The sequence below is a fragment of the Oncorhynchus keta genome, chromosome 23 (assembly GCF_023373465.1).
Source record: "Oncorhynchus keta strain PuntledgeMale-10-30-2019 chromosome 23, Oket_V2, whole genome shotgun sequence".
NCBI lineage: Eukaryota > Metazoa > Chordata > Actinopteri > Salmoniformes > Salmonidae > Oncorhynchus > Oncorhynchus keta.
The window spans coordinates 34,694,630-34,933,743 of NC_068443.1; the positions used below are offsets into that span (position 1 = coordinate 34,694,630).

The 239,114-nt window shown below is 41.9% G+C and overlaps 4 protein-coding genes and 1 pseudogene across 6 annotated transcripts; 4 read left to right on the forward strand and 1 right to left on the reverse strand.

The window, feature by feature from the left end:
* Positions 1-26,145: 26,145 nt before the first annotated feature.
* On the forward strand, positions 26,146-37,074 carry penka (proenkephalin a). Its single transcript, XM_035799280.2, is given in 4 exon segments — positions 26,146-26,556; positions 26,774-26,914; positions 34,803-34,996; positions 34,998-37,074. Coding segments are annotated over 3 exon segments (687 nt in total). The 5' UTR covers positions 26,146-26,556; positions 26,774-26,776; the 3' UTR covers positions 35,353-37,074.
* Positions 37,075-37,712: 638 nt separating this feature from the next.
* Positions 37,713-52,125, forward strand: LOC118401702 (epidermal retinol dehydrogenase 2-like; annotated as a pseudogene).
* A 19,367-nt stretch (positions 52,126-71,492) lies between these two features.
* On the forward strand, positions 71,493-80,652 carry LOC118402215 (epidermal retinol dehydrogenase 2-like). The gene is made up of 7 exons (XM_035800236.2): positions 71,493-71,764; positions 72,173-72,504; positions 73,061-73,192; positions 73,489-73,588; positions 74,221-74,365; positions 74,740-74,865; positions 79,509-80,652. The coding sequence occupies exons 1-7, from the start codon at positions 71,752-71,754 to the stop codon at positions 79,603-79,605; spliced, it is 945 nt and encodes a 314-aa protein (XP_035656129.1). The 5' UTR covers positions 71,493-71,751; the 3' UTR covers positions 79,606-80,652.
* A 22,690-nt stretch (positions 80,653-103,342) lies between these two features.
* Positions 103,343-213,035, forward strand: slc44a5a (solute carrier family 44 member 5a). Of its 2 annotated transcripts, none has more exons than XM_035800237.2 (22): positions 103,343-103,497; positions 177,195-177,243; positions 188,269-188,342; positions 196,389-196,473; positions 199,120-199,204; positions 199,764-199,892; positions 202,905-202,965; positions 203,044-203,167; positions 203,292-203,375; positions 203,514-203,626; positions 204,988-205,119; positions 206,538-206,637; positions 206,758-206,850; positions 207,081-207,168; positions 207,273-207,535; positions 207,687-207,781; positions 207,859-207,962; positions 208,604-208,677; positions 208,778-208,848; positions 209,375-209,463; positions 209,558-209,642; positions 212,834-213,035. In XM_035800237.2, exons 1-22 carry the CDS (start codon positions 103,461-103,463, stop codon positions 212,971-212,973), a joined length of 2,175 nt encoding a protein of 724 aa, XP_035656130.1. In that variant the 5' UTR covers positions 103,343-103,460; the 3' UTR covers positions 212,974-213,035. The 2 variants fall into 2 exon arrangements, with proteins under 2 accessions (XP_035656130.1, XP_035656131.1); XM_035800238.2 differs by lacking the exon at positions 212,834-213,035 and adding an exon at positions 209,946-212,674.
* A 196-nt stretch (positions 213,036-213,231) lies between these two features.
* Positions 213,232-217,341, reverse strand: LOC118402217 (LIM/homeobox protein Lhx8-like). 2 transcript variants are annotated; one of them, XM_035800239.2, is made up of 8 exons: positions 216,817-217,341; positions 215,837-215,989; positions 215,407-215,528; positions 214,810-215,030; positions 214,519-214,622; positions 214,117-214,212; positions 213,799-214,027; positions 213,232-213,626 (listed from the first exon to the last, which is right to left on the reverse strand). In XM_035800239.2, exons 1-8 carry the CDS (start codon positions 216,898-216,900, stop codon positions 213,550-213,552), a joined length of 1,086 nt encoding a protein of 361 aa, XP_035656132.1. In that variant the 5' UTR covers positions 216,901-217,341; the 3' UTR covers positions 213,232-213,549. The 2 variants fall into 2 exon arrangements, with proteins under 2 accessions (XP_035656132.1, XP_035656133.1); XM_035800240.2 differs by having other exon boundaries at positions 213,234-213,626; positions 213,829-214,027; positions 216,817-217,339.
* Between the last annotated feature and the right edge of the window lie 21,773 nt (positions 217,342-239,114).

Genomic DNA, 239,114 nt, shown 5'->3' on the forward strand with positions numbered 1-239,114 from the left:
TAATTGAAAGGAAAAAACTAACACCCGCAGAAACTCGGCCCTCCGTGGAATGAGTTAGACAGCCCTGATCTACAGCAATCCCGTTGGTCTCCCATCCAGGGTTTTAACTAAGCCCTGCTTAGCTTTGATACAGTATATGCCACTGTCTGACTATTACCAATGTGCTATCGTGCAAAGGATTTGAGAGATCTCCACTTAAAAACAAAATAGATTAATTGATGTCATTTGAAAGGGTAGGTTAAACTTTGGTTGATTTCAAATGGAATCTACAAGTTAATAATTAGTTGGATTCACATATTCATCTCAACCAAAAATCGAAGATACAGAATAGGCCTTGAATCAAACTTTATATCAAGTGCATTTAAAGTTAGGTCTGATTCAATTTAGTCCTATTCTTTAACTTTCCTTTTTGATTGAGATCAAGATGTAAATCCAACATATCAATTATTCATTTGTAGCTAAACTGGAATTAAACCCAGAATAATTCATTTGTACAGATGGGACTATCCAAGGAGAAGATAATCTCCTTTAAATGTTGATATTTGGTTGCTTTGTCAACCAAATACAATTCGATATTGCTTTTTTTAGTAGGGGGGAGTGGGGTATGTTGAGAATTGTTTTTACATTCAGCATCACTACGTCATGGGAAATATAGTATTCTTTAACCAAGATATCTGCATATATTTCAGGATGTTGTGTATCCCTAGAAATAGAACAATTATGCTGTTAGAGTGGGCAAAATAAACAATGGTGTGGCCTGCTGAACATGATGAGATTAGTTTCCCCTTTATTATGCTGCGTTCGTAACCATGTTGAAGGTGCTATTTACCATATACGACTGGGAAAAGCAGAATAAAAAATATATAAATATAATGTTAAACTCTCAGCAGAGCCCCAAGTCCAACGCACTCTAAAATGTTTGGTGTTCAACAAGGGTTCTTCTAAGATCCTCAAAGTACTTTGAAGAACCTTAGGGTTCTTGGCACTGAAAATGGCCCCCAAAAGGGTCTTCTAAGCACCTCAATAGAGAACCTCCTTAGTTGGCGGGGGTTCTTGCAGGAACCTAACTAACTGCCCACCTGAAACACTTTTGAATCTGGCGTGTTGATGTTAATGTGTTGATGTTCTCCGTATCCACAGCCAGAATGATTTTGCAGGAAATGGTGATCGAATAGGTTTCCTGTTATATTCATCAGAAGTGTAGGAAGGGTGAAGTCTGTGAATCCCACCAAATAGTAATTATACAGATGATTAACAAAATATGCACACGACAGTATTTATACCCTGGTTTTTGTGGTAAATGAATAAAACTGTTTTGATAATGGTTTTCATACACATACCTTGTCGATAATGTAGAGGCCTATGGGATATTCATTGAAGAGGAAAGGGAGGAGGATGGTAAATCTGATCTGCATTACATAGCCATACCTTTGTATGCCTCCTCGTCTGTATACCTGCAGACACAGACACACAAAATTGAACAGTTCTGTCATCTGCAACATGTTCTTACAGCCTACATAGCCTTACCTCTTTGTTGATTGATATTCATTGAATTGTGTCCATTTTCTGTTGTAAAGATAGATGGTATCATCATAAAACAATACCAATTTAGATCATACAAGGGAGAAACCTTACCTTAAATTGAGGAGATCTTTGCATTTTTCAGTTAAGTGCCTGCACCTGCTGTCCTTTCACATGCAAATCCAAATGTTTCAGTTGGGCAGTTAGGTTCCTGCAAGAACCCCCACCAACTAAGAAGGTTCGTCGATGAACCCCACCTCCTATGGGATTCTTGGAAGAACCTTTTGGGGGCCATTTTCAGTGCCGAGAACCCTAAGGTTCTTCGAAGAACTTTGAGGATCTTAGAAGAACCCTTGTTGAACCCCTCATTTTTAGAGTGTAACATGCTTACCACATTTCCATGTGGTTTCTTCCTTCACACACTCCATTAATTATAATCTCTTCCAAAATATTTGGTCATATGATACATTTTCTGTATGGTTTCCTAGAAACAAACCTTTGGCTCAACTTACCCCACTCTCCCCTACAGTAAGTAGCCTGAAGTTAAGGAATGTAACCATATTTTTTCAACCTTAAAGTGAGCAACACATCCATGGCCACAATTTGAGGTTACTGTTACTAGCATACCACCCTGCATACCACTGCTGGCTTGCTTCTGAAGCTAAGCAGGGTTGGTCCTGGTCAGTCCCTGGATGGCAGACCGGATGCTGCTGGAAGTGGTGTTGGAGGGCCAGTAGGAGGCACTCTTTCCTCTGGTCTAAAAAAAAACATCCCAATGCCCCAGGGCAGTGATTGGGGACACTGCCCTGTGTAGGGTGCTGTCTTTCGGATGAGACGTTAAACGGGTGTCCTGACTCTCTGAGGTCATTAAAGATCCCATGGCACTTATCGTAAGAGTAGGGGTGTTAAACACCGGTGTCCTGGTTAAATTCCCAATCTGGCCCTCAAACCATCACGGTCACCTAATAATCCCCAGTTTACGATTGGCTCATTCATCCCCCTCCTCTCCCCTGTAACTATTCCTTAGGTCGTTGCTGTAAATGAGAACGTGTTCTCAGTCAACTTACCTGGTAAGATAACGGATAAATAAAAATAAATAAATGTCTTATGTAATCATAGAAAGAGTGCATGTTCAAGATAGCATGCTACGGTTGTAGGTCTGTAGAGACTATTGCAAAAATAATCTGTGCAGAATCTCAAACAGCATTGATCACTTGCACCATGTGTATACTTTTAATGTCATCTCAACAGCAATCCAGGTCATTTGGTTCTGCTGTTAGATGAAGCACAGTGATAACACATTGTTGTTGTAAAAAAAAAAAAACGAAATAACTGACATTGTATTCCCATTTTAACTTTTTGTGCCTTTAAATGGTTGAAAGCGCAGTGATAACACATTTCAAATCAAATGTATTTATATAGCCCTTCGTACATCAGCTGATATCTCAAAGTGCTGTACAGAAACCCAGCCTAAAACCCCAAACAGCAAGCAATGCAGGTGTAGAAGCACGGTGGCTAGGAAAAACTCCCTTGAAAGGCCAAAACCTAGGAAGAAACCTAGAGAGGAACCAGGCTATGTGGGGTGGCCAGTCCTCTTCTGGCTGTGCTGGGTGGAGATTATAACAGAACATGGCCAAGATGTTAAAATGTTCATAAATGACCAGCATGGTCGAATAATAATAAGGCAGAACAGTTGAAACTGGAGCAGCAGCACGGCCAGGTGGACTGGGGACAGCAAGGAGTCATCATGTCAGGTAGTCCTGGGGCATGGTCCTAGGGCTCAGGTCCTCCGAGAGAGAGAAAGAAAGAGAGAAGGAGAGAATTAGAGAACGCACACTTAGATTCACACAGGACACCGAATAGGACAGGAGAAGTACTCCAGATATAACAAACTGACCCTAGCCCCCCGACACATAAACTACTGCAGCATAAATACTGGAGGCTGAGACAGGAGGGGTCAGGAGACACTGTGGCCCCATCCGAGGACACCCCCGGACAGGGCCAAACAGGAAGGATATAACCCCATCCACTTTGCCAAAGCACAGCCCCCACACCACTAGAGGGATATCTTCAACCACCAACTTACCATCCTGAGACAAGGCTGAGTATAGCCCACAAAGATCTCCGCCATGGCACAACCCAAGGGGGGGCGCCAACCCAGACAGGATGGCCACATTTAAGTGACAACTACACCAAAATTCAGACATCGTTTTTCCATTGGAATTTGGTTGTGTTTTTAGATGTTTGAAAGCATTGTGAAAACACATTGTGAATTCAAAAACCATTTGCCTGGGTGACTATAGGCTGTAATCTCATTGATCTCAACGTCTCAACCAAATATTACCCAACTGTCCACGTTGAAATGACGTGATGTGCCCAGTGTGTAACATTTTTCAATACTGTATTCTCTCATTTCAATTTACACATCAAACCCCAACCCACGCCCTCTTTAACCGGGCTCACTTTTAAGTGCAATTATTCTCTGCTTCCTCAATGGCTCTGGAATGAAAAAAGTGAATTAGTAACCGCTGTGATGACAGATTTTCCTATTAAAAATGAGCCCAAAAGTATGAATAGAGCAGATTTGCTTGGAATGAATTGACTGTGAATGTCAAAAGCATGGTGGTTTTCTTCCTGCTGTGTCTGAAGTTGAGCGAGAGTACTTCCTTTTAAGTGAATTAATTCCTTGAATTAAATTGCCTGGTCTTTCGGACCCTCTTTGCCCTGAAAGAGCAGCTTAGCTACTGTGACTTTGTTCACATTGTGAACAACAACAAAAAGTGCATCAAACTTTCATCCCCAGAAACTTTCCTGTGGCGGTAAAAGTCTTCTTTCTATGTTGGTCTGTGTCTGTCTTTCTCTCTGTCCATCTGTCTCTCTCGTCTTCTCTGTCGCTGCCTCTCTATCTCTCTCCCATTCGCTCTCTCTCTGTCCATCTCTGTCTCTCTCGTCTTCTCTGTCGCTGCCTCTCTATCTCTCTCCCGTTCGCTCTCTCTCTGTCCATCTCTGTCTCTCTCGTCTTCTCTGTCGCTGCCTCTCTATCTCTCTCCCGTTCGCTCTCTCTCTGTCCATCTCTGTCTCTCTCGTCTTCTCTGTCGCTGCCTCTATCTCTCTCCCGTTCGCTCTCTCTCTGTCCATCTCTGTCTCTCTCGTCTTCTCTGTCGCTGCCTCTATCTCTCTCCCGTTCGCTGTCTCTCTGTCCATCTCTGTCTCTCTCGTCTTCTCTGTCGCTGCCTCTATCTCTCTCCCGTTCGCTGTCTCTCTGTCCATCTCTGTCTCTCTCGTCTTCTCTGTCGCTGCCTCTATCTCTCTCCCGTTCGCTGTCTCTCTGTCCATCTCTGTCTCTCTCGTCTTCTCTGTCGCTGCCTCTCTATCTCTCTCCCGTTCGCTCTCTCTCGTCTTCTCTGTCGCTGCCTCTCTATCTCTCTCCCGTTCGCTCTCTCTCTGTCCATCTCTGTCTCTCTCGTCTTCTCTGTCGCTGCCTCTCGATCTCTTTCCCGTTCGGTCTCTCTCTGTCCATCTCTGTCTCTCTCGTCTTCTCTGTCGCTGCCTCTCTATCTCTCTCCCGTTCGCTCTCTCTCACCTTGTATCCTATGCTCTTTAATTCAAATGTTCAGGGTTTCAACCCTGACCATATTTTTATAACGCATTGGCGAGAGACCCCCACCGAACACTGGTCTGGTCTGGCTGGGCCATCGACTGGTCTCAGAGAGTGAATATCTGTTGCCTGGCAACAAAACACAGGTCACCTTGTCAGCTAATGCTTAAATCTATCCAATTTAGTACCGAGAGAGCTCCTATAGATGTTTCAGTCATTGAACATGCACTGTTCTATCGCTGACATTTTGTTGTTGTCATTGATGTCAGCACACAGATTGTATGTGTTCAGATATATTTTTATGGCTACTGAAATCATCCCTGACCACAAATTACTTTAGATTCTGGGAGTTTTTGTTGCGATTGCAGTCCATTTCGTTATCATTTCCCTCAATGAAATGGCTACATACTGCGGAAATATGTATCAAGACTATATATCTCAGCCACCTGTCCAGAGGTACTTTAGTGTAAAAAAAATACCACAATTTATGTAAGATTATATACATTAGTGATGAGTAACTCCTAGCGCTTCTGTCTCTCAGTAACAATAACAGTTCAAATGAATGTACATACAATCTAAACTGATCTCACATTGGGAGGTAATGTTTTTGATTTCTGTGATTAAAAAATCAAGTCTCAATTTTGCCCCAAGTGTGCATGGTGTTGTGATGGCGTTGGATTTGATTTATTCATCGTATCTATAGTATTTACAGTGTTGGGGAGTAGTGAACTACATGTAGTTTAACTAGTAATTCAACTACATTTTGCAGTATTTTGGTGATAGTTGAATGAAATTTAAATCTTGGTGTGTTCAGTAGTTAATTACTTGTTAGCCATGTAGCGGTCTAGCTAACTACTGGAACTACAGAGTACTTATTTTTGCAAAAAGATCATTCAATATGCGTGAAATATGCAATTATTTCATTTTTCGGCATCAGACCTGCCTTATTCTCACTTGAAACATAGTTTTGTGTTCAATAGCGTAAATTACACAGTCTGCTAACACCTGATGTCACGCCCTGGCCATAGAGAGGCTTTTATTCTCTATTTTTGTTAGGCCAGGGTGTGACTAGGGTGGGCATTCTAGTTTCTTTATTTCTATGTTTTCTATTTCTTTGTTTTTGGCCAAGTGTGATTCCCAGGCAGCTGTCTATCGTTGTCTCTGAGTGGGAATCATACTTAGGCAGCCTTTTCCCCACCTGAGTTTTGTGGGTAGTTGTTTTCTGTAGAGTTTATTTGCCTTACAGAACTGTTTGTTTTTCTCTTTGTTATTTTGTTCAAGTGTTTTTTGAGTAATAAAGAATCATGAACACTTACCACGCTGCGCTTTGGTCCGATCCTCATTCCGACAAGAGCCGTAAACACCTGACTCCAGAGTGATATGTTCTTGCAATTTACAGTCTATGAAATTTGAGATTTATATATGATAATTTATCACAAAGTAGCTTGGGTTAAGTAAACTATATATTTCTTAAGGGTAGCTTTAGTGTAGCTTAACTGCTTCTAGTGTGAAGTAATTGGTAATTTGGTGAACTACCAATTATCTTGAGTATATCAGAGTATCTTCCCCAACACTGCTTATTTATTCTGCATTCATAAGTGGCTACATGTGCTTTCATTGAGCACTACTTCTCCTTAGGGGGCCTTTTCCAAGGAAGAAGAACATTCAGATGTTCAAGTATGAAACACCCTCAAGTGTTTATCTGAAGAGGGAGTGCAATCAAAGAGTGAGTTCTTCTTGAGATGGAGAATCCGATGGATGTGGAGGGTGAAGGAGCTTTCAAATCAAATTTTGTTGGTCACATACACATGGTTAGCAGATGTTAATGCGAGTGTAGCGAAATGCTTGTGCTTCTAGTTCCGACAATGCAGTAATAACCCACGAGTAATCTAACCTAACTATTGCACAACTACCTTGTACACACAAGTGTAAAGGGATGAAGAATATGTACATAAAGATATATGAATGAGTGATGGTACAGAACGGCATAGGCAAGATGCAGTAGATGGTATCGAGTACACATATGTAAACATATAAAAGTGCCATTGTTTAAAGTGGCTAGTGATACATGTATTACATAAAGATGGCAAGATGCAGTAGATGGTATAGAGTACAGTATATACATATGAGATGAGTAATGTAGGGTATGTAATCATATTAAGTGGCATTTTTTAAAGTGGCTAGTGGTACATTTTTTGCATCAATTTCCATTATTAAAGAGGCTGGAGTTGAGTCAGTGTGTTGGCAGCAGCCACTCAATGTTAGTGGTGGCTGTTTAACAGTCTGATGGCCTTGAGGTAGAAGCTGTTTTTCAGTCTCTCGGTCCCTGCTTTGATGCACCTGTACTGACCTCGCCTTCTGGATGATAGCGGGGTGAACAGGCAGTGGCTCGGGTGGGTGTTGTCCTTGATGATCTTTATGGCCTTCCTGTGACATTGGGTGGTGTAAGTGTCCTGGATGGCAGGTAGTTTGCCCCCGGTGATGCGTTGTGCAGACCTCACTACCCTCTGGAGAGCCTTACGGATGTAGGTAGAGCATTTGCCGTACCAGGCGGTGATACAGCCTGACAGGATGCTCTCGATTGTGCATCTGTAAAAGTTTGTGAGTGCATTTGGTGACAAGCCAAATTTCTTCAGCCTCCTGAGGTTGAAGAGGGGCTGCTGCGCCTTCTTCACCACACTGTCTGTGTGGGTTGACCAATTCAGTTTGTCCGTGATGTGTACGCCGAGGAACTTAACTTTACTACCCTCTCCACTACTGTCCCGTCGATGTGGATAGGGGGTGCTCCCTCTGCTGTTTCCTGAAGTCTACGATCATCTCCTTTGTTTTGTTGATGTTGAGTGTGAGGTTATTTTCCTGATACCACACTACGAGGGCCCTCACCTCTTCCCTGTAGGCCGTCTCGTCGTTGTTGGTAATCAAGCCTACCACTGTAGTGTCGTCTACAAACTTGATGATTGAGTTGGAGGCGTGCATGGCCACGCAGTCGTGGGTGAACAGGGAGTACAGGAGAGGGCTCAGAACGCACCCTTGTGGGGCCCCAGTGTTGAGGATCAGCGGGGTGGAGATGTTGTTACCTACCCTCACCACCTGGGGAAGTCCAGTACCCAGTTGTACAGGGCGGGGTCGAGACCCAGGGTCTCGAGCTTGATGGCGAGTTTGGAGGGTACTATGGTGTTAAATGCTGAGCTGTAGTCAATGAACAGCATTCTCACATAGGTATTCTTCTTGTCCAGATGGGTTAGGGCAGTGTGCAGTGTGGTTGCGATTGCGCCGTCTGTGGACCTAATGGGGTGGGAAGCAAATTGGAGTGGGTCTAGGGTGTCAGGTAAGGTGGAGGTGATATGGTCCTTGACTAGTCTCTCAAAGCACTTCATGATGACGGAAGTGAGTGCTACGGGGCGGTAGTCGTTTAGCTTTGTTATCTTAGCTTTCTTGGGAACAGGAACAATGGTGGCCCTCTTGAAGCATGTGGCAACAGCAGACTGGGATATGGATTGATTGAATATGTCCGTAAACACACCAGCCAGCTGGTCTGCGCATGCTCTGAGGACGCGGCTGGGGATGTCGTCTGGGCCTGCTGCCTTGCGAGGGTTAACGCGTGTAAATGTTTTACTCACGTCGGCTGCAGTGAAGGAGAGTCCGCAGGTTTTGGTAGCGGGCCATGTCAGTGGCACTGTATTGTCCTCAAAGTGAGCAAAGAAGTTGTTTAGTCTGTATGGGAGCAAGACATCCACGACGGGGCTGGTTTTCCTTTTGTAATCTGCGATTGACTGTAGAGCCTGCCACATACCTCTTGTGTCTGAGCCCTTGAATTGCGACTCTGCTTTGTCTCTATACTGACGTTTAGCTTGTTTGATTGCCTTGCAGAGGGAATAGCTACACTGTTTGTATTCGGTCATGTTTCCGGTCAACAACAATGTTGTTGTTTGACGCAATGCGGAACATATCCCAATCCACGTGATCGAAGCAATCTTGAAGCGTGGAATCAGATTGGTCGGACCAGCGTTGAACAGACCTGAGCGCGAGAGCATCCTGTTTTAGTCTCTCCCTAGGGGGAGAGGGGCAACAGAGAGCCTCCACTCTGCTACCCTGGCCCTGCTACTGGTTCTCTAAGGGCCAAGAGTCACCCTTCATTCCTCCATCAAGACCTTGTTGATTTGTTCATGCAAAGCTGGGGTGAAAAAAAGCACACACCAAGAGGGCCTACTGTATGTGTTAACCTTTATGAACCTGTGTAACCTGTTTCTTATCTTTGTTTCAGGGTATGGATGTGTTCTGTTTGAAATGCGGGGATCCACATAAACAACCTGATCAGTTATCCTCTCCAGTCAAAGTACAGTCAGGTCTATTTTTCAGTTCTTTGGTTGAATCCAACATTAGTCCTATCTGAGCAACAGATTTGCAGAGCTTTGGGTGGGTGACTGTATTTGAAAGTGGAAATATCTTACTTAAGGGCTCTATTCAAAGTTCAGCTTTACAGCGGGATTGAAATGTAAAAGCAACGTCTTTAGCGGAGACTGCATTCACAGCAAATGCTGCAGATGGAGACTGCATTCCAAGTAAATGCTGCAGATGGAGCCCGCATTCCCAGTAAATGCTGCAGATGGAGCCTGCATTCCCAGTAAATGCTGCAGATGGAGCCTGCATTCCCAGTAAATGCTGCAGATGGAGACTGCATTCCCAGTAAATGCTGCAGATGGAGCCTGCATTCCCAGTAAATGCTGCAGATGGAGCCTGCATTCCCAGTAAATGCTGCAGATAGAGCCTGCATTCCCAGTAAATGCTGCAGATGGAGCCTGCATTCCCAGTAAATGCTGCAGATGGAGACTGCATTCCCAGCAAATGCTGCAGATGGAGACTGCATTCCCAGTAAATGCTGCAGATGGATCCTGCATTCCCAGTAAATGCTGCAGATGGAGCCTGCATTCCCAGTAAATGTTGCAGATGGAGCCTGCATTCCCAGTAAATGCTGCAGATGGAGCCTGCATTCCCAGTAAATGCTGCAGATGGAGCCTGCATTCCCAGTAAATGCTGCAGATGGAGCCTGCATTCCCAGTAAATGCTGCAGATGGAGCCTGCATTCCCAGTAAATGCTGCAGATGTCGGCTCAATCGGAGTAACCTGTACATTTCTAACGCGGAATATGTAACGCTTCATCTTTACAGACTGAATAGAGCCCCTACAGTATTGCCTATTATCATACAATACAGTTCATTACAATACCGTCCCCATTCCAGGGCCTTGCGCAGTGAGGAGTGACACTGTCCTATCTGCCTGGTGATGTGACTTTTAATACTACAGTACGGCAGCTTTTAATTGCTGATATAATATCTGTGCTAAATTAAATTCTGCCCTGACCCAATAGTTGATGTCACCCTACATTTCCACATTATCACAGGTGGAGAACACCTGGATCGTGTCAAAACACACATTTTAATTTGCCTGGCTACACATTTGGAGATGATAATCATACAGGTTACATAGCCGGTCCGTCTCTTTATTGGCCACTGACTCCAACTGGTAATTAACTTCCTCCTGTGCTGCTGTTTGTTCTTCATAGGGAGGAACCATAAAGAGATATTAGCAATGGGGGACAGGTCAACTCTTTGTTTTTCCATGGAGATGTGAAGAGGAAACACCTGGAAATGTACACCATGCCCCTTCCTGGTCCTACTACCTACTAACATACACCACCCTGCTCCAGAGGCCACAGCCAGAAAACCTTGCACCTCTTGTCTCCTGGGCATATTTCTGTCTGTAATAAAGCATTTTTGTGGGGAAAAAAACTCATTCTGATTGGCTGGGCCTGGTTCCCCAGTGGGTGGACATATGCCCACCCATGGCTGCGCCCCTGCCCTGTCATGAAATCCATAAATTAGGGCCTAATACATTTAGTTCAATTGACGTGATTTCCTTACCTGAACTGTAACTCAGCAAAATCTTTGAAAATGTTGCCTGTTGCGTTTGTATTTTTTGTTCAGTATAGTTTTATATTGTGTGGATCTAGTTTTTTTGTTATTGTGTATATGAGAGAGAGAGAAATACACAGGAAACAAGAAAGACAGGAAGAAAGATGTTGGTGTAGAATATATGCGTCAGTGTACTCCTCAGGCATATAGTGTAGTAATTATCTAAACCATCTGCATGTGCTGTGAAGCAGATGGGGAGACCCAACACAACCCTGAGTTTATGCCTGAAAGGAATAAAACAAAAGGATTCCTGGAGAAGTTGAGTGAACTCATGTTTTTCACGAAACTGAAGTGAGAGAACTCACAAGGTCAGGGACAGGGTTTCCAACAGGATTCCAATGTGCATTATGGTCAAAGCCATACTAGTGATATGCTACATAACATCAATAGCAATTGTATTATGGTATACAGAATGTCTAGTCTGGTTTGAATATACCCAGTGTTCAGTCTTGAATGTTTGAAATGTTGCTGTTAGCATTGAAATATTGCTATAGTCCAAAAACGAACATCGTCTGTAGCTCAGTTGGTAGAGCATGGTGCTTGTAACTCCAGGATAGTGGGTTTGATTCCTGGGACAACTCGTACATAAAATGTATAAATGCGTGACTGTAAGTCGCTTCGGATAAAAGAGTCTGCTAAATGGCATATATTATTTATATTATGTTTCAATATTTTCACACATACAGTGGGGCAAAAAAGTATTTAGTCAGCCACCAATTGTGCAAGTTCTCCCACTTAAAAAGATGAGAGAGGCCTGTAATTTTCATCATAGGTACACTTCAACTATGACAGACAAAATGAGAAAAAATAATCCAGAAAATCACATTGTAGGATTTGTAATGAATTTATTTGCAAATTATGGTGGAAAATAAGTTGCCATAGAGTTAAATCACATTATATCTACAGTAGCATTGATTGGACTGATTATGTCAACATCATACTTTCAAAATCTTAGTTAGCTGTCATCATCATGAATCAAGTCGACAATCTACTGGCAAATCATTTTTAATCCTTTTCATATGAAGAGAAATTATAGATAAAACGTATCAGCGTTCATTGGTCATTAGACATAAACATTACACAACAAGTTGGAAATCGCAAATTCAACAATGAGTGGTTCGGAAGGAATAAGTGGCTAACTGCAAGCATTGCAAATTAATCATTAGCCTGCTATTCAGTGGCGTGTCTGTGTGGTCCCAAGTCTATAATTAAGGGACTCTTTTCCTAGTTTAAAATTATTGGCCAAAACATTGGCCATGCTGTCAATGAAACATGATTTGTGCCGCTCTCAAAACAACTGTTAATTCAGAACTGCAAAATATGACTTTAGTGAGTTCAAGACAACTGGGAACTCGGGGAAAACGAGCTACGACTGGGAAAATACGTTTACAATTTTCTTCCAACTCGGAATTGTAAATCGGAAACTCAGGCCTCTTTCTAGAGCTACGACCTGAAGATCACTTGACGTCATCATGATTTAATTTTTTTTTTCAAGTTCCCAGTTGTCTTGACAGCACCATAAATCCAGAGAATACCAGACTTTGAAGACACATTTTGCCCACGAAGGACCGCCACACCACCTTCCTTTTCAAGTGAGCACAGCACAACAAGGTGAGTCCAAAAATGTATTGCTGCTGCAAAAATTATGTAATATGCCAGAGAGATATGTATACTGTAGCTAAGAAAGTAATACTAAGTGTATGCTGTGTAGTAAGCTATTAGTAGCCCATGTGCCTAATAATTTGGTATATTTTCACCTCTTAATTCCACCTACTGTTCTGACTTGGTGGTGCACATGTAGCCGCTAACCAGTTTTTGAGAAATGTAATCATTGAATATTGTAAGAGCTTTCATTGTCTGCTTATATGCCCCCTTTATTTATCCTATGGTTCTGACTTGGTGTACAGGGAGAACACTGTAAGATGGCCCATGTTCTGAATTCTGTCGCTGTACATTTCAAAAGTGTTGAATAAATAATTATAATGACTACATTCGTCCTAGCTCGCTCATTAATGTCCCCTTATGCCATAGTTTGTACATCTCAATTGTCAGTAGAAACCACATTTGTTTAAGCAAGTCAGCCATATCAGCTATGTTTTTTTTAAAGGCAGCAAATGAGGCTGAACGAACTGTTTCGCTGCCAGACAAGGCTCTGCTGATAGCCAGTTGGAGCAGTGATAAGGTGGTGGGACTGCTGTTGGTGTAACAGTTTAGCTTCCGTTCCTCTCCTCAACCCTACCTAGGCTCGAACCAGGGACCCTCTGCACACATCAACAACAGCCACCCTCGAAGTATCGTTACCCATCGCTCCACTAAAGCTGCGGCCCTTGCAGAGCAAGGGGAACAACTACTCAGAGCGAGTGATATCACCGATTGAAACGCTATTAGCGCGCACCCCGCTAACTAGCTAGCCATTTCACATCAGTTAGACTCACCCCCCTTTTGACCTCCTCCTTTTCCGCAGCAACCAGTGATCCGGGTCCAATGCACCAATGTAACAAGTTTAGCTTCTGTCCCTCTCCTCGCACCTATCTGGGATCAGAACCAGGGACCCTCTGCACACATCGACAACAGCCACCCTCGAAGCATTGTTACCCATCGCTCCACAAAAGCTGTGGGGGGAACAACTACTTCAAGGTCTCAGAGCGAGTGACGTCACCAATTGAAACGGTATTAGCTCGCACCCCGCTAACTAGCTAGCCATTTCACATCAGTTACATTGGGACAGCTTTTTGTAGGCCCTAACAGCTTGTGGGTACCGTTTGTCACCGTTATAGTGCAATTAATGTATTGTTTAGTGTTGTGTAGTGGCTTTGCTGGCATCCATCCCACTTTCTTTTTTTTCTTTTTTTGCCCCACCAAGATTTACTTGCTAAAATCGCCACTGGTAATGATCATGCTGTTTAATCAGTTTCTTGATATGCCACACCTGTCAGATGTCTGGATTATCTTGGCAAAGGATTATTTTTTATATTTTTTCTTTTATTTCACTAGGGTAGTCAGTTAAGAACACATTCTTATTTACAATGATGACCTACTAACAGGGATATAAACAAATGTGTCCACAAAATTGGAGAGAAATAAGCTTTTTGTGCCTCTGGAATATTTCTGGGGTATTTTTTATTTCAGCTCATGAAACATGGGACCAACACTTTACATGTTGCACTTATACACTGCTCATGAAAATAAATGGAACACTTAAACAACACAATGTAACTCCAAGTCAATCACACTTCTGTGAAATCAAACTGTCCACTTTGGAAGCAACACTGATTGACAATAAATTTCACATGCTGTTGTGCAAATGGAATAGACAACAGGTGGAAATAATAGGCAATTAGCAAGACACCCCCAATAAAGGAGTGGTTCTGCAGGTGGTGACCACAGACCACTTCCCAGTTCCTATGCTTCCTGGCTGATGTTTTGGTCACTTTTGAATGCTGGCGGTGCTTTCACTCTAGTGGTAGCATGAAACGGAGTCTACAACCCACACAAGTGGCTCAGGTAGTGCAGCTCATCCAGGATGGAACATCAATGCGAGCTGTGGCAAGAAGGTTTGCTGTGTCTGTCAGCGTAGTGTCCAGAGCATGGAGGCGCTACCAGAAGACAGGCCAGTACATCAGGAGACGTGGAGGAGGCCGTAGGATGGCAACAACCCAAAAGGAAGACCGCTACCTCTGCCTTTGTGCAAGGAGGAGCAGGAGGAGCACTGCCAGAGCCCTGCAAAATGACCTCCAGCAGGCCACAAATGTGCATGTGTCTGCTCAAACGGTCAGAAACAGACTCCATGAGGGTGGTATGAGGGCCCGACGTCCACAGGTGGGGGTTGTGCTTACAGCCCAACACTGCCACTGGCGCCCTGTGCTCTTCACAGATGAAAGCAGGTTCACACTGAGCACATGACAGACGTGACAGAGTCTGGAGACGCCGTGGAGAATGTTCTGCTGCCTGCAACATCCTCCAACATGACCGATTTGGTGGTGGGTCAGTCATGGTGTGGGGTGGCATTTCTTTGGGGGGGCCACACAGCCCTCCATGTGCTCGCCAGTGGTAGCCTGACTGCCATTAGTTACCGAGATGAGATCCTCAGACCCCCAACCGCACCATATGCTGGTGCGGTTGGCCCTGGGTTCCTCCTAATGCAAGACAATGCTAGACTTCATGTGGCTGGAGTGTGTCAGCAGTTCCTGAAAGAGGAAGGCATTGATGCTATGGACTGGCCCGCCCGTTCCCCAGACCTGAATCCAATTGAGCACATCTGGGACATCATATCTCGCTCCATCCACCAACGCCACATTGCACCACAGACTGTCCAGGAGTTGGCGGATGCTTTAGTCCAGGTCTGGGAGGAGATCCCTCAGGAGACCATCCGCCACCTCATCAGGAGCATGCCCAGGCGTTGTAGGGAGGTCATACAGGCACGTGGAGGCCACCCACACTACTGAGCCTCATTTTGACTTGTTTTAAGGACATTACATCAAAGTTGGATCAGCCTGTAGTGTGGTTTTCAACTTTAATTTTGAGTGTGACTCCAAATCCAGACCTCCATGGGTTGATAAATTTGATTTCCATTGATAATTTTTGTGTGATTTTGTTGTCAGCACATTCAACTATGTAAAGAAAAAATATTTAATAAGAATATTTCATTCATTCAGATCTAGGATGTGTTATTTTAGTGTTCCCTTTATTTTTTTGAGCAGTGTAGTTTTGTTCAGTGTAGATATACTATAACTTCCTTCAACTGAACAGCAGCAAAAGTGAGGCCATACTTGTTGGCACCTCCCACCATGTCCAGCACTCACCATTACAGGACAGAACATCCCTCTCTCCCCCTCAGTTTCCTTTCTGGGTGTAAAGCTAGATTCCTACCTGACCTTTGACAAACCCATCAAACAACTGTGTAAAGTGTCAATTTACCACATCAAGAACATTGCCAAACTTCGTCCCACCGTCAATCAGTCTGATGCAGAGAAGCTTGTCCATGCCTTTATCTCCTCAAGGCTACTGCAACTCGCTCTTCATCAGGATCTCTGGCAGGAGACTCCAGAAGCACCAATACATCCAGAACAGTGCTGCCAGGATCCTGATGAGAGCGTGGAAACACCATCACATCACCCCGATCCTGGCATCTCTGCACTGGCTCCCCGTCTCATTATGGATTGAATTCAAAACCCTCCTGCTGGCTTTCCAGTGTATTCATGGTAATGCGCCTCCTTATCTCAAAGAACAGCTCTCCCTCCGTTACCCCACCCGCACCCTCAGTTCAAGCGATAGCCTGCTCCTCCACTCCCCCAGGACCACGCTACGCTTCAGCTCGACTGCCCCCATCCTCTGGATTGGCCTCCCGGACCACCTGAAGGCACCGCAGACTCTGGGTTCCTTTAAAATGGGCCTAAAGACCTTTCTCTTTAGGAAGGCATTCGGTTGATAGCTGTATTCCTTGGTGTTCTTGTCCCTTGTAGTGTCAGCTGCGATCCTTGTGTCACTGTCTAGTTGTCATCATTTATTTCTATTTGGTTTTTATTTTATGGAACTATGAGATTATTCTGTATAATGAAAAGCTCTTTACACATGTAATACATTATTATTATTAGATATAACCTTGTACCCTCCACCTCTTGAATTTGTTATGTCATTGTTAAATGTTGTTTGTGTTCGATCAAAAGGTGTTAACAATATGCAAAATAATGTTCTCAGCCCGGTACGTTCTATTTAAGAAAAATAAGAAATCAGACTCGAGCCATAATCTCTGCTCTTTAAATACGATTTTCTTTTTTTTGTGTGTTGAATTGAATGTGGTATGAATTTCCAAGAACTCTTCAGTCTTAGTACATGCGTAAATTGTCTTTGTAGATGTGTGAATGTAGAAGTAAATGGATGGTGGCTGTCCTTCAGCCATCACTTGTCTCCTCGGTAATTGTACCTATTTGATAGACAGAAAACAGTGAAAGGTTTTCCTCCTCATACATATTCAAGAAGTGGATGAAAAGACAGAGGAAAGATAAAGAAACGTAGTCATCTGAGGCTGCAGAGAGAGAACCCGGCAATTACATGTCCTTAAATGAATAGATAAATGTTCCGGGAAGATTTTTTTTGCCCAATCACTCTTGATAGAAGAATTATGCAAATCTACAGTTCCATTTGACTTTCCCCTATTATCATAGTTTCCACTGAGACAGGTCTCATTCCGAGCTGAGGATGACTGTCAATACTCTTAACAGATCATTTCGGTATGATCATGTCTTCAGAAATTATTCACACCCCTTGACTTTTTCCGCATTTTAAAATTGATTAAATTGAGATTTTGTGTCACTGGCCGACACATAATACTCCATAATGTCAAAGTGAAATTATGTTTAGGGATATTTGATGAATTCATTACAAATGAAAAGCTGAAATGTCTTGAATCAATAAGTTGTTAGGGAAAGCTGTGATAGGAGAAAACTGAGGATGGATCTACAACATTGTAGTTACTCTACAACAGTAGCCTACATATAACAAAGTGAAAATAAGGAAGCCTGTACAGAATACAAGTATTCCAAAACATGGGTCCTGTTTGCAATAAGGCACTAAAGTAAAATGTGGCAAAGAAATGTACTTTATGTCCTGAATAAAGAGTGTTATGTTTGGTACAAATCCAACACAACACATCACTGAGTACCACTCTTCATATTTTCAAGCTTGGTGGTGGCTGCGTCATGTTATGGGTATGATTGTCATCGGCAAAGACTAGTTTTTTTTTTGTGTGGATAAAATGAAACTAAATAGAGCTAAGCACAGGCAAAATCCAGTCTGTTTTCCAGCAGACACTGGGAGACAAATTCACCTTTCAGCAGGACAATTACCAAAAACACAAGAGTACCTGAAACACAAGGCCAAATATAAACTGGAGTTGCTTACCAAAATTACATTGAGTGTTCCTGAGTGGCTTAGTTACAGTTTTGACTTAAAATGGCTTGAAAATCTCTGATATGACTTGAAAATGGCTGTCTCGCAACGATCAACAAGCAACTTGACAGAGCTTGAATATTTTTTTTTTAAAGTACAATGTGCAAATATTGTACATTCCAGGAGTGCAAAGCTCTTAGAGACTTACCAATAAAGGCTCACAGCTGTAATCACTGCCAAAGGTGATTCTAACATTTATTGACTCAGGGATGTGAATAGTTATGTAAATGAGATATTTCTGTATTTCATTTTCAATAAATTAGCAAAAAGTTCTAAAAACATGTTTTCACTTTATCATTATCGGGTATTGTGTGTAGATGTTTGAGAGAATAAATCGACATAATCCATTTTGTATTCCGGCTGTAACACAACAGAATGTGGAATAAGTAAAGGGGTATGAATACTTTCTGAAGGTACTGTACCTGTTTCCCTCAGCCGGTTGATCTGTAGCTCTCAAGCAAATACACTTATGCAACTTTGGGAAAACTATTTTATTATTGGATCCCTGGTTGAATCAACGTTGTTTCCATGTCATTTCAATAAAATTATGTTGAACCAACGTGGAATAGATGTTGAATTGAAGTCTGTGCAAAGTGGGTGTTGATTTTGTTCATTTAATTGAATCTAATTGCTCATTATGCAGTGTGGTAATTATCCGGCAGCCATAGCTCAGTGGACAGTCCCGGATTCAGACTGACAGGTAACCTTACTAAATGTCAAAGTGGCTAATATAGAGGGTTTTCATTTATCGAAAGGTTGTAGCACTTTGCTATTCCAATTCATCTCATAAAGGTCATCCTGGTTTTGATTTGCCTTGACAGAAGTTTACTTTTGTTTCCAGGAATCTGATGCTAATTTGTTGTTGCATGTACATGTAGAATCAAACACATGTTAGTGGTCAAAACCCTTTGTTCCAATGTTTTAGACATGTTTTGTTAAACATGTACTGACACTTGCGCCTTAGATGCATTAAAAAGAATTATGAAACAAGATAAGGCAAAGAACTCACCTCATTTCTCAGGTCTAAAGCAACCACTTATACAAAGGCAAGAGCTGAAAGCAGCGCATATTGTGGCCCCCGGGGAACCTTTATCTGTAGGGGATAATCTGTTAAACTGGGCTTTCTACTCTCAAGTTCACAACTCTCAATCCATTTTTCTATATTTCTACCAACTAATGCCAACATTCATCTCTACATTTAGGGTCATTCACAAACATGAGATGCAGGTGGAAACCTGTCAGAATAAAGTTAGTATACTCTATAGATGTTATGTGCATCAATTTGTTTACTAATTGAAAAATATATATTTTTTAATGGTTTGTCCTTAAAAAATAATATTGAGTGGGATTGCATTTAATGTCCCAATATTGAATAATGCATAAGTGAGCTGTGTGGCCGAAAAAAACGTCAGCAAAGCCACAAACGTCTTGTAAGTGTCGCTGACACCAAATGGATTTTCAGGATTCTAACAAAATATGTTTTTCAGGTTCTGCCTCTTACTCAAATGGCATCTTGTTTTCACATTCTATTAGACTGGGGGAGTTGAATCACTCTGTGTCATTGTGACATTTCTCTTTATTCCTGGGTGGGTTTGCTGAATATATCTGGTCCAGCGAGGACAAAGCCCCCGGAGTCCAGACTCTAAATCAAGGTTTTCCACCTTAGTCTGAATTCCAACAGGCAGTTGAATGAAAAGACAAACATTAAATCGTGTTGACTCCTTTTTAGTATCCCCTGTACCATGTTCTTTCTGTTAATGAAATGTTTCACTTTCCCTTTTCATAGACACTCTTCTCCTGTGACCCAAATGCAAATGTGGCAATAGGGCCTTACACATTTGTGTCCTGCACGCATACAGATTTGTTATTATTGCATCTTTTATGTAAATGTTGAACTTTGAATTAATACATTAAGGCAACAGACAGACGCATTTCTAAATACGGTTCCAATTAAGACTGCAATTGAGGTTACTACAATTATACAAATCAGACGCCTTCGGTAGAAATGGATTGTGTTGAGGACATTTAAGATACCATTAGAGTGATCCGAGAGGATCCTCTATTAAAACCTGGGCAGTGGAACAGTGTAAAGTGGTTGGTTAGATAGAGCAGACCCTTTGATGGCTAACCATATGACGCATCTATAGTACAAAACATATTCGGGGAAAACAGTTGAGCTTGAGCGAAGCTCTTTGCTGATGATAATGGTGAATACATCAACTGTGTTTAAGTTCCTTTTGATCCATTTCTTTGCGATATGAGGTCCAACTTTCCCTATTTAACATACAAAGCACACTCCGATGATAATAAGGGATGGATTCAATCTGTATCGCAGAATTATCACGGAAGATCTGCGTTGTAGCTCGACTGAAATGTAAAGGCAATGTTCCCCGCGTTCGCTGAAAACGCTGCGTATGTCAGCTCAATCGGAAATGTATGTACAGTGGGGCAAAAAAGTATTTAGTCAGCCACCAATTGTGCAAGTTCTCCCACTTAAAAAGATGAGAGAGGCCTGTAATTTTCATCATAGGTACACTTCAACTATGACAGACAAAATGAGAAAAAATAATCCAGAAAATCACATTGTAGGATTTGTAAAGAATTTACTTGCAAATTATGGTGGAAAATAAGTATTTGGTCACCTACAAACAAGCAAGATTTCTGGCTCTCACAGACCAGTAACTTCTTCTTTAAGAGGCTCCTCTGTCCTCCACTCATTACCTGTATTAATGGCACCTGTTTGAACTTGTTGTCAGTATAAAAGACACCTGTCCACAACCTCAAACAGTCACACTCCAAACTCCACTATGTCCAAGACCAAAGAGCTGTCAAAGGACACCAGAAACAAAATTGTAGACCTGCACCAGTCTGGGAAGACTGAATCTGCAATAGGTAAGCAGCTTGGTTTGAAGAAATCAACTGTGGGAGCAATTATTAGGAAATGGAAGACATACAAGACCACTGATAATCTCCCTCGATCTGGGGCTCCACGCAAGATCTCACCCCGTGGGGTCAAAATGATCACAAGAACGGTGAGCAAAAATCCCAGAACCACATGGGGGGACCTAGTGAATGACCTGCAGAGAGCTGGGACCAAAGTAATAAAGCCTACCATCAGTAACACACTACGCAGCCAGGGACTAAAATCCTGCAGTGCCAGACGTGTACCCCTGCTTAAGCTAGTACATGTCCAGGCCCACCTGAAGTTTGCTAGAGAGCATTTGGATGATCCAGAAGAAGATTGGGAGAATGTCATATGGTCAGATGAAACCAAAATATAACTTTTTGGTAAAAACTCAACTCGTCGTGTTTGGAGGACAAAGAATGCTGAGTTGCATCCAAAGAACACCATACCTACTGTGAAGCATGGGGGGTGGAAACATCATGCTTTGGGGCTGTTTTTCTGCAAAGGGACCAGGACGACTGATCCGTGTAAAGGAAAGAATGAATGGGGTCATGTATCGTGAGATTTTGAGTGAAAACCTCATTGAAGATGAAACGTGGCTGGGTCTTTCAGTATGACATGGATCCCAAACACACTGCCCGGGCAATGAAGGAGTGGCTTCGTAAGAAGCATTTCAAGCATTTCAAGGTGGCTGATGTTTTGGTCACTTTTGAATGCTGGCGGTGCTTTCACTCTAGTGGTAGCATGAGACGGAGTCTACAATCCACACAAGTGGCTCAGGTAGTGCAGCTCATCCAGGATGGGACATCAATGCGAGCTGTGGCAAGAAGGTTTGCTGTGTCTGTCATTGTTAAAACACTTTGTTTGTGTTTCCTTCATTTTGGCAGTTACCTGTACACACGGTACAGTAGACGTAAATGTTACAGTGCACTAGATCCTACATGCGCCCCGTGGTTTCTTCAGTGTAGGGACGTGAGAGTAAGATTACACCTGACACTTCTGTCTTATCTGTGAACAATGAGTCTCTGTGTGTGTGTTTTTGCGTGCATTCGCCTCTGCATGCGTGCATGTGTGCATGCATTTTTGTACGGGAGTGCGTGTATGCGTGTGCGTGCGCGAGAGAGAGCGAGACAGGGTTCTACAGTAATTAACTATCCTGTCATCTTTCCATGCTCCAGTGTGACTGACACATCCATTACCAGGCTGATATACCCTGCTCTTCCCACACAGCAGGAAATGGGAGATGATTACAAGCATACTTGCTCAGGCCACCACTGGCCATGTTCTGTTATAATCTCCACCCGGCACAGCCAGAAGAGGACTGGCCACCCCTCATAGCCTGGTTCCTCTCTAGGTTTCTTCCTAGGTTTTGGCCTTTCTAGGGAGTTTTTCCTAGCCACTGTGCTTCTACACCTGCATTGCTCGCTGTTTGAGGTTTTAGGCTGGGTTTCTGTACAGCACTTTGAGATATCAGCTGATGTAAGAATGGCTATGTAAATACATTTGATTTGATCACTGCACTTTATTTGAACCTGACTATTGTCTGACAGTTCGATTGCAAGAGACGCTGTTTTTCTTCTTCTTGTAGTGTCACGCCCTGACCTTAGAGAGACGTTTTATTTCTCTATTTGGTTAGGTCAGGGTGTGATGTGGAGTGGGCATTCTATGTCTCGTTTTCTATGTTTCTTTATTTCTATGTTTTGGCCGTGTATGGTTCTCAATCAGGGACAGCTGTCTATCGTTGTCTCTGATTGGGAATCATACTTAGGTAGCCCTTTTTCCCTCCTTTCAGTGTGGGCAGTTAACTTTGTTAGAGGCATCATATCCCTGTTAAGCGTCACGGTTGTTTTGTATTGTTGTTGTTGGCGACATTCTACTAAATAAAAGGAATCTGTACCCTCACCACGCTGCACCTGTCACGCCCTGACCTTAGTTATATTTGTTTTCTTTATTATTTTGTTTAGGTCAGGGCGTGACAAGGGTGGTTGGTTTAGTTTTGTATTGTCTAGGTGTTTTGTCCTGTCTCGGGTTTTTGTATATCTATGGGGTTTTAATGTCTGGGTATATGTAGGTCTATGGTGGCCTGAATTGGTTCCCAATCAGAGACAGCTGTTTATCGTTGTCTCTGATTGGGGATCCTATTTAGGTTGCCATTTTCCATTTTGGTTTTGTGGGTTATTGTCTATGTGTAGTTGCATGTCAGCACTCGTGTTTATAGCTTCACATTCGTTTTGTTAGTTTGTTTAGTGTTCTTCGTTTAATAAAGAAGAATGTATTCATATCACGCTGTGCCTTGGTCTCCTCGTTATGACGAACGTGACAGCACCTTGGTCCACTTCTTACAACGCCCGTGACATGTGAATACTTTATAATCAAGCTACTGAGAGAATGAGAGAGGGGTGACAGAGACAGAGAAAATAATGAAAGAAAATAATAATCTGGAACTGACCTCATGAACTTCAACACAAATCCTTCACTCACATGAATGCCGTATATGATCTTTCTGAGAAACAGTTTAATTTCGTGGTGGATGATGCATCTTTGTATTGTTTTGATAACAATGTAGCATTCTACTATAGCAATTTGGAGAGAGAGAAAGAGATGAGAATAATGAAAATGACGACGAGACAAAAGAAGCTGACATTTATGTGTTAGGCATATAACAGGATCTATCATTTCCATAGAAGTGGGAAACCATCATTTGGTGTTTTGGTGATGGAGAAAGCTGTCTCGGGCGCCGCTTCAGAATCTTCCATACGTGTTTAATTGGGTTGAGATTTGGTGACTGAGAGAGAGAGAGACACACACACACACACACTTTAAACTCCCTTGAGACCTCTCTTTTAAAGTCACGGATATCTCTTCTTCTAGACATGGTAGTCAATAAAGCTCATTGTTATAATTGCTCAGCATCCAGGATATGCAGTAAAAAAAAGGATAACTGATCTTGTTTAGCATGGTGTCATTCTGTATGTGTCCCCCATGGCACCCTATTCCCTATATAGTTCACTACGTCTGACAAGAGGGCCCTGGTCAAAGGTAGGGCACTAATATAGGGAATATGGTGCCATTTGGGATACTTTCAGAGTATTTACTTCCAATAACTAATAGACTCCGCATATTGAGTAGGTTCCGACAAGCTGTTTTGACAGGAGAATAATTTCCTGTGATGCTGTGAACACACGTTGCAGAGATAAACGGGGATGTGTTTGAATATCATCATCAGGGATGGTTTGTTTGTATAGTCGACATATTTGTGAAAGGCTTAACAATGATTTCCTACGCTACTAATGTTCAGGTGCACACACATCACACTGGGTTGAGCTACACTGTATTTAGTTTAGAAATCAGATATCACTGGATTGGAGTGGACTGTCATACATGACAAAATGACACTCAAAAACTGCAAACATAACGGAATAACCATTTCAGTTGAGTTTAAATATCAAGGTTGAAGTTCATAGTTGAAAGAAAAAAATCGTATTAAAAAAAACAGTGTAGGTCACAAGGTAATAGTTCGATTTAAACGGTTTTCTCTTGGTTCATACCATTATTTCCACCCAACCACATAGATTTCCATTAGGGTTCTAGAATATAATGACATTAGGAACCAGGGGGCCTCAGAAGCCATATTGTAGCACAGTAGTATTTCATCTACCCAGCTTGTTGGCCCACTGGCTTCTCATGCTCCAGGAGAAATAACTAATTTAGATGAAATAACAACTATTGCGGGGTATCATCCGACATGCCGATCTCATCAGGAGAGCTTAGTGCAGTAATATGGGTGTAATAGCACCATGGGGTTACATAAACTGCTGCTCAACAGGACTCGTCTTCATCATAGGGCACAATTGGACCAGCGTCGTTCAGTGTTAGGGTTTGGCCTGGGTATGCCGTCATAAATAAGAATTTGTTCTTAACTGACTTGCCTAGTTAAATCATGGTTAAATAAAATATATATATAAATAAATAGTCATCTTCACCATTATCATCATTATCACATCCTCATCATTATCACCATCATCATCAACATTATTGTCTGCATGATCATTGGCATTGTTTATCTCACACAATGGCATGCACATTCATATCACCTCAATAGGATTTGAAGAGAGAACCAAACGGACTACTTTTTAGACCGCAGTTGTAAACTATTGTATTCAGGTCCAATAGTCTAGACAGAGGCAGAATCAGCTTTAATCAGAGGTGAACATAATTACCAAGTTCCCTCCCAACCTCTCACCTCCCTTTATCTGACTAGGTGTGTTTTTTTGTTTCCTCACTCTGATAAGGACAAGACAGCTGTAGACCATAATTATGGTAACTGACTGCTCTCAACTTCTTATTACTGTCTGTAGCTCCTCTTTCCTGACAAACAAGCCTGTTAACAGTGTAAGGCCAGTTTTAATTAAAAGCCTAGGTCCAATACAAAATGATCTGTCCTTGCCTGACTTGGACTTTTCTACAGAATTCAGCAAGTAAAGTTTTTCTAAGGAATCAATTTGACATATTTCATTGGACGCTTTTGTACAAAAAATCCCTGTGTAAAACATACACGGATTATACCAAACATTAGGAACACCTTCCTAATAACACTGATGAAGTGGATTTAACAAGTGACATCAATAACGGATCACAGCTTTCACCTGGATTCACACGATCAGTCTATGTCATAGAAAGAGCAGGTGTCCTCAATGCTTTATACACTCAGTGTATATTGACGAAAGAGATTGCTGATCATGATGATTCATATTGCCTTTTATTATTTTTTATACAGGTGCATATATCTTAAAATAGGTGCCAACTCTTGGCCCTATGTGACCTAATCTCCCAGAGCAAGGTGAGTGTGTCTCTGAATATCGTAGCTGTAAAGTCTGGCACCATAATCCTATGGCACAGAACACAATCCACTCTATGGAGTGTTCCTTCAACAGAAAGGTGTGTGTGCTATCATCAGCATTATCATCTCATAGTTTACGACTTGACAAAGAAGTCATTTTTATTGATCTCTGTTACCTCATGACATATGTGATGTATTGTGGCAGTGTGACACAAATAACTGGTCCACCATGTTTCAAAATTAACTGAAAATTGTCATTATGTTAAAACAAATAAGTGTGGACCCCATTATTAAATGCAAACACAAAGCTTCTTATAAGGAGTGACTCACATACCACACCTGTAGTCAAAGTATGACTGAATAGCCTACATTTTCCAAACATCCTATTATAGCCTGCAAGGTCAAATAAATCTAAGGCATATGAATTGCGTCAGTCTATGCGTCAAATTCCCCTCTGACGACTGGAAACATAATGATTACGTTTTCTGAGGACTACTTATACCTATCAAGATACTGAACTTGCATTATGAACTCAGCTCACATAAGCATCCATTTTGAGCATCCTCCTGAGTATTTAGCTTCGTGAACGACGAGCTCTTCCATCCGTGAGACTTTAGAGAAAGCTGATAGGCTCAATCGCAACAGTTCTAAATGTGTTTTTTTCCAGCGACTTGGTAAGCACCGGGGGAAATACTATATTTGGTATAAAACCTCACAATCAACAGTTCCTACTGCAACACCACAGGGATTGAACTAAGCATAAAAAACAGAGGCAAGTATTGGCTTTTGATGGTTTGTTTTTTCTTGGCAACTTTGGAATGAGGATAACTGAGTTGAATTTAGAGTCCAATTAAGGATATAAAATAGCTTTTTTCGTATAGTCCACGATTTAGCACTTCGTGAGAAATTAACAGTAAGTAAAGCTCTAAATAACAAACGTTTTCTAATCAAGTCTTGGTGGATTCTCTCCCAAAACACATGTTCTCCAGTCTATGGCTGTCCCGGGGAACTCACTGTGGAGGCTGCTTCTCTGTGCGTATTTTGCGCTCACGGTCGGAGCGGACTGCGAGAAGGACTGTGCGCTCTGCCTCAACCGCATACTGGGACAACAGACGGCAATTAACACTCTGGTAGGTCCACAATTGGTACATTTTGGACATGTTTTAATTCAAATGTTTTTAAAGTAAAGTAACTGGGTGCTACTTTTTCCGCGTCACTTTTTCGTGGGAAAGATTGCGCAGTAGGCAACCCACCTGTTTATTTTTGTGATTTCAATGTTAGTCAATGCTGTGTGAGGTGCATGTATCCTTGGAACACGACTTTATTAAGCTCTTTTTCATTTATTTTGATGCAGGCAGACAATTAATGAAATACCAATTAAATTAGGAAACCCATCATTTTAACTGCATCAATATGAAATGTCCTAATAGTTTCGGTTGGATGTTTAATGTAGGCAACAACTTGTGTTGTTGGTCTAACTGGTGACAACATGTAACCTCGAGACATTTCTATGCACCCATCATTCAGTTTTTAAAATTACATGAGTAGGGTAGTAGGGGGTAACTGTGTAATTCACATAAAGACCACAAGATGTCATCAAATTATTTCTCCAACACTTTCCCCGGCTGGCACTGTTCTTGTTGAAATTTTTTTTTTATTTCAACAAAAAGATATTTGAGGTAAGTTGATCAATTTTTTTGTAGTTGTAGATATATTCCAATGAAAATAGATCTATATATATGTACAAGTAGGAAAGCCTTAAATAATCAACTTGTTTAGAGAGAAAAATGTAGATATTATTTTAATAAAGTAGTAATATGTTGGATGAGCGTGTTTGGGGCAACTCACCCCCCTTATGGTTATGAATGTGTTTCTACCTGACATTTAGACAATGACTAGCCCAGTTAGCGCTAGTTTATGCTAACTTGCTTGCTAGCAACTTCTCTAGCAGTAAATGCTAGCCAGCTAACTAGTTAGCATAAGATGCTAGGAGTACTAGCTAGCAACCTTACTACCAGATCGTCTGAGGTAAAACACATAAAAAGATAACGTAACTTAATTTCAGTGGTAAATGTTTCCACTAGTTACTGATAGCTTTACAGTTAATGCAACTTTATAGAATTTTAGCTCTTTTATACAGCATTTTATGTCATATAAATTGATAGCTTTTCAAATTATATCTCTCCCATTGTTTTCAGTCACAGGTGGGGACTGGATTAGGTGTGAGCAGTGCAGGAGGTGGGCTCATGAGTTGTGCTCCAATTTTATTGGGGATAGCTTTACATGTGACCTACAGGTACAAATTAGAATCGTGCAATAGCAGAGCATAAGAGAATTGCCACATCAATGTTACACTGAGTTATTGTTATTACATTTTATATTCCAATGTTATTTAATGTTATTATTTATATTCCATTCCAATATTATACTACAAAAAAAAAATATGAATTAAAAACAACTATTAAAAACCTTTTGCTCCTGAATGTAATTTTAAAGACGGCTGGGATTTAAAATCTTGCATTATTAAAATCATATTTAAGTGCAAAATTGTACATGATGGATTGTATGGAAAAGGAACAACAAAGAAAGAACATAAAAAATGAATGTGCAGGTGAGTTAAAAAGAGGGACGTTACATCAAATCTCCTCGTAGTGAGGATATTAATGGTGACATGTATTTTTTTAAATTCATTTTATTAGGATCGCCATGAGCTGTTGCAAAAGCAGCAACTACTCTTCCTGAGGTCCACACAACACATGAAACATGACATAATACAGAATATTAATAGGCAGGAACAGCTCCAGAACAGAACTATATAAAAACAAAATAAAGGCACACATAGCCTATATATCAATGCATACACACACAAACTATCTAGGTCAAATAGGGGTGAGGGGTTGCTTTATCTGTTTTTTTTTTACCAGGATTGCTGTTTATTTGAGCAATATGAGACGGAATGGAGTTCCATGCAATCAGGGTTGGGTAGGTTACTTTCTAAATGTAACCCATTACAGCTACTAGTTACCTGTCCAAAATTGTAATCAGTAATGTAACTTTTTGATTACCCAAACTCAGTAACATAATCTGATTACATCCAGTTACTTTTAGATTACTTTCCCCTTAAGAGGCATTAGAAGAAGACAAAAATGTATGTTACCAATTGAACCACATCTATTGCAGGATAAATCAATGTTAAAGTTCACCTGGCCTGCCATCTATGGATGTAACATTTTACTTTATGGGTTGGTTATGTAGGCTTCTTCTAACCCATCGCTTTCTACTACACATAATATTTTGATTCAATTATATCTTAATATTAAAAACCAAAGTCTATCAGAATTCCAGTCATTCCAATAAATGTTATACCCCTTGATCTTCAACAATAGGACTTAGAAAAAAAATATGGAAGTATAGATTAGCCAAATTGTTTTACCTGAGCATGACCCCAAAACTAAGGACTTATTAGCCAGCCCTACTCCGTTGTTTATGATTTTGTTGTCAGGGAGGACTGATTGGGCTCATTGATTCGATTTGAAAAATAAATGCTGCGCTCATAGAATAGCCTGCTTTGAGCACCACTGAACAGTGCTATTTACATGTGAAAAATGAATGCCATATTCTGCATTTGTTATAGGCCTATTGTTGACCTTTTTTGTTGGTGACACTTTGATATCTTGATAATATGCAGCTGTTTAAAGTGTAAAAACCACAGATGAAACAATAACAAAATCCCACCTCATCTCTGTTTTGGTAAAAGGCTGAGGGATGGGCCTGGAGAAATGTAACCACTCTCAGATTAATAGACAGAGCTATGGATGCAAGGACTGACCATCCATGATATCAAAATTATTTATGAACCATGTTATGAGGATATACAGTATTTGTTTACATTTACAATGTTTACAAACATTGAAGAAAAACAAGCTTATATTTTGGGTTCTTATGTAGTGTGACAGTGAAGTCCAAAAGTGGATGTAGCACCTACACATTGCCCCTTTAGGTCTATAAAAAGTGTACGAGTTTGAACATGTGTTCATTAGGCCTATGGATGACATTTTTTATCAGCATGAATTAGATTGAGCAATAAAAGCTCATAGTCTGGGATCCACACTGTGCAGCTGTTGCAAGAGCACATTTTTCATTGCCTGTCCACTGGTTTCAAAAACAGTGATTGATAGGCATTTTATACTTCTTGAACTCAACCATTATTGGGTTCAAATACACATTTCGATTTGTGAACAGCCATCCACAACAACCACAATCCGTAGGGTGCAAATAGCTAAATGAGAGAGCAGCAGTGTGATTCACATCAATGCGCTATGTAGATATCAATAATAAGCGATATCCATATCACCTCAGACTACACCACTGCTGTCATCCTTACCTCCAAGGATTTATTCAAATAGGATCATCTTTGAATGCAGACAGCAGTCGTACCAGTAAGACATAACTTGGACTGTAGCCTACAAAAGCCTATTCCTGCTCTTTTCCTAAAATCGATCAAAGCCACTTGGTATGTATGTCATCATAGTGGTCTCTGACTTGTGGTCAGACTCGCTCAGGTGGAACAAACTTACACTTACGCCTTTTTTTCAATTAGGATTTGAATGTCATTGAGAAAACAGAGGTGTCACTTTTTTTTTTTTGCAAACCTCCTTTCTGAATTTAAAAGTAATCCTCAAAGTAATCACCTAGTTTTTCAGTATCTATAATCTGATTACAATATTTTTGCTGGTAAAGTAACGGATTACAATGACCGTTTTTTAAATAATCCGTTACATGTAATCCGTTACTCCCCAACCCTGCATGCAATAATAGCTCTATATAATACTGTATGCTTTCTTGAATTTGTTCCAGATTTGGGGATTGTGAACCCCATTTCCCCCATATTTGATTTAAATCATTAAAATAAAATAACTAGACTTAGCTTTTAAGTATTACTTACTAAAGAATTTCTAAATCAAAGTGATAAAATGGATTTTAACTCACTTGTGTGAAACCCTATGCCTTTTCTAAAAACAAAATTTCATGAAACAACTACAAAGGTGTAAACTGTAGCCATTTATTTCCCTTTATAGTTAATTCGCCTAAGCATGACCTTCATCCACATACCAATTTTTTCCAAACGTTGCTTTTTTTGTGTCAGCAATTAGAGATTGTTCTTAGGGGGGGGGCTAGTTACCCCCTAGTACCCTATTTGGTTTAATTGAGACATTTACAACAATATAGCTTGTACTAAAACCAAGACTGTTGCGCATTATCAATTTCCAGGGACATTTTCACTTCGTTTAAAGTTTAAAGGCAGGTTTCGGAGTGTCTGAATCAGATTAGACAATTAGTAGTACTAGTTTATCCCAAATGGTCAACATCGAACAACAAATTACAAAAATGTACCACGATGAAAGGTAAGAGGGCTCAGAGTTGCGCAGCGGTCTAAGGCACTGCATCTCAGTGCTAGACGCGTCACTACAGACCCTGGTTCGATCCCAGGCTGTATCACAACCAGCTGTGATTGGGAGTCCCGTAGGGCGGCGCATAATTTGCCCAGCGTGGTCCGGGTTAAGGAAAGGTTTGGCTGGGGTAGGCCGTCATTGTAAAATAAGAATTTGTTCATAACTGACTTACCTAAATAAATAAAAAAGAGTTCAGTCTCCAGAAAACCTGTCTTTATTTGTGACCTTAGTGTGTTTTAGCCTCACCAGGGGGCGGCAGCATGTTAGTAGTTATGAGCTTCAATACAGCCTCAATTAAATGTTACTCTTCATTAATTCAAGCATTTTCTCAGGGTTTGATTGACATATTTCAGAGAGAGTTTATTTACGCAAAAACCCCTGTGGTGCCGTATTGCTATTATAAACTGGTTACCAACATAATTAGAGCAGTTAAAATAAATGTTTTGTCTTACCATAAGGTCTGTTATAAACTTGGTGGGTGGAGCCCTGAATGCAGATTGGCTGACAGCCATGGTATATCAGACCATATACCACGGGTATGACAAAACATTTATTTTACTGCTGTAATTACGTTGGTAACCAGTTTATAATAGCAATAAAGCACCTCGGGGTTTTGTGATATATGGCCAATATTCCACAGCTAATGACTGTCCAGGCACTCCTTGCGTCCTGCACAAGAACAGCCCTTAGTCGTGGTATGTTGGCCATATACAACATTCAAAAGGCACTGGCACATCTGAGCAATCTTATTTGCAGGTGCATGGCAACAATTGAACAAGATGAAGGAAAAAGGAAACCGCACACTGCTCTTGATAGTATCACTGATCTTTAATAAGCTCTATGTATCTACCTCACGGCCTTTGTCAGGGCTTTAGTCTATTTTTAAAAATGTGCACCTTATGTAGACCTAGCCCCACCCACATCCGTTCCACACACATCGAAGGGGGTTGGAGGCAAAGGAAAAACAAATAAATGCTACCAAATATAACGATATGCATTTGATAAATATTACAAAAGTGTATAAATAAGACGTATGAAACACGTCTGTAAAACCACAATGTGGACATAGCAAGTTTTCATTAGTCATTGGGTACATCGTACGAAAAACAGAGTAATCTTAAATAGGCACATAATTCATGTTCAAATTCACAACATAACATACATAGGCATTTAATCATTAAGTCCTTTAGGAAATAATGTCTGGAGGGTGAACATCTATTATTATTAATATCACCTGTCTGATATATTAACTTTCTCTATGCCACAAAATCTAAAGGTAGAAATGTCATGCTGCAGGTCATTGAAATGTACTGTGACTGGATAATCCCTGTCGTTTCTCCTGATTGAACTTTATGTTCACTAATTCTCTGTTTGAGAACGATAAGTTTTACCGACATAGCAGAGCCCACATGGACATTTAATAATGTTATTTATTTATTTTATTTCACATTTATTTAACCAGGTAGGCTAGTTGAGAACAAGTTCTCATTTGCAACTGCGACCTGGCCAAGATAAAGCGTAGCAATTCGACACATACAACAACACAGAGTTACACATGTAATAATGTCATTTATTTGGAACCGTTTTCCTGTGTGTGGGTGGCAGAAATATTCACACTTCATATTGTTGCACTGTGCGCATCCTCTGCATTAATAGCTACCATTTGGTAGAGGGCGTAAAAGAGCCTGTCTGATTTTCTTTTGTGGCTGGCAGTTGGCATGAACCAATTTATCGCGTAAATTGCGACCTCTCCTATACACAATCAGTGGTGTATTTTTTTTAAATCAGCCAGCAAAGCTGGGTCCGATGATAAAATATGCCAGTGTTTTTTGACCACACCTCACACTTTTCGCGAGTTCAAAGTATATGTAGTTGTGGACACAGAGTGTTCTTTAGCTTTAGCGGGTCTTTTTTGTAACAGTTCATCTCCTGTTTCTCCCAATGCCAAATTAAGAGCTTCATCCACACATTGTGGCGAATAGCCTCTTCTTAGTAACCGAATGCGCATCTCTGCTGCTTTTTCTAGGTAATCTTCTGTGGAGTGGCATATAAATCGCAGTCTGAAGAAGTGGCTTTTTGGAAGTCCCCTTTTTAATGGCTCAGGATGGAAGCTGTCCACCTGCAATAGAGTATTCTGTCCGTTTCTTTTCTATACAGAGTTGTAAAACAGGGTTCCATTTGATTTCTCAATCCACATATCAAGGTAATGAACACGTTGAGTGTCACGTTCAATAGTGAATTTGAGATTGGGGTCAATGTCATTGAGTAGTGCCATAAAATCTGACAGCTCTTTTTCAATTCCTTCCCATATGCAAAAAATGTTGGCAATATATCGATACCACTTCAGAACTTTATTCAAAAATTGATTTTCGTTTTCATTATTAACAAAACGTTCTTCAAAAAGACCCACATAAAGGCGAATGTGGAGTCCATCAATGCTCCATTCGTTTGGAGGTAGTATTCATCATCAAACCTAAAATAGTTATACGTTATGTACCCAATGACTAATGAAAACTTGCTATGTCCTCATTGTGGTTTTACAGACGTGTTTCATACCTCTTATTTATACACTTTTGTAATATTTATGAAATACATATTGTTATATTTGGTAGCACTTGTTTGTTTTTCCCCTTCTATGTGTGGAACGGATGTGGGTGGGGCTAGGTCTACATAAGGGTGCAAATTTCAGAATATTCACAAAAACTCTGCCATAAAAGTAAAGCTTATTATTATTAAAGATCAGTGATACTATAAAGAGCAGTGTGCGGTTTCCTTTTTCCCTATTCCTTCATGTTGGCCATATACCACACCCCCTCGTGCATTATTGCTTAAATTTACCATGGCTGTCAGCCAATCAGAATTCAGGGCTCCAACAACCCAGTTTATAATTGTTCTTAGAGATCATTTTTTCATATTATTCAAATACCTCCAATAAAATAAAGTAAAATAAAAATGAATCTGAGACGTTTATTTTCCACGAGATAATGTATTCAGAATTATCTGTAGGCTATACAAAAGCCCTCTTCTCTGCTGCTTTGATGTGCTCAGAAATAAAAAAGACAAGTGCTATGAGGCATTAGATGTAGGGTAGTAACAGGCTTTGAGGAACGTCTCATTAACTGTGTTTGCCAGAAGCTGTTTAATGAACCAGATAAAAGTGTCCCTCCATCTGTTTCCCATCTTACTTATTTAATTATTCTTAAAACTAATAGAGAAGTATCATAACATATTGGTATAGGCAAATATAATCCATTTGTTTGTACATCCAACTGTGTCTCTCTGGCATTGGAGAATAGCGGCCGCACCCAGTTATTTCACGCACCAGAATTGAACTTGTTTCTGCTCCTGTTAAATATTGTCTAATTAAACACTACTCTATATGTACAATTTGCCTTTATATGGCAAAACATATATCACTATATCACTCCAGACAATATATTATTTCTTCACGGCTGTGTAGAGACAAGTCTCAAATTAAAACTAGATTTACAGAAAGGAAATGGGTTTGTGAGCCTCTGCTACACTTCTGTGTTTTGAGGTTCCCCTTCCCTTCATATCTTTGCAGACATGCTCAATAGAATGTGAGGGCAGCCTGGACACCACGAAGCTCCGCCTCTGCCGAGACGTCCTATTGGAGGAGGAGCCTGTCGCTGTTGACGAAATCAAACAGGAAGAGGTGGAAGGCGAGCAGCACCAGTTGGCCAAGAAGTATGGCGGCTTCATGAAGCGATACGGGGGGTTCATGATCAGGAGGAGCCCACCCCGTACAGGATGGAGGAGTGCAGGGAGGACAGAACAGCCCAGTGGCTGAGGAAGAGGACATCCGTCTGGAAATCCTGAAGATCCTGAATTCAGAGGCCGAGGCGCAGAGAGACGGAGAGTTGGCCAAACGCTACGGGGGGTTCATGAGGAGAGGGGGGGACTTCGGGGCTCTGGATGTGGCGGGCAGGCCATTGAAGAAGCGTTATGGGGGCTTCATGAGGAGGGTAGGGAGGCCTGAGTGGCTGGAGGATCAGAAGAACAAGGGGGGGCTCCTGAAACGCTCCTGGGAGGGGCAGGGGGTTGACTCCCCCCTGTCTGAGATACAGAAGAAATATGGCGGATTCATGGACTAGGGGCGGCCCCTTCTCCAACCCCTCCTGATGAGTCTGGACTCTCAATATTGATCAGATGATCCATTCTTATTCTGTTGTTGTGCTTGTACTGTGCTGCTTTTTGTTTGTTTGGGTTTACTGTGACAAAAAAAAATACACTTAGCCTATCAGGTGATGATAACTACATTTATGACAACCAGTACTGTATGTTTTATGGGTTTGGTTATTTATAAATTAACCTGTGTTCATTGTGGTGTGCGCGGGCTGGGGCATGTGTGGAAAACCAATCATGGCATGACCTGTTTACTCTCTCTCTCTCTTTGACTTGCCACTGTTTTTAAATCGATAGTTAACTTTTTTGAAGTGTTAGTTGATTTTAGACTTACCTAGGGTATTGTTGTGTCATCCAAACCATTTTTAATGGTTGGTTATTTAGTATTGCCCAGAATCTCTTGGCAAGGCAAGATGAAAATATGTCGGTGGCTAGACCTACTTTCCACCGTGCTCACATCTCAGTATGCTGATGTCGAGACATGTTGCCTTCAGTTGAAAATGTCCTCGTTTTGTGTTCTTTCTATAGAGAACAGAACAGCATTTGAGACCAATTAGTTGTACAAAACCTAATAAACCCATGAATCCTGCAGAAATAATTGGACTCCGCTCTGTCTTGTTCTGGCTGTTTGATGTGTTTGTCAGCTTGGGAAGTGGAGCTAATGCTACTGTCTCACTCTGCCAAGCCCACCTGATAATAACTATGGTGTTAGTGGTGAGGATTGGATTCATTTGACAGATTCACTCAGCTTGGGGGAGCAAATGTAGGTGCTTTGTGGCCTGTCTATATTTTTGTACACATTGCTCACGTGAACACAAAATATTAACGGCAATTGCCTTTAGATGTTGTCTCTTAGCTCCCCCAACTTCACGCAGTACCAGAACTTCACAGCTTGGCTAGATATTTTGCTTAACTTAATCCCCCTAGAGGTCTATATGAAGAAGGCTCTTCATAACAATAAGGCAGTATTTGAAATATGATTCACAAGTTAGATTTCTACAGTTCATCTCCTGTTTCTCCCAACGCCCCGCTCCATTCTGCCACATTCATTAATATCTTCAATTTCTCTAGTTTCAGTGTTCAGAGGCACCGAGTGTAGAGAACATTAAGTAAACCTTCCTAATATTGAGTTGAAGAGATCCTTCTTTAACATCCCTTCTCCCCTTCATCTACACTGATTGAAGTGGATTTGACAAGTGACATCAATAAGGGATCATAGCTTTCACCTGGATTCACCTGGTCAGTCTATGTTTTGGAAAGAGCAGGTGTTCATAGTTTTTTGTATACTCAGTGTATATCCACAGATTTTCACTTCCAAAATGTTGGCAGATGGAGACATCATATAGATAAGTCCTTTATCAAATGTATAGATTGATATCTATCATATCTATCAAATCTCTATATATGGTTATGTCAAATAGGAAGATGTCAAAATATTAATGGTATTCATTAATCAATGCATATTAATTGAATGTCTTGTCAGCCCTCATTAGGCATATGCTTAAATAAAATGTTAATTGTTACTTATGTAGCATGTGATTATGTATGTATCTAGTTGGTCATTTATTTTCTGTATGGACCAAAATCTGTTTTTATTTTTACATGCAAAAATATAAATCATCTAAAGAATGTTTAAAAATGTAGCCTGCAGGACCTTTTGAATGACAAACATACATACCTAAATTCCATAATTCCTTACTCGAGTTTTGATTGGGTGTCATGTGACCTTTACATAGAGGCTCCAGATCAAATCTAGGGTATGCTCGGCTGCTCGGTTCAGGCACTTGAAGACGGGAAAAGCAACGAAGAAACCGCGCAGAAGTTAGTTATATGTCAACAAGAAGTAAGTAGACAAATTCCTGTTTTAGTGAGTATCTTTTGCTTTAATTACCGTGCGCTTCGCCGCGGAGTGCAAAGGTCGATTAAAGACCCGAATGTCCAGTGTTGAAAGGAGGCGATACAAAATATCCAAGGTTGAGCTGATTGTCTATTGAGGTAAATTTGCATTGGTTCCATTTTAATACATTTTCAAATACGGAAATGATGTTGACCTAATTTGCTACTTTTTATTCGCTCTATCCTATCATTCAGTGCACCAAATATTTGTCTACATCACTGAATTGAAGTTGTGCTTGGCGTGTGGATTCATGAGTACATTTCATGACTCATGAATATATTATCAGTTGAACGTTGACCTTTTTAGAACAAATCATGCTAATCTGCAATCTATTCATCGGGTTTCTTGCTTATTAGGATCTCCAACGAGCACAAATTTGCCAGCAACAGTTAAACCAAAACAAACAGAACTGTCTTTCCAGGGGTCAGCAATATGAATGTCCTCTTGGAAATCTTTGTTCATTGTAATGTCCATCTATTACAACATGGAGGCATTTGTCAGACCGTTCATCTGACTTGCCCCCCGGGCGTCTCTGGTTCTTTGGGATGTCAACCAGGAGGGCATGAAGGAGACTGCAAGACTAGTGAAGGAGAAAGGGGCAACTAGGCAACTAGGGTCCACTACTACCTGTGTGACTGCAGTGACAAGGCGAAGGTCTACAGAGTGGCTGACCAGGTAATCAATTGATGACTCATCTTCCATAAGGACTTTGATTACTTGATTATGGTGTATCTGGGACCAGGGGACCTGCACCGACCCTCAGTGATGAAGATTTTTCACCTGTTAGCAAGCATGCGTTCACCTATAAATGCAAACTGGGCAATTCCACAAACCAGAAATTATGCTTAAACTCAGATTATTAACTTTAAAATGTATACCAAACAAAAAACATTGATTTCAAAGTTTTAACAAACCATACAACTCTATGCACAATGACTACATTGAACAATTGACAGTAAATAAAATAAAAATGTTCCACTGGAAAACTGCAGAGCCAATGTTTGGTAACCAAAATTTGTATCTGCACAGTTCTTCCTGTAAATGTGTTTTTCAGCGTAAATGTTAAAAGTAGCCCTTGTGCATAGAGTTCTATGGATTGTTCAACTTTGAAATCAATGGTTTTTGTTCGGTTTACATTTTTAAAGGGAAAAATCTGAGTCTCAGCGTAATTCCGTTACACTGAACTTGCCCGGCTTTATCTTATGCTGCTGGTGACTTGTTCATTATTACTACAGTCATCATGGAGGTTGACCAACCCCCCCCTTCTTTCCATTGTGTGTAGTAAACTGTCTGTCAAAGCAAACTGATGTTTGGAAAATCTATTGTGCTGGAGGCACGTTGAATGAATGGGAAACGAGGGAGTAGCTGGTTACCAAATGTCCAGTGTTTCTGAGAACGTAAGTAAAGCCACATGACAGATGGTGATTCCTTGCAAAACTAGAACAAAAAAATACCATGGTCTTTTGGATTTTCACAATGTAATCCATAGTATGCTCCTTTGGAGCAAAAAAGTTGTAATATGAAGCTTTACCCCTTGCCCTGTAATATGAGTAGTATTTAAATTAAATATTTAAAAAAAATAAATGTACCTTTTCAATAACTTTTTCCAAGTTTACACCTATTTTATACAGAGGAATTGGCATAGTAGGCAATGCAACAAATCACAGCACCTCCTTTTACTTGCACATATCATTGCACATCCTGAAAATCAGTAACAGGGTGACCATTTTGAATCCATTTTCACATTCACTCTGTTGGTCATGTTCACAGATTGGATTCTAACTCTAAAAGTAGCAGAGATCCCACTCTGGAACATTGATATGGACATAGTGTGTTTAATAATACATAGAACAATTTGCTCAATCTAAAAATGTAAATTTTCTACATTAATGTTTAGACTTTTCAATATTCATAAATTAATGTAAGAATTGTTATTTAAATCAAAATACTACTCATATTACAGAGCAAGCTTTGTAACACTTCCAGATGATCATTATGGAGTCTTAAAGGACGCCTGGGTAAGGACAAAATGTCACATTTGTACTTTAATTATTTCTCAGTTATGCTTTAAGATACAAATGTCGCATATACAGGTAACTGCCAAAATACAGTAAACATTTGAGTACATGAGGCATACAAAGTATATTGAAAGCAGGTGCTTCCACAGCGGTGTAGTTCATGAGTTAACATCCCATCATGCTTAGGGTCATGTATAAAAATGCCCAGTGTTACTGAATATCCCGGTATGGCACAAGGTCGGTATGACAATCTGGATACCGCCCAAACCTACAAAACACCAAATGATGGAACAATGGTGTCACATCAAATGTAAAAGTCTGTTTTAAACTCCAGGCAATCTTTTAAAACCCCTTCAACCTGTTACCCATGTCCATAAGTACGTAGCAACAGTGTTAAATATTCCTTACCATAACTGGGTTGCCAGGATGTAAGAGACAAAGATGTCATGTGTGTTTTTAAATGTTAAATCCTTACGTCTATTGACGCACCCATGTGTCAATCTACTGTAAGTGACATAATTTTAAAAATACCCATTCAAATCTATCAGTCTAAAATGGATATCTATGGGCTTGGTCTCATTCCACCGCATCCGCCTGTGTCTGCCTTCCACATCCGTGGAGGAAGGTGGCTGAGCTAAAGCGGTGCTTGTCAGATCATGAGACATCCCGAAAATCGGTCTTCTTACAACATTTTTAGGCCTACAAACTAATACGACCACTATGGAACGATGGTGTTCTCCATTTTGCTCGACGACTCACCCACAAGCCCCACGGGACTCATTTGAAGTCTGTAAAGGGGATGCGTTAACTTCTGTCTGAGGGGTTCTAACCGTATGACCTACACACTACACTCATAATTTAACAATTTTATTTGTATTTACAGATGGCATACAAGTTTTTAATTAAGGCACATATAAGTTCAAATGTTCCAGAAGGAATTTCTGCCCCCCAATTTTTTTTCTAATTTTGCCTCTCCTGTGAAGAAGTGATGTGCGACATACGCCTAGTTTCCTGAAACGAGTCACAGAGGTTCTTTAAGATAGGAGACGATGCCAGACGCATGACGGAACCAACCCTATGAACTATGCCTATGTAACATGTCTAATCAGTATATAAAGAAACTAAACGGGACTGCCCTGTGGGAGCTCCTGACAGACAATCACTATGGTGCATCAAGTTTGTTGGAACCTCTCCAGCATGCCGACAAAGAATGATTCATTTAAGATTGACTTTGAGTGTCCCTGTGTAAGAATTCTGACAATTTGGTGTCAACGAACAGAATGATTGAATCTGCCTGCGGAGCTTTCCAGTGGGGATCTGCGAGAAACCGGTGGGTGGCGCATTTTATGAAGCATTAGGGAAATTCCCGTCTGTGAGCTGTCCAGGAGGAGACGCATCAACCACAAACAAAAGAGGGACATGTCTTCTGATTTCAGTAAGTCAATTTAAATGAATATGTATAATACATTTAAATGATTAAAAATAAAATCAAGGTAAGTAACGCATAAAAAGGTACCCATAGTTTTCTAGAGAGAAGGCTTATGAAAAGACTAGAGCGAGGGCCGTAACGGTACCCTGGAAAGCCCCGCTGACAGCTGTCTGTAGGCATTTATAAGAAATGTCTACGTGGTCTGCTGCCACTACAAATAACACAAGTTGTTTATGAATACGTGTTGTTATTAAATATGTACAGGAGATGCATACGGTGCATAGCAAGTAACAAGATAATCGCTGAAGATGCACATGGGGTAATAAGTCATTAGTAATTATTTTTACTAGGTGAATGCGGATGTGAAAGTTGTGTATGGTTGAGTAAGTGTGGAAGGACGTGTTAAGCTGATTGAAATATGGATAATAAATGGATTGAAATGATTACTATTAAGATTGAAATTTGGATAATAAGAGTTTGAAATATGGATAATAAGCTGATAGAAATTTAGCTATAATGTACTGAGTGAATAAGAGCTGTCAGGGGACTACCTCCAGTGTGAATGTAAGCTGAGTTTTCCAGTTCTGTGTGAGCTGAGTTTTTCGATCTATAACATTATCTACGGTTCTGGGGGTAGGAGGATGGGCGGTGTCTACAGGTAGAGGCTAACTTGTCTCAGAAATCTCATTCGAGTAACATGTCTCAGAGGATAACATGTCACGATTAGTAACGAGGAAAACATGATTACACGTCTCATTAGTAATAAGGATAAAATGTTTCTGAGGGTGACATGATTTTAAATTACATGAGGATAACATGACTCATCAGTGGTGGTATAACATCATTATATATGTGGAGATATGAAAGAAGGTACCAAATATGTTGTTAAATAGCACATGAGTGAATATTTCAACACCTGTATGAATAGAACACTGGTGTAGAGGAGGAATTTGCGATGTAACACAAATATATAATGGGTTACTAGAGATAAAGATGAATTAACAATATAAATAATAATAACAATATACAACTTGCACACCCACACAAAACTAAGGAGATGATTGTGGACTTCAGGAAACAGCAGAGGGAACACCCCCCTATCCACATCGATGGAACAGTAGTGGAGAGGGTAGTAAGTTTTAAGTTCCTCGGCATACACATCACAGACAAACTGAATTGGTCCACTCACACAGACAGCATCGTGAAGAAGGCGCAGCAGCGCCTCTTCAACCTCAGGAGGCTGAAGAAATTTGGCTTGTCACCAAAAGCACTCACAAACTTCTACAGATGCACAATCGAGAGCATCCTGGCGGGCTGTATCACCGCCTGGTACGGCAACTGCTCCGCCCACAACCGTAAGGCTCTCCAGAGGGTAGTGAGGTCTGCACAACGCATCACCGGGGGCAAACTACCTGCCCTCCAGGACACCTACACCACCCGATGTTACAGGAAGGCCATAAAGATCCTCAAGGACAACAACCACCTGAGCCACTGCCTGTTCACCCCGCTATCATCCAGAAGGCGAGGTCAGTACAGGTGCATCAAAGCTGGGACCAAGAGACTGAAAAACAGATTCTATCTCAAGGCCATCAGACTGTTAAACAGCCACCACTAACACTGAGTGGCTGCTGCCAACACACTGACACTGACTCAACTCCAGCCACTTTAATAATGGGAATTGATGGGAAATTATGTCAAATATATCACTAGCCACTTTAAACAATGCTACCTAATATAATGTTAGCCTATATTATTCATCTCATATGCATACGTATATACTGTACACTATATCATCTACTGCATCCTTACGTAATACATGTATCACTAGCCACTTTAACTATGCCACTTTGTTTACATACTCATCTCATATATATATACTGTACTCGATACCATCTACTGTATCTTGCCTATGCTGCTCTGTACCATCACTCATTCATATATCTTTATGTACATATTCTTTATCCCCTTACAGTTGTGTCTATAAGGTAGTAGTTTTGGAATTGTTAGCTAGATTACTTGTTGGTTATTACTGCATTGTCGGAACTAGAAGCACAAGCATTTCGCTACACTCGCATTAACATCTGCTAACCATGTGTATGTGACAAATAAAATTGGATTTGATTGTCGCTCTGGATAAGAGCGTCTGCTAAATGACTTAAATGTAAATGTAAATGATTTGAGTTCAGAGTGGTCCCTTTATGGATCATTTGATAAAGATAAGGTTAAACCATTATACGGGACTTGACTTACTCCTAACCAATAACTATAAATCCTTATGTGATTTTCCTCCACCCTGGTAATACATTTTGAAATAAACCCCATACCCTGTTAAATAGAACCAATGATTTTCTGTTAACTAAACTTAAGGCTACAATGTATTATACTCCTGATGGTGTTTTTCATTGAAATCCCGAATGATGACATTCTAAACCAATTCGTGAGTAGGCAAAATGGAAACTGCATCTGTTTCCCTGTCTATGCTGTCTCAGGTGCCAGACTTATTATGGACTGAGCGTGCTGTCTACACAGGACTGACAGACTGTGCCAACCCAGTTAATACATATGGATCCCTCCAAAGCATTACATGTTAATCTTAAAAGTGAATATCCAATAGAAATTTGAAATAAATATATAATGTAACATTGTTAGGGTAGGCTAAAAGGTAAACCATGCTTTCCAATATGGACAAAGGTGTATCATTTTTGCTTTAAACCTTGCAATAGGGGAAAAAGCAGAATGTTGTTTGAGACTGATCCGTGTATATTAGTAGTAGTAGATTGAGAAGAGAGTCCTAGTTGAAAGAAACAGATATGGAGATTAGTGAAAGTAACAAAGTGAATTGTAATTGGCTTTCAGATAGCACTCCAATAATGCGATGTCTTAGTAATTTGAAGAAGTAAAATGGAGGGATTGAGCATTGGGACATATATTAAATTAGAGGACGCTCACTCTTTGAGGCCTGGTCCACTGCTCTTGTGTTTAAGTCATCTGTTGTTTGGGTTAGAGATAAGCTTCCATTGGAACAATAGATGGCCTCGAGTACACACTGAACTCAACAGGTTGTAAGAGAGACATTTACATTTACATTTAAGTCATTTAGCAGATGCTCTTATCCAGAGCGACTTACAAATTGGTGCATTCACCTTATGACATCCAGTGGAACAGCCACTTTACAATAGTGCATCTAAATCTTTTAAGGGGGGTGAGAAGGATTACTTAATCCTATCCTAGGTATTCCTTAAAGAGGTGGGGTTTCAGGTGTCTCCGGAAGGTGGTGATTGACTCCGCTGTCCTGGCGTCGTGAGGGAGTTTGTTCCACCATTGGGGGGCCAGAGCAGCGAACAGTTTTGACTGGGCTGAACGGGAACTGTACTTCCTCAGTGGTAGGGAGGCGAGCAGGCCAGAGGTGGATGAACGCAGTGCCCTTGTTTGGGTGTAGGGCCTGATCAGAGCCTGGAGGTACTGAGGTGCCGTTCCCCTCACAGCTCCGTAGGCAAGCACCATGGTCTTGTAGCGGATGCGAGCTTCAACTGGAAGCCAGTGGAGAGAGCGGAGGAGCGGGGTGACGTGAGAGAACTTGGGAAGGTTGAACACCAGACGGGCTGCGGCGTTCTGGATGAGTTGTAGGGGTTTAATGGCACAGGCAGGGAGCCCAGCCAACAGCGAGTTGCAGTAATCCAGACGGGAGATGACAAGTGCCTGGATTAGGACCTGCGCCGCTTCCTGTGTGAGGCAGGGTCATACTCTGCGGATGTTGTAGAGCATGAACCTACAGGAACGGGCCACCGCCTTGATGTTAGTTGAGAACGACAGGGTGTTGTCCAGGATCACGCCAAGGTTCTTAGCGCTCTGGGAGGAGGACACAATGGAGTTGTCAACCGTGATGGCGAGATCATGGAACGGGCAGTCCTTCCCCGGGAGGAAGAGCAGCTCCGTCTTGCCGAGGTTCAGCTTGAGGTGGTGATCCGTCATCCACACTGATATGTCTGCCAGACATGCAGAGATGCGATTCGCCACCTGGTAGAGACAGTGTGGGAATTTGGGACAGAGGTATGAATAATTGAATAAGACAAGTTTTTGACAATTACTCAATTGTATAGTTTAGGTAGCACCATTGATTTAAATAAGGTAATGTAATCTAAAACAATATTTTTTTCATTACGTTGAACTGTGTCGAGAATTAAAGTAGATCCAAGTAAATGGTTTTAGTCCTGAATATTGAGCTGATAAGCCAGCACCAACTTTTTGAAGGTCCTAGTGGAGTTGTTAATCAACAGGCTTCATATTGACATGTTTATCAATGATTATGTACTGTATCTCTCCCTTTGAAAGGCTTCCTAAGGCAAGTGCATTGGGAGAGCAGTTAAAGGTGCCCGGATCATTAACAAGTTTATAATTGATCAATAGTCCTATGTGTGCTTTCAGGCCACGTGAATGTCAGGGAGAGAGCGCTGCCCCTGAATGTGGGACACCTGTCACCTGATACCTGTCTCTGGTCTGTTTTACAATTACCGTATGAGATTATTAATTATTTCCTTTATGGAGTTATTTTTTATTTAACAGGCAGTGTTGTTGTTTTTTTGGTACGCATGAGTCACGATGTGAGTCACGATGTGAGAGTCATGTATCCAAAGGGGTATTACCGATCCCCTATGGTAAATATGCAAATTTGGTTCCCTGGGCCTTTGAAAATTATGCAAATAGCTTTTCTTCACACGCCTTCCAGTAAACTGAAAAATGTGTTGGTAATGGTTGAGTTACTCCAAATGGGTTGAAGTTTTCCCCACCTCGAGTGATGTTGTTTTGTTTTTATCTTGCTTCAATAAGAAATTTCTCCAGATTGGGTCTGCTGGATGGTCGGGATTTCTCCCTAAGGATTAGCCCTCCGACTCCCTGACCCTGTAACTCTGCAATGAGATCGCCAAGATTACAACTGCTCCAGCATGGAGGACAGACGAGAGGAATAGCCACTTGTGTTAAACAGACCGACAGAAATATGCTCAGAGCTTCAGATGTGTTGAGTAAAATACACTTTTGAGGTAATGACGAAGGTGACCACAGATGATATCTAGATGCATGGAAGGGATAATTTGACCAAGAACTGGGTGAACCTCAACCTTCCCTAACCGGCTGAAGCAATGACGACAATGGCGTTCAGTATGGTCTTTCACCACTTCTACCGTGAGACCCGAGTCCAAGCCAGCAACTTGTACACAGCATCTAGTCAAAACTATCAACTGCCTTTTCTCTCAGGAGTGCGACATGAGTCCATGTGGAGTGAGCATGGAGAAAGATCCATCCAAACACGCCTGGTGTACTGGTAGGAAAATGGACAAAGACATAATGGACTGTAAAGGACAGTGGCGGCTCAGGTGAGAGACATTATCAAGGGTCATCCACTTTGAACATGTGCCATTGGGAGGATGAACTGAAACACTATCTGAAGAACATGTAGAAACACCAGAAGGATGGGTGCCGAGAGGGGGGTGGTCAACAGTGCCCGTAATTCATTTAGGCTTATCCAAAATTGTCAGGTTGATTTGTGGAGGTCTGCACATTGCAACATTTATAGTAATTTAGACTAAGAATGCATTGAGATACCAATCTGTCATTACTACAATTGATGAGAATTTCATGCTAGAAAAATAAGATTTGTATATACTGTACAATGCACATTCTGCTAAGTTGACGGTCTTAAATTAAAGTGACAAAACCAACATGAAGCACTAAGGACTGTCATCCTAAATTTGGGTTGGATAATTTATCAGTAGTTATAATTATGATTTGGAAAGGCTTCTAGAGACAGATATGCCCCTAAAATGTGAGGAGAGCCACTAGATTGTAGCTTGGGCTATCCTTGCCCCAATCTCATTCCTTTCAAGGTTGGTGTGAAACTGTTATAACGTGTTCTCTCTCTTTCCTGTGAAAAACAAATATGCATGTACCCTAGACCAAATACGGGAGATAACTGGAAATGCTAAAATAATTGCGTAAACTGGCTCTGCAAAACAGAGGCTCGACTATCTTTTGGCAGGTCAAGGGGGCACTTGTGCAATCAATGGCAATGGATGTTGTACTTTTGTCCCAGATCACTCTTCTAATATGACTGATCTCGCCGAATACATTGCCACTGTTGCTGAGAATAATTCCCCACAACTGGAGTGGACACCTACAACTTGGTTGGAATCCCTGTTTGGAAGTTAGGGATCCCAAATTCCCAAATGGGCTGCGGCGTGTGTTTTTGTCTCTTAGTTTGTATAAATTGTGTTATTTACCATGCTGTGTGCGTGTAGTGTTGATAAATTCACTCCCATTTAATAGAAGTAACTTTGTTATGATAGTATTACCATACTAATTGGACTGTACAACCCAGAATGAAGGGATTGAAATGAAGTGTCTGGTTTTATGTGTTGATTTCCCTTACTTCAAAAGAAATATGGTATTGTATGGAAGTATGGTATGGATAGGTATGGAAGTTAAAGAATATTTACCTTAAAATGTAATGATTTATTTTCATACAAGTGATAAAAGGGTGGAATGTGAATTTTACTTTGTACATGTTGTGGGAAAATTCTTCCACAGGGACACTTGAAGTCAATCTTAAATGAGTAATCGTTTATTGTCAGCGCGTTGGAGAGATTCCAACCAACTCAATGCACCATAGTACACATGTCAATCAGGAGCTCTACCTGGGCAGACCCAGCAGTTGTCTTATATACGGCTATACACAGACAAGTTATATTTGCATGATTTAGCATAATTAATTAATCATTACCGTTTTGTTTCATTTATGTGACCGACCAATACTGGTTCATAACATGTGACAGACCAACACCTCACGAGGCTTCTCTCTAAGCTGAGACCTTGAAACTGAGATGTCTTTCCTTTGTTCTCAACATGGTCTGGACGTACTGCAAAATTGCAGCTACTGATAAGAGGAAGATTTGTTCAGTCAACAACTTCAATGAACACATGGGTTTATAGAACATCACATGAATAGAACACAGAAATTTGTGGGAGCTCCTGACAGACATTCACTATGGTGCATCAAGTTTGTTGGAACCTCTCCAGTGAGCTGACAATAAAGAATGATTCATTTCAGATTGTCGAATTTCCACGGCACCATACACACCATCTGCCCGGTGCAGTTGAAACCGGGACTCATCTATGAAGAGCACATTTTTCCAGTGTGCCAGTGGACATCGAAGGTGAGCATTTTTCCACTGAAGTCTGGGTTACAACGCCGAACTGCAGTCAGGTCAAGACCCTGGTGAGGACGACAAGCACGCAGATAAGCTTTCCTGAGATGGTTTCTAACAGTTTGTGCGGAAATACTTTGGTTGTGCAAACCCACAGTTTCATCAGCTGTATGGGTGGCTGGTCTCAGACGATCCCGCAGGTAAGAAGCCGGATGTGGAAGCCCTGGCTGGTTACACAAACAGCTAAATTTTCTAAACAACATTGGAGACAGCTTATGGTGGAGAAATGAACATTACACTCTCTGGCAACAGCTCTGGTGGACATTCCTGCAGTCAGCATGCCAATTGCATGCTCCCTCAAACCTTGTTACATCTGTGGCATTGTGTTGTGACACAACTGCATATTTTAGAGTGGCCTTTTATTGTACCCAGTGCAAGGTACACCTGTGTAATGCTATTTAATCAGCTTCTTGATATGTCACACCTGTCAGATGGATGGATAATCTTAGCAAAGGAGAAATACTAACAGGGATGTAAACAAATTTGAGAGAAATAAGCTTTTTGTGCATATGGAACATTATAGGGTATTATACGGTACTTTATTTCAGCTCATGAAACACAGGACAAACACTTTACATGTTGCATTGGTATTTCTGTTCACTCTAACATGACAACTCTATGGAAAGGGGAGATGCTTATGAACACCATTCTCCATTTTGCTCTACGATCACAGAATTATGGAAGTAGTTTTGTGCCAACAAAAATAAGGGGTTAAATATGTCATAAACAAATATTTATAGAGATTTCTTGTATCTCCTAGATATAGGATAGATGCTACTGTCTTTTTTTGCTATTTATAAATGATATTCAATGCGTTTTATGGGCTAGTAGTAGTAAAAGACAAATTCAATATTTTTGGGGGATACCTAAAAGGTTTTACTAAAATTCCAAATCGAATAACTAAATAATGAGCCATGGTATCTTAAAACCACTCTATATGTTAGTTTAGTATACTAACACCCCCCCAAACGACTTAGACTTTTAGAGGACGTATTAACACATCTATGTTCAGGTCAAGAGAGAGGTGGGGGATGTGAGCATTCTCATAAACAATGCTGGCATCGTCACAGGCAGGAATTTCATGGACGCGCCAGACTCCCTCATTGAGAAAACCATTGAAGTAAACACCATGGCTCACTTGGGTGAGCTAATGTGCTTACAGCTCACATCTGCTACACTGACATCAACACAACTATCTTGTTGGTTTTCCCTCCCTTGCTGTCTTTATCAATGCAGGCATTGAAATGTGAAAGTAATATCCTAAATCATCTCCCTTATTGTGGCAATTCCACTCACTCTACCTCCAGTGAACACAGATCTGAAGCAAACTGAAATTCATATTTCATTGTGGAAGTTCTTACCCTGATTTCTTCTCCTTTCTCTCTAGACTTATAAAGCCTTCCTCCCAGCGATGACTGTCAACAACCATGGTCACCTGGTCAGTGTTGCTAGCACAGCGGGTCTGATTGGTGTCAATGGACTAGTACGTAAATCACCTACTATGCATGTGTGTGCATGACTTACTCCAATGTTCCTCAATACTGGTCCTGGAGAGCAACGGTGTACAGGCTTTTGTTCCCGTCCAGCACCAAGAAACCTGAACGCTAATCAATGTTTGACTGACTAAATCAGATGTGTTGGTGCAGGGCAAGAACAAAGCCTACACTGCCTGTAGCCTAGCCTGGAAACGCAACATTGAATTTCATGGAGAGCATCGCTGCACAGCTATGTTCGATCGAGTTCAAAACCGGGCTCTGGCTGTGCCACTCAAGGACATTCCGAGACTTGTCCCAAAGCCCCTCTTGCATTTTCCTGGCTGTGTGCTTAGGGTTGTTGTCCTGTTGGAAGGTGAACCCTCGCCCCAGTCTGAGGTCATGAGTGCTCTCTAGCAGGTTTTCATGAATAAATGATCTCTCTGTACTTTGCTCCGTTCATCTTTCCCTCAATCCTGACTAGTCTCCCAGTCCCTGCCGCTGAAAAACATTCCCACAACATGATGCTGCCACTACCATTTTTTTTTAAATATATATTTTTTAACCTTTATTTCACGAGGTAAGTCAGTTAAGAACAAATTCTTATTTTCAATGACGAACAGTGGGTTAACTGCCTGTTCGGGGGCAGAAAGACACCGTAGGGATGATGCCAGGTTTCCTCCAGACGTGATGCTTGGCATTCAGGCCAAAGAGTTCAATCTTTTTTTCGCCAGACCAGAGAAGCTTGTATCTCATGGTCTGAAAGTCTTTAGGTGTCTTTTGTCAAACTCCAAACTCAAAGTGGGCTGTCATGTGCCTTTTACTGAGGAGTGGCTTCCTTCTGGCTTCCGTCTGGCCCCTCTACCATAAAGGATTGATTGGTGGAGTGTTGCAGAGATTGTTGTCCTTCTGAAAGGTTCTCCCATCTCCACAGAGGAACTCTGGAGCTCTGTCAGAGTGACCTTCAGGTTCTTGGTCACCTCCCTGACCGAGGCCCTTCTCCCCCGATTCTGCAATTTGGCCTGGCGGCCAGCTCTAGGAAGAGTCTTGTTGGTTCCAACCTTTTTGCATTGAAGAATGATGGAGGCCACTGTGTTCTTGGGGACTTTCAATGCAGCCAAAATGTTTTGGTACGCTTCCCCAGATCTGTGCCTCGACACAATCCTGTCTCTGAGCTCTACGGGCAATTCTTTCAACCTCATGGCTTGGTTTTTGACATGCACTGTCAACTGTGGAACCATATACAGAAAGGTGTTCCTTTCCAAATCATGTCCAATCAATTGAATTTACCACAAATGAACTCCAATCAAGTTGTAGAAACTTGTCATCATGGGGTATTGTGTGTAGATTGATATATAAAAAAAAAGTAATACATTTTGGAATAAGGCTGTACAGCAAATGGTTCAAGGACAATGCAATTCCACAATTTAGTTAGTATTATCTTGATGTGGAGACCTGTTTTATATATCCTCTATGTTGTAGTGTTTTACTTCTATTTCTCTATTTTCTTTATCTGATTGTTGGGAAGGGCCTGTAAGTAAGCATGTCACTGTTAGTCCACACCTGTTTACGAATCATGTGACGAATTCAATTTGATTTGAGACCTTTGTTTAACCTGCTCTACTGTATGCCAACGCATGTGTTTCTCTCCTGGTAGATTACTGTTTCCAGCAAGTTTGCTGCTATTTGCTTTGCTGAGTCTGTGGCTCTGGAGCTGCTGGCAACGGGGAAGGATGGTGTCAAGACTACCATTGTGTGTCCACACTTCATGAACACTGGCATGTTCGATGGCTGCAATTCTAAGTAAGTTATCTGCTATAAGAAGTGTTACTGTATATGGGATTACATTTCCCACTTTAAAGTTGCCATTGTGTTTATAAGAGGTTATTATCCTCATTGCATATTTGTAATAGTTTTTCTCATGAAAAGTTTGAGATGACCCTGCTGAAGGGTATTTATTCATCCATGAATAAATGAATATGCAATCCCTTTAAGAGCCAGGGCCAATTCTGTTTTTATGGGACATGAAACTGAACAAGAGACTTTTTAAATTGAGATTGGTTTTATGAAGCGTGAAATGGAAGGCCTTGTCTCGGCATTGACAGGGTGGAATTGACGATTGTGTTATGACATTAGTAACGAAGGTGCTGGGAGACTTCCTCTCTTAGCGTGTGTACACAAATCACTATCAACAACAAACATGTAAGTACTTACTTTACACTAGACGACATGCTGCTTACTGTGGACTGGTGGCCTCTGTTGTTGCCTATCCTGGATCCAGACTAAGTAGGTTGCCCTCAGGTAGGTTACCCTCAGGTAGGTTACCCTCAGGTAGGTTGCCCTCAGGTAGGTTGCCCTCAGGTAGGTTGCCCTCAGGTAGGTTGCCCTCAGGTAGGTTGCCCTCAGGTAGGTTGCCCTCAGTCTAGTTCTCTAGCCTGCCTCCCCACCTAAAGTAGATTCAAGTATTTCAATGGTTAATATTGGCCCTAGATGTCACTTTTGCTTTTGCAGCTTGTTTTTACTGTTCCTGATCCAAGATCAGATGTTAGTATGAGTCTTCAGACAGGCCAGGTGTCCTAAAGTGGTCAGATTACAGTAGACCATGTATGGTAGGGATTTACGAATGGACCAAATGGTCACAGGTGGCTTGAGTAAGGTCAATAGGTTAAGTTGACCCCCTTCGATATCAGCATCAGCGTCATTGTCTACTGATAGCAAAGTGTAGATTTGTGGTTTTAACAGCTGTCTGCATTTCACACTGTTTGAAGACTCCAAGGGGATATTTCTTATTATAACATAATTTTCCAACATTTGGATAATGGCTCTAGGTAAATTGTCCGCATTCAATTTTCACCAGATGGGCTATGGAAGGTATCAGGGAATTCCATCTGCATAGTGTTGGTGCATCATCATTGGTACAAAAGTTGGATTCTGACACTTTTTTACTTATTTATTTGTGATAAACAGACGTCACCAAAAGCCCTGCTGAAGGATTTGACATGTGCATTGATGGATTTCCATAACGATATATTTTAGGGAACTAGTGAGTGAAGGAGTTGATTATTCCAAAAACATTTCTACTACTGCATTACAAAAATATGTCAAAGCTGTTTGAATGTGCCTAATGCCACTGTAAAATGAAATGCATTATTGTGCATAAATTAAAAACTAGATATGCAGTTTTGGGGTTGTGGATGGGTGTGAGTATGTTGAACTGTTTATATGGCCATAATTCTGAATCCCCTTGGGATATGTGAATACTGGAAAAATGTTAATAAATATTTTGTACGTTTTTGTCTCCTGATAGTCTGCGATCATTCAGCAAACCAAAGTCATACCCAGTGCAAACCTAGTCGGTGCTAAGACAGTAGTTACTGGGGTGTATTCAGTTTGTTTTAACTATCTGATGCACAACTGGTATGATTCTCATTCTATGGCCATATGTTATTATCTACACACATCTACATTTTTATCTAAACTTCCTGTAACATTGTACCCTCCTGAACAAGCCCCTGGCGATGGGGGAACAGTTTTTGCTGTAAGAGCTGGGCCATTTGGGTACTGACACTCAGCTTGACCTCTCTACAACCTAATCAGAAGGCTACTGGGAACAAAAGTCCTCAAGTCATTGGCTTAATTTGCATATTTTGCATATTCAACAACTTACAAAAGAATTTAAGCTGAAGTTGGGATTTTAATTTAGAAATAAGGCCTGTTTTTCATTTGAAGCCAGAAGGAGGTTAGTATCAGCAACATTTTATATATGAATGCTTCTGCTCAGTGTTTGAGATCAATTGACACGCTTTACCATGGAGCATTGAGATGTATTTTAAACTGCAAAACCCTTACCGCACCACTGCACTTCATATACAAGGGTTGGCTGGCCTTCTCTAGTCAATCGTAGGCTCAGTCACTGGAATCATTTATTTATAAAGCCATTTTGGGTTTACTACCATTTTATTTGGGCATTTTTATTGTTCAGAAATGTGGTGGGTACACGCTTCGTTCGGCAGGAGTTTATCCTGCTAACTGTTCCAAATGTCCAAACTGAATTTAGTAAAATAGCTTTTATGTACTCTGCACCATCGGCTTGGAACGCCTTACAAAATACTTTTAAACTGGAAGAACTTGTCCCGATTGGTGTTTTTAAATGTGACATACCAGTCCCTGATATGTCAATGTTTTTAATTATCTGTTTTATGATTTTGTTATACTCTTGTGAATTATATGTTTTTTTCAATAGATTACCTGTAGTTTTTCATGTTGTCTGTCTGTAATTGTGTAAGGACTTGGTGCTGCCTATCTGGGACAGGACTCTCTTGAAAAAGAGATTTCAAATCTCAATGAGCCCTTCCTGGTTAAATAAATAAAATAAATATTTCATAACAATATTATACAGCCCAGGGCATATTGCATCAAGCGATCATATCAGTTTGTTTTGAAAATATCAAATATTTCATTCTAAGTTCATTTATTTTGCAGCGCCATCAAAAGGTCTTCAATCTGCTTTCTATGTAACAGGGTCATCAGATGTTTAAGTATAGTATGACAATGGCATGTACAGTACTTGCATGAGTACATCTGAATAATATGATAATTAATGTCTAGTATACAGTGCATTCGGAAATTATTCAGACCCCTTGACTTTCCACATTTTGTTGCGTTAGCCTTATTCTAAAATGGATTAAATAGTTTTTTCCCCTCAATCTACACACAATAGCCCATAATGACAAAGCAAAAGGTTTTAGACATTTTAGCACATTTTGTTAAAGATAAACCTATCACATTTACATAAGTATTCAGACCCGGTTCTTTGAACACCTTTGGCTTCCATTACAGCCTCGAGTCTTCTTGGGTATGACACTAGAAGCTTGGCACACCTGTATTTGGGAGTTTTTTCCCATCCTTCTCTGCAGATCCTCTCAAGCTCTGTCAGGTTGGATGGGGAGCGTTGCTGCACAGCTATTTTCAGGTCTCTCCGGAGATGTTCGATCGGGTTCAAGTCCGGGCTCTGGCTTGGCCACTCAAGGACATTCAAAGACTTGTCCCGAAGACACTCCTGCGTTGTCTTGGCTGTGTGCTTATGGTCGTTGTCCTGTTAGAAGGTGAACCTTTGCCCCAGTCTGAGGTCCTGAGCACTCTGGAACATGTTTTCATCAAGAATCTCTCTGTACTTTTCTCCGTTCATCTTTCCCTCGATCCTGACTAGTCTCCCAGTCCGTGCCGCTGAAAAACATCCCCACAGTCTGATGCTGCCACCACCATGCTTCACCATAGGGATGGTGCAAGGTTTCCTCCAGATGTGACGCTTGGCATTCAGGCCAAAGAGTTCAATCTTGGTTTCATCAGACCATGGAATCTTGTTTCTCATGGTTTGCTATTTGACAAACTCCAAGCGGGCTGTTGTGTATTTTACTGAAGAGTGGCTACCGTCTGGCCACTCTACCTTAAAGGCCTGATTGGTGGAATGCTGAAGAGATGGTTGTCCTTCTGGAAGGTGCTCCCATCTCTACAGAGGAACTCTGGAAGGTGTGTGCCTTTCCAAATCATGTCCAATCAATTGAATTTACCACAAGTGGACTCCAAGTTGTGGAAACGTCTCAAGGATGATCAATGTGAATAGGATGTACCTGAGTTCAATTTCGAGTCATACCAAAGGGTCTGAATACTTATGTAAATAAGTTAATTTAAAATATATATATATATATACAAAAATGTCTAAACCTGTTTTTGGTTTGTCATTATGGGGTATTGTGTGTAGATTGAGAAATGTATTTAATCCAGTCTAGAATAAGGCTGTAATGTAACAAAATGTGGAAAAAGCCAAGTGGTCTGAATACTTACCGAATGCACTGTATCCAAATGCCATGTTTCCCAACTCCTGTACTCGAGTACCCCCAACAGTACAGATATGTTTCGTGGCCCCGGACAAGCACACATGATTCTACTTGTCAACTAATCATCAAGCCCTTGATAAGTTGAAATTTTGTCCGGGGCTACAATAAAAATGTGTGCTGTTACGGATAATCGAGTACCGGAGTTGGGAAACCATGTACTAGAGCATGCACCAACAAAGATACAGTCAAAGAGGGGAACGATGAACACTGCTTGTCTCTGAGTAATATGACATGAGCATATTCCCCTCCAATGTGACATTACAGGCCCTTTGTCCCGTTCCCCTGCTCTGTCGTTGCATGTGTACCACGTCAGACTCTGCCGTCAAGGAGCACCACATTGCTATAACATCCAGTGCCTTCAAAGTATTCACACCCCTTGACTTTTTCCACATTTTGACGTGTTACAGCCTGAATTTAAAATTGATAGAATTGAGCTGTTTTTGTCACTGGCCTACATAAGCCCATAATGTCAGTGGAATTATTACTATTATTATTTTTTACAAATGAATAAGAAATGAAAACCTGAAATGTTTTGAGTCCAAGTTTAACTATTCATCCCCTTTATAAATAAGTTCAGGAGTGTGCAATAATAGTGGTTAAAATGATATTTTAATGACCACATCTCTGTACCCCACACATACAATTATCTGTAAGGTCCCTCAGTCGAGAAATGAATTTCAAGCACAGATTCAACCACAAAAACCAGGGAGGTTTTCTAATGCCTCGCAAATAAGCGCACCTATTGGTAGATGGGTTGAAAAAAACAAGCAGACATGTAATATCCCTTTGCGTATGGTACAGTTATTCATTACACTGGATGGTGTATCAATACACCTAGTCACTACAAAGATATAGGCGTCCTTCCCAACTCAGTTCCCGGAGAGGAAGGAAACGCTCAGGGATTTCACCATGAGGCCAATGGTGACTTTGAAACAGGTTCAGAGTTGAATGGCTGTGACAGGGGAAAACTGAGGATGGATCAACAATATTGTAGTTACTCCACAATATTAACTTAATTGACAGAGTGAAAAGGAGGAAGCCTGTACATAATACAACTATTCCAAAATATGCATCTTGTCTGCAACAAGGCACTAAAGTAATACTGCAAAAAAATGTGGCAAAGCAATTCACTTTTTGTCCTGAATACGAAGTGAAAATCCAATACAACACATTATTGAGTACCACTCTCCATATTTTCAAGCATGGGGGTGGTTGCATAAGAAGACAGCGAATGTTCCTGAGTGGCCGAGTTACAGTTTTGACTTAAATCTACTTGAAAGTCTATGTCAAGACCTGATAATTGTTTGTTTAGCTATGATCAACAACCAATTTGACAGAGCTTGAAGGATTGCTGCCCAATCCAGGTGGGGAAAGCTCTTACCCCAAAAGACACAGCTGTAATTGCTGCCAAAGGTGCTTCTACACAATATTGACCCAGGGGTGTAAATATTTCTGTATTTCATTTTCAATAAATTTGAAACATTCTAAGATGTTTTTTTTAAATTATGGGGTATTGTGTGTAGATGAGTGAGAAAAATAAATATATTTTGAATTCAGACTGTGACAAAACAAAATGTGGAATAAGTGAAGGGGTTTGAACACTTTCTGAAGGCACTGTATGTGGTTAGCTGATACAAAGGCAAGCCTGGATAGGTATTTTATGTATCTCCATAAGACTTGCAAGTACCAGTAAACACTTATCAAGCCATTACTTATGCATTGATGCCAATTACGGCTCAGTCACTGATAAAGCAGCACCTGGTTGAGTGGGCGGCAAGACTCTATTTATCTGGAGACAACACAGATTTATAAAGACCTACACCTGATTTGGACTGCAGTCTAATATAATTATCTTCAACCTCAACATTTAAGTCTACACCAAAGCCTTTTTGTGTTATGGAAATGTCCTTGAGACAGGTGTGAGAGAAAGAGGGCTTTTAGAAACTTGGATAGGTTCTGGTGGGTGAAGTCTTCATTTGGAGTGATTTGCAGGGCTACTTTCATTCCTTGAGGCCTTTGAGAGTGAGTTGTTGGCTTCATGTTGAACACAACACAATACAGCCATGACTAATACAGTAGACTTAATCACTCACCACCAATTAGACTGAATTATCATGACATGAAATGGCTCCTTTCTTCTTATTAACATTTTAAACCTTTACACTCATGGCAATTGGCCTATGTGTATAGGGCTAAATAGAAATGACTCTCACGGAAGAAATGTGAAAAGCATATGTGTAACCATGGTAGCAATTGAAATGGAACATTTTGGAGATAATGGGACATTTATTAGACCAAAGGTGAGTACATAGCAGTTCACCTGACAAGCCTGAATCCAAATATTACACTGTTGATTGTATGTGCATTTTACATTTAATGTACTTTTATCTGCATTTGTTGATAACAAAATCTGAAAGGCCATTCCTGGAAAATGTGGGGTAGGTTTGATTACAAGGGTTTGAGTGAGAGGACTAACTGGTGTCTCCAAGTGGACACATCTCTCCAAAGTGTGTCCAGTTCCTAAGTCATTTCAATGCACTATTACGACTCAGAGAGTCTTCAACTAGAAGGTACTTTTTTCAGTTCACTTAATTGTGCCGTTGAGGAACTAGAACAACCCATACTTGTAGTTGTGTTCATTTTGAACACAACCCTGCATCCGCCATCACGCAATTACTGTTGTTGTTTACGCAATCTAAAAAGGGTCCATTTTATAAATCGCAATCTGGGTCAGGTGGGCATGATTTGAAAGCTTGTTCTATTGCCAACATGACTAGCTAAGTTATTAAATACGATCTTACATTCTCAGGCTTTCACAAGGTAGTTCAGAGAAACCGATTGTAATTTTGGGGAGCATACAAAGCAGTCATGAGCCACAGTGAATTCTCTAAATAAACACTGTTCAGAACAACCCAGGGTGTGACACCATGTCCTCTTGTAACTGTACATGAAACATAATGATCATAAACTTTGACCTTGTATATGACGAGTTTTATTTGGAAATGTGAAGTGTACATTTGGACTCAGGTGTTTGGCTTGCTTGTATGATATCAAAGTGGTATTTATTATCATCCACAACATCATCTTTCAAAATACATTGAGTCATCTTCATTTACAGGATTTCCATCACTCAGACAACAACAAAAATTAGCAAAAGTTGCCCAATCACCGGGAAGGATGGGGGCAACTTCTTGTCGTGCGTGGTGCTAAAGTTCAGAATGTCTGTCAGTCAAAACCCATACTGCGCTGTGAAACGCAGAGCCAGAGTTCTGACGTCATGTATAGCATGCTACGGTACAGCCACTACGTTCCAATGTAGGTGCTTATTAGTGCCAAAATCGACCCTTTTCAACCCGTATACTGGTACGACTGTAGTGTTTAAAGATATTCTCCGGTACTTTTGTATACCTTTTAGCCAGTAATTCTGAAAGTAGAGCTCATGAGCCCAGAAGTGGTCACCGAACATTGTGTACTACGTCACATACAGTACCAGTCAAACATTTGGACACACCTACTCATTCAAGGGTTTTTCTTTATCTACATAAAGGGTTTTTCTGTTTTCTACATTGTAGAATAATAGGGAAGATATCAAAACTATGAAATAACACATATGGAATCATGTAGTAACCAAAAAAAGTGTGAAACAAATCCAAATATATTTTATATTCTTCAAAGTAGCCACCCTTTGCCTTGGTGACAGCTTTGCACACTCATGGCATTCTCTCAACCGGTCCAACCCATCCCAAACCATCTCAATTGGGTTGAGGTCGGGTGATTGTGGAGGCCAGGTCATCTAATGCAGCACTCCATCACTCTCCTTCTTGGTCAAATAGCTCTTACGCAGCCTGGTGGTGTGTTTTGGGACATTGTCCAGATGGGATGGCGTATGCTGCAGAATGCTGTGGTAGCCATGCTGGTTAAGTGTGCCTTGAATTCTAAATAAATCACAGACAGTGTCACCAGCAAAGCACCATCACACCTCCTCCTCGATGCTTTATGGTGGGAACCACACATGCGGAGATCATCCGTTCACCTACTCTGCGTCTCACAAAGACACAGTGGTTGGAACCAAATATCACAAATTTGGACTCATTAGACCAAAGGAAATAGTTCCACCGGTCTAATGTCCATTGCTCATGTTTCTTGGCCCAAGCAAGTCTCTTCTTCTTATTGGTGTCCTTTTATGTGTCTGTTACTTGAACTCCGTGAAGCATTTATTTTGGCTGCAGTAAACTCTAATGAACTTATCCTCTGCAGCAGAAGTAACTCTGGGTCTTCCTTTCCTGTGGCGGTCTGTAACGGCATTCGAGAGAAGAAGGTGAGGACCAAGGTGCAGAGTGGTACGTGTTCATAATTATTTTAATAGAACACTGAAAAATACAAAAACAACAACGTGAATGAACGAAACCGAAATAGTTCTGTCTGGTACAGATATGAAACAGAAAACAACTACCCACAACTCAAGGGCGAAACCAGGCTGGTTCTCAATCAGAGACAACGATTGGGAAGCATACCAGGCCAAACACATAGAAATACAAACATAGAACAAAACAGAATACCCACCCACATCACACCCTGAACAAACTAAAAATAGAAACATACAAAGCAATCTACGGTCAAGTCGTGACACGGTCCTCATGAGAGCCAGTTTCATCATAGCGCTTGATGGTTTTTGCGACTGTACTTGAATAAACTTCAAAGTCCTCTAAATTTTCCACAATGACTGACCTTCATGTCTTAAAGTAACGATGGCCTGTCATTTCTCTTTGCTTATTTGAGCTGTTCTTGCCATTATATGGACTTAGTCTTCTACTAAATAGGGCTATCTACTGTATACCACCCTTACCTTGTCACAACACAACTGATTGTCTCAAACGCATTAAGGAAAGAAATTCCACGAATTCACTTTTAACAAGGCACACCTGTTAATTGAAATGCATTCCAGGTGACTACCTCACAAAGCTGGTTGAGAGAATGCCAAGAGTGTGCAAAGCTGTCATCAAGGCAAAGGGTGGTAACTTTTGTTTAACACTTTTTGCTTTCTACATGATTCAATATTTATTTTATTTTACCTTTATTTAACCAGGCAAGTCAGTTAAGAACACATTCTTATTTTCAATGACGGCCTGGGAACAGTGGGTTAACTGCCTGTTCAGGGGCAGAACGACAGATTTGTACCTTGTCAGCTCGGGGGTTTGAACTCGCAACCTTCCGGTTACTAGTCCAACGCTCTAACCACTAGGCTACGCTATGTGTTATTTCATAGCTTTGATGTCTTCACTATTATTCTACAATGTAAAAAAATAGTAAAAATAAAGAAAAACCCTTAAATGAGTAGGTGGGTCCAAATATTTGACTGCTACTGTATGTGTAGATATGTGTACCATGTCATTGCTTAGAGTAGAGTGGCCAGACGGAAGCCATTCTTCAGTAAAAGGCACATGACAGCCAGCTTGGAGTTTACCAAAAGGAAACTAAAGGACTGACCATGAGAAACAAGAATCTCTGGTCTGATGAAACCAACAATTGAACTCTTTGGCCTGAAGGCCAAGCATCACATCTGGAGGAAACCTTGCACCATCCCTATGGTGAAGCATGGTGGTGGCAGCATCAGGCTGTGGGGATGTCTTTCAGTGGCAGGGACTGTTAGAATAGTCAGGATCGAGGAAAGGATGAATGGAGCAAAGTACAGTGAGAGCCTTGATGAAAACTTGCTCCAGAGCACTCAAGACCTCAGACTGGGGCGAAGGTTCACCTTCCAACAGGACAACAACTCTAAGCACACAGCCAAGACAACGCAGGAGTGTCTTCGGGACAAGTCTCTGAACCGATCAAAGTGATCAATTCCCGATCGAACATCTCTGGAGAGACCTGAAAATAGCTGTGCAGCGATGCTCCCCATCAAACCTGACAGAGCGTGAGAGGATCTGCAGAGAAGAATGGGATAAACTCCCCAAATACAGACATGCCAAGCTTGTAGTGTCATACCCAAGAAGACTCGAGGCTCTAATCACTGCCAACAAAGTACTGAGAAAAGGATCTGAATACTTAAATGTGATGCATTTTTTACTTTAAATACATTTGCAAAAATGTCTAAACGTGTTTGTACTTTGGCATTATGGGGTATTGTGTGTAGATTGAGGAAGCTGTTGTTACGTAAGGCTGTAACGTAACAAAATGTGGAAAAAGTCAAGGGGTCTGAATACTTTCCGAATGCACTTTTTAAATGACTTTATTGAGCTACGCAATCAATTTCACGCAATCAATTTCATACTTAAGAATGATTTGAACATGACGCACGAAACATGCTAATATAGGTACCATGACTTGCATAGGATTTGTGCCAGAAATGCTGTAACATGAGCATTTGGAAACATTACCAGGGAAACAAAACCAAAGCATTGGTTGCTGTCATACCTTGTCCAGACACTGCTACAGGGTAAAGAAACCAATATGTAACTTTGTAATTTAAGTGAACTATCCCTACAAGTTGTGGTTGTTCACATGGGTGTTTAGGTTACTGCATGCACACTTATGCACAATACACATGGCAAAGGCCAAGTATAGACACTCAGGAAGAAGTGCCATGTAAGGGACCTGTGTGCAGAGCCTAGTATGTTCTAAATATATGCTCCGCAAGTGTGCACTGGACTAGTTTTGTGAAGTTAGCTAAGTCTACCTTTAGCCATTGAAGATGACAGTTTACTCTATGGCCAGTAGGAACGTCAATTAAGTAATAATGCGCATGCATTCAATGGTCACTAAAATGATCCTAAAATGTTATGTGGTTACTTGTTGACTATGTAATCATAGCCCCATCGTGTGGAGAATTCCAAACCCTTTTAATCCTGTCAATGACTTCCATGGCTAAAGGGACAGACTGGCTGCACAGCGCTCTCGCTCACTGTGTACCATGTCATTCTGCTTGTCAGGCAGGCTAATCAGTGACTCCAGTAGTACTCAAATCCAGATGTCTCCAAATGCAATGGAGAGATTCACCGTCTAGCAACTGGATGCATCTGGGGGAGATTTGATGTATTCATGTCATGTATTAGTCTAGATAATAATTTCAACATTTTATTTAATTAACTTCCTGACCCTTCAGTTGATACTCCGTTTGTTGTGTCATCTGGAGAGAAGTGCAATTATGTTATCTATAGATGTGAAATACAGTTGCCTTATTCAGACAGGCAGTTTGAAGTGATTAAAAAAAAGGAAATTGCATATCCAATTATTATCTGATATTTGTCCTGCAGTCTTAACAGCCAAAAAGCACATGGAGTCAAATATTTCCAAGTCAGATTTAAACCACATGCATAGGTGGTTTGAAATCCGATACAAATCTGATTCCTGGCCATGCGACTTGTGTCTGAACGGTCAAATCAGATTTATTTGCCCTCAAGTGTTTTTTAGACCTGTTTGGCATTCAGTATCTTGTCGCTTTGACGAGAACATGTGGTAGCTAACTAGCGTGTTAATTGTTTACAAACAAATGAGTGAGTGTGCTAGCAATCTTAAAGGGATAGTTCATCTGAAATCTATATTTGGGTTAAATTACACTTACCTTCAGTTGTGTCTGAAGGACCATGGTGAAAAAATTCACAATAATACACTATTTACTTCTGGCTGCAGCCTGGAGTTAGCATATTAGCATAGACAGATTTCATCAGTGGTTCCAGGCGAACCGATGTTATAAAAGCTGCATTGCAAGCCGCAACTTCCTCAAAAACATTTCAAACTACTGTAAGTTCGGTAGTTGGTGGAGTTCGCAAGGATATTTTTTACATGCATACAGTTTAAAAAATATAGTTGGAATTTGGTTACCCAGAAGAGGATCTCGTCACGGTATCTCTGTGCATTCAAATGGCCAATTGTGTTCATAGTCCGTAGCTTATGCCAATGGCACACTCCCTAAAAGCTTGAGACATCTGTGGCATGTGTTGTGTGACAACTGCACATTTTAGAGTGTATTTTTAATGTCCTGAGCACAAGGTGCACCTGTGTAATTATCATGCTGTTTAATCAGCTTCTTGATTATGCCACACCTGTCAGGTGGATGGATTATTTTGGCAAGGGAAAATGCAAGGATTGTAGACAAATGTGTGCACAAAATGTGAGAGAAATTTGTGTTTATGGAAAATTTCAGCCATCTTTTATTTCAGCTCATGAAACATGGAACCAACACTTTACATGTTGCGTTTATATTTTTGTTCTGTATAGAATGTTATTGCAAAAATAACAACATTCTCACAGTGAAGAAAACATGGACAGGTTCCTCGAATATCGACGCTACCAAACTTATTTTTAAGTATTTTTCCATGCAGTGCAGCTTTCAGCTTGCAGTGGAGCTTCGCTAACATCGAATCGCCTGGAACCACTTATGAAATCTAACTCCAGGCTGCAGCCAAAAGTAAACAATGGATTTTTGTTACCATGGTTCTTCAGACACAACTCAAGGTAAGGGTAATTTGACCCAAATATACTGTGCCTTCAAAGATTATTCACACCCCTTGACGTTTTTCCACATTTTGTTGTGTTACAAAAGGGGATTATAATGCATTCAATTATATGTTCATGTCCATAATCTACACAAAATACTCTTATCAAAGTGCAAGAAAAATTCTAAATATATTTTATTTATGGAAAATTAAACACTAGTATATCTTGATTAGATAAGTATTCGATACACGTTAGAATCACCTTTTGCAGTGATTATAGCTGTGAGTCTTTCTGGTCAAATCTCTAAGAGCCTTGCACACCTGGATTGTACAATATTTGCCCATTATTCTTTGAAAAATTCTTCAAGCTCTCAAGTTGGTTGTTGATCATTGCTAAGACTGCCATTTTCAAGCCTTGCCAGAGATTTTCTAAAGTAACTAGGCCACGTCTTGGTAAGAAACTCCAGTGTATATTTGGTCTTGTGTTGTCCTGGCCTTGTGTTATAATTGTCCTGGTGAAAGGTTAATTTGTCTTCCAGTGTCTGTTGGAAAGCAGACTGAACCAAGGTTTCCTCAAGAATTTTGCCTGTGCTTAGCTCTATTCCACCAAAATACTCATCTCTATGAGACAAGACACGTCTCCTTCCTGAGCGGTATGACGGCTGCGTGGTCCCATGTGGTTTATACTTGCGTACTATTGTTTATACAGATGAACGTGGTACCTTCTGGTGTTTGAAAATTGCTCCTAAGGATGTACCAGACTTGTGGAGGTCTACATTTTTTTCTGAGGTCTTGGCTGATTTCTTTTGATTTTCCCATGATGTCAAGCAAAAAGGCATTGAGTTTGAAGGTAGGCCTTGAAATACATCCACAGGTACACCTCCAATTGACTCAAATGATGTCAATTAGCCTATCAGAAGCTTCTAAAGCCATGACATAATTTTCTGGAATTTTCCAAGCTGTTTAAAGGCACAGTCAACTTAGTGTATGTTAACTTCTGACACATTGGAATTGTCATTCATAATGTCATCAAAAAGCATTGCTCCTCCTTCACTAGAACTAGAATGTTCCAACGGCAGAAGATATAATGTTGGGCGCATTAAGTGATGCTATGTTTTCTGTTGTTTCTTAGATTTTTTTTGTTTGATACAACGTATTGGAAGATTTTTGGCCCCCCTGAAGGCCTAAGTCCTACAGTCACAATTCGCCACTGGGTTGTACAAACACCAGATAAAAAATAGAAAGATAGTAAATCCATGTTTAGTTTTGGTAACTTTGTGTGACACGCTGTCCTCTACTTCTTCACATGGCCGCGGCTGCGTCGCATCGAAACAACTCATTCCGGCAAAGATGCTGGGAAATTCTGGTGTAAATCTGTAGCTAAGTGGGAGTAGGCCTCTCTCCCTGCCTCTATCCTTTATCCTAGTAGGTGTAATTTCTTAGACTGTCAGGATGTTCATTTCTAGCTCAATCTACAATCCTTTACTGTGACGATTTCATTGATTCAGTCTTCTCTCACTTTTGTCTCCCATGATCTATTCAGCTGTCCTTTCCTGTCCTGCTCCCAGAGATCAACCAAGTGCTATTCACCAAGCATGCTGTCACAGATGCTATAATCGCACAGAAACAAAGATGAGTCCTCGATCTATCTCTATGGTCGTTCATACGCTAATCTTCAATGAATTATCTTTTTAGCTGATGGAGACATTTGCTGTACTGCTATTCTTGTTTATTGGTTCACAAAAACTTGTCAAGGGCACTCATTAAAAATGGTGGCTAGAATGGAAAGTGACAAGGTACAGAAAGGCATCTTTGGTCATAGGTGGTTCAAGAAATGTCAATGAATTATCTTTTAGCTGATTGACATTTGCTGGCTATTCTTGTTTATTGGGTTTTCCTAAAGCCTAGAAGACAGTTTCAAATCCACTCTGTATTAAAAAGGTACAGGTGTGAAACAAAAACAACTGGTCAATGCCCCCACCCAAAAGTCCAGCCCAATAATCAAGTCCCTCATTTGTTTAATAATAATGATAATATATGCCATTTAGCAGACGCTTTATCCAAAGTGACTTACAGTCATGTGGCAGACAGAACCCACTACCCTGGGTTGGTAACTGAGCCAGAAGGTGGAGGTGATCCCTCAAGGTACAGAACGTCGGCAGGCAGGCTTAATTGGTTCTAATCTTGGGGCAGACAGATGGAGGTTTGTAACAAAAATTTATTACAGAAACAGGGGGCAGGCAAACGAAAACAGGGTGGTCCAGTGCACAAGGTACAGAACGGCAGGCAGGGGTCAGGGCAGGGGCAGTAACAGAGGTTGGTAGGGCAGGCAGGGTGGTGAAGTGACAAGATACAGAACGGCAGGCAGGCTCAAGGTCAGGGCAGGCAGAGAATGGCCAGAAAAAAGGTCCAGGCAATGCTCCAGGGTGAAGTGACAACAGGAACAGGGTCAGGGCAGAAAGTAACAGGACAAGGTACACGGCAGGCAAGGGCAGACAGAGGTTGTTAATCCAGGGTGGAGGCAAGGTACAGAACGGCAGGCAGGGTCAGGGCAAAATGAACTGGCAAACAGACAGAGGAACACAGGTAGGAATGTAGAAGACAGGAACTAGAGAAAGACAGGAGCACGGGAAAACGCAGGGGGATTGAAACAAAAATGAACTGGCAACAGACAGAGAACACAGGTATAAGTACACTGGGGAATATGGGTAACACCTGGAGAGGGGTGGAGACAAGCACGAAGACAGGTGAAACAGATCAGGATGTGACAGTACCCCCCTCCCCTCTCTAGGGACGCCAACTGGCATCCTACCTGGGTGCATACCGGGGTGCCTGCGTTGAACTCAGCGATGAGGCCTGGGTCCAGGATGTCCCTAGCGGGGAGCCAGCCCCTCTACTCCGGGCCATAACCCTCCCATTCAACCAGGTACTGGAGTCCCCTGCCCCGCAGTTGAACCTTCAGGAGGCGCCTCACCGGGGGAAGAGGGGTGGGTCTAGAAACAGGAGACAAAGGGTTGTGAGACATAGGTTTTAATTGAAGACACATGAAAGGGGGAATGTATACGGAGGGTATGGGGCAACAGAAGACGAACAGCAGAGGGGCTAATAATCTTGGAGATGGGGAAAGGGACGATAAAACGGGGAGGAAAGTTTGCGGGACTCCACCCGAAGGGGCAGATCTCGAGTGGACAGCCATACCATACCCTCTGCCCGAGATGATACCGGGGAGCCGGGGTCCCCGGTAATCATGACAATTACAACAATACTGAATTAACACTTTTATTTGAATTTAATAGATTAATAAAAATCCATGTAGTCTCAAATAAACAATGAAACATGTTCAATTTGGTTTAAATAATGCAAAAACACAGTGTTGGAGAATAAAGTAAGTACAATATGTGCTATGTAAAAAAGCAAATGTTTAAGTTCCTTGCTCAGAACATGAGAACATATGAAAGCTGGTGGTACCTTTTAACATGAGGCTTCAATATTCCCAGTTAAGACGTTTTAGGTTGTAGTTATTATAGCAATTATAGGAATATTTCTCTCTATACCATTTGTATTTCATATACCTTTGTCTATTGGATGTTCTTATAGGCACTATAGTATTGCCAGCCTAATCTCGGGAGTTGATAGGCTTGAAGTCACAAACGCAAGGAAAGTGCTGTTTGAATGAATGCTTACGAGCCTGCTGCTGCCTACCACCGCTGAGCCAGAGTGCTCTATCAAATATCAAATCATAGACTTAATTATAATTTAATAAACACACAGAAATACGAGCCTTAGGTCATTCATATGGTCAAATCTGGAAACTATCATTTAGAAAGAAGAAAAAAAAGAAGTTTATTCTTTCAGTGAAATACAGAACCGTTCTGTATTTTATCGAACGGGTGGCATCCATTAGTCTAAACATTGCTGTTACATTGCTCAACTATCAATGTTATGTCATAATTATGTAAAATTCTGGCAAATTAATTACGGAAGAAATGGTCTTCACACAGTTCGCAACGAGCCAGGTGGCCCAAACTGCTGCATATACCCTGACTCTGTTGCAAAGAACGCAAGAGAAGTGACACAATTTCTCTAGTTAATATTGCCTGCTAAGATTAATTATTTTAACTAAATGTGCTGGTTTAAAAATATATACTTGTGTATTGATTTTAAGAAAGGCATTGATGTTTATTGTTAGTTACATTGGTGCAACGACAGTGCTTTTTTTCACGAATGCGCTTGTTAAATCCTCACGCGTTTGGCAAAGTAGGCTGTGATTCGATGCTAAATTAACAGGCACCGCATTGATTATTTGCAGCGCAGGACAAGCTAGTTAACTACACATGGTTGATGATATTACTAGTTTAACTAGTGATTATGAAAAACAGAAGGAGGGCATTAATCAGAGAGGCAACAAAGAGACCAAAGATAACCCTGAAGGTGCTCAAAGCTCCACGGTGGAGATTGGAGTATCTGTCCATAGGACCACTTAAAGCCGTACGCTCCACAGAGCTGGGCTTTACGGGAGAGTGGCCAGAAAAAAATAAGCAAAAATGTTTGGTGTTTGCCAAAAGGCATATGTGAGACTCCCCAAACATATGGAAGAAAGTACTCAGGTCAGATGAAACTAAAACTGAGCTTTTTGGCCATTAAGGAAAACGCTGTGAATGGTGCAAACCTAACACCTGTCATCATCCCGAGAACACATTCCACACAGTGAAGCATGGTGGTGGCAGCATCATGCTGTGTGGATGATTTTCATCAGCAGAGACTGGGAAACTGGTCAGAATTGAAGGAATGATGGATGGTGCTAAATACAGGGAAAATTTTGAAGGAAACCTGTTTCAGTCTTCCAGAGATTTGAAACTGGGACGGAGGTTCACCTTCCAACAGGACAATGACCCTAAGTATACTACTAAAGCAACACTTGAGTAGTTTAAGGGGAAACATTTAAATGTCTTGGAATGGCCTAGTCAAAGCCCAGACCTCAATCCAATTGTGGTATGACTTAAAGATTGCTGTACATCAGCGGAACCCATCCAACTTGAAGGAGCTGGAGCGGGTTTTTCCTTGAAGAATGGGCAAAAATCGGTGGCTAGAAGTGCCAAGCTTGTAGAGACATACCCCAAGAGACTGGCAGCTGTAATTGCTGCAAAAGGTGGCTCTACAAAGTATTGACTTTAGGGGGGTGAATAGTTATGCACGCTCAAGTTTTTTTATTTTATTTTCGTATTTATTGTTTCACAATCAAAAGATATTTTGCAACTTCAAAGTGGTAGGCATGTTGAGTAAATCAAATGATACACACCCAAAAAATATATTTTAATTCCAGGTTGTAAGGCAACAAAATAGGAAAAATTCCAAGGGGGGTGAATACTTTCGCAAGACACTGTACATTGTCATATTGTAGTTGACTGTACATACTGTAGTAAGTGGGAATATTATTTGGGACATTGCCTTACTACATTTTGTTCACTAGAGGGTACTGTGGTCATACAGAGGGGGGTAGATTGTTCTTGGAACCTGAAGAAGCCTTGTAGACTAAGACAATAACCCAAGAATGTAAAAAAAAGAAGAAGAAAAAAAGGTGAAATGCATAAATATAGGTGGTGATAGTGCGTTCCAGAACAGATATTTCACACCGTAACACTTCATGACACATTTTATCATAACAGTACTGCACAGTAGCCTATAATTAGGCACATACAGTAAAGACGCATTCCTCCACTAAGGTGTGCTATGCCCATACTCTTACATCCCTTCCTAGGCTCTTTGGGCTCCCGAGTGGTGCAGCAGTCTAAGGCACTGCATCTCAGTGATAGAGGTGTCACTACAGACCTTGGATCGAACCCAGGCTGTATCACAACATGCCTTGATCGGGAGTCCCATAGGGTGGTGCACCCCATTGGCCCAGCATCATTCGGGTCGGGGAGGGTTTGGCCGAGGAAGGACATCATTGTAAAATAACAATTTGTTCCTAATTTGCCTAGTTAAAGGTTGATAAAAAAAGACAAAAAAGGCTCTCTTGATGACACTCCATGCAATTAACAGTGGTGATGCTGAGCAGCATGTGTGCATCCCTTGGGAAAAGGAGGGAGAGTGGAGGAGCCAAATACAAGAGTGTTCATTCTCCCCAACATTCATGCCATCATATCACTAGCCAGCTGGAGCTGGTAGATGGTCTACCCAGCTGGAGCTGGTAGATGGTCTACCCAGCTGAAGCTGGAAGATGGTCTACCCAGCTGGAGCTGGAAAGATGGTCTACCCTGGGTGTTTAAACTGTTCTTCCCCAGGGAACCCCAACCAGGCATATCAGCGACCCAGGAACCACCATCATATTTTAGCAAACAACATAATAATCACGTCTTGTCTTATCATCAGGTGAATGGTGGAAAGTAGAAGTAATCAACATTTGAAAATTAATAGATTTGATAGACAGTTTCGTAATTTTGACCTCCCCGCCGTTCATTGGAAGAGGAAGTGAAAACTGTAACATTATCTGAAGGTACAGTATCAATTGACGGCATAGAGAACATTTATCTGTTGTGAAACAAATTTTCTGCAATTATACACATTTTACCCACTGACTTTAAAGATTAATTAGCTGTTTTTAAGCTAATATACAGCAATTCTATGTATTTTGCTATTGTTAAGGGTGTGTTCCTCTGCTCAAACATTATAGCAAAATCAATTGGCATATGCCCTGAATGCCCGGTATTTGAAATGTTTCATTCTCCCTGACTGTCTAGTTTTTATTTGATTGTTAGTTCTCAAAGATGGTATTAAAAATTGTATATTGTTAAATATCTTGTCTGCATGCTTTCTATCTGGTTTTGGTTGTTCAAGTTGACACTGAAACAGTTTTTCCATCTTGAAAATGATCACTGCCCACCTAAGAATTAGCTCCAATGACTGTAATTTCCTCCATATTAATTTGAGATTTTATTGTTGATATCATGGATGGTCAGTCCTAGCATCTATAGCACTATCTAAGAGTTTGTGAGTAGTTGCATTTCTCCAGACCCATCCCGTAGCTTTTTACCGAACCTTGGGAGCAGAGAACGTTTTATTGTTTCCTGCAATTCTACACATTTTACCATGTTTTATGTGACTTCATATTATACTTCAGTGATTTAACCAAATCAATGGGGGCCCTCAAGGGGTCGAGGCCCCTAGGCACGGAATTTTTGCCTAATGACTCAAACTGAATTATTCTACTGCTCTATCTTTCGTTCGCTACATACTATGGAATGTACACCCATGGGTGTAGCGTTTGGCCTGAGCAAGGAGTTGAATATAATCTGGCCATGATAAATACAATATATAGATGGCTGGTTAGCCTAATTTGCCTACGTAACTAAAACGGGATAGTAGTTGCTCAACGGTATATTTTTCTAACAGGTTTGCCTATGAATGACATAAAAAGAGGAAAAGTGCACAACCATGTTTTCGAAATAGGACGTTGTGCATTCTAGTATTTCTATTTATTAGGGATCCCCATTAGCTGCTGCTCTTCCTGGGGTCCAAACACACCAAAGCACCCCCATTACATATAAAACAAAATATAAAACAGTGAACTATGTTTGTACTCAAAAACCGGTCACCCGTCTGAGCAGGTCAAACTGGATGATCCAGCAGGGCGTTCCGGGCTGGAGCTCGAGTTTAGGTTGGGTGTCATGTGACATTAATTAGACATGCTCCAGCACAAATCAATGTAACAGGACAAGCCTCCGTGATTTGCAGAAGGGTTAAGTAGGAGGAACCAAGCTGAAAATGCAGATAAACCCAATTGAAGAGCTCATCACTCTAAATGAATATATAAGTAGAGAAAATCCTGTTTCACTGCGTGTCTTTTTTGTTGTTGTTATTACGGTGCGCCTTGACACGGAGTTCAAAGGTCGGTTAAAGACTCCCCCCAAGAGCTGAAAGGAGGCGATAGTTGTTAAAAATATTCAAGGTTGAAGCTGATGTTCTATTCAGGTAAGTTTGCGTCGGTTACAATTTTATACGTTATGAAACACTAAAATTAGCTTCACTTTTTAAACTGTTTATTCGTACTGTACTATCATTCGGTGTAGCGTGGATGTTTGTTTACATCACCGAATTAAAAATGGTTTGCGTTTGTTGCGTGATTTGAGTAGTCTAGGCTACCTTTAACGCTTTATAGGTTAAAATGTCCTTTTAGATTGTAGTTATAAATACATTTGCCAACTTCGAAAGCAGAACACTAAACTGCAATGTTTATGGTAGGCTATAAAACGCTCATCTGCAATAATCTATTCGCTAGGCCTATTGTTTATTAGGATATCGACGAATAACCCAGCATGCAACAATTTCACCAATACACAAACAGAAGTGAACTTTAAATTGTGACAACTGTCTTTCCAGGGGCCAACAAAATGAATTTCCTCCTGGAAACCCTTCAGTTGATTGTAATGTCCATTTATTACAACATAGAGGCATTTGTCAGACTGTTCATCCCATTTAAGAAGAAAAATGTCACCGGGGAAATCGTCCTGATCACGGGGGCGGGCAGCGGCATTGGCCGGCTCATGGCAGAAAAGTTTGCCAGCCTGGGCGTCTCTCTGGTTCTGTGGGATGTCAACCAGGAGGGCATGAAGGAGACTGCAAGACTAGTGAAGGCGAAAGGGGCAACTAGGGTCCACTACTACCTGTGTGACTGCAGTGACAAGGCTAAAGTCTACAGAGTGGCTGACCAGGTAAACCGCCTGATTCTAATCAACTAGTCTTTAATCAAGACTGTACTTAGTTGAATTGGTGTTGCTGTTTAAAAAAAAAAAAGAGGGGAAAAAAAAAAGCCTGCACTGATACTAGCCCTTGGTGAGTAATTATCACCTTCCCTTGTGGTCTATCAAGCATCCATTAACCTGTAATTGCAGGCTTCGCCTTGTGAGTAACTGTTTCATTATACTACAGTTGAAATGGATGTTCACCAACCCCTCCTAAAGCGAGGTAGAGTTTCTGTTCAGTAAACGTCCATTGTTGCTGAGGGAAGGGAAAGCCACATGAAAGTCCTTACATGCTATTCAGTAAATGTTTCTCAACTTTTAAAACTGGTTTTAAACTCTGTCACGCATAAGGATCCTTCCCTGTTTAACTTGTTAGTACAATGCGATGTCTCATAAGATCCTCACCACAACAATTGGCTGGCAGGATATAGGAAGGAACAATATGTATCTGTTAATAAAATACAACAAAGTTTAGTACTGGGTGTGCTGAGTGTTAACAAATGTTTTAAACATGTTTTTTGTTCAGGTCAAGAGAGAGGTGGGGGATGTGAGCATTCTCATAAACAATGCTGGCATCGTCACAGGCAGGAATTTCATGGACGCGCCAGACTCCCTCATTGAGAAAACCATTGAAGTAAACACCATGGCACACTTTTGGGTGAGCTAATGTGCTTAAAGCTCACATCTGCTACACTGACATCAACACAACTATCTTGTCGGTTTTCCCTCCCTTGCTGTCTTTATCAATGCAGGCATTTAAATGAGAAGGTATTATCCTAAATCAGCCTATACATTTGTTAGAGCATTTACATTTTTACCTCATTGTAGGCCTATGTCCTTTGTAGTAGCAGTTCCACCCACATCCCCTCAAATTAACACAGATCTGTAACAAACTGACAATCATATTTCATTGTACAAGTTCTCCCCCTGATTTGATTTTTATTTTTTCTCTAGACTTATAAAGCCTTCCTCCCAGCGATGACTGCCAACAACCATGGTCATCTGGTCAGTGTTGCTAGCACAGCGGGTCTGATTGGTGTCAATGGACTAGCAGGTAAATCTCCCACTAGGCATGCATGTGTGCATGACTTACTCCAATGTTCCTCAATACTGGTCCTGGAGAGCAACGGTGTGTAGGCTTTTGTTCCAGTCAGCACCAAGACACCTGAAAGCTAATCATTGTTTAATGACTGGATAAATCAGGTGTGTTGGGGTGGGGCAATAACAAAAACCTACACACCCCTTAACCATAGTGCAGAATATTGCCTTTGTCTTAAACTCTGGGTAGAACATAATGCAATCAAGAGACTTACCGTAGAGCTGAACGATAGAGATGTTATCAATTGACCTTGAATGGGTGACAATTTCATTTTTAACTTGTTCATATACTGTAGCTGAAGGGTCTTTTCCATAGACTGACTTGGTTACAGAAAATGGTTCCAAGGACAGTGCAATTTAGTTGACGTTATCTTGATGAGGAGACTTGTTTTATATATCCTCTATGTTGTAGTGTTTTACTTCTATTTCTCTATTTTCTTTATCTGATTGTTGGGAAGGGCCTGTAGTAAGTAAGCATTTCACTGTTAGTCCACACCTGTTTACGAATCATGTGACTAATTCAATTTGATTTGAGACCGTTGTTTATCCTGCTCTACTGTATGCTAACATGTGTTTCTCTCCTGATAGATTACTGTGCCAGCAAGTTTGCTGCTATTGGCTTTGCTGAGTCTGTGGCTCTGGAGCTCCTGGCAACAGGGAAGGATGGTGTCAAGACTACAATTGTGTGTCCACACTTCATGAATACTGGCATGTTCGATGGCTGCAATTCTAAGTAAGTTATCAGTCTTAATAGGTGCTTTACAGGATATCATTGAAAGTTGTTATTTTATTCCTTATTATCAAAATAAACACTATGAAGGCGAAGGGTCACATTGCATATGTATATACCCTTTTCAATTGTGGACTGATAGTGGTTTATATTATGAGGTAGTGAACTTCAAAAAAATAAATGTATATTAATTTTATTTAACTAGGCAAGTCAGTTAAGAACATTTCATATTTACAGTGATGGCCTACAGTGGGTTAACTGCCTTGTTCAGGGGCAGAACGACAGATTTGTACCTTGTCAGCTCGGGTATTTCGATCCAGCGACCTTTCGGTTACTGGCCCAATGTTCTAACCACTGCCACCTTATTGACTCCACAGGTGGCCTCTCTTGGTGCCTGTCCTGGATCCAGACTATGTAGCAAAGAAGATCATTGAGGCCATTTTAACTGACCAGGTCTACCTTCTGCTCCCAAAGAGCATGTATATTCTCATGGGCATGAAGAAGTGAGTATCCATTCATGTTCTTACTCTTCTTTTCCTTATGGAAATAACATGCTAGTTTTTGCTATTTGTCGCATGGAGTGATCTGCTGCCCAGACACACACAACGCATTGTCACTTCATGTCAACACTCAGAAATGGTTACAGTACATGCTCAAACTGCACAGTATAGTCATACTCACTGGTGACAACCTCTTTCCTCTACTATTGCTAAGGTAGGTTGCCCTCAGTCTAGTTCTCTAGTACAAAAGAAACCTGCAGACCAAAGAAAATGGGATGAAACTAAAATGGCTGATGGGCATATAGCAAGGACATTGTTTGCCCATGCACTGCGTTCGCAGCATAGAATTATAATGAAAGTATATCTGCATAGTGCAGTTGTGACATTGCATTGGTCCAGTAGACTAAAGTGATTGTGTACAGAATATAAATAAATGGTGGGGGTGGTAGGGTGTAGAAGTCTTGGATCAGTCTTGGGGTAGGTGCTGGCTTTGGGATAGGTGGGCTGAGACTTAATGCTGACCCTCATTGTAGCAGCTCCCTTTCCCCGGTGCGCCGTCTTCACGATCGGAGGCCCCTTTCAGGTAACGGGTGACCTGAATCTGGACCCCCCCCCCCCTATCCGTGGCATCCCAGGTTGCAGGATTCTTACGAATGGTTCCTGTACACATAGAACATTGAGTTACATTTGAATTGCACAAGGTCTTACACAAGTAAAAACCAAGGTACTTTAACACTTTTTTTTATATCAAAACTTTAAAGAATTAATCTTTAGAAACAAGTAATTGAAACATTCCTTATCCCCTGCACCAGTCCAAGTTGTGGCGATGTCAAGCCGGTTTGACAGGATGCAAGGTAGCGTCTGCCACACTGACTTCAGGTCCTTGGCACCCTTACAACCAGACACCTAAGCTACAAATGTAAAAGTATTAGGAATTACACACTTAACATATTTCCCTCCCCAACCCCCTATATTTTATTTTCATTTATTGTGAAAGTCTGAAAAGACCGATGTCAGATTTCCAATAAGAATTTAAATGTAATATAAATGCCTCGTGTTAAAGTTCTGAGCGGAGGAATTTTGAACATGATGTCTCGTCAGGATACAATGCTCGCAACAACTGGGTCAAAGTTGACTGTCTCTTGCTCTTTCCTGGAAAAAGCAATAGCTACATACAATTCTGAGCACACCTACAAGTCTGTCCTGGTGCTTGGTGTCCTGGCTCAGCCTGATCTCAGCAAACCAGGCCTTGCTGGTCCCCCATCTGGAGATTGAGATCATCTCCAACTGACCGATTGGCCTGTTGATAGATAACAAGGTATTCATCTTGTTATCCATCTCAAGTGTCCGATACCACCCGGACTTATAGGGAGAAAATAAGCAGTTAATCACTGTCACACACCTGAAAATCAAATTGTATTTGGCACATGCTCCGAATACAACATGTATACCGCGAAGTGCTTACTTACTACAAGCCCTTAACCAACGCAATGCAGTTCAAGAAATAGAGTTAAGAAAATATTTACTAAATAAACACAAAATAAAAACGAGGCTATATACAGGGGGTACTGGTACAGAGTCGATGTGCGGGGTACAGGTCAGTCAAGGTAATTTGTATGTGTAGGTAGGGTTAAAGTAACTAGGCATAGATAATAAAACGGCGAGTAGCAGCATTGTAAAAATGCAAATAGTCCTGGTGGCAATTTGATTAATTGTTCAGCAGTCTTATGGCTAGGGGGAAGAAACTGTTAAGGAACCTTTTGGACCTAGACTTGGCACTCCGGTAATGCTTGTTGTGCGGTAGCAGAGAGAACAGTCTAACTTGGGTGACTGGAGTCTTTGACAATGTCAAAGATGATGTATGTACGGCCCAGTGATGTACTGGGCCGTACGCACTATCCTCTGTAGCGCCTTATGGTCGGATGCCGAGCAGTTGCCATACCAAGCGGTGACGCAAACGATCAGGATGCTCTCGATGGTGCAGCTGTAAAACCTTTTGAACCCATGCCAAATCTTTTCAGTCTCCTGGGGGGTAAAGATGTGGACGTGCCCTATTCACGACTGTCTTGGTGTGTTTGGACCATGATAGTTTGTTGGTGATGTGGACACCAAGGAACGTACCAAGGAACGTCAAGCGCTCAACCTGCTCCACTACAGCCCTGTCGATGAGAATGGGGGCGTGCTCTGTCTTGCTCACGTTGAGGGTGAGGTTGTTGTCCTGGCACCACACTGCGGAGGTGTTTCGTCCCAAGATTCTTGGCTTAGTGATGCGCTTTGGGCACTGGTGTTGAACGCTGAGCTGTAGTCAATAAACAGTATTCTCACATAGCTGTTCCTTTTGTCCACCTGGGAAAGGGCAGTGTGGAGTGCGATTGAGATTGCGTCATCTGTTGGGGCGGTATGCGAATTGGAGTGGGTCTAGGATTTCTGGGATGAAGGTGTTGTGAGCCATAACCAGCCTTTTTAAAGCACCTCATGGCTACTGATGTGGGTCCTACTGGGCAGTAGTCATTTAGACAGGTTACCTTTGCTTTCTTGGGCACAGGGACTATGGTGGTCTCCTTGAAACATGTAGGTATTATAGACTTGGTCAGGGAGAGGTTGAAAATCTCAGTGAAGACACTTGCAAGTTTGTCTCCACATGCTCAATACACATCCTGGTAATCAGTCTGGCCCCGCGGTCTTGTGAATGTTGACCTGTTTAAATGTCTTGATCATATTGGCTATTGACAGCACAATCACAGTCTGGAACATCTGGTGCTCGCATGCATGAGTCAATGAGCAACACTGTTTAAAGCTGTTCAGGGTGTGTCATCTCTTTAACAAAGCAACAAACGGGAGGTTAAAAAAGCACTTGTCCCCCTTAACTCTGACTGTACTTATAGCTTTATTATTAAGAAAAAAATTACTTTCTATGCCTGTGATGTGGTTGTCCCACCTAGCAATATTAAAATGAATGCACCAACTGTAAGTCCCTCCTTTTTACTTTTAGATTTGTGTGTATTGTTGTGACTTGTTAGCTCCAACAGTGCAGTAGTATCTATGAACATAAGCATTTCACTACACACGCAGTAACATCTGCTAAATATGTAGAGTGTGTGGCTGATTTTTTTAATAAGTGTCTGCTAAATGACTCAAGCGTAGCATAGAGTATATAAAACCAATGAAAAATGTAGGCTATAAACTACATTTATTAGGTGTAGTATCACTTATGTCATCAATTATTTGAATGCATTGCTTCCTCGTGTGGTTGTGTTAAAAATTTAAAAAAATTGCATATCAAATTTGAATCACATGTAGGCTAAGGTTGTTTTAATTTTTTTTTTTACCTTTATTTAACCAGGCAAGTCAGAACAAATTCTTATTTACAATGACTGCCTGGGAACAGTGGGTTAACTGCCTGTTCGGGGGCAGAATGACAGATTTGAACTGGACTTGGACTTGCAACCTTCCGGTTACTAGTCCAACGCTGTAACCACTAGGCTACTCTGCCGCCCCGCGTTTTATAGATCACCACGAAAACAGCTTGCCGCTTCTGGCTATGGTTAGCTGGAAGGTTGCTGTCCCGAATTAGAGAAATTCCTGGCTATTGTATTTCAAACTCATGGTTTGCCTAGGGATTCCTCTGAGTGGAGGCTAAATGCCAGAGATGCAAATCACATCATTCACGACAAACTCTGCTGGCGGTAGGAATTTATAGCCTTGGGGTTCGCAACAGTGGGAAATAGTGGTGCTTGTCTTTTATAGATAGTCAGAAAGAGAAGGGAAATGGATGGTTTTTCACTGCACACAGTTCAACTTAGTTGATCTGGGTTGCCAAGCATTCCAGACAATGTGATATCATTCACAACACCTTGTCTTTGGATCTCCATAAGTTTGCAAGTACTGGTAAACACCAAGGCTAGTTATGCATTGATGCCAATTACGGCTCAGTCACTGATAAAGCAGCACCTGGTTGAGTGGGCGGCAAGACTCTATTTATCTGGAGACAACACAGATTTATAAAGACCTACACCTGATTTGGACTGCAGCTGAATATAATTATCTGCAACCTCAACATTCAAATCTACAGCATAGCCTTTTTGTGTTATGGAAATGTCCTTGTGACGGGTGTGGTAGCGCGAACGCGTTCCGAAATTTTGCCAGGTCCTGGCGATTTGTCTTAATTTGGGACCATTTGCATGGCTACATTTGTTCCTTGAGGCCTTTGAGTGTGAATTGCTGGCTTCATGTTGAATACAACACAATACACCCATGACTAATATAGAAGACATAATCACTCACCACCAATTAGACTGACTAAGACATGAAATGGCTTCTCTTGTTATTAACATATTTAGTAGTGCAGTTATGGGGTTATTATGCCCTTTGAAATACGTTTTGTCGCTGGACCGGAAGACATTCAAACAGCATTTATTATGCTCTGAATAATTTATTGGATTTCCATCAGTTTTCTGTTTTTAATTAAGATTGAATTTATTCCCACTGATTACCAGTTTGTCTAAATGACTTGCTGTAGTTTGTTCTAATGAAGTCATTGTGACTCTTTCAATTCCAGACACTAGTTTGTTCTCATAGGCTATAAGTTGTGTGTGGCAGTGATCGTTGCTAATATTTAGCCTAATTGACTGTTCTCACCTTCACAGGATTTTACCCTTTAAGACTGGGAATCTGCTGGGGATGTACTTGGGAGCGTTCAACTTTATGGATGCCTTCAAAGGACGCGTCAAGAAAGAGGCGTAGTGAAGAAGACGAGAGCAACCACACATACGAAGTACATTTTGTCTCGGACTCAAAGGTGATTAATACGGTCTATCATGTTTTTTTTTTTTTTCCCCCTTAAATATTTCATTATTATATAACTAATTTTAGTGTGACAAAGCCTACGTACTAGTTTACATCGGCAGACGAGGGATACGTGTAGGCTATATAAGGTAATAAAATACTGCTAAATATGTAACGAATGTATGACCTTAGTATGTATTTTCGTAGCATCAACACAAGTAGACTTGAGTGTGCTTTTTGGATCGACACACTCAATATGAAATGTTTTCACGAGTTATAGTCACTTCATGAATTTCACGCTGTGTATTTTAGCTCTTTACACTGACATAGGCTCAATAGCAAAATGTGGTTCCTTTTTCACTATCATTCAGTGGATACTGCCCCCCACACGCACACTTTATAATGCTTCCCTTTTTTGGCCTGAAGCAACATTGGAAGGGTTTGTATTGTCGATGCACTTTTTATTTGTGTGTTTTTCTTTATACACCCATTGTTGGGTATTACGTAATTGTTCACATGGGTGTTGTAGAACATATTGTGCATGTACTAATATAATCTAACAGCCAAGTATAGAGAAACTCAGGAAAAAGTGTCATGTAAGGGATCATTATCTGTGTACTGGATTAGTTTGTCTACAGTAGCCATCGAAGATGGTTTACTCTATCGCCAATAGGAATGTTATGATAAATTATAGTATGTACCAAACAAACACTCATTTTCCAAACTGTTATTCTCTTAACTGGATGACCTACCTTTTTTTTATTTTTGAATTTACTGACAGATATTTATTTATTGCTTAATCATGTACAATGTTTTACTTTGACATTGAAGATGAGATGACTGCATGACTTAACTCATTTTATTTAAATTTTCTGTCATGTTTACATTTTAATAATCACAATAGCATTGTTTACATGTAACAATGTTGGTATTTGAATAAGTACTTTTAAGCGTAAAGGTACTTATTTAGGTTTGCTCTTGAAAAATAAAGTTACATTTGTCTTATCAGGTTATTTTCCCCTAATGGCTCCCAGAATCACTAACATGGTCCGAATGTGCTTAATTATTGAATGCGTGATCATAGCCCCATCTTGTGGAGAAAGAACCAGTTCTACTGTGTCAAACCACGTTTCCATCAAATAATTTCGTGCGGATGAAGTATGCTACTTGACGCATGAAAATATTCACAACCGGGCTGATGTAAAATAATTTTATAATCGCCAATAGACCATTTGTTCGTTCGACATGGTAGGACCGTTTTGAGTCGGTAAAACTATTTATGCGAGAAATGGCGGTGGAAATGCCTTTATGCGCAGATATTGATATAATAACCATCCTATCGAAGGAAATTTGGGACTCGCGCCACGATATGTTGTGGTCCTCCCACTAAGACTAAGGAAAGCATGCAGTTTAGGCTACAGATTAAATACATTTTGAACATCAAAGGGTGGTGAGCTCGCTGCTACTTTCCAATAAATATCGAGGGTGGCTGCTGTTTGACAAATACAGCTAATCTCGCTTCTATCCAAAATGTCACATAAATAGCCTACCCGCACAGTATCTGCGAGCGGTTGGATTGAGCGCATCTGCCAAGACCAGAGTGGACTCATTTGCTATATAACGTAACAGTTTCTGTGACAACAATCTGTTAAAAATCCAATGGAAAACCATGTAACTTGTACTTTTCATTCGGTACATGGGGAATTTAAAGGCAAAATCAATTGTGCACTACGTCATCACGCACAGCCTTCTATCATATAAAAAATCTATTTGATGGAAAACTCTTGGGAAAATCCCTGTTTTATGCAGATTTGAGAATATTCCCATTAAACTGTCGCAAATTGGATGTACACCTAGCTAATGACTTGCCTGGCTAAAGCGACTATAGGCAACAACAAAACAAAAATACGACACGTGTAATGGATATAGCGGAGATCAACATTTTTATCCGTTCAAGGGTGGATTTGTGTTTTGTCTAACTTAATTATGGAAACTTTTTTTTTTATAAATTGTTTGCGGAATACCTTTGTCATCACGTAACTGTAAACTCCACAAACGGATATGTTGGAAGTGCAAACGGATATGTTGGGAGTAAATAGGCTGTCGCCAATTTATTAACGCGTAACGGAAACACTTCAAGCACTACATTTTTATTCGCCACTGTAGTTGTTTGTTGTGATGTCATTACGTCCAGCTGTTTATCGACGCAACGAAGCCAGGTAAATTGGAAGCTTGTGTAGTGGGGGTTTGCAAACAAAAAGGGGGTGATTCATTGATCTACGGGACTTTAATGGGGACCAGCCAACCTTTTGATACAGGATGCAGTGGTAAAACTGTCACTAGTGAGAAAAATAATGGCTATGGTAGCTGCAGCTAAAGGTTTAAGAGTAGTGGCTGCTGCAATCTGGTAAATGGTTTCACCATAATCAAGATCTGGCAGGAAAGTCGACTATGCAATCGTCCTGCTATTTAGGGAGAGGCAAGATCTATTTCTAAAAAATAATCCCACTTTAAATCTTAGCTTTTTAACTACACTATATATACCAAAGTATGTGGACACCCCTTGAAATGAGTGGATTTGGCTATTTCAGACACACCCGTTGCTGACAGATGTATAAAATCGAGCACACAGCCATGCAATCTCCATAGACAAACATTGGCAGTAGAATGGCCTTACTGAAGAGCTCAGTGACATTCAATGTGGCACCGTCATAGGATGCCACCTTTCCGACAAGTTCGTCAAATTTCTGCCCAGCTAGAGCTGCCCATGTCAACTGTAAGTGCCGTTATTGTGAAATGGAAACATCTAGGAGCAACATTAGCTTAGCTGCAAAGTGGTAGGCTACACAAGCACACAGAACGCGACCATCGAGTGCTGAAGCGCGTAGTGCATACAAATCTTCTGTCCACAGTTGCAACACTCACTACTGAGTTCCACACTGCCTCTGGAAAAAAAAATCAGCACAAGAACTGTTTGTCGGGAGTTTCATGAAATAGGTTTCCATGGCCGAGCAGCTGCACACAAACCTAAGGTCGCCATGCGCAATGCCAAGCGTCGGCTGGAGTGGTGTAAAGCTCGCCGCCATTGGACTCTGGAGCAGTGGAAACGTGTTCTCTGGAGTGATGAATCACGCTTCACCATCTGGCAGTCCGATGGATGAATCTCTGTTTGGCGGATGCCAGGAGAACACTACCTGCCCCAAAGCATAGTGCCAACTAAAGTTTGGTGGAGGAGGAATCATGGTCTGGGGCTGTTTTTCATGGTTTGGGCTAGGCCCCTTAGATCCAGTGAATGGAAATCTTAATGCATACAATTACATTCTAGACGATTCTGTGCTTCCAACTTTGTGGCAACAGTTTGGGCAAGGCCCTTTCCTGTTTCAGCACGACAAAGCCCCCGTGCACAAAGCGAGGTCCATACAGAAATAGTTTGTTGAGATCAGTGTGGATGAACTTGACTGGCCTGCACAGAGCCCTGACCTCAACTCCATCAAACACCTTTGGGATGAATTGGAACGTAGACCGCAAGCCAGGCCTTATCGCCCAACAGCAGTGCCGACCTCACTAATGCTCTTGTGGCTGAATGGAAGCAAGTCCCTATAGCAATGTTCCAACATCTGGTGGAAAGCAAGTCGCTCTGGATAAGAGCGTCTGCTAAATGACTTAAATGTAATGTAAATGTAATGTAATGAAAGCCTTCCCAGAAGAGTGGAGGCAGCAAAGGGGAGACCAACTCCATGATTTTGGAATGAAATGTTCGACGAGCAGATGTCCACACACTTTTGGTAATGTAGTGGAGCTCATCCGTATGTTTTAAGTCTTAGTCAATGCAGATGCCCAAATATGTGTAGCCGGGAACCCGATCAATGGGAGAACCATCCAATGAATAAATATGTAGTCCATCTGAAACATTCTTGCAAGAAGAACAATATGTATTTAGTCTTGCTCGCATTAAGTACACGTTTTAACCAACACAGGCTTTATGTAAGGTAACAAGGTCAGATTGCAGCTCTAACATAGCCTGTTCAACAGTTGGGGCAATGGCATATACATAAGTATCCATATTACAAGTTTTAACAGATAGACCAATATTATTTATATAAATAGTAAAGAGAGCAGGTCCCAGTACCGACCCCTGCGGTACACCTTCTGTACTATCCAGAAAACTAGATTTAACACCAGAGGTCACACATTGAGTCCTGTCTTACATATATTTTTCAAACCACTTGTAAGAACCCTGATATTTCAGTCATCCTTTGAATAAAAATGTGATGGTCAACGGCATCAAAGGCCTTGGCAACATAGCTACTGTATGCATATCGCTCGAGTCATGGCTAACTGCACACATGGAGTGTGTCTGAAAGTGGGCATGTCAACAGAAGTGGGAGGATCAACAGAAGTGGGTGTATGGAAAGCGAATCAACTAATTGGGCAGATTTGTTCCCACTCAGGACTGTTTTGCATGGCTGATTGTGCTTCACGACGAGTTGATTGTTGACAACTGTTGCATTTCAGTTAAGCCTAACCTTTTTCCTAACGTAACCTCATTCTTCTAACCTGCCACATTATTATTTTGACCTGCTATGTAAATTATCTTATCCTGCTATGTTAGTTCTCATAACCTACTATGTAAACATTATGCTGATCAGCTGTGCACCTGGCTACAGTCAATCTAACTAACCGATAACGGAGCACTGATTGTTACACCCATCGCTGTTGATCCACCCACTGATGTTACACCCATCGCTGTTGATCCACCCATTGATGTTACACCCATCGCTGTTGATCCACCCACGGTCATCGCTGTTGATCCACCCACTGATGTTACACCCATCGCTGTTGATCCACCCACTGATGTTACCCCCATCGCTGTTAATTCACCCACTGATGTTACACCCATCGCTGTTGATCCACCCACTGATGTTACCCCCATCGCTGTTAATCCACCCACTGATGTTACACCCATCGCTGTTGATCCACCCACTGATGTTACCCCCATCGCTGTTGATCCACCCACTGATGTTACCCCCATCGCTGTTGATCCACCCACTGATGTTACCCCCATCGCTGTTGATCCACCCACTGATGTTACCCCCATCGCTGTTGATCCACCCACTGATGTTACACCCATCGCTGTTGATCCACCCACTGATGTTACCCCCATCGCTGTTGATCCACCCACTGATGTTACACCCATCGCTGTTGATCCACCCACTGATGTTACACCCATCGCTGTTGATCCACCCACGGTCATCGCTGTTGATCCACCCACTGATGTTACCCCCATCGCTGTTAATCCACCCACTGATGTTACACCCATCGCTGTTGATCCACCCACTGATGTTACCCCCATCGCTGTTGATCCACCCACTGATGTTACCCCCATCGCTGTTGATCCACCCACTTATTTTGCAACGCCCACTTTCAGACGCACTCCAAGACATGTTTATAGCAGTGAATGTCATCTATTCATTTACAATGATAGTATTACTAAGTAGAAAACATATCAGCCAGGGAAACGAATTGTTCTCACAAAATGTTTTTTTAAACTTTTTTTTTACAGCTTTTGTGCTACATACGTAATAATATAACTATTTGTTCAGCACTTTGAAATGTACTGCGACAAAATTGAGAAAATGGGAAAGGTGGTTTCTGGGTGGAGTGGGAGGATGCGGGCGGGGGGATGGGGACTGACGGGGAGAATGAGTCAGGGTTGTCTTTGTATGCATTTATTTGATTGTGTTTGTACCTGTAACCCCCCCTCTGAAAAAAGAAAATTGACAACACTGAAAAAGATGGTCACAAAAAAATACATTGCGGTCAATGGGAATGTGTCTGGGAACGTGTCTTGTTGGAATGAATTCTGAAAAAGATATTGAAACTGTCTGACTGTCTCTGTGCCTGTCTGAGGTTTTCACCAATTTACCCATTGCAGCTGTATCACCAACTTTATTTGCCTTGAACGCGATGTATGGAGTTACACGTCAATGCCCTTTATGCATATTTATGCGTCAAGGGAGAGAGAATGGAGGGGGAAGGAGGGAGAGAGAAGAGGGAGTGAGGTAGGGTTAGAGAGAAAGGGGGAGGGGCGAGAGAGGAGGAAGGGGAGAGAGAGTCAACAGACATACGGAGGTGGGTGAGAGAAATGAGAGGAGGGGGAGGAAGGGGAGAGGTGAAGGAGTAGGGGGGGAGAGGAGGGAGGGGAGAGAGATGAGAAGAGGGGCGGGAGGGAAAGAAGGAGGGAGAGAGAGATTATTTGCACATCATTACGACACTTAATATAGACCTAATGTAACATTTGAAATGTCTTTATTCTTTTGGAACTTTTGTGAGTGTAACGTTTACTGTAAAAAAACGTTTCGTTTATTTCACTTTTGTTTATTATCTATTTCACTAGCTTTGGCAATGTAAACACATGTTTCCCATGCCAATATAGCCCTTAAATTGAAATTGAAAATTGATGTTGAATTGAGAGAGTCAACAGATGAGAGGAGGGAGAGATAGATGAAAGGAGGAGGGGAGGGAGATATAGAAGAGTGGGAGAGAGAGAGGAGGAGGGAGAGGGGGTGAAAGAAGGAGGAGGGAGAGAAAAGAGATGGGGGATAAAGAGGAGGTAGATAAGAAGAGACAAAGGGAGGCAACGAGAAGGAGGGAGGGAGAGAGCGAGAAGAGAGACGGAGAGGGGGGGATTCGAGAATAGATAGAGACGTCTATCGGAGTAATATTTTCCTCTGTTCATCATTTCCCATTGACTGGAATGTATTGACAGAAGTATAAACAATTGGTTGATGCTTATCTTTTGCTATTGACTGCAATGTATTGACATAAGCATCAACCCTGTGACTCTTTTATTTTCCCATTGGCACTGCAAAGCCAGCTGGGAGCATAGCCAGTTGACATAAGAATCATTTGGTTGATGCCGAACTTGCAAAAACGTGACAGGATGACATTTTGAGGTTGATAATGGATTTGATCTAAATGAGAATAAAAAATGGATACTTAAAATATTGACTGAAAATACTGTACCTTTCCAGTTAATTGAGTTTCCACTACAGTGGTGGGCCTACTGGTGACCCCACACTGTGTACATCCACAGTCTACCATCCATTTCCTCCATCTGTAGTCCAACCAGCATCACTGTTACCACCAGCAGCATCACTACCGATAGAACCAAAGATTGCTACAACAGTGTTTTACTGCACATATGCTACAGTTCCATGTTATTTCGCAAAGGGCCTGCAATCTGATTGGCCTAGAGAGCAGTGTTATTGCAGCAGGGGCACATCTGATTGGAAGGTCCTTGTTGGCTTGCCGGGTGGCTGTCGGGTCTGTGAGCGGGGATGAAAGCGTGGGGAGCAGAGTGCCATGTTTCCAGATGGGTCCACTGATAGCAGCCATTCATGGGGCGGAACAAGGCGGAGAGAGATCCAGGCACGTAGCCCATGTGCCTAATACATTGGTCTATTTTCACCTCTTAATTTCACCTACTGTTCTAACTTGCTGGTGCACGTGTTGCCGATAACCTGTTTTTGAGAAATGTAATCATCAAATATTGTAAGAGCTTTCATTGTCTGCTCATATGCCCCCTTCATTTATCCTACGGTTCTGAATTGGTGTACAGGAAGAACATGGTAAGATCAAACAACCCATTTTCTCAATTTTGTCGCAGTACATTTCAAAGTGCTGAACAAATAGTTATATTATTAATGTCTTAAATGAAATTACGGATTGCCTCTGATCCGCTTGTTGTCCTCTTATGCCATAGTTTGTACATCTCAATTGTCAGTAGAAACCACATTTGTTTAAACAAGTCAGCTATGTTTTTTTTAAAGGCAGAAATTAGGTTGAATGAACTGCTGGCAGACAAGGCTCTGCTGATAGCCAAGATTTACTTGCTAAAGTCGCCACTGTGTATGCCCCATATATATAGCATTCTGTTGGTGGCAAAAATTGTATATAATAATTTAAATTGAAAACTCTTAAGTGTTGAATCAAATGTTTTCTTTTGTACCCGTTCATTAACCCTGTGCCATGGAATCGCTACATCGAAAATCTCTTCCCATTTATTTTGCAACCTGTAAAACGCTGCCGTCAACATTTTTGTCCTCAAATGAAACTGGTATATTGGTCTATTTATGCCAATTTCTTTCAGCTTATTTGTATCTTAAATGTATGGCAGGCGAACAAGTTCCCTCCCTACCTTCTCCCTTTTCCACTTGCCTCCATTTTTGTGGTAATTCTGAAATCAGTTGTCTGTAAATTTGGATTGATCAGATATTCCTATATATTTCGATAGCTGCATATGTGACATCATGAATAGAAATGGAGGAGTTATATCATTAATAAATATAATACAATTTTCCAACATTTTTTCCATAAATATTTTTTTGATTTAATAATCAGTATATTTCAGTTTAACCATGACATTTGTTGTAATATTTGTTATATCTATTCTGGAGGAGAAAACTGAACTTGTAACCAGCTTTGTATGTCTTGTTAAAGGACAATGTTTCATTTGAATTAGTCGGAAATGAAAAGTTGTCATCTGTATAAAGGCAAAAAGGCTATTTTTGAACAAAGGATGAGCCTGTTTTAATAATCTACTGGAGAACCATTTTGGTTTTAAGTATAATTTATGTATGAGTAAAGCTTTTAGTGAGAGGTTTAACGCTTTAATTTTTCATTTTAGCCCCCCCCCAAACTCATTCATTATATAAACAGGCACGTTTAATTTGTCTGGTTAAGCGTTACATTTTTTTAAAACGAGTTGTCTGGAGTAGGCAGTGCTATTAGTAAGTAATTCAACTGTGATTGGACCAAAGACTTAATCGATGTGAGTTTTCCAATAGACAAGTATTTACCTCTCCATGGTTGCAGAATCTTATATATTATTACCAACTTTCTATTGAAATTGATTATGGTAAATTCATTTTTATTTTTTGAGATGTGAATACCAATAATGTCTACTTCACAATCCGACCATTTTATTGGCAAACTGCAAGGTAGTGTAAAACACTTTTTTTGCGATCCAACACGTAATATGGTACAATTGTCATAATTAGGTTTTAGTCCAGGTATGCTTGAAAAGTGATCAAGATCTTCAATGAGACTGCGCGGGGATCCAGATTGGTCTGCCTGACCGTGGGACTCTTTCCCTGAATTATAAGGATTTTCTTGTGATCATAACAAAACTATGTATTTTGCTCAAATGTTGTTTGAAAATACGAACCTGGCTGAGAATAGAACATTCAGCTTTCTGCCTGAGTGTGGCGCTGTTTGCCGCAAATTTCGGGATTCTTTTGTGACCAGAACAAAACTATTTATTTTACTGAACTGGAGATTTAAATAAATTGTGTTTCTATAAAAATATGGTCTGGCTGACATGGACTGTTTCCTCATCTTATTCTCCTTGTGGTTATCTACCAGGTAACAAGAAGTGAAAACTGTACAAGGACTGAAGCAATAGACTCCTTGTTCAACTAGAGATTGAAATAAATGGCTTTTCTTTGAAAAGATGGGCCTGGCTGACAAAAAAAAATATTAAGGAGAAAGGATCCAAAGACACAGAAGCTGATTATCCTTTTGCACATCTCTTTATTTACAATGCTGTCTGCCATGGTTAACACAAATGCAGGAGATTAAATGCTACCTGAATTGACAAAAAAAAAAAAAACACAAGTAGGCCTACAGTATAACAGCAAGGTCAAACAGGTGTGTGTCCACAGCAACACTTGATTATTCTCAACCCCCAGTGTATGTGGTGTACTATGGTCTTCACATTTCCCCCCGGGCCCAAGAGGAAGAACCCGGTGGTGGTATAGCTCTCCCGTGGGTGTGTGTGTGTGTGGGGGGGGGTTGCTGACGTATCTTGCCTTCTCCAAGTGGTCGATCAGTTCATCCACCCAGGGGATGGGGTAGGCGTAGAATTTACTGACCTCGTTCAGGCCCCAGAAGTCATTGCAGAAGCGGACGGTTCCGAGGTCTTCCCCCATGGCAACTTCGACAGAGGGCGGGTTCTGCTGTGGCCGGGTTCACATTATGCCCAGTGCCTCTCGTTCGTGCCACTTCTTCAGTAAATTCACTTTTCTCCGCCATGGTTGACAAACCTTATAATTGACATCGCCTACCCGCCCAGCGATGTCGTGGGGCCCATGTCATGTAGCCAGGAATTTGCTCTCCTTTGTGGGGATCAGCACCAAGACCTTCTCACCCGGGTGAAACTCTCGTGGTTATGCGCCCCGGTTGAGACATGTGCTCCCTCACCACTGGTCAAATCGCGGTCATCCTCTCCCTCATCTCCTCCACGTCTTCCACCACGCTGCAAAGGGGGTGGAAGACCTCCTTGGCTAGGTCCAGCAGTCTGCAGGACCGACGGCCATACAGGAGCTCAAAGGGGGAGAACCTAGTGGGCGCTTGGGGTACCTCGTGCACCAGGGTACCCCCAGGGGCCCCCCACCAGTAGTCCTCTATGGCACACTTGACTCCGGGTCAATGGAACCGATTCCCGATCCGCTCCCCGTTTTTCTCCATCCCCAGGCGTAACCCCAAGCAGGTGGGTGCGGGTGGGTTTCCCCATTGTGCTTTACTACCTGATACAATAAATTATGCTTGATGGCGAAGTGGGGTTAGCGCCACTCACGTACCCCAGGTAAGCCATCCACCGCAATCACCTGGCCCCTCTGGTTCTGGAGGTTGGGGTCTTCTAACTGGGCCATCCCGAACTGGCCCGTGAGGATTCCCATGTCGGGAGGTCCGTCTGGGGCCTCCACCTCCATAAAGGGGAGCCTGAGGTCTTCTTCGAACAATGGCTTGCTTCTCAGAGTGGGGTTGTCTCCCTCCTCCGGGTACGACTCGGGCCTAGTGGACACCTCTCGCGGCAGGGCGTGGTTTGCGCAGGCGACTGTCCTTGTTCACTTGGGCTTGGGCCATCCTCTTGAAGGTCCATGCCATCTTGGGGTGTTGGGTTGAGAGTGCAGAGATTAATACAGAGACGTTCCAGTCATCAAACACAACTTTACTAGGCAATACAATAAACATGACAATGAAATCATGTAGATTTGGCTTGGTCCTTCTTCCCAGCTTCTGCTCTGTGTCAGTCTCTCTGTTCTCTCCCGCAGTGGGCCACAGTGCTCCTTTTATGTGGCCTCCACGGCTGGTTGGTACTTTCCCCTAATTACCTCTACTTGTGTAACAGTATAATTTTTAAACCGTCCCCTCGCCCATACCCGGGCGCAAACCAGGGACCTTCTGCACACATCAACAACAGTCACCCTCGAAGCATTGCTACCCATCGCTCCACAAAAGCCGCGGCCCTTGCAGAGCAAGGGGAACTACTACTTCAAGGTCTCAGAGCAAGTGACGTAACCGATTGAAACGCTATTTAGCGCACACCGCTAACTAAGCTAGCCGTTTCACATCCGTTACACTTGGAGCCATGCGTGTTGGGGTGCCCAGCCCTTGTACCCCCAGCAGAGGGAGCCAACTTCGCGGCATATACCTCCCCTCTATCACCAACCCCTGGGGTAGACCTCCCGGGATACCACACCATGCTCTCACTAACCCCTAATGTTTTCTCTTTCTCTCATTCCGGATGCCTGAGGCTCTTGGACCGAAATTAGGACACCCTGGCCTTACACCTGGACATGCCCAGTCCCACCTTGCCCCCCTCTACCAGCCTGTTGATACCGCCACTGATTCTTTCTCCCACTCAAGTCACTGACCCACTCACCCAGAAACCTGTATTTCATTACTTACCATATGACTTTATGAAAAGTCCATAGGGTCTTGAAGTGTGAGTACTTTCTCTATAGTCATTATAGATATTGGCTGAGCCTGCTGGCCATTAATACTGGCATTGCCCTTTCCTTATTAAAATGGTGGATAAAGGAAGACTATACTTTCATTTTCAATTAAAACACAATGAAGACATTGTGTCATTGTGACATTGTGTCACGTTCTGACCGTAGTTCTTTTGTTATGTCTTTGTTTTAGTATGGTCAGGGCGTAAATTGGGTAGGTTGTCGAAGTTATTTTTTCTATGATTTTGGATTTCTGTGTTTGGCCTGGTATGGTTCTCAATCAGAGGCAGCTGCCAATCGTTGTCCCTGATTGAGATCTATACCTGTTTTCACCCTTGAGTTGTGAGTGATTATTTTCTGTTTCGTATCTATACCAGACAGAACTGCTTCGGTTTCATTTCGTTCTCTTGTTGGTTTTGTATTTTAGTGTTCTGAGTTCTATTAAAGAATATGAACACCTACCACGCTTTGGTCCTCACCTTCTTCCACCACAGACAACTGTTACAGAATGTATTATTTTATACCATCTGTATTTATGTATTACAGAAAATCAAATAAGGATTAGTGCAAACTGGAAGTGTGACTTCTTTCCCCAATGATTTCCTAAGGCTGAGATACTTTGTCAGTTATGTTATTCCATGTTATTCCATACCAACACTAGATGAGGCTTAATGGCAACAACACCACACGCAACTGCAATGCAACTAATTCATCTAATGAGTACAGTGAGGGAAAAAAGTATTTGATCCCCTGCTGATTTTGTACGTTTGCCCACTGACCAGAAAAACGCATGTCAAAAATGTTATAAATTGATTTGCATTTTAATGAGGGAAATAAGTATTTGAACCCCTCTCAATCAGAAAGATTTCTGGCTCCCAGGTGTCTTTTATACAGGTAACGAGCTGAGATCACGAGCACACTCTTAAAGGGAGTGCTCCTAATCTCGGTTTGTTACCTGTATAAAAGACACCTGTCCACAGAAGCAATCAATCAATCAGATTCCAAACTCTCCACCATGGCCAAGATCAAAGAGCTCTCCAATGATGTCAGGTACAAGATTGTAGACCTACACAAGGCTGGAATGGGCTACAAGACCATCGCCAAGCAGCTTGGTGAGAAGGTGACAACAGTTGGTGTGATTATTCGCAAATGGAAGAAACACAAAAGAACTGTCAATCTCCCTCGGCCTGGGGCTCCATGCAAGATCTCACGTCGTGGAGTTGCAATGATCATGAGAATGGTGAGGAATCAGCCCAGAACTACACGGGGGGATCTTGTCAATGATCTCAAGGCAGCTAGGACCATAGTCACCAAGAAAACAATTGGTAACACACTACGCCGTGAAGGACTGAAATCCTGCAGCGCCTGCAAGGTCCCACTGCTCAAGAAAGCACATATACATGCCCGTCTGAAGTTTACTAATGAACATCTGAATGATTTAGAGGGCAACTGGGTGAAAGTGTTGTGGTCAGATGAGGCCAAAATGGAGCTCTTTGGCATCAACTCAACTCGTCGTGTTTGGAGGAGGAGGAATGCTGCCTATGACCCCAAGAACACCATCCCCACCGTCAAACATGGAGTTGGAAACATTATGCTTTGGGGGGTTGTTTTTCTGCTAAGGGGACGGGACAACTTCACCGCATCAAAGAGACGATGGACGGGGACATGTACCGTCAAATCTTGGGTGAGAACCTCCTTCCCTCAGCCAGGGCATTGACAATGGGTCGTGGGTGGGTATTCCAGGATGACAATGACCCAAAACACATGGCCAAGGCAACAAAGGAGTGGCTCAAGAGAAGCACATTAAGGTCCTGGAGTGGCCTAGCCAGTCTCCAGACCTTAATCCCATAGAAAATCTGTGGAGGGAGCTGAAGGTTCGAGTTGCCAAATTTCAGCCTCAAAACCTTAATGACTTGGAGAAGCGCTGCAAAGGGGAGTGGGAGAAAATCCCTCCTGAGATGTGTGCAAACCTGGTGGCCAACTACAAGAAACGTCTGACCTCTGTGATTGCCAACAAGTGTTTTTCCACCAAGTACTAAGTCATGTTTTGCAGAAGGGTCAAATACTTATTTCCCTCATTAAAATGCAAATGAATTTATAACATTTTTAACATTTTAAAATAAACCTACCATTCAAATTATAGACTGATCATTTTTTGTCATTTGGCAAACGTACAAAATCAGCAGGGGATCAAATACTTTTTTCCCTCACTGTACATGACCGTTCAGTCTGTTGAATATTTCATCAATGAAAATATAGATTTCTTGGCTGAATGAAGGATTTATTAAACCTCCAAAAGGGACACACATACACAATAAAGGGCATTTAATATATAAAGTAATTCACAGGAAAAGTAATATACTACATAAATTATAGTCACAGCCTCTCCCCATCGTTTGCTTAACTGGGGTAAGGGGATGGAGAAATGTTTCCAATAGGCAGGGTGGGGCTAATGGCTACATAGAGCGGGTGGGGGGGGGGGAGAAATAACCATTGGAGGCAGCAACAGGCATATATCAGGTAGAGTGGGGCAAGGTGGGATTGTGCCAGGCACATCCAGGTGTCAGGCCAGGGTGAATGTACTCAGTCATGATCCAAGAGCCTCAGGCCACACCTGTTTGACCTCGCTGTGATTCTGTAGGCCTACTTATGCTACTTTTCAGGGTTAATTCAGGTAGCATTAAAATGTCCAGCGTTTTTTTGTAAGAAAAAACTTTTTTCCCAATCTTATTTCAGTTGAGTAAAATAAGTAGTTTTATTCTGGTCACAAAATAATCCAGAAAAGTGTGGTAAACAGCGCCACACTCACGCAGAAAACTGAATGTTATATTCTCAGCCAGGCACATATTTCCGAAGAAAACACAATTTAATAGATCTCTAGATCTCTATTTGAGCAAAATACGTAGTTTTGTTGTGATCACAAGAACATCCTAATAATCCAGAAAAATATCCCCACAGTCAGGCAGACATATCTGAACGTTATCTCATAAAGTGAGAAAAATTCAATTCCCTGGCTGATACGGTTTATACTTAGAAATACTTAAACAAGTAAATTAATAGATGATATTCACTGCTATAAACCTGTCTCCAATATAATCGCATCATTTACACAGACCCACCACGGACCTTCGTGTGAAAAGGTGCTCCGTGGTCTGTTTTGTCAACGTGCTGAATGTATTCCAAAGACTTGCCGTAACCAGTAGATCCCAATAATGTAGGTAGCCTGGTAAACGATGCCTCTTCTCATATGTTCTATTGAGAACTGTGTGGGACTCGTTATTTTACTTATTAAGTGAAAGACGTAATTAACTGCAAATATTTGAGCATTATTAGACTACACAGAACTATTGCGGATCTACTGTAAAACTGAGACGTGTCCCAGTCCAACATGCCTAGCTCGACCCACTGGGGCGTGGCTTACAGAGAGCTCTCTGAAATAAGCGCTCGTTTCGTCGTATTCCACCAGATAGAGAGAGTTAGCTCATCACCTGTGAATCTCGTATTTAGAAGCTCATCACCTGTGAATCTCGTATTTAGAAGCTCATCACCTGTGAATATTATATTTAGAAATACAAAAAAAATGACCCCCTCCCTCCTTTTTTTATTTGATAAAAAAAACAAGTGTTAGCCTACCCTTCCCTTATTAATCCAGCCTGTTTTGCAGCATGCATAGGTGCTTATTTTTAACCAGACCATTAGCCAACTAGCCTATGAATAATGGGGGGTTAAATGGTCTACTGAGAGTGTTTGAAATTAATTAGGAGATTTTTGCCCTTGTGAGTGTTTGAAATTAATTAGGAGATTTTTGCCCTTGTACTTTTTCATTATTCACAATTCACATACCTGCATACTTCATTTCGCTTGTTTGAGTTGGCAATCCATCCGTATTTTCAAAGACCGACTAACAAAGACCGACTTTTCAAAGACCGACTTAACCGACTACCAAAGAAGCGAGCTCCTCCAAACTATTCAATCCTCTTGTTGTGCCATATCAACCGCAGATTTTTTTTGAATCTGCCTCGCACATAGCCAACGATACAATTGACCGGAGCCTAGCAGTTTATATAGATGAGCAATGTTAGACCTATATGTAAAGACATTTAGGCCTATACGTGCACACAGTGCCATGGAACGAGATAATCGATTTATGATACACTATATATCGAAAACTATGTAGACACCCCTTCAAATGAGTGGATTCCACTATTTCAGCTATACCCATTGCTGACAGGTGTATAATCAAAATCAAATAAAATTGATTTATATAGCCCTTCGTACATCAGCTGATATCTCTAAGTGCTGTACAGAAACCCAGCCTAAAACCCCAAACAGCAAGCATTGCAGGTGTAGAAGCATGGTGGCTAGGAAAAACTCCCTAGAAAGGCCAAAACCTAGGAAGAAACCTAGAGAGGAACCAGGCTATGTGGGGTGGCCAGTCCTCTTCTGGCTGTGCCGGGTGGAGATTATAACAGAACATGGCCAAGATGTTCAAATGTTCATAAATGACCAGCATGGTCCAATAATAATAAGGCAGAACAGTTGAAACTGGAGCAGCAGCACGGCCAGGTGGACTGGGGACAGCAAGGAGTCATCATGTCAGGTAGTCCTGAGGCATGGTCCTAGGGCTCAGGTCCTCCGAGAGAGAGAAAGAGAGAAAGAGAGAATTAGAGAGAGCACACTTAAATTCACACAGGACACCGAATAGGACAGGAGAAATATTCCAGATATAACAAACTGACCCTAGCCCCCCGACACATAAACTACTGCAGCATAAATACTGGAGGCTGAGACAGGAGGGGTCAGGAGACACTGTGGCCCCATCCGAGGACACCCCCGGACAGGGCCAAACAGGAAGGATATAACCCCACCCACTTTGCCAAAGCACAGCCCCCACACCACTAGAGGGATATCTTCAACCACCAACTTACCATCCTGAGACAAGGCTGAGTATAGCCCACAAAGCTCTCCGCCACGGCACAACCCAAGGAGGGGATTGGGGGGGCGCCAACCCAACCCAGACAGGATGATCACATCAGTGACTCAACCCACTCAGGTGATGCACCCTTCCCAGGGACGGTATGAGAGAGCCCCAGTAAGCCAGTGACTCAGCCCCTGTAATAGGGTTAGAGGCAGAGAGTCCCAGTGGAAAGAGGGGAACCGGCCAGGCAGAGACAGCAAGGGCGGTTTGTTGCTCCAGAGCCTTTCCATTCACCTTCACACTCCTGGGCCAGACTACACTCAATCATATGACCCACTGAAGAGATGAGTCTTCAGTAAAGACTTAAAGGTTGAGACCGAGTTTGCGTCTCTGACATGGGTAGGCAGACCGTTCCATAAAAATGGAGCTCTATAGGAGAAAGCCCTGCCTCCAGCTGTTTGCTTAGAAATTCTAGGGACAATTAGGAGGCCTGCGTCTTGTGACCGTAGCATACGTGTAGGTATGTACGGCAGGACCAAATCAGAGAGATAGGTAGGAGCAAGCCCATTTAATGCTTTGTAGTTTAGCAGTAAAACCTTGAAATCAGCCCTTGCTTTGACAGGAAGCCAGTGTAGGGAGGCTAGCACTGGAGTAATATGATCAAATTTTGGGGGGGTTCTAATCAGGATTCTAGCAGCCGTATTTAGCACTAACTGAAGTTTATTTAGTGCTTTATCCGGGTAGCCGGAAAGTAGAGCATTGCAGTAGTCTAACCCAGAAGTAACACAAGCATGGATTAATTTTTCTGCATCATTTTTGAACAGAAAGTTTCTGATTTTTGCAATGTTACATAGATGGAAAAAAGCTGTCCTTGAAATGGTCTTGATATGTTCTTCAAAAGAGAGATCAGGGTCCAGAGTAACGCAGAGGTCCTTCACAGTTTTATTTGAGACGACTGTACAACCATTAAGATTAATTGTCAGATTCAACAGAAGATCTCTTTGTTTCTTGGGACCAAGAACAAGCATCTCTGTTTTATCCAAGTTTAAAAGTAGAACGTTTGCAGCCATCCACTTCCTTATGTCTGAATTTTGGGGCTTCACCATGTTTCATTGAAATGTACAGCTGTGTGTCATCCGCATAGCAGTGAAAGTTAACATTATGTTTTCGAATGACATCCCCAAGAGGTAAAATATATAGTGAAAACAATAGTGGTCCTAAAACAGAACCTTGAGGAACACCGACATTTACAGTTTATTTGTCAGAGGACAAACCATTCACAGAGACAAACTGATATCTTTCCGACAGATAAGATCTAAACCAGGCCAGAACTTGTCCGTGTAGACCAATTTGGGTTTCCAATCTCTCCAAAAGAATGTGGTGATCGATGGTATCAAAAGCAGCACTAAGGTCTAGGAGCACGAGGACACAGCCATAAAATCGAGGACACAGCCATGACATCTCCACAAACAAATATTGGCAGTAGAATGACCTTACTGAAGAGATCAGTGACTTTCAACTTGGCACAGTCATAGGATGCCACCTTTCCAACATGTCAGTTCGTCAAATTTCTTCCCTGCTAGTACTGCCAAGATCAACTGTAAGTGCTGTTTTTGTGAAGTGGAAACGTCCAGTAGCAACAACGGCTCAGCCACGAAGTGGTAGGCCACACAAGCTCACAGAACGGAACCACCGAGTGCTGAAGCATGTAGCACATGAAAATCGTCTGTCCTGGGTTGCAAGACTCACGACTGAGTTCCAAACTGCCCCTGGAAGCAACATCAGCACAATAACTGTTCACTGGGAGCTTCATGAAATGGGTTTCCACAAGCTTGGTTCGGGCTAGGACCCTTAGTCCCAGTGAAGGGAAATGTAAACAATACAGCATACAATGATATTCTAGACGATTCTGTGCTTCCAACTTTGTAGCAACAGTTTTGGGAAGGCCCTTTCCTGTTTCCGCATGACAATGCTCCTATGCACAAAGTGTGGTCCATACAGAAATGGTTTGTCGACATCAGTGTGTAAGAACTTGACTGGCCCGCACAGAGCCCTGACTTCAACCCCATCGAACACCTTTGGGATGAATTGGAACACCGACTGGGAGCCAGGCCTACTCGCCCAACATCAGTGCCCGACCTCACTAATGCTCTTGTGGCTGAATGGAAGCAAACCCCGCAGAAAATATTCCCAGAAGAGTGGAGGCTGTTATACCAGCAAAGGGGGGAGCAACTCCATATTAATGCCCAGGATTTTGGGAATGAGATGGGTGACAAGCAGGTGTCCACAAACTTTTGGTCATGTAGTGTATCATGCTTCTGACCCGATCCTATTTCGAAATATTGATGTTGGTTTAAAAAGCTTGATTGATTGTTTTTCATTTAATTGAATTAAAAATCAAACCATCCATGAGTTTATGGTGAGAACGTAGGCTACATGGCTCGAATGAAAACAATTTCGTCTGCTATTTCTATAGAAGTGCAAATATGACCTGTCATTATGTTTATAAAACATTAGCCTACATTTCCGAGCAGTTATAACGGTGAGTATTGGATTTCTTTATATTGGATCTTTATCCAGCTCCTGTGAAAATTTTTGATAAAACCCCGACAGTCTAAATTGCCTTGTCTGTATTATACGATGTTGCCTCGTCTGTACTATACTCCAACAGGGAGCAATTATGGTGCCTGTAACTGTATATAGACAGCCTATTTAAAGTTATTATTTCATTTTTCTTTGAATTTTATAGAATTTGATATAGAATCATACACTGTCTTTTATATTGAATTGTATCTTGCTTATTGACTACGTTTGGCATGTCCATGTCCAGACTGCAATTTACGGTATGCCTAGCCCCCATATCAGTGCAAATGCTATAGCCTATATACAATTACAACAATATGGACTGCAAACACGTTCAACATATTTTGCAAATGGCAGGCTATTTACCGAAATAGGCTATAGAGAGCAATACTAATGACTTATTTTTGTAGGCACTAACTCAGCCATGGTTCGTTGAACAAAACCTATGGAAAAATTGAGTTTTTGTAGGGTTAAACACCAAAAATAAGGTCTGTGATAAACACAGGATTAGGAGATCTTATACATTTTTTTTTCAATTAGATTATCTTCATCAGCTATTGTCACTTTTTGGGATTGTTGAAGGATGTATCATTTAAAAAACCTAACGCACATGAAGGCTTCATAATTCATAAAGGTAATGTTAACAGACTGATATTATCTCATGGAACAAAACATATCAAATCATATCAAATCAAATTGTATTTGTCACATGCGCTGAATACAACAGATGTAAGGCTTACTGTGAAATGTTTACTTAATTGTAAAGCCAACAATGCAGTTCATGAAATAGAGTTAAAATATTTTCTAAACAAAGTAATGTAATTTTTAAAATCAAAAGTAACACAATAAGATTACATAACAATAATGAGGCTATATACAGAGGATACCGGTACCGAGTCAATTTGCGGGCGTACAGTTTAGTCAAGGTAATTTGTACATGTAGGTAGAGGTAAAGTGTCTATGCATAGATAATAAACAGTGAGTAGCAGCACTGTAAAAACAAAGGGGCGGCCATTTGATTAATTGTTCAGCTGTCTTATGGTTTGGTGGTAGAAGCTGTTAAGGAGCCTTTTGGACCTAGACTTGGCACTCCGGTACCGCTTACTGTGCAGTAGCAGAGAGAACAGTCTATGACTTGGGTGACTAGATTTTTAGACAATTTGTTGGGCCTTCCTCTGACACCGCCTAGTATATAGGTCCTGGATTGCAGGAAGCTTGGCTCCAGTGATGTATTGGGCAGTACGCACTACCCTCTGTAGCGCCTTACGGTTGGATGCTGAGCAGTTGCCATACCAAGCGGTGATGCAGTCAGGATGCTCTCGATGATGCAGCTGTAGAACTTTTTGAGGATCTGGGGACCCATACAAAATCTGTTCTGTCTCCTGAGGGAGAAAAGGTGTTGGCGGCCCTCTTCACGACTGTCTTGGTATGTTTGGACCATGACAGCTCGTTGGTGATGTGGACACCAAGGCACTTGAAACTCTCGACCCGCTCCACTACAGCCCCGGTGATGCAACCGGGGGCCTGTTCGGCTGTAGTCCATGATCATCTCGTCTTGCTCACATTGAGGGAGAGGTTGTTGTCCTGGCACCACACTGCCAGGTCTCTGACCTCCTCCCTATAGGCTGTCTCATCGCTGTTGGTGATCAAGCCTTCCACTGTTGTGTTGTCAGCAAACTTAATGATGGTGTTGGAGTCGTGCTTGGCCACACAGTCGTGGGTGAACAGGGAGTACCGGAGGGGATTAAGCACGCACCCCTGAGGTGCCCAGATGTTGAGGATCAGAGTGGCAGATGTGTTGTTGCCTACCCTTACATTTACATTTACATTTAAGTCATTTAGCAGACGCTCTTATCCAGAGCGACTTACAAATTGGTGCATTCACCTTATGACATCCAGTGGAACAGCCACTTTACAATAGTGCATCTAAATCTTTTAAGGGGGGTGAGAAGGATTACTTTATCCTATCCTAGGTATTCCTTAAAGAGGTGGGGTTTCAGGTGTCTCCGAAAGGTGGTGATTGACTCCGCTGTCCTGGCGTCGTGGGGGAGTTTGTTCCACCATTGGGGGGCCAGAGCAGCGAACAGTTTTGACTGGGCTGAGCGGGAACTGTACTTCCTCAGTGGTAGGGAGGCGAGCAGGCCAGAGGTGGATGAACGCAGTGCCCTTGTTTGGGTGTAGGGCCTGATCAGAGCCTGGAGGTACTGAGGTGCCGTTCCCCTCACAGCTCCGTAGGCAAGCACCATGGTCTTGTAGCGGATGCAAGCTTCAACTGGAAGCCAGTGGAGAGAGCGGAGGAGCGGGGTGACGTGAGAGAACTTGGGAAGGTTGAACACCAGACGGGCTGCGCCGTTCTGGATGAGTTGTAGGGGTTTAATGGCACAGGCAGGGAGCCCAGCCAACAGCGAGTTGCAGTAATCCAGACGGGAGATGACAAGTGCCTGGATTAGGACCTGCGCCGCTTCCTGTGTGAGGCAGGGTCGTACTCTGCGGATGTTGTAGAGCATGAACCTACAGGAACGGGCCACCGCCTTGATGTTAGTTGAGAACGACAGGGTGTTGTCCAGGATCACGCCAAGGTTCTTAGCGCTCTGGGAGGAGGACACAATGGAGTTGTCAACCGTGATGGCAAGATCATGGAACGGGCAGTCCTTCCCCGGGAGGAAGAGCAGCTCCGTCTTGCTGAGGTTCAGCTTGAGGTGGTGATCCGTCATCCACACTGATATGTCTGCCAGACATGCAGAGATGCGATTCGCCACCATTCACATTAATAGCTTACCACCTGGGGGTGGCCTGTCATGATGTGCAGGATCCAGTTGCAGAAGGAGGTGTTTAGTCACAGGGACCTTAGCTTATTGGTGAGCTTTGTGGGCACTATGGTGTTGAACGCCGAGCTGTAGTCAATGAACAGCATTCTCACATAGGTGTTCCCTGGTGGGAAAGGGTAGTGTGGAGTGCGATTGAGATTGCATCATCTGTGGATCTGTTGGGGCGGTATGCAAATTGGAGTGGGTCTAGGGTTTCCGGGATGATGAGCCATGACCAGCCTTTCAAAGCACTTCATGGCTACTGACGTGAGTGCTACAGGACAGTAGTCATTTAGGCAGTTTACCTTCGCATTCTTGGGCACAGGGACTATGGTGGTCTGCTTGAAACATGTAGGTATTACAGATTTGGCCAGGGAGAGGTTGAAAATGTCAGTGAAGACACTTGCCAGTTGGTCTGCGCATGCTCTGCGTATATGCCCCAGTAATCCTTCAGGCCCCGCGTCCTTGTGAATTTTGACCTGTTTAAATGTCTTGCTCACATCGCCTACGAAAGCGTGATCACACAGTCATCCGGAACAGCTGGTGCTCTCATGCATGCTTCAGTGTTGCTTGCAAAACGTCTCTGTACTTGCTTCTTGTCTCCCAGCGTCTGTCCTTGCACTCTCAAACATTTACAGATGGACTATTGAGAGCATCCTGTTGGGATGTATCACCGCCTGGTACAGCAACTGCACCGTCCACAACCGTAGGGCTCTCCAGAGGGTGATGCGGTCTGCCCAAAGCATCACAGGGGGCTTACCTGCCCTCCAGGACACCTACAGCCCCCGATGTCACAGGAAGGCAAAAAGATTATCAAGAACAACAACCACCCGGGCCCTGCTATCATCCAGAAGGCAAGGTCTGTACAGGTGCATCAAAGCTGGGACCAAGAGACTGAAAACAGCCATCAGACTGTTAAATAGCCATGGCACCCTATATACATAGACTTGAAATCACTGGCCACTTTAAAAATGGAACACTAGTCACTTTAATAATGTTTACATATTTTGCATTACTCATCTCATATGTATATACTGTATTCTATCCTATTCTACTGTTTCTATGCCGCTCTGACTTTGCTTGTCAAATATTTATATATTCTTAATTCCATTCCTTTAATTTAGATGTGTGTGTATTGTGTCTATTGTTGTGATATTGTTAGATATTACTTGTTAGATATTACGGCACTGTTGGAGCTAAAAACACAAGCATTCCGCTACACCCGCAATAACATCTGCTAAACACATGTATGTGACAAAAATATATATATTTGATTTTGATTTGAAACTAAATTCTAGTCTGGTATCCATTTAAAAAAAAAATATTTCACAGAATGTAATTTTCTACAATATTAATATATGTCTGTCACACAACAACAACAGTATCCCATACACCCATCTCAATTACCCAAGAAAAAAAATACGCAAGTAAAAAGTACAGCAGACACATTTTATCATAACAGTAGCCTATTGGGCACACAAAGGCACATGCCTCCACTAAGGTGCGCTATTCACATACATCCCCTCTCTTGATGACGCTCCGTGCTATAAACAGTGCTGACGCCGAGCTGCGTCCTTGCATCTCTAGGGAAACGCTGGGAGAGAGGAGGAATCCTATAAACTTGGAGCCAAATACGCGACTGTTCATTCACATCCAAGCCATCGAACCTCTCTCTACACATTAGACAATTCCATCGTTCAAAGTGAAATGGCAAGAAAATCGGACGTCCCTTCCCCTTATTACGGTGAGTAGCCTACCCTAATTTAAGTCAAGTGTTTCACAGTGATGGGGTCTGTTATTGAATATGGCACGTTCATTGCGCATGTAGCATGGGTCAGAAATTGGACCATCAGCCTACCTACCGGCACATTATATTTAGGATATCGGGCATAAGGTGAAATTGAGTTCTCAAAATATTGTCAAAGCAACAGGGAAAGGGATTTTAAGTCGTATTTTTGTCTCAGGTTCCTTATGGTATTATTTTGACCACTAATTATTGAGCATGTTCTTGTGCCTCCATGAGCGCAAGTAACATTCATATGAAACCCTACCCTATTACATCGAAATACATTGATTAGGACATGTTTGTCTCTGTCATTAATAATGCTAAAGCTATAACATAACAACAGCCCTGCGTGAAATCCTCAACTTGGCATCAACTGGCTTTGCTATTTTGGTATGCTTTTCGATTCGAAGCCCGGAGGTTAACCAATGTTACGAGCCGCTCGCCTGAATATCGTCGGGGATGCAACTTTGTTGTTAGTAAGGGCATCATGTGCTGCTCGCGCACAGGGCACATCTCGGCGCCGAAGATATGGAGGATGGCAACTGTAGGGTTTCCACTAGACAACACAGCCACAAAGTCAAACTCGCCTTTTAGGGTTAGGCACAAGGTTAGCAGTGTGGTTAGGGTTAAGTTTAAAATAAAAATGTAATAAGATAAATTGTAGAAAATGACGGGGTTAAACCATAATTATTACTTTGTGGCTGTGCTAACTAGTGACGATCCAACTGTAGGCTACTGCAGCCTCATCTGACGGTGAACTATAACCGAACTCTCTGAATTTAACACTATTCATCATTCTTTAGGCCACTTTTATAGGCTATAGTCTATATTTGAGTTTATAACTAGATGACTCACATCCTTGCATTGTTGGCCTTTGCTCACTGAAACTTGAGCACAAAACAGAAACAATCTATACTCAGGTAAGTGTGCAGAGCATTTGAAGATGATGAAAGAAAGGTTTTCGTTTATATTCCACATTTAAATGACCCTATCAATTTTCTGAAGCTTTTCACAAACACCATTCTTAGGTAACTTATGGTTTTCAAGGTCATTAAGCTGCTATTGTAGCCTATATTGTCAACCTGGATTCAGAGATAGGTGTAACATAGTAAATGAAAGTCCAGGACACTCAAATTAGTATGATATGTTACATATGGTATGTTATGTATTAATTTGTGGGTGTCCATCATGCATTTCTTGTGATATGTTACGAATTACAATTCATTTGATAAGTTACAAATTAGGAAAAGGAAAGGAAATGCAAAGGGGATACCTCACCGGCCAGTTTATTAGATACACCACCCGGTTCACGAAAATGGATTGCTCCTACATCGAGACATTCAGTTACCGTTCAAAAAAACGTTAGAAGAATTGGCTAAATGAGTGACTTAAGCGACTTTGAGTGTGGAATGATCGGTGCCAGGCACGCTGGATCAGAAGTATCTCAGAAACGGCCACCCACCTGGGCCTTTCACGCAAGACAGTGTCTAGCGTTTCCCCGAAAATGGTGCGACAAAAAAAAAACATCCAGTCAGCGGCAGTTCTGTGGGGGAAAACAGCTTGTTGATGAGAGAGGTTGTAGGAGAATGTCAAGAATCATGCTAACAGGCGGGCCACAAACAGACAAATAACGGCGCAGTACAACAGTGGTGTGCAGAACAACATCTCGGAATGCACAACTCGTTGATCCTTGTCACGTATAGGCTATTGCAGCAGACGACCACACCAGGCTTTACTCCTATCAGTTAAAAACAAGAAAAAGCGGCTCCAGTGGGCACCCAATCACCAACAATGGACAATTGAGGAGGGAAAAAATATTGCCTGGTCCAACGAATCCCGGTTCCTGTTGCGTAAGCAGTGTCCATGGCCCCATCCTGCCTGGTGACAACGGTGCAGGCTGGTGGCCAATCTGCAGGAACTGTGTAATGCCATTGCATTAGCATGGACCAACGTCCCTGTGTAATATTTTCCAACTTGTAGAATCCATGTCCGAAGAATTCTGTGACGTGACGAGATCCTGAGGCCCATTGTCGTGTCATTCATCTGCCGCCATCACCTCATGTTTCAGCATGATAATGCACAACCCCATGTCGCAAGGGTCTATTCACAATTCCTGCAAGCTGAAAATGTCCCAGTTCTTCTGGCCTGCATACTCACCAGACATGTCACCCATTGAGCATGTTTGGGATGCTCTGGATCAACGTGTACGACAGAATCTTCTAGTTCCCTCCAATATCGAGCAACTTCACAATGTCCATTGAAGAGTAGTGGAACAACATTCCACAGGCTACAATCACCAGCCAGATCAAATCTATGCGAAGGAGATGTCACACTGCATGAAGCCACTGGTGGTCACACCGGACAATTAATGGTTTTCTGATCCATGCCCTTACCTTTTTTTAAGGTATGTGTGACCAACAGATGCATATCTGTATTGCCAGTCTTGTGAAATCCATAGATCAAATCACATTTTATTGGTCGCATACAAATATTTAGCAGATGCTATTGCAGGTGGAGTGAAATGCTTGTAAATTAGGGCCTAATGAATTTATTTAAATTGAATGATTTAAGAAATATGAACTATAACTTAGTCTAATCTTTACATTTTGTATGTTTCGTTTATATTTGTTTTCAGTGTAGATACAATGTAGCTAAACGGTAGTAAGTAGTAACACGCAACCTTTGGGTTGTTGGACATTTGCATTATATGCCTACCCATCCATCCCGATCAACCACCCCGACCAACAATCCACCTTTAGTTTTTGCTTTAAGTAACCTTCTGTCTTATGTAACCATACCAAACGTAACTTATCATACTAATTTTAGCATCATGGATTTTCATTTACTATGTTACGCCTAGTCTATGAGACCAGGCTGATATTGTTGCTGTGCTGTTCATAATTGTCATTGCCTTTTTCTCTGAGACATAGCTTCAGGATATTTCTCTCTGCACTGCGGAATACCTTGCTCTCTGTGACAAAGTAGATTGGTACTGGAGTGCCAGCTGGATACAGGAACGTGCACTGTTTTGGAATGCAATAGGATTGTGCTCAATGAAGAGAATCTGACATCTGTCAACTATTGTCAGGTATGCATGTGTGTAGTCTGCCATTTGAACGAGAGGGTTGGATGTGCACCAGACCAGTATAAACCAGTATTATGTTCACTGGCCTGAATGCCTTATTCCTAAGCAGTGTGGAGAAAGGATTTTCTCTCACTTGAACAGTCCATTGTTGGAAGCATTGAAGCAGTGCTGGTATGGGATGTGTGAATGAGTACTGGGATGTACGATGCTATTAAAATTAGTGAATAATGGGCCTTAAGTCATTTTCACACATTTACATGGAGTGTTAAGCACTGCTACTCTTACTGAGTCAAAGTCAAGCTGTTCGCTGACAGTGATTTCGGCAGTTTTCCATTTCCAAAACATGGCTCTTGCCCTTTAAGTTTTAGCTAACCTTGCCTGAGACCTGAATCCTCCCAGTGTCAAAGCTTTAGTTCAGCGAGCTAACACAGTCTCAAGTTGCACAGATACCAGGGTTTAGTATCTGGTTGGTTACACTAAAACTCCCAAGGACAGACATCACTGGCTTGTGTCTCTCTTCCTAGGTGGCTACAGTGTAGGGCCAGAGGCAGAGAGTGGGCCAGTGTGCCTTTGTAGTTGGAGACGTGTCTTGCCTCTGTACTAAGGCTTATGAATAATGAAGCAGGTTCCCCGTGTTGTCTCTGCTGTGTCCTTCTGATCCAGAGATGTGGTTCTAATCTGTTGGTTACCTCCCTCGAGCTGCCTGGGAACGGTGTTTGTGTGTGTGTCTACACAGTTTGACAGTCCTCCGAATGGGTGCTGCTGTATACGGTAGCTGTGTGGCTCCTTATGATTTTTAAAGGGGCCCATTTCCTCGGAACAAATTTTTGCTGTATGCTTTTGCTTCCCCGTGAATGTCTCACTTCAATCTTCTTACAGTTTTTCTCTAACATAATGTTTCTCTAACTTTTTTCCTTCTATTTGCTGATTAGCAGCAGTGGTGGAAAAAGTAAAAGTAAGTAAAGTAAGTAAAAGTCACCCAGTAAAAGTAAAAGTCACCCAGTAAAATACTACTTGTGTAAAAGTCTAAAAGTATTTGGTTTTAAAAATACTTAACTATCAAAAGAAAAATGTAATTGCTTAAATTTACTTAAGAATCAAAAGTAAAAGTAAAAGTATGAATAATTTAAAATTCCTTTATATTAAGCAAACCAGACAGCACAACTTTTTTTCTTCTTCTATTGAAGACTAGCCAGGGGCACACTCAAACACTCAGACATAATTTACAAACAAAGCATTTGTGTTTAGTGAGCCTGCCTGATCAGATGCAGTAGGGATGACCAGGGATGTTCTGTTGATAAGTGTGTGAATTGGACAGTTTTCCTGTAAAAATGTAATAAGTACTTTTGGGTGTCAGGGAAAATGTATGGAGTAAAAAGTGCATTCTTTTCTTTCGGGAATGTAGTGAAGTAAAAGTAAAAGTTGCCAAAAGTATAAATAGTAAAGTACACATACCCCCCCAAAAAATGCTTAACTAGTACTTTAAAGTATCTTTACTTAAGTACTTTACACCACTGATTGGCAGTGTGAAATGAAGATAACTATGACCCATGATAAATTTTCTGAACAGAAACATTTGTTTAAAAATAAAGGCTCAATTCCAGTAAGAGGACGCTGCATATTGCAAGAGAAGATATACTAAATACATTAAAAACCAACTAAAAGGCCAAACAAATTCATACAAATATACACTTTTGCAGACCATATCAACTGCCTGAGTACTGTGTTATAGTAGCTGTAATATGACTGCTGTTTGTGTGCAGGCTTTGCATCATTCCAGAAGTGTTTTTTAAAGACAACCTCAAACATTAAACTCAAAAGCTGTGAGGCACAGATTCTGTTTCCCTATGGGCTATCAGCCAGCGTACCAGGAAAAGCTGTTCAAATTCAGTGTCCTTCAGCTAGCTATGGTCCCAGATCTGTTTGTGCCATCCTGTCAACTCCTATGGTCCTTATCATGGCAAACAGTGCCAAAAAGATCTGGGACCAGGCTTTGTTGAGGCTTGGGAAGCCTCTGCTCTGAACACTCTTGGTTATTCATGTATGGCACAGCAAGGTTGTGTTCACTCCCCTCATAAATCATTTTGGATGATTTTGCCACAAGTAACATGACTCAAGTAAGGTTGGATATGTGTATTTGGATGTGGGGCAGTATTGTGCTTGTAAACCTTTCACTAAACACCTATTTTAGGTGAGGATAGAGCATACATTTACATTACATTTAAGTCATTTAGCAGACACTCTTATCCAGAGCGACTTACAAATTGGTGCATTCACCTTATGACATCCAGTGGAACAGCCACTTTACAATAGTGCATCTAAATCTTTTAAGGGGGGTGAGAAGGATAACTTTATCCTATCCTAGGTATTCCTTAAAGAGGTGGGGTTTCAGGTGTCTCCGGAAGGTGGTGATTGACTCCGCTGTCCTGGCGTCGTGGTGGAGTTTGTTCCACCATTGGGGGGCCAGAGCAGCGAACAGTTTTGACTGGGCTGAGCGGGAACTGTACTTCCTCAGTGGTAGGGAGGCGAGCAGGCCTGGATGAACGCAGTGCCCTTGTTTGGGTGTAGGGCCTGATCAGAGCCTGGAGGTACTGAGGTGCCGTTCCCCAGCTCCGTAGGCAAGCACCATGGTCTTGTAGCGGATGCGAGCTTCAACTGGAAGCCAGTGGAGAGAGCGGAGGAGCGGGGTGACGTGAGAGAACTTGGGAAGGTTGAACACCAAACGGGCTGCAGCGTTCTGGATGAGTTGTAGGGGTTTAATGGCACAGGCAGGGAGCCCAGCCAACAGCGAGTTGCAGTAATCCAGACGGGAGATGACAAGTGCCTGGATTAGGACCTGCGCCGCTTCCTGTGTGAGGCAGGGTCGTACTCTGCGGATGTTGTAGAGCATGAACCTACAGGAACGGGCCACCGCCTTGATGTTAGTTGAGAACGACAGGGTGTTGTCCAGGATCACGCCAAGGTTCTTAGCGCTCTGGGAGGAGGACACAATGGAGTTGTCAACCGTGATGGCGAGATCATGGAACGGGCAGTCCTTCCCCGGGAGGAAGAGCAGCTCCGTCTTGCCGAGGTTCAGCTTGAGGTGGTGATCCGTCATCCACACTGATATGTCTGCCAGACATGCAGAGATGCGATTCGCCATCTGGTCATCAGAAGGGGGAAAGGAGAAGATTAATTGTGTGTCGTCTGCATAGCAATGATAGGAGAGACCATGTGAGGATATGACAGAGCCAAGTGACTTGGTGTATAGCGAGAATAGGAGAGGGCCTAGAACAGAGCCCTGGGGGACACCAGTGGTGAGAGCGCGTGGTGAGGAGACAGATTCTCGCCACGCCACCTGGTATGAGCGACCTGTCAGGTAGGACGCAATCCAAGCGTGGGCCGCGCCGGAGATGCCCAACTCGGAGAGGGTGGAGAGGAGGATCTGATGGTTCACAGTATCGAAGGCAGCCGATAGGTCTAGAAGGATGAGAGCAGAGGAGAGAGAGTTAGCTTTAGCAGTGCGGAGCGCCTCCGTGATACAGAGAAGAGCAGTCTCAGTTGAATGACTAGTCTTGAAACCTGACTGATTTGGATCAAGAAGGTCATTCTGAGAGAGATAGCGGGAGAGCTGGCCAAGGACGGCACGTTCAAGAGATAGAGCAGGGGTGTCAATTTGTCAAACATATGGCCCGGGTTAAATCCGGTCCACGGGTGGTTTGAGTAAAACATTATTATGATTTTATTTTTTCTTTGGGTGGGAGAAACAAACTCAATATACTTTAAAATGACTAAAACCAAATTGAAACTGTGTAGAAATTATAATGGACCTAGTTTCTTGACTGTTTCCAGCTCGCTAATAATCACCAAAGTGGAAGCTAGACAGTCAGGGAGCATAGAAAATTCCCCAAATTATTTTTGAGCAAATTTTGATGGCCAGGTAATGTAACTAATGTTCAGTGCGGCCCTCCGGACCTCGTTAAAAACTGAATGAGGCCCCTGGGCCAAAATGAGTTTGACACCCCTGGGCTAGCATAAAATTCTTGAATTATTTAGTATTACAAATTTAGGACTTGAGATTGAAATTTTAATGTGGTGACATCAATAATAGATTTTCTGTTCCACACCTTTTTTGAAACGTCTGTGGAGTAAAGGATGATCCATCGCTACCATATAACCTCAAATAGGTGGAAGTCATCTTGACAAAATGTGTCAACACACGGGAATGGGAAATGGTTTATGAAATATAAACCGGACCCAAACCGCTTGTCCTTGTGAATATAACTGTACAATATACATTGGTTTGTTTGCATTGGTGCCCTCTTTTCTTTTACAACTGTCAAGTGACAGTTGTCGGTTGTCGTTACACATTTGTTTGTCTTTACCTTGTGAGGTATCTGTCGGGAATGAAGCTCTATGCGATTATAGCAGACAATACCAAGATAACAGACCTCTAACTGAAGTATGTTATTGGCTGTGTGGTAATGAATCGATCAGGGCATATCAGTATGACGTGTAGACTATTCAGTAATTGGTTGTACTAATAGGATTTTTATCATCAGATTGATAAAGAGCTGCAAGCTGTTACTCCCTGTGAAAACCGAGATAAAATCTGTACCGTTCATCCTCACTCCCTAAACCAAAGGGATTTTACCGAGCCCCCAGGTAAAAGCTATCTCACTCCCAAAAACTTCCTAAAACCTAAAAAGTGCTTTGTCAGCATCATTTAAGTCTCTTGCTCCACTCTTGTCAGCTCCACTCCCTAATAGTGTCTCATGTCTTCAGACACAAGTCTCAGGAGTCCGGTACCAGTCTGTTTGTGCCTCAGCCAACTTGTTGGGGCTTTGCCACGCATGGTTGGCTTTGTCAATGGGAAGGCAATGATGTGGCTACAGACAGTCAGACACCCAGGCTATTCAGACATACTGAGAGAGCAGAGCAGGAAGAGTATGATGCTTTGCACAGGAAGGGAGTGAGTGATGGTGTAGGTCGGATATGTGTATTTGGATGTGGGGCAACAAGGGATCATCTTTGGAACATCGTTTTTAGTACAGGAGGTGGGAAAGTATTCAGAGGTATGGTTTGTGAAGAAGGGTTGTGTGTTAAGGGTTTTTTGGCTGTATGTGTGCATGTGTGTGTGTGTGTGTAAGGGAATACCCCCCTGTATTGGACAAAAATGAATGGCAAGTCATTGGCATCGGACAAACCATATACACATTGGCCAATACCACCCAATTCGGCGTTGATTCATGCAAAGTGTATTGCAAATGCCATATGGTAATTGCCAGTTGTAACACTTTAAAAATTCAACAGGGGGCAAATGCGCTCCACCGGGGTTTTTCATATTGGAGATGTAACCCAAGTCAATGTCCAAAAGTAAAATTTTGAAAAAATGAAATTTTTTCAAAGACTTATCACCCCTTAAAAAAGTGCTTTCTGGACCGTTTTTCGAAATTCTTTCGATTTTTTGTCAATTACACATGTGTAAGAACTGTATGAATATACTTTTGTCCAATTTTATTATCATAATTTTAAAAAAAAAAAAATTTATATGCGCATAAGGAATATGTTTTGTCCAATTCCAATATGATTTCATAGGAAGTCAAAAGTCAAAAGTCAAAAATGTCAAAATTTTGTAAAAACTTCACACACCCATAAAAAAGTGCTTTCTGGACCGTTTTTCGAAATTCTTTCGATTTTTGTCAATTACACATGTGTAAGAACTGTATGAATATACTTTTGTCCAATTTTATTATCATAATTTTTTTTTTTTACATGCGCATAAGGAATATGTTTTGTCCAATTCCAATATGATTTCATAGGAAGTCAAAAGTCAAAAGTCAAAAATGTCAAAATTTTGTAAAAACTTCACACACCCTTAAAAAGTGCTTTCTGGACCGTTTTTGAAATTCTTTCAATTTTTTGTCAATTACACATGTGTAAGAACTGTATGAATATACTTTTGTCCAATTTTATTATCATATTTTTTTATATATTTTTTTTAAATTGTGCATAAGGAATTTTTTTGTGGGCCAAATGACGTAAGAAATTTGACATGCTCAAAAATCCTGCAGAAATGCAAAATTGACTGGCCTGATGAACTCGGGATGGCCGGGCAGTGATAGTTGTTCCTTTCCATCACTCGTTGTGTTGACTTCATCATGTCCATTTTGTGATGTTTTTTCACTATATAATCATATTGCAAGTGCACGTGCATTTGCAATATGTTTCAATGTGCATTTACCATATGAAATTTGACCTTGCTCAAAAATGCAAAATTGACTGGTCTGATGAACACAGGATGGCCGAGCAGTGATAGTTGTACATTTCCATCACTCGTTGTGTTGATTTCATCATCTCCGTTAGGTGATGTTGTTTCACTATAGAATCATATTGTAAGTGCACGTGCATTTTGCAATATGTTTCAATGTGCATTTACCATATGAAATTTGACCTTGCTCAAAAATGCAAAATTGACTGGTCTGATGAACACAGGATGGCCGAGCAGTGAGAGTTGTACCTTTCCATCACTCGTTGTGTTGATTTCATCATGTCCATTTGTTTATGTTTTCTCACTTTTGCAAAGTCACTGTGCATTTGCAATATGGTTCAATGGGCAGGTACCATCACGAATTTGTCATGCTATAAAAATCCTGCAGGAATGTGAAATTGACTGGCCTGATGAACACAGGATGGCCTGGCAGTGATAGTTGTTCCTTTCCATCACTCGTTGTGTTGATTTCATCATGTCCATTAGGTGATGTTTTTCACTATAGAATCATATTGCAAATGCACGTGCATTGTTGTGCAACTGGTAACCCAAAAATAAAAATATGGTTGTAAATGCATTTACCGGGACGCCTATTGTCCATGCCCGCTATGGGAGTACCCTACTACGGCCCTCTATCTATGGAGTCCGTCCTGAGTGCTTTATGGACTGTTTAAAATATTCTGATGGATACGCATGTTGTGCAACTGGTGATTGAAAATAGGCACCTGGTAACCACCCAAAAAATATGCTTGTAAATGCATTTACCGGTCATTCTGATATTAATGCTCGCTATGGGAACACAGGATGGCCGGGCATTGATAGTTGTACATTTCCATCACTCGTTGTGTTGATTTCATCATGTCCATTAGGTGATGTTTTTACACTATAGAATCATATTGCAAGTGCGCGCGCATTTGCAATATGTTTCAATGTGCATTTACCATATGAAATTTGACATGCTCAAAAATGCAAAATTGACTGGTCTGATGGACACAGGATGGCCGAGCAGTGATAGTTGTACCTTTCCATCACTCGTTGTGTTGATTTCATCATGTCCATTTGTTTATGTTTTCTCACTTTTGCAAAGTCACTGTGCATTTGCAATATGGTTCAATGGGCAGGTACCATCACGAATTTGTCATGCTATAAAAATCCTGCAGGAATGTGAAATTGACTGGCCTGATGAACACAGGATGGCCTGGCAGTGATAGTTGTTCCTTTCCATCACTCGTTGTGTTGATTTCATCATGTCCATTAGGTGATGTTTTTTCACTATAGAATCATATTGCAAATGCACGTGCATTGTTGTGCAACTGGTAACCCAAAAATAAAAATATGGTTGTAAATGCATTTACCGGTCATTCTGATATTAATGCTCGCTATGGGAACACAGGATGGCCGGGCAGTGATAGTTGTACATTTCCATCACTCGTTGTGTTGATTTCATCATGTCCATTAGGTGATGTTTTTACACTATAGAATCATATTGCAAGTGCACGCGCATTTGCAATATGTTTCAATGTGCATTTACCATATGAAATTTGACATGCTCAAAAATGCAAAATTGACTGGTCTGATGGACACAGGATGGCCGAGCAGTGATAGTTGTACATTTCATCACTCGTTGTGTTGATTTCATCATGTCCATTAGGTGATGTTTTTTCACTATAGAATCATATTGCAAATGCACGTGCATTGTTGTGCAACTGGTAACCCAAAAATAAAAATATGGTTGTAAATGCATTTACCGGTCATTCTGATATTAATGCTCGCTATGGGAACACAGGATGGCCGGGCAGTGATAGTTGTACATTTCCATCACTCGTTGTGTTGATTTCATCATGTCCATTAGGTGATGTTTTTACACTATAGAATCATATTGCAAGTGCGCGCGCATTTGCAATATGTTTCAATGTGCATTTACCATATGAAATTTGACATGCTCAAAAATGCAAAATTGACTGGTCTGATGGACACAGGATGGCCGAGCAGTGATAGTTGTACATTTCCATCACTCGTTGTGTTGATTTCATCATGTCCATTAGGTGATGTTTTTTCACTATAGAATCATATTGCAAATGCACGTGCATTGTTGTGCAACTGGTAACCCAAAAATAAAAATATGGTTGTAAATGCATTTACCGGTCATTCTGATATTAATGCTCGCTATGGGAACACAGGATGGCCGGGCAGTGATAGTTGTACATTTCCATCACTCGTTGTGTTGATTTCATCATGTCCATTAGGTGATGTTTTTACACTATAGAATCATATTGCAAGTGCGCGCGCATTTGCAATATGTTTCAATGTGCATTTACCATATGAAATTTGACATGCTCAAAAATGCAAAATTGACTGGTCTGATGGACACAGGATGGCCGAGCAGTGATAGTTGTACATTTCCATCACTCGTTGTGTTGATTTCATCATGTCCATTAGGTGATGTTTTTTCACTATAGAATCATATTGCAAATGCACGTGCATTGTTGTGCAACTGGTAACCCAAAAATAAAAATATGGTTGTAAATGCATTTACCGGTCATTCTGATATTAATGCTCGCTATGGGAACACAGGATGGCCGGGCAGTGATAGTTGTACATTTCCATCACTCGTTGTGTTGATTTCATCATGTCCATTAGGTGATGTTTTTACACTATAGAATCATATTGCAAGTGCGCGCGCATTTGCAATATGTTTCAATGTGCATTTACCATATGAAATTTGACATGCTCAAAAATGCAAAATTGACTGGTCTGGTGGACACAGGATGGCCGAGCAGTGATAGTTGTACATTTCCATCACTCGTTGTGTTGATTTCATCATGTCCATTAGGTGATGTTTTTCACTATAGAATCATATTGCAAATGCACGTGCATTGTTGTGCAACTGGTAACCCAAAAATAAAAATATGGTTGTAAATGCATTTACCGGTCATTCTGATATTAATGCTCGCTATGGGAACACAGGATGGCCGGGCAGTGATAGTTGTACATTTCCATCACTCGTTGTGTTGATTTCATCATGTCCATTAGGTGATGTTTTTACACTATAGAATCATATTGCAAGTGCGCGCGCATTTGCAATATGTTTCAATGTGCATTTACCATATGAAATTTGACATGCTCAAAAATGCAAAATTGACTGGTCTGATGGACACAGGATGGCCGAGCAGTGATAGTTGTACATTTCCATCACTCGTTGTGTTGATTTCATCATGTCCATTAGGTGATGTTTTTTCACTATAGAATCATATTGCAAATGCACGTGCATTGTTGTGCAACTGGTAACCCAAAAATAAAAATATGGTTGTAAATGCATTTACCGGTCATTCTGATATTAATGCTCGCTATGGGAACACAGGATGGCCGGGCAGTGATAGTTGTACATTTCCATCACTCGTTGTGTTGATTTCATCATGTCCATTAGGTGATGTTGTTTCACTATAGAATCATATTGTAAGTGCACGTGCATTTGCAATATGTTTCAATGTGCATTTACCATATGAAATTTGACATGCTCAAAAATGCAAAATTGACTGGTCTGATGAACACAGGATGGCTGAGCAGTGATAGTTGTACATTTCCATCACTCGTTGTGTTGATTTCATCATGTCCATTTGTTTATGTTTTCTCACTTTTGCAAAGTCACTGTGCATTTGCAATATGGTTCAATGGGCAGGTACCATCACGAATTTGTCATGCTATAAAATCCTGCAGGAATGTGAAATTGACTGGCCCGATGAACTCGGGATAGCTGGGCAGTGATTCTGGTTCATCTCCATGGCTCGTTAGGGTTGATTTCAGAATGTCACTTTTGGTGATGGTCCCTCTCCGTTTAAACATATTGCTAATGTACAAAAGTCAACTAGCAAGTCAGTGTCCATCAGTCAATTAGATGTCATTTTGACACCAAACTGATACCAATTGACACCAAACCCACTTTTTCCAACTCATTTAGAAGCCAACTATCATATATGTCAGAGCAGGCCCATAATTCACAGCGCCTTTAGTTTAAAACATAATAAAAACGTAAAACACATAGTTACGTTCTAGCTGCGGGTCCAGGTCAGACATTATGTGAAGGCCTATGTGAGGCGACCCGAATCCCGAGTTTCGGCTCGATAGGTCCTTCGGTGCCCGAGTAAAACCCTAATTGGTGCTGAAAATCCACTTTTTTCCATGCCTTGCTATGGGGTCCTTGAATGAGCTATCGGACCGAAACGTTGGGGTCCGTCTCTATGGGCCGAGCCGGTTCCAATGCACCTAGTCTTGTGTCTCTGAGACTTTTCTAAATGTCGCCACTTTCGTAATGGTCAAAATGAATTGAAGTCATTGCAAATGTACGAGGCTATTTCTCGGTCCGAGAACCTTCTAGAGCCACCTAACTCACCACGCACTATCGACCCGAGGTCTAGAACAGGTTTCTAAAGTTTCGGAACTCTAGGTCTGACGGTTTTTTTAGCTCGAACAAAGCTAACTATTGGAGGCACTGTCTGTCTCTACAAACCCCAATACGTCCCTCCTTCCAAGTTGTGTGTCTGTGTGATTTAGTTTTCCTTTGAAATTTTATGGGAAAAATGACTGATTTACAGTTCATGGGGGTTGCCTAATCACACATATGAAGTTTTGGACAGATCTGACTTTTAACCCCTCGAAACAGCCCCTGAGACACCAATTAAGGCACTTCCGGTTGGCACAGGAAGCTATAAGTCAACATATATCCTCACTGGGCTATGCTTTTACAGAATCCTGTGTTTTAAGTCCTTACGTTAAGAATTGACTGATTTACACAGGGTTGAATGCACTATGTCTATCAAACTGCAGGCAGGTAATGGAAAAACACTTTTAGGGTGATTTTAACCACTTCCGGTTGGTCCAGGAAGCTTAGAATCAACACAGGTAGACCTCATACTGGCCTGATGGACTGTTACCAAAGACAGGTTCATACGGCATTCATAACCCATATAGACTTCAGGTTGAATTTAGGGGTAAAGGCAATGTATTCCTATGGGGAGAGAAGTCAATGCAAACTCTTTGAAGTAAACACCTTCTTTTAACTATTAAGGGTTAATGCCACACGGTCAACGTTAGGCTTGCACGGATCGGAAGGACCTTAGGAACATACCTGAGGTCGAATTGTGCTTCTCACCCTAACGGTTCTCTCACTGTCACCCAAAAGCAAATGACGTTGTGGGGCAGGCTTCATTTTGGGCCTAATTTTCTAATGGTCGCTGCGCTTACACCGAGCGAGCTACGGTCAAGCGGGATATCTCGTTGAACTCGGCACGGCCTAGAGATTATTATGTTTATGCCATTGCCTGCTCTCTGTGTCTTTGAGAACCGCACTTTTCACTCCATCCTTGCTGTGTGTGCGTGTGAGAGATTTTCTTTGACATCTGTTGGGAGAAATGACTGATTTACAGTTTAGGAGGGTTACCTAGACATTATGTTTATGCCATTGCCTGCTCTCTGTGTCTTTCACACTTTTCACTCCATGAAGCTTTTCTTTGACATCTGCTGGGAGAAATGACTGATTTACAGTTTAGGAGGGTTACCTGGTCACCATATGAAGTTTTGGAGAATGTGACTTTTCTAACCCTTCAAAACAGACAGTGTGACCCAATTAAAGGCACTTCCGGTTGGCACAGGAAGCTATAAGTAAACACATGTCTTGATTGACATAGCCACTTACAGAATCCTGAGTTTTAAGTCTTTAAGTTAAGAATTGACTGATCTACACAGGGTTGAATGCACTATGTCTATCAAACTGCATGCAGTGTATGGATCAACACTGATAAGGTGATTTCAACCACTTCCGGTTGCTTCAGGAAGCTTATAATTGGCACAGGTAGACCTCATAGTGGTCTGATGGACTGTCATAGAAGACAGGTTCATAAGTCATTCATAACCCACATAGGCTTTAGGGGTGCAGGCAATGTATTCCTATGGGGAGAGAAGTCAATGCAAACTCTTTGAAGTAAACACCTTATTTTAACTATTAAGGGTTAATGCCACATGGTCAAGGTTAGGCTTGCACGGATCAGGAGGACCTTAGGAACGTACCTGAGGTCGAATTGTGCTTCTCACCCTAACGGTTCTCTCACTGTCACCCAAAAGCAAATGACGTTGTGGGGCAGGCTTCATTTTGGGCCTACTTTTCTAATGGTCGCTGCGCTCAGACCGAGCGAGCTACGGTCAAGCGGGATATCTCGTTGAACTCGGCACGGCCTAGAGATTATGTTTATGCCATTGCCTGCTCTCTGTGTCTTTGAGAACCGCACTTTTTCACTCCATCCTTGCTGTGTGTGCGTGTGAGAGCTTTTCTTTGACATCTGTTGGGAGAAATGACTGATTTACAGTTCATGAGGGTTACCTAGTCACACATATGAAGTTTTGAAAAGATCTGACCTTTTTAACCCTTGGAAACTGCCACTGTGACATCATTAAAGGCACTTCCGGTTGGCACAGGAAGCTATAAGTAAACCCATGTCTTGATTGACATAGAAACTTACAGAATCCTGAGTTTTAAGTCTTTAAGTTAAGAATTGACTGATCTACGATCTACACAGGGTTGAATGTAGTCATTTTCACCTTTGAAGGTTATGTACATCAAAACACCTTTTGGGTCAATTTAACCACTTCCGGTTGCTTCAGGAAGCTTAGAATCGGCACAGGTAGACCTCATAGTGAGCTGATGGACTGTCATAGAAGACAGGTTCATAAGGCATTCATAACCCACATAGGCCTCAGGTTGAATTTAGAGGTGCAGGCAATGTATTCCTATGGGGAGAGAAGTCAATGCAAACTGTTTGAAGTAAACACCTTATTTTAACTGTTAAGGGTTAATGCCACACGGTCAAGGTTAGGCTTGCACGGATCGGGAGGACCTCAGGAACGTACCTGAGGTCGAATTGTGCTTCTCACCCTAACGGTTCTCTCACTGTCACCCAAAAGCAAATGACATTGAGGGCCAGGCTTCCTTTTGCGCCTTCTTTTTTTCAAGGTCGCTGCACTCAGAGCGAGCTACGGTCAAGCGGGGCGTCTCGTTGAACTCTGCACAGCCTGGAGACTATGGTGATGCCATTTTTTGTGTTGATTTCAGAATGCCATTTTGGTGATGGTCCCTCTCCGTTTAAACATATTGCTAATGTACAAAAGTCAACTAGCAAGTCAGTGTCCACCAGTCAATTAGATGTCATTCTGACACCAAACTGATACCAATTGACACCAAACCCACTTTTTCCAACTCATTTAGAAGCCAACTATCACATATGTCAGAGCAGGCCCATAATTCACAGCGCCATTAGTTTAAAACATAATAAAAACGTAAAACACATAGTTACGTTCTAGCTGCGGGTCCAGGTCAGACATTATGTGAAGGCCTATGTGAGGCGACCCCGAATCCCGAGTTTCGGCTCGATAGGTCCTTCGGTGCCCGAGTAAAACCCTAATTGGTGCTGAAAATCCATTTTTTCAATGCCTTGCTATGGGGTCCTTGAATGAGCTATCGGACCGAAACGTTGTGGTCCGTCTCTATGGCCCGAGCCGGTTTCAATGCACCTAGTCTTGTGTCTCTGAGACTTTTCTAAATGTTGCCATTTTCGTAATGGTCAAAATGAATTGAAGACATTGCAAATGTACGAGGCTATTTCTCGGTCCGAGAACCTTCTAGAGCCACCTAACTCACCACGCACTATCGACCCGAGGCCTAGAACAGGTTTCTAAAGTTTCGGAACTCTAGGTCTGACGGTTCTTTTAGCTCGAACAAAGCTAACTATTGGAGGCACTGTCTGTCTCTACAAACCCCAATACGTCCCTCCTTCCAAGTTGTGTGTCTGTGTGATTTAGTTTTCCTTTGAAATTTTATGGGAAAAATGACTGATTTACAGTTCATGGGGGTTGCCTAATCACACATATGAAGTTTTGGACAGATCTGACTTTTTAACCCCTCGAAACAGCCCCTGAGACACCAATTAAGGCACTTCCGGTTGTCACAGGAAGCTATAAGTCAACACATATCCTCACTGGGCTATGCTTTTACAGAATCCTGAGTTTTAAGTCCTTACGTTAAGAATTGACTGATTTACACAGGGTTGAATGCACTATGTCTATCAAACTGCAGGCAGGTAATGGAAAAACACTTTTAGGGTGATTTTAACCACTTCCGGTTGGTCCAGGAAGCTTAGAATCAACACAGGTAGACCTCATACTGGCCTGATGGACTGTTACCAAAGACAGGTTCATACGGCATTCATAACCCATATAGACTTCAGGTTGAATTTAGGGGTAAAGGCAATGTATTCCTATGGGGAGAGAAATCAATGCAAACTTTTTGAAGTAAACACCATCTTTTAACTATTAAGGGTTAATGCCACACTGTCAACGTTAGGCTTGCACGGATCGGAAGGACCTTAGGAACATACCTGAGGTCGAATTGTGCTTCTCACCCTAACGGTTCTCTCACTGTCACCCAAAAGCAAATGACGTTGTGGGGCAGGCTTCATTTTGGGCCTACTTTTCTAATGGTCGCTGCGCTCAGACCGAGCGAGCTACGGTCAAGCGGGATATCTCGTTGAACTCGGCACGGCCTAGACATTATGTTTATGCCATTGCCTGCTCTCTGTGTCTTTAAGAACCACACTTTTTCACTCCATCCTTGCTGTGTGTGCGTGTGAGAGCTTTTCTTTGACATCTGCTGGGAGAAATGACTGATTTACAGTTCATGAGGGTTACCTAGTCACACATATGAAGTTTTGAAAAGATCTGACCTTTTTAACCCATGGAAACTGCCACTGTGACACCATTAAAGGCACTTCCGGTTGGCACAGGAAGCTATAAATAAACTCATATCATGATTGGGGTATGCCTTTACAGAATCCTGAGTTTTAAGTCTTTACGTTAAGAACTGAGTTATTTACGGAGGGTTTAGTGAGTGTGTGTTATTTCAGAAAATCATAGAAAATCACAGAAATCTCGCAGAGCTCCGCAGCACACTTTAAAAAGATTCGTAAGAACAACCTGCAACTGGATCTGTAACCGTTGAAAAAAAAAAAAACACCTATCCGTGAACATCACCAAGGTGTCGTTATGCGATTTCTCTTAAATGACGATAGATAAATGGCTGGTTCTTTTTTTATTGACACCGGAGGCTCCTTGACTTTGACGTGAAGTGGAAAAATAATTTCTCTATTTTCATTTTGGACCTTTAATCCCAGATAAATGGCCATAACTCAAAAACCGTTGAGGCCTAGACGCCATCTTGTTCGGGGCCAACTGCCCATTATGCCGCCCCTACGCTCACCGAGTTTCGGCTTCTAAATATTTTCAGTTTTCGAGATAAGGCCCCGTCGTGAATCGTGATGTTTTGTAGCAATAGCCATATGATTGCTTATGCCCTCTTGTGGGAATTTCCGGGACATGGGAAAAATGACATAAATCTTATTATTTTTGTAAAACGGAAACCGAATGTCCGACAACGTTCATTTGATGACTTCCTGGTAGGTCCGGCCCTGCCGCTCGGCCCGACGCCGTCCGCGAATTTTACAAACGATTTCGGACGTCTAGTAAGGGACCGTACATTTGCAATATGGACTTTCTCACTAACCATACAGGTACTGCCGAATTCTTCCCTTAAGGTATGTAAGTGAGTGAGTGAGTGAGTGAGTGAGACACCTTCTCCCAGATTATGTGACTGCCGGAGGAGGGAGCAGGACAGGACGGGCAGGATTATCTCTGGGTGACAGACCAGGAAAGTAGCCCGTTCACTGTGTTTGAGGACAGATAAGGCCAGCAAATAAACATCAGCACACACACACACACACACACACACACACACACACACACACACACACACACACACACACACACACACACACACACACACACACACACACACACACACACACACACACACACACACACACACACACACAACACCAAACCAATAGCCTCCAAACAATTCTGGTCCCTAAGATACATTACCACTATTCATCAAAATGGATGTGAGCTGTTGCTGAAGCAATTTGCTTTATTGCTATTTTTCCCATTATACTGTATACTTGACTTGTCTCTCTGAGAGGTGTAATTTGGAGGCCCTCACTGAGGATGCTCTCTGTTGTTGGGGTTTGTCTCCTACTGTCTCTGTCCCCTCTGGGCTCATTGACATGGTCACCAGGGACGGGACTGTATCTGGGAGTTAGAAATGACTCAGCTCATCTACACAGGGAATATGCATGAACTGAATAGCTACAGTAACTCTATAATATGCAATGTCCATGCAAAATGACATAGAAAATGGTAGTGTCCTCAAATGACTATTCCTCTACTCTATTTTGGAAAACATAGTGCTCTGTATGGGGAAAAGGGTGTCATTTGACACAAATCAGCAGAGTGTAAGACTGAACTTTCCCATGGTTCACATCTTCTCTATAAAGGTCCTCAACAACAGTCTTTAATTTATAGCTGAATTGTTGTGTTTTCTTCGTAGTTGGATGCTTTTGTCGTTCTGGACTGAACCGCTGTGCCTGCTTCATCATCTTGTGTACATGCTGGAAGACTCCCTGTAGGATTGACTCAGAGTAAACAACAATATGTTTCAAACAACAGTCTGTTTGATAAACCTCCCTTTGGAGAGTAACTAGGAGGTACTTTATCTTACTGCGAGGTAAACACAAGTGCAATGGATGGGAGAGGCACTGCTGAGAAGGTTGAAACTTGGGTTAGCTTTGTGTAGACTAGACTAGGGAACGAGCTGGTCTTTTTTGAGTGTTTGTCTCATTTTGTGAGACTTGGTGCTTGAGGAGAACCTGGTGCTTGTGGGAGTGACAGTTGAAGTATATACCATGCTGTCTATCTTCCGTGGTGTGTATGTTTGTGCATACTATAAATGCACACACGCGTTCCCTCAAATCTCTTTATCTTCTGATGTCAAATGAGTTAATATGATGAGAAATTAAGGTCGTCTTCGTAGACTTGCACTGCCGCGAGCAACATTTTCCATCTTATCTTTGTCCTTGGCTACTGTAAGAATCTAAGAAATTCCAAATCAGTTATGTCGGGGAGTGGGCTCCAGATTCTCCCCCTTTGAAATTACAATTCCCACTGGCGTTCAGATACTAATTGGGAGTGTCAAGCTCAGCGTTGACTCCATTAACACTCTGTACACGCCATTAGCTGTCTTGTTTGCTGGATTTCACAGGGATTCTGGACAGATTTAGCGAGGTGGATTAAAGGTCTGTGTGTGTAGGCAAACCCAGGAAGGAGATGATCTCCCTTTCATATGGTTTTATTGAGAGAATGTCTATAGTTGAGTCCTTTTTTGGGTGTTTCAAGTTTCAAGTTGTATTAGTCGTGGATGTGGTTTGGAGGAATGTGTGGTTGTTTGAGTGGAGTGGAGATAGGACATGTTGATTGATGCTGAATTTTATGAATTTGGATCGTAAAGGAGGGAACTTTTTGTTAGTGTGTGAGTGCAGTTATTAGTAACGTGTGTGTGTGTGTGTGCGTGTGTGCATACGTACCTGTGTGGGCATCCGTGCATGCGGGTGGGTGCATCTGTACGTGTGTGCGTGTGTGTCTGTGCAGTTCTTAGTAATCGTGCGCGTTTGCTTAGCCTGTGAAGAAGCTAATGCGCGAGCTAATCAACAGTGAAAGTGTTTTACCAAGTGGAAAATTGAGATTCACACAAGAGGACGGGACTCTGGATGGGATGCCACAGTGAGTTGACAAGAACACACAGACGACCGTCAGCCACGCAGGTCGCTCTCTTGCAGACACTGTCATCTGTTGCTAAGCAGCTGGTCACCATAATACTTTCAGTATGTTTACAGCACCAGCTGTTGATTATACACACCTCTGTGATGGCTGCGTCCTGACTGAATCTGGCCCTGTTTCTTTTTTTTTGCCTGAAGTCTCTCATAGATATTTGAGTAAAATAACTTATTTCACTGTGACAGACAACTCAATGAGGAAGTGAGCAACTTTTGTTTATGGTGCAATCCTAAGTTATTACAGTGCTATTATGCTGCAGAGTGACAGTTCCTAAGTTATTACAGTGCTATTATGCTGCAGAGTGACAGTTCCTAAGTTATTACAGTGCTATTATGCTGCAGAGTGACAGTTCCTAAGTTATTACAGTGGTATTATGCTGCAGAGTGACAGTTCCTAAGTTATTACAGTGCTATTATGCTGCAGAGTGACAGTTCCTAAGTTATTACAGTGGTATTATGCTGCAGAGTGACAGTTCCTAAGTTATTACAGTGGTATTATGCTGCAGAGTGACAGTTCCTAAGTTATTACAGTGGTATTATGCTGCAGAGTGACAGTTCCTAAGTTATTACAGTGGTATTATGCTGCAGAGTGACAGTTCCTAAGTTATTACAGTGCTATTATGCTGCAGAGTGACAGGGGAGACAGGGAGGGGGGAAAGTCAAAGGGGGGGAAAAGTTATTTTCCACAGGAAAATGTTCGGCTACAGTTGGACATGACTGTGACGGTTAACTCCAGAGAGAAGCCATCACAAAGTCAAGAGGAGGAGACAGTGGGCATATGGGAGCTGGCTGGGGAGGGGGATCTCCCCAGGGGTGGATCAGAGGAAGCAGGCGGAGCATGGAGGATACCCAGGAACCAGGCACCCCAGGGGTGCAGGCTGTCCTGGGCTGCTGGGCCTTACTGAGCCCCTGCACTTGAGTGTGTGTCAGGGAAGGGTGGGTGTGTGTGTGTGTGTGTGTGTGTGTGTGTGTGTGTGTGTGTGTGTGTGTGTGTGTGTGTGTGTGTGTGTGTGTGTGTGTGTGTGTGTGTGTGTGTGCGCGCAAGTGTTGTATGTGCCTGTGTGAGTGCACGGGAATGTCTACGGGTTTGCATACTGTACTGTGGGTATGATTTGAATTTCAGATTTCTGTTATGTAATAGGTGTTGTGGAGCAGAAGAGAGTGTAGCTGTCAGTTTCAGGGGTGAGTCACAGTCTGTGCTAAAATGAACAGCACTGTATATTGTTAATATTCTAGGTGACCTTAGTGTTGACTGTGGAGTCGACAGAAACTGCAGAGAGATATATTTGGTTATATTACCAGATGTAGCTCCCCAGTGTACTACTGGACTCACGGCTCTAAAGGTCAGGGCTGTTTGAGAATGGACCGTGTCAGAGAAGGTGCAATACTCTATGCTGCTTTGTGGTTCCGGTCGATATGGGTGATGCCAGAGCCATATATGTAAATATGTCTAAATGCACTATATATATATATATATATATATATATATATATATATATATATATATATATATATATACAAAAGTATGTGGACACCCCTTCAACTTAGTGGATTCTGTTTGGATGCAATGTCAGCACAGGAGCTGTTCGTCAGGGGGCTTCATGAAATGGGTTTCCATGACAGAGCAGCCGTACACAAGCCTAACATCACCATGCACAATGCCAAGTGTCGGCTGGAGTTGTGTAGAGGTCACCGCCATTGGACTGTGGAGCAGTGGAAACGCATTCTCTGGAGTGATGAATCACGCTTCACCATCTGGCAGTCCGACAGGCGAATCTGGGTTTGGCGGATGCCAGGAGAACGCTATCTGCCCCAATGCATAGTGCCAACTGTAACGTTTGGCGGAGGAGGAATAATGGTCTGGGGCTGTTTTTCATGGTTCGAGCCCCTTAGTTCCAGTGAAGGGAAATCTTAACGCTACAGCATACAACGACATTCTAGACGATTCTGTGCTTACCAACGTTGTGGTAAGGCCCTTTCCTGTTTCAGCAAAGGGCATGACAATGCCCCTGTAACAATGCTAGGTCCATACAGAAATCGGTGTGGAAGAACTGGCCTGCACAGAGTCCTGACCTCAACCCCATCGAACACCTTTGGGATGAATTGCAACACAGACTGCATGCCAGGCCGAATCGCCCAACATCAGTGCCCGACAGCGCTAATGCTCTTGTGGCTGAAAGGAAGCAAGTTCTCGCAGCAATGTTCCAACATCTAGTGGAAAGCCTTCTCAGAAGAGTGGAGGCTGTTATATCAGCAAAGGGGGGAAGAACTCCATATTAATGCCCATGATTTTGGAATGAGATGTTCTACGAGCAGGTGTCCACATACCTTTGGTCATGTAGTGTATATGGCTCTGGATGTTGTTATCCAACTACTTTTTGGAAGAAAAAAGCACATTTTATAACTTCACCCAGTATGCATCTCACTCCTAATGCAAATACCCTTGGTGGTGCAGGACTGATACACATTTACACAGAGAAAAATTTTGATTTTCACTACTGATTGAGGATGGTGTTTTGTATTCCAGTAATATTCTAACCTGTTTTTAGTGCGTGCTAATAATGAGAATGGAATGGAATGAGTGGACTGGAGGCTCTGAGTAGGGTCATCAAATGACACAGACACATTCTGTGCAATAAGAAATGGCTTTTATTTTCACATAATCCATAGCAGTTCAATTAGAGATACTATTTGCACCAAATTAGTTTCTGGAATTGCATCATCGTCTCGTTGTTGCTATGTGTGACTCTGCATCTTCAAGTGAGTGTGTGTGCGTGCACATGTGTGTGTGCACATGTGTGTGTGTGTGTGCCATGTATTACAAATTGAGTGCACCTAGTTATACTAACTACTGAGTGCATTAATTCCCACTTGGGAATGCGTAGTAATATATAGGTAGATGGGTTTGTTGGTTTGCAACAAAAACTATGCATGCGCAACTATGGCAAAATAGACAGGGTTGGCTTAGATTGTTGACAACATGTAAAAAACATGTTTATTAAATATATAGAGACATTTGCACAATGAACACTTGTTGTCTCTCAAATAAACTACATTGACCCAAAGTATGTGGACACCTACTCATTCCAAAATAATTGATATGGAGTTGGTCCCCCCTTTGCTGCTATAACAGCCTCCACTCTTCTGGGAAGGCTTTTCACTAGATGTTGGAACTAGAGGTCGACCGATTTATCGGAATGGCCGATTAATTAGGGCCGATTTTAAGTTTTCAGAACAATCGGAAATCTGTATTTTTGGATTTCCCGATTTGGTCGTTTTTTTTTCACCTTTATTTAATCTTTATTTAACTAGGCAAGCCAGTTAAGAACACATTCTTATTTTCAATGACGGCCTAGGAACGGTGGGTTAACAGTCTCGTTCAGGGGCAGAACAACAGATTGTTACCTTGTCTGCTCGGGAGATTCAATCTTGCAACCTTACAGTTAACTAGTCCAACGCTCTAACCACCTGCCTCTCATAGCACTCCACAAGGAACCTGCCTGTTATGCGAATGCAGTAAGCCAAGGTAAGTTTCTAGCCAGCATTAATAAACATATCTCATAAAAAACAATCAATCAATCATAATCACTAGTTAACTACACATGGTTGATGATATTACTCGTTTATCTAGCGTGTCCTGCGTTGCATATAATGGATGCGGTGCGTATCATTGCTCCAATGTGTACCTAACCATAAACATTAATGCCTTTCTTAAAGTCAATACACAGAAGTATATATTTTTAAACCTCCATATTTAGCTAAAAGAAATCCAGGTTAGCAGGCAATATTAACCAGGTGAAATTGTGTCACTTCTCTTGCGTTCATTGCACGCAGAGTCAGTGTATATGCAACAGTTTGGGCCGCCTAATTTGCCAGAATGTTACGTAATTATGACATAACATTGAAGGTTGTGCAATGTAACAGGAATATTTAGACTTATGGATGCCACCCGTCAGATAAAATACGGAACGGTTCCGTATTTCACTGAAAGAATAAACGTCTTGTTTTCGAGATGATAGTTTCCGAATTCGACCATATTAATGACCTAAGGCTCGTATTTCTGTGTGTTATCATGTTATAACTAGAGGTCGACCGATTAGGATTTTTTAACGCCGATACCGATTATTGGAGGACCAAAAAAGACGATACCAATTAATCAGACATTTTATTTATTTATTTGTAATAATGACAATTACAACAATACTGAATGAACACTTATTTTAACTTAATATAATACATCAATAAAATCAATTTAGCCTCAAGTATATAATGAAACATGTTCAATTTGGTTTAAATAATGCAAAAACTAAGTTTTGGGGAAGAAAGTAAAAGTGCAATATGTGCTATGTAAGAAAGCTAACGTTTCAGTTCCTTGCTCAGAACATGAGAACATATGAAAGCTGGTGGTTCCTTTTAACACGAGACTTCAATATTCCCAGGTAAGAAGTTTTAGGTTGTAGTTATTATAGGAATTATAGGACTATTTCCCTCCATACCATTTGTATTTCATTAACCTTTGACTATTGGATGTTCTTATAGGCACATTAGTATTGCCAGTGTAACAGTATAGCTTCCATCCCTGGAACCAGGAACACAACGACAACAGCCACTCTCGAAGCAGCATTACCCATCGCTTCACAAAAGCCGCAGCCCTTGCAGAGCATGGGGAACAACTACTCCAAGTCTCAGAGCGAGTGGCGTTTGAAACGCCATTAGCGCGCACCCCGCTAACTAGCTAGCCATTTCACATCGGTTACACAAGCCTAATCTTGGGAGTTGATAGGCTTGAAGTCATAAACAGCTACTGGCAAACACACAAAAGTGCTGTTTGAATGAATGCTTACAAGCCTGCCTACCATCGCTCAGTCAGACTGCTCTATCAAATCATAGACTTAGTTATAACTAGAGGTCGACCGATTCATCGGAATGGCCGATTAATTAGGGCCGATTTCAAGGTTTCATAACAATCGGAAATCTGTATTTTTGGGTGCCGATTTGCCGATTATTATTATTATTTTTTATACCTTTATTTAATTAGGCAAGTCAGTTAAGAACACATTCTTATTTTCAATGACGGCCTAGGAATGGTGGGTTAGCTGCCTTGTTCAGGGGCAGAACAACAGATTTTCACATTGTCAGCTCGGAGGATCCAATCTTGCAACCTTACAATTAACTAGTCCAACACAATAACGACCTGCCTCTCTCTCGTTGCACTCCACAAGGAGTCTGCCTGTTACGCGAATGCAGTAAGCCAAGGTAAGTTGCTAGCTAGCATTAAACTTATCTTATAAAAAACAATCAATCATAATCACTAGTTATCTACACATGGTTGATGATATTAATAGATATTATCTAGAGTGTCCTGCGTTGCATATAATCTGTTAAAATAAGTGTTCATTCAGTATTGTTGTAATTGTCATTATTACAAATAAAAATTAAAAAAATTGTCCGATTAATCGGTTGCAGCTTTTTTTTTGGGTCCTCCAATAATCGGTATCGGCGTTGAAAAATCATAATCGGTCGACCTCTAGTTGGAACATTGCTATGGGGACTTGCTTCCATTCAGCCACAAGAGCATTAGGGAGGTTGGGCACTGATGTTGGGTGATTAAGTCTGGCTCACAGTCGGCATTCCAATTCATCCCAAAGGTGTTCGATGGGGCTGAGGTCAGAGCTCTGTGCAGGCCAGTCAAGCTCTTCACATCGATCTCAACAAACCATTTCTGTATGGACCTCGCTTTGTGCACGGGTGCATTGTCATGCTGAAACAGTAAAGGGCCATCGTCTAGAATGTAATTGTATGCTGTAGCATTAAGATTTCCCTTCACTGGAACTAAGGAGCCTAGCCCGAACCATGAAAAACAACCATTATTCCTCCTCCACCAAACTTTACAGTTGGTAGTAAGCATTCAGGCAGTTAGCGTTCTCCTGGCATCCGCCAAACCCAGACTTGTCCATTGGACTGCCAGATGGTGAAGCGTGAGTCATCAGCGTTTTCACTGCTCCAGTTCTTGTGCTGACGTTGCTTCCAGAGGCAGTTTGGAACTCGGTACTGAGTGTTGCAACCGAGGACAGGAGATGTTTACGTGCTACACTCTTCAGCACTCGGCGGCCCATTCTGTGAGCTTTTGTGGCCTACCACTTCGCGGCTGAGACGTTTCCACCTCACAATAACAGCACTTACAGTTGACTGGGGCAGCTCTAGCACGGCAGAATTTTTACAAACTGACTTGTTGGAAAGGTGGCATCCTATGACACTGCCATGTTGAAAGTCACTGAGCTCTTCAGTAAAGCCATTCTACTGCCAATGTTTGTCTATAGAGATTGCATGGCTGTGTGCTTGATTTTATACACCTGTCAGAAATGGTTACGGCTGAAATAGTGGATTAGGCTAATTTGAAGGGGTGTCCACATACTTTTGTATATATAGTGTACATCACTACAGTTGTTGGTTCCCTAGCTAGGAAATGTTAGCATTTTTAGCATTGACTTGAAATCAGTCAAAACTCCTCCAAACAGGACATGGTGTCAAGAACAAGACAAAACTAGCTTAAACAAGCCAACTACAATTCCACACATGGCAGCTTCTTGTCATTGTTGCTAGCTATCTGACCGTTCAGATTCATGACAAAGCACAAGCACGACTTCCGGCCACATAGATGCACATGCATTATTTTCACGACATTGTCAGCCAACGAGTCTATATGTAAAATAAGGTGCTGTATCTAACAAAGTGCTTCAATTCCTTTTCATACGCTCCCTACAAACAATCTCAATTTTATCGGCAATGGCAGTTTTAATTAGAAGAAATACAAACAGACTTCATCACTTGTTTTCCGGCAGATTTTGTGTAACATTCCCAGTTGGCATCAACAGAGTTTGATTGTTCCAGAGCCTTAGAGAGTTCTTATGTAATAGCCTCTTTTCGTCTCCCTTTTTCTTCCTGGAATAATGTGAATATATTTCATTCTGATACATCCCATGTTCCGCGTGCCTTTTTTCCTCCCTCTCTTTTAAGCTTTGATACCGTGACCGTTCTGTCTGGGTTTTTTTCTTCTTCAAAACTCATCTAGCCACACCCCCATCTCCTTACATCTCTGTTTTCGTTTTGCGCCAGACGCTCTCAAAGGCTTGTGTTGACAGCCGCTGTCATGAGTTCTCTCCGTCTCTCCCGGTCTCTCTCTCTCTCTCTGTCTCTCTCTCTGTCTCTCTCTCTCTCTCTCTGTCTCTCTCTCTGTCTCTCTCTCTCTCTCTCTCTGTCTCTCTCTCTCTCTGTCTCTCTCTCTGTCTCTCTCTGTCTCTCTGTCTGTCTGTCTCTCTCTCTGTCTCTCTCTCTCTCTCTCTCTCTCTCTCTCTCTCTCTCTCTCTCTCTCTCCTTGTCTCTCTCTCTGTCTGTCTCTCTGTCTCTCTCTCTCTCTCTCTGTCTCTCTGTCTGTCTCTCTGTCTCTCTCTCTCTCTCTGTCTCTCTCTGTCTCTCTCTCCTTGTCTCTCTCTCTCTGTCTCTCTCTCTCTATCTGTGCATTGTTTTGAAGCCCTGTAGCACTTGTCTCGCTCTCCCTCCGGTGGATTGAAGTGAGTCGACCTCTCTCGCCCCGCGATTGCTCTGGAACAAAGATTCACACACACTGCAGCCTCAGCAGAGCTCTCGTTCTCAATCACACCTCAGCACTTTGGATGGTGTATCAATACACCCAGTCACTACAAAGATACAGGCGCCCTTCCTAACTGAGTTGCCGGAGAGGGAGGAAACCGCTCAGGGATTTCACAGAGAGGCCAGTAGTTGCCTTAAAACAGTTAGAGTTTAATTGCTGTGATAGGAGAAGTATGGATCAACAACATTGTAGTTACTCCACAATACTAACCTAATTGACAGAGTGAAAAGAAGGAAGCCTGTACACAATACAAATATTCCAAAACATTCATCCTGTATTGCTGCAGAAGATGTGGGAAAACAATGAACTTTTTTGCCCTGAATAGAAAGCTTTATGTTTGGGGAAAATCCAATACAACACATTACTGAATACCACTCTCCATATTTTCAAGAAAGTGTTGGCTGCATCATGTTATGGGTATGATTGTAATCGTTAAGGACTGGGGAGTTTTTTTCAGGATAAAAAAGAAAGGGAATGGAGCTAAGCGCAGGCAAAATCATAGAGGAAAACCTTGTTCAGTCTGCTTTCCACCAGACACTGGGAGATTAATTCACCTTTCAGCAGGATCATAACCTAACGCACAAGGTCAAATATACACTGGAGCTGCTTATCAAGTAGACAGTGAATGTTCCTGAGTGGCAGAGTTAAATTCTTTACTTAAATCGACTTGAAAATCTATGGCAAGACCTGAAAATGGTTGTCTAGCAATGATCAGCAACCAATTTGACACAACATGAAGAATTTTGAAAAGAATAATGGGCAAATGTTGCACATGCTTCTACAAAGAATTGACTCGGGCGTACTTGAACTTATGTCAATGAGATATTTCTTTATTAAATGTTTAATACATTTGCAAAAAAATCTAAACATGTTTTCACTTTCTCATTATGGGGTATTGTATGTGTATAGGTGCAACATTTTTATTTATATACTTTTTTACAATACTTTTACACTTTGAATTCAGGCTGTAACACAACAAAATGTGGAATGTGTCAGGGGTTATGAATACTTTCAGACGGAACCGTACACACATATGCACACACACACACTGTGCGAACATACACACACAAACACACTCTCTCCGTCTTCCGCATTCCCATTTTGAGTGAAGATGCCAGAGTTACAGAGACACATCTGGTTGGACAAGTTCCCAACAACGAGACCCACTGCATTGTCTGTTCTACTTCTTAATCCTCCATCACCCCCTCTTCAAATCTTCACAGCCTTTCAGCAGCAGAAATCTTTTATGCAAAAAGCTGTTATTTCAGCAGCTTAGCTGCCACTGCAGTTTCTCATTACCAGGCTTCTTTTGAAAATAGATAAATTAAGCAGCCATCTGGTGCCTAATTGGGCTTTGATTCCTGTTTTGTTTTGTGCTGAGGCTCTCCTTCAGAGATGTGTGTGTGTGTGTGTGTGTGTGTGTGTGTGTGTGTGTGTGTGTGTGTGTGTGTGTGTGTGTGTGTGTGTGTGTGTGTGTGTGTGTGTGTGTGTGTGTGTGTGTGTGTGTGTGTGTGTGTGTGTGTGTGTGTGTGTGTGTGTGTGTGTGTGTGTGTGTGTGTGATATGATATGACACTGCTGATATAAAGCAAGGCCAAGAGTGCTCTCCATTTAAAAAAAAACATTATTTTCATCTCTCTTTCTCTCTCCTTCGCTACTTGATCATGTTCTTGTTTTACTGTAGCAATGAAGAAGGGTGAATGTGATATCATACCAATATCTATCCTGTGCTGTGGCTACACCGCCACCCACTCAGTCTCTATTACTGTAGGACAATATGTGTTCATCTCATTTACCTTCCAGGCACTCAATCTATTCTAGTCAGATACAACGAATATGATTATCTTTAAAATCACATATTTACTTTAGTTCTAGGCTCTCTGGTTTTGGATTTTTGTTAACAAGCCTATATTTCTCTAGTCATATGTAAACAATAAAAAAAATAAACTATGAGCCAATATTTACCTTTGTGCAACTACTTGGGTCACTAACACTTTACATTGAATTTGTCTTACTATCCAGATTGATTATAGAGAAATAGTTTTTGTACACATCCCTTATTAATACTATAGGTGTCCCAGGCCCTGACACAGTGCCCTGATTGGATAATATCTGAACGAGCCATAACCACCAGTCCCTAGCATAATGAAGACTTATTTTAACTCTGTAACTAAGGCAAATACCTATGTAAGAATGCTGTTCATTGACTACAGCTCAGCCTTCAACACCATAGTACCCTCCAAGCTTGGGGCCCTGGGTCTGAACCCCGCTTTGTGCAACTGGGTCCTGGACTTCCTGACGGGCCGCCCCCAGGTGGTGAAGGTCCTGTAGGAAACCACACCTCCGCTATGCTGATCCTCAATACAGGGGCCACACAAAGGTGCTATAAGCCCCCTCTTTTGCTCCCTGTTCACCCATGACTGAGAGGCCACGCACACCTCCAACTTAAACATCAAGTTTGCAGACGACACAACAGTAGTAGGCCTGATTACCAACAATGATGAGACAGGATGTGTTGGCCCTGGCGGAGTAGTGCCTAGAAAACAACGTTATCTCAACGTCGAAAGGATCATCAAGGACATCAAGGTCACAGCCTGTTCACCCCGCAATCATTCAGAAGGCGAGGTCAGTACAGGTGCACCAAAGCTGGGGCAGAGAGACTGAAAAGCAGCTTCTATCTCAAGGCCATCAGACTGTTAAATAGCCATCAGTAGCCTGCCTCCACCCAGTACAATGCCTTGAACTTAGTTACTGTCTCTAGCTGACTACCACCCGATTACTGCACTTTAGAGGCTGCTGCTCAAATTGGCATAGACATGGAATCACTTGTCACTTTAATAATGTTTACATACTGTTTTACCCATTTTATACAGTTGAAGTCAGACGTTTACATACACCTAAGCCAAATACATTTAAACTCAATTTTTCACAATTTCTGACATTTAATCCTAGTAAAAGTTCCCTGTCTTAGGTCAGTTGGGATCATTTTAAGAATGTGAAATGTCAGAATAATAGTAGAGAGAATGATTTATTTCAGCTTTTATTTCTAGCATCACATTCCCAGTTAGTCAGACGTTTACATACAGTCAATTAGTATTTGGTAGCAATGCCTTTAAATCGTTTAACTTGGGTCAAACGTTTCGGGTAGCCTTCCACAAGCTTCCCACAATAAGTTGGGTGAATTTTGGCCCATTCCTCCTGACAGAGTTGGTGTAACTGAGTCAGGTTTGTAGGCCTCCTTGCTCACACACGCTTTATCAGTTCTGCCCACAACTTTTCTATAGGATTGAGGTCAGGGCTTTGTGATGGCCACTCCAATACCTTGACTTTGATCAAATCAAATCAAATCAATGATGTCCTTAAGCCATTTTTCCACAACTTTGGAAGTATGCTTGGGGTCATTGCCCATTTGGAAGACCCATTTGCGACCAAGCTTTACTTCCTGACTGATGTCTTGAGATGTTGCTTCAATATATCCACATAATTTTCCTTCGGCATGCTGCCATCTATTTTGTGAAGTGCACCAGTCCCTCTTGCTGCAAAGCACACCCACAGCATGATGGTGCCACCCCCGTGCTTCCTGGTTGGAATGGTGTTCTTTGGCTTGCAAGCCTCCCCCTTTTCCCTCCAGACATAATGATCATCATTATGGCCAAACAGTTCTATTTTTGTTTCACCAGACCAGAGGACATTTATCCAAAAAGTACAATCTTTGTCCCCATGTGCAGTTGCAAACCGTAATCTGGCTTTGTTATGGCGGTTTTGGAGCAGTGGCTTCTTCCTTGCTGAGCGGCCTTTCAGGTTATATCGATATAGGACTCGTTTTACTGTGGATATCGATACTTTTCTACCTGTTTCCTCCAGAATCTTCACAAGGTCCTTTGCTGTTGTTCTGTGATTAATTAGCACTTTTCGCACCAAAGTACGTTCATCTCTAGGAGACAGAATGCATCTCATTCCTGAGAGGTATGACGGCTGCATGGACCTATGGTGTATATACTTGTGTACTATTTTTTGTACAGATGAACCTGGTACCTTCAGGCGTTTGGAAATTGCTCCCAAGGATGAAACAGACTTGTGGAGGTCTACAATTTCTTTTCTGAGGTCTTGGCTGATTTCTTTCGATTTTCCCATGATGTCAGGCAAAGAGGCACTGAGTTTGAAGGTAGGCTTTGAAATACATCCACAGGTACACCTCCAACTGACTCAAATGATGTCAATTTGCCTGTCAGAAGCTTCTAAAGCCATAATTTTCTGGAATTTTCCAAGCTGTTTAAAGGCACAGTCAACTTAGTGTATGTAAACTTCTGACCCCCTGGAATTGTGATACAGTGAAATAATCTGTCTGTAAACAATTGTTGGAAAAATGACTTCTGTCATGCACAAAGTAGATGTCCTAACCAACTTGCCAAAATATAGTTTGTTAACAAGACATGTGTGGAGTGGTTGAAATGGTTTTGTATGTAAACTTCCGACTTCAACTGTATATATGTACTCCGGACTTTGCTCATCCTAATATTGATATATTTTTACTTTTAGATGTGTGTATCGTTGTGAATCATTAGGTATTACAGCACAATTGGAGCTATGAACACAAGCATTTCGCTACACCCACAATAACATCTACTAAATATGAGTATGCGACCAATACAATTTGATTTGACAACTAGCTACTGTATTATGTACCAAGCTGAGACAGACAACAGTGTGTCAAACTCCCTGTGGAGTCCCACACGGTGCAGAGTGACAGACAGAAGGTGGACGGGTAATGAGTCATTGAAGAAGAGGCAGACAGTTGTAGCCTGCCACTTCAGCAAGTGGTGACAGTGATTTAGGTTGACTGGACACCTCACTACTTGTTCAGGTCAAGCTGCCTGTTCAGGTTATCTCTCTCCTCAGGTCTGTCACATCGCCAGTGATACTGGAGACCCAGACAAGGAGATGTTGGTGCTCGAGCCTACGTGTATAAATTTGGCTACGGCGTGTGTATAAATATTAGTATATGCCCTGGAAGTGGTAGTGTGTGTGTGTGTGCGGATGAATTGATTGTGGTTTTACATCTCTAAATATAAATTGATTGTTGTTACAGTATACTTATTTTCCACCATAATTTGCAAATAAATTCATAAAAAAATCCTACAATGTGATTTTCTGGATTTTCTATTCTCATTTTGTCTGTCATAGTTGAAGTGTACATATGATGAAAATTACAGGCCTCTCTCATCTTTTTAAGTGGGATAACTTGCACAATTGGTGGCTGACTAAATACTTTTTTGTCCCACTGTATATTTTCCATCAATGTAATTGTCTGCATTATTTCTAATCCCAGATATATATTTTTAATATATATATGCTGTATATTTTATTATTTTCCCTAACCCTTCCACCCTCCCCTAATTGGTGTAAATGAATGGACATTGATTTCTATTTGCCATATATTTTTTCATTTACATTTACATTTACATTTAAGTCATTTAGCAGACGCTCTTATCCAGAGCGACTTACAAATTGGTGCATTCACCTTATGACATCCAGTGGAACAGCCACTTTACAATAGTGCATCTAAATCTTTTAAGGGGAGGGGGTGAGAAGGATTACTTTATCCTATCCTAGGTATTCCTTAAAGAGGTGGGGTTTCAGGTGTCTCCGGAAGGTGGTGATTGACTCCGCTGTCCTGGCGTCGTGAGGGAGTTTGTTCCACCATTGGGGGCCAGAGCAGCGAACAGTTTTGACTGGGCTGAGCGGGAACTGTACTTCCTCAGTGGTAGGGAGGCGAGCAGGCCAGAGGTGGATGAACGCAGTGCCCTTGTTTGGGTGTAGGGCCTGATCAGAGCCTGGAGGTACTGAGGTGCCGTTCCCCTCACAGCTCCGTAGGCAAGCACCATGGTCTTGTAGCGGATGCAAGCTTCAACTGGAAGCCAGTGGAGAGAGCGGAGGAGCGGGGTGACGTGAGAGAACTTGGGAAGGTTGAACACCAGACGGGCTGCGGCGTTCTGGACGAGTTGTAGGGGTTTAATGGCACAGGCAGAGCCCAGCCAACAGCGAGTTGCAGTAATCCAGACGGGAGATGACAAGTGCCTGGATTAGGACCTGCGCTGCTTCCTGTGTGAGGCAGGGTCGTACTCTGCGGATGTTGTAGAGCATGAACCTACAGGAACGGGCCACCGCCTTGATGTTAGTTGAGAACGACAGGGTGTTGTCCAGGATCACGCCAAGGTTCTTAGCGCTCTGGGAGGAGGACACAATGGAGTTGTCAACCGTGATGGCGAGATCATGGAACGGGCAGTCCTTCCCGGGAGGAAGAGCAGCTCCGTCTTGCCGAGGTTCAGCTTGAGGTGGTGATCCGTCATCCACACTGATATGTCTGCCAGACATGCAGAGATGCGATTCGCCACCTGGTCATCAGAAGGGGGAAAGGAGAAGATTAATTGTGTGTCGTCTGCATAGCAATGATAGGAGAGACCATGTGAGGTTATGACAGAGCCAAGTGACTTGGTGTATAGCGAGAATAGGAGAGGGCCTAGAACAGAGCCCTGGGGACACCAGTGGTGAGAGCGCGTGGTGAGGAGACAGATTCTCGCCACGCCACCTGGTAGGAGCGACCTGTCAGGTAGGACGCAATCCAAGCGTGGGCCGCGCCGGAGATGCCCAACTCGGAGAGGGTGGAGAGGAGGATCTGATGGTTCACAGTATCGAAGGCTGCCGATAGGTCTAGAAGGATGAGAGCAGAGGAGAGAGAGTTAGCTTTAGCAGTGCGGAGCGCCTCCGTGATACAGAGAAGAGCAGTCTCAGTTGAATGACTAGTCTTGAAACCTGACTGATTTGGATCAAGAAGGTCATTCTGAGAGAGATAGCGGGAGAGCTGGCCAAGGACGGCACGTTCAAGAGTTTTGGAGAGAAAAGAAAGAAGGGATACTGGTCTGTAGTTGTTGACATCGGAGGGATCGAGTGTAGGTTTTTTCAGAAGGGGTGCAACTCTCGCTCTCTATTTGCGATCAAGCTTTACTTCCTGACTGATGTCTTGAGACGTTGCTTCAATATATCCACATAATTTTCCTTTGGCATGCTGCCATCTATTTTGTGAAGTGCACCAGTCCCTCTTGCTGCAAAGCACACCCACAGCATGATGGTGCCACCCCCGTGCTTCCTGGTTGGAATGGTGTTCTTTGGCTTGCAAGCCCCCTTTTCCCTCCAGACATAATGATCATCATTATGGCCAAACAGTTCTATTTTTGTTTCACCAGACCAGAGGACATGTATCCAAAAAGTACAATCTTTGTCCGCATGTGCAGTTGCAAACCGTAATCTGGCTTTGTTATGGCGGTTTTGGAGCAGTGGCTTCTTCCTTGCTGAGCGGCCTTTCAGGTTATATCGATATAGGACTCGTTTTACTGTGGATATCGATACTTTTCTACCTGTTTCCTCCAGAATCTTCACAAGGTCCTTTGCTGTTGTTCTGTGATTAATTAGCACTTTTCGCACCAAAGTACGTTCATCTCTAGGAGACAGAATGCATCTCATTCCTGAGAGGTATGACGGCTGCATGGACCTATGGTGTATATACTTGTGTACTATTTTTTGTACAGATGAACCTGGTACCTTCAGGCGTTTGGAAATTGCTCCCAAGGATGAAACAGACTTGTGGAGGTCTACAATTTCTTTTCTGAGGTCTTGGCTGATTTCTTTCGATTTTCCCATGATGTCAGGCAAAGAGGCACTGAGTTTGAAGGTAGGCTTTGCAATACATCCACAGGTACACCTCCAATTGACTCAAATGATGTCAATTTGCCTGTCAGAAGCTTCTAAAGCCATAATTGTCTGGAATTTTCCAAGCTGTTTAAAGGCACAGTCAACTTAGTGTATGTAAACTTCTGACCCCCTGGAATTGTGATACAGTGAAATAATTTGTCTGTAAACAATTGTTGGAAAAATGACTTATATAGTAGTTTGTTAACAAGACATGTGTGGAGTGGTTGAATTTTTTTTTTTTTGTATGTAAACTTCCGACTTCAACTGTATATATGTACTCCGGACTTTGCTCATCCTAATATTGATATATTTTTACTTTTAGATGTGTGTATCGTTGTGAATCATTAGGTATTACAGCACAATTGGAGCTATGAACACAAGCATTTCGCTACACCCACAATAACATCTACTAAATATGAGTATGCGACCAATACAATTTGATTTGACAACTAGCTACTGTATTATGTACCAAGCTGAGACAGACAACAGTGTGTCAAACTCCCTGTGGAGTCCCACACGGTGCAGAGTGACAGACAGAAGGTGGACGGGTAATGAGTCATTGAAGAAGAGGCAGACAGTTGTAGCCTGCCACTTCAGCAAGTGGTGACAGTGATTTAGGTTGACTGGACACCTCACTACTTGTTCAGGTCAAGCTGCCTGTTCAGGTTATCTCTCTCCTCAGGTCTGTCACATCGCCAGTGATACTGGAGACCCAGACAAGGAGATGTTGGTACTCGAGCCTACGTGTATAAATGTGGCTACGGCGTGTGTATAAATATTAGTATATGCCCTGAAAGTGGTAGTGTGTGTGTGTGTGCGGATAAATTGATTGTGGTTTTACATCTCTAAATATAAATTGATTGTTGTTACAGTATACTTATTTTCCACCATAATTTGCAAATAAATTCATAAAAAATCCTACAATGTGATTTTCTGGATTTTCTATTCTCATTTTGTCTGTCATAGTTGAAGTGTACCTATGATGAAAATTACAGGCCTCTCTCATCTTTTTAAGTGGGATAACTTGCACAATTGGTGGCTGACTAAATACTTTTTTGTCCCACTGTATATTTTCCATCAATGCAATTGTCTGCATTATTTCTAATCCCAGATATATATTTTTAATATATATATGCTGTATATTTTATTATTTTCCCCTAACCCTTCCACCCTCCCCTAATTGGTTTAAATGAATGGACATTGATTTCTATTTGCCATATATTTTTTTCAGCTGTGTTGTGATGTTTCACAAACGTTCTGAACCTTTCTATTCTCATAGTTTCTACAGATTGTAAATTAAAGATAAACATTGGCTGATAGTCAATGATCCTGTATTGTGTTAATTAGAGCACTACTCGTTATGCCTAATCAAGGCACTGTTAATGACATAATGAAGACACAAGCTTGACATCCCTTGTTGTTTGAAAAGATTCAAGGAAATGTGGAGAGAGGGATCTGGCATCGTTCTTTGAACGTGCCTCAACAAAAATGTATGTTTTATGTGGTTTTGTGTGTGTGGTTTTGTGTGTGTGTATGTGTCTGTGTGTGTGTGTGTGTGAGAGAGAGAGAGAGAGAGAGAGAGAGAGAGAGAGAGAGAGAGAGAGAGAGAGAGAGAGAGAGAGAGAGAGAGAGAGAGAGAGAGAGAGAGAGAGAGAGAGAGAGAGAGAGAGAGAGAGAGAGAGAGAGAGAGAGAGAGAGAGAGAGAGAGAGAGAGAGAGAGAGAGAGAGAGAGAGAGAGAGAGAGGATATGAGAGGAAGAGAAAAGGAATGATGAAGAGAGAAGTATACTTTCTCCCACTGCCATAGATAGCAGTGATCTACACAGCCAGTGGATGTGACCTAGTTTAGAACAGGCTGCATCATATTAAACTTTCATAATTGCTAACAAACTAGATCCCATTACTGTGGGGAGCTCCAACCCTCCCCAGTGTTTTTCTCTCGAATGGTCTTCATCGGTCTAGTTCACTACCTTAGGACTGTAGAGGCAGTTTTAAAACGGCCTTATGGATACGGTGTCCATGTTAGGACAGCCTCAGTGTCCGCAGGACTTGTGTCAGTTATAGCAGGAGTTGTGTCAGTCTCAATAGAACTCGGACACTGTATATGAAACAGCGACTAAAAGCCGAGCATGGTCTGGGTGATCGTCATGGGTTAAGTGTTTAGAAATGTCAAACATTTCATTGTGATCCAGTATAGCATTACTCAGGATAGTGGATACTAGTGAGGCAATTGAAACTATCTCTCACTGAGAGTAATGACAAGATGATGAGAGAGAGGGGGAGGGAGAGAGAGGAGAGGGGAAGAGGAAGAGAGAGGGAGGAAAAAGAAGAAAGAAAGCGAGAAGGAAGAGAAAATAGAGATTCTAGTATCTGGGCCCTGGTCGAGACGGGGGTGGTTGATTGGCTGTTACATAACGATCCCGCGCTTTGATCATACTCACAGGAAGTAGCAGGATGAGAGGGGAGTGATGTCACATGCTCGCCCAATATTTCAGTTTTTTCCTCCAGGAGGTAAACAGATTTATCTGAGAAGGGAGGCGTCAGACGAGTTAGGGCCTGGTTTTATTTATACCTCCTGTACCGTCATCATATATGGATGCCTCTCTCATTTATTGTTCTTACCCAGGATATGGGTGCAGCTCTCAAGCCAAATGAGAGAGAGAGAAGAGAGAGAGAGAGAGAGAGAGAGAGAGAGAGAGAGAGAGAGAGAGAGAGAGAGAGAGAGAGAGAGAAGAGAGAGAGAGAGAGAGAGAGAGAGAGAGAGAGAGGGAAGAGAGAGAGAGAGAGAGAGAGAGAGAGAGAGAGAGAGAGAGAGAGAGAGAGAAGCTCCCATATCTGCAAAGATGAAGCTCTGTTCTTAATGTGTAAGACATCCTGTGGCAGCGTGATAAAGGAGAGACTAACACCCTCCATAATTCAGTTCCAAAATGAATTATTAGCCAGCGTTATATTCCCCACACTTGGTGCAGGAGAAGGAAAAGGGTTATTACAAACACAGCTGGGTGTATCACCCTCTATATACCACACAGCAAGACCTGCTCTAAATTCACACTGGTGAAAGTCTAATCATAAAGCTTGTGGAAAATAGATGGGAAAGTCTATGGAGCCTAACAGCTTATGATGACTCAATCATACATTTTACATGGAGGCGCTTAAGATTGATTCTGTAACTCCTCCTGCGTAGATTGAGTCATGAGAATTTCTCAGTTTCTATAACTTTTTTTCCTACCACATCCACTGTCTATTATACACTATATATATAAAAGTATGTGGACACCCCTTCAAATTAGTGGATTCGGCTATTTCAGCCACACCTGTAGCTGACAGGTGTATAAAATCGAGCACACAGCCATGCAATCTCCATAAACAAACATTGGCAGTAGAATGGCCTTACTGAAGAGCTCAGTGACTTTCAATGTAGCACCGTCATAGGAAGCCAACTTTCCAACAAGTCACTTCGTAAAATTTCTGCCTTGCTAGAGCTGCCCCGGTCAATTATAATTGCTGTTATTGTGAAGTGGAAACGTCTAGGAGCAACAACGGCTCAGCCGCAAAATGGTAGGCCACACAAGCTCACAGAATGCGACCGCCAAGTGCTGAAGCATGTAAAAATTGTCTGTCCTCGGTTGCAAAGTCACTACCGAGTTCTAAACTGCCTCTGGAAGCAACGTCAGAACAATTACTGTTCGTCTGGAGCTTCATGAAATGGGTTTCCATGGCCGAGCAGCCGCACACAAGCCTAAAATCACAATATGCAATGTCAAGCGTTGGCTGGAGGGGTGTAAAGCTCTCCGCCATTGGACTCTGGAGCAGTGGAAATGTGTTCTCTGGAGTGATAAATCACCCTTTACCATCCGGCAATCCGATGGACGAGTCTGGGTTTGGTGGATGCCAGCAGAACGCTACATATCCCAATGCATAGTGCCAACTGTGAAGTTTGGTGGAGGAGGAATAATGGTCTGGGGATGTTTTTCATGGTTAGGGCTAGGTCCCTTAGTTCCAGTGAAGGGAAATCTTAACACTACAGCTTACAATGACAATCTAGACGATTCTGTGCTTCTAACTATGTGGCAACAGTTTAGGGAAGGCCCTTTCCTGTTTCAGCATGACAATGCACTCGTGCACAAAGAGAAGTCCATACAGAAATGGTTTGTCGAGATCGCTGTTTAAGAACTTGACTGGCCTGCAGAGAGCCCCGACCTCAACTCCATTGAACACCTTTGGGATGAATTGGAACACAGACTGCGAGCCAGGCCTAATCGCCCAACATCAGTGCCCGACCTCACTAATGCTCTTGTGGCTGAATGGAAGCAAGTCCCCACAGCAATGTTACAACATCTAGTGGAAAGCCTTCCCAGAAGAGTAAAGGCTGTCATAGCGAAAAAGGGGGACCAATTCCATATTAATGCCCATGATTTTGGTAGGAGATGTACTTTTGGTAATGTAGTGTATTTAGGCTACGTATGCTTATTGCGCCCCATATAAATTCTCAACTTACTTCCTCCACTACTGCAGACTCCACAACGAACGTCTAAGCAAACAAACCCTTGAACTGCGAACTTTGCTGAATTGCAAACTATTTTAGTTTTTTGATAACGTTCCCGAGACATTGTGGCTTGATGACAACATTTGCGAGTTGCTAATGGTAGTACAGCAACACTTTTTGACATGTAATTCCGTGTCAAATTTGATTTGATTTGACCTTTTGACATTTAATTCCGTAGCTCTGTCGAAATGGCGCTATGTCTGATTGTGTGTGTGTGTGTGTGTGTGTGTGTGTGTGTGTGTGTGTGTGTGTGTGTGTGTGTGTGTGTGTGTGTGTGTGTGTGTGTGTGTGTGTGTGTGTGTGTGTGTGTGTGTGTGCGTGTGCGTGTGCGTGTACGTGTGCGTGTACGTGTGCGTACATGCACCCTTGCGCGTGTTTGTGTGTTCCAGTGTGATGGATTTCAGTAGTCATGACAGCTCAGAGCTCTAACCACCTTGAGACAGGACAAAGTGTTGTTCCTCTACCTCACTGTGTTATTATGACTGAACGAGCCAATCTGACTTCCTTCTTCAATAGATAGAGTCATTGACTGTGGGTGTTGGTGTTTGAATCATCTTGTCTGGAACAAAGTGCCTCAATCTATCACTGCTAGTGCTGGGAGGGAAGCCCAACACACGAGAAAGTGCTTCATCTGTTTGTGTTCCTATATCAAGTCCCTCTGTATCTCAGCTGAAGTTAGCTGTAAGAGAGTTTTATTGTTGTAGCAATGTGGCACTGAAGTAGAATTGTCCGTGTCTCAGCTCAGCCTGATTGAAGACCTGGAAGTTGCTACCTATATGTGGTGGTGAGATGTGTGTGAATACCAGTGGAGGCTTCTCAGAGGAGGAAGGACCATCCTCCTCAGTGAATTTCATAAAAAACATTTAAAAAGTTGTCCTTTTTAGATAAAACTATACTATTCACATCACTAAATAATTGATTAAAACACACTGTTTTGCAATGAAAGTCTACAGTAGCCTCAACAGTGTTCTGTAGGGTAGCACCATGGTATAGCTAGAGGACATCTAGCTTCCATCCTCCTCTGGGTACGTTGACATCAATAGAAAACCTAGGAGGCTCATGGTTCTCACCCCCTTCCATAGACTTGCACAGTAATTATGACAACTTCCGGAGAACGTCCTCCAACCTATCAGAGCTCTTGCAGCATGGACTGAAATGTTGTCCACCCAATCAAAGGATCCGAGAATGAATCTGGTACTGAAAGCATAAGCTACAGCTAGTTGGCACTGCAGTGCATAACATGTAGTGAGTAGTTGTCTCAAAGAGAAAGACAGCAGTTGAAAATGAAGGAGAATCAAGAGAGAGATTTCTTAATTTTGTTTCACTTTCAGGTTCACTTAATAGTAGCTAGAAAATGCAGTTAGCTAGTTTATCCTATGACTATCCAACACTACACTGGAACTCTTCCAAGTGAAGGTAAGCTTTTGGTTTTACAAATGTATTGTCAACGGGGCCCACCAGTGTAACTTCTAAACTGCTAAACTGCTTACTGACTATACACTAACATTACTGCATGATTGTAGCAGGTTTACTAACGTGTTAGTTCTATTAGCTATGTTGACTTTGGCGTTACTTTAGCTAATATGGTGACAATTATGGAGGCTGTGTGTAGTGGTTATGATATGGTTTGGCTTGGTAAGATTTTTTCGCCTGGTCATGATGTGTTGAGCATTGAAGTTCACAAACAAAGGGAAAAGGTGAAAGGGGGAGAGCGCATAGATGTGAGAAGGAATATAACGTCGCTGCTATGAAAGTGAACTGTGTTTATGCGTGATCAGGGGTGAATTCATTCTGCCGATTCTGTTGAAAACAGTACTTAAATGGATAACATAGACAGCAGGTCCTGTGGCCTTCACCAATGTTAACCGTGCGTGGTCTAATAATCCTCCTAACCATGAAAAACAAACACAACTACAGTATTGGGAGCTGCAATGCTGTGAATAAAATAAGTTCTTACTGCACTGCTGTGTTGTGCTACTCCAGGTAGAAATAGCTGTGGCACCACAAAGTCTTATGGTACAGACACACTGGGAAGTCTGACTGGCTATAGGTACTTAGCACAGTAGGAGACCGGTCTTTCTCTTGCTAGAACAAAATACGTTCCTGCTGTGCCCCGACCTGGAACCTGCCATTTCTGCTTATAGAATCGCAATCCTCGTCAGTGGTAGAACATTTGACTTTAAGCCAATCAGAGAGCACAAACCTCCAACCTCCAGGCAGCTGACAGAAATGGAAAAAAAAAGGGAAAAAAGGGCGCTTTTCCCAGTGGGATCCGCCCCCTTTTCATCACGATTGTTCCAACTAAAACAATAAAGCTGCATAATGCATATTTTCGAGAGCAGGTCTTTACATATTTTACATATAGCTAAGAAATGTTGTTCTTGAAGAAGGATTCTTTTGTTAGGTTCAGTTTGATAATGTGCACCTGCTCATTAGTTAGCTAGCCAGGCAGTCACACACACTTCATATGAAACTAAGGGAGTGGTAAGTGCAGGACACAACACTAAATTCTTTACAAAGCTAGCTATCTAGCAAGATAAAGAATTAATTTAATTCACTCTCCCATACTGCCAGTGCCAGTTCGCTTGCTTGCTAACTTTAGCTAAAAGGTTAGCAACACTCTTTAGCACAACATAGCTTGCTAGCTACTACACTGACTCTCGACAGCTAACAGGCATCTGCTTCATTCAAAAACGAATCCATTGTGATTGAATTATAATTTTGCTCGCTACACTATTTATCTAGTTGTGGCCATCTGGTTAGTATCAACAAGGTCTTACTACAAATTCTATCTAGCTAGAAATAACATTAGCTACAGCAGGTACAAGCCAAACAGGCTACTACCACCTTGTGGCCTGGAGTATTTAAACGAAGCAAATCGGAGGTAAACATTTTCCATGTGAACAACAAAAAGTTAACACTCTGGGCAGAGGTGCTAAGTACCTATCGGCAGTCAGATTTCACAGTGTGTCTGACCCTTTATTGTAAAATGCTACCTCAATTTCTACTCTGTCTGACTATGTCTGACCGCGCTTCATCGTGTTTGACCGTGACCATCTAGCTGTGAGAACCCTTAGCACTCACTTGACCATGAGCATCTGTCTGACCATGAGATTTGCCAGCCCAGAGCAGAACCACTCCACTAAACTTTGTCGTCATCCTCTCTGCACACCGCTGCACAGCATTCTTCCTGTAGGAGGAATGCAGACGGTTTGCGATTCATGGGGTCTGCTCCTGACAAGCAGTAATAATGCTAATGTGTGTTTTTACTGTAGGCCAGGGAATTAAAGCAGAATTAAAAACGGGGAGATTTCCTGGTAGTATATTTGCTGGGGAATGTGTGAGGCGTGGGGAGACTGTCTGATAGTTTGGCTGCTCACGCTGCTGGATGAGGGACATGAGAGAGCTGAAGAAACTCACACTGGATATTAACTTAAATGACGCTACACTTGCTAGACTGGCCTTTATGGTTCAGTTAATAGGAATTCACCGACTCATCACCCCAGATTTCAGCAAAGTTTGGTATAATTGAAGCTGGTAAGATAAGATCCACTATCTTACATTTGCTGACAGTGGTGGGATCTGGACATCTTCAATTCCTTCACTGTAAAATGATATAATCTGCGCGATAGTATGGTGGTCCATTGTGGCATAGCTAGGCTGCTCTGAGACAGCTGTCCGCCTGTATTCATTTGAATGTGGTGACCGTTGGAGAAATAGCTTGAGCCGGGCTGAGAATTAGATAAGTATGAAAGCCAAAGGTTCAGTATTCTAGAACACTGCTGTGCAGACACGCACACATGTTTTGGACTCTAATAAGCGCCTTAGTCTCACCTGGCTAGCTTGGCCTATAGACCTTGCTTGGTCCATTCAATCTGTACCCCTGACTTGAGCGTAGTACTGAGGAACATAAGGCTAATGTAAACAAGTATGGCAGGCCAAACTAAACAGGGATTTAGGGGACACCAGCACAGATTGTAGCCATGGTGTCGCTAATGGGATTGTTCCAGGATTAAAGTCCCAGTGTGACCATGCCTAAACCATGCAGGGCCTGAATGACAGGTGTGTTTACTAGACTTGAGTTTCAGTACTGAACACATCCACTATGTGGCAGAGAGGGTATTGCTGAACAAACCCGCCTATATACAAATAGGTGAAATTCTACTTGATCTATCCATCATACGGCCATTTAAGAGTGATGTCGTTAGCTACAGTGCCTTCAGAAAGTATTGACACCCCTTGATTTTTTTCCATGTTTTGTTGTGTTACAGCCTGAATTTAAAATGGATTACATTTAGATTTGTTTGTCGCTGGCCTACACACAATACCCCATAATGTCGAATTGGAATTATGTTTTTAGAAATGTTTTCAAATTCATTAAAAATGAAAAGCTGAAATGGCTTAAGTATTCAACCCCTTTGTTATGCCTAGCCTAAATAAGTTCAGTGTAACAAGTCAGTAACAAGTCACATAACATGTTGCCAGGACTCACTCTATGTGCAATAATAGTGTTTAACATGATTTTTTAATGACTACCTCATCTCTGTACCCCACACATACAGATAATTGTAAGGTCCCTCAGTCAAGCAGTGAATTTCAACCACAAAGACCGGGGAGGTTTTCCGATGACTTGCAAAGAAGAACACCTATTGGTAGATGGCAAAAAAAGCAGACATTGAATATCACGTTGAGCATGGGGAAGTGGATGGTGTATCAATAGACCCAGTCCCTACAAAGATACAGGCGTCCTTCCTAACTCAGTTGCTGGAGTGTAAGAAAACCGCTCAGGGATTTTACCATGAAGCCAATGGTGACTTTAAAACAGTTACACAGTTTAATGGCTGTGATAGGCGAAAACCGAGGATGGTTCAACAACATTGTTACTCGACAATACTAACCTAATTGACAGAGTAAAAATAAGGAAGCTTGTACATAATAAATAATATTCAGAAACATTCATCCTGTTTGCAATAAGGCACTAAAGTAAAACTGCAAAAATGTGGCAAGGCAATTTACTATTTGTCCCGAATACAAAGTGTTATGTTTGGAGAAAATCGAATACAACACATTACGAAGTACCACCCTCATATTTTCAAGCATAGTGGTGGCTGCATCATGTTATGGGTATGCTTGTAATCATTAAGAACTGAGGAGTTTTTCAGGATGAAAAAGAAACGGAATGGAGCTAAGCACAGGCAAAATCATAGAGAAAAGCCTGGTTCATTCTGCTTTCCATCAGACACTGAGAGATGAATTCTGCTTTCAGCAGGACAGTAACCTAAAACACAAGGGCAAATCTACACTGGAGTTGCTTACCAAGAAGACAGTGAATGTTTCTGAGTGGCCGAGTTAACTTAAATCTGCTTGAAAATCTATGGCAAGTCTGATAATGTGGTATTAAAGTTATTACACATACACACCACCAGGTGGTGTAGCACTTGAGTACATATTGGTATCATTGTTAGAGGATTGGGATGCACCCAATACACGCGTTCTGTGCAGCTGCGACTGCCAGCCTGTTACACTATGCATCAGGTTAGTAATAAAGTAATCAGTTTATAAAGAACTACTCCCTCACTCCTTCCAAGGCATAAAGAGTTCCATGGGTTATTACAAATGGCGACGAGGTAAAAGGACGACAAAAAGATCGACTGGATGCTTGAAAAGTTCAAGTTTACATTCCAGGGACTTCTAAGGATTCACTAACAGGAAGGCTGAAGATAGCAGAGAAATGGCTGCCGCGGTAGGATTTGTATCTTCCTTTGATCATCAGACGCAATCGTGGGAGGAATACTGTGAAGTACTGACAAGGAAAAAGCCAATCTGTTGAGTTCAGTGGGAAGCCAAACCTACAGTCTTATGAGACTGTAGGTTCTGCTTAGTCCTGGTAAGCCTGGAGATCAACACTTTGAGGAGCTAGTGGAGTTGCTAAAAGCACATTTCAACCTGAAGCCGAGGGAGATTGTCAACGGTTAAAGTTGAAGTCAAGGAACAGAAATGCAGACAAGAGTGTTGTAGCTGTGTTGCGTAAACTGGCACAGGTTTGCAGTTATCGGGACAATCTGAAGGAAATGCTGAGATATAGGCTAGTTTGCTGCATAAATAATGACAGGATCCAAATGAAGTTATTATCCGAGACTGGACTACTTTTGATAGACCATTGGTTCTTGCACAGCAATGGCGACTGCCAACAAGGTTGTAAAAGAAATCCAGGGAAAATGTGTGGACAGTGCTAATGTGACCTGGAAACAAGGGACATGCCAGAGAAGTGTGCCCAAGCTAAGCATGCGTCAGAGAGGAACCTGCATGAGGTGAGCACGTGAAGGCATGTTACAGATGTGAAGGTGATCACATGGCAAGTGAGGGCCATTTTCAGGATGGAAAGTGCCTTAAGTGTGATTTAACAAGGACTCATAAAATGAGCATGTAGGGCTAAATCCCCTGCGGAGTTCCAATCCAAAAGAGGGAGGGAAGCAAAAGCAAGACAAATGAGTTAAAAAGTGTGGGGCACATCACACGTTCTGTTAAAGCTCCCCAAAGCACACACATCCCTGGGTTGCTCCTCTTTTCAGTTCGCTGCAGCTAGTGACTGGAACGAGCTGCAAAAAACTCAAACGGGGCAGTTTTATCTCCATCTCTTCATTCAAAAGACTCAATCATGGACACTAGCTGCTTCGCGTGATGTATTGTTGTCGCTACCTTCTTGCCTTTGTGCTGTTGTCTGGGCCCAATAATGTTTGTACCATGTTTTGTGCTGCTACCATGTTGTGTTGCTACCATGCTATGTTTTTGTCTTAGGTCTCTCTTTATGTAGTGTTTTGGTGTCTCTCTTGTCATGGTGTGTTTTGTCCTATATATACATTTTTTTTATCACAGCCCCCTGCCCCCGAAAGAGGCCTTTTCCCTTTTGGTAGGCCGTCATTGTAAATATGAATTTGTTCTTAACTGTCTTGCCTAGTTAAATAAAGGTTATATAAAATCAAAACATCAGCGGGGAAGCTGAACAAAACAAAGAGGAAGCAGAGGATATGTTGACAATGTCAGATAACGTTCCAAAAGTGGCTCCGATCACATTGAAATTGAAAGTCAATGAGTCAGATGTGAAGTTGGAAGTGGAAACGGGGTGCAATGTAACCATAATGAGTTGTGGGACAGTGCAAAAGTTCACGGCTTAATAAAGACTTGCTCTCGTCATCTCAAACCATACACAGGTGAGAGAGTAGGAGCATTAGGTGCAGCTCAAGTAACGGTGCAGCACAGAGACACAGTGACTGAGCTACCTGGTAGTAGTCCTATGATACTCTGGACCAAACCTAGCTTGTGGCTGGATAAAAGAACTGAAGTTAGGCTGGGGAACAGTCAATCAGATTGATGAGGCTCAACAGTGGACATTGGAAGAGGTGTTGAGAAAGTATGAGCATGTGTTCAAAAAGGAACTTGGAACATTGAAAGGCCCCCCAGGTAAAATCTATGTAGACAAGGAGGACACACCAAAGTTTTACAAACCAAGACCTGTGCTTTATGCCATGAGGCCAAACGTAGAGGCAGAGATTGACTTTCACTTGAAAGAGGACACTATGGAACCAGGCAAATTCTTAGAAGGGGAGGCTCCCATTGTGCCTGTTTGGAAACATGACAATACTATGAGAATCTGAGGGGATTACAAACTGACTGTTAACAGAGTATCCTAGTTGGAGCGGTATCCAGTTCCAAAAACAGAGGATCTATTTGCAAATCGGGTTGGTGGACAGAAGTTCAAAGTTAGATATGAGCCATGCATATCAACAGATCAGTCTGGATGAGGAATCTAAGAAGAATTGTACAGTGAACACACACAAGGGTTTGATTGTGTATAAACGTTTATCTTCTGGTGTCTCCAGCAGTCCTGATATTTTTTAGATGACTATTGAGGTGTACTTTAAGAGATTCCACATGTTGCCATTTACCTGGATGACATCCTGGTTACGGGCAGGCGTGACCAAGAACATCTGGGCACGCTGACGGAGGTACTACAGAGATTGGGGAGCATAGGCTTACGTCTCAAGCAGAGTAAGTGTACCTTCATGGAGAATGAGGTAGTGTTCCTAGGACAAAGTGTGGACGCCGCGGGTATCCATCCACTCAATGACAAGGTACAAGCAATACAGAACGCACCTGCTCCTACAAATGACAGTTAACTTCTTGACGCTACCCATCCCTTTAGCGGGATAATTGTCATCAACAACCGCTGAATTGTAGAGCGCCACATTAAAATAATATTACTAAAAATATTTATATTCATGAAATCACAAGTGCAATGTAGTAAAACACAGTTTAGCCTTTTGTTAATCCACCTGTCGTGTCAGATTTTGAAAATATGCTTTACAGCGAAAGCAATCCAAGCGTTTGTGTAAGTTTATCGATCGCTCAACAAAACATTATGAACACCTAGCATCAAGTAGCTTGGTCACGAAAGTCAGAAAAGCAATCAAATTAATCGTTTACCTTTGAAGATCTTCTGATGTTTTCACTCACGAGACATCCAGTTACACAATAAATGTTCCTTTTGTTCCATAAAGATTATTTTTATATCCAAAATACCTCCTTTTGTTTGGCGTGTTATGTTCAGAAATCCACAGGATTTTTATAATCAATCGATAACATATCAACCGCAGCTGTCTTTTTCAGTTGGAGAGGGACAGACAATGGCTGCCCAAACTCTGTTGCGCGAGCAAAATGCTGCTGGCACCCAGCCATACAATGACGCGATCTTATCGTTCTCGCTCATTTTTCAAAATAAAAGCCTGAAACTATGTCTAAAGACTGTTGACACCTTGAGGAAGCGATAGGAAAAGGAATCTGGTTGATATCCCTTTAAATGGAGCAAAGGCAGGCTATGGAACATGGAGTTTTCAAAATAGAAGCCACTTCCTGGTTTGATTTTCCTCAGGGTTTCGCCTGCAATATCAGTTTTGTTATACTCACAGACAATATTATGACAGTTTTGGAAACTTTAGAGTGTTTTCTATCCTAATCTGTCAATTATTTGCATATTCTAGCATCTGGTCCTGAGAAATAGGCCGTTTACTTTGGGAACGTTATTTTTCCAAACATAAAAATAGTGTCCCCTAGTTTCAAGAGGTTAAAAGCTTACCTGGGACTGCTAAACTATTATAACAGCGTTTTGGCGAACTTGTCAACAGTGTTAGCACCTCTTCACACTACTGCGTAAAAAGACAAAGTGGCAGTGGGGGAAAGAGCAGGAGACTTTGTTTGCAAAATCGAAGAAACTGATGCAGTCATCGGATGTGTTGGTTCACTACAACGGAGAGAAGGACCTCATTCTCTCCTGTGATGCGTCACATAAGGGGAAGGAGCAACTCTGTCACACTGTATGCAGAACGGAACTGAGAGAGACCAATAAAGGTTAAATGTCGAGAACTGTTAGTTCCCAGCAGAAAACAACCATTCCAAACTAGACAAAGTGGGGTTCAGAGGTTCCACAACAGTAATGTTTAGGGTTCAGAGGTTCCACAACAGTAATGTTCGGGGTTCAGAGGTTCCACAAATACATACAGTATATGGCAGGAAGTTTACCATATGTACAGATCATAAAGACATGGCACTCCTGACTGCAGAGGAAGTGAGAACCCGGTCAGGTGAAGTTGCAGTGCTTTCTAGAGTTAGAGAATATGTTCTAAGGGTATGGCCACAACAAACAGAAGGGACTGAATTCACACCAAACAGTGTCAGGAAAACTGTTGAGCGTACAGGATGGTTGCGTTTTGTGGGAAGCACAGGACAGCCAGTACGCCAGGCTATCTATCCTACAACAACTACATCAGAGTCACCCTGGGGTCTCGCGTATGAAAGCAATGACTAGGAGTTACTTATAGTGGCCAAAACTTGATAAGGAGAAAGGGAATCTAGTCAAGACATGTGTCACATGTCAGGAACACAGATAAGACACAAGCAGCAGCTCCACTCCACCCGTGGGAGTTTCCAGCGATACCTTGGAGAAGATTGCCCATAGATTTATGCAGGGCCATTCATGGGGAAACGGTTCCTGGTAGTCATCGATGCACATTCAAAATGGATGGATGTGTATCCTGTTAGTTCTGCTTCATTCACAACTACTATAGATTGCATATGACAGATCTTTAGTAACCAAGAGATACCCGAGATGGTGGTGCGCGACAATGAAAATTGTTGTCTAGAAACTAATTTGACAGAGCAAATAGAAAGTTAGTTAAACTAATTTGAAAGAGCAAATAGAAAGTTAGCATAGAAAAGAGATATGACAATTACCCGCTGGGGGGCGTTTCCATTTAACTATCTGGTGTCGATGAAAATAGTCATGACGTCAAACAAATAAAAATATGCGGAGAAACCGAGTGTTGAAAAAAAATGTAGTGGTTGAAGTATTTCCATTATACCCATTTAGACAAATTGTGCATTAATAAATTGCCGACAGCCTGTATGCCCTCCCACCTATCTGTTTCACGTATCAGGCAGCCTGCGAAAGCCAGCATGGATAGAATACAATAATTGACTAATATTTGCCATATTCTAATTATTCACGTGCCATCGTATCGCCACGGTCTGTGCCATGGTAAAACTTGCACCCCTGTACATCTGAAATACTTGGATGGTGAAGCCAACCAGAAAAGCAAGGCGAAGCAATTCAGCCATTCTTGAAAGTCAAGACAATCCTTGTCCTGCAAAGAAACATTTTTATAGTTGAAAAAAATATATTTTGCAAGACGTACGCATTTAGAATTAATTGTGGAGTGAAGCTTTATAGTTACCCAGTGACCCCGTGATTCGCAATCATCATTTATTTAAAAAAAATAAAAACCGGTTTCCATAATAATTTGTCGCAATAAAGAAAGTTAAACAGAAGAAATAGCCACCTCTGTTGAACTCAATTTTGTTTTTGATCTTTAGAAAATGTCTCCTATATCTGCCGTTTCCATTACTCGTCGCAATTATTTGCTGTCAGATGAAACTCCCTTTTCAGTCATGACACAAACTGTGAGCTCGTTGGCTAGTAAAGTGTAAGTGCCTCTCCTCTCCACTTCCCAGCTCACTCAAAATTCTCCACACGTACGTACCTACCCTGTACTCAATGCTAGCAGTGGAGAAAACAACACCACTCTAGCTCTATCAGTGGACTTAGGTTCCCTCCCCAGCCACCTAAACAGATCAATCCAAGGCTGGTATGGGTCTGTGGGCCAGGCCAGCAGACTTGGCAGGGTTTGGAGCTGCACATCCGATTCAATAGTGTCAGCACACTTCTTCCCCTGTAGTCTTGGAGTAAACACAACATTTCTGCTCTCTTTCTGCCTCTCTGCTTCTTTCCTGGAGAGTCTAGGTGCAGTACACACAGTCACACACACACACACACACACATGCATGGATACACACATGCATGCATGCATACACCATGAATAGACACACACACACACACACACATAGTGCACACACAGACTTACGTAATAATAATTCACTAATATCCCCCTCAGCTCAAAGCAGCTTTAGTGATAATGTACCCATCCTCTCTCTCAGCTCAAAGCAGCTTCAGTGATAGTGTACCCCATCCTCTCTCTCAACTCAAAGCAGCTTTCGTGATAGTGTACCCTGTCCTCTCTCTCAACTCAAAGCAGCTTTAGTGATAATGTACCCATCCTCTCTCTCAACTCAAAGCAGCTTTAGTGATAATGTACCCATCCTCTCTCTCAACTCAAAGCAGCTTTAGTGATAGTGTACCCCATCCTCTCTCTCAGCTCAAAGCAGCTTTAGTGATAGCGTACCCCGTCCTCTCTCTCAACTCAAAGCAGCTTTAGTGATAGTGTACCCCATCCTCTCTCTCAACTCAAAGTAGCTTTAGTGATAATGTACCCATCCTCTCTCTCAGCTCAAAGCAGCTTTAGTGATAGTGTACCCCATCCTCTCTCTCAACTCAAAGCAGCTTTAGTGATAGTGTACCCCATCCTCTCTCTCAGCTCAAAGCAGCTTTAGTGATAATGTACCCATCCTCTCTCTCAGCTCAAAGCAGCTTTAGTGATAGTGTACGCCATCCTCTCTCTCAGCTCAAAATAGCTTTAGTGATAGTGTACCCCATCCTCTCTCTCAACTCAAAGCAGCTTTAGTGATAGTGTACAACATCCTCTCTCTCAGCTCAAAGTAGCTTTAGTGATAGTGTACCCCGTCCTCTCAGCTCAAAGTAGCTTTAATGATAGTGTACAACTATTTGGCTCAGCTCAAAGTAGCTTTAATGATAGTGTACAACGTCCTCTCTCTCAGCTCAAAGCAGCTTTAGTGATAATGTACCCGTCCTCTCTCTCAGCTCAAAGCAGCTTTAGTGATAGTGTACCCCATCCTCTCTCTCAACTCAAAGTAGCTTTTGTGATAATGTACCCATCCTCTCTCTCAACTCAAAGCAGCTTTAGTGATAGTGTACCCCATCGTCTCTCTCAACTCAAAGTAGCTTTAATGATAATGTACCCCATCCTCTCTCTCAACTCAAAGTAGCTTCAGTAATAATGTACCCATCCTCTCTCTCAGCTCAAAGCAGCTTTAGTGATAGTGTACGCCGTCCTCTCTCTCAACTCAAAGCAGCTTTAGTGATAGTGTACGCCATCCTCTCTCTCAGATCAAAATAGCTTTAGTGATAGTGTACCCCATCCTCTCTCTCAGCTCAAAATAGCTTTAGTGATAGTGTACCCCGTCCTCTCAGCTCAAAGTAGCTTTAGTGATAGTGTACCCCGTCCTCTCAGCTCAAAGTAGCTTTAGTGATAGTGTACCCCGTCCTCTCAGCTCAAAGTAGCTTTAGTGATAGCGTACCCCGTCCTCTCAGCTCAAAGTAGCTTTAGTGATAGTGTACCCTGTCCTCTCAGCTCAAAGTAGCTTTAGTGATAGTGTACCCCGTCCTCTCTCAGCTCAAAGCCTCGACACAATCCTGTCTTGGAGCTCTACAGGCAATTCCTTTGACCTCATGGCTTGGTTTCTGCTCTGACATGCACTGTCAACTGTGGGACCTTATATAGACCGGTGTGTTCCTTTCCAAATCAGGTACAATCAATTGAATTTACTACAAGTTGTAAAAACATTTCAAGGATGATCAATGGAAACAGGATGCACCTGAGCTCAATTTAGAGTCTCATAGCAAAGGGTCTGAATACTTATGTAAATAAGGTATATCCTATTTTTTTTATAAATTTGCCAAACTTAAAAATACATATTTTTTTTCACTTTGTCATGAAGGGGTATTGTGTGTAGATTGATGAGGAAATGTTTTTATTTAATCCATTTTAGAGTAAGGCTGTAACGTAACAAAATGTGGAAAAAGTCAAAGGGGTCTGAAAACTTTCCAAATGCACTGTACTTATATAGATGTCAAATCTTATCTTCATCACACTTTTGTCACAGAGAATTTCCCTACTGCATCAGAAAATTCAAATGAGCCTCATGAGTCCCTGAAAAAGAGCAGTTATCTGTCTCTTCATGTGGGAGCAGTCGAGTCATTAGGATCAGGACTTGCTATCAAAATTATTTTCTCTCTCGCTCACTCAAACGCTAAGCCTAGGTCCTGTTACTGCAACATTCAAATGTACAAAAAAATCTCTGAAATGCAGCCATACACATCAACAACTGTATTTTTTATATAGTTTAATAACAGAAGATAGATATTGTTCTCCACTAGTGTCAAGTTTATGCTTAGGTCAAAATTTAGTTTAATCCTAGCCTGGGGTGGTCTAGCTGTCAGGGTCGTGGCCACATACACATAAGCCTACTGTGTTGGTGTGGGTTCGATTCCGTCCCATTCCCTTTTGGCACAAATAACTTAATCCCCATGATTGACTTGATTTATTTAAATATAGACAGTCCAGGGATATTTCCTCCCCAATCTTTATAAGACATTACCATACCAGACACTTTTGGATAGCATAAACAAATAAATGATAACAGATGTAGGATCTTAATTTGAGACAGTTTGCTACAGCAGGGAAATAATCCTGCAGCAACAGGAAATGTGAATTATTATGTTGATTAAAGTTGCGGTCGGTGCCGCTTAAGATGAGGGAGGCCGATATTTTTTTTAATGAGCATGGCCTTATTTCTATTACATCATATTGTGTGACTGTCATTTATATTCCATCCACCCAGTTCAATGTAACATCGATAGGTTTAGCTTACTACCCTACATTACCAAAAGGACACGTGCTCATCGAAAATTTCATTCCAAAATCATTGATTAGACCTGGGAACATTGCTGCGGGGACTTGCTTCCATTCCTGACCAACGTCCTTCTTGCCCGGTTGCTCAGTTTGGTTGGACGGCCAGTTCTAGACAGAGTCTAGGTAGTTCCATATGTTTTGCATTTCCCAATGATGCAGACCACTGTGCTCTTGGAAACTTTCAACCCTCTAGAAATGATTGTATACCCTTCCCCAGATATTCACTGACTACAAAACATTAGGAACACCTTCCTAATATTGAGTTGCACCCCCTTTTGCCCTCAGAACAGTCTCAATTTGTCGGGGCATGGATACTGACCCATGTTGACTCCAATGCTTACCACAGTTGTGTCAAGTTGGCTGGATGTCCTTTGGGTGGTGGACCATACTTGATACAAATGGGAAACTGTTGAGCAAGAAAAACACAGCAGCATTGCAGTTCTTGACACACTCAAACCAGTGTGCCTGGCACCTACCACCATACCCCGTTCAAAGGCACGTAAATGTTTTATCTTGCCCATTCACCCTCTGAATGGCACATATACACAATCCATGTCTCAATTATCTCAAGGCTTAAAAATCTGTGAACCTGTCTCCTCCCCTTCATCTACACTGATTGAAGTGGACTTCAGATGACATCAATAAGAGATCATAGCTTTCACCATGATTCACCTGGTCAGTCTATGTCATGGAACGAGCAAGTGTTCCTAATGTTTTGTGCACTCAGTGTACGCCTCATTACAAAACAGATCTACGGACAGTTCTTTGGACATTATGGTATAGTTCCTGCTCTGACATGCATTGTCAACAGTGGGACCTTATACAGACAAGTGTGTTTCTTTCATGTCCAAACAAATTAATTTGCCTCAGGTGGACTCCAACCAAGCTGTAGTGACATCTCAAGGATGATCTAAGGAAATTGGATGCACTTGAGCTCAGTTTGGAGTATAATAGCAAAGGGGTGTGAATACTTATGAAAATTGTCTCAAAACATGTTTTCACTTTGTCATTATAGGGTATTGTGTGTAGATACAGTATGTGAGAAGAAAATCATATTTAATCCATTTTGAATCATGCTGTAACACAACAAAATGTAGAATAAGTCAGGGGTGTGAATACTTTTCAGTCAAAAGTTTGGACATATACTCATTCCAGGGTTTTTCTTTATTTTTACAATGCTGCATCAGATGACCTGGCCTCCACAATCAACTGACCTCAACCCAATTGAGATGGTTTGGGATGTTTTGGACCTCAGAGTGAAGGAAAAGCAGCCAGCAAGTGCTCAGAATATGTGGGAACTCCTTCAAGACAGTTGGAAAAGCATTCCAGGTGAAGCTGGTTGAGAAAATACCAAGAGTATCCAAAGCTGTCATCAATGCAAAGGGTGGCTACTTTGAAGAACCTCAAATATAAAATAGATTTTGATTTGTTTAACACATTTTTGGTTACTATATGATTCCATATGTGTTATTTCATAGTTTTGATGTCTTCACTATTATTTTACGATGTAGAAAATAGTAAAAATAAAGAAAAACCTTTGAATGAGTAGGTGTGTCAAACATTTTGACTAGTACTGTACTTCTATTCGATACTTAAAGCTTCTGAAAACATCGCAATGACACAAAAATAACTAGGATCATTGCCAGGCAAACCTGATAATCAACTCCCACACTCCAGTGGCCTATTCTCTGATGACACCCTTTGATTTAACTGTGTATGAAAGAGTGTTAAATAAGAAATGAGAGTAACTCTGTCTGTCCTATTTCTGTTTCCTTTGCTTAGCAGACTACATGGAGGGATGATGCACAAACTGAGCCAGTTATACAGATGTCAGATCTCAATATGACCCATGTCATTGCAGGAGGAAAATAATCCTTTAGCAGGAGGATTTTAATATTTAAAATGTATAATTGCCGCCAGGGGGCAGCTGGAAGTGGTATTTGTAGGTTGCTTTAAAATGCAGTACTGTACCTATGGGGCTATGGTTTGGGGAAGGCTCTGCAAACCAACCGAACTCATACCATAAAGTATCATCAAGTATTCTCACAGCTTGCCGAAGCATTGTGAACTGCCCTTAGTGCAGTGGTCTGAGCAGCACGCTTCAGCTCCGAGCATCACAAGTTTGGCCTATATGTGCGCGGTGAAGGCAGTTGCTCTAACCGCTAAGACCACCCCAGGCCTCAATTTTTGTTAATTTGTAACCTTAGGATACACTAGACACTTGTATGTAGTAGCCTAGTTGAGACCAGTTTCTATCTTGTGTTATTAAGCTATATAAAACAATGTTTGTTGATGTGTATGGCTGCATTTCAGATACATTTATGTATATTTGAATGTTGCAGTAATAGGAGCTAGGCCTAGCGTTTGAACGAGCAAGAGAGAACATAAAAGTAAGCAAGCCCTGATCCCAATGAGTCGACTGCCTCCGCATGGACAGAAAGAGAACTGCTCATTTTCCACCACTCACGAGGCTTATTGGAATTTCCTGATGCATCAGGAACATTCTCCCAGACAAAAGAGTGATCAAGTTAAGATCCGACATCTGTACACTTACCAGCCACGTTATTAGGTATACACCCCTGTTTGCGAAAATGGATCGCTCCTACAGACAGTGAGTCACGTGGCCGTAGTTTTGGATTCGGGATTTGGCATAAGCAGCATGAGTCCATAGACCCATCCTGCCTGGTATCAACGGTACAGGTTGGTGGCGGTGGTCTACTGGTGTGGGGAATGTTTTCCTGGTTGGTCCCTTGTTTCCAATTGAGCAACGAGTGAACGCCACAGCGTATCTGAACATTGTTGATGACCAAACCTGTACTGACCAAACCTCTAAAATGAAATGGTGTGTTTGCAGCATGAATGTACTACCGTCCAATCTGCAGCAACTGTGCGATGCCATTGCGTCTGCATGGACCAACATCCCTGTTGAATGTTTCAGACACCTTGTATAATCCATACCTCGAAGAATTCGGGCATTGGGGTTCCGACCCAGTACTAGATGTGTGTATCTAATAAACTAGCTGATGAGTGTAGAGAGAGGGAGAGTGACAGTAGCTTACAAAAGCTTTGACTTAATCTTGAAAAAATGTGGATTATTCAGTACCTACTCTCCATTTTCTGTCCATTTTAGGTCCTTTTAGGTCAGGGTTATTTTGTTTCACAGTAGAATGCTGTTGGAGATGCTGGAGTAGTGGAGTACAGTTGTTTGAAGGTAGTTAGACAGCAGTAAGTACATGTACATACTGTACTATAGTTAAGTTACTGCATGGCAGTAGGTATTTTAACCCTATCAGACCTATTAACCCTATCAGTCCTGAGACCCCAGCAAAAATTATCTTTTCATTTATCTGACTTATATTTATGATATCTGAGTTGAAATAGAAAGGTGAACGCAGCGATTAGGTTAGTTCATAACCACCATTGATAATGTAATGTGTGTGTGTGTGTGTGTGTGTGTGTGTGTGTGTGTGTGTGTGTGTGTGTGTGTGTGTGTGTGTGTGTGTGTGTGTGTGTGTGTGTGTGTGTGTGTGTGTGTGTGTGTGTGTGTGTGTAGCTGTTTATGAAAGAGTGTTAAATAAGAAATGAGAGTAACTCTGTCTGGCCTATTTCTGTTTCCTTTGCTTAACACACTACATGGAGGGATGATGCACAAACTGAGCCAATTATAGAGAGGGATTTACAGTAGTTTTAAAAGCTTTGACTGAATCTTGAAAAATCTGGACTATTCAGTACCTACTCTCCATTTTAGGTGAGGATTTATTTTGCTTCACAGTAGAATGCTGTTGGAGATACTAGTTATCCAGTGGAGTAGTTTGAAGGTAGTTAAACAGCAGTATAGCAGTAGTTATTTTAACACGATCAGTTCCGAGACCCCAGCAGAAAATGGGCTTTTCATTTATCTGACTTTCATTTTTCTGCATGTCCAGCCCTTATGTTTACCTCACAATTAAGTGTTTTAACATTTTCTTTTCAGGACAACCAGGGCTACAAGTAGAACCCAAAACAATATGACATAAACAGTTGCATTCATGAGCTTTATAGTTATTTGTAATTTATTTATTTTTATTGACAAATGTCAATTAATAAAATATAAGTTCAGCAAAAGCAAAAATCTGATAAAAATATATGTATATGAATGCTTAAGTACAGAAATTGTTTGCACACACTGGGAAATGAATATCCAACTAGTCAGTGACAACTGTGTGGAGTTTGTAGTTTGTGACAGCAACTATATGATCTTATTACAGTATTATAGACACTATGTCCTGGGATTTCCTATGATCTTCTATGTGCTTTAGAAGAAACCTTTAACTTCGAGCGACTTTTGTGTGGCTTGTGAGCGTCATAGAGTAAAACATGTGCGTGTTTGTGACAGTCTCGGCTTTTCATAGGTAGCTTTTAATAGTTTGTAGCTCAAACCCTTCAGACCCTACAGACAATAGGATAAAAGACCTGGCCCCAGGCCCCTTTCCAGGTCTGCCCTTGACTCACAAACACCGCTCTAGCGCAGCCCTGTTTTTCACACCAACTAATCCCTTTGAAAAACAGACTATGTGGCATCAATATGAGTCAGAAACTGTTATTCTAGTGTCAAAGTTTAAAACAAAGTGTAAACAGAATCATTTTGGTCATAACGTCAGTTTCGTCATAAACTGAGTTTGGAACCTCAGTGAGCCACAACGAGTAAATAAAGCTTGGGTTTGGATTACAGTTATGTCAACAGATCATGCCTCCTTGTGCCAAGCTCCACGTGCAAATCGCCCTTCGCCCAATTTGCTTCCCTTCATTGAATGGGGCTCCTTTGTTTCATCAGTCGGCCAACCAACTCGTTCAAAGGAACATGGCCGTTTGAGGCTGAAAAGCCCTACTCGGATTGACCGTGCAATGTATGGTTACAGCAGGATGCACAGCCAACAACTATGGTTTGCATGCCCTGCCGAAGAACCCTTTCAAAATAGGTGTTTGGAGTTTGTTGGTCCCCAGTGAGTATACCGGTAACTAGACCATAAATTGCTGGTAATGTATCTAGTTATGTAGATTTTGACAATCATTATCACTATCATTGCTAGCATAGCTGACGTTAGCTAGCTACCTAACTAGCTAGCTAGCTACCAACCAGCTAGCTACCAAACTACTGTAGCAAGCTGGCTACCTAACTAACAAGATAGCTAGCTGGCTAACGTTAGCCTACCACAATACAACTCGGATATGGCTTGGAAACACAATAACATTTCAAAAGAAGGCACATCATTTGAAGGAAAACCATTTGTCATGATTGTGATGTCACGCAAGTGATTTTAAATGCAGTATAACTTTAGCCAGCTAACTAAGATTGAGGGGACCACCCTATTTTAGCTAGCCTACATTAGCATTGCTAGTTATTTTTGACAAACTTTGCTATTAACAGTAATCAATAACTTGGCCATCTCGACTAGCTAACTCATGTCTGACTACAACATGGTACAAACTAGCAGCAACAAACTCAAACCACCTCAGAGCCATAGCAAAACATGTCACAGTTGTTTGAGTAGTGTAACGGCGTCACCGACCTGAATCTAATCCAATCAAGACTACGTTATTTTATAATTGAGGGATGATGACAATCACTGACCCTGTTTTTCTGTTAGACAAAGTGCACAGTAGGGTGCCAGACTAATCCTCTGGTAATAAACGGATGCTGGGACCTACCAGAAGGAGCAAAGGTGGGCATCATATCATGTCCACCAATGTGATTGCAATGGTTTAGCGACCTCCAAAGTAATTTAATTCACTGTTCACTTGCTATTTTCACAGCTTGTCAGTCAAGACCACTTGTCACACCACCTCCATTGTTGCAAGAGTCTCCCTCGACTCCAATGAAAAGGACATGAGGCCTCTGATAGTGACCCGAGTTATTGCCCTGATGACTGCCCAGATGGCATCATCAACAACGACAGCTAATGTGTGTTATGTGAAATTTGAATAGTTGTATTAAACAACTCCTGGTTTGATAATATATTAGGATAATTCTTCAGCCAAGCAGATACAACTATTCAAGTCATTTTGTTTGTGAATTGCATTAGCAAAAAGCGTTGTCCTTTCTTGAGAACAAAATGCAACTTACCTCTTGGCCGTCTTACAGTGCATTCAGAATGTATTCGTACCTTTTTACTTTTTCCACATGTTAGGATACAGCCTTATTATTCAATTAATTAAATAGTTTTTCCCCCTCATCAGTCTACACACTACCCCATAATGACAAAGCAAAAACAAGTTTTTAGAAATGTTGCAAATGTATTAAAAATAAAAACTGAAATATTACATTTACGTAAGTATTCAGACCCTTTACTCAGTACTTTGTTGAAGCACCTTTGGCAGAGATTACAGCCTCGAGTCTTCTTGGGTATGACGCTGTATGACGCTACAAGCTTGGCTCACCTGTATTTGGGGAGTTAATCCCATTCTTCTCTGCAGATCCTCTCAAGCTCTGTTAGGCTGGATGGGGAGCATCGCAGCACAGCTATTTTCAGGTTTCTCCAGAAATGTTAGATTGGGTTCAAGTCCGGGCTCTGGCTTGGCCACTCAAGGACATTCAGAGACTTGTCCCGAGGCCACTCCTGCATTGTCTTGGCTGTGTGCTAGGGTCGTTGGCCTGTTGGAAGGTAAACCTTCGCCCCAGTCTGAGGTCCTGAGTGCTCTGGAGCAAGTTCTCATTAAGGATCTCTCAGTACTTTGCTCCGTTCATCTTTCCCTCAATCCTGACTAGTCTCCCAGTCCGTGCCGCTGAAAAACATCCCCGCAGCATGATGCTGCCACCACCATGCTTCACCACAGGGATGGTGCCATGTTTCCTCCAGAAGTGAAGCTTGGCATTCATGCCAAAGAGTTCAATCTTGGTTTCATCAGACCAGAGAATCTTGTTTCTCATAGTCTGAGGGTCCTTTCGGTGCCTTTTGGCAAACACCAAGCAGGCTGTCATGTGCCTTTTACTGAGGAGTGGCTTCTGTCTGGCCACTCTAGCATAAAGGCCTGATTGGTAGAGTGATGCAGATATGGTTTTCCTTCTGGAAGGTTCTCCCATCTCCACAGAAAAACTCTGGAGCTCTGTCAGAGTGACCATCGGGTTCCCTGTCCAAGGACCTTTTCACCCTATTGCTCAGTTTGGCGGGTCGGACAGCTCTAGGAAGAGTCTTGTTGATTCCAAACTTCTTCCATTTAAGAACGATGGAGGCCACTGTGTTCTTGGGGACCTTCAATGCTGCAGAAATGTTTTGGTACCCTTCCCCAGATTTGTGCCTTGCCAGAATCCTGGCTCGGCACTCTACGGACAATTCCTTCGACCTCATGGCTTGGTTTTTGCTCTAAAATGCACTGTCAACTGTGGGACCTTATATAGACGTGTGCCTTTTCAAATCATGTCCAATCAATTGAATTTACCACAGGTGGACTCTAATGAAGTTGTAGAAACATCTCAAGGAGGATCAATAGGTCTGAACCTATGTAAATAAGGTATTTATGTTTTTTATTTGTAACACATTTGCAAACATTTCTAAAATTCTGTTCATTTCTAAAAATCTGTTTTTAAGGGGTATTGTGTGTGGATTGATAAGGATTTTTTAAATTTAACCTATTTTAGAATATGGCTGAAACAAAATGTGGAAAAGGTCAAGGGGTCTGAATACTTTACGGATGCACTCTATATTTGGTATTTTATTAGGATCCCCATTAGCTGTTGCAAAAGCAGTAGCTACTCTTCCTGGGGTCCACACAAAACATGAAACATAATACAGAATGACATAATAATATATGCCATTTAGCAGACGCTTTTATCCAAAGCGACTTACAGTCATGTGTGCATACATTCTACGTATGGGTGGTCCCGGGAATCGAACCCACTACCCTGGTGTTACAAGCGCCATGCTCTACCAACTGAGCTACATAATACAGAACATCAATAGACGAGCAGCTCAAGGACAGAACTCGACACATTTTTTTAAAAAGGCACACGTAGTCTACATATCAATGCATGCACACAAACTATCTAGGTCAAATAGGGGAGAGGCGTTGTGCCCGGGAGGTGTTGCTTTATATGGTTTTTTTTAAACCAGGTTTGCTGTTTATTTAAGCAATATGAGATGGATGGAAGTTCCATGCAATAAGGGCTCTATATAATATTGTACACTTTCTTGAATTTGTTCTTGATTTGGGGACTGTGAAAAGACCCCTGGTGGCATGTCTGGTGATATGTGTGTGTCAGGGCTGTGTGTAAGTTGACTATTTTAACACATTGTTTCTTATAAAAAGAAGTGATGCAGTCAGTCTCTCCTCAACTCTTAGCCAAGAGAGACTGGCATGCATGTATTTATATTAGCCCTCTGATTACAGTTAAGAGCTAATGTGCTGCTCTGTTCTGGGCCAGCTGCAGCTTAACTAGGTCTTTTTTTGCGGCACTGGTCCACACGACTGGACTATAATCAAGATTAGACAAAACTAGGGCCTGCAGAACTTTATTTTTGGAGTGTGGTGTCAGAAAAGCAGAGCATACGGCTAGACCTCTCACGATCTTTACAACCACTGAATCTATATCTTTTGACCATGACAGTTTCCAATCTAAGGTAATGCCAAATAATGTAGTCTCCTCAACTTGTTCAACAGCCACACCATTCATTACCAGATTCAGCTGAGGTTTAGAACTTAAGGAATGATTTGTACCAAATACAATGCTCTTAGTTTTAGAGATGTTCAGGACCAGTTTATTACTGGCCACCCATTCCAAAACAGACTGCAACTCTTTTTCAGGGTTTCAGTGACATCATTAGCTGTGGTTGCTGATGCGTATATGGTTGAATCATCAGCATACATGGACACACATGCTTTGTTTAATGCCAGTGGCAGGTCATTGGTAAAAATAGAAAAGAGTAGAGGGCCTAGAGAGCTGCCCTGTGGTACACCACATTTGACATGTTTGACATTATAGAAGCTTCCATTAAAGAAAACCCTCTGAGTTATATTTGATAACTCTGAATACACAATATGGCAGTTGAAAAGCCATAGCACATAAGTTTCTTCAACAACAGGTTATGGTCAATAATATCAAAGGCTGCACTGAAATCTAACATTACAGCTCCCACAATCTTCTTTTTATCAATTTCTTTCAACCTATCATCAGAAATGTGTGTCAATGCAGTACATGTTGAGTTCCCTCTTCTGTAAACATGCTGAAAGTCTGTTGTTAATTTGTTTACAGAGAAATAGCATTGTCAAACACATTTTTTCCCAACAGTTTGCTAAGAGCTGGCAGCAAGCTTATAGGTCTTATAGGAACCAGTAAAGGCCGCTTTACCACTCTTGGGTAGCGGAATTACTTTGGCTTCCCTCCAGGCCTGAGGACAAAGACTTTCCTCTAAGCTCAGATTAAAAACATGACAGATAGGAGCGGCTTTAGAGTCAGCTACCGTCCTCAGTAGCTTTCCATCTAAGTTGTCAATGCCAGGAGGTTTGTCATTATTGATCGATAACAATAATTTTTTCCACCTCTCCCGCACTAACTTTTACAAAATTCAAACTTGCACTGCATTTATTTAATTCTTTGTTGTTTTATACATGACTACAATTGCTCACTGTTCGTTGTTGGCATTTCCTCCCTAAGGTTGCCCACTTTGCCAATGAAATAATCATTAAAATAATTGGCAACATCAAATGGTTTTGTGATGAATCAGCCGCCTGATTCGATGAATGATGGAGTTGAATTTAAATCATTGATCTTGGCTTCATAATAAAGTTTCTTCTTCTTTTTGTTGAGTTCAGTCACATGATTTCTCAATTTGCAGTAAATAAGCCAGTCAGATGTGCAGCCAGACTCATTAGCCACTCCTTTGCCCCATCTCTTTCAACCATACAGTTTTTCAATTCATTTATTGAATGACTCTAATCTAGATGTTTTCTGTTTCTCTGAGACATGGCTGAAGAAATCTTCTCCTATTTCTGCCTTTAACATTTACATTACATTACATTTAAGTCATTTAGCAGACGCTCTTATCCAGAGCGACTTACAAATTGGACGTCCCTGGATATTCCATATTCAGGAGTGACAAGGGAGAGGGCAGAGGGGGTGGATTGTTTATGTACATGAAATATAACTTTAAATGCAATGGTATCATATGGAAACATGCCAATGACATTGAATGTATGGGGCTGAATGTCTTCCTCTCCCCTCATATGTCTCTTACTATTATTGGATTATATAGACTACCAACATCTGATATCTTGTTTTATGACAATCGAAATGCCATGCTTAAAGAATGTGATCATAAAAAGGTGTCTTCATGGGCGATTTCAATATAAACTGGGAAAACAAACCTTGCAGGAAAACAGCTCAGAAATCACAGATTATTTCAGCCTGCCTCAAATAATACAAGGTTCTACCAGAGTAACACAGTCATCCCAGACTCAAATTGATCTGGTATTTACTAACAGACCTGGTCGAATAATTATGTCCAGTAATTTACTAACTGACATATCTGACCACAATGTTACATTGTGGTTTACCATCTATATAAATGATCTCCCACAAGTTAACATGCAGATATATGCAGATGATACAGTTCTGTATGTACACTCAAAAAATAGACCATTTGTTGTTAGCAAGTTCACTGGAGCTATGGTACATGTTTCTAAATGAATTACTAATTATTGCCTGCATTTAAATATCGACAAGACTGTTTGTATGTACTTCTCTAAGCAATCCATTGATTTTTCCCAACGAGCTGTTCTTGTTAATGGGGAGAATCTGAAAGTTGTGTCTAACTTCAGATATCTTGGTGTCATTTTGGACTCCAACTTGACTTTTAAGAAACATGTGAAGAAGGTGGTCAACACGGTTAAGTTTGGATTATCCAACTTTAGGTTGATAAGACCTTTCCTTCCTCTGGAGGCTGCCAAACTATATACAGTATGCATGCTATGATCTTATCACATCTGAGATATTGCCTCACATGCTGGTCACAATCAGGAACTACTATTCTGAAACCAATTGAATCACTCTACAAACAAGCACTTAAGATTTTTGATAACAAACCAAACAGTTACCACCATTGTCATATCATTGACAAACATAATTTATTTTGTCTGTATAGCTTTAAGCAGGATGTAGATGCAAGCCCTGTCTTTAAGATCCTGCATGGTCTTGCCCCTCCACTTCTATGCCGGCATATCATGCTCAAGGAAAGCACCTCCAGGATAACAAGGGCAGTAACTAGATCGGCCTTCTCTGTTAGAGCTACAGTATACTGGAATGCAATGCCCATGGACTTGAGAAGCTGCACTGATTATTATACTTTTACATTTGAATTGAAGACATGGCTAAAATCTATCCAAACCTGTACACGTGAGTTATCTGTGGTTCCTCATATGTAAGACGACAGTTGATGATAGTGTTGTTGTTGTCGTTAGAATGTTTTATCATTGGATGTGATGTATTCGTATCTTGTATTGTTTTAGTGAGTATTTGTATTGTGGCTGTGTAATTGTCCTTAGCTGTGCCCTGGGACTACGGGTGCAAATGAGCTTTTGGCTAAACCCCTCCACATTTACATGGATGTTGCATTATTGTAATATTGATGTTGATTAATGTGCATTGTCCCCTATAAAAAATAAACCTTTTAATTTTTTTTTATACTCATCAATCCATGGAGCCTTAACAGTTCTAACAGTCAGTTTCTTAACAGGTGCATGTTTATCAATAATTGGAAGAAGCAATTTCATAAATTCATCAGATGCAGCATCTGGGTGCTCCTCATTAATCACATCAGACCAACAAATATCTTTAACATCATCCACATACGAGTCACAGCAAAATATTTTGTATGAGCCTTATACACTATTTTAGGCCCAGCTGTTGGAATTTTGGCTTTCCTGGATATAGCCACTATACTGTGATCACTGCATCCAATGGGTACAGACAGATACAGCTTTAGAACAAAGTTTTACAGCATTAGTAAAAATGTGATCGATACATGTGGATGATCTTGTTCCTGTAGTTTTTGTAAACACCCTGGTAGGTTGATTAATACCTTGAACCAGATTACAGGCACTGGTTACAGTAACAAGCTTCCTCCTGAGCGGACAGCTTGATGAAAACCAGTCAATATTCAGGTCCCCAAGAAAGTAGACCTCTCTGTTTATATCACTTACACTATTTCACACATTTATTTAGATACTGACTATTAGCACTTGGTGGCCTATAGCAACACCCCGAAAGAAAAGGCTTTAGATGTGCCAAGTGAACCTGCAACCACAACACTTCAATAACACTTGACATAAGATCTTCTCTAAGCATTACAGGGATATGGCTCTGAATATATACAGCAACACCTCCCCCATAAGCATCCTGTCTCTTCTATAGACGTTATATTGTATTGCTACTGATGTATGATCAAATGAATTATCTAAGTGAGTCTCAGAAATAGCTAATATACTGTATGAATGTTATCTGATGTTAGCAAGTTATTGATTTCATGAACCTTATTTCTAAGACTACATATAGAGTTGAAGTTGGAAGTTACATACACCGGTTGGAGTCATTAAAACTAGTTTTTCAATCACTCCACAAATGATCTTCTTAACAAACTATAGTTTCGGCAAGTCGGTTAGCACATCTATTTTGTGCATGACACAAGTACTTTTTCCAACTTTTGTTTACAGACTGTTTATTTCACATAACTCACTGTATCACAATTCCAGTGGGTCAGAAGTATACATATACTAAGTTGACTGTGCCTTTAAACAGCTTGGAAAATTCCAGAAAATTATGTAATGGATTTAGAAGCTTCTGATATGCTAATTGACATCATTTGAGTCAATTGGAGGTGTACCTGTGGATGTATTTTAAGGCCTGCCTTCAAACTCAGTGCGTCTTTGCTTGACATCATGGAGTGGGAAAAAATTGTAGACCTCCACAAGTCTGGTTCAATCAAAGCAATTTCCAAATGCCTGAAGGTACCACGTTCATTTGTACAAACAATAGTACGCAAGTATAAACACCATGGGACCATGCAGCCATCATACCGCTCAGGAAGGAGATGCGTTCTGTCTCCTAGAGATGAACATGCGTTGGTGCGAAAATGCAAATCAATCCCAGAATAACAGGAAAGGACCTTGTGAGGAAACAGGTACAAAGGTTTCTATATCCACAGTAAAACTAATCCTATATCGACATAACCTGAAAGGCAGCTCAGCAAGGAAGAAGCCACTGCTCCAAAACCGCCATAAAAAAGCCTACGGACAAAGGACAAATATCGTACTTTTTGGAGAAATCTCCTCTGGTCTGATGAAACTAAAATATAATTGTTTGGCCATAATGACCATCTTTATGTTTGGAGGAAAAGGGGGGAGTCTTACAAGCCGAAAAACACCATCCCAGCCGGGAAGCATGGGGTGGAAGCATCATGTTGTGGGGGTGCTTTGCTGCAGGAGGGACTGGTGCACTTCACAAAATAGATGGCATGATGACCAAGGAAAATTATGTGGATATATTGAAGCAACATCTCAAAACAAATTTTATTTGTCACGTGCGCAGAATACAACAGGTGTAGGTAAACCTTAAAGTGAAATGCTTACTTACAGGCTCTATCCAATGGTGCGGGGAAAAAAGGTGTGTGTTTGTGTAAGTAAGTAAAGAAATAAAACAACAGTATAAAGACATTTGTAAAAAGAGTAGCAAGGCTTTATACAGACACCTGTTAGTCAGGCTTATTGAGGTAGTATGTACATGTAGGTATCGTTAAAGTGACTATGCATATATGATGAACAGAGAGTAGCATAAGCGTAAAAAGAGGGGTTGGCGGGTGGTGGGACACAATGCAGATAGCCCGGTTAGCCAATGTGCGGGAGCACTGGTTGGTCGGGCCAATTTAGGTATTATGTACATGAATGTATAGTTAAAGTGACTATGCATATAAGATAAACAGTGAGTAGGGGCAGCGTAAAAGAGGGATTGGGTGGGGGGGCACACAATGCAAATAGTCCGGGTAACCATTTGGTTACCTGTTCAGGAGTCTTATGGCTTGGGGATAAAAACTGATGAGAAGCCTTTTTGTCCTAGACTTGGTACTCCGGTACTGCTTGCCATGCGGTAGTAGAGAGAACAGTCTATGGCTGGGGTCTTTGACAATTTTTAGGGCCTTCCTCTGTCACCGCCTGGTGTAGAGGTCCTGGGTGGCAGTCAGCTTTGCCCCAGTGATGTACTGGGCCGTACGCACTACCCTCTGAAGTGCCATGCCGTCGAAGGCCGAGCAATTGCCGTAGCAAGTAGTGATGCAACCGGTCAGGATGCTCTCGATGTTGCAGCTGTAGAACCTTTTGAGGATCTCAGGACCCATGCCATATATTTTTAGATTCCAGAGGGGGAATAGGCTTTTGTCGTGCCCTCTTCACGACTGTCTTGGTGTGTTTGGACCAATCTAGTTTGTTGTTGATGTGGATACCAAAGAATTCGAAGCTCTCAACCTACTCCACTACAGCCCCGTCGATGAGAATGGGGACGTGCTCGGTGCTCCTTTTCCTGGAGTCCACAATCATCTCCTTAGTCTTGGTTACGTTGTTATTCTGGCACCACCCGGCCAGGTCTCTGACCTCCTCCCTATAGGCTGTCTCGTTGTTGTCGGTGATCAGGCCTACCACTGTTGTGTCGTCAGCAAACTTAATGATGGTGTTGGAGTCGTGCCTGGCCATGCAGTCGTGGGTGAACAGGGAATACAGGTGGGGACTGAGCACGCACCCCTGGGGAGCTTCAGTGTTGAGGATCAGCGTGGCAGATGTGTTGTTACCTACCCTCACCACCCGGGAGCGGACTGTCAGGAAGTCCAGGATCCAGTTGCAGAGGGAGGTGTTTAGTTCCAGGATCCTTAGCTTGGTGATGAGATTTGAGGGTACTATGGTGTTGAACGCTGAGCTGTAGTCAATGAACAGCATTCTCACATAGGTGTTCCTTTTGTCCAGGTAGGAAAGGGCAGTGTGGAGTGCAATAGAGATTTCATAATCTGTGGATTTGTTTGGGCGGTATGCAAATTGGAGTGGGTCTAGGGTTTCTGGGATAATAGTGTTGATGTGAACCATTACCAGCCTTTCAAAGCACTTCATGGCTACGGACGTGAGTGCTACGGGTCTGTAGTCATTTAGGCAGGTTGCCTTTGTGTTCTTGGTCACAGGGACTATGGTGGTCTGCTTGAAGCATGTTGGCATTACAGACTCAATCAGGGACATTTTGAAAATGTCAGTGAAGACACCTACCAGTTGGTCAGCACATGCCCGGAGCACACGTCCTGGTAATCTGTCTGGCCCCGCAGCCTTGTGTATGTTGACCTGTTTAAAGGTCTTACTCATGTCGGCTACGGAGAGCGTAATCACACAGTCGTCCGGAACAGCTGATGCTCTCATGCATGCCTCAGTGTTGCTTGCCTCGAAGCGAGCATAGAAGTGATTTAGCTCGTCCGGTAGGCTCGTGTCAATGGGCAGCTCGCGGCTGTGCTTCCCTTTGTAGTCTGTAATAGTTTGCAAGCCCTGCCACATCTGACGAGCGTCGGAGCCGGTGTAGTATGAAGACATAAGTCAGGAAGTTAAAGCTTGGTCGCAAATGGGTCTTCCAAATGGACAATGCAGACCCCAAGCATACTTCCAAAGTTGTGGCAAAATGGCTTAAGGACAACAAAGTCAAGGTATTGGAGTGGCCATCACAAAGCCCTGACCTCCATCCTATAGAAAATTTGTGGGCAGAACTGAAAAAACGTGTGTGAGCAAGGAGGCCTACAAACCTGACTCAGTTACACCATCTCTGTCACCAGCTCTGTCAATTCACCAAACTTATTGTGGGAAGCTTGTAGAAGGCTACCCGAAACATTTGACCCAAGTTAAACAATTTAAAGGCAATGCTACCAAATACTAATTGACTGTATGTAAACTTCTCACCCACTGGGAATGTGATGACAGAAATAAAAGCTGAAATAAATCATTCTCTGTACTATTCTTCTTCACTTTCTTAAAATAAACTGGTGATCCTAACTGACCTAAGACGGAAATGTTACTAGGATTAAATGTCAGGAATTGTGAAAAACTTTAGTTTTTTGTTTAAATGTATTTGGCTAAATTGTATGTAAACTTCCAACTTCAACTGTATTAATATGGGCTATTTTCAGCCCTTTCCTGGGTAACTCATCTGAGACAGACATAGTACTGAAAAGAGCAGACAAAGCAAGAGAAAAAAATATACATTCAGCACCATTAATCAATTGATGTGTGTGCGTGCACTGCGAGGTTGAGGCTACGAACCCATAGGCTTGGCTCTCTCATGTCACCCTGTCACAGGCCCCCCCAGTCAACACCACCTTGAACATTGCCTGCTGCAGTTGTTGGAGACATGTACCATTTGCAGCCGAACATGCAGCATAGAGAAGACCAACAAGGGGACCCTCATCAGCATCATAGACATGTCCATGTCCTCCATTCCTACAAATATAACAGTCAGCCACATGTTGGAGCGAATCTACGCTGCTATGATCATCAATGAGGCTCTGGCAAAGACCTCACCTCTTGCCTGCTCACCAACGGTCATCGATGGGGAGAACAGATTTAGGTAGGTTTTATCTGACCGTTCAAACTTCGACATAGTACCTGTTTGTGTGTGAGATATCACCTATCCTAACTGCCATTGGTAATAGAACAGTGGTGGTCTGCTTAGCTCAGTTGGTAGAGCATGGCGCTTGTAACGCCAGGGTAGTGGGTTTGATTCCCGGGACCACCCATACGTAGAATGTATGCACACATGACTGTAAGTCGCTTTGGATAAAAGCGTCTGCTAAATGGCATATATTATATTATTATTATTGTGTGTGTTCATAGAAACATGTATGGAGCCAGTACATAGAGACTTGCAAGATGATGTGATGGAGTCCAGACTGACAGATGGGCTTGATGCTGATGTCTCTGAATGGAGAGGGATCTGGCACTTGGCATTAAAGTTTTGCTCGACAACTTTGACCTGTATTGTCTTTTTTATTATTGAATTGAATGGTATCAGTCAATATGGGGAGTGAGAAACCATGTGTATTCTGCACTAGGATCAGGGAACTCCTTTTGTGTACTCGACACCACACAGGAAGGTATGAGCACTCTGACTAGGTAGCCCCATTACCACCAGACAAAATGGAAACGGCATCTGTTTCGGCTGGGAATGACCATGAAAGGTGAAACATGCACATTGTTATATTAGCAGAACCCTGCATCTATGGTATTAGTGTAAAGGGTTGTTTATTCTACATGGACCTGTTACTACATTTTAAAGTTATCAAAACACTTAGTTTAGAATATCTACATAAATTCATCAATTGCCTTCTTATCACATTACTCTGTAGGCTACTTACCTTTTCAAAGCTCTCTCTGGCATCTCACCATACATCTGCCTGTAGTTATTAAACTCAACCTGCAGGAGGTTTATTGGTTGTGATTGAGTGGGAGGAAACAGCTGCGGGCAAGGTTCTGACAGATGGGTGTGTCGAGGTGGTGGCAATGACACACCCAAGAAACACACACATCAAACCACACCCCCAAGCCAACTCTTTTCATGGCCGCCAGCATTTCTTGGGGAGCAATCCAAAAAATGAGGCCAAATCAGCGGGTGCAGTTCCCCTTTAAAGGCACCTTGAATTGAGGTGTCCGTTCTACAAACTGCGGTCTGCCAATCAACTGAATCTTTTGTTTTTGGTTTGAGATTATATAATTGTTCAATGAGCACGCTCATTTTTTTCACACTCCTATATCAAGTGCCGGATTTTCATTCAGCAAAGTCACTCAAGCTGCATTAATCGGACAAGAAGAGGGAAATTCGATGGGGGATGACTGGGATTCATACACCTGAGTGAGAATGTGAAAACACAAACTCAGGAAAGTCACCTTCAACAAACCACAATGAAGTAATTTTCCGCCCAGAATCACAAACTCTTTCTCTGCCTCAGTCTCTTAACCTCTGTCACCCCCCCCCCCCTCCCCCTCAACACACACACACACACCACCACCCTTCTACACTACTCCTCTCTCACACTGCTACCACAGGCAGACAAGTGGAACTATACTGGAGACAGATACAGAATTTATGAGCAGAATACCTTCAAACTCAGCTCAGTCTTCTCTCCCTAAAGCTTTCCAGGTCACTGACTTGAACCTTTCCTACCTTTTGTTTTTCTTCTTTTGTGGCTTCTTCAACTTTTCTCGCACAAAGACCAGGACCACTACATGGACAGAATCATGTCTGTTGGGTCTTGCTGTTTGGTTATTAAGTGTAAGCTGACAGCTGTTTTAATTATGTTTCGTATCGTTACTCTTCGTATCACTTTGACTAATGTGCAAACCTCTCTTTTTCAGGAGAACCAAGCAAGTTTGACCCCACATTCAGAGGACCAATCAGCAATAGGTAATTTCCCCCTTTTGCCTTCTTTGCTTTTGCCTTGACAGCTCAACAGTGGGTCTTGTTTCATTTGTGAGAGACACTGAGTGCTTGTTGCTATGTGTGATCCCATTTCCAGACGGTGAGTGTTTTCACTATACTGCTGCTAATAGCTAGCAGTGGTGATGAAATGAGAGTGCTGCCAAAGGGCTGTCCCACTGGTGATGTACTGCTCACATTTTAGGGCTTCGGTGATGTACTACACAACTTTTAGTACTACACATCAATGTTAAAGACTCAGTCACCATGGAACTGCCCATATCGACAGTAGTGTTTGATTTGATATAAAACATCATGTTTTATCGAATGAAGGGTTTTGTCCCTTACCCTCTAAAAGTAGTGCACTAATTCAAGCTAATATTGAATATGAGTTAAGCCTATTCTCATACAGACCCTGTGAAATGTCAGTGTAGACCCAGTGTTTAACTTACATTTCAGATATTATAAGAGATTATCCTTTGGTGAAATAACTAAATATTAATCCATAGAATTTAATAGATGGATTTGGTGCTTTGGAAAAGCACAAATCTCCTCAGACAGAAAGACTATTAACCATGGAGATAAAACCTTCTATTCTAATACCAATCATATTATACATGTCTTTGCCACTATATTACAAACCCAAACATTTGAGATTTCTTAGCCAGCCTTCACAGATGATACAGACCCTCCCTTCCCTACCCATCTCCTAGCATTAAACCTGACAGAAGCCTTTTCTCTCCTGTCTGACAGTGTCGCAGCTAAAAGCCTGTCAGAGAAAAAGGGGGAGGAAATCGATGGCTGTTAGAGACTCAGGTGACTGACTGGCTGCAATCAGTGTGGCTGCAGTGCCAACCAGCTGGAACAGGGACCAGGTCAACCCGCTAGAGCCAGACAAAGAGGGGTGGCAAGGAGTGGAGCAGAGTGGGATGTTTAAATAAGCAATGAGGAGGACACTTCAAATCCTTTATTGGACATCACTGACAAAACCTATCCAAGGGAAGAGAGAGGGGGAAATGAAAGTGTCTGGGTGGTTGATTGTTATGGTGGGATAATGCTGGAGGATTGGCATTGTGGGGATTGTAGTCATCTTTGTGGTTTTGTTTTGAGTGTTTGTCAATGGAAATGTATTAGGACTAATTGTATGATTTTAAGAGTGTTTACATTTACATTTACATTTAAGTCATTTAGCAGACGCTCTTATCCAGAGCGACTTACAAATTGGTGCATTCACCTTATGACATCCAGTAGAACAGTCACTTTACAATAGTGCATCTAAATCTTAAAGGGGGGGGGGGGGTGAGAAGGATTACTTATCCTATCCTAGGTATTCCTTAAAGAGGTGGGGTTTCAGGTGTCTCCGGAAGGTGGTGATTGACTCCGCTGTCCTGGCGTCGTGAGGGAGTTTGTTCCACCATTGGGGGGCCAGAGCAGCGAACAGTTTTGACTGGGCTGAGCGGGAACTGTACTTCCTCAGTGGTAGGGAGGCGAGCAGGCCAGAGGTGGATGAACGCAGTGCCCTTGTTTGGGTGTAGGGCCTGATCAGAGCCTGGAGGTACTGAGGTGCCGTTCCCCTCACAGCTCCGTAGGCAAGCACCATGGTCTTGTAGCGGATGCGAGCTTCAACTGGAAGCCAGTGGAGAGAGCGGAGGAGCGGGGTGACGTGAGAGAACTTGGGAAGGTTGAACACCAGACGGGCTGCGGCGTTCTGGATGAGTTGTAGGGGTTTAATGGCACAGGCACAGTGTTGTGGGTGCACATACCTCAGATCTGCCATCAACCCATCTCCAACTGTTTCTTCATCAGCTTATATTCACAAGGCTCAACTGACAATAAATAACACCTTATCTAGCAGATGAGGGAAAGTGTCTTTCACTTCTTAATTGGGTAAGAATACATTATTGCAGTTATTCGCATAGAAAAATACATTGATCCTTTACTGAAGGCTTCCCTTGAAGTCAGAGTAGGGAGCTGCAGAGATGTAATTATAGATCCTGTGTGTGTGTGTGTGTGTGTGTGTGTGTGTGTGTGTGTGTGTGTGTGTGTGTGTGTGTGTGTGTGTGTGTGTGTGTGTGTGTGTGTGTGTGTGTGTGTGTGTGTGCGTGTGCGTGCGTGTGTGTGTGTGTGTGTGTGTGAAGCTCTTATATGGTGGCAAAAATTACACAGGAATTAATGATTAAATGATCACACTTTTTATAGCTACACAACAACTGTTAATGTTGTTCTATTTGATTATTTTAGGATTTCTCTGTATCAGTGTTTTCACCCAAGCAGCCATTTCAGGGCTCAGTGGATATCTTATTAAAGATATGTTTCAGCTACCCAACAAGACAGAGATCCTCCCCAGATAACTAAGACTATGTTGAAAAGTTTTCTAAAGCTGTGTATGTGTATTGCTTAACTTTTTTCTGTATTAGAATATAGTTAGTTTTCACCTTTAAAACAGTGAGAGTCCTACCTGTATAATGAGAGCTACCTATGAGAGTCTTACACACTCATACCTCAAAATACCCGCTTGGGTCGCTTGCTATTTCATAAGTAAGTACTGGTTAATGACTATGTCTCATGTCCTTACGATATCCGTGTTCAAACTTACAAGTGCAGTTTGTTGCAAAGTTGTTATAAAACCAATGAGTGGACATGATGAAGTGAAGGGTTTGTAGCCAGCTAGCGACCCTCTATTTGTCAAGTTCTGCCCCCCACCCTCGACTCTAAGAACACTTCTCGGTTCCTGTCAAGGATGAGACGTATGGAACCCACCCACCTCCGCCCATTTACTAGTTCTGCTGCTGACCATATATTTTCTCTGGCTCGTCACACAGAAGAGGAATCGTTTTTTCCCTCCTGTCTGTTTATCCAATCATTTACAGTAGCTCAAAGATGCTGAAAACTTTGACTAGGCCTATTTGGGGACACTTTTGTCTGGTTGTTCTTTTTGAGCTCATAACTATAGATTTGCTTTGTTATGTGCCGTTATAATTTCAAGCCCATATTTCACTCAGGGTGCCAACTGCCATCTTCTCATTACCGTTCACAGCGATTGTTAGAATCATTAATCAAGTTCCTATTCAGAGACATAAAGCAGTCCTGCAGGAATGGATCAGTGGTTTTAATTAAAAACGAGAGACATTAATTCAGTCTCTTTAATGTCTATTTTGAGTGAGCGATATGGAGTCGTTTAATGATGGGACTTTAAAGATGGCCGCAGATTAAACCAGTCGACTATTGAATCTCTAGCCTGGTTTCAGATCTGATTTGTGTTGCCTTTCCAACTCCTTGTCACTGATTGCCGCAAGTTGGCAAAAGAGCACGAACTGATCATGGACCAGGCTATTGAATCCCAAGTCGCATCAATTCTCATAATCTGACTGTCTCTCCTTCCTAAATTCTCCTGCGAAATTTGAATTTATGACAACGATTAAGCGAACAGCACAGGGCCCCCCAAACACATGACTGGTTCAGAGGCAGTGATTTATAAAACAACATTTTGTGTGCCGATAACTCCTGAAAGGCAACACATAAATTGCAGCGCGGCGTTGAGAGGTGACTGTTTTGGTGATGAATCTCTATAAATTGTCCATCACCCTTCAGACTGAGGTGGTCGTTCTTTATCATAGAGCTCACAGGCCAATGTTTATTATATTTTAATTATTCTAGTGCAGGCTTAGGAAGGCCACCAAAAATTCAGAAATTTCCATCCCCAACTACATAATTTTCCGACAAGATATAGAACTGCCAAAGGGGGCGGAGTTGCAATCTACTGCAGAGTTCTGTCATACTATCCAGGTCTGTGCCCCAACAGTTCAAGCTTTTACTTTTAAAAATCCACCCTTCCAGAAATAAGTCTCTCACTGTTGCCACTTGTTATAGACCTCCCTCAGCCCCCAGCTGTGCCCTGGACATCATATGTGAATTTATCCCCCCCATCTATCTTCAGAGTTCATACTGTTAGGTCACCTAAACTGGGAATGCTTAACACCCCGGCTGTCCTACAATCTAAGCTAGATGCCCTCAATTTCACACAAATTATCAAGGAACCTACCAGGTACAACCCTAAATCCGTAAACATGGGCACCCTCAAAGATATCATTCTGACCAACTTGCCCTCTAAATACACCTCTGCTGTCTTCAACCAGGATCTCAGAGATCACTGCCTCATTGTCTGCGTCCGTAATGGGTCCGCGGTCAAATGACCACCCCTCATCACTGTCAAATGCTCCCTAAAACACTTCAGCGAGCAGGCCTTTCTAATCGACCTGGCCCGGGTATCCTGGAAGGGTATTGACCTCATCCCGTCAGTAGAGGGTGCCTGGATGTTTTTTAAAAGTGCTTTCCTCACCATCTAAAATAAGCATGCCCCATTCAAAAAATCTAGAACTTGTTTACTCCAGACTTGACTGCCCTTGACCAGCACAAAAACATCCTGTGGTGTACTGCATTAGCATCGAAAAGCCCCCGCGATATGCAACTTTTCAGGGAAGTCAGGAACCAATATACACAGTCAGTTAGGAAAGCTAAGGCTAGCTTTTTCAAACAGAAATTTGCATCCTGTAGCACTAATTCCAAAACGTTTTGTGACACTGTAAAGTCCATGGAGAATAAGAGCATCTCCTCCCAGCTGCACACTGCACTGAGGCTAGGAAACACTGTCACCACCAATAAATCTACGATAATTGAGAATTTCAATAAGCATTTTTCTACGGCTGGCCATGCTTTCCACTTGGCTACCACAGGGGTAGCCAAGTGTAGTCTATCACAGTGCCATCCATTTTGTCACCAAAGCCCCATTTACTACCTACCACTGCAACCTGTATGTTCTCATTGGCTGGCCCTTGCTACATATTTGTCACCAAACACAGGTCATCTATAAGTATTTTCTAGATAAAGCCCCACCTTATCTCAGCTCACTGGTCACCATAGCAACACCCACCTGTAGCACACGCTCCAGCAGGTATATTTCACTGGTCATCCCCAAAGCCAACACCTACTTTGGCCGCCTTTCTTTCCAGTTCCCTGCTGCAAATGACTGGAACAAATTGCAAAAATCACTGAAGCTGGAGACTTATATCTCCCTCTCTAACTTTTAGCATCAGCTGTCAGAGCAGCGTACCGATCACTGTATCTGTACACAGCCTATCTGTAAATAGCACAATCAACTACCTCATCCCCATATTGTTATCTATTTTTTTTGCTCTTTTGCACCCCAGTATCTTTACTTGCACATCATCATCTGCACATCTATCACTCCAGTGTTAATGCCAAATTGTAATTATTTCGCCACTATGGCCTATTTATTGCCTTACCACTATAATCTTTCTACATTTGCACACACTGTACATAGATTTTTATATTGTGTTATTGACTGTACGTTTGTTTATCCCATGTGTATCTCTGTGTTGTTGTTTTTGTCCCACTGCTTTGCTTTATCTTGACCAGGTCGCAGTTGTAAATGAGAACTTGTTCTCAATCTGCCTACCTGGTTAAATAAAGGTGAAATATATCTATATTTGTTTTCATAAAATATGTAGCATGATTTTTGGGGGGCCACCAAGTTTTCTGAGCAAAAAATAATCATTTTTATTTTATCTTTTAAAATCATTTTTCTTGGACATAGAGTATTGTAAAATTATTAGGAAATAAGCTAAATGTGATTTTAATTTTAAGGGAATCTGTAACCCAGTATTCCCAGGTATAAATAGAGAGGCATATGTGATCGTATCTCAATATTTGGTATTCAGTTTTTTTCAAATACTATATCTGTTTGAGATTCTTGCGGTCAATTTGCAGTGTACAAATTATTTCTAACTATGTAACTAGGGACCCCTGTCTATTGTATCACTCTGAGGGAGATAGGTGGGAACATACTGAAGGATAGATACTGTACTCTGCAGGTTGTTTGTTTGTATACACTACCGGTCAAAAGTTTTAGAACACCTACTCATTCTTCAAGGGTTTTTTCTTTATTTTTTATTATTTTCAACATTGTAGAATAATAGAGAAGACATCAAAACTATGAAATAACACATATGGAATCATAAACAAATCTAAATATATTTGAGATTTGAGATTCTTCTAATATCCACCCTTTGCCTTGATGACAGCTTTGCACACTCTTGGCATTCTCTCAACCAGCTTCACCTGCAATGCTTTTTCAACAGTCTTGAAGGAGTTCCCACGTACTGTATGCTGAGCACTTGTTGGCTGCTTTTACTTCACTCTGCGGTCCGACTCATCTCAAATCATCTCAATTTGGTTGAGGTCGGGGGGTTGTGGAGGCCAGGTCATCTGATGCAGCACTCCATCACTCTCCTTCTTGGTAAAAATAGCCCTTACACAGCCTGGAAGTGTGTTGGGTCATTGTCCTGTTGAAAAACAGATGATAGTCCCACTAAGCCCAAACCAGAGGTGATGGTGTATCTTGCAGTAGCCATGCTGGTTAAGTGTGCCTTGAATTCTAAATCAATCTCAGACAGTGTCACCAGCAAAGCACCCCCACACCATGTTTTATGGTGGGAAATACAGATGCACATCTATTCACGCACACCGCATCTCACAAAGACATGGCGGTTGGAACCAAAAATCTTCAATTTGGACTCCAGACCAAAGGAAAAATTTCCACCGGTCTTATGTCCATTGCTCGTGTTTCTTGGCCCAAACAGGTCTCTTCTTATTATTGGTGTCTTTTAGTAGTGGTTTCTTTGCAGCAATTCGACCATGAAGGCCTGATTCACGCAGTCTCCAATGAACAGTTGATGTTGAGATATGTTTGTTACTTGAGCTCTGTGAAGCATTTATTTGCGCTGCAATTTCTGAGGCTGTTAACTCTAATGAACTTATCCTCTGCAGCAGAGGTAACTCTGGGACTTCCATTCCTGTGGCGGTCCTCATGAGACCCAATTTCATCATAGCGCTTGATGGTTTTTGCGACTGTACTTGAAGAAACTTTCAAAGTTCTTGAATTTTCCGTATTTACTGACCTTTATGTCTTAAAGTAATGATGGACTGTCGTTTCTCTTTGCTTATTTGAGCTGTTCTTACCATGATATGGACTTTGGTCTTTTACCAAATAGAGCTATCTTCTGTACCTTGTCACAACACAAATGATTGGCTCAAATGCATTAACCTGGAATGAAATTCCACAAATTTACTTGTAACAAGGCACACCTGTTAATTGAAATGTATTCCAGGTGACTACCTCATGAAGCTGGTTGATAAAGCCAAGAGTATGCAAAGCTGTCATCAAGGCAAAGGGTGGCTATTTGAAGAATCTCAAATATTAAATCTATTTTGATTTGTTTAACACTTTTTTGGTTACTACATGATTCCATGTGTTATTTCATAGTTTTGATGTCTTCAAATTTATTCCATAATGTAGAAAATAGTAAAAATAGAGAAAAACCCTTGAATGAGTAGGTGTGTCTAAACTTCTGACCGGTAGTGTATATAGGGACATTATCAATGTGTGCTACTCTGAGTTGATTTTAGTGTCCTCAGGATCTTTAGAATCCTGATTCTGAAAAAGTATTATCTTTCTAACTATATTTCACACACACAAACACCCACAATCCTACACACAAACACTCACAATCCTACACACAAGCACCCACAATCCTACACACAAACACCCACAATCCTACACACAAACACCCACAATCCTACACACAAACACCAACAATCCTGCACACAAACACCCACAATCCGACACACAAACACCTACAATCCTACACACAAACACCCACAATCCTGCACACAAACACCCACAATCCTACACACAAACACCCACAATCCTGCACACAAACACCCACAATCCTACACACAAACACCCACAATCCTGCACACAAACACCCACAAGCCTGCACACAAACACCCACAAGCCTGCACACACACACGCACAATCCTGCACACAAACACCCACAATCCTACACACAAACACGCACAATCCTACACACAAACACCCACAAGCCTGCACACAAACACCCACAAGCATGCACTCAATCACCCACAGTCCTACACACAAACACCCACAATCCTGCACACAAACACCCACAATCCTACACACAAACACAAACACCCACAATCCTGCACACAAACACCCACAATCCTGCACACAAACACCCACAATCCTGCACACAAACACAAACACGCACAATCCTGCACACAAACACCCACAATCCTACACACAAACACCCACAATCCTGCACACAAACACCCACAATCCTGCACACAAACACCCACAAGCCTGCACACAAACACCCACAAGCCTGCACACACACACGCACAATCCTGCACACAAACACCCACAATCCTACACACAAACACGCACAATCCTACACACAAACACCCACAAGCCTGCACACAAACACCCACAAGCCTGCACACAAACATGCACAGTCCTGCACACAAACACCCACAAGCCTGCACACAAACACCCACAAGCCTGCACACAAACACCCACAAGCCTGCACACAAACACCCACAAGCCTGCACACAAACACCCACAAGCCTGCACACAAACACCCACAAGCCTGCACACAAACACCCACAAGCCTGCACACAAACACCCATAAGCATGCATACAAACACCCACAAGCCTGCACACAAACACCCACAAGCCTGCACACAAACACATAAACACACACACATTCTCTCTCTCTCTCTCTCTCTCTCTCTCTCTCTCTCTCTCTCTCTCTCTCTCTCTCTCTCTCTCTCTCTCTCTCTCTCTCTCTCTCTCTCTCTCTCCTCTCTTCCTACCTCTCTCTCTCTCTCCTCCCTCTCTTCCTACCTCCCTCTCTCTCTCTCTCTCTCTCTCTCTCCCTGCTTGAGTTTAGCTGATGTTTCTGCTCTCAAGTCAGTGTGTTTAATTCTCATCAGCTGGTGAATGAGAGTTAAGAGGAGAGTGTTATATGCTTTCAGCATCACCCATGGTTGTTCCAGAGGACTGGAAAGGACAGAGCAGGAAAACACTAACTACTGTACTATGGGCAGACCTAATATCAACAGGGAGGCAGAACCTTCAACCTGTCCTACCACTATTCCTTCTACTACTACTGCTTAACTGTATTTAAGAATATGAATACTTCATAGGATTGTGTGTAAATAGTATTTTTGTTGTCTCTTAGTGTCTTTCCAATATATAACGCTTATTTTATTCAGTTATTTTGCTTGTTTAGTTTGTATTGATGTATTATTATTTAAACATAATGTAATGTTCTTGTCTATAACTGTTCTGTTCTTCGTCATGTATTTGTGCGTTTTATGAGGACCCCAGGAAGAGTAGCTGTTGCATGTGCAGTAGATAATGGGGATCCTAAACTATTCACACGGCTCAACATTGTGTGTGTGTGTGTGTGTGTGTGTGTGTGTGTGTGTGTGTGTGTGTGTGTGTGTGTGTGTGTGTGTGTGTGTGTGTGTGTGTGTGTGTGTGTGTGTGTGTGTGTGTGTGTGTGTGTGTGTGTGTGTGTGTGTGTGTTTGCGTGTGTGTGTTTGCGTGTGTGTGTATGTGTGCACTATACATGCGTGCATGTGCGTGCAGGTGCTTGTGTATGTGTGTATTTGTGTACAGTTCTGTGTGTCTCGGCAGGCCTGTTGGATCTGGGAAAAGTGCTGCTCAGCTAAAGACTGAATTATTGAGCACTAGGGAGCAGTGGGGAGCGTTGAGCAATGTGTTTGTGAAATCCTGCTGTGCAGCTCAACACCAGGTCTACTACTAACACTGTCAACTCAATGACCCAGTGCTGCCAATCACAACCTGATCACTATTCCCTAAACACATCACCTTACGGTCATGGTCTGTTATAACCCACTAACCTGGACTGTTGAGGTTCATGCATTCCAATGACAGTATACTGCTGGTGAAAGGGATTGGGTGCTCTCATTTTGTATTGCCCGGTCCCTGGGCTGGGTGGAGATTTCACTTAAGGACCAATGGAATGGTCTAAAATGTGGAACTTTCGCCCAAAACAAACGCTGCCACTTGTGAAGGCCTTCCCTGACAGGTTAGAGGGTAGAGCATAACTCTCATTGATAGATGTCAATCCCAACCAATCAAATTGGAGTAATCAGACATTACCTCAGTGCTCGATAAGTAGTCAGCTGGGAGGCAAGGGAGGGATTTCTACACATTCGATTGATATGTAAGCTGAGTAATTATGTATTAATTATGATCCCCATTAGCCACTGCAAAAGCATCAGCTGCTCTTCCTGGGGTCCACATGAAGCATGACATAATACATAGTACAGTTCAAATTACAATACAAGATATATAAAATGGCTTTGTCTCTTCACAGTCCCCTTTGTGATTAAACATGACACTAGATAGGTCGCTGGATCAATGATTTCCTGGAGGCCACGCTAACAATTATCTCAAATCAAATCATGGATTGGAACACTTGCATGCACACTACCTATTGTGGATAAGTGACAATATCCAGTCCAGAGAAACATGTAAGCACTTGACACACACACACACACACACACACACACACACACACACACACACACACACACACACACACACACACACACACACACACACACACACACACACACACACACACACACACACACACACACACACACACACACACACACTGGTACACACACTAGTACAGACACTGCAAGAGCCATTCCAGTGGCCAAACCCAGGGAAAGAGAGTGTGGGAATGTGACGCGTCCACAGGGATTGATAGCAGCAGATTGTTGAGGTTAATATTTCATTTAAACGTTTGGAAAACATCTCATCAATGCCATGGTTCCCCTCGGCTGCGGTTTGATCTTAAACAGAATAATGAACGAGGCCTTGATGGGTACTTATCTCTCTCCTCTCGTTTCTCTCTCCCTTTTACACTCTAATTTCTCTCTCCTATCGTTTCTCTTTCTGCGAGTATGTTGAGTATTGAAAGCCTTGTCAAGGATATTTACATTTTCTTCCCCTCTCTCTCTCTCTCTCTCTCTCTCTCTCTCTCTCTCTCTCTCTCTCTCTCTCTCTCTCTCTCTCTCTCTCTCTCTATACAGAAGCTGTACAGACGTGTTTTGCTGTGTGATCTTCATCATCGTCATCCTTGGATACATAGCACTGGGGACTGTGGGTGAGTGGATACAAAACCATAACCACTATTACCAGGAAAGTGTAAGGATGTCTATACAACTTTTCATGACATATAGGTCTACATGTATTGGACGAAACCCGATCTCTCACCTTCCCAGAAGTCTAGGAAGTGAGACTAGCATTGGACAGACTAAATATTAGCCTTCATGGAGTGAACGCTGTTTATAATCAGGGTTACTTAGAGAAAATTGGACACCTTGGAATATGAAAATGGATGGCCCTGCCTTCAGCAAAATATATTTGACCTAAGCCCTCCTGTCACACTTTTTTTTTTAAACAAGTGACCCTCCCGTATACCCAAAATAATAATTAAAACAAAAAGTGGATACAGAGAACATGCCTACCATTTACCCTCACTTCTTGGACAGACAATTGCCTTAGATATGCATTTTTAGAAACTGTTCTTCATCCGGTAAGCATTACATGGCAACGCAGGAATTTTGACAGCACATATGGCTACGGGGCAGAATGTTGTGGGTTCGCAGACCACTGTGGACAAGAGTAGGGCTGGAACTATCTCCTTTATAGTAAAAGCATTGCAGGAATTTCTCATATTGTTTATAGGTCCAAGAAAAAAAATCATTTCGTAAACATTTCATGGAATTGTATGTATGTCATTTTATATATTAGCAGAATATTTTTTAATACCACACAAATTACCAAAACTACAGGCTAGGAATGGACAGAGAATAGGCCTATCTTATTATATTTCTAAAATGCCAAATCAGTGTGTCTTGTTTGCAACAAAACTGTTCCTGTTTGCAGATATTTAAATCTGAGATGTCATTAGGAATCTGAGCATGGTACTTTCAAAAGTTAGGCTTCCCTTTCCACCCCAGACACAGTAAGCCTACCTTTCCATCCCAGACAGAGTAAGTCTACCTTTCTACCCCAGACAGAGTAAGCCTACCTTTCCACCCCAGACAGAGTAAGCCTACCTTTCCACCCCAGACAGAGTAGGGCTACCTTTCCATCCCAGACAGAGTAGGCCTACCTTTCCACCCCAGACACAGTAAGCCTACCTTTCCATCCCAGACTGAGTAAGTCTATCTTTCTACCCCAGACAGAGTAAGCCTACCTTTTCACCCCAGACAGAGTAGGCCTACCTTTCCATCCCAGACAGAGTAAGCCTACCTTTCCACCCCAGACACAGTAAGCCTACCTTTCCATCCCAGACAGAGTAAGTCTACCTTTCTACCCCAGACAGAGTAAGCCTACCTTTCCACCCCAGACAGAGTAAGCCTACCTTTCCACCCCAGACAGAGTAGGCCTACCTTTCCACCCCAGACAGAGTAAGCCTACCTTTCCATCCCAGACAGAGTAGGCCTACCTTTCCACCCCAGACAGAGTAAGCCTACCTTTCCACCCCAGACAGAGTAAGCCCACCTTTCCACCCCAGACAGAGTAAGCCTACCTTTCCACCCCAGACAGAGTAGGCCTACCTTTCCACCCCAGACAGAGTAGGACTACCTTTCCACCCCAGACAGAGTAAGCCTACCTTTCCACCCCAGACAGAGTAAGCCTACCTTTCCACCCCAGACAGAGTAGGCCTACCTTTCCACCCCAGACAGAGTAAGCCTACCTTTCCACCCCAGACAGAGTAGGCCTACCTTTCCACCCCAGGCAGAGTAGGCCTACATTTCCATCCCAGACAGAGTAGGCCTACCTTTCCACCCCAGACAGAGTAAGCCTACCTTTCCACCCCAGACAGAGTACGCCTACCTTTCCACCCCAGACAGAGTAAACCTACCTTTCCACCCCAGACAGAGTTGGCCTACCTTTCCACCCCAGACAGAGTTGGCCTACCGAAGCAGAACATTTTCAGCTTTAACTGCTGGCTACTCTTCTTCCTTTGCTAAACCCAACTAGAGAAGATCACAAGTGTTTCCCTAAAAGCTGTCTGAGTTTAAACATCTTCTATTGTACAGAAAGTGAATAGCTTAATCAATGGATAGTGACAGAATTAGATTACTTCCCAAGCAAAGTAAATGTTTTGTCTCCTCGGCTTTAGAATGTTGTAGCTCAGCCTTTGAATGACAAATAAACTAAACAATGATATCCCCATATGCATCGGAGTCACGTCTTTCCTTGGTATTTTACAGCTTGTTTCTAGCATCGCAGTATCGCAGACCAAATCGCTGTTATTGATCCCTTTATATAATCGGATCTGTTTTCTTTTCTTTAAAATCTTAAGATAACACGTGGTAGGCCAGTGATTGCCATTTTCTTTAATTAAAGAAAGATCTATGGCATACCCTCTCACACCCCCTCAATTTGAGTCTTGGTTTTAACTTAACAGCCCTTCACTGACACGTAGGTAGGCTATTTAAAGAGTGCATGGTGGGTGGAGGAATTGACCGACAAAATGGATGGATATGGATATAGCAGCCTATAGCTAGATTTCATCCGTCAAACAGGTAGGCCTTCCTCTAATTTCTTAAATAGGAAGAAATAGGCTCCAACACAATGCCCTCTTGTTGTTAGTAAAGTCTAAATCAAATGAAGACCCGTTTTAATTCATTATACCTACTCTAATTTGCCTACTTTCAGCGGCTGCTGCTTCAAGTTTCAGCACCACAGTGTAAATATCTCTAATCTGTCTTATTGACAGGCCAATAACTCTGATAAATATATCATGGGCAAGAGTAGTAGCCACCGGTCCTCCTTTCCATCTTCGCGCTCTCCTTCTCAATTTGAATAGAACATAGGGTATAGGCTAGTCCTCGCGCAATCATTTTTGGACTATAGACCTAATCACAAATGACTGAACTGCCACCGTAGGACTACACAGCACAACCATTGGTTAGGCAGAACACAAAAAAAATCTATCAGCAAAGGCAGAGCAGGCCCGGGGCTCACGGTTGGAATACCCATTGCAGTGTGTAATGCAGCGTAGTTTTATTTACACCATGCCAGCAGCTATCTTAGAGATATAACTTTGCTCTTTGCTTCTCCCAGCACGCACTTCGTAGCCCCTAGCCTATAGGCTATGGATCATTTATTGAGACCTCACTAGATAGCCTATAGGCTCACTTGGTATTGCACGCCCAGCGAAGAATGAGAAATGAGGGGCGGTATTGGACACACATCGATATATAGCGACTAATTCTAAAACACTGAGAAATATTTAAATGTAATCAATTACAAATTGCATGACCCTCCCCTTGACTAGATTTAAAACAGTACTAAACCCTCCCCTGGACTAGATTTAAAACAGTACTAAACCCTCCCCTTGACTAGATTTAAAACAGTACTAAACCCTCCCCTGGACTAGATTTAAAACAGTACTAAACCCTCCCCTTGACTAGATTTAAAACAGTACTAAACCCTCCCCTGGACTAGATTTAAAACAGTACTAAACCCTCCCCTTGACTAGATTTAAAACAGTACTAAACCCTCCCCTGGACTAGATTTAAAACAATACCAAACCCTCCCCGTGACTAGATTTAAAACAGTACTAAACCCTCCCCTTGACTAGATTTAAAACAGTACTAAACCCCCCTTGACTAGATTTAAAACAATACTAAACCCTCCCCTTGACTAGATTTAAAACAATACCAAACCCTCCCCTTGACTAGATTTAAAACAATACCAAACCCTCCCCTTGACTAGATTTAAAACAGTACTAAACCCTCCCCTTGACTAGATTTAAAACAGTACTAAACCCTCCCCTTGACTAGATTTAAAACAGTACTAAACCCTCCCCTTGACTAGATTTAAAACAGTACTAAACCCTCCCCTTGACTAGATTTAAAACAGTACTAAACCCTCCCATTGACTAGATTTAAAACAGTACTAAACCCTCCCCTTGACTAGATTTAAAACAGTACTAAACCCTCCCCTTGACTAGATTTAAAACAGTACTAAACCCTCCCATTGACTAGATTTAAAACAGTACTAAACCCTCCCCTTGACTAAATTTAAAAAAAAAAAATACTAAACCATCCCCCTGACTGAAATTGAAAAAGCATGACCCTCCATTATCCTCCAGGTCCCCATTCTGTAAAATTCTATCCATCCCTTATTTCATCGTCCTAGTTGAGTCAAATTTCTGGTCCTTTCAAAACAAAACAGTGTTAACAAGCGATGTAAAGGGAGCTGCTACATGAGAAGCCTTGTGTTTAGAAATCTTCTTTGAAAGCAGTGATGCCACACTGGCCTAAACCCAAACACACTGTCCCCCTGAGTGCGAGTCAGCAGATTAACCTTTTGATCACAGAGGGCTCTGAAAACCCACCGCTCAATACTCTGCGCTGTGTTAGAAAAGATTAAACAGAATACCATTCATTTCTAACTAGCTACTGGGGTTTAGATGGTGGAGTAGGAAGATAAAAGGGTAAAAACAAGAAAGAGTGTGTGTGTGTGTGTGTGTGTGTGTGTGTGTGTGTGTGTGTGTGTGTGTGTGTGTGTGTGTGTGTGTGTGTGTGTGTGTGTGTGTGTGTGTGTGTGTGTGTGTGTGTGTGTGTGTGTGTGTGTGTGTGTGTGTGTGTGTGTGTGTGTGTGCTCATATGTGTGTGAGAGAAATAGAGAAAGAAGTAGCAAGTGTGAGAGACATAGTAAACATCGCCATCATAGTGTGTGCAGTAGAGAGATGCAAAGAAAAAGAGCCTGCGAGAGAGAGAGAAATAAAAAGATAAGTGTGTAGCATCCGTTCTATTCACAGAGACAGAATGCGAAGACGTTCACAGCACCTCTGGTAGAAATGAATGTTTCATGCCCCACAGCTCTATGAAGGGCTTCTTATCTCCTCTCTCATTTTTTATTTTGCATTTTAATCCCTCTCTCCTCTTCTCCTCCTCCCCTGTTCTGGTAAAGATCAATCCATCAGTCAATGATTGCTTCTGCTTCAAAAGTTCTGTACCTTTTCTCATAGTAATGATCTCAGAAATGGTAAGCAGCCAGCAAATTGAAAGTGTAGTTTTAGAAGTAACTCTGCACTGAAGGTAAAGTTGCTTCAAACATCGAGTACAAGCAGCTAATTACTGTGCTCTACAATTTCCCCTGTTAGCGGATATGCGTTTTCCATTCTGAATACTTATTGATGCAATCAACTGTTCCCCTTATATTACCATCACCACTAGGTACAAACGTTATAGGCAGCCCTACTCCCTATGCCCAACAGTCGCTCAGTGAGAGGGAGCCGTAATCGTTGAGAAAAGAGAGAGAAGGATCAAACGTAGAAATGTAAAATATAGCATTCCTGTGTATTGATTCCGGTTCTAGAAAGCTGGGTTATGACTGATATCTGGTCAGTGTTGAAATAGAGAGGTGATATGCTGCAAAGGACAGCCAGGGAGAGAGAGAAAAGGGGGTGAGAGGCCCTTTGTTCAAAAATCCTTTTGATTCAGACAGTCTCAGCAAGGGGTCTTTTTTGTTGGAAAAGGGACAGATATATATATACTGTGACATTGCCTTTGAGAACATGGGGCATCATTCAATTCAAACCTACATTGCAGTCCTTAGAAGCACACAATAGAAACAAACCTTTTGTCCTGTAGTCAAATGAAACCACAGAATGGCCTTGGCAACTTAGCACACAAATACATTCCTCCAGTTTTCAGAATAAGACGAGTGAATGCAGGCATCAGTGTTTTAAGTATATATATATATATATGCTTCTGAAACATTGAGATGAGGAGCTTCCCAATCCCAACCCTTCTTTGAGACAGATGATAGACATATTCATGCTTGGCAGCTTACTCAGAACTGGCCACCAGAGACTCATGACCTTTAACCGCCCAACTGGCCTTATTCCTTCCAATGTCATTATTGAACCGTGCCATCCAGACCCATTATAATGTAAGTTGTCCACGCTGCAGCCCAGTCCTCTAGACTCAAGTTCATCCTTTTTCAATGTGCCACAGCTATTCCATCTCATATTTTAGTATGAGTTCTCCTCGGTAATGGCGTGTTGTAGCTCTTGTCTCATATTTTAGTGTGATCTCATCCTTTGAAGAGCAGAAGGGATGCAGGCAGTCATAACCAATAGAGCGTAGAGCTCTTGATATTGGAGCAATGATGAAGTCACTCCTTACTCTTCATCCCACCTGCCAGCTACAAATTACCTCATGCTACCAGGGGAGGAGAGCCCACCATCACACACACACACACATACTACACGCACGCGCACACACACACACATAATACACGCACGCGCTCACGCACACAAGACAGTCATTGCAAACACACATTTAGACAGTCATTGCAAACTCACTCACTCAGACGGTCATTGCAAACACCGTACACACATGCACAAAAAAAGGATGGATGCATGCGCACAAGCATGAGCACGTGCACACACACACACCTTACTACAATTTACTCCAATCCAACCCTCTATACAACACCAAAAAAAATCCACAAGAACTTCATCCTCTCAGACACACTCACTCACCCCACTTCTTTCTCTCTTGCACACACTCGCACACACACACACACACACACACACACACACACACACACACACACACACACACACACACACACACACACACACACACACACACACACACACACACACACACACACACACACTTTCTCTCTCACCCCAGAAGCATCATGTGTGGTTTGGGGGAAGCCTCTGGCTGTGCTGATTTAAAGTACTCTTGGACCATAATAAAAAAGATTAGTCTGACACCATACAGTATATAATTAATTCAGCATAATTACTGATTCTCTTTGATGTTTAGAGTAGTGGCAACTTTACTATTTACACTCACCTGCCAGTTTATTTGGTACACCCATCTAGTACTGGGTCGGACCCCCCTTTGCCTCCAGAACAGCCTGAATTCTTCAGGGCATGGATTTTTTTGTGAATTTTATAATATGTCTGTTCTTCTTGTTTTTAGCTGATAGGAGTGGGACCTTGTGTGGTCATCTGCTGCAATAGCCCATCCGTGACAAAGATTAACGAGTTGTATGTTCCAAGATGCAGTTATTTTTTGATTGACGTACCATTCTCGGTAAACCCTAGACACCGCCATTGGTGAAAAACCCAGGAGGGCGGATGATTCTGAGATACTGGATCCGGCGTGCCTGGCACCGACGATCATACCGTGCTCAAAGTCAATTAGGTCACATTCAATTGAACAGTAACTGCTTTATGTAGCATGCCACGGCCACGTGATTCACTGTCACGTGGAGTGAACCATTTTTGTGAACGGGGTGGTGCACCTAATAAACTGTCCGGTGAGTGTATCTACAGGTCCTTACATTCCAGTCCACTCTCTATCTCTCTATCCGTCTGTCATCAGCATTCACTAAGTAGTTCAGATACTGTACAGACGCATTACAGTTGGATTCGGATACCCCATTGTGGATGGGTGACTCTCTACCCTAATGGGTAAGGAAAGAGCCAAGACATGGGTGAAAAAATGAATACTGTACTGTTGTAAACACCTGTTTTGATGTGATGACAATACAGACTGTGCAGTGAAGTACATTACCTGCCACTCATTTCATGCCAGCCAGGAATCAACGATCCCATTAGTCAGTCAGACTCTTAGAGAGAGGTAGTCAGTGACAGGCTTTCATTCATGGAAAAAAGGTACTGCTATTGATCCCAACGAAAGGACACAGATAAACATGCCGGTACGCAAGCACACACACACATACACACATATGGTGTCTTAGAAAGGGAAATCCAGCTCCTTTCCTGTACGCTTTCTGAACAGTGCTGTAAACGATGCGGAAAATAAGCCTTAGAAGAGGGATTATGCTTTAGGCCAACACTATCGACTCCTGTCAACACTCAGCCACAGCAGTAGAGAGGCACTAAAATACACACAATGACCTTGTCTTTAAAACCCTGCCACAGGAGCTGAAGAACACATCAAGATTGCCCTACACAAAAGAATCAGTTAGATCCAGGGAATGGGAATACGATTTCATTCTGTCGTGCAAAGAGACTTTTTCCATTTTTGGTCTTTTATTTTGGTAATGACACAAGAGGGTGATTAATTAATTCACTGGTTTCTCTCTTTCTTTTTCTCTCCGTCCTTCTACCTCCTCCCTTTTGTCTCTCTAGCGTGGCTCCACGGTGACCCCAGGAAGGTGATCTACCCTACAGACAGCTACGGACAGTTCTGTGGGCAGAAGGGTACCCCAAACGCGTAAGTAATTGCTATAGTGACTGATTAACCAGGTACAGTTGAAGTCGGAAGTTTACATATACTTTAGCCAAATACATTTGAACTCAGTTTTTCACCATTCCTGACATTTAATCCCAGTAAAAATTTCCTGTTTTAGGTCAGTTAGGATCACCACTTTATTTTAAGAATGTGAAATGTCAGAAGAATAGTAGAAAAAAATATTTATTTCAGCTTTTATTACTTTCATCACATTCCCAGTGGGTCAGAAGTTTACATACACTCAATTAGTATTTGGTAGCATTGCCTTTAAATTGTTTCATTTGGGTCAAACAAGCTTCCCACAATAAGTTGGGTGAATTTTGTCACATTCCTCCTGACAGAGCTGGTATAACTGAGTCAGGTTTGTAGGCCTCCTTGTTAGCGCACGCTTTTTCAGTTCTTCCCACACATGTTCTATTGGATTGAGGTCAGGGCTTTGTGATGGCCACTCCAATACCTTGACTTTGTTGTCCTTAAGCCATTTTGCCACAACTTTGGAAGTATGCTTGGTGTCATTGTCCATTTGGAAGACCCATTTGTGACCAAGCTTTAACTGATGTCTTGAGATGTTGCTTCAATATATCCACATCATTTTCCTCCCTCATGATGCCATCTATTTTGTGAAGTGCATCAGTCCCTCCTGCAGCAAAGCACCCCCACAACATGATGCTGCCACCCCCATGCTTCACGGTTGGGATGGTATTCTTCGGCTTGCAAGCCTCCCCCTTTTTCCTCCAGACATATCGATGGTCATTATGGCCAAACAGTTCTGTTACATCAGACCAGAGGACATTTCTCCAAAAAGTATAATCTTGTCCCCATGTGCAGTTGCAAAACGTAGTCTGGCTTTTTTTTGGCAGTTTTGGAGCAGTGGCTTCTTCCCTGCTTGAGTGGCCTTTCAGGTTATGTCGATATAGGACGCATATTAGTGTGGATATAGATACTTTTGTACCTGTTTCCTCCAGCATCTTCACAAGGTCCTTGGCTGTTGTTCTGGGATTGATTTGCACTTTTCGCACCAAAGTACTTTCATCTCTAGAAGACCGAATGCAGTGAAGTATATTCCTGAGGGGTATGACGGCTGCGTGGTCCCATGGTGTTTATACTTGCGTACTATTGTTTGTACAGATGAATGTGGTACCTTCAGGCATTTGGAAATTGCTCCCAACGATGAACCAGACTTGTGGAAGTCTACAATTGTTTTTCTGAGGTCTTGGCCGATTTCTTTTGATTTTCCCATGATGTCAGGCAAAGAGGCACTGAGTTTGAAGGTAGGCCTTGAAATACATCCACAGGTACACCTCCAATTGACTCAAATTATGTCAATTAGCCTATCGGAAGCTTCTAAACCATGACATAATCTTCTGGAATTTTCCAAGCTGTTTAAAGGCACAGTCAACTGAGTGTATGTAAACATCTGACCCACTGGAATTGTGATACAGTGAGATATCAGTGAAATAATCTGTCTGTGAACAATTTTTGGAAAAATGACTTGTGTCATGCACAAATTAGATGTCCTCACCGACTTGCCAAAACTATAGTTTGTTAACAAGACATTTGTGGAGTGGTTGATAAACAAGTTTTAATGACTCCAATCTAAGTGTATGTAGACTTCCGACTATCTCGATATCTCTGTGTTTACACAGGCAGCCCGATTCTTATCTTTTGCCCAATTAATGGCAAAATATCTGATCTGATTCGTCAACAGAACAATTAGTTGGAAAATATCAGAATTAGGCTGCCTATGTAAACGCAGCCCTAGGGACATACCTGTGAACAATTTGAGGTAATGATAATTCCCTTGTGCCCAATTTGCTGATATTAATGTAGAATTTAGTAGAATTTCCCCCCTACCACTGATACAGGGTTAAATAGGTTTTCATCCCCTTGAATTCAGTGTAGGATAATCTGATCCTAGATATGTTGTTAATGTTAACTTCAATCGAGCCTAAGCGTAGCCCCCTGGGCCATTGGCTGGTTCTTTATCTTAGCCCTGCGTGCTTCAATGTTGTTATATTGACCATTACAATTGAAAGGCAGCTCACCCCCACACACACAGTTCCCATTGTCAACAGAATCCAACCCATTGAATCAAAAGTCTGGTACTGGATCCCCACACTAAACAGCTCGGTGTTGAATTCCCCTCATAAACCTCAAGTGTGATTGACAGGCTGTAACCTTGGCAATGATTAAAGTAGTTCTTTAGTGGCGGCTGCGGAGCGGTGATAAGGCTGTTTGTGGAGCCGGGCTGTGAGATAGGGAGTGGTGTGTTTACTCCCAGCTAGCTAGGGCCCTCACATCTCATCCGCTAATAATTAGCACTGTGTTGTTCTCCCAGTCTTAAAGGATTACGATGGAGTTTAGTCTGGAACACGTGTCGGGGGGAGACTACACCATCTCAACCATTATACTGAAATACTGGAGAGGATCATCCTGAAATTCACCAAAAATGCATTGAGATATTAAGAACAGAAGGGAAGAGATAGTTGACCATTTTAACATCATTGTATGTGGGACTGTTACATCATTGTATGTGAGGGCTTTTCTTTGAATGTGTGCTCTGTACTCTACAGCCACCTAGTGCTAATACTGTATCAGCACTGTGTCAATGTTTTTTTTTCTCTATAGAAAAAAATCCATACTGTTCTACTTCAATATCCTGAAATGTGCCAACCCTGCTGTCCTCATCAACCTCCAGTGTCCCACCACTCAGGTATTCATAGCATATTGGTCAATAACAATATTGACTCATAGAGTACATAGGTGGAGTTATTGTTAAAGGCCCAGTGCAGTCAAACTATTTGTTTTATATCTTATTGTACAACAGCTGATGAAACTAACACTGTGAAAAAACAAAAACTAAATATCAGTGTTATTTCCTAATAGTTGCTGGTTGAAAATACAATCTACACAGAACCTTCTAATCAGCAGGTTTGCATGGGTGAGAGCTTTCCATGGTGACCTCAATTGGTTAATAGACCAATAACAGAGAGAGTTCCAAACCTCTCTGCCAATAACAGCTAGTTTTCAGTTTTCCCTTCCCCACTCAGACCACTCCCAGACAGTCCGAGGAAAATTCTAGCTTGAGAAATAGTTGTTTGCTAAAAAAGCCATTTTTGTCCATTTTTTTATCAAATCTGTGACAGTAAAGAACTTAATTGTCGCTCCAAAGTTATTCGATATTGATATAAAAACGGTTGCTTTGGGGCATTTAAAAAAGGGTGTCATATCAGCTTACTGGGTATTCATTAGTGTGTTCAATACTTCCTCAGATGTGTGTTTCCAAGTGCCCGGACAGATTTGCAACCTACACAGATATGCAGTTGCAATACCAAATCACTGCAGCCCCCTGGGAATATTACAGGCTGTTCTGCAAACCAGGATTCAACAACCCAACAAAGGTATGCATGTAGGCGTAGCACTGTTTGGAAGTGTGTACTGTTAGGATGTGAACTGCTTTCATCGCGTGTAACAACGACTAGTTGTCTAAAGCAGGAACAACCTAAATAAACTGAAATTAAAAGAAAAAGAAACTACACTATGAAACAAAGATAAATTATATAAAGAATGATTGTAACGGCCGTTGGTGGTGGAAGAAGGTGAGGACCAATGCGCAGCGTGGTAAGTGTCCATCTTTTTAATAAAGTAAATGAACACTGAACAAAAACAACGAACGAACGAAACAGTTCTGTCTGGTGCAGATATAAACACTCAACAGAAAATCACCCACAAATCAAGGGTGAAAACAGGCTTCCTAAGTATGGCTCTCAATCAGGGACAACGATTGACAGCTGCCTCTGATTGAGAACCATACCAGGCGAAACACAGAAATACCAAATCATAGAAAAACGAACATAGACAACCCACCCAACTCACGCCCTGACCATACTAAAACAAAGACATAACAAAAGAACTAAGGTCAGAACGTGACAATGATAGTAAAAGGATTTGGGGCACCTTAAATGAAATTTTGGGAAAATAAGCCAACTCAACTCCTTCATTTATTAAATCAGATGGCTCATTCATCACAAAGCCCAGTGATATTGCAAACTACTTTAATTACTTTTTCATTGGCAAGATAAAAAAACTTAGGGATGACATGCCAGCAACAAACCCTGACACTACAAATTATGAAAGACAAGAATTGTCATTTTGAATTCCGTAATGTCCGTGTGGAAGAGGTGAAAAAAAAATTGTTGTCTATCAACAATGACAAGCCACCAGGGCCTGACAATCTAGATGGAAAATTACTGAGGATAATAGCAGACGATATTGCCTCTCCTATTTGCCACATCTTCATTTTAAGCCTACTAGAGACCGTGTGCCCTCAGGCCTGGAGGGAAGCTAAAGTCATTCTGCTACCCAATAATATTAAAGCTGGCTCAAATAGCCGACCCTTAGTAAACGTCTAGAAAATATTGTGTTTGACCAGATACAATGCTATTTTACTGTAAACAAATTGATAACAGAATATCAGCATGCTTAAAGGGAAGGACACTAAAAAAGCACAGCACTTACTCAAATGACTGATGATTGGCTGAGAGAAATTGATGATAAAATTATTGTGGGGGATGTCTTGTTAGACTTCAGTGCAGCTTTTGACATTATTGATCGTAGTCTGTTGCTGTAAAAATGTGTTATGGCTTTATACCCTCTGCTATAATGTGGATAAAGAATTACTTGTCTAACAGAACACAGAGGGTGTTTTTTAATGGAAGCCTATCCAATATAATCCCGTTAGAATCAGGAATTCCCCAGGGTAGCTGTTAAGGCCCCTTGCTTTTTTCAATTTTTACTAACAACATGCCACTGACTTTGAGTAAAGCCAGAGTTTCTATGTACGCGGATGACTCAACACTATACACGTCAGCTACTACAGCGACTGAAATTACATCTACACTCAACAAAGAGCTGCAGTTAGTTTCAGAGTGGGTGGAAAGGAATATGTTAGCCCTAAATATTTATAAAACCTGAAGCATTGTGTTTGGAACATAACACTCACTAAACCCTGACCCTCAACTAAGTCTTGTAATAAATCGTGTGGTCCTTCTGTAGCTCAGTTGGTAGAGCATGGCGCTTGTAACGCCAGGGTAGTGGGTTCGATTCCCGGGACCACCCATACGTAGAATGTATGCACACATGACTGTAAGTCGCTTTGGATAAAAGCGTCTGCTAAATGGCATATATTATTATTATTATTATTATGTGGAAATTAGGCAAGTTGAGATGACTAAACTGCTTGGAGTAACCCCAGATTGTAAACTGTCATGGTCAAAACATATTGATGCAGTAGTAGCTAAGATGGGGAGAAGTTTGTCTATAATAAAGTGATGCTCTGCCTTCTTAACAACACTATCAACAAGGCAGGTCCTAGAGGCCATAATTTTGTCGCACCTTAACTATTGTTCAGTCGTGTGGTCAGGTGCCACAAAAAAGGACTTTGGAAAATTGCAATTGGCTCAGAACAGGGCAGTACGGCTGGCCCTTGGATGTACACAGAGAGCTGATATTAATAATATGCATGTCAATCTCTCCTGGCTGAAAGTGGAGGAGAGATTGACTTCATCAATACTTTTATTTATGAGGTATTGACATGTTGAATGCACCGAGCTGTCTGTGTAAACTACTGAAGCTCGGACACCCATGTATACCCCACAAGACATGCCACAAGAGGTCTCTTCACAGTCCCCAAGTCCAGAACAGACTATGGGAGGCACACAGAACTACATAGAGCCATTACTACATGGAACTCTATTCCACATCAAGTAACTGACAGAAGCAGTAACATTTTATTTAAAAAACAGATAAAAAAAAAAACATTGGCACAGACACATGCATACACACACGCATGCACACACGCATGCACACACACACACACACGCACGCACGCACGCACGCACGCACACACGCAGGCACACACGCATGCACACACACACACACACACACACACACACACACACACACACACACACACACACACACACACACACACACACACACACACACACACACACACACACACACACACACACACACACACACACATACATACATACGATAACGCACTATACATACACATGGATTTAGTACTGTAGATATGTGGTAGTGGTGTAGTAGGGGCCTGTGGACACACAGTGTGTTGTGAAATCTGTGAATGTATTGTAATGTTTTAAAATTGTATAAACTGCCATAATTTTGCTGGACCCCAGGAAGAGTAGCTGCTGCTTTGGCAGGAACTAATGGGAATCCATAATAAATACAAATACCTCACACCCAGGCTACTGAATTGTGCTGCTTTGTGTTAAAGATTATGAATTAAAGACAGAGTTTTAACACTTTTGTAATTTTCCGGTCACAGAGCGTAACAACAATTAGTATGACATGACTGACACTTCTCCTCTTTTTGCTTTAAGCCTGTTGCACAAGTGTTACGAGACGAGGACTGTCCATCAATGATTGTGCCTAGCAGACCGTGTAAGTACAGCAAAAGAATGACAGCAACTGGTGGGCAATAAGGAAGAAGTCATGATACTGAATGATCTTGTCTACTAGTCCTACAGCGTTGTTTTCCTGACTTCATCACTCTGAATGGAACTCTGACGGTGGCCAAAAGAACCCACTTCAAAGATGCCCTGGACAAAGCCCGCAGTGTGACTGAACTAAGAGACGCCGCCAAGTGAGTTACAAAGACACCCACACATGCATGTGGATGTGCGTATACATGCATGCGGGCACATATAGTACACACACAAACATTTCTGTAATTATGGCAGTTTTATAATGGCCATTGTCTCCTGCAGTGGCATCACAGGTCTGGTGGATGCTAAGGAGGTTGGGATGAAGATTGTGGAGGACTACGCCGCCTCATGGAACTGGATCTTGATGTAAGAAGTCTTACTGGCAGAGATACACTGGGTTGAGTTCTTATAACAGACAATGAATTGTGCTGTACGGTACTTTATTGTACTTTTACGCGACTGTAAAATACTATATTTAGAGTGTGTACTGTGTGTTATTTCCAGAGGTCTGGTGATAGCACTGGTGGTCAGTCTGATCTTCATCCTGCTGCTACGTTTCACTGCCGGACTCCTCCTCTGGTTCACCATCATCGCCGTCATACTGGTGATCGCTTACGGTCGGTCTGTGTGTGTGTGTGTCAAAGTTATTAGAGTTTTGTGTTTTTAATATTAGTTTTTATTTCTATTAATTTTAAGACTTTTATTCGAAATTCAGTTTAGTGTCAGTTAGTTTTCCGATCCACTTTAATAGTTTTTATTTAGTCTAAGTTTTATTAAAAACATATTATATATATTTTATATATATATATATCGTTTTTATATTATTTAGTTGAAGTTTTAGTGTGTTTTGGGGATGTCTGTTCTTGCCAGTGTGGGACAGTAATGTGTAAGGTGATGAGTCAGGTTATAGGTTAGGTTTAAAGGTAGACTCAGCGAAATGACGTAGATGCACAAAGTAAACTGTAATAGAGGGTCAATTTCCACAACAACCAGGAGCGGTGAAGCGCGAGGTTAAACGTCGCCGCTGTTCTGGTCCCGTAGCTACCACGTTGTAGCAGCGTGAAGCGTACCCGTGCACATGCGCAGATACTCTGTGTGACTGTCTGTGTGAGAGCAAGGTTTTGCATCATGCTCATCTCAATGGCCGTGTTCGAGCAGTCCAACTTTATCAAGTCGGTTACCATCGTAACCGACTTGTAACTCACCTTTCTATGTGTGTTACATTCTGTTGATAAAAACGGTCCGACTTGCACCCACATGGCAGGTGCATGAAATTGACAAAAATCATGTGGTCAAAGGTCATGAAGTTTTGACCGCAGTCAACCTCAAGTTTCTGCAATTGGAGGCTCTATTGTCAACCAATCATAAGGGGGGTTATGTGACCCACACGAACGTGACCAAAGGCGTGACTGAAATACAAACCAATTTTCCGCAATTTATGTGTACAGTGGATATAGACAAATGAATTTGATATTTGAGGCTCTGTCTCACTGAGGGATTGTACAATGTACACACATAATATTATATTATGATTTCAGTTTGTGAGTGTGTGATACGGGGGTTGGAGACATGTTTATTTCGACATTACACAGAAAACCTTTCAGAAACAATGGCAACACTGCCATGTTGATCGGAGCCTTGCTGTTGAAAAAACACAGCCATGTTAGACTTTCAGCTGTCGCAGATGCACCTCCCCCGACTTCACTCCAATTTTGTCTACAGTTGTTTGCTTTAGCCTTTACCACTCAAACGCGGCCAATATCTGCGGTGCTGCTGTGGCAACGGGTGTGTTCATTATTTATTTGATTTACAAATAGTTTTTTTCATGATTAGTTTTCACTTTAGTTTCAGTTTTAGTTTAACTATAATAAAGTGTGTGTAACTGTACATACGCGTGTGCGTGCATGGCCGTGTACCAGTGTGTGTCATTGTGTGTCTGTTTTTACCTCCCTAACCTCTGCTTCCCGTGTCTCTGTAGGGATATGGCACTGTTACCTGGAGTTCTCCCTCTTGAGGCAGCAGCCCGGGGCAGATGTGACCATCGTAGACATCGGCTTCCAGACAGACGTCACGGTTTACCTGCATCTCAGTCAGACATGGCTCATCTTCTGTATGTCATCACCTCACTCATGACAATCTCTCTCTCTCTCTCAGCTTTGTCTTAGGGATAAGCCTCTTTCAAACCATTTAGCCTGATTACCAGTTCCTGTAAAAGTTTAAAATTAGTAAATAGATGTTTTGTAAATACACAGTCTGTCATTTACTTAATACATTACATTTGGAGAGGATAATTTGGGTTAGGATTGATGTTACTATGGTTTGATGTTACTATGGGTTGATGTTACTATGGTTTGATGTTACTATGGGTTGATGTTACTATGGGTTGATGTTACTATGGGTTGATGTTACTATGGGTTGATGTTACTATGATTTGATATTACTATGGGTTGATGTTACTATAGGTTGATGTTACTATGATTTGATATTACTATGGGTTGATGTTACTATGATTTGATATTACTATGGGTTGATGTTACTATGATTTGATATTACTATGGGTTGATGTTACTATGATTTGATATTACTATGGGTTGATGTTACTATGATTTGATATTACTATGGGTTGATGTTACTATGGGTTGATGTTACTATGGGTTGATGTTACTATGATTTGATATTATTATGGGTTGATGTTACTATGGATTGATGTTACTATGGGTTGATATTACTATGGGTTGATGTTACTATGGGTTGATGTTACTATGATTTGATATTACTATGGGTTGATGTTACTATGGATTGATGTTACTATGGGTTGATATTACTATGGGTTGATGTTACTATGGGTTGATGTTACTATGGGTTGATGTTACTATGGGTTGATGTTACTATGGGTTGATGTTACTATGGGTTGATATTACTATGGGTTGATGTTACTATGGGTTGATGTTACTATGGGTTGATGTTACTATGGGTTGATGTTACTATGATTTGATATTACTATGGGTTGATGTTACTATGGGTTGATGTTACTATGGGTTGATGTTACTATGGGTTGATATTACTATGGGTTGATGTTACTATGGATTGATGTTACTATGGGTTGATATTACTATGGGTTGATGTTACTATGGGTTGATGTTACTATGGGTTGATGTTACTATGGGTTGATATTACTATGGGTTGATGTTACTATGGGTTGATGTTACTATGGGTTGATATTACTATGGGTTGATGTTACTATGGATTGATGTTACTATGGGTTGATGTTACTATGGGTTGATGTTACTATGGGTTGATGTTACTATGATTTGATATTACTATGGGTTGATGTTACTATGGATTGATGTTACTATGGGTTGATGTTACTATGATTTGATATTACTATGGGTTGATGTTACTATGGATTGATGTTACTATGGGTTGATGTTACTATGATTTGATATTACTATGGGTTGATGTTACTATGGGTTGATGTTACTATGGTTTGGCTCAGACCTTCTGCTGTGTCCCCCCTCTCTCTGTTAGTGATAGCTCTGTGTACCATAGAGGCCTCCATCTTGATCATTCTGATCTTTCTGAGGAAGAGAGTATGGATCGCTATCGCTCTACTGAGGGAGGGAAGCAAGTAAGTCGACGAATAGTAACAGTTTCTCTCACAGTAACTGCTAGTGTTCTCTCGCTGTCTTCACGACTGTTGTTTGAGAAGAGTTTATTTACAATGTTCTTCTTGTGCCTCTGTCTCTAGGGCTGTTAGCTACATCATGTCAACACTTTTCTACCCAATCATCACCTTCCTGCTGCTGGCCGTCTGCATCTCCTACTTTTCCGTCACCTCTGTGTATCCTCTTACTGGTGTGGTGTTTCTCCACTAGAGGGCGCTTGTTGGTGCATTTCTTTGGTCATCGTGCTGTTCATGATTCCGATCCCAGATTCTATAAAGTATATTGTATTGAACGACTTATGGAATACAGAAACAGAGACACAGATATTGATCTAAGAAAGTGCTGTTTTGTTGTGTATTGTTGTACAACGGCAACATGTTTGATGCTTAATCAGTGTTACACACAGATTCCTGGCCTCCTCTGGAGATGCCATCTATAAAGTAATGGCTGCTGAGCCCAACTGCATGTACGCAAACAAGACATGCGATCCTGAGGTAAGTCCCCTTTCTAAGTATCCTGCAGACATACACAGAAACTCTGGTGTGGAGTACCCCCGATTTGTATATATAGTCGTTTATTATCACAACCTCCCTCCCAGACTTTCAACAAGACCAACGTGTCCAAGACGTGCCCGGGCGCCCAGTGTACATTTGCGTTCTACGGCGGGGAGACGCCCTACCACCGCTACCTCTTCATCCTCCAGCTGTCCAACCTGCTCATCTTCCTGTGGCTGGTCAACTTTATCATCGCCCTGGGCCAGTGTACCCTGGCTGGGGCCTTCGCCTCCTACTACTGGGCCCGGAGGAAGCCCCAGGACATCCCCACCTGCCCCCTGTTTTCTTCATTTAGCAGGGCCATACGGTAAGGAGCCTTCCGTACCATTCTGCCAGTTCGTTTCACTATGACTCAGCGATTGTTTGAGAACGTTTTTTAGGTGTTTGGAGCGTTTGGGAGGTTCTGATTTTTTTTTCATGATGGACTGACTAAAGATGTGTGTGTGGCTGGGTTACAGGTATCACACTGGCTCGCTGGCATTTGGTGCTCTGATTCTGGCCCTGGTTCAGATGGCTCGACTTATCCTGGAGTATCTAGATTCAAAACTCAAAGGTGAGTTCGGCTTCATCTAGTCGTGGATGTGACTCTGTGGAGTAACTCATCACTAATGGTCGGTGGTCTGTGTTCAGGTGCCAGTAATGTGGCAGCACGCTTCCTGCTCTGCTGCCTCAAATGCTGTTTCTGGTGTCTAGAGCGCTTCATCAAATTCATGAACAGAAATGCTTACATTATGGTGAGTAGTGTGATGTGTGTCTATATGTATTGATATTATTACATGGTTTTGATCTGTGTTAATCAATCAATCAATCAAATTTTATTTGTCACATACACATGGTTAGCAGATGTTAATGCGAGTGTAGCGAAATGCTTGTGCTTCTAGTTCCGACAATGCAGTGATAACCAACAAGTAATCTAACTAACAATTCCAAAACTACTGTCTTATACACAGTGTAAGGGGATAAAGAATATGTACATAAGGATATATGAATGAGTGATGGTACAGAGCAGCATACAGTAGATGGTATCGAGTACAGTATATACATATGAGATGAGTATGTAGACAAAGTAAACAAAGTGGCATAGTTAAAGTGGCTAGTGATACATGTATTACATAAGGATGCAGTCGATAATGTAGAGTACAGTATATACGTATGCATATGAGATGAATAATGTAGGGTAAGTAACATTATATAAGGTAGCATTGTTTAAAGTGGCTAGTGATATATTTACATCATTTCCCATCAATTCCCATTATTAAAGTGGCTGGAGTTAAAGTGGCTAATCGCTGCATATGTAGCAACTGTATCAAGGGTAGATTAGCTACGGTGTATACTATAACTCAATATGGTCCCATGGTCTGTGGGTTCCCTCTAGATTGCAATATATGGGAAGTGCTTCTGCACATCAGCTCGAGATGCCTTCTGCCTATTGATGAGAAACGTAGTAAGGTAAGGCCCTCTGAAGCCAGGGGTTGGATTATTAGGCTACCCAGTGTTGGCTGGCACTTCACTGGGGTAACCTTACTGGGTTCACCCCTTTTTCCTGCAGGGTGGCGGTGCTGGACAGAGTGACAGACTTCCTACTGTTCCTGGGGAAAGTGCTAATAGCAGGGAGTGTAGGTGAGTCATTGCAAAAAAACATATATTTATTCTTGTGACTACGTAATCATCCTTTTAGGATTAACAGTTGATATTTTATTTGACTGCAATCAGTCAAAAGTCACGTTTTAAAGTCTAAATAAACGATGAAGCATATCTGTGGGTTTTTCAACAAGCTCTCACAGTTTCATGTCAGAATTAGATGTTCATCCATGTTTCTCAAACGTCGAATTTCAAAGTTGTACCAAATGTTGAATTTCAAGTGTTTAAGGCTAAGTTTAGGCATGAACTCCCAATTCTTAAGGTTAGTCATTTACTCTGAATGATTAAGTTAATAGTTATCGCTGGATTCAAACTTACAACCTTTGGAATCAAAGGTAGATGCTTACCGAAACCTACTTTAAGGTAACAGCGCTCACTGGTGCCACCTAGTGGCCAGTTTCCACATAAACTCCCGACGTCCTCATGGATGGACGTCGAATACTGAATTGTATCACAGGTGACCTGGCTGGGGTATTTACAATGTTGTGTTTTTTGTGTGTTGCAGGCGTCATAGCCTTCTTTTTCTTCACACACAAAATACCAATTGTTCAGGAAGATGTGCCGTCCTTGCATTACTACTGGGTACCTCTACTGGTAAGATACAACAATATAGAAAGGGTATAGAAATGGATACATCCTACATTCAGCTGGGTATTGATGGTGTAGTATCATGTCTTCTCATTGGCAGACGGTGATATTCGGGTCCTATTTGATCGCTCATGGATTCTTCAGCGTCTATGCAATGTGTGTGGACACGCTGTTTCTGTGTTTCTGTAAGTAAAGCCTACGTATTGTTCTTCATAGACGTGCTTCCAAAACACTGTGGTGTTGGTTTTTGATTCATTTCCATTTTAAATCAAAAATAACATCTGAAGGAATACACCTGCTCTTATCCTTGGATATTCAGTCGATCCCAATATCAACGCTTTGACCTTCTTCTTTGTTTTACACCGTGGCTGTTCTCTTGCTTTGCTTCACGTTCTATCTCAGCACCTCTAATCCCTCTCGCTCATCTCCTTTCCACCTCTCCCTTCCTCCTGTATTCCTTTCTCCACTCCTCCCATACACCCCTCCAGGTGAGGACTTGGAGAGGAACGACGGGAGCCCTGAGAAACCCTTCCTCATGTCTGCTGAGCTGCACAGTATTCTGAGAAAAACTGAGCACCACTGAGGAATGCAACACTCTCTCCTAAAAACTAATAGCTTTACTTCTTCCAAGTTATTTAGCATGCTTTAAACTGAACAGAGGTCAACTCTGGCTACCTACACTATGCTGTCTATCAGCTAACAAGGAGATATCAGTCCCTGATGGAGAATGAGACCACTGACTGTGACTTTTGCAACTCAGAAACTTTGAAAGTCTTCAGAACTAACATTGACCGATTTTGAGAGACTCATACGAACACTAACATTGACTATGACATGTGTGATCATTAGAATAACTGTTAGACCTAGAGAATCGAACAATGAGACTAATAGTGTGGCCATTAGACTTTGCTACTGCCTTACCTCAAGACTCGGGACTGACAGGCAGGAACTATTTTGGAACAAGTTCAGGTCAGACTTCACACTGTGACTTGTGCTGATACTGAAATCAACGTGTAACTCTCTGGTCCAGCGAGAGAGAGAAACACTTCTGGTTTGCTCCAAACAGATCAGAGGCTATGCATATCCAACATGCAGTGCACTACTGTATCATCCCTAGCATCATTATTAGTCCTCAGCAGCTGTACTGTAACTGCAGTTTACATGGACGATTGCCCTTACTGCAAAAACAATCACGCCATGAACTTCATTATTTAGAACAAAAGGAACCTTTTGGATGCAGCAGACTGACATAACTCTAAATTGTGGTCAGACTAATACTTGTTCTGCAGACTTTTAGCTAAATCAACCAGTTGATTTATGCTACTCAAAGTCAATATTGGATACTAATGGAGTTCCAAATATTCAGCCACGAAAGGTTAAGGAACAACAGTGTCAAGGACAATCATGATTAAATTCTGCCCTATATCCCACTACTGCAGAAAACAGTGCAGTTTGCAGTCAAAACCTGCATCTGTGATGACCTTTACACCCACACATGGGCTCATGTAATGTATAGCACGGGTAGCCTACATTATGTGTGATACCCTACATGTACAGTACCAGTCAAAAGTTTGGACATACCTACTCATTCCAGGGCTTTTCTTTATTTTTTTACTGTTTTCTACATTGTAGAATAGTGAAGACATCAAAACTATGAAATAACACATATGGAATCATGTAGTAACCAAAAAAAGTGTAAAATAACTCCAAATATATTTTCTGTTTGAGATTCTTCAAAGTAGCTACCCTTTGCATACTCTCAACCAGCTTAATGAGGTAGTCACCTGGAATTCATTTCAATTAACAGGTGTGCCTTTTTAAAAGTTAATTTGTGACAGTTGTGTTGTGACAGGGTAGGGGGGGTATACAGAAGATAGCCCTATTTGGTAAAAGACACCATCCATATTATGGTAAGATCAGCTTAAATAAGCAAAGACACATTTCAAGAATAAAAGCGTCAGCTAAATGGCATATATTATTATTATATAAGAACTTTGAAAGTTTCTTCAAGTGCAGGCGCAACAACCATCAAGTGCTGTGATGAAACTGGCTCTCATGAAGACCGCCCCCGGAAAGACCCAGAGTTACCTCTGCTGCAGAGGATAAGTTCATTAGCGTTACCAGCCCCAGAAATCAGCAATTAACTGCACCTCAGATTGTACCTCACAGAGTTCAAGTAACAGACACATCTCAATGAACTATTCAGAGATTTTTTTCAACAGGACAATGACCCAAAACACACCTCCAGGCTGTGTAAGGGCTATTTGACCAAGGAGTGTGATGGAGCATCAGATGACCTGGCCTCCACAATCACTCAACCTCAACCCAATTAAAACATGTTGATTGGTTTAACACTTTTTTTGGTTTCTACATGATTCTGTGTTATTTCATAGTTTCGATGTCTTCACTATTATTCGACAATGTAGAAAATTTGGAAAATAAATTTTAAAAACTTGAATAAGTAGGTGTGACCAAACTCGACTAATACTGTATGTATGGGGGGGCTAGCAGTTTCAAATAAGGGCTCCTGTATATCTAATATGCTCCTCCCCTGCTGTATGAATAGTGAATAGACTTCAAACCTGATGTTTCACTTAACTCAACCAGAGCTCAGGATTTGAAGGCATGTCATCTCTTGGTCTTTATGGGATGTCCTTACAACTGAATGGTGTTACTTCCTGGCCAATGGACTGCTTTCCATAAGCCATACATATACTGTATGTTGTCTGATAGGAAAGCCTGCGAGCAAAATAATTCCTATGCCTAGTTTTGGCTGATGTTTGGTGGATTAGTTGTCTGAAGTTATTTTCTTTTTACCTTGATCACTGTGGCTCTGGCAAATACTTGGTGTGTCAGTGTCACTGCAATGAAGACCCATACAAAAACAAATGCAGTTCTGTTAGTTGAGCATAAGGTGTTATGACAACTGCAGGTTCTAGTTAGCGTGCCTAGCTAGTGGAAAATTTAGGTTTTTACTTTAGGCTAAACATTTTAGACTCCTGACAATGGAAGGATGTCAAAGCCATTTGCCGAATTTGTACGGTGAGTGGTACAGATGAAAAAAGTGCTACATTTTTAATATTGTCAATTACTTGTACATGCTCTTTTCTACATTTTGGGATCCGTATTTAATGTATTTTTCATTTGGGATTTTCTTTTGTAAGATGTTGTCAATGAACGTGAAGTGACTTCAATAAATAAAACACATTTGAATAGTTCCATGTGCCACAATGCAATTACACCATTAAAAGTGTACAAGCATGACACAAATCCACAGCTATTGCAGCTATGACCTTTTTTTTACACTGAACCATAAATCCCAAATACCAGTCTATTCTCCCTCAGTTTCAGTTAGTCTTTTCCACTCTTATTCCAGTGCTGGATCAAGAGTACAATGATGGTTCAGCCGCTCGACCCTACTACAATACCAGCACTCTGAGGATGCTCCGCAGACGCCGGACGAAAAGACAGACAAGAGAGAAAAAGATTCAGAAGACTGAAACGACAAGGGACTAAAGGCAAGAGGATGAGTCTCAATGTTTTAATGGCATTCTTGCCCATGGGCATGTGCCAGTGCCCATGCGAAATAGTCTACCAGCAACAGAAATGTGACTTTTAGGCTCAACAAAGACCATTCAATCAGTTAAAATGTGAAGTGTGTCAAATGGCATTATGATCCTCATGGACATCAGAACAAGCATCTAGTAAAGTCCAGTCCCTCATTGTCAGCAGTGATCATATGGCTTTTATTCAGTATTTCTTCACAGCCATCAAAAACAGAGCTCAGCTATATATCAGCGACAAAATAGAAACTTAATAGATCAAATCATTTCATTACTTTAAACAAAGTGCTGTCACATGCAAATAAATTAAATATGAAATTTCATAACCAATATAGATACTATATATATATATATATATTAACAAAAAGTTTAGAAATCAACCTCCTTATTTTACATTAAATTCTGACCATTGGATCTCCTTCGATAAACCCTCAAATAATTTAATGTAGGTGCCCCACACCCTTTGATGGACGGTGAGTGTCGCTCCACAGCATTCTGACCGGGTTCTGCAGGGGGTGGAATATAACGATCAGGCATGGCTGATTGGCAGCTGTGTCATGGAATGGGACATAATAGGCTGGAACACCAGTGAGGATGGAGAGTGCACTGAAGAACACAAACATGCTATTGTTAGTCCAAAATCCATTATTGGTTATAGTAATATTGATACACTACTCATTATTGTGATTTCAAATATTGTGACTTCAGATCTTTGCACTGATTTCTAAAACAAAATTAGATGTCACTCATGATACACAAGACATGTAAAAATATGAACCTGTGATCTCCAAGTGCCGACTTTGCTCACCATCCATGTATGTGTGCAGTGCAGTAAGCATGGGCGTGTGCATGGGTGTGTCTGTTGGTATGTAAGCTGTGTACTGGAGATCATCCAGGGGTGGCGGAGAGAGCCTGGACTGCTGTAGCGATGACATTGCTGTGGACGACATGTGGTGGTTGGGGCTCACGTGCTTCTTATGACGAGCTCTGCAGTTCTGGAACCAAACCTGGAGATGGAACAGGGGTGGGTTAAGCTTTCTTAGTAATTTCAGGGACACCTAATTATTTGACTAGGCTAAAATGTTAGCGCGCTAACCTGGATGACCCTGCGACTGAGACCAGTCCTCTCTGCCAGTTTCTGGAGGGTCTGAGCATCCGGGTTGTTGTCCTGAGCAAACTGAGCCTGCATCACCTGACAGACAAGATGCAGAGAATGCAAGATGCACACATGAATATTGATCTTGGTATGGTTTTGGCACTTCTACATTTTAGGCATTTAGCAGACACTTATCCAGAACAACTTACACAGTTGGTACATTCATCTTAAGATCGCTAGGTTGGACAACCACATACCACAGGCATAGAAAGTACATTTTTCCTCTAAGTACAGTATCTATCAGCAGAGTGAGCGCTTGGGGCGTGTAAAGTGCAATTCCAAAAATGCATGTCAGTGGTTTCTGGTGGAACAGAAAAGTAAAAAATAATCCATGATGTTCACCTGTAGCTGGTCTGCAGTGAAGCTAGTGCGAGCCCTCTTAGTTGGTTTGGCCTGGGACCCTTCTTGCTCTAACGGTAGGGCTCCCTCTACATTCACACCTTTTCCTGTAAGGACATGTGACCACAGACATTCAGTTATCAATGAATGTTTCAAAAGAACAAGCTTCAAATATATTGCTACATCATCAATGTGTTTGAAAAAGGCCTGTGTACAGTCTGAATATTGTACAATAAACACCTTCTCAAAATACAGGCCTTCCTGTTCTTTCTATGCACCCTTAATGTTGCTTACCACTTTCCATGGCCTGTTTCAGGTTGTCCAGCATGCAGTCGTAGTGGATGCGGCACAGCACCCTCTCCTCCACCAGGGCAAACTCTTCCCCCGTGGAAAGCTGGCGCTTGCAGGAGAAGCAGGCAAAGCAGGCCAGGTGGTAGGTGTTGCCCTTCGCCCTCCTTACCCAGTCGTTGGAGTGGATGTTCCTGCCACAGCGGGCGCAGCGAGTTCCATACTTCCTGTGAGAAAGTTGGGTTGTATTTTTTAACATGACACCGATATGTTTGTAGTTTACAGTAAACTACATAATGCAACACATTTGTATTATACAATTTTGCATGATAGGGCAAAATACATTCGAGCCTACTAATAATGTAGAACTGGGGAATGCAAATATTCTATATAGCAACTCTTATAAACTTGTATACGTTATGAAAAGTTAGATGTAAAATACATGTTCAAATTGAAGATTTAAACCTTTGTTCTCAAACAAATTGTAGGCTGAGGTGGTGCATGGCCTCATAGGGCCCAAGGTAATGTCAACACTTAATTCTAAGAATCAATATTTTTTATTTAAACAGGCTTAAGATAAACAATCTGAGGCCATATAATTACCTGAAGTAGTCGAGTTTGCAGAAAACCTCTCTCTCTTTGATGTAACAACTGACATGCCTTCCAAGAGGAGTTTGGCACACGCTGCACGAGAGGCACTTCACGTGCCAGCACAAGTTGTTCACCTGAAATGTAGCCATAACAGTCCAACCTCAAACATTTATTCAACCGAAATAGTAGCTTCATCTACAGTTTCAGTACACGAAAGGCAATTATGAATATCTTTCAATGTCAGCGAAATGTTTAATATTTTTTTAAATATCTGAACTGAAATGTAATTTATTTGGGCTAACTTAACAAATAGGTCAATGTCAAACTTTCCTCTCAGTTGAAAATATGACTACTGTAGGCCTATTAGTTTATGGACGTGGGACAACAATTTAACATAATACTTTTATTGGTTGAATAGGCCTAATAATGCCTGTCAACTTACCTTGAGCAGGTATTTGTCAACTATCTCCGAACCACAACTTGCACAAAGGCTTTTCCCCAGAGAGGCTGATGCCATCGTCTGCAGTGTCGAGGATGACGACAAAGACGATGACGGTGAATATGACTCGTCTTCAAAAATGTCTTCTGAGGTGCCCTGGATATAAAATGGAATAAATGAAAGTCAAATAAAACGTACAAAATATATTCCATGTGTAAACTACGGACAAAAATGTGTGTTTGACAAAATGTGGCCTAACAGTTTGGAAGTTGTCATAATTTCCACTGAAGGTTTTACGCATACTGAAATAGGCGTACAAGTAAAAGTAGGAATCACAGGTAGCCCATGTTCTGAGTGTCGGAAGATGGCCCTACACATCTCTCCCTAGGTATAGTGAGGGGTCAAAAGAAATTGGAGCAAAATAAGCTACCATGTCGAATAATAAACATTTACAAACCAAATTGCACGATTCTTGAGAAAAATGTTATAGCCTACTTCAAGCATTTTTCGCAAAAGGATGGTTCACGTTACCAACTCATCCGTTTCCGATGTCAAATTAGTTGTCTGCAGGAGGGCAATTCTCAAAGTGAAATTTAAGATATATATATATATTTTTTTTTAAGCCTTAATGGCCAAATCAAATAAACAAAATGTTTGCTGACTTGGCCATTAGCGCCATTGCAGCCCTCTTCAAACCAACGTGCGATCACCCCGCGGCTGTCACAGCTGCAGGGGTTTATTTTTGATTAATAAACGTACACTCCCTCAGGTAATGAATTAACTGATTTGTGCCCAGAAAACTAATATAAAATGATGTCGTTAACTTGGAACCGAATCATAGCCTATCGGTTTGGAGTAACCACAATTCGGTCCAATTATAGGTCGTTTAAACTAGTGGTAATAGCAAGAAATTAAGAAAAATACTCTCAAAACACGATGAATGCTCCGATACTTTATTTTGCCAATATTGAACATAGGCTTACCGTGCTGTTGGAAATTGAGTTGAACCCATTTTCAATATCGTCCACCTTGGAGCAAGCCAACATTAGTTCACTTTTCCAATACATTACTTGTAGTCCTAAAACAAATCGACCAGGAGAATAATCCGATATAGTCCAGTGTCAGAGGCTGCTGCACCAACCATGCTCCACTGAAAGCGGTCTTCACATTACTGAGGGTGTAGCTTTTTCCCTCTCCATTTTCATTATGACGGTCTTGGCCGCACCTCCTTTACCACATGCCCGCCTTGTAGTGGATATGACATGTTATCCATAGGGCAAGTATTTCGATGTAACCTTTGATCTTTTGGTGGGGGACATATGCAACAATCTTCCTGGATAAAACGCTCGTGATTAATTCCCATTTCACAGTAGGCTACACGCGGATCCAATGCCAAACGTAAAAAGAAATTGGAACAAAATTTAACAGTCCATTTAGGCCTGGTGTATGTCTTACAGCTACTACTGTAGCCAAATGTTTGCAACCTTAGTTTCAGAAAAGAAAGAACTCGTACAGCCGCAATCATTTCTTTTTTAATCTACCCCATTAGGACTAACCGGTGGCATCTGGGCAGAAAGCAACGGACAGCACCCAATTTTGTCTTATTGTATCCCAGCTGAGTTCAGTATCGTTATTGCTACCTGCAGCTGATTATGATGGTGGTAGTAGTTCAATGAACAATGGGCCCTATAATTGCTAAATACAAGCAGGTTTGTGAAACCTCTAATATTTAAAAATAATTTCTTGTTTGCCCATTATTTCTTTTGGCATTGTACGCACAAAGCATGAGTTAAACCTGATAGGCGTGGGGACCCTTTTCAATTGGAAAAGCATTATAACAATGATCATAATGCAACTCTTAAAAGTTATGCGATGTATGGCTCACTATAGCAATTCTTTACCTTCCCTGTTTTACTGAAATTGTATTATTTTGCTCTAAATTAATTTTTCAGCACGTCTCTTTCATTTTTTCGTTTTCATAATACAAATGCATGCTAATTCTAGTATAGTGGTGCTCATTTGCTATAATAGCCAGCATAATATTTAATAATTACTTGTATTGCCGTTGAGTTTTGCTAACTGTGATAGCCTTGTGCTAACATTTATGCCTGTATTAACGTTTTATTTGTTTTTACAAAGTTCGTTTCTTGTTTTGTTTTTATAAGAGAGCAGCTGACCACTTTTGACTTTGTGCGCGTGACATCAGCTCTGACACATACACACAGTGGATTTTTTTTATCATCACCGTTGAAAATATTTTATTAAAGTATTTTGTAAATGTTATCCTTTCTTTAAAATATATGTATTTATTTGTTATCAGCAATGACATTCTTCCAGATAGTCCTCGTTTAAACGTGCCAATTACATTCATACAAATGCTTTTTATTATTATTATAGCTACATAATTTTGAAATGATAATTTGATAAATCCTACTTACAACCCATTTTTTCCAAAGTGCAAGAAATCGATTTCTTGTAATGGAAAAATATGACGATACATAATTATTATTAGATTCACCGTTCCTAGAATATGGAATTATCACATTTCACGAGCAGACAGAACCATTTAAACCTTTCTCTGGGCTACCACTGAAACTCACTGAATCTGATCAAATGAACGGTATGCTTATTATAATGTGCACATTTTTATACTTCGTTTTTGAGTGTGTGATTGACAATATCAGCCTCTTCATCTTTGTTTTTCTCCCTATGCGGGAATTTCATAAAAACCCACAACCGTTCAAAATATCAACTTTCAGACGCTTGGGAAAAGCGTTTTTTTTGTAACATAATTACAAAGACAAGTAAACCACTCAGATTTAAATCCTTCGCCAGTGATTTTCACCATTTAAAAAACCTAATTGACCCACTTCACAACGTTATTTCCAAATGTTTTCCCCTAAGCAGTTAATGGGAAAGCATGGGGGTTAGGCAATATGGACACAGACGTCCAACAATTCATGTCCATCACAGGTATGATGACAAACATATGTAAATTGAGTCCCTCATAATACTGGCTCACATTTTAGCTCTTTCCATAGAAGCCCATTATCACTATATTGGATAACTCACCTCATTGAATCATGGAGACAGACATACAGTAGAAACGGTTCATTTGAAGTTTGTTAGAGGGTCTTGTTGGAACTAGGAAGCTATTGTTTTGGTGATATCTTATTTTTTGGTGTAGGTCCATTTGAGGTAATGCTTGCGTGATACAGTTGTGTGAGAGAGGAATCAAAGTATGCCTGACATAATTGCCAAAACAGTCATCTGGATTTTGTCATCTTTCTAAGTTAGTGCTCCCTGTTACTCAGACCATTGTGCACAAGGCTCAGATAAAGGTGCATTGAGTCTAATCTTTTGGTTAGGTCATGATATCATACCAGGTGACATCATATAAAAAAATGTATTGGGGGAATACTGTTGGTTGACTTGACATCCGTGTGTGTTTGTTTGCTCCAAACTCCAAACTCAAAGGCTTTGTTTTTCCCACCTGCATGGTGATTTTTTGGGGGGGGTTGTCTCAAATAGAACTGCAGTGATCACCAAAGTGCACTGTGCTACTCTTTGTTACAGTACTTACTGAATCTAAGTTGCTCTGGATACATTTATCTGCAAAACCACATGTAGGCCTAAATGTGAAATGTTCTGCAGCACAGCTGAAGATTGAAGAATTTTTGTTCCTTGGCTTCTCTTTGCCTCCCTTTTTTCACTGTACTGTGTGTGACACCAAGCTCATACATACCTTGTTGAGCTCTGGATGGGTACAACCATAGAAATAGATTTGATAGAATAGACAAAGATCCTCAGTCCAGAGATGTATTGGCTGCACATCAAATATGAAACAATGACAAATTGCAGTGTCCTCTCCATTCAATTGGCCCTAGAGAGGAGAGGGGTTCTCGGGATTCTGATGCTGCTCTATGTTGTCGAACTTTGTCGGGAAATGGGCCCAATCCAAGAGCGACTTGGTTCTAACGTTCTCTCGTATTCGCGGCGTTCTTTCTATTACCCATCATAGTGAAACCCTCATCCTGTTACACACATGTGGAGGAAGCAGAAGGAAGAGGAGGGACAAGCATTTATACACAGTCGAAATGGCAAGTAGTACAACAACTGGTGAAGGATAGACATTACAAAGCAAACTGATAAGTGATCAAAGTCTAAAAAAGGAAATGGATCCTTTATTCGAGACTTCTGTTGCTGTTTTTCCTCCCTCAAAACAGTCTGAAAACATTTCACATCCTGTTTGCCTCTTGCATTGCAATTGTTCTTACAACAACGTCTCGGTAGGGCTTTCCCTATTGTGACAGTGGAGATATGCTTGGTCCACACAGATATGCCTGTGTGTGTAAGATAATACCCCTCAAGGCATTGCATCTTGTCATCGGCCATGGAAGAATAACAAACCTAATGGAAATTGTCTTGTTTTGCTATTTTGGTGTTGATGGAAAGGCACAGCACATTTACCTATGGCGATTGTTTTTTATTTAATCATTAAGTTAGGGGGGTTTGTTATACAATTTCAAGCCATGTTGATGAGTTTTGACATTGTGAAATATGTTTTCAGTCTAGACAGTTTCAGAGAGGTTAATCCAAATGATAGCGATTCAACAGGAGGCTATTTGCCATTGGCATATAACCACAATTTTGACCGTATACGTCTTTTTGACCAAAAGACGAAATATAGAAAATTAAGGTGGAGGTGGGCAGGAGTCCTATTACCCAGCAGACCTGGGGGGCTAGAGCCCTCAGAGCGCCTGTCATCCAAATAAGCTGTGACAGGCTAACCTGGGGGACAGAGGAGGGCTGCAGAGGTCATGTTTTCTGGAAGCAAGATAAATCTCTACTGGTGTCAAGGCATATGCATCAGGTCTCATTCAGTGACATCAGATCTCAATGCTGAGCCCAGCTCTTTCAATGTGAAGATGTAGGTGTTTTTAGATGTATGTGATTTAAAGTCATGTTGACAACTTATAAAACAGGCTGGTGTGTTGATCGTTGGGACGGCAAAGGTTTACATTGAGGATAGAAGGAATGACTGGGATGAAAATATGGTGCTTCTTATGGCATTACTGTACATGCCATGTTGATGGCTTGGATGGTCAGGCTGGCAGGAACAATGCACTTCTTCTAGTGTGTTGCATGTCAGGGCTTCAGTCCATGGATGTTGTTTTGGTGGTAGGAAATGGAGCTGATGACAGCTCCTTGGCAAGCGACAGGACTCTGTGCAGCCACTATCACTCTGGCCTTAGGAAACAGAGAATACAACATCACTCCCACGTGGAAGTCTGACCCAAAACACACTGCCCTTAATGCCCGCTCCTCTGGGTCTGCCTACTCTGGCCCAGACCTTCCGTCTCTGAGCTGGTGTTTGTTTTGTTGCTTTTAAGAGGAGTGTCCTGCAAAACCCTTACTGACCTCCCAAACTATGTTGTCATTCTTGGCTGTCAAATGTCTCAGTTGTTTGGTGCATAGTGCTGCTAACAGCAAGGTTGTATGTTTAATGCCATTATGACTCCGTGAAACATTGCACTTTGTGCTGTAGAACCCACCCCCTACTTCTACTCAAGACTCTTCACAAACTCTTTCCCTCCATAGTCACTAACCCTAACACAACGAGAATCACTTTCAGAGGGAAGTTTGGGGATCAAGAATGAACAAGGAAATCAAGAAACCTGTGAACTTTAGAGCACACTCTCGTGGCTTCTTAACCATGCAATTCATATTCAATGTGGAATGTAAATTGAGCTCTGTCAGCCCAGCCAGTTGCTGCCAAACCCCCTCCCTCTCTGCACCCCTGTCGGCCATCTTGGTGCCACACCGGATCCCTCCAGACAGGAAGATGTTGTCTAGACGTTCAGCTTTGAACTCCGTCCTTTCTCCCTGCGTCCCAGGTGAGCCGACATCGCTTCAGCTTCGGTCACACCGCTCCGGTTCCAATCTATACCCCCTCGCACCCCTTTACACACCCCTTGACAACCACCCTTGGACCCCCACATCCGCTGAAGCCCCCCACTTCATACCCACAGAGGGACGGTTGGTTTGGCTGGGCCACATAGCGACCGGAGGAAAAAGGCCTGGATGTAAGCGGAGTGCTCAGGGCCTTGCTTCCTTTCATCTGGCCAGGGCTGAGTCACCGAGGCTAGGGAACGTAAGCCAGGGGAAGCCCCTCTGGAGCAATCGCACGCACTGCTCAATTACACTTGCGCTGGAACAGGATCTAGTTTGATTGAGCAATGAGAGAGGAGCTCTAAAGCCTTGCATATTCGCATACTCAGAGGAAATGGATGGAAATAAAACTGCTTGTATGTACTCAAACAGACCTTATTTACTGGCACGATGTATCAGAGTAAGTGTGACCGATTATATTTCCTCTCTTTTGATTGATGGATTTCATGGAGTGAAGTTGTTGACGCTTGCCATGACAGGGTCGTTTTACCTCATGATTTAAAATGAGTTGAACTTTTCCGAGGCCTTCGTTTTGCTGCCTCACTTTTCACATGTGGCGTTCAACGGGGATCGATTCTTGGATCTGTATTATTTTAATTCTAGTTTATATTAATGATCTGACAATGCTTCAACTTTCTCAACTTTGCTGATGATGACACAAGCTGGACGATGGAGTCTGCATCTCTCACTACGCTCATGTTTATAACGACTGTACAGTGAGTGTACAAATCATTAAGACCTCCATCTTAATGTTGAGTTGCATCCCCCCTTTTGCCCTCAGAACAGCCTCAATTCGTCAGGGCATGGACTCTACAAGGGGTCGAAAGCTTTCCACAGGGATGCTGGCCCATGTTGACTCCAATGCTTCCCACAGTTGTGTCAAGTTGGCAAGATGTCCTTTGGGTGGTGGACCATTCTTGATACACAGGGAACTGTTGAGTGTGAAGCTCTTAACACAAACCGATGCGTCTGGCACCTATTTTTTTTAAACATTTTTATTTATCTGTTATTTTACCAGGTAAGTTGACTGAGAACACGTTCTCATTTACAGCAACGACCTGGGGAATAGTTTACAGGGGAAAGGAGGGGGATGAATGAGCCAATGGTAAACTACTACCATACACTGTTGAAAGGCACTGAAATGTTTCGTCTTGCCCACTTATCCTCTGAATGGCACACATACACAATCCATGTCTTAATTGTTTCAAGGCTTAAAAATCCTTCTTTATCCTGTCTCTTCCCCTTCATTTTCAGTGATTGAAGAGTATGTAACAGATTACATCAATAAGGGATCATAGCTTTCACCTGGATTCACCTGGTCAGTCTATGTCATGGATAGAGCAGGTGTCCTTAATGTTTGGTACACTGAAATCTTTTAATTCTGCATTGTTGTCAACAGTGGGTTTATTACGTGTGTTCAGTGAACTCAGAAACACCCCAAAACCTCACATCCATCTCGTTGCCATGGTGGAGTAGCGGTGGTGTGGGTGTCACTGAAAGAAAGAGGAAATGTTACTGTATGTTGTACTGTAGCCCTCACACACAGCCTCACTGTCCTCATCTAGGAGGGATTTGTCTCCCAGTGTACCCCTGGCCTTAAGTCACGTCAGAGAGAGAGACAGAGAGAGACAGAGAGATAGAGAGAGACAGAGAGACAGAGCGAGACAGAGAGACAGAGAGAGATACAGAGACAGAGACAGAGACAGAGAGAGTCTAGCTGATCTATGTGGAGAGTCAGGGGGTGGTCTGATTACTGCATGTGTCAAGTCAGGAAGAGGGCCTGAGGTTGGGAATATAGACGGCCTGCAGATAGTATTAAGTTCTGTGTGTTAAGCAAGGTATGTTTAGTGGGTTGTTACTGTAACAGTGCTTCATTTAGTGTTTAGGTAAATGTGTTGAGCTCGGTATTTCAAGCAAGTTCCCATAACTTGCTACCCCAGTTTTGACTTTGCTGAACTCCTTGATCGCTGACTGTACAGTAGATGGCCGCACATGTATTGTACATTGAGTGCGTTGAACGGAAGATGCAATACTCTCTCCATTGAATAATATCTGATCAGATTTTCTATTGTACAATGTTTGGTCTTATTTAAACAGTCTATAATGCACACAGGCATACCCCCCCCCCCCCAACACACTCAAACACATTCACAAAGTGCATGTGCAGGCACACACACACACACACACACACACACACACACACACACACACACACACACACACACACACACACACACACACACACACACACACACACACACACACACACACACACACACACACACACACACACACACACACACACACACACACACACAGAGAGAGCTCTCCCCGAGAAAAAAAAGATGTAGGTCTCTCCCACTATACAGTACATACCACATGTTGTAGCTGGCATGTTGACAGAAACCACAAGTTTCACATTTGTGTTACCGTAGGTGAAGGTAAACACCAACTAACCAGAACCATCAGCCCACACAATACAGGCACACAAATGTCAAGTCTTGTTTATATGCCTCTTGTATTCTGGGTGTTTCTGGGGGGATGTAAGAGGTAACAACCATGACCAGGGGATAAATGGCTTGCCTGTTGGAGGCTTCAGAATCTGCCCTGCTTACACACACAGGTAAGAGTATGCATGCAGCACACACACACGTCCCCTCTCTACAACCCCTCCTATTTTAAGGTGGGAACATAACACAAGTTAAAAGGGTGTAAAGGTGAGCTTTGAGAGGAAGGCAGGCATGAAGCAGGCCGATGACGGTAACCTGCACAATTATTCCAGCTATGACAACAAATGCGAGGTCAGAGGGAACTCAGGCACCATTGACACCTGTCGCAGCTGCCCCAGCGGAGAAACCAGGAGTGGCGGAGGGCGTTGGGGTAACACCTCAGCGCGGCTGTATGGGGAGAAACAAATGGACAACGTGAAGAAGGGAGGACACACATACACACCAAAAACATGACATCATCCAGTCTGAAAACAGTTGAGTGTTGTTATGTGGGTGAGTTACCTTGCCAAACAGTCAGAAAGCCCTTAGCCGAAGTGTGTAGTTACAATTTATTAGTGCATGGAAATTGCCATTCATTTAAGTACAACTAAAACTGACATACTCTATACTTTTATATTGACATGTGTTTGACTGAGTCTTCAGAAAACACTTGAGCTGCTTTGTAACCAAACATGGCTGACTGGCAGTCATCCCTATCCTGCTCCAGTGAGTTGGGCCTCTACTGACAAGTCTGATCTGTTGCACGTGTCCTTGCACCAAATCTGCCTGACCTTCTGACCCTGCACCGTACCTCCGTGCTCCTGACCTGGGGAGAAAAGGTAATCATACACCATGAAATGACTGGCGGGGTTTCTGAACATCCACAAGTAAACGAGTAGTGATGTTGCAGCAGCGAATGGCCTTTGCTTGCTCGTGAGCTGTAAATACAGGTTGAAGAATAGTATCATCATAAAAATGTATGAACTTTTCCAGCATTTTATTGACAAATCATTTGTGTCCTCTTAGCTCAAACGATACACAGATCTGAAGATCATTTAGTGGACGAAGCGTTGCTTTGCTTCACCAAGACAAAGGGCATTGAAGAGGCCTGGGAGGAAGGAGACACATCTACTACAGAACCAGTAATAGATTCACCGCCTCCTCCTGGTCAGACTCCTGGCATGGCGTTGCCCCTCCACACTGGGCCTCTAATTATTTCATCATGTAGCAGGAAATCCTGCCAAGGCTACATAAACACCAGGGGGAGGCTGACTCCCCCCTATTCTCCTCTCCCCATCAGAGGAGGGTGACATCTGACATTTGCATGCCCCCCGCCTCTCCTCTCTTCCTGCCCTCGGCAACCTTCAGAACCTCATAACCTAGGCTCCGTGTCCTCCTCGTCCCCATGGACCTTGTCTGGAGCGACACACTTCTTACTCCCCACGGACACACACCACATGTATGTACGCACACACACTTTCCCTCTGAGCTCTGTGCAGTCTGAGTCCTTACCTCCTCCTCAACCTCCCCCCACAAAACCTCCATTATTCGCTCCTGAAGTGGGATATTGGAGGGATTTGGGGGGGTCTGGTTGCGTGTGTCGAACCAGGTGCAAAAAAAAGTCTGAATTTCTCTTGGCCGCTGTTGTGCAAAAATGATTGTGAGGGGAAATTCTTGCCAGGGAGTCATCTTGCACTTCCCCAGACAGGGGAGGCCCCATCTACTTCCCATTCTAAACCCCCAATGTGGGGTTTAGTGGGGATCATGCCCCTGGACTGGTCTGGGGTGGGAGTTTTGGGGCACTAAATTCTGGGTAGCATATTTAGGGTACTGGCTCTTGATCGGGATCAGTCTGAACTGGGATTTTGTAGTGATGTCCCACACATGCCTATTATGGGTATTTCCATTGAGAAAATGATCTTGGCATCCCAGGATTGAGAGAGGAGGAATGACAAGAGAGGCTTTTGTGCAGAACATCCCATTTCCCATTTTGAATACTAGTCTCTTTGACCATTATGTAATGGTCAATGTACTGTAGGACTTCACATTGCAGTGACTTTGAAATGGCCAAAATTCACAGTTCAATGCACACGCACATGTGATTCTGTTGCTTACTCACACTGTGAGAAATATTTATTTCAGTATGAAAAAAACTCATCTCATTTATCATGAGCTGCCATCTATCAAAACAGTTTTGGTGAAGGGTGGCATGTCTGGACATGAGCACAGGAGCCGGCTCCCAGGAGACTGTTGGATGGCGTGTCAGAAAGGGATCGTTTCTCTCCAGTTCTCTCCTCAGATTCAAGGAGGCAGTGTTAAAATATATTCTTTTATTTTTCAAAAGTCGCAAGAAAACCTCTTTAGATGTGCGGTAGTTCTTCAGAGTACGCATTTTAACTCGTCCATACGCTTACTATTTTCCTGAGGAGTGCCCTCCGAAGGAAATCAGGAGGCGAATTGAGCCAGAACATTGTTCGCCATATCTTATGCCTATCTTACTGATGGCAAATGAAATGTGGTTACAGCTAGGCAGCTGCCAGTGGTCCCAGTTTAGCTTTGCCCAGGTGCATTCTCTAATTTCTCCCTCTATCCCCACTTGATCTCTCAAGCCGCCACAACAATGTAGCAAAGCACTCTGGAGCATAGGAAGATGGGAAGATAAAGGACACACACACGGATGTGTGCACACACACTGAAAAGACAGAAACGGCACCCTTATTTACAGTTATAGCCTTGCTGCGTGGAGGGCATCTATTCTGTCTGTAAGATGATTATCATCTGAGAGTGGTGACAGTTGCAGAGAGAGACAACTGCAGGAACAGATTTTCAGGCTGTCCCAACTTGTTTCTTTTTTAAAACATTTAGCATTGCCAGATTAAAGACACTAAGATGCAATGTATCACTCCATTTGGAAGATACACCCAGTGGTGCTCCTATAAACACTTACTGTAAGTGAAGTGAAACACTGATCTACCGGTATATCCTTAAATGTCACATTTAATTATTATTGTTCATGACTACTTCATACAGCTTTCTGCAGTTGGCTGGTTCACTGAATTGAAAGAGGAGAAGATAACTGATTGACCACAAATTGACAATGAAGTGACAGATTGTTATATTGACTGGTTTGATATGCACCAGTTTTTTATTTAGTGTTGTCATGATATTACAAATGACATGCATATCACATTGAAAAGACTCAACCCAGGAGCAGGGTTTCCTCTCTCTGAAAAGCCTCTCTGTGCAGTGGAATTGTCAAACCGGTCTTTTGTTACCCCTCAAGTCAACACAGTGTAACTTCTGACCTTGAAGCCTTGCGATCCTGTTCATTCATACACCCCCAGAGTCAACAGCAGTGCAGACAAACACAAACACCATTTAATGTTTGCTGATTAAGTCAAATAAAAATAGTGAAACTATAGATAAAACTATACTAAATATATTCATAAGTCACCAAATAATTGATTAAGACCATGGTGTAGCCGAAGGACAGCTACAGTTGAAGTCGGAAGTTTACATACACCTTAGCCAAATACATTTAATCTCAGTTTTTCACAATTCCTGACATTTAATCCTAGTAAAAATTCCCCGTTTTAGGTCAATTAGGATCACCACTTTATTTTAAGAATGTGAAGTGTCAGAACAATAGTAGAGGGAATGATTTATTTCAGCTTTGATTTCTTTCATCACATTCCCAGTGGGTCAGAAGTTTACATACACTCAATTCGTATTTGGTAGCATTGCCTTTAAATTGTTTAACTTGGGTCAAACGTTTTGGGTAGCCTTCCACAAGCTTCCCACAATAAGTTGGGTGAATTTTTGCCCATTCCTCCTGACAGCTGGTGTAACTGAGTCAGGTTTGTAGGCCTCCTTTGCTCTCACCCGCTTTTTCAGTTCTGCCCACACATTTTCTATAGGATTGAGGTCAGGGCTTTGTGATGGCCACTCCAATACCTTGAATTTGTTGTCCTTAAGGCATTTTGCCACAACTTTGGAAGAATGCTTGGGGTCTGCATTGTCCATTTGGAAGACCCATTTGCGACCAAGCTTTAACTTCCTGACTGATGTCTTGAGATGTTGCTTCAAGATATCCACGTAATTTTCCTGCCTCATGATGCCATATATTTTGTGAAGTGCACCAGTCCCTCCTGCAATAAAGCACCCCCACAACAGGATGCTGCCACTCCCGTGCTTCATGGCTGGGATGGTGGTCTTCGGCTTGCAAGCCTCCCCCTTTTTCTTCCAAACATAACGATGGCCATTATGGCCAAACAGTTCTATTTTAGTTTAATCAGACCAGAGGACATTTCTCCAAATAGTATGATCTTGTCCCCATGTGCAGTTGCAAACTGTAGTCTGGCCTTTTTATGGCGGTTTTGGAGCAGTGGCTTCTTCTTCTGAGCGGCCTTTCATGTTATGTCGACGTAGGACTCGTTTTACTGTGGATATAGATACCTTTGTATCGGTTTCCTCCAGCATCTTCACAAGGTCCTTTGATATTGTTCTGGGATTGATTTGCACTTTTTGCACCAAAGTACATTCATCTCTAGGAGACAGAATGCATCTCCTTCCTGAGCGGTATGACAGCTGTGTGATCCCATGGTGTTTATACTTGCATACTGTTGTTTCTACAGAAGAATGTGTTACCTTCAGGCGTTTGGAAATTGCTCCCAAGGATGAACCAGACTTGTGGAGGTTTACAATTGTTTTTCTGAGGTCTTGGCTGATTTCTTTTGATTTTCTCATGATGTCAAGCAAAGAGGCACTGAGTTTGAAGGGAGGCCTTGAAATACATCCACAGGTACACCTCCAATTGACTCAAATGATGTCAATTAGCCAATCAGAAGCTTCTAATGCCATGACATCATGTTGTGGAATTTTCCAAGCTGTTTAAAGGTACAGTCAACTTAGTGTAAGTAAACATCTGACCCACTGGAATTGTGATACAGTGAATTATAAGTGAAATAATCTGTCTGTAAACAATTGTTGGAAAAATTATTTGTGTCATTCCCAAAGTAGATGTCCTAAACGACTTGCCAAAATTATAGTTTGTTAACAAGAAATTTGTGGAGTGGTTGAAAAATATGCTTTAATGACTCCAACCTTAGTGTATGTAAACTTCCGACTTCAACTGTAGCTACTGTCCTCCTCTGGGTACATTGGCTTCAATACAAAACTTAAGAGGCTCATGGTTCTCAAAACCTTCTATAGATTTACACGGTAATTATGAAAACTTCTGGATGATGTCCTCCAACCTATCAGAGCTCTTGCAGCATGAAAGGACATGTTATCCACCCAATCAAAGGATCAGAGAATGAGTCTAGTACTGAAAGCATAAGCTACATTTAGCTAGCACTGCAGTAGTTGACTCAAAAAGGAAGACAATAGTTGAACATATTAATTTGTTCCAAAATTAAAGCGAGAGGGGGAGAGAGAAAGAGAAAGAAACAAGGGGCAGATGGAGAGGGGTGGGAAAGATGGAGTGACAGTAGGAGCAGATGGAGTAGAGGCAACAGTGACAGAGAGAGCAGGGAAGGGAGAGAGAGAGAGATATCAGTTTTTACTGAAAATCGGAGGAGATAAAGGCTAGCGACAGACAGCTATGCAATTCCCTTTCACTGTTGAAATAAGGCTTACTTGATTGAAGTGATGCTTTTCCATGAATTTTACACAGCAGTATCCAACCTGATCTCCATTCTAAAAAGAGGAATGATTAGAAATCCAACTGACTGGAGGGGAAACTGCCAAGACAGAGGGGGATGGGCAGAAATAGAAAGGGCAGTGGGAAGGAGAGGAGAGAGAGATGGAGAGCTATATTCCATTGTATATTTTTGTTCACTTTCACTTTTGAATGCAGCTAGCTTGTTTAGCATACTCAAACACCTGGCCCAAACAGAGAGGGATGCTATGTTAGCTAGCTCACTATGGTTATCCAACACTGGAACTCTTCCAAGTCAAGGTAAACTTTTGGTTTTATACATTTATTGCCAGCTACTAAACTACTGGCTGCTGACCGTACACTGTAAGGCATGATTGTAGCGGGTTTACTAACGTGTTAGTTCTAGTAACTATGTTGACTATTATGTGACAACGATGTAGGCTGTGTGTAGCGGTTAGCGGTCATGACATGAAGGTTTGACTTGGAAAGGTTTTCTCACCTGGTCAGCTGATGTGTTGTTCACTACAGTCCACAAGCGAAGGGAAAAGATGAGAGGAGGAGAACCCATAGATAGATGTGAGGAGGAATTATATACTGAACAAAAATATAAGCGCAACATGCAATAATTTCAACAATTATAAGGTCAATTGAAATAAATAAATTAGGCCTTAATCTATGGATTTTGCATGACTGGGAAGGGGTGCAAACAATCAGAATGAGTTTTTCCTCACAAAAGAGTTTTATTACAGACAGAAATACTCCTCAGCACCAGTCTGTAATCCCAACATCTTTCAAGCTGACCACCATTGTCACTGTTCCCAAGAGCTCCAAGGTAACAGGCCTAAATGAAAATCGCTCTGTTGCACTCACATTTGTAATTATGAAGTGCTTTGAGAGGCTGGTCATGATAGACCTCAACACCATCATCCCAGACACCCTAGACCCACTCCAATTCGCATAACGCACCAACAGATCCACAGATGACTCAATCTCAGTTTCACTTCACACTGCCGTCTCTCACCTGGACAAGAGGGGAAATAATTATATGAGAATGATGTTTATAGACTATAGCTCGGCGTTCAACACCATAGTCCTTTCTAAGCTCATCACCAAGCTAGGGACCCTGGGACTGAACCCCTTCTTCTGCAACTGGATCCTGAACTTCCTGACGGACCAACAACACCTTCGCCACGCTAAGCCTCAACACAGGGGACAGGGGTGTGTGCTTAGTTCCCTCCTGCACTCCCCATTCACCCACGCATGACTCCAAGACTATCATCAAGTTTGCTGATGACACAATTGTAGTAGGCCTGATGACCGGCGATGAGACAGCCTACAGGGAGGAGGTCAGAGGTTTAGCAGTGTGGTGCCAGAATAAAAACCTCTCCCTCAACGTCAGTAAGCTAATCATGGACTATAGGAGAAAGAGGGAAGAGCACACCACTATCCACATCGACCGGGCTATTGTGGAGTGGGTCGAGAGCTTCAAGGTCCCTGACATCCACATCACTAAGGACTAACATGATTCATACACACCCGTACAGCCGGGAAGAGGGCATGGTAGCAATTCTTCCCCCTCAGGAGGCTGAAAAGATTTGGCACGGACCCTCGGATCGTCAAAAGGTTATACAGCTGCACCATCGAGAGCATCTTGACCGGCTGCATCAACACTTGGTATGGCAAATGCACCACCCTTGACCGCAAAGAGCTACAGAGGGTGTTGCGGACAGCCCAGTACATTACTTGGGCTGTGCTCCCTGCCATCAAGGACCTCTATATCAGGCAGTGTCAGAGGAAGGCCCAAAAAAATGTCAGACTCCAGCCACTCGTCACTTCCTGTCGTCACTTTCAGTTGAACGCGGAACAAGGGAGAGCCTGGTTTGTTATTTTGGAAAGTATGTCGTTTTGGAAAGTTTTGAAAGTGTATTGAAAAGATTGTTTACTAGCTAGCTACCTTTTAAGTTTGGATCCCGCAAAGCGTTTTGTATCCCTTGCTGGGACTGCTACTATCTGTCCAGTGATCCTGCCGACCAAGGCCAGATCTGAGGAGCTGTCTGGCGTAGCAGCTAGCCTAGCTGCTAGCTAATTGCCTATCAAGATAGTGGGTTTTTATATATTCTGTCTATCTCTGATAAGCTACCCAAGAAATGGCTGAAATAAGGTTCATGAAATCAATAACTTGCTATCAGATAACATTCATATATTAGCCATTTCTGAGACTCATTTAGATAATGAATTAGATGATACAGCAGTAGCCATATAAGGAAATAACATTTATAGAAAAGACAGGAATGCCTATTAGGGTGGATTTGCTGTTTAGTATTCAGAGCCATATCCCTGCAATGCTTAGAGACGTTTTATTGAAGCCTTTTCTTTTGGGGTGTTGCTATAGGCCACCAAGTGCTAACAGTCAGTATCTAAAACATATTTGTGATATTTGTAGCGTACATGATGTAAACAGAGAGGTCTACTTTCTTGGGGACCTGAATATTGACTGGTTTTCATCAAGCTGTCCGCTCAAGAGGAAGCTTCTCACTCTAACCAGTGCCTGTAATCTGGTTCAGGTTGTTAATCAACCTAACAGGGTGTTTACGAACACTACAGGAACAAGATCATCCACATGTATTGTTCACATTTTTACTAATGCTGAAGAGCTTTATTCTAAAGCTGTATCCGTACCCATTGGATGCAGTGATCACAGTATAGTGGCTATACAGTATCCAGTGTATAAGAGATCATACCAAATATTTTGCTGTGACTCTTATGTGGTTGATGTTAAAGATATGTGATGGTCTGATGTGATTAATGAGGAGCATCTAGACGCTGCACTTGATGAATTTATGAAATTACTTCTTCCAATTATTGATAAACATGCACCTGTTAAGAAACTGACTGTTAGAACTGTTAAGGCTCCATGGATTGATGAGGAATTGAAAAACTGTATGGTTGAAAAATATGGGGCAAAAGGAGTGGCTAATAAGTCTGACTTATTTACTGCAAATTGAGAAATTATGTGTTACTAAACTCAACAAAAGGAAGAAGTAACTGTATTATGAAGCCAAGATCAATTATATATTTTTTTAAACTTTGGAATACTTTAAATGAAATTATTGGCAGAAAGACATATTCAACTCCATGTTTCATCAAATCCGATGGCTTATTCATCACCAAAAACATTTGATGTTGCCAATTATTTTAATGAATACTTCATTGGCAAAGTGGGAAAACAGGCAGGAAATGCCAACAACCAACAGTGAGCCATTGTACTCATGCATAAAAAAACAAATAATTCAAGAAAAGCATTGCAAGATATGACTCCTATCTGTCATATCTTTAATCTGAGCCTAGAGGAAAGTCTTTGTCCTCAGGCCTGGAGGGAAGCCAAAGTCATTCCACTACCCAAGAGTGGTAAAGCAGCCTTTACTATAGACCAGTAGATCTATCAGCTTGCTGCCAACTCTTAGCAAACTGTTGGAAAAAATTATGTTTGAGCAAATACAATGCTACTTCTCTGTCTGAACAACAGACTTTCAGCATGTTTATTTTTGAAATATTTTTTTAAATATTTTTTTAACAAGGCAAGTCAGTTAAGAACAAATTCTTATTTACAATGACAGCCTAACCCAGCCAAACCCAGACAACGCTGGGCCAATTGTGTGCCACCCTATGGAACTTCCAATCACAGCCGGATGTGATACAGCCTGGATTTGAACCAGGGACAGTAGAGACACCTATTGCACTGAGATGCAGTGCCTTATACAGCTGCACCACTCTGGGGCCCAAAGAGAACCCCTTTAGAGAAGTGAACTCAACATGTACTGCACTGACACAAATGACTGATGATTGGTTGAAAGAAATTGTTAATAAGAAGATTGTGGGAGCTCTACTGTTAGATTTTAGTACAGCCTTTTATTGATCATAACCTGTTGTTGAGAGAACATATGTGTTATTGCTTTTCAACCTCTGCCATATAGTGGATTCAGAGCTATCTGCCTAATGGAACTCAGAGTGTTTTCTTTAATGGAAGATTTTCTAATGTCAAGCATGTAAAGTGTGGTGTACCGCAGGGCAGCTTTCTAGGCCCTCTACTTTTTAACATTTTTACCAATGACCTGCCACTGATATTAAACAAAGCATGTGTATACTGATGATTCAACCATACACGCATCAGCAACCACAGCTAATGAAGTCATTGAAACCCTTAACAAAGAGTTGCAGTCTGTTTTGGAATGGGTGGACAGTAATAAACTGGTCCTGAACATCTCTAAAACTAAGAGCATTTAATTTGGTACAAATAATTCCCTAAGTTCTAGACCTCAGCTGAATCTGGTAATAAATGGTGTGGCTGTTGAACAAATTTAGGAGACTAAATTACTTTGTGTTAGCTTAGATTGTAAACTGTCATGGTCAAAACATATAGATTCAATGGTTGTAAAGATTGGGAGAGGTCTGTCAGATGCTCTGATTTTTTGACACCACACTCCATAGTCCTGCAGGCTCTAATTTGATCTTATCTTGATTATTGTCCAGTCATATGGTCAAGTGCTGCAAAGAAAGGCCTAGTTAAGCCGCAGCAGGCCCAGAACAGAGGGGCACGTCTCGCTCTTCATTGTAATCAGAGGGCTGATATTAATACTATGCATTGCCAGTCTCTCTTGGCTAAGAGTTGAGGAAAGACTGAGACTTCTTGTTTTTATAAGAAACATTAATGTGTTGGAAATTCCAAATTGTTTGCATAGTCAACTTACACACAGGACTGACACACACACTTACCCCACTAGACAGGCCACCAGTGGTCTTTTCTCAGTCCCCAGGTCCAGAACAAATTCAAGTTAACGTACAGTATTATACAGAGCCATCTTACATAATGCGAGTGAACCGCAAACCTGGTTTCAAAAAACAAATAAAGTAACACCTCATGGCACAATGCCTCTCCCCAAGTCACCTACTTGTTGTGTGTATGTACTGACATGTGTAACTGATAGATGCACACACACACACACACTACATGTTAATGTTTTTTAAATGTATGTAAATTGTAAAATCTTTTGTATGTCATGTCTTTTCCGTTATATGTCGGAACCCAGTAAGACTAGCTGTCGCCGTTTGTGTCGGCTAATGGGAATCCTAATAAATCAAATCAAATCACCCAAGCCATTCACTCTGCTACTGTCTGGCAAACGGTATATGTACACACACACATAGCACATACATACGCACCGACATAACACAAACACACATACATACACATTACACACACACAGGCACACTCACACACTTTTACACTAATCATTTGCTGCTGCTACTCTGTTCCTTATTTTACTATTATTATTATCTATCCTGATGCCTAGTCACTTTACCCTGCCTTCATGTACATATATACAGTACCAGTCAAAAGTATGGACACATGTACTCATTCAAGGATTTTTCTTTATTTTTACTATTTTCTACATTGTAGAATAATAGTAAAGACATCAAAACGATGAAATAACACATATGAAATCATGTAGTAACCAAAAACGTCTTAAACAAATATTTGAGATTCTTCAAAGTAGCCACCCTTTGCCTTGATGACAGATGTGCACACTCTTGGCATTCTCTCAACCAGCTTATTTTAGAATGAGGCTGTAACGTAACAAAATGTGGGAAAAGGGAAGGGGTCTGAACACTTTCCGAATACACTCTATATCTGCCACTTCTATTACATACTGTATGTCTCAGGAATTATTTTGCAACATTGCTTTTGTTTAATAAACATACAGTACCAGTCAAAAGTGGAATCATATGGAATCATGTAGTAACCAAAAAAGGGATAAACAAATCAAAACATATTCTTCACAGTAGCCACCCTTTGCATTGATGACAGCTTTGCACACTCTTGGCATTCTCTCAACCAGCTGAATGAGGTTGTCACCTGGAATGCATTTCAATTAACACGTGTGCCTTGTTAAAAGTTCATTTGTGGAATTTATTTCCTTCTTTTTGCATTTGAGTCAATCATTTGTGTTGTGACAAGGTAGAGGTGGTATACAGAAGATAGCCCTGTTTGGTAAAAGACCCAGTCCATATTACAGCAAGAACAGCTCAAATAAGAAAAGAGAAATGACAGTCCATCATTACTTTAACTTAAGACATGAAGGTCATTCAATTTGGAAAATGTCAAGAACTTTGAAAGTTTCTTTAAGTGCAGTTGCAAAAAACATCAAGCTCTATGATGAAACTGGCTCTCATGAGGACCGTCACAGGAAAGCAAGACCCAGAGTTACCTTTGCTGCAGAGGATAAGTTCAATAGATTTACCAGCCTCAGAAATTGCAGCCCAATAAATGATTCACAAAGTTAAAGTAACAGACACATCTCAACATCAACTGTTCAGAGGAGACTGCGTAAATCAGGCCTTCGTGGTCAAATTGCTGCAAAGAAACCACTACTAAAGGACACTAATAAGAAGAAGAGACTTGCTTGGGCCAAGAAACACGAGCAATGGAAATTAGACCAGTGAAGATCTGTCCTTTGGTCTGATGAGTCCAAATTTGAGATTTTTGGTTCCATCCGCCGTGTCTTTGTGAGACGCAGAGTAAGTGAATGGGTGTATTTCCCACCGTGAATCATGGAGGAGGAGGTGTGATGTTGTGGGGGTGCTTTGCTGGTGACACTGTTGGTGATTTATTTAGAAATTAAGGCACACTTAACCAGAATGGCTACTACAGCATTCTGCAACGATACACCATCCCATCTGGTTGGGACTATCATTTGTTTTTCAAAAGGGCAACACACCTCGAGCTATTTGACTAAGAAGGAGAGTGATGGAGTTCTGCATCAGATGACCTGTCCACCACAATCACCCGACCTCAATCCAATTGAGATGGTTTGGAATGAGTTGGACCGCAGAGTGAAGGAAAAGCAGTCAACAAGTGCTCAACATATGTGGGAACTCTTTCAAGACTGTTGGAAAAGCATTCCAGGTGAAGCTGGTTGAGAGAATGCTAAGACTGTGCAAAGCTGTCATGAAGGCAAAGGGTGGCTACTTGGAAGAATCTCAAATATAAAACATATTTTCATTTGTTTCACACCATTTTTGGTTACTCCATGATTCCATATGTTCTATTTAATTGTTTTGATGTCTTCACTATTATTCTACAATGTAGAAAATAGTAAAAATAAAGAAAAACCTACATTTTTTATTTCTATTATTATTTTTAAACTCATCATCGTTGGGAACTGCTCGTAAGTGAACATCTCACTGTAGATTCTACACCAGTTGTATTGGGAACAAGTGAAATATAAAATTTGATTTGACAAAGAGTACACACACACACACACACACACACACACACACACACACACACACACACACACACACACACACACACACACACACACACACACACACACACACACATACACACACACCTGAAGACACAAGCTCTCACACACACACAGCCATAGGCAACAATTGTATCAGAATGATCAATATGAGTAAGAATTTCAGTCTGGCCAAATCTCTAAAAGCAGTCGACACAAAGACTTCCGAGTTGTGTTTAACTGGCATTGTCTCCACTCCTGTTGACTGACGCTTTTGTCCGACCAGCCATACCTCCAAAACACTGTTTGTGAGTAACCCGGACGTTTACCAGATTATCTCAGTTTGTTTAGACCATTTACCAGGCTAGAAATAGCCTGTCACTTAGCACCTGTTATTTACCAATTTCCTTCAATAGCGTGCCGGCGAACATGACTCTCTAGCAGCCGACCAACGTAAAACAAAAACAATATTATACTGGAGTTACTCCATTTCTAAAATAAGGGGAAGCAGAATGTCACGTCAAAGAGAGTCAGAGAGAGAGAGGCAGGCAGGCAGGCGGAGAAAAAGAGGAGGGAGAGAAAGAGAGACATGTGGACAGACAGAGGGGGATTTAGAGAGATAGAAGGGAGGGAGAGTAAAAGAGTGGACAAGAAGCCAAATTATTCTCTCTTCAAAGACATTCCTTTCTCACGGTTATGAGTTTATGAGTTATGAGAGGAAAGCAGTTTAAGATCTGTCATGATAAACAAAAATTAACCGTGTGTTAGCTTTAAACACAGACTGTAATATATGCCATTTAGCTGACGCTTTTATCCAAAGCGACTTACAGTCATGTGTGCATACATTCTACGTATGGGTGGTCCCGGGAATCGAACCCACTACCCTGGCGTAACAAGCGCCATGCTCTACCAACTGAGCCACAGATAAGTTTCTCAGTTCATTCAAATCATTATTTCAGTTCCACATCCTGACAAGATGGTATGAAACAAAGTTAAGATGCTCAAGGATCCGTTTGCTGTCGTTATGTAATGTAATGTAATGTTTTTTGCTCAAATGCAACTAATCTCTTGAAAAACGGCCTATTTGGCATCGACATGAGTAAGAAACATTTATTCTAGTGTCAACATTGACTACAAAGCATAAACAGGATAATTTTTGTCATGAAGTCAATCTCATCTAAGACGGAGTTTGGAACCTCAGTGAGCCACAACAAGTAATTTAAGGTTGGGTTTGGATTACAATTATGTCAACAGATCATGCCCCCTTTTGCCAAGATCCACATGCATGTCGCCCCTCTGCCCACTTCTCTTCCCTTCATTGAATGGGGCTCCATTGTTTCATCGCCCCCAAACGCATTCAAAGGATCACTGGCCCTATACGGATTGACCATGACTCCACAGCCAAATGTTCGATGGTTTGCATGCCCTGCCGAAGGACCTTCGTATGCGGTCGGAGTAGGTGCTAGGAGTTCGTTGGCCCCCAGGTCTGCACCAGTAACAATAGCTTGGTGTCTCAACGACCGGTGGTGGTGAGTAACCAGAGACACTGGAATATAATGACCACTCTGGAATAACATAACTAGCAATGTTAGATAGCTACCTACGTATTCACCAATAAAGCAACGCAGGTGAGCTGACTTTAGCTGTATAATCTTTTTTCTTGGTTTGATAAACTAGTAGGTCAAAATTACCCAGCCAAGCAGATACAAGAAGTAGAGGCATTTTGGTTGTGAAGGCATGATCAAAAAGCAATTGACCACTTGGCTGTCTATTGTATCACCCTACAACAGGCCCTCCCAGTCAACACCACCTCATACGATAAGGAAGTGCATTGTTGAGGATTGCCTGTTGCAGTTGTTCGAGAGATGTCCAGTTTG

Coding starts and splice junctions, on each gene's coding strand:
- LOC118402215 (XM_035800236.2), top strand. Junction 74,366..74,739: donor TTCGATGGCTGCAATTCTAA/GTAAGTTATCAG, acceptor TTGACTCCACAG/GTGGCCTCTCTTGGTGCCTG. Junction 74,866..79,508: donor ATTCTCATGGGCATGAAGAA/GTGAGTATCCAT, acceptor TCACCTTCACAG/GATTTTACCCTTTAAGACTG.
- slc44a5a (XM_035800237.2), top strand. CDS start 103,461: ATGGCAAGAAAATCGGACGTCCCTTCCCCTTATTACG. Junction 203,376..203,513: donor TCATGGAACTGGATCTTGAT/GTAAGAAGTCTT, acceptor TGTTATTTCCAG/AGGTCTGGTGATAGCACTGG. Junction 209,464..209,557: donor ACTACTGGGTACCTCTACTG/GTAAGATACAAC, acceptor TCTCATTGGCAG/ACGGTGATATTCGGGTCCTA.
- LOC118402217 (XM_035800239.2), bottom strand. CDS start 216,900: ATGTATTGGAAAAGTGAACTAATGTTGGCTTGCTCCAAGGTGGACGAT. Junction 215,031..215,406: donor TGCAAACTCGACTACTTCAG/GTAATTATATGG, acceptor ACTTTCTCACAG/GAAGTATGGAACTCGCTGCG. Junction 213,627..213,798: donor TCGGCACTTGGAGATCACAG/GTTCATATTTTT, acceptor TGTGTTCTTCAG/TGCACTCTCCATCCTCACTG.